This window comes from Linepithema humile, chromosome 4 (assembly GCF_040581485.1).
Source record: "Linepithema humile isolate Giens D197 chromosome 4, Lhum_UNIL_v1.0, whole genome shotgun sequence".
Lineage (NCBI taxonomy): Eukaryota > Metazoa > Arthropoda > Insecta > Hymenoptera > Formicidae > Linepithema > Linepithema humile.
This window is the reverse complement of record NC_090131.1, coordinates 28,018,048-28,280,746: the sequence shown is the minus strand read 5'-3', so window position 1 is coordinate 28,280,746 and position 262,699 is coordinate 28,018,048. Positions and strand designations below refer to the sequence as shown.

At 37.2% G+C, this 262,699-nt stretch overlaps 14 protein-coding genes, 1 long non-coding RNA gene and 1 other non-coding gene across 27 annotated transcripts; 6 read left to right on the top strand and 10 right to left on the bottom strand.

Moving 5' to 3' along the window:
- The first annotated feature begins 37,719 nt into the window (after positions 1–37,719).
- Positions 37,720–163,720, top strand: LOC105677853 (irregular chiasm C-roughest protein-like). Of its 3 annotated transcripts, XM_012376727.2 has the most exons (14): positions 37,721–38,770; positions 72,221–72,280; positions 114,827–115,170; positions 129,636–129,868; positions 139,244–139,447; positions 141,168–141,277; positions 144,696–144,847; positions 145,366–145,676; positions 146,538–146,778; positions 151,929–152,084; positions 152,323–152,573; positions 152,722–152,957; positions 154,531–154,660; positions 156,113–163,720. In XM_012376727.2, exons 1-14 carry the CDS (start codon positions 38,649–38,651, stop codon positions 156,209–156,211), a joined length of 2,649 nt encoding a protein of 882 aa, XP_012232150.1. In that variant the 5' UTR covers positions 37,721–38,648; the 3' UTR covers positions 156,212–163,720. The 3 variants fall into 3 exon arrangements, with proteins under 3 accessions (XP_067209878.1, XP_067209877.1, XP_012232150.1); XM_067353777.1 differs by lacking the exon at positions 156,113–163,720 and having other exon boundaries at positions 37,720–38,770; positions 151,941–152,084; positions 154,531–155,982; XM_067353776.1 differs by lacking the exon at positions 156,113–163,720 and having other exon boundaries at positions 37,720–38,770; positions 154,531–155,981.
- Positions 51,804–147,747, bottom strand: LOC105677854 (uncharacterized). The gene is made up of 5 exons (XR_001101626.2): positions 147,390–147,747; positions 135,083–135,125; positions 103,864–103,983; positions 79,790–79,897; positions 51,804–51,837 (listed from the first exon to the last, which is right to left on the bottom strand). It is a non-coding gene; the product is annotated as an uncharacterized lncRNA (long non-coding RNA).
- Positions 163,721–168,068: 4,348 nt separating the features above from the next.
- On the bottom strand, positions 168,069–169,386 carry PIG-M (Phosphatidylinositol glycan anchor biosynthesis class M). The gene has a single exon (XM_012376701.2). The coding sequence runs from the start codon at positions 169,315–169,317 to the stop codon at positions 168,145–168,147; it is 1,173 nt and encodes a 390-aa protein (XP_012232124.1). The 5' UTR covers positions 169,318–169,386; the 3' UTR covers positions 168,069–168,144.
- A 1,371-nt stretch (positions 169,387–170,757) lies between these two features.
- LOC105677829 (probable tyrosyl-DNA phosphodiesterase) lies at positions 170,758–173,511 on the top strand. Its single transcript, XM_012376700.2, has 7 exons — positions 170,758–170,977; positions 171,059–171,136; positions 171,212–171,510; positions 171,579–172,264; positions 172,339–172,881; positions 172,963–173,164; positions 173,305–173,511. Exons 1-7 carry the CDS (start codon positions 170,965–170,967, stop codon positions 173,449–173,451), a joined length of 1,968 nt encoding a protein of 655 aa, XP_012232123.2. The 5' UTR covers positions 170,758–170,964; the 3' UTR covers positions 173,452–173,511.
- Positions 173,512–173,644: 133 nt separating this feature from the next.
- Positions 173,645–177,796, top strand: LOC105677828 (probable tyrosyl-DNA phosphodiesterase). The gene is made up of 8 exons (XM_012376699.2): positions 173,645–173,797; positions 173,876–174,087; positions 174,169–174,246; positions 174,316–174,668; positions 174,740–175,452; positions 175,529–176,068; positions 176,158–176,359; positions 176,500–177,796. The coding sequence occupies exons 2-8, from the start codon at positions 174,075–174,077 to the stop codon at positions 176,650–176,652; spliced, it is 2,052 nt and encodes a 683-aa protein (XP_012232122.2). The 5' UTR covers positions 173,645–173,797; positions 173,876–174,074; the 3' UTR covers positions 176,653–177,796.
- A 342-nt stretch (positions 177,797–178,138) lies between these two features.
- On the top strand, positions 178,139–185,576 carry LOC105677850 (protein THEM6). Of its 2 annotated transcripts, none has more exons than XM_012376723.2 (5): positions 178,139–178,386; positions 179,683–180,105; positions 181,638–181,852; positions 184,107–184,292; positions 184,511–185,576. In XM_012376723.2, exons 2-5 carry the CDS (start codon positions 179,949–179,951, stop codon positions 184,622–184,624), a joined length of 672 nt encoding a protein of 223 aa, XP_012232146.1. In that variant the 5' UTR covers positions 178,139–178,386; positions 179,683–179,948; the 3' UTR covers positions 184,625–185,576. The 2 variants fall into 2 exon arrangements, with proteins under 2 accessions (XP_012232146.1, XP_067209887.1); XM_067353786.1 differs by lacking the exon at positions 178,139–178,386 and adding an exon at positions 178,624–179,344.
- A 794-nt stretch (positions 185,577–186,370) lies between these two features.
- Positions 186,371–190,089, top strand: LOC105677804 (protein THEM6). The gene is made up of 3 exons (XM_012376660.2): positions 186,371–186,614; positions 188,496–188,710; positions 188,793–190,089. The coding sequence occupies exons 1-3, from the start codon at positions 186,470–186,472 to the stop codon at positions 189,027–189,029; spliced, it is 597 nt and encodes a 198-aa protein (XP_012232083.1). The 5' UTR covers positions 186,371–186,469; the 3' UTR covers positions 189,030–190,089.
- On the top strand, positions 189,974–201,858 carry Tsp5D (Tetraspanin 5D). 2 transcript variants are annotated; one of them, XM_012376712.2, is made up of 5 exons: positions 189,974–190,114; positions 196,683–196,794; positions 199,639–199,830; positions 200,064–200,246; positions 200,380–201,858. In XM_012376712.2, the coding sequence occupies exons 1-5, from the start codon at positions 190,095–190,097 to the stop codon at positions 200,713–200,715; spliced, it is 843 nt and encodes a 280-aa protein (XP_012232135.2). In that variant the 5' UTR covers positions 189,974–190,094; the 3' UTR covers positions 200,716–201,858. The 2 variants fall into 2 exon arrangements, with proteins under 2 accessions (XP_012232135.2, XP_012232136.1); XM_012376713.2 differs by lacking the exon at positions 189,974–190,114 and adding an exon at positions 196,029–196,396.
- LOC105677841 (uncharacterized) lies at positions 200,972–207,422 on the bottom strand. The gene is made up of 11 exons (XM_067353790.1): positions 206,847–207,422; positions 205,751–206,107; positions 205,061–205,637; positions 204,699–204,947; positions 204,179–204,255; positions 204,015–204,088; positions 203,316–203,583; positions 203,167–203,238; positions 202,469–202,651; positions 202,236–202,338; positions 200,972–201,270 (listed from the first exon to the last, which is right to left on the bottom strand). Exons 1-3 carry the CDS (start codon positions 206,982–206,984, stop codon positions 205,551–205,553), a joined length of 582 nt encoding a protein of 193 aa, XP_067209891.1. The 5' UTR covers positions 206,985–207,422; the 3' UTR covers positions 200,972–201,270; positions 202,236–202,338; positions 202,469–202,651; positions 203,167–203,238; positions 203,316–203,583; positions 204,015–204,088; positions 204,179–204,255; positions 204,699–204,947; positions 205,061–205,550.
- Positions 207,423–207,426: 4 nt separating this feature from the next.
- On the bottom strand, positions 207,427–208,682 carry LOC105677805 (uncharacterized). The gene is made up of 3 exons (XR_001101605.2): positions 208,491–208,682; positions 207,894–208,338; positions 207,427–207,701 (listed from the first exon to the last, which is right to left on the bottom strand). It is a non-coding gene; the product is annotated as an uncharacterized protein (transcript).
- Positions 208,683–209,694: 1,012 nt separating this feature from the next.
- On the bottom strand, positions 209,695–212,929 carry LOC105677855 (myb-like protein I). Of its 2 annotated transcripts, XM_012376732.2 has the most exons (7): positions 211,687–212,409; positions 211,443–211,548; positions 210,724–211,199; positions 210,568–210,621; positions 210,266–210,484; positions 210,035–210,104; positions 209,695–209,949 (listed from the first exon to the last, which is right to left on the bottom strand). In XM_012376732.2, exons 1-7 carry the CDS (start codon positions 211,795–211,797, stop codon positions 209,939–209,941), a joined length of 1,047 nt encoding a protein of 348 aa, XP_012232155.1. In that variant the 5' UTR covers positions 211,798–212,409; the 3' UTR covers positions 209,695–209,938. The 2 variants fall into 2 exon arrangements, with proteins under 2 accessions (XP_012232155.1, XP_012232156.1); XM_012376733.2 differs by lacking the exon at positions 210,266–210,484 and having other exon boundaries at positions 211,687–212,929.
- Positions 212,930–213,426: 497 nt separating this feature from the next.
- LOC105677851 (uncharacterized) lies at positions 213,427–217,498 on the bottom strand. Its single transcript, XM_012376726.2, has 8 exons — positions 217,396–217,498; positions 217,209–217,267; positions 215,195–215,393; positions 214,622–214,986; positions 214,245–214,316; positions 213,956–214,160; positions 213,651–213,883; positions 213,427–213,575 (listed from the first exon to the last, which is right to left on the bottom strand). Exons 1-8 carry the CDS (start codon positions 217,427–217,429, stop codon positions 213,519–213,521), a joined length of 1,224 nt encoding a protein of 407 aa, XP_012232149.2. The 5' UTR covers positions 217,430–217,498; the 3' UTR covers positions 213,427–213,518.
- Positions 217,499–218,625: 1,127 nt separating this feature from the next.
- Positions 218,626–222,874, bottom strand: LOC105677858 (uncharacterized). The gene is made up of 5 exons (XM_012376737.2): positions 222,050–222,874; positions 221,251–221,325; positions 220,586–220,672; positions 220,116–220,503; positions 218,626–220,023 (listed from the first exon to the last, which is right to left on the bottom strand). Exons 1-5 carry the CDS (start codon positions 222,104–222,106, stop codon positions 219,704–219,706), a joined length of 927 nt encoding a protein of 308 aa, XP_012232160.2. The 5' UTR covers positions 222,107–222,874; the 3' UTR covers positions 218,626–219,703.
- Positions 222,875–223,250: 376 nt separating this feature from the next.
- LOC105677856 (uncharacterized) lies at positions 223,251–229,801 on the bottom strand. 3 transcript variants are annotated; one of them, XM_012376735.2, is made up of 4 exons: positions 229,614–229,801; positions 224,115–224,750; positions 223,592–223,912; positions 223,251–223,485 (listed from the first exon to the last, which is right to left on the bottom strand). In XM_012376735.2, exons 2-4 carry the CDS (start codon positions 224,748–224,750, stop codon positions 223,399–223,401), a joined length of 1,044 nt encoding a protein of 347 aa, XP_012232158.1. In that variant the 5' UTR covers positions 229,614–229,801; the 3' UTR covers positions 223,251–223,398. The 3 variants fall into 3 exon arrangements, with proteins under 3 accessions (XP_012232158.1, XP_012232159.1, XP_012232157.1); XM_012376736.2 differs by lacking the exon at positions 229,614–229,801 and adding an exon at positions 225,399–226,014; XM_012376734.2 differs by lacking the exon at positions 229,614–229,801 and adding an exon at positions 224,927–225,155.
- Positions 229,802–230,647: 846 nt separating this feature from the next.
- On the bottom strand, positions 230,648–241,330 carry LOC105677806 (probable GH family 25 lysozyme 3). 5 transcript variants are annotated; one of them, XM_012376663.2, is made up of 8 exons: positions 241,039–241,330; positions 238,073–238,373; positions 236,433–236,580; positions 235,096–235,215; positions 234,558–234,873; positions 234,072–234,295; positions 232,058–232,195; positions 230,648–231,760 (listed from the first exon to the last, which is right to left on the bottom strand). In XM_012376663.2, the coding sequence occupies exons 3-8, from the start codon at positions 236,538–236,540 to the stop codon at positions 231,659–231,661; spliced, it is 1,008 nt and encodes a 335-aa protein (XP_012232086.1). In that variant the 5' UTR covers positions 236,541–236,580; positions 238,073–238,373; positions 241,039–241,330; the 3' UTR covers positions 230,648–231,658. The 5 variants fall into 5 exon arrangements, with proteins under 5 accessions (XP_012232086.1, XP_067209885.1, XP_012232085.1 ...); XM_067353784.1 differs by lacking the exons at positions 238,073–238,373; positions 241,039–241,330 and adding an exon at positions 237,459–237,608; XM_012376662.2 differs by lacking the exons at positions 238,073–238,373; positions 241,039–241,330 and adding an exon at positions 237,396–237,605.
- Positions 241,331–246,213: 4,883 nt separating this feature from the next.
- LOC105677802 (uncharacterized) lies at positions 246,214–255,436 on the bottom strand. Its single transcript, XM_012376658.2, has 9 exons — positions 251,373–255,436; positions 250,040–250,276; positions 249,793–249,861; positions 249,643–249,708; positions 249,450–249,572; positions 249,276–249,335; positions 249,119–249,187; positions 248,784–248,993; positions 246,214–248,612 (listed from the first exon to the last, which is right to left on the bottom strand). Exons 1-9 carry the CDS (start codon positions 252,708–252,710, stop codon positions 248,295–248,297), a joined length of 2,490 nt encoding a protein of 829 aa, XP_012232081.2. The 5' UTR covers positions 252,711–255,436; the 3' UTR covers positions 246,214–248,294.
- Between the last annotated feature and the right edge of the window lie 7,263 nt (positions 255,437–262,699).

Genomic DNA, 262,699 nt, shown 5'->3' with positions numbered 1-262,699 from the left:
ATAATTTGCTAACTCAAATAAACAAGATATTCATTATATTTATGATACTCAATGGCTATATTGTAATTAGCTATCCACTTTGGCACGTTACGACCTTCTCATGTCGCAATGGTTTCCTTCGGAGCCAATCTCTCCGCGTTCAAAGCGCTTTTGCTTAAAGAGCATAGCAAAGCCGGGGAACTTGAAGTAGCGGCTGTGTGATGCGGTTATTCGACGCAGGCTTTATAATTAATTCCATTGTTTGAGTTGGCTACGCGATGAACATATATAAGTGCAATGCCAACAATTAACGAAGGACCGATAATCGGCCGTCTTGACACTTCCTTTATGTGGTACGCTAAACCCATTAATCGCGTCGTGTGTATGTGTGCCACGCCGCCGCGCGTCTCTGTAGCGAGATCAAACGATTGCACGCGGTCACGTGTGACGCGTCACGAAACGTGTCACGAGTGTACGTGAAGGATGAATTTTTATGCGTGTGCACAATGTGGACCGCATAAAACCGCTCGCTCGCGATCTTTTTTACAAGCAAAGCTATTAATAATAGAGACGCGAATTGTTTCTCGCTGTTACAGTTCGCCGGAGCTGTTCGGGGAGTTGATAAAGTAAGATTGTCGCACGGTGCAACGACTGCGCGTGCCTGCCTTTTTTATCGCGCGATCCAATGTGCGATTTTTCCGCTTCAAGCAAAGCCGCCGGTCGGGTGAGGCGTCATCCTTCCAACGGGGCGGAAATGTTTGCACGTTCAAGTACGCCCGGTAACACGCCGTAGTCTGCCGCTCAAGCCGCTTAACAGAGTTTTCACGGGAATCTCGTAAATGCCACGTTTCCAGAGCGGCCCCCGCAAACCGACGAGAAAGCACGCACGTACCACCGCGCGCGCGGCGGATGGGTTGCTTGAAGAATGGCATGTTGCGCGAGCCGGCCCGAGATGCTCGAAAGGGTAAATGGACGATGGGGAAGCTCAGCGAAGGCGGAAGGGGTAGCGAGAAGGGGGCAGGAGAGACGGAGGAGGGCAGGACGGAGAGCGGATGGTGGATAGGTAGGCAGAAGGATACGGAAGAAGCTTCGTTCGCGCAAAGGAATGATGTATGATCTATCCGTGCCACGCTCTGCGGTGGCGAGATTTTCAACCCCTTCATCTTTCCGTACTTAAATCCTATCCCTCTCGTGCCGTGCCCAGCCGTGACCAGTTCTCCCACGCGAATTGATGGTCACCGTCTTCGTAAAAATGACCATAATGCATTCCCGGGGTAAAACTTGATCCAGTTGCGCACCGCTCGTCATTTGTCTTTATGCTTTCTCTTGATGTATGATATAATACTTTGTTTAGTATGATTCTTGCCGACCGTTCTATTTTATATGCTGCAGATCCGCGACGTTGTCTTTTACAGAGAACACGTGACGTGGCGCGAGGAATTGTCCAAAATATAATCCAATACGATAAATTTTAGAAAATTTTACAAAATAAATTATTCCGACAGTTCCATCTATAAAATAAGATATACTATTCTGGGAATATATAGATAATTGCAACCGCATTTAAAAGAAGAAATTCCGTGCTCCATAAAAAGACGAGAAATGCGATTAACAGTTTTTGATTGCGTTCGTGTTGTTCTCTATTTTCAAGCTAGAATTACTCTGTCTTCCGAAGAGAATTACAACCCCCTAGCAACCCTTTGCTCAAGTTTAGAAGCCATTTTGCCCAAATAGTACATGAAGGTTTCGCTAGATGACATTGCATGTAATATCGCAGTTAAACATGTATACTTAACGGAGAAATCTTTTTAAACATCGAATACAGCTTCGCATATCTAGGTTTCTAATATTTTTCATAGAGCGAAAAACCTCATTTTTCTGCAGAAAAAGTAAAGAATTCGCTGTGAGTTATATATACAATATGTAAAAAGAATAAAGCATAAGTAAGTTTAGAGAAATAGTAGAGAAGCGTATAAGTTGAAATTGTATGACAATGCGTCGACGATTGTCTGAGATTTTCGAAAAATAACGTTTCGACAAAGCGCTCAGGGGTAGAACAATTTAAAGTATTCTTCGTTATCTCATCCGGTTGTGTTTTGTGCAACGTGTAAAGCTTTTCCACGCTGTTCTGCACGGTCCACAAGACACGACAAGCTTCGCGAAACAAACAATGCACTTTGCAGTAACGCGTTTTACGTACCTTTCTGGTCCCGTGGTCCATGGTGTGCCGCGCGATACGCTTCGTTACAAAGTACGCTGTGTTTGTTTCTCAAAGCTCGTCGCTCTGTGTAGCGTAGCGCAGATTATTTCTTGCAAATTCCTTTTTATGCTAACAAGAAAAATGCAATAACCATGTCTTTTGAGACTAACTAATTTTCGCGCAGAACTCGCCGACAAATATATTCCGTTATTCCACATCGATATTTCCTCGCGCATATTATTGTCCTCGTTTAAAAGAAATGGATTATCTCAAGATGGATTACTTTACTGCGAATTAAATCACCAGAGAAATTTAAAATGTTTGCTAAATTATGTACCGAGAGAGAGAGGATCTTATACACCGCTGGACGCTTCTCATTTTACTCCATGCATTTATTTTCGCGGCTGGATACACTTCTTTCGACCAAGAAGGCAGTGAGCTGACGTACCGGTTTAATTAAAGAATCTTACTTGGTAATTAAGTCACTTTTACTTAACGCGGGTCAAGGGATACTCTGCAATGACAAATGGTTCGAACAGTTTGTCATCTAAACGCAGATTTGTGCTGTTTCGTTCAAAAACAGTTGAAAAGGAATTTAGCAATTGCGTATACTTACAATTAATGTACATTTAATAAAAAACAAATAAATAGCTACATTTTAATATGTAGCTGTAATGTATATTATTTCAGACAAGTATTTTTAACTTAAAAATTATACAAATAACAAATAGTTATTTAAAAGCAAAAAACATCAAAGTGCAAAACTCCCGAGAGAGTTATTTGTTAATTCTTCAAACTTAATCGGCTTAAAAAAAAAAGAGCCGAAGATTACAGAAAATGCGAGAAGAGGGAAGAAAAGAAATATTGACTTGAGACAGTCACCGTCTGTTTCTCCGCTGGGCTGGACGAACTTTCGTAACTCTTCAATTTCTTCGTACAGACCAGACAAAATGGAAATCTTAGTCGACTGAGCCACCAATTCTACTTTTCAAAGACAATTTTAGTTTTTTTTTTAATTTCTGGAGACTTGCAGAGAATTGCGAAATAAATCTATAAAGAAAAAAAATTATTCTGTCCAACTGCACGCAATGGTTTACCATTGAAATGTGTGACATTTATTCTAGGATCTATCTTGTGTAATTCGTTAAATGTCAAAAAATCCAGTGTCAATCTCTCTTGTATGTGGAATTATAAACAATTTAAACTGCATCGATATGCGGTGAGAGATTTATGAAACTCACGGATAGTCAATTCACGGCGTATCGACTGACAGATATTTCTGAACAAACGGCCTAATCAAGTGTGAATAACAGGCGCGGGGGCATTAATAGCCTCACAGCAATCCGATGATGAAATGGCAGTGATTTTAAAACTGCCAGTCCAAACGTTCCGATTTTCAGAAGGGAATTGTTTTCAGCTGCGGAATATGTGATTTTATGTTCAGAATAACGTTACGTAATGTTTCGACGCGATGCCATTCGCGAATCTGTTATTCATTTAGAAATGCTGTCGCGTGAAAATTAAATATACTATTCATATTGCAGCGCGCGTGCACCTACGTATGAGTTATGTACTTGTTATTTTTACCCACGGCGCCTGTATATTAAATATAGCATTAAACGTAACAATACTAAATGTTATTACACACACAACATATATATGTCTCTTTATTTATAGTCATTTACTTTATTATAAATTTACCACGATTTATGCGTTGCGTTGTGTTTACATAGATATTTCTAAATCGGCTTTGCTTATCAGAACGCAAAACTCCAGGTTCTATTAGATCTGAGACCGCAGCTTCAAAAATCAAAATTAAAATTATTTGGAAGTAAATTGTCAACTTCTTAAATTTCTCACTATTAAATTTTTTTCAATAGCTAGCGATCGAATTTATTTGAAACAAACTGCGTCTTGCAAGAGCTCTTTTCCTATTTTCAGCCCCCTGCAATAGCGAATTAATTTATGTTCAAAATTTGAACCGTTTTATGCGTTCTGCGCGCTAGTTTCTCTAGAATTCTATAATATTCTTACGCTCTCGCAGATGGGGTTCTCGTCCTCATAATTCATCTCACGGCTTTCTGGATTCAGCGAGGATTTTACAATGTCTCGTACAAGCAAATTACGCGAGAGCCGTCACATCGACATCGTGTCTTCTGATTAAGTAATACTTCGCCGTCGACTTTTCATCTCGCCTTGGTAATTTCGCTCACCCTTTTTTTTACGCCTAGGTGCTCTGACAGTTTCTCTGCCCATCTTTACCTTCCTATCCTTGTCTCCGATTCTCGTTTCATATTTAAAAGCGTTCAAGCTTTTGTTAGACAAACCTTCTACACAGATCCGTTTAACGTCGAGCAAAATTGCACGCTGTGTCGCATTTAATCCTTCAAATCATCTATTTTTTTGTAAACAGATTTTGTAATCGTAAGACTCTAATTAAATCGGCCTCATAATTAAAAAGAGTGTGTTTTGACGTTTCGAGTTTATTTTTAAGAAGAAGAATTAATTCAAAGATCATTTTGAGATATACAGCGATGCCACGAAGAGTTTGCTATTAGCCGTAAAAGCTTCGTAATTGATAAAATAAATGTGAGATATATTAGAGCGACAATTACGACATAGCTGTAATGAGCGTAAAGGTCAATTACTAAATGTCTCGTTAAATAACGATTTCTCATTGCGCTACGGTCACCTTATCCTCTTTCGTCTCGAGGAGAAAACTCCACGGACTTTCAACATTTCCTCTCTCTTTTCTCATTGTTCTTTTCCTAAGGCACGCCTTAGCGCTTTCCTTTCCTTGTACGTCGACTTAATTGGACGAAGCTGCCGCCTACTTGTGATTGTTCAGTCTACTTCTACAGGCCGTAAGCACTGCGACTTGCGGAAGCAGCAATTCCAAAATACGTTAGCGTCTTTTTCGGGTTTTAGGTTCCGCGAACACGCGGCATCCAAAGTCGCAGCAAAGAAAATGGAAGATCGGCGAAATCGTCAACCAAGCATTCAAATCTCTTTAAAGATGTAATTTAGAGTCGCTTATATAAATTATTTTACAAATTGCCGGATCTCGAATTAAAGATCGATTACTTTAATAATTATTACTACAATTGGATTTTATCGCGTTTCATGATATAAATAAATAAATCGGGATAAAATTCTTTCGTCGCAATAAATCAGCGATGATTGACTTTTTTCACAGTCCATCGTCTGATAATCAATCTTTTGCGTAGCATGATAACGCCACTTTGGTTAGTTGAACAATGCGTGGTTACATCGGTAAAGTATTCGGCGTACGTGTTTACATAGGCGGATCTCTCGTAAGCGCGCGTAGAGTAGCAGCAGCCGTCAGGTGTCGGCGCGCAAAATTGGTTCGTGACGTGTTTGCCGTTTCGCGTGTACCAGTGCGCGTAACACAAGTAAATCACGCTGACGACAGTCGGCAAGAGGAGAGACATAAATGTTGATCTAAAATACACTACTCTTGAAAATACGTCGTGTTCGCTTTGCGAGAAAACAATCCGCGATTAAAATATTTCATTCATCCGCAGCTTTTCAGTTATGTATGGCTGGAGATCTAGGGATTGCCGTGGATTAAACCCGAAGGATGTAAGTACATAACAAATCCTTATCCCGCGCGTTCCCCCTTTTAGGTAACTCTCGCTTCAATAGAATTTTAATTTGAGATTCACTTACAAAGTCGGCTTAGTGTCAAAAAATACAACACTTTCGTTCGTTTTTTTTACGTATGTATATATTTGTTCTAAGAAAAAGCAACGGCAAATTTGTCGATCTACGTTTAAAATTTCAGCAATTTCAAATCCTCGTTATACGAGAATATTTTCAGAAACACATGTGCACACGTCATGGTTCTGAGTGGTAGCAGAATAGACGGAGATTTAAATGCCATAACAAATGAGGCCCATCGTTTAAATCGAAAATGGGTCGATGCGAATGTGCGGCTTTACATACGTCAAGGTCCAATGCATGCCGACATCGACCACAACTCGCGAAGTCACGGATGGTTTCCGGTTGTGACATGTGGTTTCGCGGTTGATAAGCCGTAACCGCGAAACCAATATTTTGGAGGCGAGCAGCATAGAGATTTTGATTTAGCCCAGCGTCACCTTAAAAGCGCATCCGATTGACAATTCGTTGGAAAATGCACAGATTGCTGATGGCGCCAATAATCTCTTCAACTTCAAAATGATGCACACCGCGCGGCATCGTTATCATCAAAGAAAAGACTTATTAAGGCGAAAAAGAAAGACCAAGCGCATAAATTACTTTGTACAATATGCAACAGTTAACGAAAAAAAAAATGTACATAAAAAGTCTTGTTCACAAGTTACGTCGGGTACTGTTCTCTCAATATAAACTTGCAGGAAAAGATAGCGTACAAAACTTCTCAATACAGCGGCGTACTATTACTGCCTAAGTCTGTGAGCTTTACATTATAGAGCATCGTAAGTAACTCTTCGGCACGTGAAAATCTTGAAGAATATTATTTTTAAGATCTTCCTTTTTTAAGAGATGTTCCCGGCTTGTTATTATTCGGAATCGTTAAAACTCCGAGATTGCAGGAATATTGATCACTTGGTTTGTGAGAATATAACGCTTCTTGTGCAAAAGTTATGTGTATAAAACGGATGAAAAAATCTATGACAGATAATTTATTGATAAATGCGATATTTCAATCAATTCGCATCAATCAACGCGCATTTCGCGCGATTGTTTCGATAGCGCAATCCCCGAGGCCACAATTAAAAATGAGACAATCAAATCGCACGATTTCTTATTACGTCAGCTCGCGATTCCATTACCGCATAACAGGCCGCGAAGTTATTGTTCCTTTTTTCATTAATCTTCTCGCAAACTCGTGCTTCTCGAAGAAATCGTCAGAAGTTCGCACTCTCTTTTTCTTTTCTCCCGTCCCCTCCGTTTCTCATTCTTCTTTTTTTTTTTCTCTCCTCCTTACCCCGCGCGTCGCTCGATACTCGAGCAGAAACGCTGCCACGGCACTCGACACCCTCGCGCGCCACTCTTTCGAGCCCTTCAGCACCCTCTAGCAGCCTTTGAGGCCCTTCACCTCCGACATTACCCGCACCCCCGCAGTGCTAGTCACCACTAGTCATTTCAGGGGCGATCGTTCGCCATCGAACAAGATCGACGTGCGTCTGAAAACGTTGCGTCGCGTCGCGTCGTTTCTCGTCGACGTTCGGCAAATTGCGAAGACGCGAACACGCAAGGGAGAAATACGTGCGCCAAAATAAAGTAGAAAATTTACTCTAGCAAAATTGATACGCAAAATAGTAATCAGCAATTTCGAAGCTCTCCTTTTGTTTAGTTGCTCGTTTGGTTGCTAGAATTAAGGGATATTTGTGTAGAAGGGAATATTTAATTCAGAGTGTAGAGAAATATTAAATTGAATTCTTTTTAATACATTTTCTTTTTGCATTTTATCCAACGTATCACAAAGTTTACGATTAAATGGAAAACCAGCTCTACACACGATATTGATGACAATCTTCTCTATTTCTCTCTCTCTCTCTCTCTCTCTCTTCTCTTTTAAGAAGATCGTCGCTGCTAAAGGCGACATATCCGTTTGTGAATACTATATACCATTCATGCAATATAAAGTGATTTGCAACTAACATATGAAACCCGACACTTAAATTATTTATATAAAATCCGAGACGAGAATCTAACGTGTACTCGGTTCAACAGTCAGCCGCGCGATATCAACATCACGCAACTTTGTATGAATTATTACACGAATCTACATGGAGTACATAGATACGTACTAATTTTGTGCGATTATTTCATTTTGTTAGCAAATCATGCAGCGGAAAAACCACGGTATTTTTTCTGCTTCCTTTTTCTGTGTTTTTTTTTTCAAACAGCTACACGGTACTACACGGTGCAATTGGCTTAGCAACATCGAAAGAGGTATTGCGCGATAGAAAAATACTCGGATTAAAACACACCTGCCGCGTCTGAGTCTATGCAATGCGTGGCAGAATAGAACTATCGATAAAATCGTAATTTGCATCTAAATTGCAACCTTTTGCGTTACTTCTTTAACTGGATAACCGTACTTTTCGCTGTAACTAGTTGTTGTGCGACTGCTACGTTGTGGTCAAAGTTGTAGAACTGTCGGGTATTTGCGATGTGCATTTCGGCAACATGTCGTAAACTCAAAATGCCTGAATGTGAATCACGCGTAGACTTCAGCGGCAGCGTTTCCATTGCCGGTTAAAATATTGCGCTTTACATAAAGGAGACCTGTTCCTCACTTCAATTTGTCATTTATTTTAATCTCCAATTTTATACAGAATTATAAGAAAAATTGCAAGAAATTAATTGGAAAAGGGATCCAGATTTAGAATAAAAATGTGAAATTTACAAGAAAAATGGCCAGGTAACGCAGCGTGGCTGAAAATTTCTTCTTAATCGGATTAATGTGAATAGTTCGCCTTGAAAAGTGCGCAGGTGTGTATCGTCGTTCAGTACACACAAAGCAATGAAATTGTCGCCTCGATATCGCGCGTAACAACAACATCGGCAACGGCAGTAGCATAACTGCGGTGTGTTGGTGTACGGCTTATCAATGCAGGAAAGGTAATCCTGACTTTGTTGATCGAATGGATATTGCAGAATGAGGGGTACACGTTCACACATCTGCATTCGGGAGTATTTACGGTCGCTCTCATCGTAAATAGGATAAAGCTATAGATAGCTCGTGAAGCGTAGATCCGCATATGATCGCGGTAATAATCGTTTTGATTTCACAAATCCGATTTCTATATAATATAAAAAAATTAATTTACGCTTTTATTCTAATCATTACGAATGTCGCCGCGAAAAGTTTCTTTACTACAGTTATTTCGTTCAGCTGCGAAAGCAATAATAAATACGACGGCAATCTCAAGTAACACTGATCTCATCACACAAATATGATTAAAATGTTAACTCGATACACTTCTCGCTATTCATCATATTTATTTTCGCAGCGTTTTTCTACAATTGTTTATTTGATATACGCTTGAAGTTTGCGTGTAAGCAAATACTTTAACATCTTTCACGTGTTTTGAAATATTTTGTTTGATAAATAGCAAAAGCGTTAGTTTCGTTTTATTCATACGCTCCACTGTTTCATATATCGCGTATGCTCCCGGCGATATTTAGTCACAGGATCAAATAGGTCGAGTTAGCTACGAGGCACACGGCACACTAGACGTCCAACAGAAGTCCACTGGATTTCGGTGGGACATGATAAACGTACACACGACATCTACTGGACATATGATACTGCGCGCGGAGAGAGGCTGTTCCAATCTCGTAACCTGCATTAGGGTAGATATAAAACCGGGTCGCGCGCTTTGAGCTTGCCGCTCTCGACGGCAAGAAGGTTCTTTTTGCATTTTATTTCAAATGTACATATGTCACTTCGCAGTAATTTCAACATGATTTCAGTTGATACAGCAAGTGAAAAAAAATAATCGCTGAAATTCATTGTGTGATACTTTACGAGATTTTAGTTTCAGTTCTTCAGATTTCCAATGTAAAATGGCTGAATCGTGGCGGCATAATTGATTCGTTCGAGACAAAGCTGTTCGACGTAAGCGAGCATTGATATATCGGAAACCACGTTCTTCGCGCAGCTCCCGGCCGCAGCGCTCCCCCTTTTTTTCCGCATACGAGGGTGAGAGGGCTCTAATAAATTCGCTGAGAAAGACCTTTGACTCACGGTGTCACGCGTGGGGTGCACAGTCACCGCGAAAACTCGATCCTTGCACCCTGTCTAGACGCCCTACCTGCGGTATTGATCGTGTCGCGCCAATGGGATTTTCGTCCGACTAACATAAAACGTCGAACTCGCGGGAATTTCGGACACGTCACGCACATGCGAGTGGAAAGGGGAAGTTGCGCGCAGAGAGTTGAAATAGAATTGTCTTTGACGAGACCAAACTGTCCCATTTGTACCGTTTGCACACGCTTTGTGGACTGTAGAACGCGGGTCAAGCGTACCTCCGCGAATTTCGTCACGGTATTACATGGACGTATTTTTTTTCTCCCCTTCTAGCGCACCGGTCGCTTAACCGATTAATACACATTGGATATCTTATTAAAGGTCGATCTCTCAATTAAAAATAATCGCGGTACACCGTGCGCGGTCGAAAGGAAGATTGTACTCCAAGCGCTATGGCGTCGCGCTTGACATACGACTGTAACTTCGCACGGCGTGTGTAACATCACACTGTCATTGCCATCGAAACTGCAACGATTTGACGTCCTTCGCACCAGTCCACGATAGTTTCATCACGTTCGTCGCCGCGCGTGGAGATTCGTTTCGAAACCTCGATAGAACGCGGACGGCAAGCCGACCGGGCGACGGCCGGGACCGGGCCGATGGGAAATGGGATCTCGATTGAATGGAAATGACGTTCAAAGCTGGACACGTGTACTCTGCGCGGAATGCACACGAGTAGTGCTAATCGGTGTCTATGGCAAATGTCCGTGAGTGCGTGTTCTCCTACGTGGAGTGTTAATTTCGGGTGCAACATTCGACATGCTCTTACACCTTGTCCCACCCGATATAGGACAACGCGCGATAACGATAATGCGGTACCCGTATTAGCGCGACCGGCGCCCGCTTTCGGCATCGCTTTCACGGTTTAATCCTTTACAGTCTCTGCTTTTAAATTTAATACTATCGCGCAGCGATGTTTAACAATACAGTTATATGAGCTTTTGAAACAAGCGTTAGAATCTCACTCTCACTCTCTCTCTCTCTCTCTCTTAATTTGTAGAGAGCGAGAGAGAAAGAAAGAGCATGTATGTATTTTATAGTATTTCTCTACAAATATACATAATTACAGTTGAATTAAATATTATCCTTGTCTTAATCACTACTTCGAATTAAATAAAGCTATCATTTGCTCATTCAACAATAGATACATTGAAATGTCAAATTAAATAAATTTGCAAAAAGTGAGAAATTTCCTTCTCAATGTAGATATTTAATTTCCAGAAAAATCAATAATTTAATTATTTCGTGACATTATGAATTCATGAAATGTACTGTATTCAAGAGAGAAAACATGAAAATGTTCCTGATAATTGCTATCATTGAAAAAAAAACTAAAATAGAATTTCTGTGAAAAAAGTAATCAAAAGTACTTTGGAGAGAAAATAAAAGTTTTTACAAATTCTGTGACTTGATTGTATCACCCAAATTTAATTATAACTTCTATATTACTGATTATTAGAGATTTTACTTCCATCGATTTTTAGGATAAGGATATTTTACGATATACCGCCGTGGCATAAGAGGCTTTGCTCGTAGCGTCCAAGATAGGATACAGCTGTTACGGTGTTGGATTACTGAAATCTTAGGGTCTCATGCTGTCTGTTCGCTTGCTTGTCAGTGAAAGTCCACTGGCGTTATGTTATGAGCAGTAAGACCCGACGCGACGGCAGAATTTCGGAGCCAGAGAAGCGGTCGTTCGAAGAATCCAGATCCAGCAGGTAGAAAAGGGAAAAAAATATGATGACAATCGCATTACTGAGATCACACAATTCCGTTTGATCTTCTTATCTAGACGTTGATTACTTGTAACCTTTGACGGTTTCCACGAAGAATAAAATTACGACCCAAACATCTGCGGAGCGCATGGGAAAAGAATCAGTTTCCTACGCTGCGCGATACGGAGAAAGAAAGAAAAAAGTTTCGACAAAATTTTGTAAATCTTTATCTTGAACAAAAAACATTTCTCTCAGTTATTTCAAAATTTATGTCCGCCTCTTTTTCATTAAAACAGGAAAATATTTTTTAATACGTTTGTAACAAGTTTGTAAAAAAAAGTTATTATTCATGTAATTAAGTTTAATATCTTCGAGCATCCGCTGGAATTAGGAACATTTTTCACGTGACCCAAGATAGCCGACGATAAATCATTTTATCATATAACGAAAATTTTTTCGTGTGCTTCTTTAAGCCTAATTTTTTTCCTCGTTCAATCTCTAATGAGTCCTTTCTCCACTTTCTATGATTATTAATTAAATGTCGCACGAAATATTACGGATGGACCCGGAGTCCATCAGTGGACGGCTACGCGAGAGCTATGCACGTTAATTAATATACTTTTTCCACGGGGCATCGCATTGCGCGCGCGCGCGCGCGTGCATATGGTTTAATTACTGTATTAATATGACATCATAATTGAGCATCGCGAGCTGAAATATTCAACACGCCGTGGCTTGCGCGACAGATGTGGCCGTTAGCGCCGCGGCCAACGATAACTTTTCGCTGTGTGTAATGTTGCGATAATAACTTAGGATGAAAATAGGTCGCAGCAGAAATGTAATCAGACCGCGCCGCGCTGTGCAATGCGAAAAATATTGCCGGAGTCAAAGTGCGACCTGCGTAGCACATCAAAATGAAGATTCGGAGTGGCGAACAAATCGGGGAATACATTCGAAACGCGTCTCTCGGCGCTTTGAAGCGCGCTCCGCCACGGAAAGATTTACTTGAAATACAGCGCTAGTTTCCTGCTGGCTATGCGCTTCGACCAAAGTTTTACATTTGTATGCTGAAATAGCGGCGCGATAAGTTCAGGGTCGAAGTCACTACACGTCCAGACCTATCCCTATGCGACCGGGTTATTCGGAGCTGCGGCAAGTTTCCTCGCTACCAATCAGTTCGTTTTTAACTTCCACGTCTCTGCCACGAAGGCAATTTTCAATGTGTACGTATACACCTTTTTCCCGCCTTGTATCCGCCATATGCGTGGCATGTATATACTACACGGCGAGAGTCCATCCGAGCCCGAGAACACACCATCGCATCCGTCGCATCTGTGCATCACCATTCACTTTTTTCGTCAATCTCCCCTTTGACACCTCCGCCCCCTTCGCCACTGTTTCGAACTCCTTACTTGCCGCCATATGACGCTCTCTCTCTCTTCTACACTCCGGCGCTCCATGCTGTCCTAAAACCTTACGCCAACTGTACAGAACCCTACAAAAGTTGTCTTTTCTATTAAAGAAAACTAAAGAAGAATTTTCTATTAAAGAAAATTTTACATTTTTTAAACTGAAGAAGATAACATCACATAAAATAATACGAAACGAATTGTTCGTTATTTCAAGGGAGAAGAGCCTGGAAAATATATATTATTCCAGAATATATATGTCTTTTGTGTAAGATTTATAAAGTTATCTCAAATATATTCATGTTACATCTCGCGTCATACAATAAAGAGGTCGACTGCGAGCGATGGAGCTTGTTGGGAGCTTGTTACTTTTTACAATGTACAATGCCGATTCAAGATTCGATATGATGCCGCAGGACTGAGATTATTATCGAATTGTCATGGCGGTTGTGCAACCTCAGCGTACGCTGCTGCCACTGTGTTTCCCTCCGTTTGTCTTTGTGTTTCTATTAAATTACTACTAGAGCCATGTTATTGCAAGCACTGAGAACATACTACTTTGTACGAAACACAACTAGTCTACAATCGTGCAATATTATTACGCGGCTACTGTCCTACTTTCATTAGATAACGTTTATGCGCCGAGGTGAATTATACATTTTTCTCTCTTCCTCAAAAGTTTTAACCACAGAGTATTGTGAGAATTAAATTAAACGTTAAATGTCCTCATCAAATACGTGCGATTTAAATTCAAAGAGATAGATTGAAGAGAACGTTTTGTCCCCGCTGCGCTTTATTTTTATTTATCCGTCCTCAGCGTAAAATCATTATATACGGATTTCTAGCGGCAATCCCGTACAAAAGTTTGCTCGTAAAGCTAATTATTTCCATCTGTCTCGGCGGCGTGTTTCTTTCTCGCACAGCGAGACAGAGGCTGCGCGCTTTAGCTCGAAAATAACCGGGCGTTTCTTTGTAGTGGAAGGATCTACAGTCGTTTCTGCGAAACGTCGAACGACAACCGCAGGAAACGGACTGTTCTGTTCCGGAATTTCGTAGAAGCGTCCGATGGCAAGCTTCTTTTCCGCGATCATTGTTTAGCGAGTTAAATCGCATTGAAACTATTATATAAGAAATAACGTAACTTTATTTTCGGTTTTAAGAGATGACAAGAAGATTATATATTTGAATAAAGTTAAGCTTCTCAAGTGTGTGCCAGCAAAATTTTACGTTTGTTCGTATTCTAAATTTCCGGGCTTGTCTCATAAATACGCAAAGAATGTCTGTAAAAATACACTTCCCTTTGTGATAGGAAAGAGTTGTTATGTTAATTGAATTCTCCCGGAAGAGAAGCAGGGAGGCCAGCTCTGCTTCTGCACGCTCTGGCTGGCGCAGCATCGCGTTACAGCGAGACTCTTTGCTGCTTGTCTTACGACGGTGAATTTCGAGAAAGCAGTTATCTCCTTTGCTTCCCTACGCAATTTGATTTCGCGTATTCTGTCTCACGCGGGCGTTGCGAAAATTTCTAAAGAGCTCTCGACAAGAAGATTGGCCGGAACAAAGAACGAGAAAACGGTGGGCTATTGGTGGGTTAAAAAAAATGATTGAGCGAAAATGTGGAAGAGAAGCGGGAGAAGGCTAACTAGTGCCGACCTTCGGCGTTTCGGGAGCGAGGCTAGCCGGCGGGTAAGATGCGTTCTTTCATTTTAGCCGAATAACGGATAATAATACGCTGACTGCCGCGGTGGTCACCGATAAACGACGTAATAATGTTTCAAGCATTTCACTGCAAATTATAGCCAAGTATGCTTATGAAATTACACGTACCGCCCTCGAAGAGCCAATTAAACGATATAACGAGTATATTTGTTCAAAATCGCATTTATTTCCCGCGAAAAGGAAAGAAAAAAAACAAATTCGTGTAAATCCAGACAGCGCAAGTGTCCGACGTAATTCTCAAGATGTATCTCTTTAAACTTCTTTTAAACGAGTTTCGGCTTTTTACATTATTTACTTAATCGTCGAGGCCTGGAAAAACTTATGCAAACTTGTCATTTCGGAGAAAATTACAACAAAAAAAATGCACGGTGCAAGTCTTTAATCATTGCTTCATTACTCGCGTTCGGTGACAAAACGGGAAGAAAGAGGGATAAAAGTAGAAACTGATTATAGAAGGGGTAGAGCGAGAGAAAGAAAGAGAGAGAGAGAGAGAGAGAGAGAGAGAGGGAGAGAGAGAGAGACAGCAATGTCGCTCGCCACAATATAATTTACTTAATTCTCTCTCGGTACGCGAGGGTACGAGCTAACTTACGTCTCGGGTATAACGCCCTAACGATAACTCGGTTTCCAGTGAGAGCACGTTGTGACTGGTCAGTTCCAGCAAACTTGACTATCTGATAAGGTCCCTCGTAACTAAATCGAGCCACAACGCGACTCGATATACATATATATGTATGTATGCGCGTTCACGTGCGATACCGACGCGGAATAATTCATCGGGGCTGATCAGCAATAGAACGGCACGCCGCTTTCATTCAGGAGCGAACCACCTTTTGAAGGCACGAAAACCGATTTCCGATTACTCCCACGCTCCTGGCAATAGGATATTACACTATCGTCATATAAAGCGTATTATAATGCGCGCCTTAGCACGTATAAGCTGGCGATAAGATTGTCGTTAATGTGCGCGACATGAAATATGATGTATCGTATTTTAGTGTAAATTAAGTTTTGCCTGGAAAAAGCGCGGGATTAAACGCCGATAGATAGATGCTATCGCGAATTTCTGGATATAAAAAGCGATATAGAGTTGCAATGCGCAAAAAAAACAAAAAAAAAAAGCGAGCAAAACGAGTGGGTGGAAATGCAGTCGAGATAAACGCACTATTCTCCATCCCCGACTGCGTCGTGATACGGAGAAAGAGCGCAGGGGGATGAGATGACTTTAATTCGTTTAATTACCGTAATTATCCGCTTAAGTCTTTCGCTAAATCCAAAGGCATGTCGCGACTCGCGCGGCAGTGCGTTTCGAAGGAAAGAGAGTGAGAGAAGGAGGGAGAACAAAATACTCATTCGGCTGACATGACGATTTTCCGCTGAAAACGCGATATTCGTGTCTGACGAAGCCTCTAAGGGTGGACGGATGCAAACATTGGCCGCGCGTAGTGACTCATTACCCTGTCACGTATGCGCATTAATCCGAGGGCAGAAGGAGCCCAGCCCCGGTGTGTGTCGGCCAGTCAACGTGGCTAGACGTAATCGCCCGCGGCTATATCGTGTCCGATGAAGCGGAGGGTTGTCCGAGCGTGGCGTAGCGCGACAAGTGAAGTAGCGCCCGTGTGAGGGGTAGGGAAGGGGGGGTAGCGCGGCGGGTGACTCAGGGATAACCGCTCGTACTGTCACGCGTTACGATGTTGTCGCATAATTATCATAGGCGAAAGCTATGCATCCCAAAGTCACGTGAAGTGGACGTATTTTCGCAGGCCCCGGGTATCAGCCGCGGAGATCACGGCGGAGTGTTCGGCCGAAACAATTTCCGTAACTGCCGAAAATCGATATTATTCATAACGCGCATGAAGAGCCGCAATCAGCAAATTAACGAATAACAGTTCTCCGTGGAAAAAGAACCGATAGTGCTCGTGGCGGTTGCGAGAAGTGGACATTAGTAAATTAACAAACAACGTTCTCCTGCCTTTGTGCTTCATAGAACCAATATCATCCATCATAATTATGACAAATTCTATTTAGCGAATCAATAAATGTAACCTTTTTTTTTGTACATTTCGATAGTTTGAAAAAGAGCGATGCTTTTTTTGACATTTCTGAAAAATTTAATTTGCCGAGTCGGTAAATAGCAATTTCTACATCCCAACTGTTTTAATTAACTGATGTTTATTTGCTACGAGTGCGAGAAGGAAGAGATTTGTAAGTAGGAAGCTGCGCGAGATTCCCTATTAATTACTAGATGTTAAAATAATAATGGGATACGCACGGATGCAGGCTTGTTTAATTCTCGTTATATCCTATTTTACGCATCGTTAGATCAAGTTCACGCATAGCCAATTACATGTACCGCGGGAGCAGATCTCGGTTAAAATGGGGGATCCGCTTAATCGATATTTGATCGTTGCGCCGGATGAATAACGACCGTTAGGTAGTATTTTCCTTCGGATTTCTGCAGCAGCGGAGTAGTTCGCCGATAACGAGTTTCATCGTTTCATTGCACCTGGATCGCGTCTTTTGAGGGAAAGTTAATGGCCTGCCTCCGGGAGCGCCGTTGTGGCCGGATCGGATGTTTTCGGCTCATCCGGATAATATATCCGTCTTCGGTTTTCTCTGAACGCGGCAAAAAGACTACATTGTGCGCCGGATAATCGCTTCAGTTTGAGCACGAATTTTGTCTCTGAACCGGAGCATCTTTTTACGATGTCATTTATATACGTGAGCATTGAATATTAAAATATTCATCAGAAATATTCATCATGCGCGCGTTCATCAAGCTTTTATCGTAAAAAAAAAAAAAAAAAAACCTGCCAAGTTCCCTACAATCAGCTTTTTCCGCCAAGTAACTTTTCCACCGGGGGGTACTTAGCCGCGCATTTCTTGCTCTCGTTGTCGTAGTACGATGTATAGCTGTGAATTCATAATGCTTTTCGCTAAACTATGCATAACTATTATAATTAACGAGTACCATTATCTCTGTCAATATCATACGGTTTCAACAATGACACCACGACGCGACGAATCGGTTATTGAATGTTAGAACTTTTTTTTTTTTTTTGTTCAGCCACGATTAATGTGCGGTCGTACTTATTTTTTACACACAACTAATACCGGACTGCGTGCGCCACTCGTTTCGGTTATCGAAACGATTTATTCCTATTACGTTTCATGTTTATTAAAACCGTAATAGTCAATTTGTATGGAAACATTGAAAACTGCCGGAATCGAATTCGTTGAAACGGCCGCCGCACGCAGTCCAGTTTGTACGTCATTGCGATATTTTTTAATCGGATGTAATATCAGGATTTTTTTCCATCAAAGAGGAATTATTTGCCCATTCGTTGGCTGTACGCGTAGTTGCACAGATGCGATATAACATCTTTGCGCGCGGAGTTTCTCGTTCTAGTTGTCAGTGTTACGTGTTATAATCAATATTCAGAATGCATGCTAATCGAAGAGGTTCCGGCGGTAAATCAGAAGCCATTCGAAGTGCGGATGTTGCGAATTGGATTCACCTGAGGAAATTGGTTATCTAGTTATTTCAAAAATATATTATTTAAGGTGAGCTTAATCACTGTATCAGATATTCATATTTGTCTATACATTTGTTAAAAAATGTTTAAGTAATATTAAATCGAGCTTTCAATAGAGATTTAATAATAAAAGGAAAACATTTTTAAACTATAAAAAGAAAAAGAAGAAAAAAAAAAAAAGAGAGAAAATTGTGTTATTCATTTATACGCAGCAAACTATCGGCAACCACTTGTGTAACTGATCGACAAAATTTTTCATCGTCAAACAGTAAATCTCGGCGTAAAACGAAACGTAACATTTCCGATACAAAGTACGCGATTTCAAAATAGGCATTCCATGCCTCGCTTACATCGGGTTAGTATAACAGATGACCGAAAGGTGCTGAACCATGGTGCTCCATGTCAGAAACTGACACTGTTCGATGCTTTCCGCCGTCCGCTATTATCCAAGCTTGCCCGGCGTGCATACATTATTACATGTATCGGTAAGCAATGTGAACGCGGATTCAACAGCCTGTACTCACATTTCACAGTTAATGCTAAACGCGCCCGTTCCCTACGGTGAAATTTTATTTGCCCGTTACGAAGATCATATACCTATAGCGTTATCATTGACATTATCGCGGACTGGAGCCCAAATAGCCACATTTAGCGTCATGAATATGGACCTATTCAATAATAGGATGCGCGCCGTCTATTCGTATTTCATCGGTTGAAATAGCCAACATTAACCATATCCCGTCGATTGATACATTTATCCATGTTGTTAATAAGCTTGAATTAAATAGATGAATTATTGTTGATTTTAATAAGCTGAAATTGCGCTTGATAATTAAATCTTGAGATAAAAGATCGTAGAAAGACGTAACGCGGCCTTTCAGTTTTTCACATTGCATGCCTTTACAAATCAACTTTATTTAAATATCCTAAAAAATGTTTATTTGATATTCACTTTTTTCTAGTTCAGTTCTTTTTTTCTATCTATTTTTTTTTCTATTTAATAATCTAGAATATTATTTCTAGTTTATAAGCTAAGCAATATTCTTTGTTGCAGGTGCACTTTTATGTACTCGTCGCGCGAAGAATGTCGATTTTTAACTGCCGATTGAACGAGGTCTCTGAATGCGATGAGCAAAAAATTTCTTTTTACGCTTATGCGAGCGCCTGAGAAAAATGAAAATACGTCGCGCCGTGGTTTGACATATACAGAAATGCCGAAAGAAAGGCCGCGAAATATTCGCAAAACTTTCGAACGTACAAACGGTGCAAATCTCTTTCTCTTCTCTCCTCTTTCGCCTTCTCTTTTTTATTCTCCTTCGCTACGCGCAAAGGCGCAAATCATTCTCGGCGCCAGCTGCTACAGCACCTTGATACAATCCCAAGAAAGTCGACTGCTTCGACAAAATCGCAGTCTTATATCGACGTGTAACGCCCCTGTGATAGTGTCATGAAAATAGAACAGGGGACGTGTATATGTATCCCGAAGGATACAGGGTGTCTCGGAAGCGTTGCAATTCATTATCATACACAAAAACTTTGAATTTTGTTCTTGTTATTGAAATATTGCAGAATGATAAAAAGTGAACTTTGTTAAAAGCAAGTAATTTCCTTGAAAGATTTTTATATAGAATGGAATAAATGTAAGTACTCGATATATAATTATGCTACATATTATCAATAGTAATAATATAAAATATACGACGGCAAGACAAAATCAAATAAGAAGTTAAATACATATTCGAATATATTGTGAAGTGAAATGAATAAAACGTTAATTAGTATAATTAAACATCTGTAACAAAATTGTAAGAATTAAACGATTGGACTAATTGTATTAAACTCCTTTTTACCCGTGTCGGGGAGGTATTGAATATATAAAAAGACCGATTGGAAGATCGAACTAGCTGTGCGGTATACCGCGTGGCCCGACACAGAACGCCGATGAGCGCTGAATGGTGAGCGGTGTAGTCGGACGGCGGGCCATCCATTCCGAAACTCCGGCAATTCCTGAAAACGAAACTTTCCGGCGGAACCGTTCGATGCTAATGGCGGAACAATGGCCGCAAAAACAATTGGATAACTCGACCTCCGGGGGCGGGAACCTTTGCAGTCGTACGTGGCTGTTTGCGGGATTGCCACCCCGAAATCGACCGACTCGTCATTCGTCGAAATTCAACGGTCCCGCGGTAAGAAAACGAAAATTAAGTTGCTGGTGGAAAAACTTGGCGAGCCAGACACGCGGAAACCGCGTCCTTTTTGTAACTTTACGTCGCCGCTGTCGAAGGCAATTTGGTACGCAACTTGAGAACGACATAATCAACCTCTAAGTAGAAATATATCTTTTGCGTATGTATACTGTTTCCGAGATATATTTTAGCGGTAAATTGTGGGTTAATTAGAAGATACAATGGCGTCTTTCAAGCCGGTTGTCCTCGTTCGCAGTGCGGCGTACATTTGCAGGATGTATCGTAATTGCGTTCGGCAAACGCGATCAGCACATTTTTCTCCGCTTACGTGTCTCGTGTCTTATTTCGAGGCGTACCGTGGAATTTCGAGTGTCCGTAGCACGCAACGCTCGTCGTGCGCGATTCAGCCGCAGCAGCGAGAGAGGTACGGGCGAATGCCCCCGCAAGATCGACTGCTTGTCACGTTGGCGCAATTAGTTCACGTTCAATCTGCCGGTGCACCCGGGACGAAATTGCGCCGCGCCGTCGAGTAGCGCCGACGGCGGCTTAATAATGGAATTGACAGAACGACTCACTTTCGATTCTATTAGCGACTGCCTCGCGATCTAAATGGCTACCACCGTGGGCCACCGTCGATGGCTATTAATCGCTCGGCAATATCGATCAGCCGGGACGGCGGCAACGAACGATTTGCGTAGCGACAAATTTGTTTTGACCACTAAAGTGTTGGAGAAATAATTCCACAGTTGATGGTAATTAATGTTTTGCAACGCGGGCGAAAATTATTCGCGATGCTATCGGAGAGTATAAATTGATATCAAAATCAAGCGACGACGCTCAAGCTGCGGTTTCAATACGCTCATGGTATCAATTCAAATCTGTTTTATTAAAGATTCTGTAACGCAATCAACAAGTATATTTGTAAAAGCTTTCGCGAAAAAAATCATGCAATATCTATCAGAAAATAGGTCACAAGTATTTTTCAATAATAATCTTTCTTCGACTAGACTTTTTCTCATAAAAACTGAATAATTTTTTTTCTAATTTCAAGCTAGCTGGTTCTTTCGTTCGGTTACACCGTGTACAAAAATCCTGCCTCGCCGCAGCCGTACAAATTTATTAACTCGCAGATCTACATTTATGATCGTTATTTATAGCCACTGTAATGTAGGTATATACTTATAGACACATTTTCAAATTCACATGGTACATTTTCCCGAGGTGGCTACGTGCGGCAGCGCGCCGTATCGACGAAACACGCGGTATGAATTGCGAGTTCTTTACGACTACGACTTTCGTCGCCCCTATTCTCTCCCGACGACGACGTATTCCACGGCCTCTCCCGATTTGCCTCGCAGCCTCGCATCGCGCACATTGCCTTCGACATTTCCTATTCGGTTTATTTATTGTTTCACTATGGATTTGCTTTATACGTTCGCGCCCTTCCCACCTTAATAGCTCATGCATATAAAATCTTTATATGTGCGAAAAGTTTTTCCCAGTTTTTTCGCATTCTTTATTAATCAATGCGGAAAAATTGTTCATATAAAATCTAGGATGTGTTTTCGCTTTTAGACAAATGAATCCCAATAAAACTGAAATGAAAATTTTTATTCGCGTATAATCAAATATTTCAAAATGAAATGTGTCTACCTTTTATTTGCTCGACAAACAATTGGATTTAATATCTGGATCGCGTGCAGAGTAATATCGGTAAATTTAGGATCTCCGAAGGGAGATTTATTCAGTGATTACGGCCTTCACAACTATATCTTGCGTAAATGCTCACGATTTAGAAGCGAGAGAGCCTGAGAGAAGACTCGGTCTCGTTTATTCAGACATAACACTAATTATAGAGCGTGTCCGGATTAATTAGGACTCACTTCCTTCCTAGGGGAAACGCGCATCCGCCAATGTGCTAAAATAAAATCCTACACTGGAAAGGGGTCTCTCCCCTAACGGGAAGAATTCACGAGCTTTTAAAGCTCCAAGCGAGTAACGCGGAACGCGTATAGCTGGCTATTAAATTCCTTCCGAAAAATCGTTTCAGCGGCCAGCAAAAGATATTCGGAAGACTGAATCACCGTACGAATAAAATCGCATATATCCTTTCCTTACAAAGTATCCAGAGGGAGAGACGATTGTTGGACGGGAATTTTATCGCTGGGGAAACGGCAGTTACTCTGCGAGCTGACGAAGATATCGTTAGCCAGAAGAATCCGGCGCGCGGAGGCACGACCCTCGCCACGTCAGATCGTCTCTAAGTAATTTTAGGCTACCCTTCTTCGCCGCGCTTAGCCCTCTCTCGTTTATCTGTCTGCTCCTCCCAATCTTCACATCCGGCGCGAATCCGGATACGCGCACGCACACGCGCGCAACAAAATCGAATTGGTGTGGCGCTCGCGTCCGGGAGGAATTCCGGCGCGCGCGCCCGGCTTTTATTTCACACGATTTCGACGGGCCCTGTACGCGGGCGACGACGAGCTATTCTTAGTTACCGTAGGACGTGCCGGCACGGCGACAAAAGACAGATTCCAACAGCCGGCAATGAACTCCCTAAAAGGCATGGAGGAGCTGTAAAGAAAGGGCACATAACACGACGTGCAACGAGGGGTCGCGCCACCTGGGTATTTACGAGGTGAAGAAAGGAAGAGGGTTGTTTCGTGTGTCGATTGTCGCTGAGCAACATATCTCTTGGAATTCCAGCTCTTTCCGGTTTTTCTCCACGAATTCAATTATTTTTCTCGTCTAATAGAAACAGTGGGAAGCATAGTCGTAAGATCGAGAAATACGAGCATCATCGCGATATGTCTGCGGAAAGTGAAAATAAGTATAATTGTGCTTTGGAACAATGAGTTGATTATACATTAAAACTGGAATCTTCGCAATTATATTATCCTTCCACCGTCCTCAGCAAATTATTGTAAAAAAAATTCGAAACAGAAAGAAAAGCAGACAGTGTAGCGAAACTTGGAAATGCATCTTGCGATAAGACGGAGAATTTAAATATTGCAACAGAAGTCTAGTTTTTCGCTTACATTATTTATGAACTAAAGCAAGCTGAACTACGTAAGAAGTATAAAAGCGTAAAAAATCGCGTTCTCGTGTAATCTAAAATTTACATTTTCGTAAACTATTTTGTTGTACTCGAGATAAGTCAACATGTATCATGAATTAAATAATCCGTTACGTTTTGTGCAAAGTATACAATACAAATATATGCAAATTATTGTTTTCAGACCGAGTTATATAATGAGGACTGAATAAGATCTGAATCTGCAGTTTTAGTGGTAAGAGAAATAGTTCTCGCGCTGAAGCCAATAGCGGAAAAGTACTTTTAAATAAATCTGTAATTTAAAGTTTGCAAATACTTGTCAAGGATTCCTGGAGCGTTTTCTAATTGAGACAGTTATAGTCCAGCGTCATCGTTTATTTATCAATTTAAATCTGATAAAATGGTTTCAATTGAGATAAACAAGAAACTTGTCAATTTCAAAATAAAAATTTGATTAATTTTGCATCTGCGCGATAATATAAAAGCGACGATAACGCGCTATTTAATTAATCGAAGAAAAAAAACTTAAAACGCGTAAAATACATTGATCCCGCGTGACGCGCACGACTGCACGACTTCGTCGTGCAAAAATTCAATCTCTCGAACCATCCAATAGCGTGTCACACGACATGAGTAACATCCATTTGCTGATTAAACCTCACGTACGCGAATAAATCTACGCCGCTCGCACGCCGAACTTAGCTTCGTTCCGCAGAGTCGTCGTTTCCAAATGGGGGGAGAGGGGAAGCGATCCTCATTAACGAAAATGACTCATGCCCATTATTGCCAAGAGCTGTAATTATTTACGATACGCAACACGTCCGCCCTTCCTACTCCGCGACCGTGAAGCCGACGAGGTTTTACGATCGATCGATTTCTCTCCTTCGCCAAGAAAAGTCCCGCAAACACTTCCGCCAGATCGTCGGATCGTCCTTTGATAAACGATCGACCGGACTACGGTCCCCTGTTTTCCGTATAAACCGGGGTATCATACGGGAACGACCGCACGAGATGAGAGTCACTGATCCGCTCGACCGCTCCTCGCGTGATAAACGATCCAGCTGCATCAGCGATACCGTCGTGATCTCAGATGGAGAAACGGAGCGGATTACGATCACTAATCGGTTTTGATGCACGATAAATCGTGCCTCCGCCCTACTTACTTTGCAGATTTTATCTCCGTTCGGATTTTTCGCAAAAGCGATCGATAGCAGCTGTTTAATGAGCGTGTAAACCAAACAGAACAATATCAACGTTCAACTTGGGCACAGATATGGTGGAAGCAAAAGCCATCGCGTCATGTACTGTGATAACGATGTAACTACATTTAATTCACTTTAATCCAATCATTCTCAAACATTACATTCCGTATTAATTCTGATGTATGAAGAGAATAGCCATAAATTTGCATTTACGCTCTTATAGCCAAGTCCGTTGATTAAGTTAAAATCGATTCGACTGAAATTTGCTGAAAATTTTCATCGGCGTCTTTCTTTTCTAAACGTAAATATCTCAGCAATTAAGTATTAAACTAAAATTTTGTTAAAAATAAGTTGAAAATAATGACTAAAAAGATTTCCATTGGCTTTTAGCTGAAAAAATAATGACACGCTAAGATTATACGGGGGAAAAAATATGAAAAAAATATAGTTTGAACCTACTTTGCTAAGAGCGCTCCTAGAATAACTCTAATTGGTTTAAGTTCTCAATTGTAAATACGAAGAGGCGGATGAAATATTAACGAAGACGTGAGAGCCACTGATGCGAGGCATCGGGCCGTCCGTACGCTCCCGCGGCAATATTAAATGGCGGAGGCACAGTCAATGACTCCTCCTAGGAAGTTGAGAGGCGCAAAAACCTAGAGGAATCGAAGCGCACGTTGAACTGGCTGTTCGGTGTCGTTAAGTTCGACTCGTTCCATCGTAAACCGTATGCTAACTTGAGCGACGAAAAAAGCTCGACTCGTGGCCCGAGAAAACGTAAATTATTCTGCATTCCGTATATGGAATATTACATTTCACACACTCTCTCTCTCTCTCTCTCTCTGCATGTCTCTCCTATTTCGCGCTCGTTGCCGGGCGTACGTACAATTACATAATATACAATATATCCTTTTGATGAATTACACGGTGTTAAAGTGACAGTTTAACGGGACGAAAATGATTTGTACACGTCAGGAGATATCGTAATTATCAACGAGGGCGAAGGCGTACCGACGCCCGAGCGGAATCCTTTGTTGTATCCCGCTGGATATGAGGCTTCCAACTCCGCAATCTTCCTTCGAACTACACGGTGCGCCGGGGTTCGGTCGGCGCCGGTAGTATTACATCCTGCGGCAAATCGAGCGTATCGTGGCGAAGGAAAGATGGGGCAAAACGCGGTACTTAACGTTGAAAAGAGAGTGCCGGAAGATTTGTGCGTTTTGCACAACAGTTGGCACATCATTTAATTTGCTGACCTCTTGATACTTTAACTCGAATTGTCCAAGAAGACAATTGTTGAGGTTGTCCTAGATTACAAACTTTCGTACAATTTCTTGCATTTAAATTACCTTCGCAATTCTCTTACGACGGCGAAACGAAAATGTTCAATCTAACTAAATGTTCCCCTTTGATCCTCATATATTTATTCAGTTCAATGTATCCTTTGATACACATCCATTTATAGATTAAAATGAGTTGCTCTGTATGTTGATGTATATATGGAAACATTTCTATCACATCTTGGAAAGCGGCTAGTGGAAAAAGAGAAGCAATAGGAGGGCTGGCGGCATCAAGAGACGAAGTATAGCGACAGCGAACGCGGAGCATGAATATTTAAGCTGATTATTTTGCAGTTATTCATCGGTTAAGTTCCAAACGAGCCCGGTGGCAACTTAGTTACGGAGCCGCAGTTAAGAACTTTACCGGAGTCGCGTTCTCCGTCGCTTTCCGCCCTCCGTCTCCATTTTGCACCTTCCGTCGGCCGCGCTACGATTTAATTTATTGCGAGCGATCTAATTTCACGGCGACATTATAGCCCGACCGCATTAGTCGCAGGGCGATCGTTAGCCGATCGTGGAATTCCCATCTTCGTCGAAGAAATAACAGCCAGCATTTATCCCGCGCGACGGTTTTCGCAATAAACTTGCAAACGATACAGAATATAAATAAAACGATTATCTTGAAAATGAAATGCAACGATAAATATTACTTTAGTTGATTTAAACTGCTATTTGTATCTGTTTATTACAAATGCGTAAAAATAAAGATTTGCATTGCACGTTATCGCGTACGATGAATACGTCGGTAAATCAATTTGTAATAAATAGTATATGAAAGACGTTTTCGAAGGAGCTTTTCAATGTTAGCTTTGAATTTTCCAGGACTTGGAGTCGACGGCTCAAAGTGAATTCGAAAGTACGATAATCGAAAAAGTTGACGATCACTGTATCAGACGTTACCGTCGGCAAGATAGAAGATCGAAAGACGAAATGCATTCGAGACACCGAGAGCAAGTTAGAACGGCAAGAACCAAAGTTTCGACTCAGTCTACAGAGTCTCTTTTCCCTTTGAGCTACAGAATTACCCGGCGACTACGTTGAAGATGTGTAAACGCAAATTTTCAAACGGCTGAGCTCTCGTAGACCAAACTTGGGTTGATATCAATGGTTTCATCTACTTTGAGTATGCTATATCCCATTTCTACGCATTCTGCGCTTATTCATGCAGTTTTTCAATTAAATATATTAAATATATATTTATATCCACAGAAAGTAATCAAAAAATAATCACGGATAATGCATTGAGTAATGATTGAATTAAATATAATTTTTTTAAATCCATGATTGATTTTTCTAAAATCCAAACTATTTTCTTCAAATTTTTAAAAAACCACCATCAAATTTGTATAATGTACCAAGTCCTTGAACAATAGGTTAAACGATGGTTTGCATTCTACAATTGCGATGCAATCGATTTCACACTGTCGCACCAGTTTGCGTCGATCTTAAGTTCACCTCGATGCAGCAAATACATAACGACCTATGTCCGCCCCCGCACCACCTTGCCACTCCATTTTCACACGTAATGTTGTTATTGCTACGCGCGACGATGGCATACTGGGGTGTAATTTCTCCTCTTCGATCGCTGTATTCTGACGTATTTCAAGGTACATTACATCTACGAGACCGAATGTATTCATAGTACGATATATCTGTGAATGCTACATCTCTGTATCAGATTTTCGACTTGCTTTTTCGATTTATGATGTGTAAAAAATGGAAACGATAGCTAATCGACGAAATTGGTCATCAAATATTTTCGTCCTGTCGATCGGATCGATGTTCTTGTTATTCCCTTCAGTCCCTTTTTCAATAATAATCTTCTCGAAGATAAAATCTGTATTATTTTGCACAGACTTTTGCGGAAAGATTTTAAAGAATCACTCTAGAGATTACCTTTTAACGATTTTGCTCTTTCAGCATTTTTGCAAGTCTATAAAAAAAAAATAACAAAAGAATAACAAACGCTTCTCTTTATTATTCCTCGAAATTTCCAAATCGGGATATTGATCTTGCCAAAACGAGATTTTATAAGGTACACAAATTAAGAACAAACTTACAGCCTGGACAAACAATGATATATCGCATTCGTCCTCAGTGAAACTAACTATATATTATAAAAAAATATTTTATAAACGTATTTACACAAATATTTTCCCGCAGATGGGAAAGTTATTATTGCATTTCAGAATAAAATATTCGGAATAAAAAAATACTGAAAGTCTATGCGCCATTGAATCATGGATGTGCCAGGTTCAGATCCTAATTAGCGATAAAAAATTTTCCACTTCAATGACTTCAACTTCAGACGTTGCCTTATTCGAGCTAGCCAACCGGATTCAATATAAACGAAAGTGGAGTAAGCTTCGAGCGCGAAGTATCCGTGTGTTTTCGATCAGTCCTTCGTTTTTGTTCGAAACTTTTTCGAGCCGTCCCTCTTTGCAGCCACCCCCGGGTTTTTTTTTTTTACACAAGAGCAGCAGCGCGCGCTGCCGTAATAACCGCGTGGAAAGAATGGACGAGAGAAGAGTAATTCCTGGGTCCGAGAGAGGAGTCGTCGCATCGCTACATATATATTCATCCGCAGCGTCGCTCCGCTGGCTGACTACGGTCCACTGTTTGTCACCCGGGCCATCCCTCGCTCTCGCATTGTACTCTTTCTTCCGCGTCTCCTCTCGCCTACACCTTCCTCTTCCTGCCTCCCTCTCCTTCTTTCCCATGCTCTGGAGTTTCCAAATTTTGCCCTGTCACCCCCTCCCCGGCCAACTATTGTCAACATCGGAATGCGCTTTCTCCACCTTGTTCGTCGCTTCTCTCTTCTCCCCCCCCCCCCCTCGTCCCGTTTCTATTTCTCTCCAGCAGCGCGCATCCCTCGGCGTTTTCCGCCGTTCTCCGCTCCGTTCTCTCCGCATCCGTCTGTGTGATCTTGCTGCCGTCCCTTTATCTCCCCACGTCGTCCGTTTGCGTTTCTAAGCGCGCCGCCATGGGGCCGCTTCTCTCCAATTCTCATGTATTTTTGGATGCGGCGCCGTGGAAATGGTTCAACGACCCCCTCAAGTCTACGAAAGCCGACGGGAAAAATGTAGAAAATTGTGATTGATTGTCGTAACGTCGTGCACTGTACTCGACGACGCTGCGGATGATTCTTCTAACGAGCCCTCGATACGCACTCGACTCTTTCTGCTTTGCAGTCCGTGAAACGCTCCCGCGGACCAAATGGCGCGGAGTGCATCGGAGTTTGTGCACGTCGATATGTACGTCGATATGCGGGCCGATACTTTCACGACCAGAGCGGATCGTCGGAGTGCTGACGTTTTGATCGTCGTCCTTACATTTTTCAAACGATGTTTCACGAATAACAAAATAAAGTAATACGCGAAACTTGAATGACGTGAATTATGTAAAGAATAACTAACTAATTTAACCCATAATCTGTCGAATAGTAATTCTAAGTAGATTCATGAAATTCTAATGCATTGTGTTTCATTTAAAATTGATAACTGCAATACACAATCCGCGCAAGTGTACTACAATGTTGTTATGCATTTCTCTCATGCAGATGTTAAATATATATTGCAAGGTACTTATTACCACTTAATGCACTTCGATCGTTCTGCAACTGCAATTCTACAAATAGACACGCTAGTATATTTTGTTTTCCACGGTTTCGTCAAACTATCTGCAAATAAACCGACACAACTTTCTGCAACAAACGTGTGTTTCTGACACCTAGTTTCTGCAACTCTCGTGTAACGTTATTGCTGGCTGGGATATCACGCGTATCGGTGCGCGCTCGATTTCTTCGTAGATACGAGGACGGCATCGCGACCCTTTGATCGCCGCGGAAATGGCGAAGAGGCGGCAAGAAAGTAGGTAGGCAGTGAAGCGGGTTGGAAAGCGTTGAACGGTTCAGAGGCAAAGCGCGGAAAATTAAAACGGACCACAGAGAGGAAACGAGTTAGATCGTTTTCCACCTCTTTCCCCCTTCGGCTTTTTCGTTCGGCTTTATCGTTTCTCTCCCCACGAATTTGCGCCTTGCTTGAATATAATGCGCATTATTGTATGAAATTAATTGATAGATTAAACCTTATCTGCTTGCACAATAAAAAGCGGCATTAAAAGCTATGTCATGAAAGTGATTGAGATAACACAACAATGAGAAACGGACCTTCTTTTTTCCATCTCAATACATCTCAAGCGGCTACATGAGAATGTATTTCAGATAAGATTTAGTAAAACGTGAATTCTTATCGACAAAATGTCCGGCTTGTAAAGCCAAGATTTCGCCGGTTCTTGCGTTACTCCATTATTACAAATCGTTGCACAATCATCAAAGGTATTTTGAGCCAACGGGTTTAAAGCTATCACATTTCGTCGTACTAATGCAAGCTTAACAGCGACTCGGGTGTAATCACACGCACGAATGAAGAGATTAGATTTCGGACGGCATTATTCTCCAACTGTAAGCCGAACGTAATACAAGGTCGAGTGGCGCGCGGGGACAAATTGACCTCCGTAGTTTAATGGTACGGCCAGCTTCGAGTAGTTGTAGCGTGGTAGATAATGGGGACGACGCGCTATAGGCGAATGATAATATTCCGAAAGCAACGCGCGCTTCGAAGGAGGAAGAGTGAAAATGGGTCGCACACCGGAAACACCCCCGCCGCTTTTGTCGACGGGAAAACGGGACGTAAATGGATCGTATAATCGGTACCGCTGTTAATTCGCCGCGAGTTAAAAAACGCCGCGGAGAACTTCCTCGACAAGATCGATCGCGTTGCGATAATGTCAAAACTAATAGAGTGGTTGAATAAAGCGGCAAATTTTTATGCACTTTTTATCGATTTCAGCTCGATCCAATAATTCCCGTCCAATTCCATTGCAGCTATTCATCTCTCTACAACTTTTTTTTTGTATAATTTGAGAAAAAATAATAAAATTTCGAATTTTCGTGTTTTACACGCGTGAAATACACATATAATGCATAAAAATAATTTTGTAATTACTATAATGTTAGTGTGAAAAATTCGATCATTTATTGCAGAGCACGTATGCGTGAAATAACAGCTTTATAAATGCGAACATTTTGTATACATTAGCGTTTAATTACTTAAAATATTTAAATATTAATTCAAAATATCTCACAATCGAGATACATTTCGCGAGCGTGCGTACATAAAATCCGAGAGGCGGCGAGGTCGTCGCTTTTGAGCGTAATAATTCAACAAATTGATATTTCTTTGAAAGCACGCTGCCGGCGCGGAAAAGGAATAAAAAAAAAAGAGGAAAGATCTGGTTGGGGTCGGGAATAAAGAAATAAAGAAAAAAAAAAAAACGAAGGAAGCAGTGGAATCAAGGGAATACGGAAAAGCTTAAAACGTCCTCGGCGCGCTCACCTGCATAGCTACACTTAGAATCTTGGTAATCATCCGCGCGTTACAAAAAGAAGATTTATATTTTTCCTCTTTACAAAATAATTTCTTTTTCTCTTCTTTTTTGTTAGCGCTGCATTTTTCCGTTGCAGCGCTGACGTAAAAACAATAATTGAGTAAAAATAAAACTGACGTCTTATAGATAACACATTTGCGTCTAAAAGCCAGCCAGTAACATGTTATCGATACAGGCCGGGATCGTCTTTCCAAGTTTACAAGTTACTGGCAGATGTCTTATCTATGGACAGATAATAAAGTAAAAAGAGGATTGATGAGACAGGTAATTAAAGTCAAGCTAAAACGAGCGGTATATAAAAGTTATCATAAACAGTATCTGTTGCGCCGCGTACGAAACTTGCCTATCTGCTACACATCTACCGACACAGGGAAGACTAAATAAGCCTGCGGGATATGATCGATCCCCCGGAAACTGTGTTCGGTATACCCGACGATGTTTCCTGTCCAGTTAAGTTCACGCCAAACTTGATTAAGCCGCGACCTAATTTTGTATACGTGGATTTTATAATCCCCGATACACACATTGAATGAAACACGTTAAATAGAGTTACGAGCATGCGCCATTGAATATCCGGCTACTAATATTCCGGTCAAAGAGGCGGAAATTATTTCATGAATGTGCCATGTTGAACGTGTGATTGGGTCACTGCATTCGGATTTGTATCGAGCAATACATCTCCCTCTCCTTCCTACGCTATTGTATGTTCAATCCATGTCGCTCAGGTGGCTGTCATTGCATTTCTATTTGATCGATAATTCGCGCGTAAATATAAACGCAATTGTGTAAATATATCGTGCATCCCTCTTACAGGCGCACAATTAAGTGAAAATAAGAGAATCGACAGACTTGGACAGAAATATGGTGCGCACGTCTGCAGGATTTATCGTCAGCCAGTGTACGATTGAATTTACACTCTCAGATACCTTGTAGAAACACGGGCTGGCGCAATGCCACTGCGGCAATATGTCCACTCTGTTTTTGACTCTCCTACCCTCTTTCGTCCGGGGCTTTTGCTAGGCAAATATGTCGCGATGCTATCTCGACTCACGGCAAAAATCCGCGTGCCACCCTGACCACCACGCTCGCCGTTTGTTCCGTCCTCCTTTCAAATAAAGTGACGTCGAGGTGTAACCCGGAATTTGTCAGACTCCTAAGCGGAAAATTTACTTCCACTGCTTTAAACGTGCCTTAAAAATCCCTTGATATGTTTCACGCTGTGATTTCAACAGTGATTTTTACTTTACGATTATAAAATCAAATGAAATAAATAGATAAAAAAAACTTGATCGTTTTATTCGTAACAAAGATTTTCATTTCTAATCATTAAACGGAACAAGAAAATCGTTGCGAAAGTATAATATTTTCGATACGTCATCAGAATCTAATCTTTCTCATGGCATGTCGAATGATAGATCTTTTCATTTTCAATTACATACGCGGATACGGACGTGTTTCCGAACGAGTATAGCCTTCGTCAGTTATAGATGGATCATCAGAAATACATACATCCGCGAAAGCTGTACGAGATGCCAATGTCTTTCCGATACTAAATAAATTGTATAAAAAGCTGCTTTAAAGTCAGCTTCAAATGGTTGATGAAGAAACGAGAAATCGAATTCAACTATTTTTTTTTTCCACAAACTAACGCTTTTGAATAGAGACAAAATATCGCGATAACATTTTTATCTATACATCGAGTTGTGTTACGTAAATTTTTCGAATCTGTGTTGTTTATGAAATCTTTTAAATGAATGAATGAATGGAGCTAGCGAGATTTGACCGCAAAATAACACTGTATCATAATACAAGCAATATCGTAAACATTTAATTTTGAAAGAAAACAACAAGATGAAATACCATCTTCCATTAATCAAATAAAATTCGTAAAACAATAAATACCAGTCAAAAAATATTTAGACAACTAAAGTTTGAAATATAGCGTGATTAATCCAGGCGTGATATTTGCGTGTTTTGTTTTCAATGGTTACGCGTACAAATTTTAACGGAAATCAATTTCCTGAAGAAAGTGGAGCTTATTATGTTTTGAAAGAAAACTCAAGTGCACACAAAGGAACCAGGAATTCTGATTAAAGTTTCTCAATGAAAGTCTAAGGTCTTTCTTTCCCGGTTAACGTCGCGGTAGGTGACACGAAATTGTATTTTTAAAAACTAACGCTGGTAAATGGCTCGGAATCATAAAAAATTCAAATAACGGGTAGATAGCTATGTAAACATGTTAAAATCTAGAAAACTAATTTTATAAAAAGTAAAATGTTTCTCAATCAAAGTTGATCAATTTAAAATATAACGTGTTGTTACTTTCTCATTTAATTGTAACATAGAAAAAAAAAAAAAAAAATTTTTTTTAATAATTCCAAAAAAAAAAAAAAAATTACAAAGAAATGTCCACGCGCAGTGTCTACATCCCATCGTTCTGTTAATGCGAGTTTCCTCGTTGTGACTTCAGAAGGAGGTGATTCCCGGAGCAGACATTACGCGGGATTAAAAAAAGAAGCTGCCTCGATTAAGCTAACAGTGACTGCGGAGGCGTTACGTTCCCCGACGGCATTACTTCCGGATAATTACTTGGAATTTCACACGCTTCATTGGTTTGCTACTTCAAACAATCGCGGTTTGATCATTTTTAAGGGCGGATATAGTTTCTTCGGGTTTTTTTAGTGTTTTAAAGGCTTTTCCGTGCTTATGTCGCGCCCCTTGATGGATCGTACTTCTTTTCTTTCCTATTTTTCACGACTCATAATAAAATAATAAAACTAAATAATTATGATACATTTCAATAAATACAGAGTTAATTGGATAGTTATTATGTAATTATGCGATGTTTATTATGTAATTATTGCATGATGAGACAGCGCTTAATTATATTATTATCTGATCTATTCCATTAATCTGATAATTAATTGGTAACAATAACCGATTTTGTGGAGTTTTCTTTTTCAGGGTAAATTAAAAATTCATTATTTCATTAGCGAGAAATGAATCCTTCTCTTATTTTCTTCCACGTTGACGACTGGCTTAAGTTAGTAGCACATTACGCGAACAAGTCGAGAAGAAAGGGGGTTTGCCTAGTGCGTACCCCGAACCGGATCCGTTGGGTCGTTCGCTCCTCTGTTCGGTCCTGCACCTGCTCCGAGTCGGAACATGAAAAGGCGCATCCGTACAATCTGAACGAACGGATGAACGAGCAGACAAAGGGAGTTCGGTCAGTGCAGTCAAGTGCGCACTATAATACAGTTTATGCCAGAACGACCGAGAGACATGTTTCGTTTAATCAACTTCGAATCGAATTTATGTCTACATGTTCCCGTAATGCTACACAATTATTTTTATGTAGCAATAACTAATCAAATTGAGAAAAAAAAAAAAAAAAAAAATGAAAAAAAACCTTGATAAAATGGATCGAATCGATGGAGTTATTCGAACGGCCAATGATATTTGCGTTGCCGTAAGGTTTCGAGCCTTGCTCTGCCGAGCTTTCCTCCGTAACCTACGTGCCTGATATAGGAAGCTGGAAGATTCAGCAGACCGAGTTCAGCATTACGGATTAATATTCTCTAGAGGAAGCACGTAACCTCGCGCCGCCGGGCTCTCGTTATTACCGTCTGTGGTGTCGAATGAGATGCCTCTCGCGCGAAACTACAGCCCATATTCCAAATTCTCTAGTGAAGTTGCCGGCGCGAGAAGGACCCGCGTTCGTCGCGTGACGGATATACGCGCTTTCCTTTCATAATTCTTTCTCTAAGGCTCGCGATCCGCGTCATCGCGTCGGTGACGTCAGAAGCGAGAATTGCGCGTAATTTATTCAGGTAAATTAATTATTTGCATGCCACTAGTCGCGTTTGACGGAGTAGACTTGCGGAATGTGCCGATGATGCACCCTTGGGCTTGCGACTTGATAGATAGCTATAAATTTTAATCAATAACGCACATTCTCGATTGAAAAGGAAAAATTAATACGGCTCGTCGACTTGCCGGGATTTTCATTCGATGAATATCGTGTCGTCGCGATACCGCGACAACGCGATAAAATCTTTATCAATCGTTCGGGAAAATCGGCCATAATTTTTCAACGAATAATTCAACGACACGCACACAGATTATTGCAAGAAAATTAAACGAGAAAGCATTCGGCGATGGAATAGATGCGGATCTATGCAAGAGTCGTTAGCATGCTATACGAAATTAAAATTTCAATAGAAAGAGCTTCGGGATCACGATGCGATATTTTCTCGAGGAGGCACGTAATAGCCGGCGCTGTCGTGTTCCGTTATCATTGTCGGCGGCGTCGAGTAGGACACGCCACCTCCTCACTCTGTATATTACCTGGTGCTCCAAATTCTTTATTAAACGCCTAAAAGATTTACTCGAGACTATACCCCGTGATACCATTAAATTGACTTAATAACGTCCGTTCTCAACGCGATCGTTGATGATTGTTACGTTTTGCAACAATGCCGAAATTCGGAGATTAATTGCGAATTTGCGCATCACGCTCCTGTCATTCCTTTTAATTCCACAATGCACAGCCGCGCATTGTAGCCGCGTATTTTTTTTTCCAAATGATTATTTTGAAATACAAAAGCTGTTGTGTGGAAAAACGCGAAAAAGCTAAAGCTTTTCGCAACATGGATATGACGCGTGTGTTATACCGCGAATTAAACACATATAAATCTAACCGCAAACACTATAATTTTGGGGTTTGAATGTTGCGAGAAGAAAAATAGTGTTCCTCAAAATTTGTCATTTTATATACAACACTTTAAGAATGAACGTTCTATACGCAATTGAGCGTAATTTCACAACGATTTGAAGATGAAGAAGCTACGTTACGGCGCGTAGATATAGAAACGCTTCGTCCGAGGAGCACGTAAGCTCCCACCGCCATCTCTCCTGCCTGAAGTCACTCCTTTGCAGCCTCCGCCGTCCCTGGCGTGCGTGCATTTCCTGTGCAACAAATAAGTGGACGCTCTGTAAATAGATGCGAGTTGTCTTGTTTTTCTTTCCGCATGATGTTCTTCGTGAGTTATCAAATTGTTGGCCGGTTCGATGTAGTTATAACGTTGCAGCGAGATTGAAATTCTATTCAAGTTAAACGCTTCGAATGTTAAACATTTAAACGTTGAGTTTAATATCATAACATTCCAAAATAACTCTACAACAATGTAACAACATCAATGAACGGCTGAATACCACAGGTGCCTAATTTATAATTACTGATGCTTCATTTAAACTAGGATAATGTGGCTTTGGCAAACAGCGTTCCGAGTTATACGAATCGAATAGAGTGGTTTATCCAATAGAGTTAGAATGTTAGATTGAAGCGTCTATCGAGTGGCACTTAGCCGCCCGAGCATAAAAGCATAATGATATATTCTCGCTGCGGAGCTGTGAAAGCGCGTACAGGAAACTGCAAACGACACCTTCTGCACGGTAGTCTCATGATATCGCTATTGCATTCCAACGGCGATGGTATTATTACACTTTATACCGTACGATAACTCATAATCTTTCTTTGCGGGTAAAACTCCAGGAAAGTCGCGTGAATTCTTTCCCGATGCGCCGTGTAATTCGCTCCGTAATGTTCTCCCGCCTCCGGCTAGCCGACAGAAGTCACGTAGCTGCGTTTAGCCCAGCATCCTCATCGCGGTCGGCGCGACACAGCGTTACGATGGGGAGCGGTGCGGTGCGGCGCAGGCGGGAGGGAGGCCTGCACCGCCGCCAAGGGGTCCCTGTACTCTCGCGGCCTTCGCTGTAACGCACTTACCGTAGATTTTCACGAGACCGGACGATGCATCCGCTGCCGCCGCTGCCGCCGTCGCTCGTCGCTCCGACGACGACGGCAGCGGCAGCGGCGGCGGCGGCGGCGGTGGCGGCAGCGGCGGCGACGTACGACGCGTGGCGTGCGCATGCGTCGCCAGCCACCGCTTCCGCCGCCACCACGAACTTCATCTCGCATCCCCTCCGTGCAGGACCGCCGCCACGCGACCGTAGCCCCCACCAGAAGCGTGAGCGTGTGTCACGCTCCGGGTAGCTCTCGGTGCGTGCCCATTATTAAGGAGGGGGTAAGGGGCGCGTGTAGCTACGACGCCGCGTGGGGGTAACCTGGCCGGCGGCTTGGTGGGGTGGAATTACGCTTCGCAAAAGGACCGTCAGTAGTTCCGTGCTGTCTGCCGTGCGGGTCGGATACGACAAACGCGACGCCGCGATAGTCTCGTCTCGTCTCGTCTCGTCTCGTCTCCCCCGAGCCACCCTTACTACCCTGCGAAACGAACGTCATCAGCAGCATCGTCGAATCGCGCGCGCTCTCCTTCTCTCTCTGTCTCTCTCTCTCTCTCTCGCCGTCAATTCGAGAGGCGCCGAGCGCACGAGGGATTCGTACGCGAGCGGAAGAGACGTCACACCGCCGCGTCTCATCGCGTCCGCGCGTCTCGCTCGGAAATTCTCTCGTTTCAACCCCTTCGACGACCGACCGCGGGCTTTCGTGGACGCGCGAGTATACATGCCGTGATGCCGCGGGGTGAGCGATGCGGACCGCCGAGAGGACTCGCGTCCGAGGGTGCTCCGATCTCGTCCTGACGATAACAGCCTCGTGTATCATCCATCCTTGGTAGACGCTAGTGGTGCTGCATTCGGTTGAATAATGTTGTTGTGAGTGAGAGAAAACCCTGATCGACGTGGTGGATCGAGGTACGCGCGGATGGATCGGGGATACGTCTTTAGAGATTGTGCCGGCTCCGTCTGTTCGCGATTTTGAGGGGAAAAAGACGAGCGACGCGCGAGACCGTACTCTGTATCCTCCTCTCGAGCGCAAGTGTGTGCGGCGTGTAACACGTGTGACAGTTACCCGTGGGATACCACCGTGGATTATACGTTTCTTCGACCGCAAAGGGGTGGTGGTTGGAGGCGTCGTGTGCGGGATTATATATATACACATATATATGTACCAGTGGTTCTCTTCGGTGCACCTTACGGCGAATTTATCCCTAAAGGATATGTCGGTATAGTGCTCGCGTACGGATCGGATAGCTACGATGGCCGGATACTACAGTGCGCTCAATACGGATTTCGCTCCGGAATCGGCGCCGAGAATGCGGCGATCTGCGATCGATACTATTGGGGATGCCGGGAAGTCCTCCGGATGCGCGATAATGAAGTAAGTTATGTTCATCCACATATCTTGTGTTTCGAGAGAAACAATTACAGTCTTATGAAGCGACTTAATTAGTTAACACTGCATTTAAACAGCGAAATATCCGTAAAATCAAGCGTGATTAATGTATTATTCGCTCTCATTTGCACATTTTGATTGTATTTTTCGCGCGCTACGGAAAAATATTTTATAGCTGCTTGTATGAAAAATTATATTTATATAAAACATAAAAAATCTATTTGTAAAGTATACAACGTATCGCATGTCACGTATTTTACTCAAATATTCGGTTACGTCAGTCAAACATGTAAATTTAAATCACATGAAGCGTCCGTTCAAAGAACGCTACATGTATGTTTTTGGCGATTATATTATTTTAATTATAAATTTGTAGCTTATAGCATTATAGGATTGTAGCATTATAGGATAGAATTTCATTGTAAATTTTTCATAAATAAGTTAAGATGGGCCCATTCTATCTTATAAGAATGGATATATGTAATCTCTTGGAGAAAAGACTCCAAATGGAAATGTCTTTTCAATTGCTTTACATAGTTGTCGTAAAATATAAGTTAACCGCTCACTGAACCGTCCGAATTGATAAAAAATGTGTGGCCATCATGCGAACAACTATGTTTTTCGAAGTCAGTATATCTAGACATTTTATAATTTAATACGAGTATCGTGAGCGCTCACTTTTGATCTCACAAGTCGGTCTATCTAAAATCTAAAACATTTAAACGTACGTCGCATGTATATATTATACATATCGCACATGCGTGCGACGCTACTCGCATTTGCCACAATATGGAATAATCTATGGGGATTCCAGTGACAACGGTTTCCACGTCCGTAGCGTGTGTGTACGTTCGACGCCTTAAAATATTCACGAGATCAATATTCTGCACTTGTCGCGATATACGATTTTAGCCGACGCACCGCGGCACGAGGCTTTTCGACGAGAATTTTGGCAAGCAGCTTTGACGCGAGCAAGATATGAGCTGATGATATGCGAATCTTTTACGTGATTCTTTTTATAATAAAATTAAATATTAATATATGTGTAATTAATAAAATTATAATAAAATTGCCCTACTTTACTGATATCGAAATTCGTTGAATTCGTATTTATTTTTGAAAATATTTTATATAATTTTACATACACAATTTTTTACATATAATCAGCTCACAATTTTTCACAACGAGCTACGTAACGCGTTCACGTTTATACAGAATATCGTAAAATTACCGAAATTGTTCCTTTAATTGGCAATATAGTTGCCAAAACAGATGTGAGCCTAATAAACCCATCTGCCGAGAGAGGCGGAGGATTAAGTGACACACGGTGAAATTAAATGCCATTACCCTCGAAGAAATTTACGCGATCGATACGCATATAAATATGGCGCTACCAAGGTCCAAGAGATGCGCTTTAGATCGCCGCATCGGCTGATGATAAATGGCCAAGTTAATGGCCGACGTACTATTAATGAGAAAGAGGATTTGTTGATGTCGGCAAAAATAAGCGACCGACGAATCAACGTAAAGGGTGGTAGATGCTTAGATTAAGTTTTTTGCTCGCTCGTTTTTGTCAGGGACCAAATGCCGCGGTTGTAGTAGGATATTGACCCCATAATATTGAATTTGAAAAATTTCTTTCGTTAGTTCTAAATTATGTAGTTTGCAAATATGGTATGTTTGCAAAATATCTATAAAATATTAGAAAAAATATTTATAAAATATTTTAAAAAGCCACAAAATATTACAATATTGTAGGGTATCGTTTTATAAATCTTTTTATATCCGTTTTGTACATGTTTTAAACATCGTATATCGATACTGCAATGATGTATAATAGATGGCCGATGGAAGATTTAAAGTGAAATTCTGAACCATTGGGCAAATATAAATGTCTAAAAATTTAGGAACGGTTGTTGGAATTTCAATTTTATTGTCATCGCGGTGATTTTTATTATATAAAACATTAAAATATTAAATGAATTCAGTTTGATTCTGCCGGAATCTTATTAAATATTTTATGAAAGTGATTCATATGTTAAATATAATATATTTAATGATAAATAAATGGAAGGACTGTATTGCTGTATTTGACGATACAGTGTCAGCTTACAATATCAATTTCAATTGATGCTATTAAATTGAAAACGTAAAGCTTCGAAAAATATGGATTTATTTCTCAATAAAATGTGCACTGCTCTCACCCTTTAGAAGATATATTATTTTTAATCGTAAATAGTAAATATGTAATACGTATTTATATACTCTTTTTCACACACAAGTGTGTTATGCGTTTAGATATTTGAGGACTAAGATAGCTGAGAATATACACAATATTCTCGGTACACATTCTATATTGCATGGAAATAGTTTCTAATATGTACGCAGAGCTCATAGCACGAGCGTTCATGGGTTAATGTCTCTATATTTGGGGGTTTGTGTTTATTACCGCGAGCGAGAATGTATAGATCGTATCAGCCGGACGTTTACTGCCTCCATCGCTCCTTGGTAAAGAAACATTTAGGCAACAGCTTGAGATCTTATAAATTTGCGGTATGAAATAAATTAAATTGCGCAAACTTAAGCAGAATTATTAATGGTCTCGCAGCCTATTCAATTCGTTTGTACGCGAGACGTCCTTATTGTAACGAATTTCTTTCATTGCGGGATGCTGGACAAATTCCGCAAGTATTTTTTTCTTTCGTCCCCAGCTGTTACATTAATTTAAATCCCCGAGTATTTAAATGTTGACATTGGCGTTCTTGTAATAGATGATATCGCAAGTTATTTTCAAGCAAATTTATACGCGAATTAAGAAATTGATCATCCCTCGAATGTCTTGGAATAAATAAAAGTATAATCAGCCGATTTGATTCTGAAATTATTCAACGCTGGTAACAAAATGCGAAATTCTAATAACTGCTGAGATTGCCTCATTAGATTTCAGCCGAAAAATCGATTCAAAATATATCAAAACATCCACAGCCATCAAGATTATGACTGAAGATTAGAGCGATAGCTCAGGCGCATGTCCTATGTCATTACTTTCTGTGTACCTTACATATGTACGTTACACGATAAGCTAACAACCCCTAATAATTAAGTCCGAGCGCAAGCACGGACGACGGAGTGGAGTCTACGGTTAACTCGCGTGCATCCATCGGTGATTTTCAGCGTTTAATGAGAAATCTAAATTGCGGGCTGAATGCCGCAATGAGTTCCGCCGCAAAGTTCCACGGTACTACGCGCGAAGTTGGTGCAATCGGAATCTTAAGATTCTCACCGGGAAGGTTAATTCCACTTAATAGTACGAGGGGAAACTTCAATCTCTAAGGTTTTATAAGTTCGATAACGAAGCCGTAGGAAGAGCGCCGCGCGTCTTCTCCTCCTTGACATTGCCGGAAGAGAAAAATCCTCGGGTTTCGCAAGACACCGGATTATGAGACTTTTGACGTTACGTGCGCGCGTAGGCGCATGACAAGATGGAATTCGTAGACGGAATTTTAATTTAAGCGATTCGCAAGGGAGGATGGATTTAATATTCGCACGTAGCGGCACCGCTGCGCCGCACCAATCCGCCGTCGGATGAAAATGCATTAGAGAAATACTCGGACGAAAGAATAACAGGACCCACTCGAGAGACGAGAAGTACGGCTCCTGTGTAAAGCCGACAGAAATCTTAGTTTAATATCACGGTTCGTTCGTAATAAAACGTTTGATTGCTCGTGCCACTTCGAATCTTTGCGTCATACTGCAGCGCACCTGGCGTGGCCACCTGGTGCCAATATATGTATACATATATATATATACGAATTATAAAAAGAAAGAAATTTTCAAATGAATTCCAGAAAATCAATCTAATTTGGACAGAAAGGTTCAATCAGTACTATTTTTTTTTTTACTAAATTCTTTGCATCTTTAGATTCCTACTAATTTCCCTTTTTATCGTTAGCTGATATAGAAACGTGCGAAATGTAATTTAAACAAATGTTACATAAATATAATCGCGACATAATTTTCTCGCACGATTGATTTAACAAATTATCGCAACCCCTCTTGACTTTAACCATGTTTCTATTTGCCTATTATCGATATTAATCAATAATTTGCTTGCATTCTGTTCAGTCTGTAACTATTTCTCCCTATTGTTGCTCATTATTTACAGATTGCTATTAATTATGGTTCTCCGAATGAAAATTAATTCTTGATAAAACGTATAGTATGTGATCGAATTACACCCGGATTGTATTGTGAATAATTCAGATCGTATAATCGTCAGAGCATAGTTGTTGCCATGCTGGTAAATGCTATAGACCGATGACATTAATAACATTTATGCTTTCATTTTTGTTAATTCTCTTCCAACTAAATTACCTCGTGTTAGCAGATAAATGAAACAATCGATACATTCCGATATCGCGATTTATTGGCGAAAACAGAATCGTTCGTATCCTGTTAAATTAGTGAATTAGTTAAGTTTTAATTACAATCGATGTAGTTCGTGAAGAATTCCCGAGTATTTTAACAAAAGTCTTGATGATGTAAAAAAAAAAAAAAAAATAGAAATTGAGAAGAGTTTGCGTCGTCTAACTTCGCGTCTTTATCATATGAAAATTGGCAATAACCTTTTCCCTTGTATCAAGATCAATTTGAGCCGTAAGAAAGATTATCGATAATTCTTAGAAAGCTATCTGGAACTCTCGCCCGAGTTAATACTTATGGCTGAAACTGATTCATCGCAAACAAAAGTTTCCACCAATTTCCTTTTCCGGTTCGAGAATATGCTAAATCCAGGGAGATTTTTTTTTTTTTTCAGAAGTAAACTTTCTCGCGAGAGTTCAGGATGGTCGAGTTTCCTTTAATTAAAAAAGTGACATGTCTTTAAACTGTATTATCACATCGTTTTGCATATCTCACATATACTTTTTGCTGCTTAACAAGCTTGGCAAAGTAAACTATTATTAGATAACATCTAATGGGCTATTATTAGAATAGCTATTATTAAGTGATATCTAATAAAGAGATCGAACATTTATAGCGGCGTAAAATCATAAAGCGTAAAAGAAGAGTTTTCATCTTTTATTCACGTGGAAGACCTTGAAATTCGAGCATACGGCGAGGCGTTGCAGTGAAAGAAACTCGATCGATTCGCGCAATATTTCGAACGTGTTTTTATACGTGTCGATTCGTAAAGCATTACGGCGAAAGAGAATCGTGCCTCGATCCTCGAGCCGATCTGTCGGCGTAAATTCACGGTTAGAGGAAAGTAGGCGATGATATAACGTTAAAGGAACGAAAGGCCAGGCTACCGGGGTGCCGGGACCACGTAAGCTCACTTCGCCGGGGGTTGGCGCGCAGCAACCACCTAGTCTCTCCTCTCCGCCGCCGCTCTCCTCCTCCCTGCACTAACCCCCGCGGTCGATCGATTCGCTAAAAGTAAATAAAACTCACCCTGAGTTGCCTGAAGGGGCCGGCGGTAGTGTAAGCGTCAGTACCAAGTGTAATGCAATAAATCAAGGCTTCGATGGAAAAAACCTGAAGTCGTCGCGTAAAATCCGTAATCTACGTGGCGATTGTTTACGGTGCGACAGCTCACAACGTCAGATAAACGCGTTTTATTGTGGATTCGAGAAGATAATAAAATTGCGCTCGGACGGACATAGAAAGATCGTTCCGTCCAATTCTCACTTGCGAAAGAAAGTTTAATTGTGGCGACTAATTTTCTGAAAGAATCTCGGTTTGCACTTTGCAGTAATCGTGAAGAGATAATGTGTGAAAGAGAAGAAACTTTAGTTAAATTTATAAAACAGTTAACTTTGAAATTTTTCTTCCATTTCGTACTTTAATAATAATATTCTAATATAATTGACACTATAAACTAAATAAATTTGCTAGCTGACGTGTCTTTGAAACTAAAATTAACAACCAACTGTTATATGTGGTATATCATAGAATTCTCTCATCCATGGATTTTTTGACTAATTTTTGACTAATTTAAAGTTCATTTTTTCTTCGCGAAAATTTCATTAAATACCGTCCTTTCTTGAGTAACCTTTTAATATTCAACTTTAAATATTCTATAATTAATTCTGAACTCTCTTAACATTCTGTAAAGGTAAAGTACACTCGGAATTAAATAAAAAAAAAGGTAGATTTTACTACCTATTTTTATCTCTAAAATTTAATTGGCGGAAGCCTCTACATTTTTAATCTGATATTTTTATTAAGAGAAAACGTTACCGAAATCCATCAAAGAACCCGCAGATAAAAGGAGAGGCAGCCTTTCGCCAACTTTATCTTCATTTCCCTGAAACCAGAGTCGCTTCGTCTCCTTCACATATTTTCTTCAAGATTACCTAAACTACAAATGAGCCAAAGCTCTTTTTAAAGATTCGTACTCAACTTCTTTTCGTTGAAGAAAATTTGATTGAAAAATTTTGTGAGCCGCATTATTTCCCTTAACTTAAGTATCAATTATTTCAGCAAGGAAGTCTTATATCGTAACTAATTAAAGTGTAATCTGTCTAAAATTTTGTAATTCATAATACATGATGCAAGAATGGCCGTTTTGTTTTTCAGGTTTTAAGGTTGTCAGTCGCAAGCCTGATAAAAGCCGAGGCTGGCTCGCCTATAAAGACGAAAGCATAAAATAAAACCAAACAAGTGCTTCCTACCGGAATAAAATAAGACGGCAAAGACTAAATTTTCCGTTATAGAGAAATTGGATACTTTTGCTCGGTTATACTTGCCGACTGCGTTAAATCAATGATCAAACGAATAACGTCACACATTGCTAATTTAACAGAGGTAATGTTAAACATGAACGTCGGGATAGGGTTAATAGCAAGTTGTGAAGTTCATTTCAGCCGGAGACGGGAAAGTTTTCTGTGAACGGCGCAATGTCAGCGTGATTTCGCCGCCAGCGATTCTCTGTACATTGCACTGTACATTTCAGAGTTTCAAAGAGAAGCATGCGGGAGGGAGAAGGCATTAAAATAAATATTATGCGTGTTTGAAAATCATTTTAACGCTTAATGAAGAGAGACTTATCTTCTAAAATTATTACGAGATTGATGCATTGATAAACACGAAACTGCAACGTAATCCGAAAAACGATATTTTATTGAAAGGCAAATAGGCAACTCGACAAGCATAATTTAGTAGAATACAACAAACAAATAAAGCTTTTATTCGTCCTTATAATCTTCTTATCTGCAAATTTATTATTATTTTAGTGCAAAAAAAAGGATAAAAACTTTTTTGCTTATTAAGAGTAATACATGTATATAGTACTTATATAGCATTAAGTATATAGTATTACTTTATGTTGTACCAAATCTGTGAATGCAAATTTTGATAACTTTTTCAAAGTTCCGTTTGCCTTGATGATATAATTACGATAATGTTTATTCGACAATAAATTGATGCGTTTTACAAAGAACGCTTTGGAAAACGTTAACCCGTGGTAAATGAACAATTTCCCGCAGCAATGTTCTAAAAAAAGAATGCCATGCGCAAGCCAGAGGTATTTCAATTGGGAACAATTAATTCTAATCGATTAATTTGTGAATACCAAATACCCTCGCGGCCGGCGTTTATATCCTCCTCTTTCCTGCTCGCGCGTTGACCGCACGAATAGCGTTATAGCCGCGTGGTCGTCCATCACTTTGTTTGGCCACAAAGTAATTATCTCGTAAGCATTATTTTAATTAACGCTGATGATTAAAGCACGGTAGGTATTCGCACCGTATTTCGCTCTCGTGCCTCTTGTTTCCGTTCTTCTTAGGTGCCGCTGCAGCGCTCTAACAAGAATGATTACCCGCAATTACGTGGAAAAACATCGTTCGAATTACGGAGGGACCGCTAAATAGAAGATTAACCGCGATGTATATATATGAAAAATGATTAATCGTTTCAGAGTATGCCCGCCTATTACAAAGTAGATATTATAAGCGCTATTTATCTTGAACTTTGGGTAAATATAACCTGAGAGTTTAAGCCGACACGCAAAATATTGTAAACATTTCATGCTTGGCAGGGCGGCTAGAAAAATGCATTTGATAAATAGTTACTGTTGATTTTTAGTTTTTGACAGTTTGTTGAACCTTAAATATAATTACAGTACCGTACTACTTTTCTGGGTTAACCCATTTTTACATAATAATGTGTATTCCTTGCCCTCTCTCTCTCTCTCTCTCTCTCTCTTCTCGTGAACATATCTTTTACTAGCACGCAACTTTTTAGCCGAGTATAAGAACGCGTTTTATTCTCTCCTCTTAAACGTGTGCCGCGCGTTTCTCGAGTCTTCGCGCAAAATATAATTTGTTTTTGCAGTGTGAAATTGTGTTTTGTTTACGCGGAGCGCATTCAAGAGCTTTCTTTGTAATAATGATGTAAAGTGATATTCGTAGAATTCAAACGAAAAAAAAAACGACGCGCACATAGTGTTATACATTAAATACACTAAACTAGATTCATTATTACAACGGCCATTATTACGAAGCTTTACGTTTCGCGCGATAGCTGGATAAAGACGCATTGTGCAAGGTGCTTAGCAAAATGCCGTCATTAGAAGAGACTAATTGTGAGTTATGCACAGGGGCGCCGGGGGTGTGCGTAAGAACCTCGTTGCCGTGCTCTCAAGCTCTCGGTAAGAAATGGATATAAATGCAACGAGCTACTGCGAGCTACTGCGAGCTACTACTACGCGAGCTACGGCAACGAAAATCGAATAAATTCATTATCGTTCTACCGAGCGAGCGAGTGAGCGAGCGCGCGCGCGCATAGCTTGCCGGATATTATCCCTCATCGTAACACCAGAACGCAACATCGGTCGGCGTCGCCGGGTAACGATATTTAGTGGCAGTTAGCGCCAAGTGACCGTGCCGACATCGATCGAAAATGGGGTAGGAGCGATTCGGTGTAATTCCTTCCGTAATGCAGTTTGGTTACCAAACGCTGCGAGCACGGCGCAAACGCAGCGCGCTGATATCCGGGGCGGCACACGAGAGAGATGAGACGTGTGGAGAGGGCGAGGGAGGAGGGGGGGGGGAGGGGAGGAGAGACTAGTTAAAGATTAAGATTCCGTTTGAAACATAAGTAAACGTTTGTGCACTCGATTTACATAAACATACATTTTCTCATCGTATATTCCGGTGGTTTGCATAAATAACGAACCGGGAAATACAGAATGTAAAATAGCCGCGATATAGTTTCCGCTTCCCGGTAGTCTCCACCCGGAACGTGACACTGAATTATTCTCGGGCCGACGTAAGGGAAGAAGGCCTTTCGCATTGATATACCTCGCTCTCTTTGCGAAAGGTTACGTTGTTGTCGCCTGCCCGCATATATCCCATCTCGCTATCCCCGTTCTTAATAAAAGTCATAGTTCCCTCGTCTGCTCGCCGCCACTTGAATATCATCAATGGACCAAGTCCATTACGAAATTATTAGACTACTTGTTCAATAGTAGTATGCTACAATTGACTGCATCAAAATTGCGCAGAATTATCAAACTGTATCAGTTTTTTCACACAGATTTACGGGTCACGTAAAAATATTAACAAACACATTTTGGCATCGATTTCCTATTAGAAAAGTGACACAAGTTATTTTTATTTTTATAAAAAAAAAAAACCGCTGAATAATAATTTGAGCAATGTTTTTATTCTTAGGTTCGAAACTTTTCCAGAAAAGCAACAATTTATCGGATTCTGGGTTTTTTTTTTTTAGAAATTGATTTAATTATTTCTTTATCGATGTGAATAAATCGCACAGGACTGTTTTGTCTCGCGAGAAGCTTGTACCTCCTATCGTTTACTATGCGAAGCAACTTGTCGGGATTTTAATATTTATTTAATTCGCAGAAAGAAAAGTGTCGCGCGCGCGCGGAAAAGCCTACCACTGGTTCCCATTATCCCACCGGAGAAGGAAAAAAGTGCTAACGTATGGCGCCCAGTCGTAGATTGTTTAAAGTATGCCGTGGCAAAGTAAGCGTTCCAGCTGTGAGACGATAAATGGCATCATTTAAGGTTCCACTTTTAGTTCTTTCCAGCTGCAACACGATAAATGATACTATTTAAAGACACCCACCACCCCCGAGTTTGCATCTCAAGCACGGGAGTTTACTTTGCACGACTAGTTTTTCTTCTTACGATCTTTTCCCGCATTACTTCCGGAAAAAAAAGGAAAGAAAACGCGTCAACCTGCATCGAGCTTCCCTTATTCGGCGTTCCTGAGACATATAGGCTCTAAAATAAGTGACAAAGTTTTGCAGGTGTATTCTTGGATACACCGAAATGATAATATTCCGCCGTGAAAATGCCATTAATATCTTCTGAAGATTGATTCGTTCCAGCACAATTGGATATTAATGCAACTTTGAGAACATCAAATATAGAAATTGATAATGTATAGGAACAATCCACAGATAGCCAGTAATGGATGAAGAAAGAGTATTGTTGCGATTTCGCTCTAATATTAAAACTGGGAGAGCATAATTTACGCGATATTTGCATTCAGCTTGACGCGCGCAGTGCATTTAGAGTCGCTTGCAATATTTGCTCGCCACGCTGATTATATTTACATTGTGACCATTATTCCAACGGCGCAATCTACTACCTACTTGTTTTATCTGTCGTTCGTATTCCACGCCGTCGTCGCGGTGTGCCATCTTTCCCATTATTTCCCGTCGTTGCTAGAGCGATATTGGCAATTTAACGATTACCGTGTCTATTGTGCGGGATTCGCGCGCGTTATCATATATGTTTATTCGGCTATAATTTATTCAACGGCGCCCACGATTCGCCGGAACAGATTCCGCAAAGTGGCTCGCGCCGGCGACGTTTATAAAGGCTGCATCAGATCAATATATACGCTCTTTCACAATCGCCGCATGCGGTGATAATTGTCGCTGCATGCGCGATAACTCGTCGCGAGGGCGTCTACCGCGTGTGGTGTCATTTATTCCGGGAAATAGAAGCTCGAAAATAAATTAACGCGCGTTAATGGATCCATCGAGCTTTTAAAACACAGACAGTTATAACAAGCCAGTCGATCCGTAATGCACGCTCAAACGCATATATGATGTAAAGAATACCGTAACGGTTTAAATTCACAATATTGCCGTCGGCATTTGTTGGATCACGATGTAGACATTATATACGTTAATATAAACGATCTCCTCTCCTTTTCTCTCGCGCGCACGAGAATTTTTTTTCATCGGTAAACTGACTGCTCTATCAATATTCATGAGTTTTGACTAGCTTAAACCTGTTAAGCTCGGCGTATATATGTATATCGTTTTTGATATATACAAGTTTTTAATTATTTCTTTTTTATTCAACGTAAATTTCACAAGTCTATTTTAGAGTGCAATTCGCAATTCACTTCCACAATTAAGCTTCCATCCATAGGACCGAGAGATTCAATCTTCTGGTATCCCCGGTTAGAAGTAAAACGTTGCAATAACGTGTTGGAACGGCGCCAAGCTTTCGGTTAGGATCTCATTTTATCGGTATATAAGAGAAGATTTGACCAATTGTGAAAAAGTATGTTCAAAATCACGTCTGTCTGCGGATAATTTTTTATGGAAAAACCATTTTGTACTTTTCGCGAATGTTACGATTTGCCTTATTCAGCGACTTCTTGGTTGCAACGCTCGCAAACAAGTCACAGAAAAAGAGAAGGGAGGAAAAGAGAGAGAAAGAGAGAGAGACAAATGTCACGCTAGACGTGGAGTAAATCGTCGTCCGATTTCGCGCGGGAGAAGACTGACGAAGGAGAAACGAGGGATTTTGCACGAATGCACGTTCAGTCTCCTTTTCGCATCGTCTCCAGGTTCCTGATCTATCGTCACTTAGCTACTGGGGTTGGAAAAGAGCGCTTTTATCGTCTTCACGGCCAAAATTATCCATCTTGCAATCTCAATTATTCGCGCGTCTATAAGTTATTTCGCGAGGGCTCATAAATATTATCGAAAGCGACACGCTGATCGTGAAACGTATTCTTAGACAAAAGCTCACTTTGGCAGGCTCGCGAAGCTTGTGATATTTGTGACGTCTCTCTCACTGCAATCCGAGTTAATCGCATCGTGATAAAAAGTTCCGCGATAGAGGGTTAATTTTCCAAACCAAGGGGCACGATGAACAATTATGCAAAGCGTTTCGTACATACACCGGGGTTTACATGCTGTTAACTTAATGCATCATTAGTGCACACACGAGTTTATGGAGCGCGTAATGCGTTTGCTATGTATTATAGGGAATCACCTGTCTCCCCGAGAGATATCTACAGTTTGGCGAAACCAAACGAATGTCAGATTCATACAATGTGCCCCAAGGATATTCGATAGACTGATCACCTAGTTCATCGGTTTAGTTGTGATGCACGCACTGCGAACACGGTTCGTGTGTTGTTACAGATTCGCGATTGGAGAGCAGTTTATCGTCCGGACAGCATTCATTTGTCCGTATCGTACGTATAATCGCGTTGTTTAATCCTCGATTATTTGCGTTAAACATTTCAACATGATTAAATGCATAAATCGATTCACATATCATCTTGGATAAAATTGGACTAGCTATCAGCTAATTTATGACGAAAAGCGAGTAGTCGAGGATTAAATATTTGATATATTGCTCTCTCTCTCTCTCTCTCTCTCTCTCCCTCTGAGCCGTATGCATTGTTTACGCGCAAAATGTATGAGACATAATACAAACATAACCGACCATTCCAAGCGCATTAACAAAATGGAAACTACGGTCAAGCTTCTGTATCAGCAAGAAAAAAAATAGAAAATGTAAAAAAAAAAAAAAAAAAAAAAAAATACTAAAACTCGATTGTAATTAAATCGAATTATCGCAATTTTGTACACTTTTAAATGAACAAACAGTAATAAATATTTAAATTATTATTGTGCCTTGTTGTGCTTACTATTTCGTAATCGTTCAATATTTCGTTATCGTTTCAATTTTGACTTGAATGTCCGATTATGTGTGTTTAATATATAAATTCACTCACCACTCGTTGCCTAAGTACCCTTTCCGCTGCATCTGCAAAAATAAATAAATAATTTTTTATTTATGCATTACATTATACATTTTATACATACTGATTATTACTCATTATCTAATTATTACAATTTAGACTAAAATAATTATAAATTGCGTGTAAGCAATTGTTTAAAATTTTCAATAAATATTCGATAAATGTTTTAATAAACGTTTACAAAAGTTTTATTAGATATCAGAAATTTTTTATACGCATTTCTCGCGCACATAATTTTCGATTTTTTAATCACCGTTGAATTGTGTGCGAACTGCAAGTGCGAGCGAGTGCAAATTTTGAGGAAAAATTTCGCGACACGTCGGCCACTGCAATCGCCGCAATTGACTGAATCTGATAATGGACTCGCGGAAGTTCCCGATAACGATGATGAGATACGATCGGTGATTTACGAGAGACTTGCCGCATTTATCTGGACAATCTCTCACGGAACTACATTGCGACACAAGGACAGATCGGACCGCTAAAAAGCGAATCGTGTAATTGATGTTCATTATCAGATACGTGATCTCATTTGTGCCACCATATTTAGGTGGGCACGTTTATTTTATACCGATACTACTTGATCGTAACCATTGGAAGACGGATCCACTTTTTACGCGAAGACGCGACGTAGCGATTGTGTTTATCTGCCTCATGCAATATGGGGCGTTTTATTGAACGTTCAATGCAGCTTTTTACTCGCCTCTGTGAGGCACGTTAGATTTTTACGGTCAACGCCAATATCGCATAAAGGAAAATCGAAGTGACTCGGGGCTTTAATGGATATTTAGAAAACTCGAGGCACGCGTCAGCGATGATAATGCAAATTGCTGGACGATATTGAGTTTTTTTCTGCCGCTCTCATAATGTGCTTAAAAATAATGTTTCAATAACTTTATGTTAATATCTATTTTAAATGTTCAACACAAAATAAGTTATTCACTTACATCAGTCATAAATTATTGAAAAATTATTCATGCAATAAAAAAATATAATATATGGAGTACGTCAGGATGTCTTACGTAGAAGAATAACGCGTGTGATGTATGAAAGATAGCTTTTTGCAAACGCTCTTTTATTAATTCAGGGCACAGGAATGACAGGGGTGAGCCGTATACTAATAATAAAAAGTGGAGTAACCTAAATAGCAAGTATTTTTTAATACTTCTTGTAAGCGCGCATTTGAATAATGCGGCAAATAAGTTAACTATAGTATCAAGTAATTTATTTAAAAGCTTTCGTAAGCCGTACGATATTGTATTATTTATTACCATTGTATTCACAATTTATCGTGTATTTATCAACAAATATTAACAAGCTATAACGGCGCGTAGTCACGTCTCTGCGATAGAAAAAGATAATTATTTCGATGTCTCCGGCATTATAATGAACTCTCATTAACCGCGGCGCTACACTCACGACCGTCCGCGCAACGTTGCGTATTATTTCCCGTCCATCATTATCCATCTCGCGTTTCCTTTTTCCATCGAGTCTTATGTTTCTCACGACGATCTACAATGACAAGAGGATGTCTCGTATTTCCGTGATTCTGGTGTGCGTGAGGTGTCCTTTTAAGACTATTTACCTTTTTTTTTATAATATTCGTCGGGGTTTTCAATTTCTATTTCCCCTGGGATTTTCCCATATCAATGTCAAATTGTCTTTCTTGAATATATCCGATATGAATTCTTTCACGCATAAATTTTTCATTATTTCGCTGACAGTAAATCTTCATTAGGAAGTCGTGTTAATGCCAATCTTAATTACTTTCTTTCGCTCGGGTGTGTAGTTTCGTCCGCATATGTTAAAGCAGGACTTGCTGGCTGACCGAGCCAGCGAGCACACATTTTTAGCATTTACCATTTGCGGCGCATATCTCTCCTGCGTTATGACTCTCGCAGTGCGGCGGATACAGTTGGGGTAAATGGCGTATACGTGCTGGTCGAATGCATCCTCATTATCCGCGGTGGTATATTCGAAGCGGCCATCCAGAGTACGTGCGTACGTGAAATTTTCACACTGTTCGTCGTGTCTGTGTGCCGATTCGTTGTTGATGACTGTGCTTCCCCCGCTTTATACGTATTTCCGACTGTTTAATCCGTCTCGTTTTTTCGTGCCGTTAAATATCAAACGACAGAGATATCGTTATCTCGACACTTTGGCGTTTATTCGCAAAAAGTGAGAAGCGCGTCACTTGAAGCAAATTATAAGTGACGAGCGCGTAAAGAAACATTATATCTTACGGCAGGTGCTTGCCGTAAAATATGAGATCCCGCGATATCTTTAAAATTATTAAAGTGTTTAGTGCAATTCTGTCACATGTAATATCTCGACGAAATATTAAAAACTGTCGAACATTATTAACGGAATACCCTGCGGAAATATGTCTGCTTAAACATTCCGTAAACTCGCGATAGTCTGGCGAGTTTTCCGACTTGTACATTTTTCACGTTCCTAATTAAAATTTCTGTATGCCGCTACGAGCACGTCAGATTTTTTTAAATACAGCTCGTTGTACGAATTCACTTTGGCGTAGCATGGCCAAATGCAATTTTTGCAATTAGGGAGAATTAACGAAGTGGGTGAGTGAGAGAGAAAAAAGAAGGAGGGGGGGGCAAGAGAAATAAGAGAGAGAAAGAGAAGCAAGCGTCGAATACATCCTCATTATCTACAGCGTTATATTCAAAGCATTTACCGTGCGCGCACGGACTATACATGCAATGGTATTTTCACACCCAGCCCCGTTTCGTCGAGCAGCGAAGACCATCCCTCTCGCTTTCTTCACCGCGTTCTCTCTTCCCCCACGCGTATCTGCATGCATTCGCCGCACTCGGTCCACCGAGTGACGACCATCGAGCGCTCTGCACCAACGAATTCTCTGGCTACCTCGCGCATCCGTTGCACAGTCGCATACCTGCATAACATCGACGTATCGAACGGGCCGACAGCACGTGGTGGCCCCGGCGCGAACGCGTTCGTTCCCCTGAAATTTCACCGTCAACTCTGCGCCAGGATGCATGAATTGTACAAGTATACCACTACCACCACCACCACCACCACTACCACCACCATCACACCACCTGCTCCGTTCTTCGAAGCCGCTATGCAGTTTGCGCTCTCGACTAAGCCGCTCTCTCGGAAGTGATGATTTAACGCCCGTCATTCTTTACTTACGTCATATTCGTTAGGACCCCGCTGTAAGTCGGCGTCCAGTCATACGAGCGCGACGATTTGTCTTCATTCTTCTCGTATCTTCTCGTAGAGTAGACGGCAATGCTTTATTAGTTTCGCAACTCTTATCGTCAATTAATTACCGCGTCGTGAAATTCGATAGAAATATCGATAAATGCCTTATTCGCACTTGACTTATGAGCACATCTATAATTTAGTCCGTTACATCTGCAGCGTTAAACGTTATCGTGCGCTTTGTTATTCTGTGTATATCGACTGTCGACCGCGTATTCATATACGTTCGTGCCTCTGACAAATTGATAACCATTAATAATAACTGATAATCGACCTACGCGCGAATGGACGGCGTTGCGTTAATCGCGGGTGAATTGCATAGCTCAATAAATATGTAACGTGCTCGGGACCGTCCGCGTGAATCAATTTAATGCGCTATGGATGATTTTTGATATATTTCTTCAATGAGAGACGCGGCACTACTCGCACTCAACGGACGGTGGCGTTATTTCTCATTAAATTTGGAGTCAATTGCTTCTTGGCAAAATATATAATGCACACATTTTAAAATAGTATAGATCATAAATTAATACATATACATATATCTGTGGATAAAATGTAGTTTGATCCGTGAATAATACATTGCGCGAATTTTACATTAAACAGAGATATAACTCAAAACTTGGCACAGCAGGTCACAGACCGCTGACGAATTGATCGCGAACCACATTCTGTACTTAAAGTTCGCGAGCAATCTGCGAACAGATGGTCGACAAATGCAGCGTCATTTTCCACTGTTAGGTCACAATAAATATTGAACGAGAACGCTATTTTGGCAACAAACTAATAGTGACCAAAAATGTGCCAAAGTTGCCCTATGGTTTAACAATAAAAAATTATTTTATTTAAAAGCAAAACGTTTTCAAACGTTATTATTGAAATTTAAGCTTTTTTCATTTTTATCAGTAACAGCTTGTCAATTTCCGCAATTGAATTCGATAAAATACATCGATTTTCAGAATATTTGCGTATACTTTGCAACTGTTTGTTACTATTTATAAAATAATTGCAAAAGTGATTGCACATAAAAATAATAAATATATAAAAAAATTGTAAAAAAATACAATAGGTGGAAAATATACCAAAAAAAAAAAAAAAAATATAAACAACGCACAAAAATTATATTAAAGAATATCTTGTTAATCGATATTTATAAAGGCAAATTGTAAATATTGAGGAATTATTAGCGTGTATTCACTGTGCCAAAAAAAAATGCGAGTGAACTATTGACGATCTATTCGACAGTTGCAATATATGGATTCGGCGTAAGGAGAACCGTGTAAAATTTCGTAGTCCTCGTGTCTCCTCGTTGCTCGACCAACCTTTAATCCGAATAGCGTTACGTGACATATGTGAAAAATTTGTAAGTCAATATCCATGCGAAGCGATAAATCGAGTGGAGTGGCGACGCGCGTCCCGTTTCACGCCTGATTTTTGCGGTAATAGGTTAGAGAGAAATGTGCATATGATGTACTCGATCTCGTTCCTTCGAGACTTACATTTCCATCTGACGCAAAACGCTTCGCTATTTTTCGCCGATCGACGTACTTTAAGGATCGCGGTTGGGAAGTTTTTCTTCTTTTTTTTTTTTTTTACGATTTTTAACTTATTCTTTATCGAGGTCGATGCATGCATTTTGGAGTATTTTGCACGGATTTTCCACAATATCACAAATAATACAGACACCGATGGGGTTACACCGGGTGACCCGTTTCGGTCGAACGTGACTTTATCGGGAATTTAGTTCGGCAACTGAGCGTTTATACGGTTCAGCGGACGCGCTGCTCGAAGGCCGGAATAAAGTTTCGTGGTGGGATATTTTTTTCTCTTTTTCTTTCAGAAATTGTCGTTTCCCGCGATAGTTTGCGTTAATTGGATCGACTTTGATGCGTGTTAAGAGTTTATTTGCCACGGGCAAATTCAGTCGGGTTCATTCGATCGAATTTTCGTGCTGCATGGAGATTGCGACGCCGATGAAAAGATATGCGCATCTGACAATGATGCAAGTAGATGGAGAAATTTAAAACTGCGCATTGCACAAAAACTTATGAAATAAAAAAGGAATAGCTCTCTGCATCATTTGAATGATTATATTTTGCGACGACGCGCATAAATTTTGCATCGTTCTCATTATTTTTAATATATCAGCGGTGACGTCTTGAATAACAAAATTATTGCCGAGAAGCGGTAATTTTGTTACGTAATTATACCCTGTCAGTTTTTCTCTGTGAATAACCATTACATTTATTAAATAGCAGCTGCGAAATAATTTAATTTTCCATTTTTTAAATTTAAATTACTCTTCAAATAATGTAGAAGTAATATTTTCATCAAGTAAAAAAATTTTTAAATAGCGAAAAAGCGAAGATAAAATATAGACAAGAATGAAACTAGCGGGTTTCACAAATGCGTCTGACAAAAAACACAGAGCGGAGAGGTTCTCAATCGATATGGACACAGAGACGAGGGTTCTCAAGTAATAAATCGGAGAAGCTTACGAGGAGAACGACGGAACTGTGCGACTGGACTGTCCACAATTTTACCAGCGTGTCGGGGCTGATTGAAACACGAAAGGTTGATTGAGATCCGACTCGAATAATCTTACCGTTCTTTTAGCGAGTCTGAAAGGTATATTGATCGTACGTGTAAAAAAGTGCTTCCTTTCAACCCTGAAAGATTAAGTATCAGCGACGTTCCCGATTGTTGACACATCGATTCGTCGTCGGCAGTCATGTGATTACAATCGAGATCCCTTTTTGCGAAACTCACTCGTAGAATAAAACATTTACAAAGAATGTATTTTATTTATTTTCGGTGTCTATAGTATTTGAAATATTCATCGTCACGACGATTTAACGACGGATAACGTTCTGCGCAACGCGTATTTATAGAAACGATAGGAAGTGTCGCCTTTTTGCGGGCATGTATAAATTGAGACATTGATTTTCGTGCAAGAGAGTCGGCCGTGGTGTTAATATTTCTACGATCTGCATATTTTCTTATTAGCAAAACATCGATTCGGTATCGATCCTGTGCGTGATCGATGATTTGACTAACCGACCCGGTATTGCTCGGCGCGGGATTATCGGTATCGGATATCGTAGAAGCGCAGAAAGGGTGCAGAAGCGCAGAGAGCGTAGGAGGGGGTACAAAATTGATCGGATTCATCAACATCGATGCATATCAAGCCTATCGAAGTTTTTGCTCGCAAGCAAAACGCTCTCGGCTCTTTGCTGCTTAATCGAATAAAACAGATAGATGGCAAAATAGATGAAGCTGCATCCATATGCATCCAGTCTCACAATAGATGCAAAGGAGCTTACGAATGGCGGGAGGGCACTCGATATAAACTTGGATAAATCTGATAATTTTAATCTCCCATAATTCAAATTTCGGCGTAATTTTTGACATAATTGACGTAACGCGAGTAAAAACCACTAACAATTTAGTAGAATTTCAAAATCAATTATACGAATGTAGAGAATGTGAAGAATGAATGTGAATGATCACACCGGCTATGTAGCATTCGCCAAACGTTAACCGCGATAGCCACGACCGGTAATTTCCCATATCTGACTTTCCGATCGAATCCTCTCGAGAACTAATAATATAATCGGTAGTCTAATGGAATCTTTAGGCATGGCCGATAAGGAAGTGATTAATGTATTCGAGTTCACGGAAAGAATATCTCCTTTGGATTATTCCACTTTATTTCGTTATTTCAATCACAGTGTTTTGAATTTTTATCGTTTTAGTGGAGTAACAGTACGACTTAGAAGGTAATTTTAAAATAAACGTTTCGTTAAGCAATCATCTAATTAATTGCAATAATACTTTTTGTATAATACATTATGTATTGATATATTGCGCGGAAATGTGTATCTCTCGTAACGTGTTCATCAATATGAATCCACGAAAGTATGCTATCATTTTGAATTTCTCGTTGGGGGTCGCAGGTGGAGTAAGTTTTCATTTTTCCAAGTTTTTAACGATCCAATCTCGGGGAAAACTCGAGAAATACGATGCCGTGCGCTATTTCAGAACTTCCACGCTCTGCGCTTCATATGTCGCGAAAACCGAAGTTGATTGAGAATAATGTCAAACAGCATCTTTTTGAAAGCGCGAGTAATATTAGAAGTCGTTCATTGTCTTCACATATCTATTTTTTTTGTTATCTCCCGAGAAAAAAAATCAAAAAGTTATTTAACATTGTTACACGAGTGGCGCAACTTCTGAATTATGAAGAATTTGAAAAATATGTTAAAAGCTCGTAAATTTTTTTACCGAAACTAAATTTTTCGAAGAGAAAAAATAAGTGTGAAAATTCTCGTTGCTCTCCAGTTACTGCGCTATCACGCTGAAAACAAAATCGGTTATTTTATCGGCGTACGTGTCATCTACTGCCAGTGTCTGGTGTTGTCAAAGTCGTTGCACCAAATAGATATAACAACTGCAGGCAAAATCGAAATCTGGCTAACTTTCGCGGCATATTTGTTACGCTTCGTCCGATGCAATCTAACAATGGCCGCAATTTGTGGAAACTCGATTGGATTGAGGGCCCATTCAAGTAGTAACGCGGAATAGCTCACCTTAATCAAGATCCGCGGTAGCCAATTGCCAATTATGTTACAAAGAGCGCACAATATTACCATCATCACCGGCTGTTAATTTTGATGCGAGTTACCGGCGATACCGAGCTCGCATCCTCCATAATCATTCGCGTAGCAATTGTACAGCCAGAGGCAAAGTTTCAAGTACCTCACGAATTTTTCTTACAACTTTTTATATATATATATATATATATATATACTAAGAGGAAAAAATAGATTCGATGATAGATGCGTCGGGGGGAGCTACTTTATTCTTTCCGTCGAGTGGTTTCATTGTGAAACCATCTTTATAATAAGTGCCTCTTATTCTGGAAATGACTTTAGCCTTGAAATGTATATTGTTAAAATATATTGTACATATCTCTCTTGTAGTAGATAATTTTCCAAAACTTAAATTATTTTCAAAGTAAAGTCAAGTAAAATTGCTACTCAGTTCTCTCTCTCTTTCTCTCTCTTTCTCATTCTTCAAAAATTGCTACGCATTAAAATACTTTTAAAATGGAGATTTTTTTGGATCTCAGAAAGATAATCATGTCGATTACATTTTACGGAAATGAAATAAAACGTCAGAATAATTCAATGTCGAAATTTCGCTGGAGATTTTAATAGCCTAACGGAATAGTAGATGTAACGAAATAATGATTTTAACAAAATTAACAGAATTATTTTTGGCGCAGCTTCTGTTACACTTCAGCGTAATCGTATTACGTAGATTTATATTCAGTATTTGACGCTTCAGTATTTGGCGTGCAGCAGTCAAATTATTAATTAATTTTAATCGCAGGAAACAAGCTTCATTTAAACTCGCAAATCTTCTTTCCCCTTTGTGATCTCTTTCTTTCTAGTGGCTTGTGCACGGTTTTACTCGTCAAAGAATAATAAGCAATAATATCTCCCAATCAACATAGTTGTACACTGAAGAAAAAATAATTTATATTTCGTAGAATGTGATGTGCATAATATATTTTATACGACTGTTTATCATTACACATTTTCAGCGTCATACGTTACTGTTTTCAGCCGATTCAATTGATTCATTAAATGGTGATCGTATTCTACGTAAACGCAAGAAATACGCGCAAATATCGCATGCCGTTGAACATAGCGTTTAAAAATATAATTGCGTTTCTAAAATTACAGAAATTGTTAACAATTTTCCGTTTGCGAACAATGCGCAGCGTTTTGTTGGTCGACAGCGCAAAAGACTAAAGAATGTATAAATATATTAGCGATACATGTGCAGCGTAAATGTGCACAGCGAGCAGTGAAATTAAGCTGCTCGATAAATTGTTCTGTTGGCATAACGAACGTTCCTTCGTTAGCTGTATTCGAGTCGCGTAGCCCCGGTAGCGTGGAACAAGAACATGTGCTTGCAATCAAGATGTTCGATAGCCAAGAACCAATTAAGATTACAAAGAGAAGCCGATGGCTACAATATTACTGCATTAACCGAGACAGACCCGAATCGCGGCCGGCACGAAACGCGTTGGAAGGTTATTCCCTTAAATGTAACCTCGTCCGATGCTTGTTAAATTTAATGAATTCCGAAGCGTATGCTATAGCGCTTGCACGCGTAAGAGATGAGATATTATTTGTCAATCCTGTTAATTTACATGCAACCTTGGCGAACTTATCTATCGCGGGATCAAATTTTCCGAGAAATTATGCATGTTCGTAACTATGTACATCCACAGAACAAGATTGCGTACAAAATAGAGATATATTTAAAGCGCGATAAATTAATTGTCAATATCGATCTCTGAAAAAAATTCATAAAAATTGTAATACTTTTATAGACATTTAGTCGTTTCGTTGTAGAACAGTAAACAATTATTACGATTACTAAAGTCAGCTGCTTTTTATCACTAAGAATATCAATATTAATATTTGCAGATTAAGATATGTGCTCGGACACTCATCCGTCTTTCCTTCGCGCGCGAATATCCCGGTAAACGTCGCAAATCGGAAAGCCCATATTTCGAAAGTAACTCTTCATTTGGCCGGAGGCATGTGGCTCGTAGTGTACGCGTGCATTTCCTTCCGGTGTGCAACGCGCAACTCGGTAGAGGTAGTAGTCGCAGTTATGATTTATTCAGACGACGCGGCGTAGTAACCCGCGAATATTGTTTGCACGACGGTCCACGGGAATAGAAGGCATCGGCGTTCCATAAACAAGAGGCAACATATATATTTGGGAAATAAGAACGGCGAGAAAAGCAGCCGGCTGCATTGGTCGCGTTCGATTGCGTTTGATGCATATACATAGAGCGGGCTGAGTGTACACGTAATAAAACCGATAGCGTATCTGAAGAGAAATTTCGTGCTCCGAGGTTCTCGCCTACAGAATACAATTACGTATTTGCCGAGCCACGAGAAATACGATACCGTCAATAAGTAACAGAAGAAATAACAATACCGCCGAGTGTTCCGTAGTTTTCGTACACTCAACCTCTCATTTTAACATGCACGAAATATGCTCGCTGTCAAAATCTTTTCGAAATAATAATAAATAATTAATATACTTAGTTGGTAACGTAGTCTCGCAGCCATCATTGCACGTCGTCTAAAGTGGCAGACAGACGATGCGAGATCGCGACATATCTCGTCCGAAGATGGCAATGTTAGATCGAGATAACTCGTCCGTCATGTACGAAAGGGTTAATTCGCATTTGCGCGATGCATAACCCCATAGGCGTTCGGAATTCTCATCCAGGAATCGACCTGAGATGCGTATATACGCGTCATGCAAATAAGAGTCGATGCATATCTTTCCATTAATGAGCCCTCCCTGCCGTTGCGCTCATATAACACGTAAATTGTAAATTAAGCTTCCGAAGCTGGGACACGTGTAATCCATTAATCGCGAAAGAATCTCGCGTCGGCGAGAGGAAAAAGTCGACCCGCGATTCGATACGGTTGGGATTTGGTGCATGCGTGATTTCGCTCATTTTGCTTCACGGATGACGGGGCGGTAGGATGCGGCGCAGCAACAGCAACGGGGTGACGATCCTGAATCGGGGGTGACCGCGTAAACGTATGCATGAGCCCCGGTAAACTCGTTCCAGGTGCCCCTGGGTCCGCTCCGGCTGCTTAATTCAAGAGGCTATTTCGTCCGCGTGAAATGCGTGACTGCTCACGCCCAGAGCATTAAATCGCGCGGGCACGTCGCGCATGCGTCGGCAATTAAAAGGGGCGTAATGTCATCGACCTTGAGAACCCTGAGGAGGAACGGCCAAGTGCTCCTCTCGAACGGCGACGGTCGATCAACGTCGCGACACGAAGGAGGAAACGATTGTGCGGACGAGTGTGTCATCATTGAACGCTCGTCGCGCGACGCGAACTTTAACGTATCAAAGATACCCTCTTATTCCGCAACACGTTGGGCAATGCGCTTTCTTACCATTTATTCACTCGACAGCCGATCCATTCCATTTTTTTTACTAAAACTCAGTTTTTCAACAGATCATAAAATCTAAAGAATGCATATATGTTTGATGTAAAAATGAATTCTCTCCAACAATAGTGGATCAACAAACCTGTTGATTTATAATGAATAATAAAAATGCATGAATGACCACTCGAAGCTCCTGGAATCCTTTGTCATATGTGAAATACATTTAAATTTCAAATATGCATTATCAATATTTCGTATTATATTTGTCTTTTTTGCCGCAATTTGATATAGTTATTTAAAAATATATATATATATAATTAATAATTTAGTTTTATTAATAGTAAATTTAAAAAAATAATATATCCTTGCTTGTTTTAACGTCATCTTTGATAATTTAATTATCTTAATTTGTATGAAAACTAAATAAGGTCCAACAATATGGTTAAGTGAAAATAATACGCACTTCACAAAATTTATAGAAATAAAAATGAAATTTAAATGAAGTTGGTTATTATTCTCATTCAAAATGTTTTGAGCTATTCTGCAGCATAATTTTACTCGGCCTCGCATTCATGGAGAAAATGCCGGTTACCGTGATGACATTATTCTCCCTACGCCAAACAACAATGCTACGAATCGCCATGATGGTACACACTCCTCTCGTTCTATTTTTCGCTTTATTATGCTGCTCGAGTTCTATCATAGCTGATAGTCGGTGATTGTATAGCGAAGACACGTCTTTTAATAAACCTTACGAGAAAATTTCATTATCGATATCTGTGATTAATTTTTGAAACCAGTTTTGTTCGCATCATCCATTGTGTTCCATTTAACATTGGAAAAATACTGTACATTGCTACGTTTCGAGAATCTTTAAATTTTCCAGAGCTCTCATAATAGTACAGATAAAAAATAGAAAATGCGATAAAAAATAAAAAATAGCATTTGAAAAATATTAAATATTTGAAGATTTTTATTAAAAAAAAAAAAAACAATTATCAAGTGGACAAAATATTCGTTCGGCAATGCATCTCAACTTATGCATAATATAACGCGATTACATTTCATGCTAAAATTAGTAGCATTCTCGTCCTTTTTTCGGCTTTTATTCCATTCTCGTCATACCAAAGAATTCTTCCTCTCAACGAGTCTGCCATTTTCCTCGGCGAGCCTTTGTCCACGTCGCGGACAAAAGGAAAACATAATTCCTCCAACTTGCGTTATTCTTACGACCCCCTGGGCACCGGCATCAAAAAGAAACAACCGGCGTTTTCTTTGTTATCTCGTCGTTCGCGTTGTTTCTACCGCAACTATTATCGTCGTTATCGTCTGTAACGGTGAGATTTTAGGAATCGTGTCTGCTGTACAAATTCCCTCACGCCACGACTAGTTTTTATCGTCGGCTTCTTATATTTTCGTGTAAACAGCACTTTTCTTATGCCTTATTCGTAGAAACACTTAAAAATCTCGCGTATGCAGATGAAAATGTATGCCAGGTCAGCAAGATTATGTCGCAACATTCCGAAAAAAAAAAAAAATAAATAAAAACACTCGTTGCCGTCTTAAGAATTTATATGATAATATATGATAAAACGTGCAGGATGAATATTCATTTATATGAAGAAATGTAAAAAATTTAAGCAAGCATTACGTTTTTACTCCTTCAATATGTATCCGTCGTTAATAATATGTGATACGGATATCGATATTTTCTTCTCACATTGCACCCCTGCTTGTAACTACCCCCTCCCCCCCCCTCCCTCGTCTTTTATCACATGCAGTTTCTGTTTCTTGTTGCTCTTAATCACGAAATTCGCAAAACCGCTCACGTCAGAGGGTCTCCGGAAGAGTTCTCGTAGTACTCCCAGCGCAGTAACTTTCATTTTATTTCCAACACAGTTTCTGGTTTCCTTTGAAAAGCTCAACTTACTTTCACCCTCCTTATCTTTTCTTTTTCTCTAGCTGGAAATCAGCTCCGCCGCACGTACTGCTAAAGAGACGAAGAAGAAGGCAGAAAATGTCAAGGGGAAGTCAAAGGGACGCGCTGCAAAGTAAAGCGAAAGGAAATCGATTGAGAATAATGTATCCTCTCGATCTGAAAAGCGCAGCGTATGAGAGCGAATATTTCAACCGGTAATATTTCGCGAAATATATCTTTCCGTCTACCTTACCTATGCACCGTCTTTTTGAAATGTCTTTTTACATTACGCTACAGCGAAAGCGAAGAAAGGGAGGGGGGCGGAACGATAGGAAGAGAGAGAGGGAGAGGACGGTTCTTGGTTCCTACTTTTATAACATTCGCGCTCTGCTTCTCATTAGAAACACCGACTTCATCGAGACGTTCAACTCAAGCTTGAAGAAGTTTACGGTTCTTATTTTGCCTCTCTTATTTATTGTAGCGAAGATTTTCAAACATTCTTCAAACAAATACACGAAGAAACAAAGATTGCATCGTGAGTGAGAAAAGACAAATGCTTGAAATCGACCAAGAATAATTCCATTCGACAAAACACGGCGAGAAATGGATAGATTCCACGAGATCCTTTTCCGCAAAAGTGTGCGCGATATATTTCCCTCGAAGACTTTCCGTACTTACATAAGATTCCTTAGACACAAGGAAGAAAGAGGAAAACGACCCTTCGATACTCGCTCCCTCGCCACTTTGCTCGCTCCATCGTCCATCGATGGAGTTTCTGAAATCGCTAGCTCCCAGTTTTCATCCTCAGGAAATTCTAAATCGGTCTCCAAATTTCAGTGCAGCCGCCGATTTGCCTGCGGAATTTTAAGATGCTATTCTCCCGTGTACTTTCCTCGGTTGCTCTCAGTACCGAGATAGACGGTAAGAAATATCAGAAAGACGTGTAATCATGAGGAATTCTTGCCAATTACGCGAGTTCCTCGCTCTTTTGTTGATATTGGCTCGCTCGTGCTGGCTCGCCTACAAAATTTTCGAAATTGCTCACTTCGAAAGTTTCCGCTGTGACCCAGTAACTTCTAACGACTTTTATTTCGCATTTTAAAGTCCTCGTGCTTCTGAATCTCTTCAAAAGTTCCTTTATTCGCTCTTCTAGGAGCATCGTTTCCTTGTACGGACGCGTATTGAGAATGTCTCGGGATTGGTGAAAAATGGGCAGACATAATAGCATTCTTTATGAAATTTGGAATCGATACTTCCTTCTAGGAAGATATCGGGATCATTATTTTTAAATTATGCATTTTAAAAAATGGGAGGAAATTAAATTTCAAAGAGATATTTAAAGTTACGCTGAGCGCATATCGATCTGACATTTCCTTCTATCTTTCTTTTATCCTCGCCATCTTCTCCGCGCCATGCACAGACACAGAAAAATGAACCTCTCGTCCTTTTTACACTTCGCTTACGTCAGGCGACAGAATTTTCAAAAATCGATGGCCGCCTCCTTCCCGAGAGAGTCCCCACAGTAACTTAGCCGACACTTATTTCGTTTTTTGAAGTAGTTTCCGGTTTTCTTTGAAAGCTCCTTCATTTATCGTCTTTATACCCACGCTCTCTTAGCTCGCGCTACACTGACTTCACCGACTATTCCGCACCTTGCTGGGGTAAGGTTAAAAAACCCCAGCCGAGGATAGAGGATAAAGAGACACGCGGCTACATAAAACGAGAGGAAATTGAGCGAGGATAATGCGGACCCTCGATCCGAAAAGCGGATCGAGCGGTGGAAGTGGCGCCGGAATTTCTTTGATTTTTCGACGAAGAAGCGTAATATATCATCATGAACGTAGTCTAATGTTCCCCTCAGTTTCACATATCCCTTTGACCTTAGAAAATATGTATTTTCGTTATATTTTACTCGTAAGCAATGATAATGCAAAGAATCCCGACACATGTTGCATTTTTCTTTGCAGGGATGGAACGTTTCTCATATATTTCAAATAAGAATTTCCTCTTGCGTGAAATGCTGTCTGGGTCACTTTGACCTATGTCGTTTTTTTTAAGAATAAATGTAAAAATTGTGGCGAACCGTCATTTCATTTCTGTTCTAATTTTGTCTTCTCGCCGTTTCGCAATGACTGTTTTAATTCGTTCGTGCGAAGGGAATTTCAGCGTGGTTACTCGCGGAAATACTTCTGTTTCACTTGGTGTATAGTGCTTTTACAGTTAGTTACGTTCACTCGGGCTCTTAGGTGTGCTTTTAGTTTTCTTTAGGAAGATTTTGCGGTATTCTTCGACTTCCGTATTCTACGGGGAGTTCTGCCGTATCGTTCGGCGGTATAAAGATAAATCTTAACCTCGGGAAAAGTCACAAGAAAGCTAATTGACTTGAAAGATAATTTTTGCTCGTAAAACAAGTATTAATATTCGGACATGATAGTACGTGCAAAATTGTTTCACATTAATTACACCGATACTTTTATGTACCGCAATAAATGTTATAATGCGATTTACATTTTTCATTATTTTATCGCAAGATTGAAATCTATTACACATGTCTTTACATTCTTCTTCTAAAAGTTCTCTCTTAAATATCGTTTTAAGATATTTAAATATTTACTTTAGTCCGCCGATGATAAAAGCTAATTTCTGTTTCGATTAAACCTGAATAGCTCCGTGTTACTCGCAGAGACATTTCGGATTTGTTCGTCAGGCTACGACTAAAGAAGCGAAGAAATGGAGAACACGCGCGCGCTGATAAGCGAAGCGAAAGGAGATCGTCCTATAATAACGCTCTCCTTTATCCCATTCCAAAAAGAGAGCAAACCGATCGACAGCGACGGATCTCTCTTTCCATGGACGTGAGCGATATATTTCCACCCCATAATTTCATCCCTCCGTCCTTCGCGTACGTGCCTAGAAATTAAAGTAACGAGCGAGCCGCCGCCGCCGCCGCCGCCGCCGCTGCTGCCACCGCCGAGTGCAAATTTCGCGTACGTCTGCCGGTAATGTTATTAGCGTGCGTCGCTAACACATCGCGAAAAGTTCGTACTTGGCGAAAGGCGGACTAATTCGATTAAAACTCGCGCCCCTAACAAAACTGTTGACACTTTTAATATGTCAGTGTGTGTCCTCCTTTCCAACAACAATTAATTCAGTGGTCACCATTATTCACACTGAGAAAAGTACGCGGTGAAGGGTTTAATCTCCGCGCCTTAAAAAATCACACGTTTCATCGCTCTATTCTCACGCAAAGCCGCGAATATAAAGTATATCGCTTCCATATCCTTGATCTGGCTCAACATTCTGCATTGCGATAATTTGCACGCAGCCGTGAGATTTGGATATACAGACGTTCGGTACAACCGCAAATGGGAAAAGCGTTAATTATAAAGCGGTGTGCATAATGTGCAGAGAGACGAACGCGGGAGGGATGAGAGTGCGCGAAGCGCATAGGACTGGTGTAAATAATGCTATAGTATTATTTACGCTAGCGGTGCGCCGCGACGTGCAGTGACGTAATTGTGCCGATCTAATTGCGATTCGCGCCGAAGCACGATGCGTGCCGCACACGTGTAACACGAAACTGGAATTCGTGCACTCGTTATCTGTCACTTTCTTACGACGTTGTCTAATTTCCTTTTATCGTTTATGCGACAGTCGTAATACCGAGGATAAGATCTGCGTCACGCTCGATCACGCACATGTTTCCCGGCGTGAACACACGACGTCGTTTGTAGCGATCGGCCGCAAAGTTATCGAAAAGATGGCTGCAGTAAAGTGCGACACACGTCGCGGACCAGCAACGAGCAAGTGCGTGAGTGCACCAACCGTGAAACATAATCGAGTTATCGCGTAAAATGTAGTCCCGACTGTCGCGACCAGGCCGTAATTCCCTTTTGGAATCCGCTGAGGACGCATAACGCCGTTTGGATGCGGCAAAAAAATGGATACACGCGAGATACATTTTCCCGTCCAGCGATTTCAACCGCTCTCCCACTTTTTCATCATTTAAACACGCGGCAATAGCGATACGCGGGGACATTGTTATCACGGTGCGGCATCATATGATGGAAGAAAATGTTGGAAGGTAACAAAACAGTCATTTGTACTACCGTGATATACTATCCCGGCGCTCGATGAAACGCTTATAAAATGTGTCGGAAAGTTAGTTGTTAATCCAACACGTCACGTACTTTGGTAACATAAAATATTTCCCGAAAACAGAGTTTGGAAACGGTATAATTTGGGTCACTTTAAAACATGATAGTATGAACGCGCGTAAAATGATGTCTATGTTTATCTGGAACAACGGCAACACGGCAATTGGCGTAAAGCAATCTCTTTTTCGCCTATAGCATCGCGGAATTGAACACACACCAAAGTTACACCAATTTCAATCCTTGCTCAAAAGTACAGTTTATTTGCGCCGTATTGACAGTCGCAATTTTACATCGATTTCCCCGAGTTTTCGCGTCGCGCGCGTCTCACCCCGCGCGCAATGAAGTTTCTGACACATTTATATATTTGCCTTGTCGAAGTGTAATTGTTCGTTTCCATTTCTCATCGACAGAACGTCACTCGTTCGAAACGTAAGATGCGATCTTTCTTTTTTTTTTTTTATTTACTTCCTCTCATTTCTGATCATTTGAGATCATTCCCGAAAAACTACCATCCTTGCGTAATTTTTGCGTGGGCGAGTCCGATACGACGAAACATTTTCTCCTCTCTCTCTCTCTCTCTCTCTCTCTCTCTCTCTCTCTCTCTCTCTCAAGTGAGATAAAAGCTTCACCATTTCGATGGAAAGGGTACGATCGGACGCGGGGAACGCGAAGGAGAAACGAACGGGAATCGGAGAACGGCCTTTGGGAATCGATACTTTCGACGTCGTTCGAAAGCGATGCCTTCGAAACGAGTTACTTCTAGCTCCGAGTTTCTTCGCAAAAATTTCCCGGGTATTGTGTTCCTCGGTAATTGGGTACTTCCAAGCCTTATCCCCCGGTCGAGGTTTCCCCGAAAAATAGCGCGCTCGCCCTGAGAAATCCGTTTGAAACTTTTTCGCGTAGCGGGCCCACCCAGCGAGAGCGCGCGGATGATGAGAGGAGTCCGGCTTCTCTTTAACTCGTTTTGCATGCGGCAAGATGGAGCAATACGAATATGATTGCGAATTCGCGGGAGGGCAAATATTCGATGACAAGGACGATCACAAGCGTTTCTCAATATTTATTTTTATATCCCGATGCACGTCGGAGATTTTCGTATTTCCCGCGCTACAGATTGCAATCCAAGACGAAAAATCCGAACGAGTACGAGAAATACGGGGATACGTATCTGTGTATATTGTATCGCATATAGATTCTTTTCGCTGCGCTGATACGCGATACATGCGATACAAGGAGATACCGCGTGGGATACGAACAAACAAATAGATGATAGATAAGAATAGATTTGAAACCGATAAAATCTTGGTGAGTAAGACTTATTTCCCGATAGCGATCGAGAAACTGTCAGAAAAGATATATCCTCATAGGTAATTATACTTTTAAATAGACCGTATCTTTTCTCCCTCTTTCTCCCTCTCTCTCTCTCTTTTTAATAATGTAGAGAAAGGCGCAGAAAGGACTCTCCGTGTTCGTTCACCTTGATGTTACAGGAATAATTTAACGCGACCTCCGCCGTCTCTCGTTATTGACGTGCCACTAACGCGGTAATGGATTCTTACTTAATGATGAGACCCGCTCGGATTTCTGCCAACAACCTATCGAAATGGTGGAATAGTTCAGCATCCCTGTACATCAACCCCTGGGTCGAGCTTCCATGTTGCTTGATGTTACCTCGAGAACACCTCATTTGCGCCGGAAACGTTTACGAACGTTAATGTAACTCGATATTTTCGCTTACTTTTCCTCGCAGGAAAAACCGATTATATCATATATCGCAAATGTAGAAACAAAGTTTTTCTAGCTTCGCAATTATCGGATATAAAGGATTATGTAAAAAAGACAATAGACGCCGAAGCTAGGAGCGGAAATATTTCTTTTCAGGATAATACGTGAAATAAAAGCGCATTTTTATTTCGTGTAAATAATATTCGGTTTAAACCGTAAAATATCTACCTCGTAAATAATATATCGCTTCCGTCGTTAAACTTACTATTAAATTATCGGATCAGCCATATTGCGGAATGTAGACGGTAGACGGGTCGCGGCGTCGGATAGTTCTAATTCTGGTCATATCTTGATCCTCCTTCTCTGCCTACACTTTAGTTCCAAGAACTTAGACTTGCTTAACCCAGACTGTCGGCGCGCGAGCAGCTTTAATCTTTTTAGCTTTAGCGCAACTTGCACATCATGTGTCAGGTGCAAAAATACAAGGAGTATACCATGGTGGAAGTTAATGCTTCTACACTTATTCGAGCTTTAACTACAAGCGAGACAGTCCCGATTTAGCCCCCCGTCGCGTCTTAACCGTAGATATCCAGACTTAACATTGGCGTCGATTCATTTGGAATATTGATGAGCTTTTATAACGAAATTTGTCTTTAATGCGCTCTAACTTGTGCAAAATATATTATCGATCAATACTTTTATCATTTAAAATAGAATACGCAGAGATAAATTGAGTCATTAAACAGGTTTGAATAAATTAATTTGAAATATAGCAGAATATTCAATGAATTTGCTTGTTCATATTTGCGTAAAACAGTATTTAAATTTCAATTTTCTTTTAAACATTTCTACTAAATCGATGAAATAATCGAACGACTGTGACAATAATAATGCTCGAAAATCTCAGATGTGCAATTATCGCGCTCGGCGCCTATGTCGCGAATTCCCGCCGTGGTGTCTCGCTAAAAATACACGCTTCTCATATGTATCCGTCTGGGGTGCACAAGGTCATTGCTCCTAATGCGTGGACGTACAGGTCAATTTTTATTTCCTGACGGAGAAATTTTAATCCGCGTGCAGCAGTTAAATAATTCCTACCAATTATTTCCTCCGTCATATCCTATTTGATCGCGCATCCCGTTGCCTCTTGCGACACACGCTACACATTCCCGCACAAATTTCTTTCCTCTGAAGCGATGAAAGAAAACGAGTGCACTGAGCATTGATGAGAGCTAAAATACAATTCAGTCGTGCAACTTTTACACTTGTGCTTTTAAATGTTAAAGGCCAGAATTTTATGCCTCTTTGAATTCACGAAGCGAAATATTTGTTTTGTAGGTCGCAAGTGAGCTTCCCGCGACCGTCCACCGATACGAAGCCATTCTGCAAAACAAACAGGTAAGACACTCAAACATAATACTACGTTCTACTTAATTAGATTTCGCAATGAATAATAAAAGATAGGAGTACAAGATGCGCAGTCCGTCCGCATGAAAAATCATTTTTACCTTCTAATTCTTGCGCGAGAATACAAATTTTGTTGATGTATTCTTGCGAGACGATCGCGGCGCTCATATTAATTAATCCGTTGCAAGAAAACAGCACGCGCTTGTGTTTCAAAATGGTTTCCGAGTACAGTTTCGGTCGGCCGAAATGTAGTCGCCCGAACAATAGCTAGATGCAGCACGGAGTACTCCGAATACGCTTTAACCAGATTACATACGCTCTGGATTGCGAGAACCGCGCCGTTTTATGTACACGCACGCGCTATAATTGGAGAAATACTCGTGAGCTCCAAGTAAGCCGCTTTACTTCTTATCCGCAGTGATTCTCGGTAAATTATTGGATTTAGCAAAAGGACTTTTGCATTAGTTATGATAATGTCCCATTAACTAATATATCCATCGTGCCGACAACGTGCCGTTCGATTTGTGATGACGTATCTTGTTTTAGTCGGATTTAAATATTAATTTGTGATTATCTCTATCCGTGATTGGACATTGATTTTCCGAAGTGAATGGTAAAAAATTAATAACGAATTAAAAATTAATAATGGGCAAAGAATTAATAAAAAATTAAATTATCTTATAATCCGCGTTATTAAGCGAGACGTTCGAATCTCGCTGCGATATTGCCGCCGCGTCGATAATAAATGTATAATGCATCGAGAGAGGTGGAGAGGGAGGAAGGGAGAGAGAGAGAGAGAGAATGTTAACGCACAGCGTTAAAATATCAGCGCAATATCGGATTCGGTAAATACCCGGAGAATATACCAGCATTAATGGTATTATTAAGCATTGCATTATGCGCACGCTCGTCAGTGAGCGAAACCAAACTGTTTCGTGTATCGAACTTTTGTCTCTCGCCCACCTTTGTATATTTTGCTCTTTACGAGCAGTCGATCATAAATTTTTCGAAGTGCGTCGTGAATGCCTCCGGTGAAGGGCTACTCCGCCAGCTTGGAAAGTATAACGATCTAAGGCGCGAAGTAACTCCGTAAATTTCACTCCTCACCATTGCCACCTCCTAAATCGCACAATATGATCGCGCGAATAATAAAATAATAGAATAAGATAACAATAAAACGCGATAATAATAAAAATGGACTGAAACAACGAGCTCTTAACTCCTTCACAACTATGTTCACTGTTGGATACCGAGAATGAATAAAAAGTAAAAAGGACGAGATATCTTATTTATCCACGAGAAAAGTCAATGGGGAGACCATCATGCTGTGTAAATCAATTCTCTTTCGCTAGCGTTTTACGTGGGTAAAGTTGAAATAGATTTGAGTAGAATATCTCGGAAATGGTGGTGTGTGTGTGCGTGTGTGTGTGCGCGCGCGCGCGCATGCAAGTGCTCATTCGACGTTAAATTTTTCTCAGAATTCTGGAGCGAATTTTCTTTCGACCGAAGATAAAACGAGAGTCGACTAGAAAGTGAGGAGGGGGGGGGGGGTGTGGTGCGGCGCGCGCGCGCGCGCACGTAGCGCGGCGCAGTTTTTTAAGAGGAGATGAATAAATGAGTACGACGACCTCGCAAAGTAACCCGGCAAGGTCCTGAACCAGTCGCCTACAGGCGATTTCTGTCACCGTTTCTTGCCTGCTGCCACGCTACACTATCAAATATTTCACAACGAACGCGAGATACCAGTTCGGGCGAATATCTTTTGACAAATTCCTGGGAACGAGATGTCGCTTCACGTTTCGCGCGCAACGAACCATTAAAACGCAGGCGGCGGACAGCTCTTCCGGTACGTACCGTACTCTCAATTTTCCCCTTCATCTAATGGAAAACAAAACGGAAATGTGGGTGATTCGCAATCCGCAACTTCGCTCGTAACGTTCTCTCCTCTCAATCGTGATGTTCCATTTCTTTTCCGCGCCCGCGATGTGATCAGTTCCGACGGATTCGGGCAATCGATATTGCAGGAAGCCAATATAGACACGTTTTCGTCCAACAGTTAAACCAGTTCTTACGGGTAACGTTAGTTCGCTCATTCAACAGGCTGAGAAGAGCCCTGGGCTAGTTCCGCGCTTTGGTTCATTGATTTTTACTGGCTTTTCTTCGGGATGAGGGACGCGAGGAGCGACCGTGTGCCCGTTTTGTTCCTCGTGTAACGCAATCATATATTCCGCTCACCTCCGGCAAAAGTAATAAAAATGGCCAGCGTAAAAGAAAATTAAGTTGACTGATTAAATTTTCGGAAGGAAGTTATATTTTAACTTTGTACTTTCGCGTGTATTTGAGACCGCGAGAAGAATAGATATCTTCACTTTTACGTTACATATAAATTTTTATCTCTCCGATTGTGTTTTTGCGTCATAATTTTAGAACATGATGCATTGTTTTAATATCAGTTCACGTATCCTTTTGCAGATATTTTTTTTCTCTTTTCTATTTTTATAATTTGCTCTCAATCAATCATTTCTCGGTGCACGGTTAACCACCGAATGTCAGGTTGTCAGTACGGAATTCATCACCGAGCCGAATTTGCGCACACGATTCACACGGTTGGCAATCAATCAATATTGAAAAAAACGATAATAATACTTAAAATATTTCAATCTCATATTTTTATTAGTAGACATGAGCGACAAATTAAAAAAATTCAATTTTTTATTTATTGCACATCTCAAATGTTTACACTAAAAGAACGATTCAAAATTAATAAATAATGATAAAATGTCATTACACAATGTATGAATTAATAAATTAATTTTCAAACTAAAACTGGCATAAATCTATAATTTGTAATTCTTACTTTATATTTAAACACAATTTCATATTTAAAGCGGTGTGCTCTGAGCTTGCGGAGCCTAAAATACTCGTTCTAAACTTTTCATATATTTCAAATTTAGCAAAAATTTTTTATTGTACATTATTCAACTAATAAATAGCTAAATATTACTTAAATCTATTTTTAAATTCTTAGATTAAGTAAAATTTGATGAGTTAACTCGCTAACTTCTCTACTGTAAGAAAATTGTGCCACGAGCTAATGCGGTGGATATCCAATTGGGCGCAATTTGTCGGCGATGACAGTCAACGACACATAACCGAGTCATACATATAAGTGATAAGATTGCTACCTGTCGTATAAAAAAAATTTTAGTCGATTAGAAACCATTATATCGATCGTTTGTACTCGAATATCATGAAAAGCGAATTAATTCTGGGCTTAATTCCACTTTCAATAGCAGGACGTAAGCCCTCAGCACATTTCACGGAAAATTGAAAAATCCGTGGCGTACAGGGTTTAATCGAAGACTTCAAAGCAAGAGTAAAATAAACCCATAACCTGGAAGGGTCTGCTTTAAATATAAAGTGATGCGTTTAAAACGGTCTTGTAATTTTTTATTTTCGATCTAGTTAATTTGACTGCCGTCGGAATTTCTCGAAATCATAGTGTCACTTCGCGCTCGCGTGCCGATCGTGACACATCGAACATAGCGAGACGTGAATAGACAGTGAAGTGGCGACAAAGTAGATAGCGCAGCCATTTTAAGGGGTTAAATAAATAAGTGCGCCGACCTCTCACAGTCCGGTCGAGAATAGCCTTCGGCCAGTCCCGTTTCAGCAGCGGTTTCTACCCATTGATTTTTGTCCGTTTTCCCTCGCGGGCGAAACGACACGCCATTACACCACTATGGCAATTACGCGACTACGTTAAGCATTTACTACGCCGGCTTTATTATCACAGCCAGCGCCGGCCGCGCGCGCACGGCAGCTTTCGCTTTGCACACGTAACGAGCAGTGCGAGAGTAGGTCCATTATAAATTCATACTTCCAATATTGTCATACCGTGGCTAGATTTTATTCCGCACGTTAATCACTAATTTACGAATTTTACAAATACAAATGTCAGTTTTTTGTCAGAGATTAAAAATATCCTAACGTGAACTGTAAACTGCAGTATTTTATCAATTTCTTCACCTTGTTAACATGTTTTGTTTATTGTATCAGATTTTCCGATTTCGAGCGAGCCATTTACCAAGCCTCGAATTTCGAAGCATCGAAATTCACGATAATACAATTGAATCCAATTAAGCGAACATAGAAACGAATTCAAAAACAGATGCTCGCGGTTTGTTTAGAAGATTATTAGACGAAAATTCTAATTTTAATATACCAAATATGATCACATCGAGTTTTAATTTATCTTAAATATCCTTTTTAAACATATTGTAATAATTTCTCCTCGATTTTAATGAAATTCGCTTAAATCTTATATTTTCGAGTAAATATAGAACTAAATATTCCACAACTGTTTCGTACGATATAACTACATTTATTGCTATTTCCTAATGTAATACAATACCGAAAGTGATAGCTTCTTTCTATCTATTGCATTTCTTATGCGCAAACAAAATATAACGAATTCTGTCGAAGAAAATGGAAATTCCAGAAGTTTCCGTATTTTTATCCTTACCGAACAAGATTTACTGACACTGTTTTCGGCAGTCTAAGTTTATGAAGCTATAACTCTCAACAATAAATCGGAAGCTGTTATGTAAAACAATTTTAGAAAAAAAATATTGCAGACATTTTTCACGAAAACTTGAATTATTACGTAAAAGTATTTTATAAGACACTTTCGCTTGTAGTCGAGGAACTGGTTCTTGAAATTAATTCCACATTGTGTAATTGCATCCATATGTACATTTTTGCACAAGACTGAATTAACCCATAAAATTAAAAAAAAGGTGAATGAATTATGCACATTGTTGGGTGTCGACCACATAAAGCTGTACATTTGAAAGTTAATTTACTACGGAAGCACGGGTAATTTTCGCATAACACGGTCCGTGCAATCCGTTACAAATACTTTGTAAAAGTTGCAATCACTTCGCGGGACGAATAATATGTAAATTTATATAACCTATATCTATAACCAAATAATACACCTTCGGAACCCGCGGTGGCACGTAGCGAGGCGGAGAGCCGTAGAATTTTCAATGCTAATTTCGAACATAGCTAGCTGTTCCGCGGTCGTTGCCTCGTCGACAAAACCGTAGTCCGGAACATTGTGCAAATGCAGGTGACCCCCGTCCACGTTCGATTAAGAAGCAAAACAACGCCCGAACATTGGCTTTGTATTCCTGATTAACGTCCCGATCTCACCCCATGATTCGAGCCGCGTGTATTAATACACGCGGCGGCAAAGCCCGGCGAATGGAAACGCCATCGTTGAGCGAAAAAGCTCGGCCCGTCATTCGCGTGTGCCGGAAATTTTTGTTTTACTGATATTAGCAATTTTAACATGGCTGGCCGACTTTGGAGAAAGAGAAAGAAAGAGAGAGAGAGAGAGAGAGAGAGAGAGAAAGAGAGCGTAAGCCGCAAAGCAGATTACCCCGGGGCCAGAATCTTTTTACTTTTCTTTCCCTTTTTTTCCATCCCCCTTTTTTTTAATTTATACGCCACTGTAACATTGTAGTCCGTGTAGATGCACCGTGTTCCTCGCGGCGGAAAATCTTTTAAGGAAAACTGAGACGCGCTGAGGCGAGGGTTGAAATTAGCGGAGAAAAATCGTGAAATTTCATGACTGCGAGGCGTTCTTAAGCGCGGCCGACAATGGGTTTTGAGAAAAAGCGGAAAAATCTAAAAGTTTGTTTGACATCTTTCATATAAATAAACGGCCAAAAGAAATTATATTTTGGTCGTAACGCTATATTTTTGTTAACATACATGAAAACGTAAATGTTAAAAGAAAGCGGAGAAGAAAGAAAGTAAAATAAAGAGAGAGAGAGAGAAAAAGAGGGAGAGGGAACAGAGAGCGCGACTGTCCCCTTACGCGCTGTATTACGTCAGTCGGATTATTATCGTGATAAAAACAAAACTCCTTTTGCACGGCAGTTTCTGTCTGATGCTCGTTTGTCCGTAAGCGCCGTGATATAAAAATATTTCAAGCAACACCGTACTGAATTAAATCGACTGTAAGTAATTACACTGCCGGGGATAGCTAGAGCGCGCGATTCTCTGCGAGAGGTACGTATTATTTCGCTGATAAGACCATTTTATTTTTACTCTTGCCGCTTTTATTTATATACTCGTTCGTCGTTTCAACGGATCGCTTTTTATCCGTAATTACGTAGTTCTCATCTCCGACATCTTTCTGTCTATTGTAACGCATAGTTTATTGCGTGTAATTAAAATAACTATGTTTAGCTGCAATACAAGTGTAAACAAAAGGAAACGAAAGAGGAGGAGAGAGAGAAAAGAAATCGAGTGTCTGAATAACTCGTCATGTGAATATATCAAGTTATCCCTTAACTGTTCTGAATAGTGCAAGATTTTCGAAGATGTTCTCGAGGGAAGGTTATTCAAACGAGCACAGTTGATATGTGAACTGCACGTCGTCCCGAAAGGATGTTCCTCTCACGGAGAAGAGCAGAATTTTTCCCCAGCAGAAGAAGGACTCTTCTTGCGCGCGCGAAGGAGGTCATGTCATTACTGTTATCAGCGGCTGCGGTGAAGCGGTCGTCTATCAAATTCGCGTATCCGTCCCGTCCTCACTATTTCCGCTATTACAGCGAACGATGCATTCGAAAGAACTAAATGTTTACGTTTCCGACCCTGATACTCGAGGCATTTCACGGTACGTGGCTCATTAAATAGAGTATCTCTAGTCCACCATCACGTGGTATGGTACACAACCGCGAAAAAGAGGAAGGTAATACCGAGACGGGTTGCGGGCTAGAGCGAAGGGACGAGGAGATGAAGAATAGAATTCGCGCGGGCGGGCGGGGGAGGGGAGGGGGTGGAGAAGGGAGGGGGAAAAAAAAGAAGAGAGAAAGAGTATTCGCGGCGTTCGTGCGAGCGCACTTGCGCTTAGAGCGCTATAACGCTCTCTAGGGTAGGTGGAATGGTGGCGGCGCTGTGGCTCGAACGAGGGGCAGCGGGTGGCGCGGACGAGGGGTGGTAGGAGACCGGGGTGAAAGGTGGGGTTGCCGCTCGATACCACTGCGGCACGGCCAAAGTCGAAGCTATACCGCGAATCCCTCCGCTTCGCTCTCTCACTCGCTCCCTCTTTCGCCCCTTCTCCTTCCGCCCCGCGCGCGCTTGCCCTCTCGCTCGCTCCACTCGCCCTGCTCGCCTCCTTTCCTCCTCCCTCCTCGCCTCCTGGTACGTGCGCACTATAGCAAACGGCCTACAGCCTTGCCCGGTATCTACCCCCGAAATCTACCCGAGAGCGAGACCCTCTAACTCCGCCGCCTCCCCTCGCGCGCTCATCCAACCTATCCCTCAGGATCCCTCGAGGGGATCTACCGACTGCGCGGCTCTTTAAACAACGGGACACCTTTCCCTCGACTACATCTCAATTCTCGCCTGGAAGAAGCCGGATCTGCCTCGTTTTTCCAGGCCGGTGCCGCGCGCGCGGCCGTGATCGGCGGGCTCAATGCTTACCTGTTCTCCTCTCCGTCTTTATTCGACGCCCGTGCTTTCTTTCCCGCGCGCGATCTCCGCACCCTGACCTTTCTATCTCCACCCACCGGCGAGATCGATCTCCCGGTCCTGTAAGAAAAAAGCAACTCCATTAGGAAGAATCGCATCACTTATCATATTTGCATGAGATGAAGCCATAAGCCGAGAGAGGAGACATGGAAAGGTCGTGAAATTGACCCAGATCGTTTCAAGGGAATTAGATAAATAATTTCTGTCAACTAATATTTTTTTCCCAACCACACCTACCTAGATATTCCCTTTCCCGCTGATAAAACAATTTCGCTAAGAGAAGCTATAATCGTAAATATCAATTTATTTAATTACTTTCTTTCAACGTATAAGCTCCGCATTATAAGCAAATCCTAATTTATTCCGTCGCTTAGCATTCTATATTAATGGCAATATATAAACGAAATATGCGGTGTCGCATTTTTTTAAATCAGATAATATTGTGTCAGACTGAATCGGTCATTGCAAATAGAATAGAATAAAAGAATGTTATATATACGTTATGTTGGAGAGTATAAATGTATCAGGAAAAAAAAATATAAAATTGATTATTATTAGATCTCTTGCGTTAAAATTCCAAATATTCTCGTCTTTTGTCTCCAAATGTGGCGCAATAACTGTCCAGGTGAAAAATTACAAATAATTAATTCACCTTTGCGATTCATATTGAAGAAGTGTATTTTTAGTCCTTTTACTAGTAATCGCTCTACTTAACAAATAAAAAATGTAAAATTTATTCGGCAAGCGGGAGAAAACTTCTGATACGATCTGTATATCCAATCATCTTGATCGGTTTGGTTTCAGGGCGTATACATATGCTACTCTCGGATCGAATCTCCCGATGCAAATTAAGTATGGTCTCCATGGTGTTACTGTATTAAATTGAATATGTTAAGCACGGCGGCAGCTGTGTATCAAAGTCCCATGGCGAAGTATGCCACGCCGCAATATTTGGCCCGCAGGGTAGCGAGCGCTGTTTTCTTACATGAGAAGGCAAACACTATGATCGTGCATGTTGCACCTTATTTCTATTACGCGGCGGGAAACATAAAATATAGAAGATGGCTATACTGAACAATCTTGAAGCACTTGGATACAAATTCAATGTACATTAATTAATAATAATCACAAAGAGAAGCGTATTTTCCAACGCTAGAAAAAAGTGTGTACGCGAAAACACAAATTATACGCGTTGTATGATAGTATGAGACATTATATATCATATGTGATTTTTTTACAGTATACTTTCAAATAAACAATTCTTAATCCTATTATCTAATTTGATGCCAGTGATGCAATCCAATTCTATTTTTAATGTAATTGGAAAAATTTTTAGCCCGAAATTGGGAAAAATATATTATGATTCTATCTAACAGAGTGCCGGAGTGCTTTTCGGCTTCTGGCACCCTAGGGTGGTAGCCCATTCGGCCCATATGTGCCGCGGTGACCCAACATCTGCATGATTTTAAAGTCATTAGATTTGAATAAAAGGGTGATATGTCTTGATATAGTACAGTTTTGTCACCACATCTATTTAAACGTTCAAATAAATCAACTTGTTCGTTGTATTTTTAAATAAACTCACTATTTCACAGATAATGTTAAATTAATTCCTCAATATTTTTAAATTGCATTGAATGTAAATTCGCTGCAGTGTTACCGTATTAAATTGGGTATATTAAGCATGACGAAGTTGCAAGGTGTACAAACCCCTAACAGAGTATAATAACCACGATATTTAACCCTCGGGGCATACCGAGTCTTGCATTCTTACACGAAGTACTAAGCGCGATGCTTACAAAGCTCGAGATTATAATCCAAGATTTACATGGAAAACTTCACGATCGTGCGAAAAAAGTATGTAAATTAATATACTTTGAGAGAGAGAGAGAGAGAGAGGGGGAGAGAGAGAGAGAGAGGGAGGGAGAGAGAGAGAGAGAGAGAGATCGACGATTACGCTTGGAAGAGGACAAAGTGTAAAAACTTGATGTAATCCGGCTCAATTAACTGGCGGTTGAACTTTTTCCTTATCTATTAACGTCATGCATAATGTCTTTATTACCACAGCTGTCGCCGTCTCGGCGTACTATCAACTTACGTCGGACAATTTAACTTTGAAGTTCTACGCCAATGGGAGGCGATATCCATCAATGACACATATTCGGCAAATTTCGATGGCGGATATAACAGAAAAGCGTAGATAAATTTTTACAACGATCGAAGCGGATTTTTGACATTTGTGGCACGTGGATTATTTTGATTTAAATCTTGTTCTGTGGACATTGCAAAATTACTCTTTTGAAATGTAACATTGAAATTATTTATGATTTTCATATACGCAGACCACAAAATATACACTGAATTATATAAATGCAGAGGTTGTGGCCAGTGGCATAACTAGGAGAAACGCGCAGTGCAATCAACGCTTAAGTGCACTCTCCTTTCTTTCTCTTAAACACACCACGTGTGAACAGTGCAAGTTCATTAAGATTAAGAAAAAAACTAGGTCTTTAATGAATTAACAATTTGTAAATTGCCAACTGATAAGTCTCGAAATTAAATGTGCAAATAATCTTGCATAAATGTGCAACTTTGCAAGAATTTCCAGCAGCTACTTGCACATTATTATTTAAAATTATATTGTTATTTTGATAACGCTTTTGATTTTAAAAGCTGACGCGTTCACACACTCGCGTGAGAGGGTACGAACTATGTTCCTTGAGTTACAGGGCATAGTTCATCGATTAATCGTAAGCTCGAATTTCTTTCTTAACATCGTTACACGCGGTGTCGTATCGTGTAACAACATTTATGCCAGCAAGAACTGGCAAACGCGATACAAGAATCCGATACCGGTTAATATTTCTTTCATAAATCGCGCAAATGTCAGAGAGGTTTCAAACAACGTGGAAATATGACAGATATGATCAGGTAAAACAAAATATGTAGTAGATGCGTTATCCAGCACGGAGAAGAGGAAATAATAAGACACTCGGGATGAATAAAGAGAAATGAATAGTTTTTCGCAGCAGAAAGTTGCGAAACAGTTTTGACACACAACAACTGTGCTTTGTGTAGGTAATGCAAGCACGCGAATGCACAAAGAGATGCGAAAGTTGGAATAACACACAATATATCGCCTTTAACATTATTACAATATGTACAGTATTTAATTATTGCGCGATATTATTTAGCATACACCAAACGTTTTCCGTTCACAGCTTCAACAATTTTTTCACACGTGCATGGCATGGTATATGTAAATAATACAAGATTTATTCAAAATGCAATAATACAAGATTAAAATGGGCAAAATAAATGCAGAGCGCCCGTTGAAATAACGTTCCGTTTATTACGCATCGAATTTTATTCCATCAATCAGTCGGCAATACTAATGCAGCATGATTATATTGAATAATTGAGGTTTGATGTAACGAATTAAAAATCAGCTACTACAAAAACTTTAAAAATCAAAAAGAAAAAAATGAATATCAATACAATAAAACAGCTGTATAATGCAATATATGGTGAAAAATTTAAAGCATTTCTCAAAAAAGATATTCCATATTTTCTCTTCCAATATTAATTTATGTGAAAAATGTGCAAAGTTGGAAAAAGGTAAAATTTGTGAATAATGGAAAGATATGTCGACTGCACATTATTTAACTTCATCCAACTTGCAGTCACTTGCACTTGCAAAGCTATTTTCATCGGCAACCACCGGCGATTCACGAGAAGGGAGAAATTAATATTTCGCAGTTCCCAGTATTTCTCGCTAATCCGTGGAAATGAGATGTCTATATAATTAGTAATACAAAGCGTGGACATACGAACAAATATACCGTACAAGAGAACAAGAAAGAGGACGATATTCAGCGAATTAAACTATGAGTAGCTAGAAATTTAAACAGTAATAAAATAATGAAACACATCTAGCTTCTAATTACAATTTTACTATTCTTTTATCGTTTCGTACGCAAGCTTTTCATATTTTAATTTTTATCATCGAGATTTTTAGATTTCACAATTTGCACACAAAATCAAGGATTTTGTTTAAAATTTCCGATATGTGAATTTTATATTTATGTATTTCATTTTATTCCATTTTGTTTTCGAGAGTTTTGGAAGTTATATATTTTATGATTATATGACTACGCTAAGCGGTCGAAAATTAATTATTAGATGGTATCAAATAATGTGACCAACATTTAAACGCGCACAATTTTAAAAACTTAACATACGTAATACGTAATAAATATACGTAATTAAGACATAATAATTAATATCCATCAAACTGATCTTTCATAAATGTATCCGGGTTGTCCTAGATTTTAATCTCGTTTGATGCCTGCTGTCAGATTTAATTATTTCATGCTTCTATGTGATATATCGAGCTGGAATAGAATTTCTGTCACATTTGTAATCTTGATTTAATCAAGGAAATTGACAAAAAGTCGATTTATATAGCAAAAATTGCAAAAATATTCGATCGTACTTTTTCGTAATTTTGTCATTTTCAGGGTAATAATAAATAATTGAAGATAATTATTAAGAAACCTTAAATGACGGATAGCGTTCAATCGTGTGACAACAATAATTAAAACAACGGAAATTCTCGAAGCAATCAATCGATCGATATCGCGGTCTTTATAGGATCCTTTTCCACCTCGTACTGTAAATATTTCTCGTTGATTGCCATTGTTCGACTTTGTTAGACTTCGACCGGAGGGGCTCTGGATGAGAGACGCGAGAAAGGTGGAACACAGAGAAGAATACAGAACGATAAGTTTTTTGATGAAACTTCCGTCGAGATGCCTGGGGGAGAGAGCAAGAATATCTTTGCCGATCTTGCTGAGGAGAAGAGAACGAGAAAGTTCCGCCGATACTCTGTCGTTATATTTTCTTCTGTCTCTTCAGTTTCCACCATTCCTCCTTTTCGTCTTATTACCGAGCAGCGGGATATTGTTTCGTTAAGACGCCGATGCGGAATAATAAATTGTGGTTAAAAGTCTGTATTTTTCCGAGTGTTCAAGTGTTAAACTCCTCTCGCCAACTGTTATATTTCGCTCACTCCTCTTTCCCGCACGAGAACGCGACCCTTACCGTGCGATTATTGACATCAAGATTTCTCTCGGTCCACCGGACGTGTCGAATAAGCAAAATGTGTATCACGTTCGATATAAGCGATGAACGAATGCGCCGAACAGAATGCGGCATGCGAGATGTACAACCGAGTGTAATGACGATGCCATTGCAGTATGCGTAAGCTCGAGATTGAGCAGGATATTACATCTTTCTTCACCAGAAAGTATATTTCCGCGGAAACCCAGTGCGTATATAGACGGGAGGGATGCAAAGGTAGCAGCGAAGATTCTTGCAATTTGCATAATTTATTGAGCACCCGGCGTGGAATCACTCTTACATCATCCGCGAAAAATGAGGAAGCCGAGAAAGGACAGGATGAAAAATCGTTGGTACACAGAATTACCTTTTCCCACACTTCGGGGGCCCGCAGAATCTCATATAGTCGCGGCTTTTTTTTCTCTAAACTCATCCTACGTGGCAAATAGCACGGTACTTAAGAACATTAGCGATGCATGAGCTTAGAGCTTGGAGAAAATATTTAAATAAAGCTCATGTAGCAGCATCCAGCGACAATGCAAATCGACAAGATTAATTAGTAATGATGCAACATTCAACACACTTCAGATGTACGACCAAGCAGAATTAATCAGTATTCCAATTTTATAAAGAACAAGTTTCTTTCGAAAAATCGCAGCATCGCCTGTGTTTCGAAAACGTGTTAAAGGTAACGTAGATTGCGTAAGCAGGATTGTCTATTTTCGAGATAGATATCTTCGAAAATGGATAGGTTAACTTCAATTGCTCAGAATTGTTATTTCGCCACGTACAAAACATCCCGGAAAGAGAGTCACACGAGGTTCTACTCACGCTCAAGTTTCTCGCGTACTGCTGCCCGCTCTATCTCTCAGGGAGCGAGCCAGCGAATTCACCGCGTATATCATACGACCTAATTTGCCGTCGTGCGGCAAGCGGACCGACCTCAATCGAAAATCGATCAAATTCAGTTCCTCTGTCCCAACTTTTTCCAGCGTTGCGAAAACGCGTCTTACTTCCGTCGCGAGTGCAACGCGACCGCGAGACGTACACACGTTAAAAAAAAAAAAAGGACAACATTTATCCGCCACTTAAAACCGTCACTTCCGATTGCATCTGCGATTCGTCCGAATAAAATATGACGATTATTCCGAGCAGAAACTGATTTATGGGGAAACCTATTAGCGAGAATTCCGTTTCGTAGAACAGCTCGAAAACTCATACGGCGAAAAAAATTAACAACGTTGACAGTGTCAAACGCGCGGTAACTCGCTGATGCAAAAAAAATTTTTTTAGCGTGTACACACGATACGCGAATTCGGGTTAAAAGCTGTGTGCACCAGCTTGAACTGCACCAAGGAACGAACGGAAAAAAGCGAAGCGGGCAAAGCTAGTAGCCAAGAAGCAGAAACAGAGACGGCACTTTCGTAGTACTTAACTTACCTTGGCGAGCCTTTCGAGATTCGCTCAGAGAATGTTTCATAGCGAAGGTGGATTTGCAGAAAATAACGGCGCAATTTCGTACTGGCGGTACAGCGAAAAGCTATGGCGCGATGTAAACGGTAAAGTAAATCTCAGAATATATTAAATAAGAACCAATAGAGCAACAAATTGCGAACAATGCCTTTGAGAATGTAATGTAATATAGTTAAACATAAGCGATCTCGTTTGATAAAATTGTTCAAAAATATATGCAAAAATATATGCGAAAATACATGCAAAAAAAAAGCTTCGTGTAGAAATAATAGATATTGTCAGAAACATCGAGAGTTTTCGCGGATATGATAAACCCCGATCTTGTTATGTCATAGAAATAAAAACGTCCGTTAAACTTCAACACCGGAATATTATTTTATTCTCTCTCTCTCTATGGCTGAATGCGCTCTGGCCGAAATAATTTTTTTCTTGAACCAATTCCATCCGGCTTTTCTCGATTCTATTCGAATCATAAATCTATAGATACATAGCTTTATAAACTCATAAATTCACAAAGATATAGATCAAAAGCTTTACAGGTGCACACTACGTACACGCGGATAGAAGGATGAGGCGAAAAATACTTGATATGACATCGCGTTCTCGATCAAATAAAATATTTTTTTCTACCAATTTATTGATTAATATATATTTTACGCTCGACACGCATTGTGGCGATAAATTATCGAGTGAAGCTTCAAGAATCAATTGGATGAAATCGAGATGGGAAACGCGAGAGTCGAAGATTAAGCGTCGAGCGTTAAGAATTGAGGCTTGAAGGTTAAGGGTTGAGGGATGAAAGCAGCTGCAGCTGAGAGTTGAAGGTTGAGAGCTCTGCGCTGATGATTATGGATTGAGAGAGGATGGAGATCAGGGTTGCTAGTTGGAGTTTGAGGGTTGGCAGTTGACAAGCCTGACAGCCGGGCGGAGAGTTGAAGCGATGTGAACGGAGAAAGTGGAGAAGAGTTGAGACTTCACGCGAAACGTTGACATCGCCCGTACCGACACCACTTGGCGACAAAACTTGAAAACTTAGGGAGAGAACTATTAAAGAACCATTACATCGATGATGATTTTTTAACTCGCACCTTTCCACAAAGAAAATGTATTAAGAGCGAGTTTCCGATATCACTTATATTATTCACATATGTAAAATAGATATAAATTATCTATTGCTTAGTTATCTATAGCTTTGCGCAGAACGTTCCCCTTTAAACAAGGATGGATTTTTTAAAGTCATCTGACTCGGAGAAGACACGACAATATCTTCCGCACGCTATAGATAATGTACGTACTTGAAGCGCTACTGGGTCTCTCTCTCTCTCTCTCTCTCTTTCTCTCTAGCCTCACTGTAGAAATTATCTTTACTAACTGAAGAGCAACGTGTCTCCGCGGTTGCGCGAGTTTGCCACCTAAATTAATGACTTTCCTTTACCTCTTCGTTATCCTTATTTCATGTATCCTTAATCCCTTTTACGCGGCGACGGTCCTCTTACATGCTGAAGTCTAATCGAATTTATTCAACAAATTTTAGCGCGCTTAAAACAGCTTACGCGAGCGTTCCGTCAAAATCGCGGAATAAAAAAAATCTGTCTGAGTCTCTAAAAATATTGGGATATTTATTATTCGCGGGCGCGACCGTTACAGGCACGAAATATTCATTTCCAGCAAGATACGCGTTCGGTATTTGCCGTAAACATTTTCCGCGAAATATACCAGTGCATATTTGCGCGAGTATTCGCGAGTATTCGCGTGATGCTCAACGCAACACAAACCGCGTATATGTTTTGTCTGGTTGAACGAGTACGCGTACGTACAGCAAGTTAGGTACGCTTTTACAATTTCCGTCGTTTTAAAATACCCATGCTAAAACTCGGCCGCATGGTTGGTGCGAACAGTCGCACGTTCGCGATACTCGCAGCGATGTTAACGAAATCTCTGGCGACAATATGTCGATGCTTGTGTAAACACACCCGCGTCGTTGCAACCGGTTGTAGCAATTGGTCGCAGTGTGCAACCGGGCGCTTTTCTTTTTCTCAAGACCAGCGCGTCCGACCGCGTTTTCCTTCGCGCCCTTTTCAACCCCTTTGCGCTATATTCGTATTCCGTTTCCCTCTTAATGTTCCGCTTTTGTGCTGTAAATGAAATCTCCGTGCCAGAACGCAACATTCAACCTCGCTGAACATCGAATATCTCTGTTGTGTTTAAAATGCACCGTGCGATATTGGTGTCGTCAGAGCCAGAAGCTGCTGCTCTATTTTGCGAAAACGTGGAGTCTCTCCAGTTTTTTTTTTCATCTTTTTTTTAAAGAAAATTCTGCGCGAATGAATAAACTCTGTCTCACGTATCGCAAACAGCGTATACAGAATAACATGTTTTATCCGCATTTCTTGCAATTAGTGGACTGGGTGTAAAACTCTCTTGTATAATGCGTACCTCGCGTTAAACATACAAGAAAGATAATGTCGCATCCAGGAAGAAGAAAATCTTCTCATAAAAGCGCCAGCCGGAAATTCTCACGAATAAACAGATATCGTCATGAAAGAAAGCGGTACGATGAATCGAAATATTTTATCAACTCGCTGAAGCAGTTTCTTTATACCAAACCAATAATCCAAATAAAAATCACGACGGCGAAACGACTGTGTTTGCGCATGCAAAGATCCGAATCTTGACGCTCAATTTATACCGTTTTCACGGTGAGACAAGGCGCAGACAATAAGGGAACAGAATAAATCGTTTACCGTTGGAGACACCCGTCGCGAGCGGATCTTCACGGTTCAAGAGCGCTGCGTCTCTGCAGCTTCGCGTGCGCATCACCTTTTTTCTTTTTATAAAATACACCACATTGCGTCTACGCTTCTACGGTTCGATCCTTCCTGCTCCCCTTTCCTCAAGTTTACTTTATCGCGAGAAATATCAGGTTCCACCGGCACCTCGTGCAAACATGGGAGACACTTGCGCCCAGGTATAAGCGACGACATTTGCTCCTTTTTCATGTCCCTCTGACACTCGTTCCGTGAAATTTCTTACTCCCTTCGCGCGCGAAATTTCTCGGCAGAGCCGTTTATGTTGCGGTCGCGTCATCGGGTTTGCGCGAGATAATAAATATCCGATCGTACGAGCGCGCACGCAGCTGTGAGGAAAATAGCGTCGACACACGTCGACGTGTTCAGCCAGTCACTAAAGTTCTGCTATTTTTAGCAGTAACATCAAAGAGAATGACTTATGCATTTGGCCATGAAAGGCGTAATGGTGATATATTTTTGCGATGGTTTGAAATATTAAAACATCTTCTTTTCAAACCTGGTTTTATATATGTAAAAATAAAAAACAAAAAAATATATATATATAATGCACACTTGTATATCTCATATGTTTATACTACAGAAATAATTAAAAAGTTAAATGTAAATTTCTACCAAGTTTTTACTTTGATATCGAAAAAGTGCTAATTTAAAGCTGTTAAAAAAGATTGCTAGAAATTTAAAAATTTCTTGTTCCTTTGATTACATAAAATGTTGTTTTAATTACTTCTATTAGATTCTAACCAGCGTCGAAATTAATTATTACACTCACACAATATTTGTCCTTATATTCAATATAGAATTAATATTTAATCTTGATGGACCAAAAAATTTCGTGCAACCGTTTCACCTTCTATTGTTAATTACCTCGGAGAGTGATAAACAGGTTTAACGGTGTGCATTACAAAAATTGTAAACTGTATTCCGCGCTAAAGAGATTAAAAACTACCGGCGCAAAGTATACATAATTACGGAATAAAGTACTAGGTAATTGCGAGGCTGCATGTAGCACCTATGCACCCTCTGCGAGTGAAAAAGGGAATTATATTTTCGTAGCGCCGTGATTTCAAAGGCGATTCAGACGGGATGATTAAATCAGAGTGATATATACGTGTATGTCGGGAAAAAGCCAAAGGTGCGAAATTTCGCGCGCTCTTGCCCGCCGACCGTATGCACATTAATTTTATAACATACGAGTAAAGTCAACTTAAAACCGTAGCGAGCCGACGGATGTTGCTTTGAAGGAACGTCCTTTATCGCGCGCGAATCCTCTCCACGATACTGTAATTAAATTCTAAAAACAACGTAGTTAAATTCTAACAGCATCGATGAAATATATGTGATAAACTTTAACCGCTGATTCTCCACCTCGAAATCACGCTGTCGTTACACGCGATATTTGCTCGCGCTGTAAAAAAAAATATATATATATTTCTTTTAAGAATTTATTTTGGATCCCCAGGACATTAAATAAAAAATAAAAAAAAATCTCAAAAATAGCATGAGAATATTCCATTTCGGTTTCATATTGCATGACAACGTCCAATTTCAAGTCTAAATAAAACACGAAATGACATTGAGTTTCGAGACAATTCGCTGCGAAGTACGAAGGCATTTGCGCGGAAAGCACGCTCGAGTTTTCGTATCCTCTACGAGAATATCCTTACACAAACTACAATAGCAAGATTATAAACTGAGAAGTTTCGCGCTTACGTTATAATCCGCCATTCGTGTTTACTCGAGCGATAATATCTAAGCTGACAAAGCTATCATACGTCGATATTTTACAGAGGAATGCTTTTAACCTTCGATTTAAACTCCCTGGATATGCGCAAATAATATTGTATGTTTCAATTCTTATAATTAAATCAGAGCTTTTTTTAGCTCAAATTATTAGATGCAATCTGTCCTAAATATTATTATTAGATCGAGACGTGTAAATACCCGGCATTTTCGAGCATCTCATGCTTGTCTAAATTTAATAAAATCAAATTTTAATGCATCGCTCTAACGTTTTTGCGACAATATAAATCTATACGAAAGCAACCAAATAAAATATAGGTATTATTTTAAAGTAAAAAGTAATAAAAGATTAAAAACAAAAATAACAAAATGAAAAGATATATACATACAAATTATTTCTTGAATAAAAAAAAAATAAATGATTAAGTAAAAAGAGTTCGTTTTAATATTCTCGTATGATAAATGAGAAGTTATCACTGCATATTTTTGGAGCCAAATCGATTCTAAGCTTTATTATTATTAGATTAAGACGTGTAAATGTTAGGTACATATTTTCGAGTGTCTCATGTTTGCCTAAATTTACCCAAATCTAAGTTTAATGCATTGCTTTAACGTTTTTGCGACAATATAAATCTATACGAAAGCAACCAAATAAAATATAGGTATTATTTAAAAATAAGAAGTGACAAAAGATTAAAAGAAAATAAGAATATGAAAAGATACGTATAAATAAATTATTTCTTGAATCAGAAAAAGAATAAATGATTGAATAAAAAGAATTCATTTTCGTGTGACAAATATGAGAAGTGATCATTGCATATTTTTCGAATCAGATCTTTTACATTTGCATCAAAATTATTTTTAAAGCGTATCAAGAACGTCTAGGAAACTCTTTAGGAAAGAATCAGGACTTTATTACTTATAATGGAATTCTGAAAATCGGGGATTCATAATAAGTTCACAGAGATTATTCGAAGTGCCTATAATAAGTCCGAGGCTAATGGATTAAGATATTACAGCAATTAGAATAACTGGATTAAATTTTTAAGGCAATTTACACAATTGAATAAAATTTCAACTCAATTCCGAGGTTTCGGACAATGTGGCATGGCGCATTCATCAAAATTTAGAGTCATGCGACCTAATGGGGCTGATTTAACGAAAAACCAAGAAGAGCACTCGGACTCGACTCGCATTTTGCGGGTATCCACACATTCATCCGTATTATTAGGGTAAATTCTCTCGGCGGTGAAAGTAGGCGTGAATTCTTTTAGTTCGCATCCCGAATTGCCCCTGAGCGACGAGTAAACATCACTCGGCAATGCTTAGAACACACACGCGTGCTTTTTCCACTCCGGGGAATATATTCCTGGCGTTAGAGTCTCGTGAGCACGGGGAGACGTGACGTTGCAACAATCGCCGCCGCCATCCCCCTCGCCAGCCTCGGCGCTATACACCGTCCTCTTCCGAAAGGGAAAATTGCGACATGCCCCGGCGAAAACATGACGCGGCCTTCGCATTCCGTTCTCGTTCTCTCTCGTCCTGTTTTCCTCCTCGCTTCCTGCCCCTCCCCCCGTCCACGATTCTCCTCGTCCAGAGAGAATGAAAATCCCGAGAACGTCGGCGTCAGTGTCAGCCGACGGGAGAGACAGTCGTTCGAGGTTCGGGTCATCCCTTCCCCTCTTCTTCTCTCCTTCTCTCCCCTCCCCGCCTCGCCGCCGAGCATGAATTTGTGCAATCTGGCTCTTTAATACCGTGAACGGTTTTTGCTTTTATTAGAACGGTAAACGCGCGAGACACGAGAACGTAGATTAAACGACCCCGCGGGACCTCGTTAAAGGATTCTCCGCTTGAAACAACGACAGTTTTCGGTAAATGATACCGGGCGACGCCAAGTGACTACGCCGGATCGCTCGCTCCCGATACCCGCCGTCTCCTTCGGGGTTGTATAGCACGACGGTCGGATCGCTGGCTAATAACGTTTAATACCGAAGTTAGGTTACGACACGAACGGGCGAAGAACTTGGGGTCGTCCCGTCGACTTTGAGATAAGTTCGCGTTGCGCTTCGCCTCTCGTTTGTTCTCTCGGAACACGCCGACATCGCATCGTTACTTTGTACAAAATTTTCAGCACGTCTGCGCGTGCGATAGCTTTAGAACTTCCGCAAAGAGAGGGCGAAACAGAGAAAGAGAAAGGGAAGGAGGAAGAGCGAGGGCTGGAAATGGCGAGAACGAGCACGTCGCGTGATATCGGCCGGTGATGGATGCAGTCATTCGAAACGCAGAGCAGGCAGCAACCGCGACGACGATCCATTCGATCCGCTCGATCCGTGTAATTAAATGCCCACCGCGTACCGCCGGGTCTGCACCGCACGAAAGTGTACCTTCGTGGTTGCTGTAATCCATCCGCATTTGCAGAAAGACTCGAATATCGCGATATAGGTCGCTGGCTGCGTCTTGAGTCAACCGCTGATTAATATAGAAAAAGGTCGTCGCGTCGCGCACACAAGTTTTGCTCACACGCAGATGCTCGCAGAAATAATTGAATAGATCTTTGAATAATTTCCCTCGATTGAAAATAAACGCCGCGGATGTTTCTCTTACATATAACAGAATACAATTATTAAATTTTTATCACACTCGTCACATAATTTACGTGTCGATTGCGTTACTCATCGATAATGCCTCACATCGATGGAAATACGGCGAGAACTAATTCGCCGCGACAACATAGTTAATCAATATCGCCGGACAATACATGCCGATTAAATTAACGCGCATATCGACGCATTTTTATTATTCATGTACGTACCTCCACAGAAGAACGTGACTAAATATTGACACTCGTAAGTGCGCGTGATTAAACTGGTCGTAATAATTATTTATGAAAGAGATATGTATGAAGTGCGCGCACAACGATAGTTGCGGTCGTGTGAATGTGCTACGAGGCTGTGCGGCGTTTCGGAGCTCCAATTAACGGCGTGTCGAGTACCCACGGAACGAATTTGGAGAGGCGTCAAAAGGTACGTGGCTTGGCCGTGCAATCTCATAACGTGGTTACGCGTTAACTGGGAATACCATACTGGAAACTAGTCAAGAAATTATCACCGGCTTAAAAAGTGAAACAAATCGCGATCAATTTCACGTGCAAACGATCTACTATCTCCAAGATTTTTTTTCCCCTCAGTTCTTTCCATTCAAAATAACTGCGAAGGACCGATATCTTTATTTGTGCAGAAAAATTTATAGAGCTTAGTGTAGATACGGAAGTCTAAAAATTAAATCATGCTTAAATAATGTAAGCGAATAGTGCAAGGAAGTAAAAAGAGCTCTCAAAAAAACCCATTTGCCAATTGGAAAGTAAAAGCAGTTAATTAAATACCGCGGCAGCCTGAAGTTAATTTTATGGAAATCCGGAAAAATATTTTGGTGCGAAAAATAAACTAAAGCTTGCGGAGATATGGAAATTTTATCTAATAAATAGCAGCGGGTATCCGCAATGGGACACCTCGTACACATTGAGATTGTTAAAATATCACCACAGATTTCGCATGTAGAAGCGGAACGTAAATATTTAATACGAGATCTATTGCTGGAGGAGAGAATGGAGATGGGCGCGAGAGGGCAAGAAGACGGGAAGGAATCGCAAGAAAGGTGGAAAAAGTCGGAGGAGGAAGAACCGAGCCAAGTTTCGGTCGTAAGAGAGACAAGTACGGAGATCGCGCCGAGTCATGCCAATATTCGCGAACGCAGTCTTTGGTGAAATGCAAATTCACCATCCGTCCGACCGATGGACTTCTTTGGGAATGTATGAGAACGAATTGCAGATGCGGGATTAAATTCCTATTAAATGCGGAACTGAAACTTTAATACATTACAGTTGGGGAAATTGAATTGCTATTTCGGTAATCGCTCTTATAATCCCGCAGGAAGGTCGAGTTAATAAACGCGGCAATCATGACATTGACAATATTGGCATTTTTACCTTACTAATTAACTTCCGATTAATAATTTTTCAACCTGCCGTTGTATGGGATTATTTTATTTTGATAATTGCCACAACAAGTTTTGTATAATTTATTTAGTTGTTGTCAGATATCGGCTCTTTTTATATGAACTTTTCCCACTACAGACAAATTCATCCGAATGTACAGATTTAGTATCACTCAATATTTCTCTACACGCGCACATGCGAAACTATCACTTAAGTCAATTAGCGTTATTCGTTCTCTGCCCCGATTTCAAAAATTGATTCATTCAAAAATTCCCAAAATATCGCCAAAGTGTTTTCTGTTATGCAAAAACGATTAACAAACGTCAATGCTCAATTGTATCAGTTGGTTTGTTAGAGATAATTATATAAATCCGTGTTTATCGGAATCGGAAAACGTGAAATAATGTTTGACGTTTTGAGAGAAAAAGAACGTAAGTAAATAGAACGGCATAATATATTATATAATAAAATAAGTGAATAGAACAATTAAAAATCCGTTCGATCGATGATCAAAACAGATAAATAATATGGTAAAAAGAGTCGATTAACGATATATCGACTCGTGTACTCCACGATTTCAGAAGAATGTTTATCTCACTACGTGGGTTATGGATATCTTTTCGAAATGACGCGATAACGGGCTGCGCCGGACCATCGCGAGCCGTACTACTTCGTCGATCGAAGACTCTCGTTTCACTCTTTACTCGCCATCAACACGTACGAGGTAACCTGCACCTGGATAACTGGGAATCGTCCATTCGTTCGTCCTCGGTAGATGCCAATCGAAAGCGGGTAAGCTTATCGTGGAACGAATTTAATCGAAAATGTGCGGAAGTACCACTGTGATAATCATATATTATCATATAAATCGGAACTGTTAAATCTTTCGGAGTTACTTTGACACTTTTCAAATCTGTTTTAAAGTGTTCTAGTCTTATATGCAAGTAGTTTATATTTTTACAAGATATAAAAGTTTTACAACTTGTAAAAATGTAAATTACATACACTGTATCAAAAAATTTTCCGGATAAAAGTCATTTAATTTTAATGTAGAATTATATCAAACAAAAATATTTTTCTCCATTTTATCTGACCTTTCCAACAGTTGTAGTTATTACATTATTGCACGCAATTTACAAAGTATTACATGTAGATATATTACATGGTTTATGAGTGAGAAATCGAAGCACGAGTAGAAATTCCGCGCGATAAATGCGGCGTGTTGCGTGTTGGATTCGGTTTTATAGCTGTTACGGTATTACAATCTAGCGGTGTCTGAATTTGCCTAAAAGCATCGCCGGATAATATCTGGACGCCGCGCATTCGCTACGGTCCACGCAATCCTCATAGTTTGCATCGCGAGATCCTCGGCATACGGATGGCACACTTCGGCCAACTATTCTCGGTACGAGAATCTCCTTCGCCTAGTGACGCATAGCCGAAATCTGATAGTTACCACCGTGGAATGAATATGCGATACGCGCGCGCGCGATTCCCATACTGACGCGTACACGGCGTGTCCGGCAAGTAAATGCCGAGTATTATCAAGTGCTTGTATCTGAACGCGCGCGCGTGCACGAGCACCAAATGGCTAATACGCGTTTTGACTCGGTCGCCAAAATTCGACTAATTAGTACCGCGCGTTCGTCACGAACCATTTAGAGACAAATCAAACCATCGGCGGATACTGCGAGCAATGCGCTTGAAATTTATACTGAGCGTAAATTGACTTGGCGATAGAAAATGCAATTGCTCATTAAAGTTCCATGTAGTTGTATGTTTTCTTAAACAATTACTAAATAAAAAATTTAATTATATCTGCTTCCATTTTATGACAACTTTATCTTATACAGGAATAAACACTGGTAAAGTAAAATAGAAATTTTACATTTTATTTTGAAGAATAGAGATATTCATCGTTCACTTGCAGGAAAAAATATATATTTTTTTTTTAAATTAATCTCTTAAGTTTGCCAGAGGATATTAAATTACTGCACAATTTTTAATGCATCCGAACTCTAATGGAGAAAGCGGTTATACGTTTTAATGTGATTTTAACATAAAGCATTTTTTGTATTTTATATAAGTGCGTATTAAAAACAATGAAAATTGCCATATAAAATTTAAAATCATAAAGTTCAATCAAAAATATTAGGATCAATGCCTACAAAGTTAACATATTTCAGAAATAGAAGCGAATTGAAATAATCTCGAACTGAACAGCGAGATTAACAGTGACTTCTGCTCAATGAATACCGAACAGAAAAGTTATATCAATCAATTTTGATCCGTTTAATAATGGAATGTGACAATTGCAAGAGCTCTATTTCCGAGTTGACAGCGCACGCAAATATGTACTTGAACAAAAATTTGAAAAGCAGCTCCTGCATCGCCGAAACATCGAGGGTACAATTGCGATTTGCATCGGACTGCCTGTCGACAAAAAATATGCGCACCCGCAATGCGTCGAATAATAGCGAGGAAAAAAGAAAAGGAAGTAACAAAAAATGAAGTAGAGCGAATGTCATACTCGGCGAATCGTCGCGGACCCCCTCTTCACATGAATGCATTTCGAGCATGACGTATGCGTGTGTTATGCGTTCGAATAAATTTGAATACAAATGAGAGCGCAATAAAAAAAAGGAGAGACAGAGTGAGGAACGACGGGAAGAAGCAAGAGATATGGCGCGGCGACGACGACGACGACGACGACGACGACGACGACGAGCTACGCGCGCACGATGTATTTCGACGAGAGAGAAGGCCGAAATAGGTCGGCATTCTTTAAACGACAATCGTGCGATCGGGAGCTGCCAATTAATCGATCAGCGCTACTCCGACTCGCGCGTCTCTCTTTATCGCCTGGATCCTATCTTTTAATTGGAAGGATAGCGCATACCGGTCGGCTGGATTAGCCGGTTCTCTTGACTTGGAAAGATCAATAAAAGCTGCTCGAGCTACAGTCCAAACCGTGTTTCCCGCTGGCATCGCCGACCTTATCGTCGCTATCCCCACACACACTTCACCGTGCACCGCTGGAAAATGGCATCCACAGTGCGCGTCAATATTTTTCTATGCCACGATATCATAGCCGGAAAGACCAAGTCCGAGGCAAGTTACCTACTTATCTGTTCTTTACGCTCACCTGTTCTAACGCGTCAAATGCGCGCACTGTCGCTTCGCAAAGATTTAATTAATCCACCCCGGGTCTGTCGAGAGCAATTTTTCCTACCTGTTTGTGTCACACTCGGCAATTGTTTTGTTTACATCGCTCGAGACAAAATATTATCTTACTTTCCGTTCCCACCTTCTGTCTCTGGAGCTTAAAAGTGAAATTCTATTATGGTTTCGAATGGACCGAAAGTAGCTGCTGTGCAGTGCAAGTTAAGTGATCCGCCATTCGAGAGCTAATTAATTATTCCAAGCTGGGATGAATAAAGTTTATAATTTTAATCACGGGATCCTTCTTCGGCTTATTCAATCTTTTCCGAGTATTTTTACAATACTTTGTCACGTATCGCGAAGGAATTAAAAAATTAGGCGAAAAAGAGGGAGCGCGAAAATGATCGATGAAGGAAAAGAACCATCATAATAGCGAGTGTCGGGCTCGTAGTCAGCCATTGTGTCGAAATGCAAATCGCTCGATGGCCGGCGGCCGACGGAAATCATGGACCGCCCTGTGTGTGCGTCTCTGCCCGTCGCGGGAAAAGCTTTCTTTCTGGCGCGCAGCTACCTCTCCATCGCGCACTCATAGAGGAGTCTGACTCGTCAGACTGGTTTATTAAATTTTCACGGTACGGCGGACACGTTTAATTTTACTTTGTATTGATTTTACCGCAGAATGGGAATACGGCGCGGACGCGGACGATGTAATTCTTTTCCACAGTCTGTGCAGAGAGTTGAAACCCCCACAATGAACGACGACGTGAAGGCCAATCGACGAGATGCGCCCAATGAAAATTGATTCGTCCCCGCGTCAATCAATCGATTAACAGTCGAAAAGTACACAGGCGTGTGGCTGCGAAAGCCGCCGCCGCCGCTTTTGTTCTGAGCGCGAATGTATTATGAAGCGGAAATTGTTGTGAAAATATTTACAGTATCATATATCGTTCGAATTCGAAGGATTATTGAAAGGAGGATATTTCTATAAAAGTGTATCAATAATTGATGAACGCAAGTGACCGTTGACCCCGCCTACACCGTCATCCCTTCGACGGTCCTTCGCCGTCTTGGCAAAGGACAGGTCCAGACACACGTGTGTGGGCCGAAGTGATTTCGACCGGATGATAGGTTCTCGAAATTAGAAAATGCCAGCACGCCTCCGCCGGGAAACAATTATTTGTTGCAAGCGTCTCATGAAGTACGTGCGACGCCTCGATGAAACTGTTACTGTACACTTACGTATAGCCGTTCGTAAAATGTCGCGCACGTTCTTGCGTTTCAGTTTGTCCTGATATAAAACTGGTACCGAGTGCCTCGCAGGCGACCCTCGCCAGATAAGGATAAAGTTTTGATAAATATCCTCGAAGATGTATCATAATGTAACACTCCGTACTTCTAAAATTATAACGCAGCTGCGAAGATTCACGGAATAGCGATCTCCTCTCCTTTCTTTCGCGAACAAAAGTCGATAACGCTTCATTAAATCTCCAAAATCGTCACGAAAATTTAATGGCAACTGACACGCGAGTCTTCCCGGAATAGATACCGCATCTCTCTCGCTGAGTGACTGAATCATACATTGGCGTATTACCAAAAAGAGATTATGAGCTTGGAGAAATGAGAGATTACGAGGCGAGATATAGTTACGTACTTCAGACACGCTATGCTCATACAGGCTATTTTTCGAGACGGTATAATGGAGATGTAGCGTAACATGCTCGATGTGCTTATTTTAATGAGAGTCCGGCTGGTGTAAGTCGAAACTTTTCCCGATAACATTGCCGGCTCTACCGAGGTTGTAAAGTAGTTAAGTCGGCATGTGATTTATGGCTGACACGACGAGTCTGTTTCTACTTGAGCATTTTTTTATCAATATGAATGAGATGAGCGCACTTAATTCCCGACTGTACTTATTGTTAGTTAATAGAGTATTTAAATACAGTCGCGCTTTTTTCCCCGGATTCCAACACTTTTCGATATTCCCGTGTTTCCTCTGTCCGATAAGTTTATTGCGAGCAGTCGTGTCGATATCTTTTATTGGAAAAGTTTATTGAATGTAACATTATTGATAATATGCACATTAATATATTAATTTCTCTTCTTTACGTTACTTTATTGAACTTTTTGTCCCACAGCGGAATATCGCGCAATCCCGGCAGTCCGCGAGTTTTCACATTATTGATGTAATAACAACATCAGATGACAAGAGGAAATTTTAAGCACGTAGAAAGTTAGTCCCGAGCATTGCCGAAGGAATAGTCGTCAGTTTCAGACGTCGTAATGGCGTTGAATAATGCATTCCTCGTTTGCAGCAATGATATTTACAAGCAAACATTTCAAAACACGAATCACATTCTTCAGTAAAAGCAACAAATTATTCATGAGAAATATGAGATACGATTTTCTTTCGTACTTTTACTTCAAAGTGAACGCTTCCGCTCCTATCCCTTTCCAAAAGCGTTTGCATCACTTTTGTACAATCCGATATTTCTCTCGATCTAAAGTAGCGGAAAGAACAGAAACCAATATTCGTTGATGTTTGCATTACTGCTAAAAGAGCAAAAGAAAGAAAAAAAAGAAAAAAAAAAGAAAAGAGAGAAAGAAGAAAGGCGGACTTTAGCCTCTAGCACATAATGACACACGATTGAGCAAGCGTATCGTTTATCTCACGCAAATGTGTCTTTACGAAACGTCATTCAGAGAGCTTGCAAGTTACACACGCGCGCACGCGACGCAAGGGCGTTGATTATCCCCGTGTAACACCTCTACCCTTCAGTTCCCTTCGTAATTAAAGTCGAAACGCGAAAAAGAATGTCCCGCGACACGTGGTAATTCCATTTGAGCACCACGAGTACCGCTAATAATTAATAATCCAAATGAAAAATGCGCGCTTGTACGCGCCGCGGTGAATTTCGATTATAAAGAAGAAAAAAGCACCGAATTAGAATATCCGTATCTACATGTTACAGGCAATTCGGATTGCTTTTTTCATCAGCCACTCCTGAAAGATTTTAATTCCGACTACTAAAATTCCAGAATTAATTAGCACGTTATACTTATATACCGCACCTAATTACAAAAGGCAATTAAGGAAACTGAGAAGAATACGTTTGTTATGTAAACATAGCTGCGCCACTACGTTTAAATGTGTACGAAAAAGGCGTTGTTATTGCCCTTTGAAAGATCGCGTCGGCGCGTCCCACAAAGGATGCGCTTTAATTAATGATATTAAGACTGTCCGTATTATCAGATTAATTAAACGATCTTTCTTCTGTTGCATTTCAGTTTTCATTATCAATGAAAACTGCAACTTGCTAACAAGGCGGATCGATAAGAGGTATACAGCGATGTTCGTATATAACACGTCCTGTTTCATTGTTCACGATTTTTTTGCGTCTTTGTTATGAATTCTTTTTGCATGATAGTAATGAGATAACAATTTTTTATCGCAACTTTCCTTTTTATAAAATCTGAACTAACAATGCGACACAGCGCAAATTCTGCATATTGTCCGTATTGTATAATCGTGTGGATTTGTATCCGTACGTAATTGTGGAAAAATCTCAGAATAACGGAAGATCATTAGATGGATTTACACGAGTTAACTAACAATGAGAATTGTTACAAAGAATATTACTCTATCACCACTCGCGCCCGATAATTTTTTCGCTCGTATGTCTGCAAGATTGACGAAAATTTAACAAGTTACGAAATTATGTGGCAAAATAATTTATTTTCATAATACTTTGCCTCTTTATTCTTTGTTAAAATCCTATTTAATAAGTGAAAACGAGTTAAATCTCCCGTATACATTTATGTTATTGCTCTTGTGGCGAAACTTCCTTTTCGCGCGAAACAGTTTATTTGCAATTAGTTTTCTCATAAGACGGAGAATGTATATAGATATGTATATAGCGAAGGAAGTAATAAAGAGAAAGGGAAATGTCGAAAAATGCCCGTTATCATATGGTATAATTTCGCAAACTACGCTTTTTAATTCCTCGTAGTTTCTGCGATTATGTCAGGAAATGCTAGTGTATTCGCGCATTACTTCTCATTTCTATGAGATTTATTTGACATCGCGCGTCGGTAATATCCGCGCTCTCGTACTCGAAAATAGGTACGTATTTCACGGTATATTTCGCTCTCTCATTTTCGGGGATTATCAAATTTTGGAATTTTTTATATTTTTCTATATTCGCTTATTTTACGTTTGCAAATATATTGTATGTACACGCATATATATTCCGATAACACATTTGAATCCTTTTTCGAAAAAATTAATAAAATAACACGATCTTGATGACAGTGACATATGAGTTGTTTATTTGGAAAGCTAGTTATTATTATTTGTCATGACATTTTACAATCGGAATATATTACTGTAAATACCGTGTATCACGTTATTGAATAATTATCGGGAAATTTTACTAGCCCGAGTCCAGCATATTTCACCGTTTTCTTCGGCGTTTACATCTGAATTTTCCATCATCCCTCTGAACTCTCCGATGCGAACACTTGGTGCGAAGTTTCCACTCACCTCTAGAGATTGTAAACAGTATAATAATGGCCGTTCTTATTACAGGCTGGTACAATGGGAGTTTCGGGAAAACTTTCCAGATTTGCCATTCCTCAGCATTCTAATTAGTAATGCTAACGAAACTTCGCGGAATAATGAACGCCGAAGCAGTATTGAATTAAGTGCTGTCGCATGCATTAACGTGTGTCAGCGCTGTTCAGATTTTGCCAAACTGTCAGCAAGCGAGGAAGGGATCGTTTTCGTGTTTGCCTTACTTAAATTAACACGAAATTAACGGAACAGCGACCCAATGAAATTGAGAAGCTACACGCGAGGATATCATTCGTCACATAGTGATATAATGATAATACAAATGATAAATCTATTAGTTTAATTAAGCCATTATTACGGAATAATACTGCGAAGCGTGAAAAGGTAAAAATGAAAATACGTGGAGAAATGTATTTTCTAGGTTGAAGATTACTTCAGCAAAGCCAAGAGATTATCATTGAAGTGAAAAATATTACTAATAGCAGCGTCTTTTTTTCCCCAACTTTTTCTGTTACAAGTTGTTAAAACTCCCTCATAAAAGATTTTCCGTAAATATTTTACGCCACCATGTCAGCATGTTATTACTACACATTACGAGTAAAGACGGTATTGTAGAAGTAAATACAGGCGATATCAGAGACTCTCCGTGTCTAACAGTCCATTTACCAAAAGTTTACCGAGTTCTTGTCATCGTCAAGTATTTTCGTTCCGCCTGAGTTTGTGTTCGGGCACGTTTTTGCCCTTCAACCTCAAGGGATGTGTCGATCTATTAGGTCGACACGGTATTAGCTTTCCTCAGTATCGCTGAATAGCTCTTTACTTAGCGCCTACTCTTTTTCAATGGACGAGGTGGAATTTCACGGACATCGCGAGGCAGAATCAATACCACGGAACGTAAGAATTAAAAACGAGACGAAGCAGACCGCAATTTTCTACCGCTCTTGTATTCTTTATCGACGTGTGCGAGAGGTACGGTAACAATCGCGCTATAATACATGTAACAACAATTATTGTGCCCGGCATGGAACCGGAAATTCTACGAACAAATAGCATTTGTCCAGGGGAAGCGAGGCTTCGCTCGAGCCAATAAACCGTATTTTCGCGGTCTGCTCGTCCGCTCGAACCAGATTATCGATACTTCGATTATTCCACTTACTGCCTTAACGATGTTATTGTTTGTTCAATCAACGACATTATCTGGACAATCGTGCAACTAACCACACCGGGGCGCCCACGTCGTACCCCTTGCAGTCCCCTCTTTTCTTATCCTTTTATCCTGCAAAAAGAAATCGCGTATGAATTAACAATATAATCAAAATAGCGCGGTCAATAAATTGTAAGAGTAACAAAATATGCATGTATTTTCAATTGAATGTTGTATCATAAAAGTACAATTGAAAATCGATGCGACACACACGATAAACACACGTATTCCTCGCTTTATGCGAAACCGTAAATGTTACGTCTGCCTCTTCATCTTCTTATTATAGAAGGTATAAAACAATATGGCCGGTCAATATGGATTAACGATATAATTATAATAATATAGTCAATTTGCAGAAATATCAAACGTATATAACTCGTGTGTATTTTCGATTAAATGTCGCGTCGCGAAAATACAATCGGAAATCGATGGAAACGCGCGGCAGAGTAAACGTATATACTTGGCCAATCGCTTTATGCGCGAAACCGTGAACGTTACGCTAACTCGGTATGGAAATACATCTCGTATTTCTTCGTGCCGCCTTTCCGAGAGGTTTCTCTAGAAAATTTGCCAGATGCGACTCGGGGACGAGGGACTCGGTCTCCGCTCGCGGTCTCCGTGGGTATCCACGCGGGAGGCGTATCAAAGGACCCTCCTTATATTACGACCTAAGAGGCTTCCTTCAGTAGATTATAGCAACGTCGCGCTATTGCAACTTGCTATAAGGAGCTTACATCTCCACGCTATCAGAGACATTGCCGTGGAAAGCGATCGTGTCTTTTGCCTTGACGGACACTATCGAGTATCCACGTTGTCGATGCGAATATATATGGCCGAGTGCCTGATGCGGTGAGACCGCCGCTTTAGACCTGGACATGCAATTAATCGCGAGTTAATCAAATTAGCGGCTATTGTCCTTGGGAACTACTGGAACCGCGATCGAAGTGTCAACCGCAAAGGGAATGACTCTAAATAGATCCCGTGAAACGATTCAAACTTCGTACTCCATTTGCAACGTTTTCCTTCCCTTCAATCATTTCTATAAACCCGACATTTTTCGAATAAAAATCATCTTCGAACGGAAAGTATTTCTTTGTTATTCAAGAAGATGAAAATTTTACACATGTCGGACACTGTTCCTCTCTTAAGATTTCCATACTTCGCTTATATTTTCAAATAGCTTAAGCTTCTGCGCTGTTTGCATGCGTCAAGAGATGAATAAGAATAAGATTTTCTCACAAGAAAGTCTGTTCAAACTTATCTGTTAAAATTATCCCTCGTGCAGAAACATAAACCGGCATTCAAGCCCGATGAGATTAAAGTCGGATCTGATCAAAAGGCAATGATAATAATTCGCAGCCCTCTGTTTAATTCTTTGTCACTCGTTCCGTCGCCGTCTGATCTTGCAATGTTTTTGAAACAGATTTACTCGCGCCGCGCCGACGCGACGTGTGGTGGTAACGAGGAAATATCGTTCCACGAATCGATCCGTGGCGTGAAAAGGTCACCGAGAAGGGGTCGTCGCTTGTCGAACGTGGCGGATGCCGTGTCGATTATACCGAGCAATGTGGCCGCATGAATATGCGCCCCAAACGAGAAATACCGGGATTTCGTGATGCGCTACAGCATTCGGCGGGATGCATCGAGTCGCGTACTTGATCAAACTTGAATACGCGGAACGATATATTCATACGCGGTGATTTTGCAACATTATCGCAGACCTTCCGTCATATAGATTCAAATTGTATTCGATTTACATCGAAGAGATTGGTATTGTTTTCGCATTTGTTTCGAGCATCTTGAAATGTTTATCGAATCACGAGTGCAAAATTAATGTCCCTATCTTAATATTGGATCAAAATACTTGAACATTTATAAAGACTTAAAAATTTCACAGCAAATATGACACCCTACATCTACATATATATAGGTATGTAAATATAGAATGTTCTATCTCCATAACTTTTTAATGTCAGATTTCTGATTTGGAGACGAAACTCCTGATACCAAAATGTCATAACTTTCAAATAGGAAGCGTTCAACTACGGCGAATTTGTACGGCAAAAGTTCGTACGCTCAGATTTGGCGCACCGCACATATTGCCGGTGCATGGCGCAGCGCGCAGTGCTTCAAGAGGAAGTGGAGGAAGCCCTCATCTATCGACCTGCTTCCTGATATCGACATAATTCGATGTACAACAAACTTGAAGTCTTTTCAACACGTTCCGATGTATACAGAGTGATTATTAATGCATTGTACGTGCAAAAACATTGCACGGAATATTGTCCTAATTTAATAAGTACGTATGTGACGAGTAACATTATTTACTCGTACATATTGCAAGTATGTTCAATATCAAAAATGATGAGCCAATTTTTACCTTTATGACAAGTTAAAATAAGGTTAAACATTTCGACATATCAATAAGTTACTTAAAATAATTTGTAACATTTCAACAAAGCTGAAATTCAAAACTGTCATCTGAAATAAAAAATATCTGATTCGAAATATTGTGATTTCATTTATTATGAAATCTGTACTATCTCGAGAATATCTTGTTAAAAAAATTATACGATATACCATTTACATTTCAGATGTCTTTAAGACATACGTGTTGTTTGGGATATTAAAGAAAATTAAAATTTAATTAATATGAAAATATGAACAATATTGAATAAAAATACAAAAATTGTAGTTGCTGTAATATTTGAAATACATTTGTATCGTTACAACGTATTTTATAATTATTTTGTTTCATCATATCCTGTTGCAAAGAAATTATATTGTCATAAAAATACATTTTGATAACAATGCAATAACTCGATACTTTGGAATTAATATTTTGCTCATTTCTATTCACCGATGTCATAATTATTATACTTTGACATCATTATTGTTGGGTTTTGTATTACAGTAATGCACTTTCTTTTATTTCGTTTAAATCCTGAGAGATGCAGAACGCTTATTAAAAAAGAAACTAGGTTAACATATTTTCACTAATCATGAAAACCTCAATTTCCGTTTACTTCTCGACATTCGGTCGATAAGTCGCGAGACCGCTGTAATCTTTCTCAACTGTTAAGTTTACTTTGATGTTCCGATACCGCTCTTATGCCGCATGCCATGTGTGATTTCCTCGCACATGAATAGCGTCTATATCACGGAGTGTGGTAGGTGGACGGATTGCGATTCGCGTACGTCGTCGTCGTCGTATCATGATACAACAATGCGGTATATAACTCCTATTCCAGCCATATCAACGGACTATCGCAGCAGTATCTCGTGTTATGCGCGATACAGAAGGAATTGTTGCGCTCTTAAAGTTCGAGCTTACTCTTAATTTTCTTTTTCATCTCTCCTTCGCCTCTCTCTCTCTCTCTCTCTCTCTCTCTCTCTCTCTCTCTCTCTCTTCTCATTTCCCGCGTTGCGGCTCTTTTCCGAAATAGGTTGTACCGTATATAGGATTGACGGGTCCGCGGGTATATACGCAAGGTTTTAGTACCGGGCACCGTTTTCTCGCTCGCCAGTCTATACGTCTAAGCTTCCTATGATACTGCACAGCGCATATGACAATTTAAGCATCTGGGTCAGATAGGCACACAGAGACGCGGTTTCCTCCTCTTCGCCATGATCATTCCATCACGGCGCAAATATTGAATTTGCATGGTCGTCTCGTTTCTGCAATGCAGATGTATCCGCTCCGAGAATGTGCCTATGTGTGTCGGCCGCTCGCCGCTCGTACATACACGCGTCATGTACGACGACGCGGCGACACCGTTTATTGCTCTTTGCGATGGATTCGATACATCCCTATTGTATCAACTCCCCGTCTAATGAAATCTGATTCGCGAAAAACGAATTTCCCGTCATGGCGCAGAAAATATTATCACCCAACTCCAAGAGTCGTATTTCCCGAGTTGCGGACAGCGCTGTTGATATCGATACCTTTTCGATATTATCCACGGATAAATATCGATGTCGTAAATTTGCATTTATGAAATCTAATACGCCGATATCAGTTTTATCCACGCTCGCGCTAGCGGACCGCCATAAATATTTGCGAGAGTTTCAGCTTTCGGACTCTTAGGAAATTAAGTGAATACCCTCGCCCTTTAACGTATTCGACTTGGATGCGGGATTCAAAGTTGGATAAGATATAATGCGCCGGCAAGAGTCGCGTACAAAGACAAAGCGGAAAAAGCAGATACATAATGCGCGCTATGTTCTTGACATACATATTCCCGTGTCTTTGAAAATATATTTTCATATTACGACAAAAATATGAGACTTCCAAGGATTGCCGACGTGAAAGCACATCCGTGTGTCACGCACACGCGTTTGTTTCTCCTTTGAGTAAGAATTTTTATATCATAACGAGAATACCCTCTCCTGCGCTCTTGAAGAAGAGCAGTCTGAGCGAGATTGTGGCATTGCTCGTACACGGCTTGTACATGGATATTTGCCTTTGCAAGCACCCGATCCGCGGGATTATGGCGATTGTGCGATGCGTAGCTACATTACGTCGGCGAAATCGACGGCGGTATGCGGAGACGACGTATTCGATACTCGACCATGTAGCGCGGTATGTATGATGTAAGGATTTCTCTATGTGGAGGTCCTCTCACAGACGAGAGCGCAAACACGCTGCAAAGCGATTCCGAATTCCAGATATATTTGAACATTCGAATGTCATTAGAGATATTAGAGATATTAAAGTCAATATTTCAAGTCACTTTTCATAATTAAGGTAATCGGATCAAAGAAAATGAATGATTTTAAGTATTAATAGCGTTATATTCTGATAATCATTAAACTAAGATATTTATACGCGTTCTTATCTATTTATGATCATATTCTCATTGGTACAATTGACATCGCAAATTAACCACTGTGATCATTATGTCTTCGCGTGAATAAAAAGAGCAAGTTTTCGAATAAAATAAACAAAAGTCGATAATACGTCATTTTTTCGATCGTTGCTTCATTAATCATTCAATCTCCGGAAGAAACGTATTCGTTCACAATCGATTCCGCTATTTCGGCCGGGTCTAGTTTCGTTGGGAGGAGGGGGAGAATTTCGTTGTCGCGTCTTGCGAATTTTCGCTCACGAGGTTATATTGTTGCTTGTCGTGCATCAGGGATGCCACACTACACGGGCGGTACACATAGCATTATACACTTGTATATGCAACGGTGCACATAGGCAATGTTGATTGTTGCGTAAGCATACAATGCGGCGCGTTACAACAGTTGGTTGTGCCCTGGAAAGGGGAACGTTTGACAGTCTTCGACATCCCGTGAATACTGATACGAACAAACGGGACTGCCAAATAGATTTCGTGATAATAATCCGATTTTCTCGAAGAATGCACATTGCGGAGAAGAGCGACGACAAACGCGACAGTTTACCTTTAAAGGTCGATTGTTTGCTAATGTTATAAGAAAGCTACAAAGGGATCACCGCGCGCGACTTGACGAAGGTAAAAACGTCTCGGGATTGAGAGTTAGCCGGCGAAATTTTTGCGAGCAATTCCAACGTCGCCGGGCAGGAAATCTATAAAATTGCGCTTTCATCAAACTTAATATTGTGCCGGGTTATAATAAATTGAGTCACGATAAGCGTAAATGGATGTAATTCGCGTCTCCAACTTGAACTTCATTACGTAAGACTAATGCGCTCTCGTAACTTCACGTCGCTTCGTCGCGCTCTGTTTTTACGTGACAAATATTCCTTCCATTTCGTGATGGCGATGGGTCGATTTCGTCGTGTGACTTCGGATGTGTTGGCACAGCCGCTGCGCGGAGTTAAGGAACTACTAATGGCTTCGTTAATACCGGCCGCCGAATTGGCGATGGAATAAGGCTTAAATTCGAACCCGCGCCGGGGGGGTCCCTGCGGTATAATCTCGACCTTCTCTCTCCGTGGATCGAAGGTTAAGCCTCTCTACCACTCTATCCCCAGAGCCAATCAAAAATTAGGTTGCATCTATCTACATGACCTGCGCGCTACACAAGCGCGAAGGTTGCACTATTCGCGTTAAAATATACAGAACGTCCCAACAGAGTTGCGATACACATAGAGTTTAAAAATTACCCAATTTTTCTCGTTTTCCCTAGCTAATAAATTTTTTTTTATTTACCTCTGCCTTGCGCAAACCGCAAAGTAATATTAAGTTAGTGCAAAAGAGCAGTTTAAGTGGCTTATTTTTCAAGTTTTAAATATCCATTTATCCAATTTTCCAATTTACAGATTAACACAAGAAAAAAATATGCGACGGATGAAAACCAGCGGCTAGGTTTTTGTCAACGAAAAGTCAAACTTATATTCAAGAAAGAATCTGTGTTCGAGATAAAGTATGATACTGTCAGGACATGTTCTATACATAGTGAAGCATACCGTGGGTCGCAAATCCGATTCCATTCTACAAATCCGTCGCACGGTGTACAAAATGTAGGAACATCATATAGCAAGATGGCAATTCAATAAAAGAAAATGGTTAACTTGGTGTTACACGACTCAAAAATTGTCTGCGTTTAAAAATTTAAAGCGCGCTTAAAATATTAAGTAATTAAATTGCTTATTTAGTCACATTGCTCTTTTCGTCTCCCCCCAAAAAAAGTGTGCATCTGTTTTTAGCATTTAGAAGTTAAACACGATCAAAATAATGAATAATTTGTTTGTCGTAATAACAGTAATTTGTCAAAAACAATTATTTGAGAAGAAAGCGAGAGACACGTTTTGAAAAATTGCAAACGTTCCGTTCTGCTTATCGTTAAATTAGCATATAAAAGCAATCCGACACGTGAGACATTTTTTTAGAAACCGTACTTTATTGTAAAGTGGATTCTGCTAAACAAGGAAAAGCAGGCTCTTGAAGTATAGTACAGATAAATGGAGCGGATGTAGAAAATTGATTTCTGCATTCTTGATTCTGCGGCACCCTCATCACTCTTATCCGGTGCAGTGTCAGCTGCAGCGGCGTGACGAAATATTTTCCGACTTTGTCGGGGGTATCGAAAATCGCGATAACCAGCGAATACATCCCATATTCGTGTGTACATCGGCGTAGGGCTATATTTAGATAGTCGTGCGACCGATGACAAGCACATACTCATGCACGCTTACACACACACACACGCGCAGCCACATACAGATATATCGCGCCGTGTGTGACGCGTCGTGTGTTTGCATATGTGTACACACCGCGTCGCGCCGGGTACGTGTGTCCTATGCATGTGTCAACGTTCCCAGAAACACGTTACACTGACCCAGGGGACTCGTATCTTTGATACTGGGTCATCCCATGACAAATTGATCGGTGACGTTGCGCCGTTGAGCTTCGGCGCGAGTCTTCCACGCTCGAGCGGGGGAGATCCTTCCGAGGGACATGTACAGCGTGGCGGATTACTACCGTTAGGCGTGATCCAACGGATACACGGTTAGGTTGTGCTAGGCAAATTTGACGTAGCATTGATACTATTGTACACAAAATGATGAATCTACAAAGAAATAGTATTTGCGAACAAAAATTTGGCGTTCACACGTGGGTAGCAAATGGTATTTGAAACTTGTGCTTTTTTTATATTTTATTTCGGACACACTGTAGTCGCTTTAACTTTAAATTAAAAACGTAGAATGTAATTAAAGACATTATTTTTAGTTTTTTTATTTTCTATTTCGCCGTTTTGTTTCATTGTGTTTAATAAGTTCTTTTCTTTCATTTGTCAATTTGACAAATACGGTTTTATACTACTAAAATATTAAACAATACATACGCTCGTGGAAAATAGAATATTGACATATATATGTATTTGTCTTTTTAGCGTATATTTATCAACGTCTATTTCCTATGCGAAGCTTTTGTAAAATGCAATCCTCGTGTAAATTTAGGATTACTGTAATTGAGAAAAAATTGAATACCGTGAACGGAGCATCGAATAATACGCGGTAACATCGCGAAAAATTGATTTCGAAGGTCAAATCAGGCCATGGATCGATTCGGCGCGACGCGGTGTGCCGAACGAAACGCATTTATAGAGGAACGAAAAGAGAGAGAAAGGCAGAAAGAGTGGAAGAGAGAGACGGAGAAATGCGTGTTTTCGAGCGCTAAAATTTCTAACCGGCGGCCGCAACGCGTGACGTTCGATAGGCAGACTGTGACTCGACGCATCGTCTCGATTAGTGACTTTATTTAAATTTAAACGTGCGTACATGTGTGTGTGCGTGCGTGCGCGCGCGTGTGTGTGTATGCGTGCGCGGACGTCGCCCGCCTACGCGCCAGTGATTATCGCGACATTCGCTAGTAATTGCTGGGACAACATTGCAATTGATTGTTTTACGCTTCTATCAGCGTGCTCTATTTTATCGGAGCCGGCGGCATAATCTACGAATACGCCTACGCGCGTTGTACGTCAGCCGCGCCCGGCGAGGCGGCTCGAAATTTCCGACACTCTCGCGGATGATAAAAAGCCAATGGGCGTGATAGGATCCATTCGACATAACGCGCGCGTGCGATATTTTCGTGATATACGTTTACATGTAAAATCACTGGTGGTAAAATCGCCTGGGACGTATCCCATCCAATTCCGACATGACCCAATTCTGTTTCGTAAGCCGGTGGCGTGCCTTGTCATGGACGTCACGGAATATGATAAATGTTTTCCAAGTAAATGAGTAAATTGTGCACATTCGATACAAAATTTATTTCAACTCCCTCGTGAAATTATGTAGCCGGGGAAGGAAGAAAGAAACGGAAATTCTATTCACGCGATATCAAGATAATCTGATTATCGATACGATTCAAGCAGCGTTCGATTTCGTCAAACATGTCAATGTTGTTCGCGAGCATGAGACATTCTTATCGCAACGTATCCCAAAGAGAGAAATAATTGTGCGATATCGCTCGCATCCCGTCGAAGACGGAAGAAAGACTTAACGAGCGTCAAGAAGCGTGCTTTTGTCAAGTCGCTTATAGCCGCGAGATTGTTCGACCCGATGTAAACGCACCGCGCGGCGCGACGTTTTGTCGGTCGGCGAGGAGGAGTGGGAGGGAGGGAAGAGAGAGAGAGAGAGAGAGAAGGGGGGGGGGAAGGGATGCCCCGAATACGGGGCACAAGCGCAATTATTATTACGCTCGTTACTCGTATATTCCATTCAAAGCATTCGGGCGGGCAGGCGACGGCGGCGGCAGCGACTGCCGCAGGGGTTATTATCCTATTGAGCTCGTAAGAAGCAGCCCGCGCGCGATGTCGTACGAGCGCGACGTCTCACGACATCCTCTATCTGCTAACCAGCGGAACACGGCGCGACAAGAAACGCTTAGCTCGCTTCTCCGAGGAACATCCGAGAGAGAAAGGAGGGTGTGGGAAAGAGGAGGACGCGGCTTCATGTATAACGAACGGCTTCGACGATAACACAGAGCGACGTCGAGACGCCGCGTCTGTGCGGGGACGCCGCGTGCGAGCTCCGACAAGACATACGAGAACGATACATCGTTCTCAAGAATCTCTCCTCGAGCGATTTTCAGTTCTATCGATCATTTCGCCGGCGACGAATAAGAACGGTGCGCTGGAGGAAACGTAGATAGATGATGGAGAAGCGGCACACGCAGGCACACGGCGCGGAGAGACGAGGGAGGGAGGGGAGGGGGGGGAGCAGAAACCGAATACCATCTTGTTCGCGTTATTAGAAGACGGACGACGGCTGATACGAATATAAATGACACAATGAAAATTAATTAAGTGGTCGACGGGGAGCGATTGAGAGTCCCGTTCGCTTGACTGGCGCGCTTTCTCGGTTTGTTTTGTCGAATGATAATAAAGGCTAATAGTTACGCTAATGAACATTACGTTAATGAATGCTCAAAGTCAACAAATAAATGTTGAATCTGTAGTAATATTCGCGTTTTTCAGACTCTCCGCTGTGTATTTTCTTGGAAAAATATGATACACAAATAATAATTTTATTAATTAATCCATTGCCTGCAAAGATAAACAAATATATAAACGTGTTTATTACATAAGCTCTGAATTGTAAATACCGTTGAATCTCAGACACTGATAAAAAGATTAATCAGCGTCCTTTCATCTTTTTTTAGACTGTCACGGAATGAAAGGGACGGAAAGAATTCCGACAGAAAGGGATAATGATCGATTCTTAAAAAATGTACCTAATTAAAGGGAGTAGTAGATGTCAACTCGACTATCTCTGATAAAGATCGCAGCCAGCTTTTTTTTTTTGTCCGATACAATATTACACGTTTAATACTAGCGTAAAACGCTCCGCGCGATAATTATTAAGACATACTATATTTTCACGAGCAACGGCAAAAGTAGACCACCGTCGTAAAAAAGCTTCTCTCATACCTAATGGCAATTCCATATGTGCTTTTAGCTGCACACGGACATACATATGTATGGGTATAATGCACCCTTGCTTCCAATACTAAATTGCCGGCACCCGGCAATACTTTTATCGTCTCTTTTACGACACCGGCTCCTTGCTCTCTAACTTCGTTTTTGAATCCGATGGGACTATAAAGATAAATTAAGTAAGACACGACGGAGTGGATGGGCAAAGAATCGCACAATGGCTTGCATGCTCGTTAAATAGATTCAAGGAAGCATGCAAAAATTAAAAGAATAAAGCCGACGATTTTTTTTATCCTGTCTTGGCTAAAGAATCAAAAGTGAATAACGGTGCAATTTTTTCATCAATTCCTCCAATTCTTCCTTTGATTCTTTCTTAACAAATTGCAATTAAAAATCTCAAGTAATGAGTGTGTGTTAGTTTAAATGTTATATCAAATTATAAATCAAATACATTTTGCGATATAAAATAATAAATATTTAAAAATGTTTTATATTATACAATGTCTAATTATTATCTAACGAACCATTTTTTTTTATTCCGTAGGAATGCAAGCAGAAAAGTCGGACGAAGAACAGCACCGTTAATAATTTATCTCTCGCTGCTGATGACAATAGAAGCGAAGACAGTGGCAGCTACGAACATGACAAACGCGTCGTCCATAATGGCGTCGACGCTGAAACCGTTTACAACGACGGAAGTAGTTTATCAGCGATTCGCCATCGAGCCAATGGATCAAACCGCGGTGATTGGCAGTCGGGTGACACTTCCATGCCGAGTACTCGATCAGAAAGGGCCCATTCAATGGACCAAGGACGACTTTGGCTTGGGAGCGGTTAGGAATCTCACCGGATACGAGCGATACGCCATGATCGGCAGCGATGAAGAAGGTAAGCATAAGTGAAGAAGATTATCCCGGAAACTCCATTTTCACGCTTAAATTAATCCTCCGCCAGCCGCGATGTATGCTCGCGGACACTAAAATTATGCAAAATACAGAACGATTTGTAATCATCCTGTGAAACTTCACATTAGACTTCCTGCCTTAATCGTTCTCTTGAAAAATTATTTTAATTTTCGCTGTCGGGCAAACAGATTATAGAATCTACAATATTTCTAATTTTTGGAAAATATAACGATTCATATGTAAATTGCGATTTTCGCCATGTATATTAATGATTTTCGATCCACATGCCGTCGGGCGCTACCTTAACCGCGCTTGAATTTGTTGTTGACAAAAGCGCACTTTTTACCAATGAAGGATTATTTGAAAAATCTATTCACTACATCAACTATACGCTATAATATGCCGCTGGCCTGTTTACTCGTTCAAATTCAATTTTCTGCCGCAAGGTATTGATTTTCTGCTGTGCCGAAAAAAGCGTACGCACGCACGCCTGGTTGTCTACCGTGAAAAAATATTTTGCGTCGCTTAGAGATCTACACATCCGCGGGCGTAGCAGCTTTTACGCATAACACGTAGAGAGATGTGAAACTTAGGTACAGTAAACCCGCAGGACCAATGTTGATAAGTAGTGAGACGTGTATGCAACGCGAGGTGAAAATTGTAGCACGGGACAGGAAGATCGAAAATGCAGAGTATATTTTTCCATCCACCGTAACATTTACGAGAACATTTATTTAAAAAATTAGAAATTTAGTGATGTTTTTCTCTTGAAAAGTGAATAATCTTTAATGTTATTTCATTATAGGCTATTAAACTCATTTAAAATAATTTAGGTCGTTGAAAAACTTATTATAGAGAACTAAGATAAATTTTACTTTATTTAACGTATTAAATGGTATATTTTTTATTCGTATTTTGATAATGGTTACTGAAATGGCCAATTAAAAAACAAATTAATATTTCGCTTCTAGCTACTTTTTATACGAGAAATTGGCCTCCTTTTCAGTTGCACCATGATTTCCGCCTTATCCTGCATAGCGCTTCCGGAAGAGGTTCACTTTTGTTAGCGCGCTTTAAAACAAAGATGGACTTCATGCTACTCTTGTGTCGACTACGTCGCATAAAGCCGATACAGTTCGCATTAAAAGCTACTGTGAAGTTAAATTAGTTTCCTAACGAGTTACTAAAAAATGCCTCGCAACACTCGTTACACTTGCTGGTATAGGAGTATTTACACGTGTAAACGTTTTCCATGTACAGAATACGTCTTTGGGATGCAAGCCCGGGATACGCCTGAGACAGCGTTTCTTTATTGTAGAATTTTTATTACGAAACTTTATACACTCGCGGTTTAATCCAGTACGTAATGGCAAAGGTAACGAGGGAATAGAGAATTTCGTCCAATCAGTAAATTATGCTGGCAAATGAAAGGATGATGTTCAAATAAAGACCTCTACGTTCTGAACTCGGCAGCACGGGCACGCTGATGATGTTAGCGTTACTCGCGAATAAACTCGAGAGACACAAACGCAAATAACAAAGCACACCTGGATGAAATATTCTTACCGCGGACAGTATATCATGGTACAACAATGACAAAAATAGACAGCAAAAAAATTAATGCCAGAAATGTACTACGGCAAATTTTTCGGCAGAGCAAAAAGGGTGATTTACGCGTTCGATTTCTCAATAAGCGTAAAATCTTCTATTCAATTTTTACCTTCGATATAAAAAGCTTGCATATATATATATATACATATACTGCCACGAAGCGGTCGAAGGGATTAAAATATATGTCGAAGAAATATAAGGTGCAGAATCAAGCCGCATTTGCGAGTAATTGGAAATCATTATGCTTTCGACTTCAACGAAACAAATAAGCAAATGAGCAAATAAGTGGATGAAGCGGAAACTACATGGATACAAATAAGATAAAAAGAGATAGAACCATGTAACAAGAACCTTCAAAGTTGTTCCAATTCCGTTAATGCTATAATCTAACCGCGCATACCGCGATAAAGCGGGGGCTTTTTCGTGTGACGGTGCAGGAGGCGGAGTAGTGAACTGGTTTATTTCATCCGCTGTATCTGTTTCAACATATAGATTGTCTTTCAGTGAGCCCGCGCGCGCGTATCTTTCCGCGCCCGCTGCATTCGTCATTTAATTCCGCAAAAATCAGCGCGCGGAAAGCGAAACGATCCAACGTTTATTCAATCAAAATTTGTAACGTGTTTCGCGAAGCTGTCCTGCTCGTGCGCGTCGGCATATTGGAACGCGAACGGTATATGCAAACGCGGCGTTTATTTTTTTTATTTCTATTCGTTTTTCGGTTACAGTATATGCCGGCCGGGGGATTAGTCGTTGGGCTTGCGAAGATAGAGCGATTCCACGATATCGCATCGTTCTATACCGATATTCCATTTCCTGTATTCACAATATGTTAAAAAATATAACATTGTGTCTGGCAATGCTCCTAATCTGGAAAAAAGGAGCATCACATTTATTTGGCTAATAAAGTTGCCATTGATAAGCTGGCGCACTGTGCTTCGAACATTTTCTCGTTATTCGCCGTAAAAATAATCTACGCGTTAATTATTTAAATATCATTTCTCCGTACAACTGTTTGAGTATTATTTAAATATAAATTTTTTTTCTGCGCAGTTTCGCTGAAACGTATGCTTTTAAATGGGATTTGAATATCTCTCGCGCGTTTATACAACTGGAATAATTTTTTTCAAGGGATTAATGCCTTCTGCGACGATCTTTTACCGAGTTGTTGACGATGGTGCGTTATTCAAAAGTAGGATTAAACGCAGGTGGCACTATGTCCTTAAGCTAAACATCGTACGTGCCTCGCTAGTGCGTATATACGCGGCGGACTTTCCCAACAATCACAGTGTGTCGGAACGATAACGCTCGCGCGCGTTTGAAATCCAGTTTAAGCCGAGGAACCATAATATACTTGTAACTATATGCCGTTGCACGATGCCTTGGTCCTCGTTCATTCTTCTCCCGGCGTATAAGCGCACCCCATCGTCTATGTGGCACGTACCACGGTAGCAAACGTCTGATTTCCATAAAATTATTGCAGGTTTAGCGCACCCTGCTCTATGACCTGCACCGCAATGTTGTTATGTTTTAGCCGCCAGCTTTTTTTGACCGTGGGTTTTGTAAAGAGATGCACAAATCAAAATAAAAAAGCTTAAATTATTTACTCGATGTCGAGAAAAGACCGCTTGAGCTCAACGTGCGAATTATGGTACGTGCAGAATGGAAGAAGAAAATTAGCCATAAGTACGATAAAAAACTAGATATATGCGCATCCAAAAGTCAATTAGTCCGCAGCAGTTTGTGCGCGATAAAAGTTCGCGTTGGTGACGACAATGTGAACGACTACCGGAAAAAATTGTTCAATTAACGTTTTCATCGTTTAACTCTAGTATAAAAGGGATCAAGAAAATTCGACATTTTCAAGCCTTATCGCATATGAGTGACAGCCATCATACAGACATTGGGATTAATTTTACTGAATTACACGTCAGTTTTTACATCGCACATTTAGCACGATGATATATAATATTATGTCTTTTTTTTCTGCCAAAATTTTGATTTACTAATTCCATATACGCGGCATATTAAAAATCAAATATATCAAATGATGAAAATTAACAAATTTGCAATAAAAGATTTATCGCTGAAATTTAATGTAGTGTAAAATTCAGCATTCAATATCTTATTTCCTCCATCTTCTCGTTTTATGAATATTTAATTTAATTAATTTCAATCTGGAGAATAATTTCGTGCAATGCATTTCAAGTCGTGAGAGATAAATGATCGCGTCTCGAAATGTATTCCGGGCAAAAACCCGCCGGATACACGGTGACAGATATCGGAAGCGCTATCACAACATATCGCAGTGGTTCTAATCGGCGGAGAATCGCACATATCGGCGTACACACGATAGCGCAGCAGTAGAGCGAAGTCTTTAATTCGACGTCGTGTATGCCGCGGGCGGAGAAGCGGCTAAGTTTAAATTAGTTCCGAAACATTCGGTGCACGCTCCGATGGTTAATGGTTCTACCATAGATCAATAGGATCGGTGGCGGCGGCTGCGGCTGCGGTGACGGCGCGACGAGAGTAGCGAGTTGTAGCGCGAGTTGCAGCGCGCGTCGCGCTGCGCTGCGCTGCGCTTGACCGTTGCGCTGCGCTGTCGCGATTCGCCGCGAGGCATTCAGCTGCGGAACGCGCCGCGACCGCTTGACCGGATACCCCCGCCGTCGCTGCCACCGTCACGCTTCTGTTACATGCTCGATATACCTGTTCTCGCGAACTCGAGAGAGCACTCGGAAAGGAAAAACACGAAGTCATAATTTCCATCTTCGATAAGGCGTGCCCCGCTTAGCAACGGGCGCAATTGACCTTGTCGCGGCATTCGCGTGTAAATCCGACGTGTCTTTAAGGGATCCGGCGCACGTATTAAAGGCTCAGGGCGTGATGGTTGGTATTAGAAATAGATTATCGCTCTCGGACGAATTTATTGCGATAACAGGTGACTCTCGAAAGATGCGTCGCCGAAACGAGGGCAAATCGGCGGCGTTCCGGGCTTTACTCCGGATATTATCGATTTCATATCTTTGTACCTCGGGCGGACGTTACTCACGTAAGCATACGCTTAAATAGATTTTAATCGATGAAGCGATCATGCCTGAAGCGAAACTGAGCTTTAACGAGGTATTAATGTCGAAGATTTTGATCGGGAATACAGCGCGCTCTTCGATCTCGCCTTTACGCAAACAAGAGAACCGGTCTTTAAGCAATAAATTTAAAAAAAAATTGCATACTTAAAAAATTTCATCTTAATTATGGTCTTGGTTTATTGTGGAAGCAACGGCTATTGTTCGATATCGTTTTATCGCGATGGATAACTTTCACAAGGAAACCTTAAGAAAATTGTGCTAACATTATATACAATCAGGAAACTTTAAGCCAAGCTCAAGTTGAAGCTTTTCGATCCAATGATGAACATATTACGAAGTAAGTCGGTAAAGCATACTTAATTCCCAGAGCTTAAGTATTCTGAGGAATGTTATTTTCCTCGTACCTGTCTGTGATAAAAATTTCCAAAGAAATTAGCGGAAGCAACGAGCGACTTGTTCAAACCAGATCTTGCTCGACCAACGTCTAGTCACTTAATCAGTCAATAAAAGGAAGCAACAAAATGCCGTTCCACTTGTGACAAAATGCTTGTTTTTAGATTATGAAAAAATTCCACTCTTCATCATCATAACCAATAAATAAATATTCAATTCAGAATTCTTCCGGCACAATTCCCTATTGAATATATACGTATAGATATATATCGAATATTCCATAAATAATGCGATTACGTTTCAAGAGAAATGAAAAATATTTAAATAAATTACTGAGTATTTATTTTTAAACGGAAGACGCGTCAATATTCATGAATTTATTTTCAATTTATATATTCATTACTTATTACGAATAAATCTTATTTTATTACCTATTAAAGGAAAGAAACACAAAATTATTTTTGACCCAACTATCGAAAATTCTGCGCAAAACTCTAAGATATTTATCCACCAAAATCCATCGAAAGATTTAGCCGGCTCGTGTAAATTTATCTTGGATCAGAGAACGTTCCACTGCAATAATTAACGCCGGATATCGCCGCCACACAGGCCACCTGATATTAATTGACGCAATTATAAGCACAACGTAATTCCAGCGATATTCATTCTCTACACATACAAGCGCACGGAATTTTAAGATCGCTCGCAGAAGCAACGGCAGCAGCAATGAGCAGCAATATCGGGGGCGCCCAACCTGCTCGACCGGATCTGGGTGCCGCTCCTGCCGCTGCAACGCGGCCGATTAATCGACCTTACCGGTTTCCGTGGTGTATTTTTCTCACTACCACCACACTCGCGAGCCAGATATTATATTCTGCCGGGTACACACTTCGCTCGACATAATTTAAATTGCAAACCTCTCCACCCACACGCGCCCTCCCTATTTCTGGCAGAGATATCGCGGAATTCTTACTCAGTAGATGTCGCGTCTAATACCGGAATAATGAAAATGGGCTCGATAAGAGGAAAAAAGTTACTTCTAATGAAATTATATACATAGGCTAGACTTGAAAGATCAGCAAGTCGTCCTTCCCCCCGTATTTTCCGTGTAAGTAAACGGTTTATCGACATTTCATTTAATCTTCCGTGAGAAACAGTAACTCGTGCACCGGCTTAGGGTTGCTCCCATAAACGTTAGTGAAAATTAACTGAGCTTTAATTCATTCTTTCCGTTTCTTTCTAGAGACAGAGATAGAAAGAGATAGCGAATTGATTAAATCACGGTTAACTCTAAGTAATTTTTATGGGGATGGCCCTTAGATGTTAGCGGTTAAAACATAAATTTACACAGAATCTACATTTTTCCTTAGCGATAGGAAAGAGGGAACTTTTACTAAAATTCTTTTCTCAAGAAAAATTTCATTAATTTAACGAATTGCAATTACATATTTAATCGATCGTAATTACATGTTCGATGTATTTACTATTTAATAACTTGATCAAATTTACACAACTGGACAATAACATTTCATTACTGATCTATTTCAATTATTTACGACACATTTTTACAGCAATATTCATAGTTCAATTATGACATATTAACACAGATACGGTATTTCAACATCTTTTATTAAACTTGCTGGATTTATTCACATAAAATTGATTTTACATAGAATTGAATAATATGTTATCGTAAAAGAACGATAATTAATGATAAGAGTATCAACAGCATTCAATTACGTAATTTAAAATCAAATGCATCAATCAAGTTTTCTCAGCTCTTTTTATACGAGATAATGGTATTCGAATAGCTATTTTAATATTTAAGAATTAAATATAAAATAAAGTCTAAATAAAGTTATATTCTCAATTAAAGATGTATTCACGAAAATAAAACATAATTACATTCGCGCGCGCACCTATCAGTATCATATAAATCGAAAATGTTGTAAAATTAATGTAGAACCGATCTATTTGGCTCCGATTCCCGTCGTTACCATATGGTTTAATTATTAGGTCTGCCGCATATAATCACACGAAAATGCCCTAGTTAATTAAATATTAAATATTCGCATACATGAAATAATTGATTGGTAGAACCGATTAGACATTAGAAAGTCGGAATGATTAAATTCTCATAAATGATATAATGGCCGTTATCGCAGTATAATGCGCATTTAATTCGCCAGAATATCATAAACACACTATTTCGTTACAAATCAACGCCGTTATCGGTGCCAAAATAACAGCGAGAACGAACATATGATACTGAAATTTTAGCGAAGTCCGAACCGCAACGAGAAACCGCGATACGCCGGTTGGTTTACGAAATCAACGATCGTCGATATAGTGGCCAATAGTGTCGATTGAACCGTTGTGCGATAAAAGCTGAGTATAATTCCAAGTCCCGTCGCGCTGTACTGCTATCAGCGTGATAATCGTTGCATATCGTCTGTCTTTCTCCTATTTAGCTACTACCCCGCGAGACCATATCGCCGCAATAATTGGCTCGAATAATGGCGCTTCATCATTGTAGATATTAGACTGCTGATTTACATTCTTCGCATACAACACGAAACAGTTTCGAATGGTAGAAAAATTTGCGGAACGCGCTCAGAGATAAATGAATATATGTACTCATAACTATATTTTACTTCATATACTTTCATTTCTAAAACTAACTTTATTTATTTATACACGTTGAAAATTTTCCAGCGATAACATTTATTTTATCAACATCATTAGTTAATGTAAGAAAACAAATACTTTTCCCCTGTTTAAATATGGTACCGTATGCAGTGCGTTCTACCGCGACATGAAAAATTCAACTGTATTTTCGATGCCGAGCTTTAAAGCACTTTTACCGAAATCTTGCCTTATCCATATGATAATGTTCACTCTACGCCAAGATAGCAAATTCGGAGCTGCAATTCTAGTTGCACATGCGCGAGTGGAGGTCCACGTTAACCACCAATCAGGTATATAAACGCGCCTAATTGGCAATTGCTGCGAACTTAGGATGTACGGTTGGTTTGTCGATTAAAGGATAACTGTCCGTAATGACGTATTAGACCGGCACTAGGTGGTCGATATGATGAGGAAAGCGCGACAAATATTTATCCCGAATCAACGCGCGTTGTACTTGCAAGAAAACTTGCAAGCGAGCAAAAATTCCAAGTAAAATTTTTATATACGCAATTCCGTTCACATTACGAAGAATTTCGATTACCAGAAGAAAGATAAACGCGTGGGGAAACTTTTTATAGAAAATGAAGATCAAACCCGATTTTAATATCCGTCTTCGCCCCTCCCTTTCGCCGATCTAAATTAACTCAACCTTCTCGTTTATTTTTGCGGGTGTTATACTTGCCAAGTTTCTCGAGTCTCTCTTTAGATTGCTCTACATAATGATTACATCGTCGTGGTAAATAATAAAATCGCTGGTAGACGGTACCGGAGGCGACCGTCGCTTCGCGGGCATCGATTTTCTTCGATGATCGAATCCGGCCGGTCGGACGAAACGGTTGATGCCGTTTGCTCGCACATCGTACCACCCTCATTTATCCCCCCCTCCCCCACCACCCCGCCGCGGACGAAGCTCACCACGAGTTCCAAGTGCGCAGCTATGCCCCGGCCGTGCTTTCGTGAAATTTACAGACGCGATTAATGTCACGACTGGCTCGTCCGGCAGGCGTTCGCTTGCCTAGCGGCCGTTTGTAGGCCTAACCGTTACTAATTTCGGAGGGAGTTATGGCCCCGCTATTACATACCCAAACCTAACTAGCCTAACCGCACGTGTGTACGTCCGCCTCGTCCCCGTCCGTCCGTCCGTCTGTCCGTGTGTACTTCGCATTAACCGTGCACGACGCCGTCGTCTTACGCGAAAGGCTACGCCGTATTATTGACGGCGCGGTGATTTATCGTTGCGATAAAGACCCCGCGGCCCGTGCACACAGCCTGGGCGCCTCGTGAACGATGTCCGTGGGATGTTATCGTTTGCCCGTTTGCGGCTGTTCGGCTCGGGCAGACCGAAATCACCGCCAACTGCCGCCGAATGCCGATATGCCAGAGTAGATAAAGCCGCGCCCGCTGATTACACGATTACTTCGTGCCGGGAGACCGAGCCCCGCGCAAGCCTCATCGACGGTAAACACACAAGATTTTACGAGGCCCGTTTCGCGGCCGCCCCAACCGTTCGCGCGAACGTATATATCAGAGCATCGGGGAAAACCCGTCGGATTACGTTTTCGATATTTTCGCAGCTTTCGCGCGTGTAACCCGAGTTATCGGGCGTTTTTTTTTTTTTATTTCGCTTTACACTCTTCTCCCTACACCTGGTTTCGGCGGCGCGAAACCAAACGGCCGGATACTGCGGCGAACGGCGAAATTTGCAGAGCGTAATCGCATCGCGTGTAAAGACAATCCCGCGCTGTTAGTTAGGCCATGTGTGATTTACTACGTATTGCAATAAAGGCCGGTAACCGCTCGCGATGTTATCATCACGCCGTTTGTCTAGTTACAGACCCAGCTGAGGGCGAGAGGGGGGGCGGGGGGGAGAGTTTACCGAAACAACTAGCACCCACGTTCCTGGGCAGAGGATTAATAGCCTTATGTTAAGGCTATCTTGATTATGACGCAACGTCCACGATTTAATCAATTTATTGATGCGCGAATATCACGCGATCTACGCTTAGGACAAGACAGCGCTATAATTCTAATGCAAAATAAAGTGAGAGTTGACTTTTTCATTTTTCGGTTAATATTAGCGAAGAGATTTCCATTTGCTGTAAACACAACCACATCAACTTTCTCGAAAGCGTTTCGATATTAAAATACATCTTTCTCTACTCCTTGGGGAAAATCTGTTTGTCATATTCTCCGATGTTATTCTAGTATTTAAATTACCCGGTCGCCAATATTACTTCTTTAGGATTCAGGTATACAAATATCGCCATACGACCTATCCTCGCAATATCCGTGTCTCATACGCAATTTTTCTAAAACGACAATCTCAACTTTGGCACAAAAAATTGCGGACGTCAGAGCTGAACGAGAATTTTTTAAGCCGTCGCCATTTTTATGCTCTTTGAAGCATAAAACGTCCAAGTCTTGCAACGCAGAAAGCCGAGCACCCGCATAAATTATGCATCCAGAAGGGTGAAACTGTCTGCTGTGCAAACTTTGGGCTTGCTACGTTCTCGACGCAGATCGTATTTGTAAAATTCAACTGGTATTAATGAACAAAACCGAGCCCAAGGAACAATGTTTCGAACAACATTAAAAAATTTAGCGATGTAGAACGCCGAACAAAATGTAAAGATCAATTTTATCATAACCATGAAACTGCAATATTAATCTGTAATATTAATCTTTCGCATATTATTGACAAGTATATTTATCATTTGGAAAAACGTATTTGAATCTATATTAAGCACGAAATTTCCTTATTTCAGAGACTGTTTTTTCTCTGTTTTAACTGCCCGTTGTTATCCCACAAATTAGTTATTGAATTTCGTGTATTTTGGTCGGTTAATGCGCCATAGAATTATGCTCTTGTTGGTTGCAACGAATTATTAATCGTGACGGTTTGCGGTATAATGTTCGTTTCTTGACTCATGTAATTAAAATTAATTATAGCTGTTTGTAGCGGACAACGCAGGAGTTAATTAATTGTTAGCAATGCATTGTTTCGCCGCATCGAGTAAGTCACCGTGGCTCTTCTGGTGCTTTTGCCGTCAAAAGATCTTTTCCCCTTTGTCCGACTCGTACCTTGTGTCGGACCTTACTTCGGAAATGTTCTCAAATTGTAGAGGAAGAAATCTAGCGTGATATCGAGCGTTTGTGCTTCCCTGCCGCACAATAAAATATGATATCGGTAAGAAATTTATTTCGGAAGCTGAGATCAGATAAGTTTACCGCGGTCGATATGGCTATAATTACAAAAGTTTCGAGAATTTTTATCATTTTCCACTATCAAATATCCACGAGGATTCATTACTCAAAAAATTCGGCGAGAATTTTAATATAATCAAGGTTCACTTCACCTCTGTCTGCCGTCAAAGTTTTCTGCCATTATAATTTTTCACGCTTAATGCAACAAACTTTACTTGACGCGCAGGTGTGTAGCATTCGAGGATCTCTTCCGTAAAACTTTCTAACCCGGTAACACCGAGGTGCGTCAACATTTTCTAAATAGGGAAGTTGTCACCATCATTCATCTCTCGTCAGCTATTCGCCCTAACCCTCCATCTTTCAAATAGCACGATGATGATTAAAAAGTAATAAAGAAAGTGAGACATGTGAGACAATACAAATAGTATAATAAAAGAATTATAAATATAAAAATAAGAGAAAAAGTATAAATAATATAAGTGCATAAAATAATAGTGCAAAAAGTTCCAACAATATATCTGCATACTGTCATTATAATATAATACTTGGCATCACATTCAAAAGCTGAAAATAGTATAACAAAAATAGTATAACATGAAATTCTATGCTTGAAGTTTGTGAAATGCACTGATTGAAAAATATTGAACTCACCAATGCAGTATCTTAGCAAACTCCACGAGTTTAAATATAAAATACATGTTATGTAACATTTCGAAACAACTCTGAGTAAACTTATCATAAAAGAAAATTGTAAAATGTAGATCTTCCAAGAAAGTTATTTTAGAAAGTCGTACGATACCAGCTGCGCAAACAATAGCATGGCAGAAGTTCGCAGCACGAAAATTACCAAGTTACGTTCGTCGAAGTAAATTCAACTGATTATGAGGGCATTATAGATGATCATCCTAACTGACATCGCGATATATAACGTTGACTATATCTAGCGAAAGTAATTATCGCAGTATTACAGAAGTCTACGGACGACGTGCTGTATGTCAAAGTTTCGAAAGTTTATTCAACGGGAGGTCCTGGAAGGAGGGTTAATTGTAGTTGGCAAGAAAATGTACGTTTCAATTGGCTTTTAACTTTCGTGAATGTGGATGGATATAGGCGAACGCACTTTATCGCCCAGTTACGGCTTCCGCTATCTGGTTTACGTTAATTGGACGGTATCGTATAAAAATAAGTTAAACTGTGAAATATTTAAAAAAGAAAGTTGTGTGTGTGTGTGTGTGAATGTGTGTATATGGCTAGATCTGTAATAAAATTCTGCATTAGCAAAAAGATGATAGAAGTAAAATCCAATATTGCACAGCATTCAGAGAAAATGGGTTAAAATATTCCTTTAAAATTTCAAACTTGATTTACTAGAAACTACTAGTTGATAGGTTAAATCACTTTTACATAATACCGTTCAATAAAGCTATACGACTCGAAAGAGTAAATCGATCATTGACACATCGGTGGAAATAACGGATGAATATGCCACTGCAGTCAAAACGGAATAAAAAAAAAAAAAGCGCAAAAAACGCTTTATCATTTAATGCAGGAGCGCTCGTCAGTTTTACTCGCGCGACCACCACGGACGAGTGACTCGGCGAAGCTTTTCGCGTCATCCTATACTACACCACACGAAATTTCCCAGGGAAATTATTTTCGATAACGTTCTGACGTTTAACGGCTGAAACGCACAGCATTACGAATACTCGCGCACGTTTCATCGAGCATAAGCTACCGTAGCTTCAACGCAGGGACGCGGTAATCAAGAATTGTATCATACAAATGGAAAATAAATAAAAAATCATTTACAGAGTTCAGTATTCTGTGATATGAGTACTAAATAATATGTCAAATTAAATCATATAAATTTTATTTTATATAATATGCTAGTGAGATAAAAGGAATAATAAAATAACATTATCCAGATTCGTAATTGTTATTACATTTCGTACTTCATTTTATTAATTTAAAATTAATTTTTTATTGGAGTAATATTTTAAAACTATATCTTTTAACTGTAAAATGTAGTATAATTTTATATTATTTCCTCTTTTATACACTTGGCAAGGATTAATATTTGCAATGATTAATTTGACGGAAATAAGATTATCATCTCGAAATATATTTATCTATTGTTTCACATTTTCAATTTGTTTCATATTTTCCGTGCAATTTTATATGTCATAAATAAGGGCAGTAAATTAGGGCTGACACTCGGGCAACATATACACAACACGTTCTTAGCGCGTTCCCTGCTTGGACGCGCCGCCGTTGTCAGCCGGCTTTATCGCGAAGGTGCAATTTATTGTAGGAATTATCCCTTGTCGCACGCACGCACGGAGACTGACAATTACATTTTTACACCGCCTGACCATGAGATGTCCCTTCAACCACCGCACCCATATTCGTGGAACGTTTCTCTCGTCGTGTTCGCTTTGTCCGCTTGCGGATCCGAGAAGCGTGACGTTATAGGCATCGAGATGCATGCGTGACATCGATCTGTGAGAAGAAGCGAGAGAACGGATCGGACGAGCGGGGAAAAAACTGCCGATGTGCGAAAGAAGGAAACGGGCGTATATACATATAGAGAGGGGGATAAATTGCACAGGCGACGCGGATTTATTCGAGCGCGATACGTTACCGTGATACGTGATGCGACTCGGCGCGAATCGACGAGCTCGCGATACTTTTGAGCGACGACGCCACTTTCGTTCAACAGACAATGCGAATTCTCGTGATTTGACGAGAGAACCGGCGGCGGCGGTGGCGGCGGCGGCGGCGGCGGCGGCGGCGGTGGTGGCGGTGATGGTGGCGGTGGTTGAAAACCGTCGAGAAGAGAGAAGAGATACGGAGAGAAGGGAGAGGCTGAAAGTGGGAGAGAGAGCGAGAGACTCTTTCTCACAGTAGAATGAGCTCGCTCTAATTCGTCGATGGTAGTTATCAAGCTGGCTGGCTCCTGACAGTTTACGTGAATACGCGACGAGTCTAAAATAAAACCACGCCGCGATAAATTCCATATCTGCGTTCCGACGCGATGCCGTAAGCGACTGACATATTCCGCTGCAGTTGATATCTTTTTTTTTTTTTTTTTTTTTCGATCTTCTCCATTGTCTTCGCGATTCGGAGTGCGGCTATATAATATAGATATTATTTCCACTTCCACCATATGCATCGTATTTTCACCGACAGATTTTCTTTAGTCAATCCGAAATCAATTTTCTCGGAATAAAAATATCAAACGAGGTCATTATCTATAGCGACTCCCCGACTTTTCTATCATTAAATGCTTTTATAACTAAAAATTCGAATTAAAATTGATGTTGAAATTATGTCTACTAATTCATTGAGGAATGTAGGTTTAGTTTTAATTGGCGAGCTTACGAGAGAAAATATGCCAATTTCTACCATCGCGCAAAAAACGTCAGCGCGCTCGATACTCATCCGCCGTATTTTTTTCTGCTTTCAGGCGATTTTTCGCTACACATATATCCGGTGGAACTCGAGGACGACGGCACGTATCAATGTCAGGCTTCACCGACGAACGACGGACAGCCGGCTTTACGATCGAGATTCGCCAAGCTGAGCGTGCTGGTGCCACCGCAGAAGCCGAAGATCACGCAGGGTGACTTCCTCATAACTACCGAGGATCGCGAGCTAGTGATCGAGTGCATAAGCGCCGGTGGAAAACCGCCAGCGGAGGTGAGCGTTCCTATCGTCTTTCCGCGTATCTTCTGACATCTTTGTCAACATATATATTGATAGGATTACCCGCGAGATTAGTCCGGATTAATCGCTGTGAAAGCAACCTCCGGCGATTGCATCCGGCAACTTCGCGGATATCCCTTGGCGATGGGCAGTGCGCCGCCTCGAAGATTATGCCCGATCGATTTCGCGTGGAGGCGTGCCTCTCTCTTTGCTGTTCTATGCATTCCCGACAAATATGTTTTTATGTCGCACGCGTAAACTATTAACCGTAATTCTACGCGAAAAAGAAAAAAAAAATTAAATAAATAAAAATAAATTGTCGGCTTATATATTTTTCTCTAATATTTCGGTGCAATATAGCGTGTGATACATATACATATATTTTGTGCCACGCTTATAATATATCTAAGGCTAACGCCGTTAGCTAAGTTACGGTCACAGATCTGTCGTAAAAAAGGGATGAACAAGCCCACATATCAAAATCCCGTTGGTTCGTGCTAGATTATTACGCAGAAATACGGGCTATCTCTGACGGTTAACTTTGCCAAACTGTGTGTCGAATCGGTGAAGCGTGATTCCCAGCTGTTTCTGTCGCGTGGAGATAAACAAGTTGCTGAACGATCGGACAGTGTTGCTTGGTGTCGAACTAGGCCCATTGGGGGCTTTCGTGTCACACGGATCTAACCGTTGAAATTGGTAACGCGAAAAATATACGGCTCAATCCACGTTATTATTCCCGATCGGCGGAATTAGAAGCGGAGGCACCCGAGCGCGGCGCACGCTTAGTAAATAGCACCGAATCTGCCCTGAAAATCTGACCTAGGCCGAAGCCACAGGCCGCATTTCTTGCTTACCAAGTCCACTCAGCAGAACGCGTGGTTCCGCGCGCAGCAAAAACAACTTCGAATCACGCTCGGCGGCCACCGGGGTCTGAGATTTATGTGGGTTACCTATGTCCCTATACATCTAGCCCGTCAGTTAGTACTGCTTGTTCCTCGCCATCCAAACTTATAAGCGTATAAAGTGCACGAGCCCGAAAATCGATAAATCAGAGAAAAAGGGAAAACCAATGCAATCTGTATTGGTTTATATTACGTTATATAGACCGTATGCTAATGCAAAATGATTTTATTTCGACAACAATTGTTATTTTAGTATTCACAATCATGTAAGCTCGATAAAATATACATTTTTGATTTAAAGGGCTATATTTTAATAATCCGAATAATTATGATAATGTAATATGGTATGTTGTGACACGATTATCTCGGAATATATCATTAAAGAGGATGGATAAATGCCTTGATATATTGCGCTCAGTCTAAAGTGATTGCTTTACAAGAATGCACGTAATGCCAGGAAAAAGTTCTCGTTAGCTTCATGAGCTTGCAAGACGTGTTTCCGTAATATTCGTGACAAAAGGAAGTTTATCCGTACATGAAAGAGCTTAAACTTAATAACTGCTCTGCAGATAAGAGTTTTCCATTACGCTAATGCATTGCCTACGAATTTCATACGGTGCGCTTTATTTTTATTCATCACACAGCAAAAGTTCAGCTATACAAGTCCTAACAGCACCGGAAGTTCACGACTGCATAACTTTCCATTACAATTGCCTGCTAAGACAACTTTTTCGCGAGACAGTGTATACACAGTGTTCCAAATCGACCTAACGAACCACGAATTTTTATATTCAGATTTTTTTTTAATCAATTTATTTTAATAAGATTGTGGAAATCGGAGAATAAAAATTTAAATGCAAAGTGATCAAAATGTACGACCAGAAATATATGCAAATAATTTAGATAGTTTAGAATTTTATAAGTCACCACATTTTTTCTAGCACTGTAGAAAAAATCTTGAGGAAAAATTTTACATAAGAGAGAATGTTTGTTTGAAATTTCGAAAGCAGTCTATCTGTGATTGCTAAAATCTTTAAATGTATCTTTTGCATGTTAAACGAATACAGGATAATTTATTGTCGCTATCGAGCAATTCATCACAAACTACGAAATGTACGTCCGATACATTTCATAAGTATGCAAATATTTCAAGGACGCCGACCCATCCAGAGTGATTTTTCCTTTCCGATAAATATGTATCTCGACGGTGTCACAGTTACTAATGCAAATCCGACCTAGCGCGAGCAGCTGGTTAATCAGCGACTGGCGAAGAATTTAATGAAATTTATTTCTCGATCGCAAACGCGTGCTTTTTAATTAAAATTATGCAAATCCATGGTTAATGGCGCGACCGGGGAATCGACGCGCGAGTAATGATCGCGGAATATTTAAATACGAAAAAATATTCATTTTGAATGTGTTTTCGTGGCGCACAAAAAGAATACATTAAATCATAGAGTGAGTGGAACGGCCGCGTGGAATCCGATAGAATATCGAGCCACACAATCCTACAGAAGTTGCATAATTTTGGTGGGATATTAACGTTGCTAATTAAAAAAATAATTCAATATAACTTCTACGATATTAATTATTATACACGGTGATCATAGATTAATAATACTCGTTCTTCTTAAAAAATTCATTCACATAAATGTCAAATCGTTAACGTGCAAATCACAAAAAATATCGTTTGTCGTGAGAGCTTAATTTTCGTATTGCTCATTATCACATTTACGTATCCATTAATTAATAAATCGATATTCTCTGGCGTTACAAATATTGTTACGAAAATAGACTATATGCAACATTCAAATTTGAACCATTTACGCGGTCTCATTTGTACACGAAATTTTCAACAAATCGTTATTTAAATGATTTTACGAAAAATTCTATAAGATATGCAAATGATTTTATATTGAAATGTAAAAGCTGGAAAAATGCCATACTAACGAAGAAAAATTAAGATTTGACCTTTATATAGAATAACGCAATATTTTTTTAACGCAATTTCTGGATGAAATAATAGTTTGTTAATATCAAAGTTTGAAATTTTAATATTTGTTGTATATGTTCACACAATATAATCATGTAAATTGTAAAAAAAACACAATTTAATTAACGTTTACAATTTATAAATTATTCTGCCGTATTTAAATTTTACTTTTAGCTTATAGCTTTTGTCAAAATTGTTCATTTTTAAAACTTAAAATTTATTAAACTTTATTATTAAACTTTAAATTTATTCTTTATCAATGGCATTTTTTATTAATTTTAAAATTACGTTATTATTTCACCAATTCTGTTCAATTATACAATGGGCTGCTTTCATAATCGATCATTGACGTGACTCAACGTTATCCGTTCGCGGGGCGGAAAAATGGAGCGAAAGCTACTCGCAAAAATTCCGATGCATTGTTAGATCAGTGAAAGCGCTATTGCAAGAGGGAAGCGCTAATCACGCGATATCGTGCGTGTAGTTCGTGTGGTTTCATCGCTAAATCACTTTTTGCCGTATATCATATATATAGCATACCGTATAACACTATCACAGTGTGAAGAATAAAATATGTAAGGTGTTATAATGTAAAAAATGGAATTCGATAATGGGAATATATGATACGTTTCGATTTCCAATATTTTTAGAGGCGACGTGTTTTTAATGGAAATTTGTCGCAAAGGCCGAAATTTTCAACACCAAATGTCTACCGTGAAAATACGAAACTTTTTGGCGGCAGGCTCGGAATGGTGAAAATCTACTATCGGTTTATGAGCTGCCGTAGGCGACGACGGACGATCTGGTTACACCCAAACGGCGCAAAGCATATTTATATTTGATTTTTTATTCGCTCTCGTTATATTTGCCGTCGGAAATTTTTTGTAATGCTTGTCGACGAACTAAATGAACGCTGTGTTATTGAAATTCGCACGCGCCTTCCGTTAAAAATGTCGTATTTACAAAACTCCGAACTTTCAAAACAACTTTTCCTTGTGAGTGGGCGAAAAATATTTTTTTTTCATTATATTTATTTTAAGAGTTACTTAAATAAGGGTTGTTTTTATTTGTTGTATTTTATGAGAAATTAAATTAAATTAAAAATTTTAATTAAAAGGTATTAAAATATATATGTAATGTTCTTTTAAGGAGACTAATGTAATAGTAATATAAATAAATCTTTTTTTTCCACGTTGAGAGAAAGAAATATCGAAAGGGATTAATTAAATATAAGATATATCGTACTGTAAATTTGAATTCTTCGCGTTCCGTTTGCTGTGCCTCGCGTAAATAAGTTTATGAGAATAAATAAAGCACAAGAATTTTCTGAAATAATTTCCACGAAGCCGAATAACTACTAAGTCGTTCTCGTTATGTATAACTCCGAAATTAATATTAAGCAGCATCTAATCATTGTTCCCAAACATGTGACGTCTACTTGCCAAGCTTCTCACACAATTGCACAAATCATTGCATTCTACACACTTTCACTCTGATGGCTTCCCCCTCCCTTTCTCGTCCCCTTCGTCTTCTCGAACTGGCAACTCCAAAGTTCCGGAACTTTCTATCGTATTGCCGCGGAAATTCTCCCCTTGCGAGATACCGCAGGTTTCCTCCCGAGACAGGATTTTAATATTGCCTTAATATTACCATATTATTGTCCTTGTTGTATTTATATTACATCATGCGATAACTATGCAACAAACGCACGTAATATGTGTACATGCTAATATGCAGTCAAATTTTTTCATATGTTGTTTAAATGTGATAATTTTTAAAATTTTAGGGCCTAAAGTTCAAATAATGCGAATCATTCGAACTGTTAGCTCGAAAGATCCGACCTATTTGATGTTCGATCTCAAAATCCAAACTGTTCGAATTGATCATCGGAAATTTCCGACCACTAGTATATACACACATGTCTAGATAATAATTATATTATAATACCTGTGTGACTCGCACTGTAATTATTCTACATCATTACGCTTGCTATATTGTAATCATTTAACACTAGAACATCCGAAGGGCCAAATTTATCCACTCATCATTTTAATTTTATCATATCATATTATAAACTAATGTAATTTTCAATTTTCAAATTGCATATTAATTTTCTTTAATAAAATTGCATATTGAGCAATATAATTCACATATATATATATAACTTATATATATCTATTTTTCTCTAGATATGAAATACTGAATTATTCTTAGAAGATAAGTTTATTCCATTTGACCGTTCTAAAATTATATCATTTTAATCATTCTAGTGAGAATAGAAATTTTAACTTAAATGACTTTTTGATTACTCACCGATCGTTGTATTGATCGTCTCCAACTAAATACAGCTTTAAACCTGAAAAAGTTAATATATATTTGAGTTTTTGTCAATGATCAAACGTTATATGTGTATGTTGATTTTACGCAGTATTATTTATTTCCATTTTGATTAAAACATAACTATATACGTTGCGTCGCGTGAATAACTGTTTAAAAATTTTAATAAATACTCAATAAATATTTTAATAAAAATTTGCAAACATTTTAATAATATCTGATAAATGCAAATTATGATTGTGTATGTGCTATCATAATTATGTATATGTTATAACGAAATAATTGTACTTATCAACTAGAGTACTGGAGATTGCTCTCCATTACAGATTCTGTCTTAAAATCCATTAAAGGATTAATTAATATTGGAAATCAGCGTATTTTATTTATACGCGTAAAACACGGATTTACAAATTTAGGTACTGTCGCGATATACGAAATGCGAAATATAAAATTACACTTCGCTAATATAACATTTAAAAATAAAGAGAAATATATTTTCTACAAAACAAATTTAAAGCCAGTTATATATATTTATATTACATTACGATTTCCTGCGTTATTATTCACGTATTATCACGCTGTTCCGTAAATTTTAGAACATATCACTGGTATTTGTGTTACAATTATTCACACAGAAGTACGACTTCAACCTGAAATTTGAATGCGAACGTTCCACCTTTTTCACGTTTTTATACGTAAATTTTTATGTCTCTCCACCTAAATTTTTATAAAGAAAAATAAATTTGCGACGGAAATCCGTGATTTTCGTATAAATGTGCGCTAGTTGACTTTCGTTCGGGAGCGTGCGTAACTAAATGCAAGTTTTCAGTATTCATCGATTTTTCGATGGGGCTGATGCAGAGCAGTCTAACAATAAGGCAGAATCAGCAGCGAGTGGAGCAAATTGCAATACCCTAGCTGATGAGTACAATTATTTGTCTATTATTTGAATATGTATATAATTTCGATAACATATACGTGCACCATTAATACGATCGTTTCAAAACTTACATGTTATCGTCGAGCCTTATCAAACTTTGTGATAAATAAAATATTAAGAATAAAATATTAAGAATGAAGAGTGCACATTTCAATATGTTTCTCTTCTAATTTGCACCACAATTAATTTCTCCTTACGTCATTATGCCAATGACATTTCGAAATGCAAGAGTACGATTGTATATGCAAATATATGTATGTAATTTAAATTGTTCCGCGAGCAACAAAAGTTCACTGTAATAGCCCCGATTAATTCGGCTTGAAAAATCTCGAGAATCTCGCCGCGAGATAAAATCGAAGGAAACATTTAATAAATGCAGATCTCTCGATTTTACGACTTAATGTACAAGCCATTTCGTTCGAGACGCTCGGTTGGGCGGCGCTCTGTCTAAGCCGCCGATATTGCTGAATCTATCGTAGCCTTATCGGCCTTCATTAGGCGAATCACGCGGAAGAAAGAGAAGGCGAGGGAGATAGAGAAAGGGAGACGATGGAATTCCGCTAGAAATTCAGAGTCACCACAGTCGAATGCTTCGCAGCTCTCGCCATAATCCGATTTCGCTTCTCTCTTCTTCTTTCCCCGACCCGCTCACTCTCCGTTTGCCTTTCAACTGATAACTAGTAATTAAACAGCTCCAACAACGGGATAGGGCATTTACTCGCGCAATTCCCGTCTCTACGCCCCCCGCCTTTCTTCAACACCTATCTCTCTCTCTCTCTATCTCTCTCTCTCTCTCTCTCTCTCTCTCTCTCTCTCTCTCTTTATTGTTACTAGCGCTTTCTATCCGCCTCGCCGCGCCGCTTATTCTACATCCCGTAACTCCACTTTCAGAGCTATTGTCCATCGTACGAGTGGTCCGGGCGGGGGTGCTGGGGCGGAGACGCGTGGATGCCCACGGGAAATTATTAGTTGTGAATCTATTCATCTTACCAGAGAAAACCGCTACGGGATATCCTGATACGATTCTCAATACGCTTCGTAATAAAGCTGGACGCGCGCGCTTCGAAATCTCATGCTCTCTATCCAGAGGGCACGCCACGTGCATTTCCGTCGCTCCGGAATAGTAAACGTAAAACTACAGACACGCTTTGATATCGAATGAAAACGGTAAAAATGGATATCGGATGATTACGCGAGCGGAAAAATGAGATAAACGTTAGATACAAATTATGTGTCATGTTCATTAAAGTGTGAAATAAAAATTTCGAACAAAAATAGGAAAATAAGCTTCGCAATCATGATTTCGCGACATATGATATTTTTTTTGTAAAAGGCGTGCATTGTTTCAGCCATTAACATGGTTTTTATTGTATAGTAAATAACGCTTAACTAACTTTTGTTTCAAATGTTCCCTCTTCTCCAAAAATTACGGATTTTGTGTGAAAAGTAATGCGTTTTACGAAAATTAGTTATATTATAAATTTTACGGAACTATATATTGTGGAAAAATTATAAGGGAGAAAAAAATCCGTCGTCGCTCTTTTAGGCAGATGCACTTCGCGCGGTAATTTCATTCGCACTTGTGACACAATAGTAAATGGTACTGCACCGCGGGACCGCAGAACTCCTAATTAGAGCGGACGAGATCGATTTCCTGCGGAGGCCGTAGTTAGAAAACCGGTTGAACGTTCCTGCCTCGTGAGAAGACTCATTGAATATGCTTCTTTTTTTCCAACAAAAAGCATATTCAACGCACTGATTGCAAAAAAAGAAAATAAATTCGCGCAAATCATTGCAAGGTCCGGTATTTCCATTACGTTCCAAAATATATTCACATTTTGAAACGTGTGCAGTATTATACGCATTATACTCCCAACGTGATGTACCGTAATTTTACCATTACATCATTGTACGGAACAATACTAACAACGGTATCGCAAACCCTTGGATTTCACAGTAGCGCAACATGGAGCGAACTGTTATTAAATTTTTGGTTCTGAATTGTACGAAATGTACTCGAAAATGTTATATAATTTATTATACAAACCTAGAACATTATTCTCAGAGAGTTATTTAAAATACATAATTTATTTTCCGCTTTCTATAACCAGACTTTTCTGCTTTGTATTCCAACTAGACATTTTAATCAGGCATTTGCAGCATTTTCTTTCCGCTTTTTGATATATAGCGAAAAAAACGATTTAATACTGTACAAATATTAGCATATCTTATGATTTTTATTAATAAGTACGAATATGACAAATTGCATGTTGTTGATTAATCGGGAAAACAAAATTATCAGTATAATCACGCAACGCGTCGAAAAGCAAAATATTCCCGAGAGATATCTGCTCGCCGGTGAAATTGACAAATTGTTAATACACCGTAAAAATCGTGCGAAGAGCGAATAAATCGTGATACGGCGCAATATCGTAAATTCTAATCAGTACGGCAACACTGGGTGGAAATACGATTATTCCAGTGATCCCTAACGCGGTGAACGCGGAAGGACGCTGCGGCACTTGCAGCCCGGAGATCTCATATCGATAACAAACAGCAGGAACTCTCGCATGAGGTGTCTAATTAGAGCCGATAAGCTTGATTTCCGCGACACGCACGCACACACGCACACATGCAAGCGAGTATGCGAGTGCGCGCGCGCGCGATTGTGTTTGAACAGGCTCGTTGTAGAACAACCATGTTACGGCATTATGCACGGAAATTCGTTCGCAACTTCATTATTAATTGATCGTACGAATCATATCCTTCCCAAACCCAAATCGATTTTTACTCATAAACAGAGTTTACGGTAATTTCAACCGACGTGCAATATGAAAGTAAATGCAGTTTCCGAAATGAGAAAAGCTTTCCCTTTCAAATTTTCAGGTCTGCATCAACTTTAATCAAATAGTTGGTTAATCAAATGAGAAAGTTTGATATATTATTCATTTATATAAGCTATATTTAAGAGATATGCATAGTCATTTAATAATAAGTTATAAATATATAATACGCCAGAGTAGAATTGTTAGCGTAATTTTCTAAAAAAGCTGTAATTTTTGAAAAAATCTTAAAGTTTTTAGAGCCCACGGGCACCATTATGATAATAAAAGCATAAAAATTCCGGTCACGGGTCAATTCCCCTGCGCGGGTGTTTTCTCGAGCGACGCTATTTTTAACTGTAACGTTTCTTGCAGATCACGTGGATCGATGGACTGGGCAACGTGCTACATCGTGGCATCAAAACCACGAAGGAGCCGTACGAAGGACACGGTCCGCTGATAAATGTAAGATCCATCCTGAGAGTGATGCCGCGGAAGGATCACGACAACACAACCTTCACGTGCCAAAGTCAAAATGCCGCGGACCGTACGCCGCAAAACGCCAAACTTCGCGTCGAGGTACGTATATTCAGTAATTAGGTCCAGCCTAATTAGCAATTACGGAGAATTCATCATTTAAGTCAATTTTGATAGCGCTTCCTAGATTTAAGCTTGTTATGTGCATCACAGATATAACGAGTAGTATTCTGTAATAACTCTCTGAACTACCGGCAAGCAACGAGAAATCAGAGAAATAAAATACAAGAAAATGAAGGCGGGGGAAGAGAGATAGAAATCTCGCTTAAAGGGAAATAAAATCACTGCCTTTTGCGCGAGCTCTTTTTATTCGTTGACCGGAGGAAGAAATTAACGCGAGTCGCGCGAAAGCGAGGCCAGGACGGCGGGGGGAGGAGGGTAACGAGGGTAACGAGGCGACGTATAATAATTAACGTCGTGTCTTGAGAAGCGGTTAGCGCGCGGTAATCGCCATCCGCTGGCGCAACTTTCGTGCTGCGAGCGCGCGAGTACTTTGGCGCGCTCTCCGGGTACTACTTCCGCCCTCTTTTCTTCAGAGGCGTAGACTCCATTATCCAAAGTGGCAAAGGGAACAAATAGTTTCATGGAAAGGGCAACGAAGTGAACTCGCGGAGATTTTTGCCAAGCAGAACATTCGAATTTGCGACGGCGACAACGACGACGGACGGGCGCGATATTATGAACACCGTCCGTGCCGTGCCGTGCCGCGCCGCGCCGCGCCGCTCCGCGCTGGCCTGCAGAAAATTCTCACGAGTTATTACTTAACTCTTTTACGCCGCGCCGGATATATTGCCTGCGCTTTTCACGACTGCTAATATAAGTTCGACGTTAATATCGCCCTAATTGGAAGCAATTCTTACGTAAGCGAGCTCGAGCGAAATGCGAACTCGTATTTTCTCAACGTGCTTTTTCTTTATCACCCGCGCACGCGTCGATAAAGCGACTTAATTCTCTCGATGGAGCTTCTCGCCGCTATTACATTTTAATAATAGGTTCTTTTGGCAATTTAGAATCGACTTCTGCTAAAGTATCTGTCGTTAAAACACAATTGCTCCTCCTTTATAAATTACCTAATGCGATTTGATCGATTTTTGCCTGGGGTAAATTTAATCAAATACCATCTCTCGTCGCAATATCTTGATATAAACTTTTTAGTGCAGTATTATTTTTTAATATTAAAATTAAATTTTTTGGTATAATAAATCATAAAATTAAATTCATATTAAAGTCAACTCGAGATTTAAAGAATAATCTCTTGTTATTGTGAACTTTTCATATCTTTATTGTACAAAAATTTCATTCTTTATTCAAAATAATCTGTAGATAAAAAGAGAAAAATATTTGACGCATGTGGCGCAACAAAGAACACGTTACTAGTGCCGAAATTACGCGGTAATCCAAAAAAAGATTAAATTAAAAATAACACACGACAAATAAAAGCATTTCCAAAATTAGAATTTTGAACGAATATATTCAAAACTGAATAGCTGAAGTTTCGTTTAATTTTGGGAAAGTGTATCGGGCGTGAACGATATATTACAGGATACCTCCTATTTCTCCCGTGAAATATATAACAAACGCTTCGAAAATTTCAAACGCGTGGTAATGGATATGCACCATTATTATTCCGGACTACGCACGCAGCACATTCCGGATGAGAGCATGACGGTAATATCGAATGGACCGTATTCGATTCCTGCGTCATGGAGTTTAAGAAATGGAGAAAAGCCGGAAACTCGATTTATACGCGTTTTGTTTTCAGGTACGTTACGCACCAAAGGTGTCCCTTTCCAAGATCGATCGCATCGTCGAAGGCTCCGAACTTAGGTTCAAATGTAACGCCGAGGCAAATCCATCCAACCTGGAATACAGGTGAGTGAAACGCAAAAGAAACATCGACTTGTTTTTTTTGCTAATATCGAAAACTAGGAGATTTAAATATCTGATTTCCGATTGAAGTGTAATTTAAAATAATTAATAAGTTATACGAGAAGATCATATTGCATCTCGGCAAGAGTGTACGAAGCCAGCAAAATTATAAAATTAATTATTATTTAATATGAAAATAGAGTAAACTTTATGGTTTACGACAACCCGAGCCGCACTTCTAAATTAGGTCGCCCGCGTTCAATAAGGTCAATATAGTTGAGAGAGAGAGAGAGATAGGATTTCAAAATAGTTGCTTAATAGTTACTCTCTGTATATCTATAATTAATATAACAAGCGGAATCACCATAACAGGACGAGACTAATACGAAGTGGGTCGCAAATATTGATACTAATCAAATTTGATAATATTTGATTTGATGGTAATCAAATGCAATATTAAGCCAATGCGAAAGAGAAAAACGGAAAAGACACTGTTACGTTCTAATTTGCATTAAAATAATTTCCCAATTGTTTTTAAATGTATATTTGTTGAAAAATAATATCAATCTTCGTCTAATTTTAAACTTCCCCTTTTTAATAAACATAATAAAATATGGATTCTATACTTGCGATACTTGCGATCCGGCTCATATCAGCTTTTCTCTTCCGTTAAGCGATCAGTTCTCCTCAAATGTTAAGCTACTTAAAGTTTTCCAAATATCAATAGACTCTCAGCATCGTGTCGCTACAGGTGAGCGACGGCCGTCGACGAAGCAAGCGTGTAAGGACGCGTAAGCAAAACGTGAGTCGCGTTGTTCGCGTACACCGGCTGCGAGCGACAAAGAGAAGGTGGATGATCGATATCCGCCTCTACAAAGAGGACAATGTCAAATTCAGGACGGCGTTGCGCGCGCACGTGTTAACGTGGGCCGCGTTTGCGGGTTTCACCTAGCGGATTCGCTTTGATTGCTTTTAAATTATTCGTTACGCAACATCCCCGTCGGGAAAAAAGAACCGGCCGCCCGATGACGCGCCATATTAATTTACAAGATTATCGGATCATCCCGCGGATTAAATCGGCTCGCCGAAAATGCCATCCCTCGAGAAAGTACATATTGTCATTCTTGTCACGACACTGTTGCAACTTGAAAAAAAAAAACGAAGAACGAGATTCTTCATATGAAGGTTTTGAATATTTAAATATTGTTTTTAAAAATGCAAAATTTTAATATCGTTCTCTTCGTGTTTTTTCTACATTACTCTAGTTTTCATTACGTGAATCTTGTAAATTAACTTTGTAAAATTAAAAGGAAAAACAAACACATTGTGAGTCATAGTGATTTTCTGCGAGAACTGAGATTTAAATCGCGACATAAACTCTTTTCTTCGACATAAACCGAGCGAAAAGCTTTTACACGGATACAAAAGCTCAAAATCGATTTTTTTTGTGTCGCGGCAGTCTTCTTCCGACGTACGATATGTGTGTTGAAGCTTGGTGAAAAAAAAAGAAACTTGACCGGCTTATGGCGATTCACGGATAATAGGATAGACGGAGAAACGAGTAAAGAGCAGCCAGAGGACCACATTGTAGCGACGATAACGAACGTTAGTTGCCAGTCGGTTTAATAGCTTTTATAGCTTTCGCAGCTTTTTACAGCTTTTACACTGGTCGTCGTCGCGACGCGGCCAGTAAAAGAGATCCAAACGGAAGTGAAAGCTGAAACTACGAGAGACCGACGACGTGACTCTCGTTGCTTTCGCACGGCATTGAATAACAAAGACAAAATCATTATCCGCTATGTCGAATTATAATCGTATCAGTTTCTAAATGATCTCGTTGCAGAACGAAAGAACTGTATAATTTTCATGAAACTCTAGGAAGTCAGGTGTGAAATGAAAAGTTCATTGAGCTAATTACTTTTGGATACTAATTAATTTTACGTTGCTTTCACGATTAAAAGTTCTCTGGCAAATGTACATGAAAAACATTTACATTTTTCTCATTATAAAATTAATAATTATGAAAAGTATTATTATAAATAAAAATGTAAATTTATCTTGCGTTGAAAGTTTTTTTTTTTCTTCAATGAGAAACATATATGTAAAACGTTGCAACTCAAAATGGAAATGGAATATTTTCTTAAAGTTTAACTGCATTTTTCTCGAGTACCCTGTAGATGCGTACACGGAAGGTTGATCTTTACCGGAAGATACGAGATGACCTACAGACACCTCAATGTTTATTGAGTCGTTATGGCACAGTGCTCGCACGAGTGTACGTTGCATCGTGCTTTTGCCGACATCTTTGCGAGCTAAATTGTCTGTCGGGTTGCTCCGATAAAATCGATTGCGACGCGCGCGGGAACGAAAGGGGGGATGATGGCAGTGGCGGTGGTGCACTACGGTCTCTCTTTGCTAGAGACACACGAGCTCGGTAAGTCGTCGTCCCAGTTCGATTCGGTTCCTCTCTCGCTCCTTTTCCGCTGATTGTACGCGAAGGCCGTTTCGCCGCTGTGAAAAGCACAGTCTGCCCTCGCCCGTTTATTACCATTCGAAACGACGACGCCGAGGCTCTTTTCGTCGATTGTGCGGCCAAACGATGCTCGAGATAAATCGCTCGGATCCTTCAAGAGGAACGCCTCGGCTGGCAGAAGTCGAGTGGCGGAGCACTTCGCGGTAAAGAAACGTCATAAAGCACGTGTACAAAATGTCCCCAAGCCAACGTTACAAAATTTACAGATGTATTCTTTGTCCAATTTAAAGTTGGCCTTTCTAAATTTCAGGCATTAATCATTTTTAGATTAAAAAGTCAAAATTGAAAGAGATTAAATTAAATTTGGAAAATAGAAATAATGAGTGTAAAATCTTACTCATTTTATATTTTATTAAATTTTTGATTAATATTTATAGAGTTTCTGTTTGAGATTTAATATTGAGATTATATAAATATATAATCCAAAAAATTGTGTCCAAAATTAGTTTGTAAAAAGAAAAAGATATGTTATTAGATCCAATAAAATCTTTGTTAAAAAAAGTCACATTTAAATTAATCGAAAAATACATATAAATTTGACGATATCAATTTGGAGATAAGAATCCTCCTATAAATACTAGACTCAGCGGAAGAAACATTTTTTTTATTCTGGCACCGAATCGCAGAAATAATCGTTTGGCTGCACCGTGCGACTATTAAAAAGTCGTATTGATCCGGAGCGGGAGATAGCAAAAGGCAACGCGAGAAAGTTATAGAATGGTGGAAGGAGAACACGCGAGTTGCGAAAAATGCCTGATAATCCGTGAGTTTTCGGTCCACGACGCTGGCTTATTACACTCGAAAATGCTCGAATTATTACGTAAAGGAAAAATTCTATTTCACGCTTCTCCTTCAAGTGATATAATAGTTTGCTTCCTTCTTTTCCAGATGGTTTATCAACAAGAAAAAGGTCATTGGGGACTACACCACGGAAATGATTATTCACAATGCGACTCGCGAGCTACACGACGCTACCGTGAAATGCGAAGTTTCCAACGATGTCGGCAAAAGTGAGGAAAGCCAAACCCTGGATATAAGATGTAAGTGTGAAACATAATTTCTTTTATAAAATAACCAGTTTGACGGAGACAAATGTTATCCTGAAAACTGTCACGCGTAACATCTGAAAATAAATTTTTATTTACGTATTTTATTTCTTAGATTTCATTTCACGTAATCTAAGAACTCGAGGGACTCCAGAATTAATTTCGTCTTCAAAAATAATTTTCTTTCTCTCAGGAGCATCTCCAGCACAGTAAATTAAAGATACAATCACGTAGAGATATAAAATAGAGTAGCTCTGCGCGTTCTGCACGCGCGCTGCTCACACGAAGCCGTGCTAAAAGAAAATTTCGTTTTACCGTAAACTACTTACAAGCCGGTATATTAAAGGCGCAATCGCGTAATGATATAAAATAGAACGCCGCGTTAGCACACGCGGAAATGCCGGTCCCGGAATAAGCCGCTACTAGAGTAGACGGGCGCGGTAAGGAAGTAGCATTTTTCCGCGAGTTCATTTCACAAAACTGACCCGGGGGTTAAAATTGAATTTCCGCAGACGGCCCGCAGTTTCGGCACCCGCCGGTCTCCGTGGAAACCCATTACGGCGCCACGGAGATTTTGCAGTGCGACGTAGACGGGAATCCGACGCCGGAGATTTTGTGGTACCACGAGGACTCGGAGCGAACGGTTGCCACGAGCCCGAATATAAGTGTCGTTGTCAGTCCTGACACCGCCGGTCGTTACTACTGTAAAGCCCGCGTGCCTGGTTTCCCAGAATTGACCGGTTTCGCCAACGTCTATATTCGCGCTCCACCGACCATAGTGTCACAGAGGACTCAATACGTGCCCGACGAAGGAGTGGTCAAGGTACGTACACTCTATATTCTTCGACGTCCTTCGATCCGCGACCGATTAAATATTATCGATAACGCGACGGTCGCCGCGCTATCGAGCGTGAAGAGACGCGACCCGCGGGTAATTTTCTTGAGTGCTGCCGCCGCTCCGCGTATGCGCGCTCGCGCATCATGAATTATTATTACGGAACTACCCCGCCACCGGAAAGATCTTTTGAGCCGTGGGCGGCAGTTATCAGGAAGCACTCAGTATAATTTACTCTGGATAATTTAGCTTCATCCGTGGTATGAAAATACGCTTAAAAACTTGTAAAACGAACAATATACGAAGTCTTATTGTGTTAGATGACCTTGCGATAAGTTTCTTCCTATAAAAACATCTGTAAAAATGTGTTTCAAAGTAAGTGACTTTTGAATAATAATTATTTAATGACAAACACTGTGATTATATAAATATCTATTCGTAATAGGTGCGGCAGATTTACTAAAAGTTCATCCAATTTTACTAAAATTATATTGATTTCAATTCTTGTTTGAAAAAAGTCTGAGCTAGGTGTTTGCGGATATCTATCGATATAAACTTTTTTTTTCGTGTTTTGATACAGTGTAACTCATACCCGAAGCTAGTCCAAGCATTTCGCTTTAAAATACCACATATACGTTTCTCGCTGACACACAGTTCGCGATGATCGCGCAATGCTGTTTTCGCATTTTTCTCTCTACCGATGCTTGAAACACTTTTAAAAGAGACAGAGAGAGAGAGGCGCAAATCGCTCGGTTGACGAAAGCGAAAGACGAAAGGGACGCAAGGGGAGGTTCGCGCTTAACCGCAATTTTTTTATTCCACCGCCATTTTGCCCGATTTGCTTCCCAGGTTAAGTGCACCGCGATATCCGTGCCAAAAGCGGAATCGGTGGTGTGGAGCTTTGCCGGCCGCGAGCTCAATTTCACGTCGAACAATACGCCGTTCTATGTGCAAGAGGAATACATGGCAGAGAGAGTAGTCAGCACTGTCACCCTGCTGGATCCCATATCAACGTATTTCGGAGATTACAATTGCACAGTAACAAACAGCTTCGGCACGGATTCCGTCATCATCAAGCTGACAGCACATAGTAAGTTTGATATCGTCTTTACCGTATTATCTTTCTTGTGCCTTATCTCCTTTAATAAGTTACCAAAAACATCGTGGATTTGAGTACACAAAATAATCGATAAACTCATTTCGCGAATCATTTCGCGAAGAAAACTACTTTTTACAAACATTATAAAACAGACTTTTTTCTAGAATGATTTAATAACTTTATAAAATATTAAATAATTTAATATATTAGTTAAATATTTTATATTTTAAAAATATTAATATATTTTAATTAATATTCAATAATAAATTAATAAATTTCTTTTCTGATCTCAATATTAAAATAGCTTTTAATAATATATCTTATTTTTATTCATTAAAAATTAGTTTAAATTTTTCTACTTTTATTTAAAATTAGTTTAAGAATCAAATTTTGTTATATATCTTTATTTAATTAATCTTTATTTTATTCGATAAAGTATTTATATTCTTATCACTTAGAAATTGTATATCGCGGTACACGTATTTTAGTTAAAGATAAATTATTTTATAGTTTGATACGAAGGCAATTATGTTTTTATGCAAACTAAATGTATTTATTACTAAATGCTCTATAAAAATCATGTTAGATTTAAATTTACTCACCATAGATCAGTCTTTCGCGGATCAATCCAATGCTGAATTCTCCATTTTTGTTTCTTGATATTGTATTTACGACGCACTCATGAATTTTGATTCCGCTAATTCACGGATGACGTGAAACGCACGTATTTGTGGAGAAATTTTTGTGACAAACGATTATCTGTCGACACGCAACCGATATCGATCGCGGTCAACGTGTTTCATTGTGATTTAAGAACTCTCACATCTATATATCAAACTAATCGATCGCCCGTAAATACATTCGACACTCCCGATTTCTCACGCGCGACACTTTCACGACGACGAGAAAATTCCGCGAAGTTCGTGACCGAATGCCACTCATAGCAAATGTGAGCACTAACTGTTACCCGAATATTCGAAACGAGCGGAATCATCAGTCTCTATTAGTGCATTGCGGCGGTTTCTCGACACTTCTTTCCATACATCTATATGCTCTGAATGGTACTCGTGATGCAAACGCTGCAAATATCCATATATTGTAAAACAGCAATTCAACCAGATTCGGCGAGGCAGCAAATGCTGATTACGAATACTGAGAAACGCGTTGATTGCAGTTGTGTGGGTTAACTGATACGCCGAGATGCTCGCCTATTACTAGATTCGATACTCCCGATATTCGTTCGTTCACGAAATTCACTTTGAGAAGAGTAAAAACGTGAGAATACGGAGCGATCACAATTCGACTGTGCATCGGAGACGTGCAATATAAAATGGCCGACGGGTGATTATTTGCAGACTCGACAACGTCAAGTTATAGCCAACTTCGTACATTTACACGACGCGAGGATTGGCGCGAAAGGATGGAAGTACGAATCGTTGAGGAGCATCTCAATCGCGTTCACGTGAAATATCGCAAAGTAATATATCGAGATAATTGTTCATCACTCGAAACGATATTTTTCATACTTGTCGAAGCGAAAATTTCGCTTTAAATGAGTAAAATAAAAATGTAAAATGATCGCAATTACAATCCGATGATGCGCGACGCAAATTAAATAATTCTTGGAAAAAATAAATTGATAAATTTAATTGATAAATTTGAGAGTATTTAATCGGAGACAATTCTTATCGTTACTTTCTAAGTGCGTTTAATTGAAATTGAACATTTTTGACGCACTGTGAATTTACTACTAGCGTCGCTTTTATGGCGACTGGAAAATTCCACGAAATGATTCGATACAATCACGGCAAACGCGAGCACTACCCGCATATTCGAATATTCTAAATGAACGAAATTACCTGTCTTGATTAGTTCATTGCGGTAGTCCTTTGATGTTCCTCAACGCAACTCCGGATGCTGGATAGCATTTGTAATATTCCCGAATGAGCAAACGTTACGAGGTGTCAGTATCGAAAAACCCATCTTTTCTAATGGCGGTTCGACGCGACGCGACGTGACGCGAAACGAGAGACGTCGATTATGACACCGAAAAATGCGTTGATGCGGTCGTGCAGACTGATTAATACAGCAACTTAATCGCTCATCACAAGATTTAACGCTATTGACGTTCATTCGTACACGAAATTCGCCTGAGATAAAGAAATACCAAATTGTAAAATGATAATATTTCAACTACTCACCGGTAACTTGCGACACGAACTGACAAGGAGCTCGACGTCTATTCAGATTCGGCAACGTCACGGTGACTAACTTCATGCGTTTACACGATGCGGGAAATTCTCGAGCGAAGAGATGAGAATACGAATCGTTGAGAGACGCGTTAATCATGTTCGTGAAGACCAAGATAATACGTTCAGACGATTGCCCAACATTTGATTAAACATTCCAGACACTTTATTGTACACGAAATTCGTCCGAGAGATAAGTAAAAAAGACACGAAAATACAAAACAATTGCAACTCGACTGTGTGTTGGCAATATGCAGTCTTGCAGTCTGTGCAGTCTTAGAAAAATAAATCTGACAGATTAAAACGTCTACTAGGGCGGTATTCATAGTCCGTTCTTATATTTAAAATCGTCTTAAGCACGGACTTATATTCGCTCTCTTCGTCACACATAGATTGTGTCTGACGAAGAGAGCGAATATAAGTTCGTGCTTAAGACGATCTTGAATATAAGAACGGATTATGAATACCGCCCATAATTCACCAATCAGAGACAATAGCTACTTTATGGTTGTTACATAGTTATTTTTTTCTCAACCGCTAAAAACGCGTTTAATTAGAATTGGACAATTTTATCGACGCAAAAACTGATAGATCATCAGATAAATATTCGGTACTGCCGACTTGTCGCTAGTCACGCTTTCGTGACAGAAGAACATTGCTAAGTGGGAGATAATTCATGGTGGACAATAGTGGACACAAGCTACGATCGTCTGAATATTTTAAGTGAATTTGATTATCGGATTACTTGTTCCGAGTATTCCATTGCAATGGCCCTTCAATACTGCCTTTCAATATTGCTCGAAGTTCCGAATGCTGGATAACACTCATAACTCGTCGGATGAGTAAACGCTGTGAAACACCCGCATTAGAAAAGGTATCCTTTTGATAAATGCCGGCTTGTCGAGACGCGAAGCGCGAAGTGCCGATTACGAATATTGAGAAACATGTTCATCGCGGTTGTGCGGGACATGATACATCGAGACAATCGTCCATCGTTATATTCAATATTTCTGACATTTAAACACGGAATTTGTCCGAGATGGGTATAAAAGACGTGAGAATGCAAAAGTGATCGCAATTCAATCATGCTCCAACAATGCACGGCAAAACTATTTAACGATTATCGAATTCGATGTCATTGCGATTAATTTCACATATTTATGCGTGAAAGAGAAATGCCTCTTAGGGACACAATACCTTATTAAAACATTAATTAGAATATTAATATCGCATTGAAATAAATTGTTAAATTATGATTGAATTATTTGAGTTAAAATTGTTTGATATTTTGTCTGCTGAGTCATGTAAATATGTGAGTATTATGTTAAGTACACAGTTTATATTTATGCCATTATTTACTCTAATAATAGCGATGTATAAGTAGGGTGTAAAATATTCCCCATGGTGAAAAGTAATAGCATCGATCGGTTGTTTCGTTGTAACTCTCATAATTCAAGGATATTGTTGTCGTTAATACGTAATTTTAGATGCATATCCAACAGAGATGCCATACAAATATAGCTCATGTTTGTATTGACTAAGTAATCATTGAAATGTGAAGGTCAGGATTACGATATCTTTAGAAGTGAAGAAGTCTTAATTTTTACAAGTAGCTATTATATTTTATATATGTAGAATAGAACAAAAAAGTTTGTAATTCTATTATTTATGACATTTTAATATTTGATATGTATTGATGCATTTCTCTCTCTATGGCATCATTTTTTAATAATAGATTTTTTAATTAATTTTTGTAATATTTTTATTTAAAAAATTTATGATATTTCCATTTCAATATTTTTGTATCAAATGTTAAAATATCAAATAATAGAATTACGAACTTTTTTCTCTATTCAATAATATATAAAATTCGCAGGAACAGATGTAAGTCCAATAAACCCGGATAGCAGTGTGTTATAAATCGATTCACTTCTCCAAGCAGATTGGAAGTACGTAAAGTAGTTTAAAGATGATTAGGGGTTGAAATATTGCCAGAGCCTCTTACCGATGTATATTCAGTAGATAGATAACGCTGGCGAAATATACAGATATTTCACATATTTTTAAAAATCAAACAATCGAAATATTTAGATCTATTTAGACTTAACTGGATGCCGTTGCGTTTTATTATTATTTGCAGTAATATTTGAAAAATCTGTAACAATTATACAGTTGAAATTGCAGAGATTTTCACTGGTTCGTATTAGAATTATTTACCACGACATAACATTCATAACTATTTTGGTGCACGTAGATTTTTTTTGCACAAAACTAAATGAGAAATTTTTTTAACAACGCAATAATTTAAATCCTTTTGCAACGAAGCTTTTATGCGCTTATAATGCCCGGGGAGATCACAATTTGTAAGAGTAATGCGGCTACGGTGGAATGCTTTGTCTCTATTCGTACTTCTAAAAGATCAGAGAGATTCTAGATCAGCTCATTTGCACGGCCAGCTCTGCGGTTAATGATTTGCAAACTATTTTAATCATTGTCTTTAACGTATCAAATAATTGACTTCAATAAAATGATTCTTTATCAGTGTACAGCAAACTTTATAGACTGTTAAAGTTGCATATAACTTTATTCATTTTACATTCATTTATGTGTACAAAGAGAATTTATAAAAATGTAGAAAAAGTGATACGAGTCAGAAAAGAAATTGATTTTAAATGCTACTTGAACATAAATTATGGAGTTAATACTTCAGCTATAAAAGTATTTTAAAGAAGATACAAACACAGAGATATAAATTGTCACTGTTTAAGAGACGTCTGGAATTGAATGTTGTTTGACTTATATCACTTTTTAAGCGAAGGCACAATATATTAATAAGCAGCGCGCGTTGCTCTTCATCTGGTAAACGAGGTTTTAACTAGCCATGACGCTTAGCGTTGATTCCAGTCGATTGGCAACTGATCTTGATCATTGGTGGCCTGATTGTCTGCGTGATCCTCATTGGAATAATAGTCATACTCATTCTACAATGCCGCGATCGCATTAAGCAGCCACGACCGCGGACGACGCAAACTCAAGAGACTGATATGCGTAAGTAATTATTTTTAATAAGAATTCCACTTTGAATCTGCAAACTGTTGTAAAAATAATTGTGAATTTAGGATAAATAAGAATATGCCAACACAATTTTTAATAGTTAGCCAGATACGTTTTAAGATTTTTAAAGTGCACCTTTATGTATATATTTATTGCAGTTTTTTTATGTATACATTAATTGCAATGTTTTTTGTATATTAATTGCAGTTTTTTTTTCTTTTTATCTATGTAGAAGAGACCGATTCCAACGCTGATCGATACAGAGAAAGCGATAGGAGCAGCAACCTCTCGGATGTCAAAGCGGACATTCGAGCGGGATCTAGTGTCAGCAACGCGGAAAGTGTCACGGCTCTTGACAGTGAAGGTGAAGGAAGTACCAGGGGAGTGAACGCCTTGGCGCTTGCTGGGCCGGTGCCGAATCCATTATCCGGTTATCGTTACAGTGCCGATTACACCGAGCCGTCTTTTCCACCGAAAAATAACGTAAATAATAATTTTGTTGTGACGTTTTAATTTTGGAATATGTTAGTGTCTCCAATATTTTAGCGATTATAAAATATTTTTTATTCTTTTTTAAATCAGTGAATTCTAAAAGTAAGATTATGGCGCTTGTTTCTATGGCTTCCTGTAGGATGGTAGTAACAACAACGGTTACGTACCATACGTTGATTACACTCGCGATTACATGCCGCCGACGACACAGAGCGTGGGCGCCTCACGAGAATCCTTGAGTAGGATATCGTCAAGTGGTATTCTGTCATCGAAAAAAATTGGACTCAGCTCGGCCAATTTGGGCACCTCGACCCCGCAGACAACGCCAGTGATTGATCCACGATTTTCTGCGACATACGGCAATCCCTACCTCAGGTAAGGCGACATATATAGTAAGCTTTAGGCTTATTTATATATTATATATTTATTACAAAATATAACAATTTGTTGTTCGCCATTCTTTTCTAATTGGCTCGATTACATAATCTGTGAAAGGTGCGATAGCGTCAGTTAATATAATAGCTCTTCAATGTAAGCCGAGGAAATAACCTCGGCTGTGCTCGATCAAAGTTCCAAAATTTCTGAAAGTGTCAACATAGTCACAGGAGCTTTAGATTGAGCTCGCGCGGATGCCTCAGACTAATTATAATTGGCTCGTGCCATTGATCGGCCGTGGATACCTTAGGCAGTCACGTTCCGTTTACGTATACGACACGCGGGACGTCGCGCGGTGCTTGTCATCCCCGTGCGCGAGAATCTCGCGCCGTACGTGCCGGGAATGCGTTCATCGTGAACGACTAAATTAGATATGAGAGTGAAGCGCGGTTGCACCTTGCGCGAGCGCCGGAAAATGCTCTTCTCCCTTAAAAATATTACGGAGGCCCGATGATTAAAAAATCAACCAAGTAGAGAGAAAAGTAGAAAATTCCTCAGAAAACAACGCGTAAATTCCATTCATTTTAAATTAACGCGAATACTATCTACAATTTCTTCCGTCTAAATAACTATGTACCTACTGAATTTAACTGTTGATTTTTCAAGAATTTTTAAAATTTGTATTTTGCTCCGTTGAGCTGTTGTTCTTTTCAAAATTTTATATTCCCCTGCCGAAAGATGATCTCGAAGAAAGATCCAAGTATCTCACTGTTGTGTTTAGATACAGAGTCTATACTTCACTATCCGCATCTGGCTCGTACGTGCCTTCCCTTCTCTCTGTTTACTTTTCTCTGCCAGGAATGCAAACGGTAACAATTTCACGTGTTTTGTTTCAATTCGGACTCAGACCCAAAACTACTTCCGAGTCAAACAGGTTCGAATACGAATCGATGCGACTCTTTTCTAGTCTAGTTTCAGTCCGAGAACCGAGGGAAACTACGGAGCGAACTCGTTACAGCTTCCGTTCAGGTCCGCGGTTATAACATAGTTATAGAACAAAAGCTGACCGACTGTCGATGCAGTCTGCCTGAATCTTCCTCTGTCGAAGCAAGGAGAAGTGTAGAAATCGCAGAGAAACACCCCTTTACAATGACAGACCTCGGGATCAAAATCGAAACTTGGAAATTTACTATCTTGAAGCGGTTCGCATTTCAATTTCAACCCGCACATAACGTTCCTTTATTTCTTCCTATAATGGATCTTGATAATTATTTTGTAACTATTTAACTAAGATATTTCAGTAATTATTAATTATAAATCTCATTTATTTTATTGTTTATATTATAATTAATGTTACTTACAATGCAATAATGCAGTAATGAGAATGCAATGAGAGTTAAGGCATTTATGATGTTTAATGTGCAATTAAAACCCTGTTACAAATGATTGAATTCAGTTACTGTTTGCATTCCTGTTTCTCTCTTTCTATCTCTGATTTAAATTCCAGCACGTGGAAAAAAAGTCCGATTTCCCGTCACTAACACTGCGTTTTCTTTCTTACAAACAAACACAGAATGTCAGCGGCCGAGCAGCTCCGACACGCGCCGCACACAGCCGTGCCGGGAGTCACGCCGGCACCGCCGCCGTACACGCAGGCAATGAGAATGAATAGCTTGAATACCTTAAACGGCGCTGGCCCGCAGGTTGGTACAATGGTGAATGTATGTCAAATTCCTAAACGTAGTTACGCTGCCGCCTCCGACGTCGTAGTATTGCGGAGCTTCGTGCAACTTGGAGTAGGACGGGAGTAAACTGTCAATATTGCAAAGCCATTGCAACTGCGCGCGCGCTACTTTTATTTTGCAACGCTAATCCTTCCCCCGTACGGCTATTCCAATTCCCCGTTGCACGTATTTCTGCAACATAAATTGTTTCTGCCTGTTCTATCTTTCGCGCATGTTCTCGCGTAAGATGTAATGCGCCAAGCTCTTTGCGAGAAAAAGAATTACAAACGTAATAATCAGCCAAGTTTTATTCAGTTTGAATTACATAGTTGAATTTGATTGATATTCTGAATTAACTATAGAGTAAATATTAAAGAATGTATAAATGCAAGTCTCACTACACAATTAGATATTATAAATGTGCATGAATTAAATTAAATTGATTTGCTTCTTATTTTACATATTAATACTAGTTTTCTGCATTTTAAAAATTAGCTGATAAAATTTGCAAGTTAATTTATTATTTTTTATTACTTAATCAGATATGCTAATTATATATAATTACAAGCAGCAAAATAGTAGTATAAGTCAGTGATAAAAGTTACATATTTAAAAAGGCCTGATACTTAATTATTGTAGCAAAATACACAAATTTTCTGCTTTTTCTTTATAATAATTAGAAGAACTACCATAATGAAAATAACTGAAATAGTTAAAATTTGCATTATGTAGTTTTACAAACTCTTTTAGTTTCTAAAATGAGAAAAAATACGATTTACATCATCTTTTCGCTCACATAGTACTCGCTTAGTGTTTTCATGTTGTATAATTCAATCTCTGCGCTATTTAAAGCTTTATAGCTTAATGGACATAGATGGAAACATTAACTGAAATATCTATATTATATTTCTATAGAAATAATGTAATTAAATGTAAATGTTATACATATGTCATGTAATATTGAAATATTAATTGTAATTCAACGTTTATAAGTGTATGTGTGCGAAACAACGGTATATCAAATATCTCTCAAAAAGGGAGAAAAATTATTAATTATTCTTTCTTGTGATTAATATGTTCACTAGAAAATGAAAATTTGTAGAATTTATCATTCATTTTTTTTGCATTTTGCTCCATTTAGATGTATTACTAAATTTTGCGTTTGCAGCGAAAAATTATTAAATGATTAAATCCTACATTATTAGTGTTAGAACTACAGAGGCTTGTACATATATATTTTTTTATACAAAAGACTTAAAACAAATATGTAGATTTATTGCTTGATGCAAAGAAGGTAAAATCTTTTTTTTTAAGTGTAAAGAGGAAAATACTAAAGTAAAAGCAGAGTAGTATTTGTAGAAAGATTTAACAATGCGAGATATTAAATTGCCGACTGTAATTCAGAATTGCGCGCTCCTTTCTGTTTTGCAGGCCCCATTATCAGCGCACTATATCACCGGCGGTCCGAACGGCGCCATGGCAACGGTAAAGCGCACGTCTGCAGTAGGCACGTTAGCGACGCACGTATGAGGCCAGGGGATCTATCCGAATTAGAACCGTCGATACTCGGGCCTAACTGAAACCACCTTCGAACTCGGCCGTGCCTTCGAGACGCCCCGCTATTCGCTCGGTTCCACACGCTTGAGCGCAACGGCGGGATCGGCAACGCGCGATGCGCGACGTCTTATTGATGGATCGGAACGAAGCCAATATCGTTACGACGAAATCCGCTACGCTCACGACACGGAACGTTATAGAGCGGAATGCGAGCGACTTCTCGGGCGAAGGTCACGGGGCAGCAAGGGTCACGGCGGGGTCACGGACCGAGCACAACGAATGACCGAGAACGGCGAGGCGCTCAAATACATCGAGCTGGTGCTTCGGCAGCTACGGAGAGCCAGCAGAGATCATCAAGAGCTCGTGCGACAACGTCACGTGGACTTCCAATACGAGATCAATAAGCAGATCAACGAGAGAGCCTGGCATCAGTATCATCGAGAGAGACGTGAGGATTCGACAGACGTGCCTAGAACTTGGTCCAGGTCCTCGAGCAGTCCGTGGGAATCAGACTTGACCTTGAGGAAAGCGCGGCCAGACGTTACGACGAGGTTGCTAACGAAGAGGAGGAATTATGGTGGAACGGCGCAGAGCACAGTCGATATTCTCGGACCAGGTCCTGCGCGATCACACATCCAGGACGGAATAACCGCGGCCGCTTACCAAGAGATGAAATATATTCCTGAAAGTGTCGACTGGAAGGAAACGCGGGAAGCGTTTGGTGCGTGGAGTCTGCCTGAACCCTCATCGAGCAATGATCAAAGGACATCCTCCACCGTCATTTAGCGTGGGAAATATTGGCTTTGTGCAGGTGGAATTCGCCGATTCTCACAAAGGCTGCGGAAGAGCATGGAAAAATTCAGAAAATCGAGATGTGAATCGGAGGCTCTCTCGTAACAGGAGAAGAAAGCATTGACGTGAAAATGTCAATGAGCGCGACTCGTTCGTGTTAATGATACGCTTGCGCTTGAACTGCACCTGAAATCAAACTATCTCGCTGCGGTAGTGAACGTTGAAGAGAAACCGGCCGGTGCGGAAGGGACGCCGATATCGAAGGGAACGGACGTACTCTCCTTTTGGGTCAATAAGATTAGATTTTTAGGAAGAGGAGCGCCGTGAGTGGTGTGCTCGGAGGAGGTTCGTGAGTACGAAGGGGGGGGGCGATGTTGGTTGGGTTCGTGGATCGAAGGTACTACTCTTCGGTCGGTGGCGAAAACAGACCACTCGGTATCGACAATCTTCTATTGACGTACTTTAGATCTTCTATATAATAAGCGTTTAATAAAACTCGCTCGAGCGGAAAGCGACGAGAGACGGAAAGTCCGAACGAATCACGTCGCGAATTGTTGCTGTCGCGGTGGTGGCCGAATACCGGGAAATAAATCAACATCGTACAACGCGATTACTCTCGCGAGACGTCAAAGGGTCTTTTTAAGACTGAGAGCTTTATCGTCAGATGTCGTTTTCTCGGTAATTCGCAAGAGACGCCAACCGAAGCTGGGTTTACATCTGATATCCACAGCGTGACAGTTCCGTTTGACATTTTTCCGATTAATGAAAAAATAATTTTTGAGATTTCTCTTTTCAGAAACTCGTTGCGAATCTTACTTTGCTCATTAGCATTCTCTCACTGTGATGCAACGTTCGAGATATTTCAACGTTCACGTTGCATTCACCGGTCATACGCGAACGCAACGGATGTCAGGCGTAAACCTACCGTAACGGGGAACGTCTTGGCTGCCACTTCGATGTTTACTGTGTCGCGCTGCCTTTTTGTATTTGTAGGGAAAAATAAAACAGAGAGATTAGCTTGTAAGGGATGTTCTCGTGCAGCATCCGCGGACTAAGGGCGCACGTTAAGGATAATGACGACGCCGCGGCGGTCACGTGGCTTACGTGGCTCACAACAAGCCGCGATAAGTTCGTGACTTCGCGTTTCCTCCGGCCTCAAGTTCCACGTGCGACGGGCAGGTAATAGTAGCGCGAGTCCGCGCGAAGGGATCGATACACCGTGTGTTTTGCGGTTGTTCGCATTTGTAAAATAGATAGCGAAATCATTAGTATATATATATATATAAATATATATATATATAAATATATTATACACCTGTTGTCAATATGAGCATAGGGCCTATATATAGTTTGTCGGCACTACGTGAAAGCGAATTCTATTTGAAATAAGCTCGTTCGCGGGATGGGACGGCTTTGTGTAAATAACTATTGATAAATGATTATTATATACATTAAAAAAAAAAAAAAAACGTAACGAAACACGAAACGGCGCAATGTCCTCTGGCGTTGCGGTTTCATCGCGCATTTTTCCAAAAGAAAGAAGACGAAAGCGCGCAACCGAATCCGCGCTCAATCTCACTCGTAACGCGTTAAGTTATTATTTTTTTCTCAGCATATGCCCTTTCCATTTCGATGCGCCGTAATTCGTTACCGAGGATAGACGCGCGATGTATTCAAGGGGAGAATTTGATAAAATAAAATGTAATACTTTTACAGATTCTAACGCCATAAACATAATTGAACTAATCTTTTTTTAGCATCGCTCGAAATAGATGACACAATCTATTGAAAAATGTACGAAGAGAATATGATAAAATCAGATTTTACAGTGAAAAACTACGACAGTTAAATGAATATGATTTAAAAATACGTTATACTAAGAGGATTGAAATATACAAGTAAATTTAATATTAGATTTAATAATTTAAAAGCTCGCGTTAAAGTAATAACGTTTCTAATTGTAAGTTTAAAATTATTAAACCTTTGTTAAAAAATTTACACATTTATCAAATTATACCCGTGAGTCTCTTGTTCGTGCTTTCTCGGGAACGATCTACAGCGCGATCGATTCTCAATTTATTATAGTGCGACCGGGGAAAAAAAAAACGTATTCTGAAAATTACGTCGTGATGTACAGAACGGATATAAGGGATACCATTCATAATGTTATAACGAAACAGGGTAGCCTATCAATTATTAAGACAATTTCAAAAACGAAGGCTGCACAATACAGACTGGGCCGTACGCGCGCGTCCCGCGGGATGCAATCAATCCGCGCGGAGAACCCTCGGCGATTCGCATTATCGTTGACGAGGGGGAAGTTATTATTGAACGATACCGATCGTCGCACGTTGAAAAGCTAAAATTCCGGCTGCGAATGCGCATGCACATTCGCGTCATCGGGAGAGATATCTTTATATTGTAACGTCTGTAACATAACTTCTGTACATATCTGGAATTATTGCTCACCGTATCTCGTAAGATTTAGTTAGTTTTGTAACTGTGAACCACTATATGCATATTTCACTCTACGAGAGGCGCCTCGCGACAAACGTTTCGTCCTGGAAAGATGGAGTCGCGTTCATCCAGGAGGATATGAGCCGTGTCATTCTCCTGTGAAGAAGTTATTGAACCGTGTATTTGAACATTTATGCGGCTTATTCCCCGGTAATGATCATGGCTGTTTCCTTTCAAAATGACGAAAACAAAATTTTAACTTTCGGTATTAACGCACTGGGTGTGCTGACGTTCTACTTAACTGTCGTTCGTATGGAGAACATTTTAGCTGAATTAAAAATTAAATTATCGATTGAAAAATCGATCTTATATATTAAATTATTTTTTTATATACTTGTAATATTTGCATCTTGTATTAGAAAAAATTCCATGGTTTAATAAAAATTCCGAGACTTTATCGCATGCGTTAAGTAAGCGATGGAACTTTTTCATCAACTTCACGCGGATGACAGTTAATTGTGGTTTCATCGACGCGTCGTGAAATCATCGTTGAAGACTGTTGATAGGGATTCGCGAATCATCCATCCGGGGTTCCGCTTCTCGTGCATTATTCGATCATTCTGTACAATGTTCACGCCGATGTTACTGTTAACTATTTAAGATTTCGGAACTTTCAGTTCGAACGCGTACACGAAGGCACCGTGTGTGCGTGGAATGGTGAATAATGCATATATAAGTATCGTGCTTACGAGTGGTACTCTCGACTGCCGAATGTACAGACGATAGGAAGCGAAGAGAGCGCGAGCACGGGAGAAACTTGATCGCGAATACATTCGGTGCGAGAAGTTATACATACAGATACACGATTTCTATTATTATAACAAAAAGAAAAAAAGAGAAAAACGTAGATTAAAGAGGTATATACGCGAGAAGTAACTACAATCAATGTACTGGATGGTCCGCGGCGATGTTAAAATTAGAAAAGTTTATGTCGTTTGAATCTTAGGAGTTTACGCCTTCTCTGCCGCAGGACCATCCTATACGTATTAATTGGTTATCTGTCAATTATTAATTGAATTACATCAATTTCTTCGCCTTTAGTCAAAGAACGGGGATTCTTCTAATGGGTGTAGCGTGGCGCGATCGCGTTGTTGTAAAGTCAAATTCCTAGGCAATGTAAGAGACACAGTCCTTTTAGCGAGCGATAACCCGCGCGCGTTCGCATAACGAAAGAAGATAATTGCCTAACGGGGTGGACGAGAGGATTTTTCAAATTTGTTGATACTTTTCATACTTTACGACTAGGAATTATGGCCTATTACTACTATTACGCAAAGTTTATCCACCGACTCGGTTCCTTTTATTCGCCCCTACGAAGTGTCGCGCTCGCGCGATAGAAAGCATGTTCAAACCGCGTTAAGAAGCGAAACTGTGAATAATTTGTCGGAAAAAATCTTGGAATGGCATGTATCATTCAACTAATCTCACTTTTTCTGTAGCGTCTATTTGCCTTCTTTGATAAAAATTACGAGCAAATTAACGACTAATTAATTGAGTTTCAGATTGTTATCTGTTTAATTAATATAATTTCTTCGACGTTCTCTCTTTAACATCTACAGCTTACGATTTACTTACAAAATACAAGAATTTTAATTACCAGTGCATTAAATTAAATATTAAACAAACTTGGTCGATTTTTAAGCAAGCTACAAAGTTATGCCCTACGGCTATATAAACACGTTAGACGCTGAGAGGATTAATTAAAATGCAAATTAAATTAAGTAAACGCAAGGTGTTAAAGGGTTAAAATAATTTGTATTAATTTTTATTACACTGAGCCAATGAAACATCGAAAATACAGCAGGTATGTGCCTTTCTAGGATAATGCGTCCGACTCCCCTCCTCCCCCCCTCCTCTCCTCCTATCTTAATCGCGCCGTATTAAAAAGAACCGAGTCGGCTAAAATTCGTGAATGGGAAAGTGACTTTTTAGAGAATGAGCGTTCTCTTTGCGTGCTACCGCGAGCCGCGTAACGTGGCAATGGATGCATGAATATAATCTATTTCGAATTTGACTGAACGACACATAGGAGATAATATATACCCCCATATTTTTCTCGATGTTAAGCTTTTTCTCAGAATGTATATGGAACGTACATACGTCTACGCGAATCAATTCGAACGTGCCGGTCGCGCGTCATTCGACATCGAGGCCGTCTTTCGCGACGACGGATGCAGCTGATCGTTTTGAAAGTGCGAGTCGCAAATTCCGATTCAGAATGATCACTTTCGCTCAATTGCTAGGAGAGAAACGCGTTCATTTTCAACAAGAGATCCTTTTTCCGGAAATAAAAAAAGAAAATTAAATTTCTTCCGCGGTCTTCTCACGACCGCCACTGTTACAGATAGTGGAAGGGAAAGCGGGGAATTAAAAACGTAGCCGTCTGCGAACAAATCTATGTTACGTATCTATCTTCCGTGTGTATGCGTGTACGTGTGCGTGTACTGTGATCATTTTTCAAAGGGAATCAGATCTGTCAGATTGATTATGCATTCAAATGATTGCATTTTAATACGTTAGGAACGACATTCTCGCGTACTTGGGAACAAGTAATCGACGTCGACAAGTAATCGATGCATCTGTTGCTCTCATTTCGTTTACAGTGCGATTCTTCGCGCGAAAGTAGGGCAATAGCGAAGAACATTATTTCCGAAACAAATCAATCGTTTCAAAAAAAAAGCATTAATCAAAGAAAAGAAACTTAGCAAAAAGGTGATTTGTCGCTGTTTTATTTCAGATGTTTTCAATTAATATTTGCTTTTTAAAAGCAATCTGGAAATTCTTAAGCACTAGTTATTTTTGAATTTGATAAAATATTTTTCTGTAAAAAAAATTAATTTCCATAAAATTAATCAATATTTCTACATTAAAATATTTTTTTCAAGTAAACTGAGATATCTCTTTGCAGATATGGAGTGTTAATTAAGTCAATACATCAATGAAATAACCGATTTAAATGTATTCGTAAAAATCATATCGGAGAAACTGAACTCAATAAAATTCTATAATCGCATTTCCTCAATCGACCAGTAACGCAAAGATGCACAAATCAACTATATCGACAAATTGCCATGTACAGTGTACAAAAGAATTCTTGTACCGCGATTCGATATATCGACATTTTCGATTAACATTCCCACACAATTTCATACACCACGAAACATATCCACTACTTATTAAACGCTAATATTAGCGAAACTTATAGAGCGATTATTATATGATACTGCCGGGATGGCAATCAACGTGATTTATGAAATAGAGTTTCGTCATGAACGCAGAAACATACTTGCATAAGGTGATATATCTTTCTATTCTACTCGACGGTACAAGAATTTTTGTTAGAGATATTACACAGAGTGTACATATGCGAGCAAGCTTCGAGAATTGATCAATAAGTTCATCGACTACTGTAAACCTTCTGAACTGATAGCTTTAATTAATTAATTGATTCTTATTACATTATAGCTGTTTGATCATTTGTACTTTTTAAATATTGAAACATGGCAGAATTGTCATTACGATAATGATCATTCAAACTAGTTTGAAATACTAACTAAATAAGTACACTTTCCTCTTTTATCGAATTCTTTAAACATGTTTTTTTTTTTGTTTTTAACGAATTTAAAGCCAGTTCTCTATTTGACCAGGTCTTTCCGTCAGAATAATGAAATCGCACAAATAAAATTTATAGAAAATATGAAATCACGTATATTAATCCACTATAGACTGAGAAAGGACGCGTTTACGTCGTAATATCATGCAATTTCTTACTAACGCGCAAAAATACACACTTTTCATCGAAGAAGAAGACTTGATGCAATTATTTATACGATGTTATCGCGTGATTCGGATTAATTTAGTAGAGATAATCGTAACTTAAGCGCTCCTGTTTTGAAATCTTGACTTTTTTTCCGTCGCAACGCCGAATCTACAATCAAATCGCGAGATTTCACGTTTTCCGCGAAAATAAATTTCATTTTGAAATGACGTTCGTTCAATTAAAGGTGCGTCAGATACAACACGCTCGAACATATGTAACATATCACGTCCATTACTCGTTCGTATCGCAGAGCCTCGATTGCAATTACCGCTATCGATTAAATTAAGATTGAATTCCGAATTCCTCGCATGTACCTGTAGCATTAAAAAAAAAAAAGAGAAAAAAAAAGAAAAGCATAAGAGACGCCAACAGAGATTACACGCAATGTTCGCACAAGATCTTCCGTTTATTAAAAGAAAAAGAAGAAAAAAAAGAAAAAATGAGCGATCGAAAGAGAAAAGGGAACGAATGAGAGCGCGTCAGTGAAAAAGGGAGATAGAGAGTGAAGACTTTTTGCAATAGCGTGCTTTCGATACGTTAAAACGCGAAGATTGAAGCCGGTGTATTTTCGGTGAGTTTAATTTCCGTGAGATAGAAACATCGAGATATGAGCGGAGCGAAATTACACCGGTTTGGATCTCCGATTAAGCGCTAATATCAACAGATCGCATGTACAGTAAATAATAATGTAAATGTAAAGTAAAAATTGCCATGACAGCTCGCAAAATCGTCCCCGTTTCCACACGTGGGACTCGAGCGAGTTTATATTCAGCAGTACGGTATTGCAAAAACTCCCTAATGTGTGAGTGAGTCCGAAAACTTTATTACAACGCAAAGTGGTCAATCTATTTCGATATGACAGTGTGCCAATAATTCTTCATCCCAGTATAGTTAACGTACGTCACATCTCTCATTCGTTTTACCGTAGCGAGGCCCCACGGGAATCCGCTCGCGTGGTTGCGTAATTACATTTTTATTCTACACACGCATGATACCGTAAGAGTGTAAGTACAAAAATATTACGATCCATTACTTTCGATTTTCGATGTTTCTTGCACAGTAGAGCCGGTAGATATCACCCGTATCCTGCCATCCCTTAGCTTTAATACAGTTTTCTTTTTACGTGGCGAAATTTCAATCCAATCCGTTCTTATTTCACGCACGAGTGAGGGCAAAGCACGATTTGCAACGATGTAAATACGTAAATTGTATCAGAAGCTCTGTTAAACAAAGATTTTTGATAAACTTTAAGCGTGCGAATAAGTAGCAAATTTCAATCTTCCACCTTTAAAAGAATTTTCATAGAAATTCAGCGCGAAGCTGAACAGCAATTAAGTGTTTTAACACAAATATGTTGTGATAAATGACAACGTGCAATCTCATTTTCTTCAGTGTGCAAAAAACCAGTTTTAACTTCGCGGAGAAAAATTGGAAGAACCCGTGCAATTTTTTGACACATTTTATAATATACATTCGCGGAACGCATTTCTTTTCAATCATGTAAAAAGCCAAAGAGATTTTTATTTTACGTTACATGTGTATTATTTGAGTTACATCCTGTACGTGATCGCATGATTTGTGTGCACGTCCATCGAGTGCTTTAATTATTTTTATCATTAATTATTTTGTTGACACATATGCATATATTATACTTCCACATGTGAAACTGGTATAATTCAAAATATTAATTTTTCGGCGAGCTCAATATCAGATATTTCTATCCTATTTAATGAATAAAATGTTTTCTGTATAATGATTGACGAATGTGTAATACTTAATAGGTAAATTAAGAGTGCTGAGAAGATTTGAATAACAATATTTTCTAAAATATTGTTAATAACTATTTATTAATTATTACGTATTATCAGTATACGAAATATTAATTATATTTAAATGCAGCATGTTATATCCGTTTGTTAGCATCAAAATTTTTTTAGTCGCACCGATCACATTCTGGAAATGTAATATCTATAAATGTGTTGAACGCAATTTTTTTATACGATACGCAATACGATTTTTGTAGCTTAAGCATTACGTATACACAACCTATTATTACGCTGTATATTTTATTTTATTGGTGATAGCATTATCATGCAAGACGATTATAATAACGATAATTATTATTTTTATTATCACGTTATTTATAATTCATCTTACGTACTTATCGTTAAGCGAATATAGTGCCGTTTATTTTATGTTTTCCGTAGAACGTAATGTATATATCGCCGATGTTATTATATTTTATTAAATATCTGCCATAACATAGCTCCCATAGTCTGACATTTTTCTTCTTCGTTCTCGTATCGTGTTTTTTTTTTTCTTGACTCGTACCTCTCGGATATTGCAGCGTGCTATTTTTTTATCCTCCTTTATCCAGTGCGCAATTATCGATGCGTCGATATATTGGAAATTTACATCGTATCTCGTTTCCGCGTAACGTTGTAGATGTTTCCTCATTTTGTACAAGGCCGAGATGAAACAAGATAATCTTTGTGCGACCGACGTTGCATCGTTGCAAGGAAAATACGAGCAATCCCATACCGGCAAGAGTTTCTTAAAAGAAACGCATTATAACATATCGGCGCACACATTTTATTTATTATCGACGTATAGAGTCAAGCCGAGTAATTGTGACACTAGGATAATAATGACATTGCAACGATAAAAGTAATAATAATTGTAAAAAAAATTATTAAACAATGATGGACAGGTCATTTAAGATTATTATAAAATGATCTGAAAACTCCTGTATTCGCGGCAAACATTAGGTTTAACTTAGTATCACATTTACCTAATCGACTCGAAATCCCTTACGAAAAAATATCGGTGAAAAAAAAAGATATTCTGCGGGAATGTTTTACATTTATGAAATTTATTCTAAAACAATTTGCTACTAGCTTTATTCTTGAGTAGCACGCTAAAATATTCTCCAAAGTATTCGACTTTATGTAAACAATGAAGGACGATGGATTTTTGCACTTTCTATGTATGTGCCTCGAAAAAAGCAAAGACTTACGTTGCTGCATTCGCCCAGTTATAGTCTTCTATGTCTCCCGTAATCGTACGATTCCTTTGTATATCATATCGACGATGATTTTTCAGGGAAGGCTTAGCGAGAAACGAGGATTGGTTTGTGAATAATGTAAAACGTTATCCTCGTCGTAACTTCCGGGCCTCGCAGTCACGATGGAAATTATTTATAATTTTAATCGCTTCGATCGGTGGCCTGTACTTTCATTCCCTGCGCGGCCCGGGATTTTACCTCGATGTTATCCGACTGATCTCCGTGCAAACGTTCGCGCAAGGCGCTTGACGCGAAGATCAGGTGTGCGTGTATCCATTTCAAGAGAGAGAACAAAAATAAAATAGATTACTTCATATAGCACACAGTTGAGCAAACTGTAATGAAAGCAATGAAAGAAAATAATGCTATTTTTATATGTTGCACTTCATCATCATCCGCCGTAAAAAACCCGTAGTTATATGAAAAAAAAAGATCTATTTCAGTTTTCGACTCGTATCCATTGGGCCATTTCGTGTCGCCGAAAATCTCGCCGAAAAGCCCGCATTTCCGTGGAATAATCGGGAAAGATTTGATACATAAATCAAATGTAGTTATTAAAAAAAAATAAAAAGTATGTATGATTTATTTAAAAATTATGAAATATTCGTCTCTAGTTAAATCTAGTAAAAATAAAAATTAATCTACTTCTCTCAAACATCTTTGTTTTATCCACGCGTCAAGTGTTTCCGCGGATAATTATGTGAATAAAAATTTTAATGAAAGCAAAATTTAAACAAAAATATTTGCATACCGTAACTCGTATAATCTGACAAGAAATGGCCCAATAATATTAACGTCATAATATTTAGCAGCTTAGAACAATCGAATCGATGAAAAAAAAAAAAATCTCGGAAAATGATCCAAGAGATGCTCTTGCTCACAGTTAATCTAGATTATTATAGTAAGATTTACGATTATTGTATTATTACTACTATATCTACATTCCTTTTCAGAATCTACCACTATTACTTTATGAAGCTATCTGTAAATAAGTATTTTGTATTCCTGCAAAAAAATAAAATTAAGAATCATTATAACTCGTCTGATATTTTTACCGCCGATATAAGTACCGCGTAGACTAATGAAAGTGATACTTTATAAATAATTAGACTTGTAGATAATATGTGCTTTTTTATTAAAACTTAAATAAATTCAAGTTTTTTGAACAATCCATCATCTATTATCCTTGACATACTTTACAAATAAATAGTACAGGATGTCATAAATTTCTACTATTATATTCAGAATTCTAAAATTGAGATTTTTTATAAACACACATATAAGTTTTATTTTTAACATTGTATTATTTAAAATGTAAAATTATGAAAGTGTAAAAATAAATGATGATCAGTGTTATATTAAACAAAAATCGATTTCAATTTGTGTAAAGAATTCATAAACAAAATTTAAATAGCTTTGTGACATCCTGTATATATTAAGTTGAAAATTTTATGTAATTTTCTTTTGAATCATTGATTGCACATTTATTTTACATAATGTTTTCATGCATTCATCACTTTTAACGATAATCATTAAAAGAGTATAATGAAAATTATCCAGACAGCTAAATGTTGGCGATTCAAATTTGATCAAATTTGTTGTCGATCTGCCAACATTTTGCTTCCTGGGTAGCATGGTTGATTTTTCTTAAGTCATTTATTTCTTGCAAACATATAAAGGATAATACGTACATTAAATGTTACGCGTTTATAATCAATTTTTATAATGATCAATAATATCAACTAAAATTTTTACATTAACAGCAAAAAATAGAAGACTAGATATCCAAAGAAAATTGAACGAATTGAAATTTTGGAATTCTAGCATGTACGCAGTTAACAACCAAACACCTTGGCTTAAGATCCAAGAACATATTAAACATACGCATCTACGCAGACTCATTTCGATATTTGGCAGGCACAGAGGTAATAGAGACAAAAACCAAAAAAAGTATTGAGACGTTATCACCGGATTGTACATCACCGCGATTGTTGCTTGAATGAACATAGCGAATGGCAGTTTAGATTTTTCCGAATAATAATACGATGACATTAATAAGAGCACCAATTGCGGCAGAAACATAAGAATTTTCTGGATTACATTCTGCGGTTGATTAGCAGATAAATAAAGCATGTAAAAATATACAGAAAAATTGTGCCTGGCATCTTTACGCATTAAATGATATAGAAAGCTTTCGTGCAAGAACTGAAAGCCGTACAAATAATAACCCGTGATTGTTAAAGTAAAAATCGAAAATGCGCAACTCAGCATAAGCTTCCATTGGTTCTTGTTCGGTAAAAACCGATTATCCTTACACAGAGATAAGAACATAGGCAGACTGAATATCAACGGATACAATCTAAAATGTACAGATACCCCGTGTAACAATCCGGCTAATGTAACTTTATCTCTCTGCAATAAATCTAATGTAAGGGTAACTAAGAGAACTGCTAACGAATCCGCGTTGCCTCTCGTCGAGATCACTAACGTTAGTGGATTATAGAGCCATAAGAGCGCGCAGAAATTTTTTACGGTCTCGTTACATTTCTGTCGCGCCAGAATATTTCTGATCAAGACTGCTATCAGTATATCTACTACGGAAAATAAGACCTTTCCGAAGTCTTTGTGCAATACGACGTTCGGTATCAAAAGCCAAGCCAAAAACGGCGAATAGCGATAAGTATGACGCTCGAACGGTGATCGTTGTTCTACTACATGCCTAGCGGCATCGGTAAATACTTTATAATCTACGTCTGTGTACGGCACAGCAAAATATACGTCGTGAAAATTGGCGTACAATATTAAGACTAATCGTACAGTGAATGCTGATAGGCAGTGTGACATGAATGACATGTTACTTATTTTACTGCGTATCATGTTTATCATTTTAGAATTAAAGGTAAAGGCGTGTAAATCAAAGACACAGATATCTACTAGTCAATTGTCAATCTTGTTTATAATCTTGTACTACTGCTTGCTGCGGCTTTCACAAGACATCTTTTCAATTCGTTGAATTCCGCGGCGCAAGCGTTCTTTTCTAAGTTAGATTTCGCTAACACACAAGATGCATATTTTGATGCTGCTTCGTGGCATCGAGCTATCAAAGTCGGATATTGTTTCAGTCTGCCCTTAGCTTTTTTTACACTTTCCATTCTTTTATATACACAAATTTATTTTAATCTGGCAGAAATTGTACTCTGACTTCTTTGTTCTGGAGTCGCAAAAGTAATATCATAAATGGGTTTGCTAAAAAAGATACACATAGAAAATGATAAACCTAAGAGAATAAATGCACGTGGATGACGGTGCATAAAACCCTTCCTTTTTGGTAAGTTTGCCCTAAAGTCACTTGGCATTTTATGACTTGTTTATTTCAGAACTTTTCGCTGGAAAAAGGATGGAATTTATTAAAATATTATAATTAAAAGATAATTGTTTTCTCGAATCAAAAGAAAGTTTCAGTGAACTAGATATTAGACTCACATAATCAACAGTGTTATGTTTATATGGTTCAGAAGTATTTATACCATCGCAAACTATGGAGATAGAAGAATGCTTCAAACAACACTGTCTTAATTCCTCAATTACTTCTTCACAGCGAGATGGTTGATAAACATTATCTAAAAATATAAAATATGCATAACTATAACATTTAATAAGATTTACAATATTTAATAAAAAGTCAGATATAGGTTTATTACAACATCTTATCATTCATACTTATTAATTATTTCTTTAACATACACATATCATGTTGCTATCACTTTTTATCACTATATTAATCAATATATTAATGTTAAATATCTCGTTTGTCTAAAATAGTTCATATATTTTAAAATAGTCTTTGTTTTTTATTGTGTGCCGTCAACCATATGATATTTAATTGGTTTTTTGACACTGATTTTTAAAATAGTCTCACAAGAAAGAGGTTAGAAATTGTGATTGTGATGTTTTAATGCATTAAATTGTACAAACCTTTCAAGCACTTTTGTAATTTACACGCAAATTTTTTACAGGGATCAATCGTCGTCATACAGAATAATTAAACTTTTTAAACTTCTTTTAATTATTATCGTACACTTATGTAATATTACGTAGAATTAGCAGAACATACAAATTTTATCTTGTGTGAAACTGGGAGATCATCAACGCCCTCTGGGAGAATATACCCTACATTCGATGACATTTTATTATCCAATAGGAAAATGTGCATTCTAAAAGTGTTGGCAACCTTATTTTTGTCCCTAAAAAGCAAATCTTTCTATTGGTTTTTGGATGTAGCTATATTGGACAAAAAGTGCAAAATTTACTGGCTTCAACTTTCACATAGGTAACACTCTATTCAATTATTTGTTAGTTTACGACTGTTCACGGCAGCGATGCGTGGAATGTGTTAACCATATGATTATGTTCAAACAATTGTCATTTGAAAGAAATTTTAGTTGTGTTAATTATTATCAAGATAAATGAGAATTTTTCTTTGTAAATTATTATTTTGTTTAAACTACCTCAATTAATATCTGATTTACGACAATGAATTCTATAGGTAACAATGATTATGAGCGTTATATGTATGTCATATTTTCGTATTTTTAAATAATAAAAAATAATTTATTTAATATTTTAGCAAAACAACGTTGTCCTTTTATGGAAAAATGTTATCGGAAAAATCCGATTCATTTCAGTGAAATGTCACATCCACACTGTAACTATTTATTTATATTTTTTAATTACATATATATTTATTAGACGAGTTAATTAATTTTTTTCTGAATTTTAGTGGAGAAATTACTGATCAACCAGCTGGACGGAATTATTGAAATACCTGAGGTTCTCCATTTTACATGTGATGATCGTACACAATTGATGGATCAATTAAAAGTACTACAAATGGTGCTTAGAAAGGAGAGAGACAAAAATAAAGTGAATCCATTAGATGCTAAAAAAGATTTGAAAGAAAAAATAGAGAAACATAAGAAAGTAATGACGCAGAGAAGGGAAGATAAGCTCAAACAAATGCATGCAGAAGCACAAGCACTTTCTAGAGCTTTGAGCAGTGATGAATCTTCAGAAAGCAAAGTTAGTAAAATGGAAAAAGAATCTGTAGAAGATAAGTGTAATAAATATAATAAATATAAATTTTTTAGACAAGGAAGAGAAGTCAAGAACCATCGAGTTCCTCTGTAAGAAAGAAGATAAAACAGATGAGTTTAGAGAGCAATGATGACATTAGTGATTCTCAGCAAGATATTAGTGATTATCAAAGCAGTTCTACAAGTAATGCGAGCTCCCGTGCAGGAACATCCATCATGGATATGTATCAAGCTTGCAATTCTGAAAAATCTAGGAAAGAAGTCAGACAGAAAGCCATTCAAATGATGAGACGTTCTGGACACATGGTATCAGTTGTGGAACCAGGAGAATTTGCAATAAAATATGCCTTCTCAGCGCCTTACCACTTATTTTTCACAAGAATTGAAAAGTCTAAGGAAACTTATAATCAACAATTTTCCATCACTTTTCCTGAGATTCTCGATAGAAGTCTTGGAGAGATTGTCAACAGTCTTCATCTGAATTTTATGGTTGATGTTGGTTGGCTATGTTTGCAGTATCTGTTGGCTGGTCAACGCACTGACATGTTGATACTATATGGTGATAGAGTAGATCATGAAAAATTGGGCAGCAACATTACTATGATACATGTAGACATGCCGAACAAGTTTGGCTGCCATCATTCCAAGATTATGATTTTGCAATACAAAGATGATGGAATTCGAGTGGTTGTCTCTACTGCTAATTTGTACTCTGATGACTGGGAGAATAGAACACAAGGGTTTGTTAAATGTTTGTTAAATATCAGTACTGTGAGGTTTACAAATAACATATTTTTTTCATTGTATTAAATAGCCTGTGGATATCGCCGCATCTACCTCTGCTTCCGGAATCTGCAAATCCCAGCAATGGAGAATCTCCAACGGGCTTCAAGAAGGATCTCGAGCGATATTTGAGTAAATATAGACACCCGGCTTTAACACAGTGGATATGGGCGGTGCGGAAGGCAGACTTTTCTGCCGTGAATGTGTTTCTCGTCGCTTCTGTTCCTGGAACCCACAAAGATATTGAAGTCGATTTTTGGGGACACAGAAAACTAGCATATGTTCTATCGCGTCACGCCACACTGCCGCCGGATGCTCCTCAGTGGCCTATAGTCGCGCAAAGCTCCAGCATCGGCAGTCTTGGTCCAAATTTTGAAAGCTGGTTGTCGAAAGAAATAGTTCCGTGTATGTCGAGAGAAACTACTAAAGGTTTAAAGAGTCATCCGAATTTCCAGTTTATTTACCCATCGGTAGAAAATTACAAGCAGAGCTTTGATTGCCAAAATTTGTCATGCTGTTTGCCATACAGTGCACAAGTGCATTCAAAACAAGAGTGGATAGAATCTTATTTATGGTAATAATTGTCTTTTTCTATTAACGTGATGGTTTAGAAGCGACTCGTTATTTCTATACACAGATTTTTATTATTATTCAGCCATTGGAGAGCTATGCGAACAGGACGAGACCGCGCGATGCCCCATATTAAATCTTACACAAGAATTTCGCCCGACTTTAAAAGTATTCCTTGGTTTGTGCTCACCAGTGCAAATCTGAGCAAAGCTGCCTGGGGAGTTCAACGAAGCAACCATTATATAATGAGTTATGAAGCCGGTGTTATATTTATACCAAAATTCATCGTAAGCGCTATTATAGCTACTATATTTTAATCTAATTTCTAATATATTAATAATTTAATGTCATCAAAATATTTTAAAAAAGTATATTTGATTAATTCTAATGAAATTATTATCTTAAATTTGTTTGTATTTCTGCTCAGACGAAGACAACGACATTTCCAATTGAGGAGGAAGAGGATCCAGCCGTTCCGGTATTCCCCATTCCATACGATCTTCCATTGTGCCGATACGATTCGAGTGACAAACCTTTCGTTAGCGAATTTCTTAGTGCTATGAGTAAAAGATAATTTTGACCATTGTTTTTTTTTTTACCACTTTTGAACAATAAAATATTTTTTAACAGTAAATGGAATGCTTGTAAGTAAAGTATTTATATTTGTATTTACATGTATTTTTCACAAGTGTATTTTTAAAATTAAGTAATATCAACGTTTTTTTCTTGATTAAAAATTTTTTTTTGGAATTTATAAAAAGAAATAACCATTAATTTACGACATTTCTATTATTTATATTTATATGTATTATTGTTATTCGCGAATCAATCGCGAGAGAAACAAGACATAAGTTAAATATTTTTCTAATATCCGAAGCAGAGCCGAGTGGGGAATGCACATGGACACGGTTATCGCTTGTGTGCGTGCCCTTCCATCACGATTTCATGCGGCTGTGAATCAGCTGACTTACATCACTGATAGTGATTCACTGTTGCAGATCCAGTCAGTGCCAATATGTTTTATAACTCGATAATGTGGAATGTGTTAACCAAATGATTATGTTCAAACAATTGTCATTTGAAAAAAATTTTATAGTAACATAATGTTGTGTTAATTGTTATCAAGATCAATGAGAATTTTTCTTTGTAGATTATTATTTCGTTCAAACCACCTTAATTCATATCTGATTTAAGACAATGAATTCTATAGGTAAGAATGATTATAAGCGTTATATGTATGTCATACTTTTGTGTTTTGAAATAACGAAAGATTATTCATTTAATATTTTAGCAAAGCAACCTTGTCCATTTATGGAAAAATGTTATCAGAAAAATCCGATTCATTTCAGTGAAATGTCACATCCACACTGTAACTATGTATTTATATTTTTTAATTCATATAATTAGACGAGTTAATTAATTTTTTTCTGAATTTTAGTGGAGAAATTACTGATCAATCAATTGGACGGTATCATAGAAATACCAGAAGTTCTCTGTTTTACATGTAATGATCGTACACAATTGATGGATCAGTTGAAAGTACTACAAATAGTGCTTAGAAAGGAAAGAGACCAAAACAAAGTGAATGTTTTACCTGCGACTAGTAGTTTATCTTCCAAAATAGAATCTTTATCTATTGCTGTATTAGATGATAAAGAAGATTTGAAACAAAAAGTAAAGACGCATAAGAAAGTAATGACGCAGAGAAGGGAAGATAAGCTCAAACAAATGGATGCAGAAGCACAAGCACTTTCTAGAGCTTCGAGCGATGAAGAAGCTTCAGAAAGCAAAGTTAGTAAAATGGAAAGAGAATCTGTAGAAGATAAGAGTAATAAATTTAATATGTGTAAATTTTTTTACAGACAAGGGGGAAAAGCTTAGAACCATCCAGTTCCTCTGCAAAAGACAAGATAAAAGAGATAAGCCTAGAGGAGATAAAACAGATAAGCCTAGAAAGCAATGATAAGGAGGATATTAGTGATTCACAGCAAGATAGTGAACTTCAAAGCAGTTCCCCAAGTGATGCGAACTCTTATGCATCTTTTATCTATATGCTCATGAATATGTATCAAGCTTGTAATTCTGAAAAATCTAGGCAAGAAGTCAGACAGAAAGCTATTTCAATGATAAAACATTCATTTGTGGAACCAGGAGAATTTGCAACAAAATATGCCTTATCAGATCCTTACAACATATTTTTCTCAAGAATTGAAAAGTCTGAGGAGACTTATAATCAACAATTCTCCATCACTTTTCCTGAGATTCTTGATAGAAGTCTTGGAGAGATTGTCAACAGTCTTCATCTGAATTTTATGGTTGATGTTGGTTGGCTATGTTTACAGTATCTGTTGGCTGGTCAACGTACTGACATGTTGATACTATATGGCTCTAGAGAAGATGATTTAGATCATGAAAAATTGGGCAGCAATATTACTATGATAAATGTGGAAATGCCGAGCGACTTTGGCTGCCATCATTCCAAGATCATGATTTTGCAATACAAAGATGGTGGAATTCGAGTGGTTGTCTCTACTGCAAATTTGTACTCTGATGACTGGGAGAATAGAACACAAGGGTTTGTTAAATGTTTCTAAATATTTTTATCAGCACTATAACGTTTATAGGTAATTTTCTCATTGTGTATTAATTAGTCTGTGGATTTCGCCACATCTACCTTTGCTGTCGGCTGCAGAAGCTGCGAATCCTAACGGTGGAGAATCTCCAACGGGCTTTAAAAAGGATCTGAAACGATATTTAGAAACATATAAGTACCCAGCTTTAACACAGTGGATATTGGCGGTGCAAAGGGCAGATTTTTCTGCCGTAAATGTGTTTTTTGTCGCTTCCGTTCCTGGAACTCACAAGGGCGGTCTATGGGGATATAGAAAATTAGCGTTTGTTCTATTGCGTCACGTCACATTACCGCCGGATGCTCCTCAGTGGCCTATAATCGCGCAAAGTTCCAGTGTCGGCAGTTTTGGTCGAAATTTTAAAGGCTGGTTGTCGAAAGAAATAATTGCGTCTATGTCGAAAGAATCTAAAGGTTTTCCAAAGAGTCCTCCGAACTTCAAGTTTATTTATCCATCGAGAGAAAATTACAAGCAGAGCTTTGATTGCCAAAATTTGTCTTGCTGTTTGCCATACAGTGAGGAATTGCATTCAAAACAGGAGTGGATAGAATCATATTTATGGTAAGCTACAATTATTTTTTTTTTCTATTCAAATTAGTGGTTTAGCGGCGACTTACTATTTCTATACACGGATTTTTATTGTTATTTAGCCAGTGGACAGCTACGCGAACAGGACGTGACCGCGCGATGCCTCATATTAAATCTTACACAAGAATTTCGCCCGACTTGAAAAGTATTTCTTGGTTTGTGCTCACCAGTGCGAATCTGAGCAAAGCCGCCTGGGGTGTTTACCGAGGCGACTATTGTATATCAAGTTATGAAGCTGGTGTTATATTTATACCAAAATTCGTCGTAAGCACTATTATTGCTACTACGTTTTAATCTAATTTCTAATATATTAATAATTTAATGTCATCGAAATATTTTTAAAAAGTATATTTGATTAATTCTAATCATATTATTATCTAAAATTTGTTTGTATTTCTGTTCAGACGAAGACAACGACATTTCCAATTCAGGACGAAGAGGATCCAGCCGTTCCAGTATTTCCCATTCCATACGATCTTCCATTGTCTCCATACAATTCGAGCGATAAACCTTTCGTTGTCGAGTTTCTTCATGCTTTGGCTGAAAAACAATTGTGATGATCATTGTTTTTTTTACCACTTTTGAATAATATAATATTTTTTGACGGTGAATGGAATGATTATGAATAAAGTATTTATATATTTTTATTTACATATATTTTTTACAATTGTATTTTTAAAATCAGAAAGTAATAGATATCAGTGTTTTTTTTCTTGATTACAAATTTTCTTATGGAATTTATTGAAAAAAATAATCATTAATTCACCACATTTCTATTTATATTTACATGTACTATTGTTATTTGCGAATCAGCCGCGAGAGAGATAGGACATAAGGGAAAAAAGCGACAAAAAAAAAACAAGTTGAAATGTTTGCGAGAATTCTTACATGGTGCGTGACTTTTTTCCTGTCTTGATTTCGCTGCGAATTCGTGCCGACTATTTGAGACGCGTTTTCCATAAAACATTAGCGTATGAAAGTACTTCCTTGATGCGAGAGTCGAAGTATCTGCTCTCGTAGTATTAGTGTTGCCTGTTTTGTACATGCTTAGCCTTCGAATGGCTGTTAATCAAATCACTATGTTCTCGTATATACACGGCAATTATGTATATCTCACGCACATTAGGCAATACGTCTCGTCGAGATACATTCTATTTATAAAATGGTTTTCCGTGCGGAATTCTTAATGACGAATGATAAGCTTTTATATTGTTTATTTTTGAAATGTAAAAAGATAGGACACTATGCTACCTGAAGGAATTTAATCGATTTCAAGTTTGTTTTTTTTTTAACGATGCGCTTTCAGAATAAGAAATAAATTAAAAAATAGTAATAAAAATTTAGAAGAAAAAGAAAGGAAATAAATATTTACCTTTTGTGATACACACATATTGATCCATTTTAGTACATATATTTAAGATTAGATCTTGTTTATCTTCACACCAGATTTCTGTATGCACGCTCTTATCTTTTGTCGTATTAACGCATTTATACTATGAAGCAAGGCAAACATCACTTCCCTCAGTAAACACGAGTCGAGTGGCGAAGACTAGTATTTCTATTGATATTTTATTACTCGATGATTTCGCTCCATCAAATTGTTCCTCATCTCTTTTCAAGATTCTCAAGTATGTATGGAAGTGGCGATAAAAAAGTAGTAAAATATTAATATTGTTCTGAATAAAATAATGTTTAGTAATGTGTGTGAAAAAAAATTTTTATTTGAAGTTATTTCGTTTCTTTATACCTACTGATTATTTTTTAATACATTATTTAATACTTATTTAAAATATTTAATATTAATTTATTACTTTTTATTTATGCTTATTTAATATTTATTTAAAGTAACTAATACAAATAAATGGCTTTGAGTTTTGATTAATTGATTGGCCTCTAGTGATTTAATTGGTTTTCACTGGCTTCCTGTTTCGCCTGGGGCTTGCATTTATTACTAAAATCAATTTTATAGTTGGAATTTGTTAGACGAGAATGACGTCAAAGTTCCACAAGCCACCCTGAACCTCCCACCAAGAGTTCGACTTCCTAGTTGGATGTCCTCGGCGCAGATGCAGCTTCGGGAAGGGACATCTCGGCGCCGGCGACGGCGGCCGGCTGAGGACGTCGATCACCAGTACGTGAGATGTCATCGACGGGATAGGATCTCTCTCTGGATGGACTTCATTCTGTATGTGATTTGCCCGTTCGTTATTGGTGATTGTCTACGGAAAATCTTGCCGGAAAATCATTAGCCTCTTCATTGAATCTATTGATAGAAGATTGCTGGAGAATTTGTAAGTGCGACCGCAGAAAAAACGTCGGAAGTAACGTATTGCACTTGTATATGTGTATGTGCGCATGTGTATTACAAGATGAATTTGACGTGTGCATACTAAATTTTCGGGAAGAAGAACAGAGTGAGTAGAAAACGTGTCTCGCCTGATAATGCGCTGATAAACGCGAAAGTATCGAAAGTAGGTTGTACCTTGGTGTAACCTTGGTACAGTTCAGTTGACTCACCTTATTCGATTTTATTTTGCTTTTTTATTACACAAGACGATCACACATTAATTCGAAATATGCACGAAACCATGCACGAAACATACAATTTTTACTTATTTCAATAAAATAAATTCAACGTTGCGACGCATCGCATTCACACTCACGTAATATTTTTCGCTGAATTAAAAATGCTGATTTTTTTTTAGTTCTATACTTTTCAAGAATTTTTCACAGTAGCATGATTCACAAAGCAGACATTTCAAGCTATTTCAACAAAATAATACGCTTGTGTTCTTTATAGAAAATTTAATTTTTTTTAACATGGTTATTGAGAAATCAATTTGAATAATTTGAACAGTATTACATCTTGTTTTATCGTATGGAAATCGTATGGGAATTGCAGACAGTCGGCTGTTATTTGGTAAAATCGATTAGCGTCAGCACGCAAATCTGTAATTTCAACATTTATAAAAAAGCTTCGTGTATTTTCACATTTGTACTGAAGATTTTATTCAACCGGTGATTTGGGTTTTGTTTAAGCCTGTGGTTAATGCCCTTAATTAAATTCGAAACTTTTGAAAAATGAAGACGTGTGAAAATTAACACTTAACCCATTAGACATTGAAAGTCCAGATTACTGTCTCTTGGATAATAAATATGTATAGAAACGTTTCGCATATAACGATGATTTAAAAAAGTAAGCATGTTAAATGCGCAAACATATTAGTGATGGGCCAGACTACTCTTATGGTAATACTTACTTTATGTCAAAAAAATTATTCCCACAACTAATATCGCTGTTTCAAAATAAATAATATTTTTATTAAGCCGATATTTTCAGATTTTTTATTTATACTTTGTAATTATATTTATTTACATGTATTTTGTATAAATTTAATAATAGTTGCTAATAGTCAAATTATAATAGCCGAAGACTGTTAATTAAGAATACATTCGTTAAGAAAGATATTTGCTTTTATTGTCCACAAAAGGACAAATTATTCTTACTGCTAGATATCAATCTAAAGTACTAATTTTTCGGATACACAGAGAAAATTAAACCTATAATTTTAATTTCTTTCCACAAGGTTCGTCAGAATGATGTCATCAAACATTTCAAGATGAATCCGTCGATGCTGCTGCAGCTAATTCGGAATTTTTCGAAATGGTACGAGGGCAGCCTATGTTTTTATTGACGGGACGAGAAGGGCCAGCGAACGTTGCCAACTACCCAGACGAATCGATAAACCGGTGCAAGCTGTTGCAGCGGTGGAGAATTTCCAAAGTCTAATACGGAACAAACAGGAAGCGTTTCGCCGATTTTCGCGGGGTGACAACCCGATCGACGGTCAGGATGATGACTTGCTGGGTCCTCGTCGGGATTTTTGCGGGCGTTGTACTCCTTTATGGCCTCATTGAACTTCACTATTTCCTGCGCATGTTCCTCACCGTTTTCCTCGCACGCTTCTGCAAGAAAAGAGTGCACATTTTCGATGAAACTGTGGTCTACGGTACGTGACATTCCTCTAGAAATATTAACTTTTGCTTAAAAAATTATGCTTTACACGAAAATTACTACTCGAAAAAGTATTTGACTGCAAATGAATAAAATTACAAAAATTCTATTAATTATCAATTATTTTTTTTCTTTAACGATAGAACGACAGTAAAATAAATAATGAATTAGTCTTTTTAGTCTGACTTTTATATATGTAAGAAGAGTGTAAAGATTATACTTTATAAGGGATACAAGAATCCGGTTAAATATATAATGATATTTTTCTAAAAGCGATAACATTTAATAAATGTCAAGAGTATTGGAAAAATGCTACATTTTTTTAGTAAGTACATAATACTTTTCTCAGAAATTATTCTAATATGCATAATGCATATTTATTCCATAAAAAAAGTGACAAACATGAAGAAGGCAGTTACGATAAGAGATTATTGCGAAGAGATTATGTCGGATGTATTATAATCCAAGAATCCTTACGATTTTCCTGGTTATCTCAGTATGGCATGAACCTTGACCTACCACATGTAGAATCAGCTGGTAGGATGCTCGTGTCGCAAATCCGGACGAGTATTGATTTGCGTATCATAATGCGCTTAAATAGCGCAAAATTTCAAGCCTTTCCGGCATGGAAAAAGCGTTGTTATTGTAAATGTATGTTCTTTGACGGGTGATCAGTAATTTACCTTTAATTTTGTATTTACGTTATTCCTCGTAGAGAGATTTGTATATAGCTCTCCGGCGAATATAACATTGCAAACCGATTAGTTGTTTGTAATTATACAGCTGCTCGACCAGTTACGCATCCTTAATTCTTTTAATTTTTGAAGTTAAAATCAATCGGTTCTTGAAGTATTATCTTCTATAATGTAACATTACATATAATCTCAGTAAACACAAAGTAACAGTAACATAACATTAATGTTATAATTTCCCACTCAACAATATAATTTTTATGTACAAGGCATGTGTTATGTTACAGTTACATTGTTGAGTGAGAAATTATAACATTTATGTTACTGTTAGCTTGTGTTTACTGGGATGATCCTTGCATATAATGAACTGATTTTAGTTATACAAAAATCTAGTTATTACTTTGTAAGATTTAAATATATTCAGCATCAGATCAAATTTTTTATTTTTAAGTTTGAGTTAATTGCTTAACATATTTTTGATATGTTTTTAACTATTGAAGTATTAAACTACACATTCCCAAACATCCTGGGCACATCCTGGATATCCTTAGGAAGTCAGGAAGTCATCAGGATGTTCTCAGGATGTTTTGTGCTACGTGGGATTGTGTAGTTTTTATTGAACTTTTATCACCGTTTATTACTCGTGTTGTTGAAATAAACATGAGATATAATTGATTCATTTTAGTTTTTTTTTTATAACGCGTATTTACATATCACGTGCTTAACCACAGTGCACATTTGCAATCAAGATCGAAGTTACACAATCCAATTGCAGTTGGTTGTGCAATGTGCAATCTTTTATAACATATTTTTCATTACACATTGTCTTTTACAGGGGTTTGCACTACCACTGATGTGGATGCTCTCTTGTATCACATGAACAACGCGAGGTATCTTCGCGAGCTCGATTTTGCGCGGGCCGATTTCTTCGAAAGGACAGATCTGTACAGAGAAGTTTGTTCCCAAGGATCAGGCCTGGTGCAAGGAGCTGCTACTATACGCTACAGGCGTTTCATCAAGCCATTAACGATTTTTAAAATAACGTCTAAGGTAATTTGGAATAATTTATTAAATTACGTATCGCGCAAAAACTCATGTTTATATAAAAAAGTAAAAAAAATTAGGGAGTATTTTTTGTATAACAATTTAAATATTTTTACCTAATTAAAGTTATATAACTAAATAAAGGATCGCGTGATTTTGCTAATATATTGCGCATTTAATGATCCGTCCACCGCAGTCAATATTGCGTTTTAAATGTTAAATATGCGTTTTCATTCAATAATATATGTATTTTTATGAATAAGGAGTATTATTATGTTATATTATTTTGTTGTATATATTACACGTCTGCCACAAGAATCGGAACATTATACACATGTTATGTATTGCGGTTTTGTCGTCCGCAATTTTATGAAACATATTTTGAAGTAAATTATTTCATTGTATGTTGATTATTATATATTATTTAAAAGCTTATTTAGTATTCTATCTAACTGTATTATTCGTGTTTATTAACAATATCAGTTTTGTTCAATTTCAAACCGTTGAAAAAATATGGAAAAACAAAATGTTTGGAGGATTTTTTTCTATGAGTTCAAGCTTGGCCGAAATTAGACTTCCAAACGCAAACAGCTCGATATATCAACGAAGGATGTAGGACGGTGTAGGAGGGAAGCGCTAATAAATATACAGTTCAACATTGGTTCAAAAAATTTCGTGATGGAGACATTAGTTTTGAAGATTGTGAGGGTCGCGAACGACATTCTTTGGTGGTCAATCAACGTTCAATTAATGCGGGGAATTCATTTGCCAAGTTTTTTTCTCATTCTAATTACTTTTAAATGTTCTTTAATAATTATTTTCTCTACATTTAATTCTTCTGCAAAATCTCGAACCGTTGTACGTGGATTGGCTTCCACCGAAGCCTTGATCGGCTTCCACCAAAGAATGCCGTCCGCGACCCTCACGATCTTCAAGGCTAACGTCTGCATCACGATATCTTTGAACCAATGTTGGACTGTACTTTCGTTAACGTTCCCTCGCTCCATACTTCGTTGATATTCCGAGCTGTATGCGCTGCACTTGGCCAAACTTGAATTCGTACAAAAAAATCTTCCAAAAATCTTGTTCTTTTTTTTTTCAACGGTCTGAAATTAAACAATACTGATATTATTGATAAACACGAATAACATAGTTACATAAAGTACGAAATAAGCTTTTACATAATATATAATAATCAACACATAAAAAAATAATTGATTTCAAAATACGTTTCATAAAATTGCATACATTAAAACTGTAATTATTTGCCGACTAACCAAACATCATGTAAATCACGCCATGTACAATTATTTTTTTTTGAAGCACTTTTTTATTATTTCTAATGTATGTGTAAATACTATTTTGTTTTTTTCATTACAATGCATAGCGCGGTTGTATGACGCATAGTTTCAAAGCTCATGTGGTTCTTATTATAGAAACGTTTGCTTTAACGAATATTTTAAATTAGGGACACATGTTTCAATGCGATATAAACGCACAAAGATATTATAGCCACTAAATATTTATAATTTTTATATATAAAATATGTATTGTGTTTGTTAAAATATTAAGTTAGAGTACAGTGAAAAAAAAAATTTTTTTAAATTTTTGGTTAACGCAACTGTTGTAGAAAAAATAAATTTACAAAGATTGTAACATATTTTTGAGATTATTAGACGCTTGTGTATTGTGTTTGACGCTTATGGGTATTTGGCTATAAAACGCGAGAATAGTATGAAGTCATTATTAGTCATGATTATGTGTCACAAATAGGAAGTCTAATTGTAAATACAAACTACGTACTACCGTAACTTTTAATGAACAACACATTCTTTAACAACTTTGGAATCTTATACATTTGAGTCTCTTTTTACATGGTGGATGCGTACCGTGTAAAAAAATCGTGTAAAAAAAGTCGTGTAAAAATTGATTTGCAACAAAGTGATTATGGACATCTTCGTACTCCAATTATAAGACGCTTGTTTGTTTATATTACATATAAACGCGCGTACATATTCTTAAGGGCGATAGAAAAGGAGGATTTGAAATATTCGTACAGGATACGCGTGATTTTCGTGACATTTTCTGCGAACCGTGTAAAAGTAAGTAAAACGTATGAGAAAATGTGAATAAAACGTGTTAAAAAAACCGCGTAAATGTGAATCGTGTAAAAAAATACCGTGCAGAAAGAGACCCAGGTGTATTTTGAAAAGTGATTTTTCCATTTCGCCTAGTATAATGTATTTACTGTTTATTCCAGATAATTTATTGGGACGAAAGGAGCTTATTTATGGAGCATCGATTTATTACGCCGAGCGATGGTTTCATAAGAGCCATCGCAATTTGCAAGCAGAGACTTCTTGATTGTAGCGCAGAGACCGTCATTGGCGCACTATTAAATCGTACGGTAAAGCAGAATGGAAATGTCGAAGCAGGTGTGACGCAGGTGGGAAAAAGTTGTAAATGCACTTAATGCCACTCGTACCATTTCGAACGATTCAATTGCCGTTAAAAAATATTGCTAGTGAAAAATATTAAAATTATAATACTATGAAATGGAAAAGCATTGGCTCACATAGCAAATGCTTCAATTATTTTTCTAATGAATATTTAATTAATATAATGATATTGTGTCTTATATTTATTTTGTATTATAATTTCTAGGTGCCTCCTTGGCGACCCGAGATACCTCCAGAACTGAGAAGGTGGATGGAGAGCAACGAAATATCCTCGGCGATGTTGAGGCAGGATCCAATCGCGATGACGACGCATTGCTGACAAAAAGACGCCGCGACGTCCAGCAACGGCGTCGCTGTGACACCGATATACACAACCACGACTGTGTAATAATCGACGGAGTGTTAAATATTCTTGATCTTTCATCAATCATCGGACGACAGATGATTTCCTTGCTGATTTCCGGAATGAAATCGATTAATCTTAATGATTCTTGCGACTTTGAGTACTTAATTACTCACAACATATTTACGGTACTACGATATTACAATATTAAGATAATTTAGTGCGTAAGAATGTTCTGAAAAAAAGAAATAACTAAAGTGATCTACGATGGGCCTGATGTTCGGTGTAATTGAAAAGAAATATAGTTAATAAAATCGCAGAGAGCGATTATTTCTTCTTCGTATTTCTATTAAAATAAAACATAAATGCTTAGCTAAAATCTCAAACAAAAATGTTTAGAACAAAAATACGAGCTCAAAATTGTTTTTGTTATCTGTATTTTATCATTATCAGTAATATTTTATTGAAATGAGTATAAAACAATTGATGTAAAATATTGAATTAAAATATTAAAGTATCAGTTAAAAGTTAGTATTCTACATTGTGAAAATTAAATTATGTAATTATGTATGTAATATTTTTACATTAAACGACAAAGGAAATACCTCAAAATTAGAAGCGAAATGTATTTATCTTTGTGCCATTATTCGCGTTAATTTATTATTCAATTAAATATTATTACATATATTAGACACTATATATATAAAATATAAAATAAATGCGCTACTTGTGTCAACAATTGATTAGATATTTCACGCGCGTTTTATGCCTTAAATTTCTTTTGTACACAATGCCGCATCAATGAAAAATATATGGCAGGGAAATAGCAAATGTTAACTTGTTTAATATATAACAAATGCCTGTATTTATCTACATAGTGTATTAGGTGCCTTCACACACTGGAAGAAATATACATCTATTAGACGAACATGTTACTTTGCAATAATCTCAACCTTTTAAAAAAATAATATAATTATTAAAAAGAAATTATTTAAAAAAAGCAATACATTTACCTATCTCGTTTATGTTTAATGCAATAATGCCGTCTAATTAAATATGCACTGATGTGAGCATAAGTGAGGTTTACGATTTACTAAGGTCACTGATTTGCCAATGCCGATGACAAGCAACTATGCTATTGTTTTTCGATATTTTGACCATCGAGTTTTATAAGTTACATAACAAACCTAATAAAATTTGATACAAAATGGAGAACTAAAAAATATTATTCTTCGATTTTTTCGATATTTAAAATCTTGTTATCAAGAAATAAATATTAAAATTTAAATAATTGTAATAGAGATAGTCTAATAAAATTTTTACATGTTAAAAGTAACTTTATGCTTCTTGAAAAATTTAATTATAAAAAGAAATATATTTTTGAATCTTATGACTAAAAAATTACGTATATAAAAATATAAACTTTTTTTTGAAAAAAATTGTAATTAATAATAAAATTAAATAAGAATTAAGAAGTAATATTTATATACACAGTAATTAATATTTTTAATTTTTTCTACAATGTATCTATATAAATTATATAAATAAACGTGATTTTCCGTGATAAGTTTACATAAGATATTTTGTTTAAAAAGTCGATGTTTCTTTTTTTGATCGCGATAATATTTTAATCATCATCAATTTGTAATCTAAAAGATTGTTGGAGCGTTTTTACCTACTGTGTCGGACCGGTTCTTCGAATATCAGGGACGTTAGATACGTCGGAGTATTATTCGCGGTCAGTCTTCTGTCGACCGTGAGCAAGTACATATCGAGACTGCGAAGTTGTTCAGATATTAAGACGCCCATAGAAAGCCGACGATGTTGTGTACCTGCTGCGTGGCGATAATCGCCATTCTATATTTCCTGTTTGATGTGAACTACTTCATAAGAATTATTCTCACTGTTGCATGGGGCAGACTATTCGAGAAGAAGAAGAAACTCTTCGACACGACCACGATTTACGGTAAATTCTCATACTAGGTCACTATAAGACGGTCACTATAAGAATTGCGTTAAAGTGCATTAGATATTAATGAGTTGTTCTTTTAACTTTAATGTATTTCAACGAAGCAATTTTGTTACACAACACATTTTAAATTTTGCAAAAATAAAATTGTTACAAAATAAATTAATTGGTCAATATTTGAGTTTTTAAAATTAAATAAAAAAGACTTTGTGTAAAAAGAGATGAATAATATTGAAGTATGATAAAAAAACACTTTATAGAAATAATTATGTTACTATATAATGCACATTAATATAATTAATTTAATGCATTAATGCAATAATACATTAGTATAATTAATAAAAATACTAAAACTAATACAAAATATGCAGAATTAATTTTCAGAGTGGTTAGAAAGATAAAAAGATAAACTTTGCAAAGTCATGCAAAGTATTGCATCGTATTGTCATTATTTGTATTAAGATCAAGGTTTGAAAATTACAATGCTTATCGAGGAAGAAATGTTAGGACGTATTTTCCTTCAATACGTTAAAATATTCATATTTTGCACATACATTTGCACATACATATTGCAATACATAATAAAGTCACAGTAACTCATAAATAGACATATTAATGTGTAATATTTGTATGTGTGAACCATGCTTAAATTCAATAACGTTATGCAGCAGAATAGTGAGTAAATAACTGTATAATGTGCCGGTATTTAGTATGTTTTCCTCAATTCTATAGAGCAGGTATTCAGACGACGCATGTGTTTGTTCTTGTTAATGTAAATTTTTGTATAAGATTTTTCGAGCAAAATTTTTGATAATTTTTTATTTTAAATATACATTTTAAAATAATTTCTAACAATTTTTAATTAAATATGTATACATATATAGATATATAAATATTATAAATTTTTGTACAAAACTTTCAATACTATTTATTCTTGAATATTATTTACAAAAATGAGTCTTTTATTATTGTCAAATACGATTTTTCTATATTTTATAATTCATTATTTTATATTTTACACATAGATATACTTGTAATATGCTAATCATGATAAAAATAGATATAATTACATTATTTACGTAAAGTATAAAGTCTGGTTTTGGCGCAACCATGTCAATTTTTTTATTCAATTTTTTGTCGGTTTAAAACGCACGTGATTATGAATAATCGTTGATGCACAAGATATGCGTGGTGTAAATGTGACACGCATTTGCGACAGTTACGTAACTATTATGCTATTACGATCAGCTGACCGGCTGATCAGTAGTAAGTGCAATAGTAATCAGTCATGTCATCGACCGATTACGTTATGAATTGGGATCTCTTGAGATATAATCGTCGCGGGTCGATATAATTGTCAATATCTTTAAACAAGCACACAAATTTTCATTTGAAAACTGAGATTCTACTAAAAAATTCACACTTTTGATAAGTTTAATCATTTTCTTGGAATGATTGTTTCGCGAAATATTATCGGTTAATTAAAAAAGCAAAATTGAGTTTTTCGATACGGTAATGTAAGAATGCGAAATAGTGCTTGTCGACACATCGTATAAATGTGGCTACACAGAATTAGAATAGTGTCTGTCATATGAGCTTATACAGGGTGTTTTATAATGTTCGTCCAAACGCTCACGTACAGGTAGAGCGCGGTAAACTGAAAAGTCCTTTATCGTTTTGCAATTTTCGCAATAATAAATTAGATATTAATTAAAAAGGATTGACAAATGATAACGCATTGCGCACGACTAGATCGTGGGCTGTACGATCTGGACGAACATTATGATATATTATTTGAATTGTTTAATTGCAAAATATTCTGACTACATATATTTCGTAGTATAATAATACTAACTGACGGATTTCTCTCGATTTCAGGCATCTGTACTACTCAGGACGTTGACTTGGTTTTGAAACACATGAATAACTCGAGATACTTACGTGAATTGGATTTTGCGCGTTTCCATTTTTATGACAAGTTAGGAATTTATGCAGCGATTGCAAAAAGAAAAGGCGGTGGTGTCCAAGGTGCATCTACAATACGATATCGCCGAGCAATTCCTATTTTCACGCTGTACAAAGTTACAACAAAGGTACGATCGATGGTTTCTGCGCCATTTCAGTTTTTTCAATATATAATTAAATTGATCTAAAATTTAATTTCTATTTTTACAGCTTATTTACTGGGAGGGCAAACATTTTTACATAGAGCAACAGTTTATCAGTCTCACGGATAATTTTATTCGCGCCGTTGTATTAAGTAGACAAACTGTGACTGGATTGAAAGATTCTGTGGACGATGTTATTACTGAAATCGAACCAGGAGCGAGTAAACCCGAGCCTACTAAAGAACTTCAATTGTGGCTGGACTCTATGGAAGAATCATCTAAAAATCTAAAGAAAGAGAAATGAGGAGATTGATTTTTTAATGCATAATTGTGCTTAATTGTTGTTTCCGTTATTTATTTTATTTTCGTTAAAAAATTGCGTTATTTTGTTACATTTTAAAACACATTTAAGAAATCAAATATTATTATTAAATTAGAAACTATAATATTGAATTTGACATTAATTGGGATTGATGTTGACCAAAGCAGCGAATAAAATTTTATTTAAATTTAAATTTTATTTAAGCTTATATGACATTTTATTCTCTATTTTGTTCAAGATTGTACCTTAATTAATACCAAAATATATTTAGTATTAGAGTCTTTTAAAATATAACATTTTATTAAATACATTTCGAAGTGTCATTAACATCACTTTATAAAGATAATCTAAAATGAGAAATTACATTCCATACTACATATACATACATATTGTAACAGAAAAATGACAATGGAGCTAACAAAATATAACCAATTTTTTAAAAAATTTAATAAATACTACGTAAATATTGAATAAATAATAGAAGAGAATTGTGATAAAGATTAAAGAAGATTTTTATAAAATAAAAGTTTTATAAACTTTGCTAAAAAAATATTTCTTGATTTTTGCAATAGATTTATGTAATTATCCTTCTATCTATAATTAATTTATAACTACGCAAAAAAATTATTTTGTCTTTAAATTCTAATAGTTTATGAATTCATCATTACACAAAGAATTGATGTTTTGCGGACATATAATTACTTAATTATTTAGAATAAAATTTATGATATAAAGAAAAATTTGTTTTGTGATAATCAAAATAATGTTATCAATAAACATATATTTCTTAAATTTTTATAATTAACGTTACGATCGGGCCGTATCGGGTCGTTTTAGCCGGACCGTCAGATGGCAGTCCCGGTATAGTCTCGGAGAAGCGGAGAACGGATGTTTCTACGAGCTGGTATCGCGCAGTTGATCCGCGAACTCGAAAGCTGCCGCGAAGCAAAGCGAGTCGATCTTTGACTACGTCTTCGATGAATTTTTCGGTGAATCACTTGATAACGAAGAACTGGCGATAACTCTCTATACGGGGAATAAATACGGATGAGCTTCTTCTCCCACTCGTGAGTGATCAGCACTATTATTTTATTGAAAACTTATTTGTTTTCTGTGCAACATATTTTATCTTTAATTTTTAATTGCCTTTCACCAAGCACACATTTTTATAAATTTGGTATTTTAAGAATATATTAGATTTTTTTTATGTTAAGCAGCAAAATTATTTCATACATTGTTACGATATTTTTTAAAGAAAAGTGATATCAGAAATGAAAGAAATGTCGGATATTATTAACAACTAAATACACGCAAAAAAGAATATTTTAGGATTTTCAAAATTGTACTTGCGGCATTTTGTGATCATGGAATATTTTAATTCTTCAAATAATTATTTGTAGTCGATAGCACAAATAAGCCAAGTTTGTAACATAAGACCCGCTTAATAAAGTGTAAATGTGATTTACAACCAGCAAAGCAGAGTTATGAAATGTCTCGCGAATTCAGCACGTGAACCGCCCGTATTTCTGCTTACAATTACAATCTGGATGCGATCGATGTTGTATTTGTCAACGATTTAACGATAACTGCACGCGTAAATATACGAGCGAATAAAATTATGTGACTACATTGTTCATCTACTATTACTAGCTATTATTCGCTCTATCGGGTGCATGATTTTTTACAGACGGATATTGATCTGATAAATTATTACGAATGTGTTTTATTAACAAATCTATACTGTCTTAAATCGTGTACCAAATATATTAAAATAATCGGGTCTTTTTTACCATAAAGTTTTTGGCTTATTTAAAATCAATTTTTTGACACAAAGTACCGCAACATAACCTATTTTGAAATAATTGATAATTAAAAATAAGAAAATTTTAAATTAAGCTTTAAAAAAGCTAACAACAAAATAATATTTTTTAAATTAATTTAAATTATTACTTATATAGAATTTTGATTTATAATTTAATTACAAAAATATATAACATTAAAAATACGCAAAATAATTTTTCTTAATATTTGTGTGTGAGAAAAGTTTTGTATAGTGTAAAAAAAATTTTTTTGTTTATAAGATCTCTTTGGAATTTTTGCTAATACGAGTTATACAAATTGTTGATATTTCTAGACATTGGTAGATACAATATTTATTTATATATCTTTTTAAATAATATTTTTAAATTAGATCTTCTTTAAAATTGCTTTTGAAGGCTGAATTCAATGTCTCCTCTGCTTCTCTACTTCTGCCTCTTTATCGCGTTAGAGAATCATCGTATTACTGCTCGGATTAATATTGCCGCGTGTATCTCATGGTCTCATCAGCCTCGACAAGATGATTTAGACCTCGACGGAAAGGATTAATACGTTTCCAACGAATTGTCGCGACCTAGCGACAGACTATTACGCCAGTTTACCGACATAAACGCGCCTTCATAACGTTTTATTATAATTATGAATTAGACAATCTATCTAATAGAGCGCGATACTTCGTAGCAAGTGCAAGTGTACGGAGAATGTCTGTTTCATTCTTCCGAAACAATAAAGGGAAAGTTTTATTATTCTGCGATTTTCCCGTGTATTCAGAAAATTGGGACGTTGGGGCTATTGTTAATTTTCCGAGCATTTTCCGGCCGTGTCAAAGGTGTTGACAACGCCACGCGATTGTACCAAATGCCAGGAAATCGATCGTGCGAACAGGACGCTCGTCGATTTCTCTTCCCATGCACCTTTGATAGAACAATGAATCGGAACTTTCCTTAACAAAAATATGTTATCCTTTTGCTATACTTTCTCTCCTCTTTCTTCCATAAATCCATGGGAGATTTTGCACATTCTAAGTTTGAACACTTATGAATATGAAAATTGTATTGTTTACTTTAGGCTGATCCACTTGCTCTCTCTCTCTTTTGGCCGCTTAAAATCGTTTAAATTAATTATTGTAAAATGTAATATGGATATGAATAAGTTATTTATTTCACATATAAAAATCTTTAGAATTAGGTCTGAAAACACGTAACATTAAGGCTAATGCAATCGGAAACGTCTCATTTCAACCCTTACGTGCAGATAACGCGTCTGTGAGATAAGTATGATTATTTCCGATATAGCTCTTTCTCAAGAGGAATTTAAATAGCTTCATTTGCAAGTTTTTAATTTAATTTAACGAAATAATTAATTTTTTAAAATAAATTTTGTCAATGTTACATTTTCATTACAAATACGGCGTGTAAAATTCGTTAACACTTAAAGAGTGAATATAAAGTCAAAACACAGGAATATTATATAAATATAAGTTATTTAGATATTATTTATTGAGTTGTAACAAAGAAAAAAATACTTGAAGTGCCGAAATGCGATGTTTTATAGCGAAAAATGAATATTCCAAGTACTTTTTAAAATTTCTTTTAACATTATTTAAGAAATAAAATGTAGACAATTTATATTTCTTTTTTAATTTAACACTTTTTTTATTTCTTAAAATATTAATATTTATTTAAGTATCATTCTATATAACTGCCATACATACAGCATAGAAGCATGTGTAAGAGAAAATTATTTTGGAGGAAGGGTTGACAAACGCAAACGCTCTAAAGACGACATCAGCATTTTAAAGAAGGATTTATCGACCAAAAAGAAAACTTTCTTAAGACCGTGTTTAAGAAACCAATCACGTAGAAAGGGTCGAGAGAGATTATCGCTTGGATTCGTATTTGTATGGGTCTTTGTCGGATGAAGGATACGCATGTCTTGGCATCTCGCCTTACGATTAGTAATTAGTTTATTGCATGTAACATTTTGCAGCTACTCTTACGTAATCATGATTTTTGTTTATCCGACACTTGATTGCATCAGGAAATTGAGGATCGTCGTAATAAGGGTAATACCATAGCTTGCTCTATTACGGCATGAGAGCTCTCTTCAGCAAGCTCGTTACGCCTGACATTCTTCCCGTTCTAAAGCGACATAATTACAGCTTTTGTACATCGTGTTTTCAACATGTAACTGCCACGACTCGAACTACGCAACCATTTCATATGAAGTAAATTAATGTATCCTGTAAATACTTATCTAGCACACTTTTGTTCTACTTTATACAACGTAAATAATGAAAAATGTTCAAGTGTATCGTACAAGCTAATCCGTGTTTAGCAGTAATGTAGGAATTTCTGTAAAAAAACAAAGAGTTAAACATAAAGTTCTCAATTAAAGTTCAGTGAAAGATACTTCTGCGTCAGTGAAAACAGCCGCGTATTCCATGCACGTCTGCGACCGCCGGAAGATTAATAACGAGACACGCGTGCGAGCTTCTTTCCTCGATTACATCACGTGGGAAGCTGAGCGCGTAGGACTGCGTTAACGCGATCGGATGGCACATAAAAAGGAGAAAGAGGCGAAACAGGCCGTAGAGAGAACCGGGCCGCGTTAACTTTTACATTTAGGCATCGTCCACATACACTCACACGTTTCACGCGACAACACAGCCGTCGGCGAGTGGGGAGATCATAGATGATCGCAAATTGTCCGCAATTGGCAGGAAGTCGAGGCCGGGGGGACCGTTTGTGCGCCCCTTCGCACTCTCCTCGATGTACATTATTTTCACGCAGCCTTCCATTTCGTCCACCGAATGGATCTCGGTGTCGATTAATTCTCTTCTGCGATCATGATTGCGTGCCTACACTTGTACAGATTTTCTCATCACGCTTAAGTAAGGTAAATAATTAATTTTTTGGGAACAGTTCTAATAATTAAGAATAATTAATTTTTTCAAAACTTTAATTTTTTTACGGTGAATCTTTTTTATAAAAAAACAAAATTAAAGTTTATTTTATTTGATTTAAATTATCTTTGATAATAATGACACAAAATGTTTTCACGATAGTGAACTTGATGTTATCGGAATATATCGGAAGGTATCGGAATTTCTATAATAATGTAACAGCCAGTTGGGATAAAAATAAGAGCGTATCTCATGGCGTATAAATATATCTCATACTGGAACACCGCAATGAGGGAGCTTTCTTCCTCGCGCACCTTCTGACACTATAATAAACGTTATAAATGTCACCGTGGCGTTAACGCGTTGCGTGGCCGATCGCGAGATGAAGTACAGAGGTAGATAAAATCTACGAACGTCTTTTGCAAGTTTGATTGTGTGTACCGGCGGATATTCTCTTTCATAAGAGAATATCCGCATCCGTTCCACTCTTCATCGTTTTTGCCATCCGCTCGCGCGTTCTTTCCCACTAGATCGATTTAATTCTCGCGAACGTTCTTATTTAATGCGACGATCGCCTGCGACAAGTGGCACGAATATTACGGCGGTGGGTGGAGTTCTGCGTGAGAGCGTGCGTAGCCGTCACATGATAAGGCGAATCAATATTATTCAATCCTGATAACGGCTCTCATTGCTGCAAGTAGAAAAAGAAAAAGAGAGAGAATACATTAACTACGCAATGAGCTGATAACAGATTTTCCGTTAACTCGCGAATACTTGTATGGACTAGTGCCGCGTTCTGAAAAATATTACCAGACAAATTTTAGTGCCGAATATATGAAGTTTGCAAAAAGCACTTATTTGTACAAATTGCAGCAGTGTGCAATGTGTGTGTAAAGAATAATTTTACTTACGCTAACGTTTTATTCATTAATAAGAACGGCTTAATATGCTTTCAAATTATCATTGGTGTTAATTATGCATTCTCACAGGTAAAAATTTATTTAATTGCCTATTTGTTTATCGTTGACGTTTTAACAGTATTTCATAGAGAAAATATCAACAAAGAATTTATATATAAAATTGTATATCAAAAAATAATAAATCTTGATTAGACACAAAGATGCTCCTTCTTCTAGCTTTAATCATAGACCCAGATAATCTTGTTTTCAATCTCGCTGCTTTCATAAAGACACGAAGGAGAATTTCGTTCGAGCAATTCAGTGAAATTACTACACAACTAATTATGCTAATTACGATGTATCGCGAGCGACTCAGCGATAACGATCGATGAAATGCATCGTAACTACGTGAGATTGTAATCGATGATGTTACTGCAACTGATGTGAAATATCGTAGAAATAATTTTTTATTTAAAGTAATCTTTCGTGTCAGATCAATATTATTTGCATAACTATCGCGATTTAAAGATAGTAGATTTGCACGAATCTCTTCGAACGATTTCATTTAAATTTCCGAAAATGCTTTTGAAGTTTCTTTCTTCACGACCAATTGTTTGTATACTTTGATTACTTTTTTATCAGTATGTTACAACTATTATTGTACATCAAAAATTACATAAAAGCGTAATAAATGTTTGAAGCTAAATTAATTTAAACTTGATGTGCAAAAAGTATATATCTAAAACATGATTTTTAGGTAATTTTTCGAATAAAGCCGAATTAACTAATCAAGCCGAAACAATGCGCCCGATAATGTATGAAATTTAATTTGATCTTATCTTTCGACTTAAAAAAAAAGAAGCACATACATTTACTGTGGGAAGTAATTTCAGTTAATGGAATATTATGTGCGCCTGGTTCTCTCTCTCTCTAGGAAAGTATTGCGTAGCGAAAGCAGAGATTTTTATATACGAGACCTTTCGCCGAGCGTTACCTTCACCTTTACACCTTAGCGTCCTGTGTACTCTGAGACCTTAATTCTGTCTCTAATAAAAGGTTAACAAAGAGTATCGACTGCGAGAGACGCGAGGAAGACAACGGGAAAACGGCCAGACGCCTCTCGGGGTTCTACGCGCGGCCTTGAGAGTGCCTTTTTTTTTTCTCGCTGCTCGATAGATCGCCCACGGGAAAAGTGATGTCCGATACGCGCGCGGCTTCTCCGTCACTTCCACCTCCCGTTACGATCTACGTGATCGCGATCGTGATCGCGTGTAGGCGAGCGGCCGCGTCGATCGCCGTTGCGGCTGTCCCGTTAGCGGACCTAGAAGGCCCGAGAGAAGACCGGACCGGAGCCAATCGTATCGACTCGTTTCCCGGACATATCGGAGCGGATCCTCTCGTATGACGAGGATTATTGTCTGGCCGGGTCGATCGGCAGTTAGTCGGCCGGGACGATCCTCCGGGTCCTCTCCTCGCCGGTGCGTTCGAGCGGAATCCTCGCCTCGCGTAGCTCGCACGTCGATCTTTCTTGCCCCTCGCCTGCTCCTCCACCCTCCTCGTCCACCCTTTCCTTCTCTTCGCATCTCTCACACTCTCGTCACGGCTTCTTCCCCTTCCTTCTCACCTCCCACGATCCTATCTTTCTCGGTTTGCTCCTCGAACGGTGGACGTAGTATTTCCTGGTGATCCGTGATGCGCACCACGAGGCTCTCGCGCTGATGCGCACGGTGGGTTCCTTATCAGTGATAATTACTGTAACAAAATCTGTGAGAAGAAACGGAGATCCTGTCTCTGTGTAGCCGCGCGTCGAAAGGCGAAAGTTGCTGATGAGTGCACGCTGCGGTATATCGTGCGTTCTGAACAACCGCTGAGATCGCGCCGAAACTATGAAAGCGCGACTGCCGCGCGTCAATTCGAGTAGTGCTATTTCCGCGATCTTTACTGACGTCGAACGACACGCTATTTGTCTCTTATTTGCGCAAAAGGATCACGTTGCTATCTCTACGTTTGCAGGAAACATTGCCAGCCTCTTCGAAGTGAGCAATTGATGAGCGATCGAGCCATGGGCCGCACAGGATACACGTGCATCAGGCACGTCTTTTGCTCCGTCAACGTTCTAATCTGGGTATGTAGAAGACTTTTGTTTTAAGAAATATATTAATGGAGCTTTACTTTTGTTTGACAATTCTTTCTAACGCTACTTTTTTCTCTATAGCGTACAATACTTTCAACAGTGATTGAAACGAATATGTTGGGCCGTGTAATAAGTAGTTTTGGATTTTTTCAAATAAAACTGTCCACTTTTTTGTCGGGCCAAACGCAGTCTGATCAACGCGGAAATTAAATATCTCGTTGTCGAAGTTGCAATCAAGTTCCGCGTCGCGATTTTTTCACGTTGCGTAAAAGAGTGCGTGCGTAAAAAGCAACATCGTTGGAAAATACGAAAGTACTTATTACGCAACTTAATACAATTGATACAAAATACGTTTTATTTTGCACTCGATTATATTTGCGAGCTATTTCTTTTCTCAAGAGAACGGGACTTGAGCTATATTTAAGCATCTCGTTCGTGCTGAAAAGATATGTATGAGAACGTCTTGGCGAACTTGAATGAAATGTTTCGTTAGCACACAATTCATAAACACAATGTGCACGTGTAGTGCATGTGCGACTTCAATTGGTCAGAAACGACAGAAATGAGACAATGGCCAACAGTAATGAACAGCCCACGCAGGGCCGGGCGATTAAATCGACGCGCTTTTGTAATTCGCGCCGCGTTCCGCTGCATTCTCCCTCCCCCCTCTCTCTCTCTCTTTTTCTCTCTCTGTATGTGTGCCCCGCCGGCTTTTATTATTCCACTTGAAATCGTCCGTCCGCGATGTCTGCATTGCGATGAAAGCCTTAAATAGGGCGTTGAACCGTGTTCTATGAGCTATGAACTTACGGTACCTAAGTGTACGATAGTCTGATTACTCTGTGTTGTACGTGTGTTGAAACTAGTACACACGTGTTGTCTGTATTTAACTACCATTAAACGTGTCACCTGTTGTTTCGCACTTCATAGTACTTTAATGATCGTTCTTTCCCACTGTACGAACTTTAGATACAAAGACATACGTACGTATTATTGAAGATGATTACAGACAAATCGACTGACGTGTCTTAAAATTAATTCAATTAATTCAATAACAATTTTATAATCCCATCCAATGTAAAATTAATTTAAAGTTCTAATGCTAGAGCAAATAAATGATGCGGTCAATAAATTGAGTTAATTTAACATTATTTCGTATTTACTGGAATATATAACTGGATAAAAAAATTCTACTTTTCTCAACGTATAGACAAATACATTTTAATGATAATGGTGAATTTTTTGTTTCAAATGGGATATTTAATGATACCGATGATACATATTCGGATTATGTAACTCCTCGCCATTGTAAAAACTTCAGGCCTTTTTCACGCATGCATCATTGAGGATAATTAGAAAGTACGGACGCGCTTTTGTACAATTAGCCACATTGAGGTCACATAACAGTGCATTAATTTTCTAATCATACTGCACCGCGCAAGTTGCAATTTATAAATTACGGCTGCGGTGCTCCGCAGACGACGCGCGAACGCTTCACGGATACCCGCCGATGCTTTACACATCACTTGCGCGCGTGCACATGTAAATACCCTCGTCCCTTCGTTCACGGTCGGGCTCGATAACGAGGGACGTCGCAATTGCACATGGAGCGTATTGCAATTTACGGTACTCGGATGAATTAGCCGTAAGGTCAGCATTCACCTGGTCGCTCGGTTGACTTCCTGTCACTGACAGCGCGCGCAATGGGTTACTCACCGGCTTACCTAGAAATTCTATGCTCTCTCGAACGTGTGTGGGCTCTCGAAGTCTCTCTGTTTGCGAATAACTTAGCAGGTGAACGACAAACCGTTATATGTATACCACTGACCGAATTGACGATACACTTCGCTAGTTAGCGAAGTAACACGCGATTTCACTCATATTTTAAATTCTTTTAGTCGCGTAAAAGTTTTAAATATTGTTATCGTGAAAGATATTATCGTGCAGTTTTATTGATTTTCCAAATATTTGTCGATACATCAATCATGGACTAAAAGAAGTTTGCACAGCTGTCAAATGTGATTAAATTTCCTTTTACGCCAGTCATTCGCAAAATCGCAAATGTGTACTTTCTAATTTACAGCCTACTTTCCACTCCCGATCTTATTTTAACACTGCGTAATCACGACCATTTTTATAGCGTGCATTGTTGGGGACAACTAAATAACACGACATTGACCTAGTGAACTCGCGTGCTATGAGTAGCGTGCGATAAGAATCTTGAGATACTTTTAATTAGATTTTTGCGGATACTTGAATATACATACATACATCACGGATTATTGCTGATAACTGTTGTTAACGTAAAGCTACAAAATTTACAGCTAACAGAATGGATTTTTTAAATTTTAAATTATGATTTAAAATTATATTTAATTATATATATTATATGAATTTATAACAAAAATAACACTTAGTGGTTTTGGAATATTCTGTATATAAAGAATGTATGTACTTTGTTGATAAATAATATTCTTTATAATATTACTTATGTTTCAAATTGAAATATGTAAAATAAAATAAGAAAAATAATATTAATATCTATGTATTATATATATATATATATTTTTTGTATATTGAAAATTTCAGAATCACTGAATGTTGCTTTTATTACAAATATTTTAGTCAATTTGGAGTCAATTTTTCTTTAACAAAAAATTTAAAATAATTAAATATAATTAAAAGAACGTCAGATAATTACGAGAAATAAATACTTATTTTCTATAACATATCCGCGGATGCACTTTGATTTTAACGGAGCTAGTGGCTACGTCTGTCAAGAGTCAGACGTTTATGATGTACGGCGGCAACTGACACGTGTAATTTGTTTTACAGTTATGCGCTTGCGGAATTTTGGGTGCAGGCCTTTGGCTGCGGTTGGCTTATTCCGGATACGCGACCTTGGTGCCGCAGTATAGCTTCGTATCAGCGGATTCGCTGCTACTCGCCGCTGGATGCGTCACATTCGTCATCGCCTTCTTTGGATGCTGCGGCGCGTGGTTTCAGTCTAGATGCATGCTGATCACGGTTAGTAAATACAACGTGACCCATTGTGTTCTGCAAAAGTACACAGTGCACTATGTATGCAGCGCACGGAGTTAATCTTACAACTTGGCTACCTTGAATATTTCTGTTGTCAGTCAACTTATGTAAATTTTTGTTAACCTGAGCGGTTCTGAGCGGCTTTTGTGTACTTTTTTTTTTAGAAAAAATACATACTTGTTAATAAAATATAAATGTTTATGTCTCGTAATTTTTAGTACTTCAGTTTGGTAATACTCATGTTTCTCGCCGAGTTCATGCTGGGAACTTTGGCATTCGTATTCAGAGAGCATCTTGCGAGAAGCTTAAAAGAGGAATTACTATACGGCATCGAGAGGCATTACAATATCACTAGAGAGCCAGGAACACTTTCCGCCATGTGGGACCATATACACACGGAGGTTGGTGTGCCTAAAAGAAATAACCATACAAATATTATATTTAATTGTATCAATTTCAGGGAAAAGCTTTCGTATACTCTGCCGGAAAGACGAAAAATAGCAGACGCTAAAGCTGAGTGTATTTCATTTTCAGTTTCACTGCTGCGGTGTACGCGATTACACGGATTGGTTCCAAATCGAGGCGTGGCCGGAGGAGGATCGGGTGCCCGATTCCTGCTGCGTGCAACGGGAACGTTATTGTGGTCGCCTGGACGCGGAAGGTCGCAACAAGGAGCTCTGGTACAAGGACGGATGCGCAACCGCCATTCAGATGTGGCTGGTGACCAGACTCCACATAGTGGGCACGGTGGGTCTCGTCGTGGCCTTCCTTCAGCTGTTCGGCCAGGTGGCCAGCATGATACTCTTCTGCACGGTCAGGCACAAGAGATCATCCCACACGTACAAGAGCTACGATACCACCAATACCTAGAATTTCCGATCGATCTTAGACGAGACCACCGTCTAAGGTCGATAACACCCCGCCCTCGCGAGTCTTCGATTTCCGCTGCGCGCAGCGGGAGTGAGTCTCTTCGAAATCGTCGGGATCGGTCGTTTCTCCGAGAAGACCCATTCTCGGAGAGGATCCTGCCGATTTCGATCGCGTCGCATCCGCATGTATTTGTAAAAAGTAAACAACCACGAGGGAAACGAAAATTTGTTGGGAAAGAACGAAAAAGAAACGCAACTGTTACGTTATTGATGATTATTGAACATTATGCATTTACATATGCGGTATTTTTACGCTGATGAAGACACATTGACGTATAGTTGACCAAAAAGTTTCCGCTGTGTACCAAAAACTATAATAGGTATTTAATTGTTGGATTTCTCCTTAGTCCTGATAATGTTTCTTACAATTTCCAGTGAGTAACATCGCGATATTTATATGTCGGTTGTTAATTATTTATGTTTTTAATTCTCTTAGGCAACACATGATCCACGCATCCTTTTACGCAATATTTATAGTTATCTGCAAAGATGGCACCTGGCAACAGAAAAGTTAATATGTATATGAAAATAATTTATATAATGACGAGGATCAGTTTCATGATCGATCATTAAATTGCAATTTTCTAAAGGAACAAGTTGATCCTACTTTCATAATAATGAAGATGACTCTAATCACTGTATACTCAATATTCATCCATTTGAAATGATCAATCTTCATTTTACAATAACTAATTACACGTCGCATCGTTTCTTGACGTTAATGATTAGAAGCACTTAGGTAGATAATGTGCATGATTATGTGATTTAGTCCACGTACTCAATAGAAATCATAGATCATCAACTATCTTTAATATCGTAAGCATGAATAATTTGTTAAGATTTTTTTGTATTCAATATATATATAGAGATAAATATATAAATTTAGTAAATTAAAATAAATATAAACTCTCTGTTATTCTCATATGTTATATGATATTGACGAAGCAATCGATTGAATATGACAAGTTAAACGATGTTAAAGACTGTATAATCCAGAATCGAAATGATAAGACGACACAGTGATGTATTATGTATTGAAAAAATAAATTATTATTATATAATAAATAATATATTTATATAACTACACACTATTCTCTATTCCGCTTTTAATTTCTTCACTTAATTAAAGTATAAATTAACTACGTAAAAAATAATACTTTGCATAATAAAAACTTCCAGAGAAAGTTACATACACGGAGAAAATTTGATATCAAAAATTACTATGTCGAAACTAGCTGCGAACCATGAAGGAATTGTAAGTATAAATATTATTACCCATTTAAAAAAAAAATAATAAATAGAATTTTAACAGTGTTTGTTTGAAATTTTACTATGTTATACTAGAATATATTTCAGAATATTTATCGGTCCACCGATAATAAAAAAATAGTAAAATGTGATTTAAGATTGCATTATTGTTTAATATAAAATTTTCTTTGTGTGTCTATGCAAATTACTTACCAAAATTTAGAAGATGTGTTTCAGTACTTAAGAAAATATTGAGCTATAAAAAACTTGGGATCCATTAAAATAGTTGTCGCAGCAATTGTATTAAATTTCTAAACTGTAAAGCAATAAAGATTTTTATTTTATGCTAGTCTAAAAAACAAAAATTAAGATTTAATCTTGATATCAAAATTTACGAATAAAGGGGAGTAAAGTAAAGGAGAGTAATAAATAAATGAAACACTTACCGCTTCTTCACTAGTGCGCAATACATCTCCGCCCGACGCAATGATTGATTGTAATACTTCCGTAAAAATAGTCACAATATGTTGTAATACTCTTTGAAAATTGTGATATGTTGCTGTTATCGGATTATTTCCCTCGGTAACGTTAAGACTTGAATTTGTATTAACTTGAAGTGAAGATACGTTCTATGAAAGAGGGATAATAATATGTATCGTCGAGAAACATATGTAAAAGATAAAGAAGACATCTAATTTATGCAGTTTGCTTTTGAATAGTAACCAGGAAACTATGTAAAACAGTTTGAACGGATCAATAAGTAACTACTTAGCTATAAATAGCGTAAAATATTTTTATTTGCGTAAAAGCACAAAAAGAATGGAAAAAAATATATTTTTGTTTTATCAGCAAATTAATTTTATATTACAGATTTTTTAATGCAAAAGTATAATATTTTTATAAATTATAAAATTGAAAATAATTTAAATAAATATTTTACAAATAGTTAATTTTAAAACTTATAAAAAAGAATAAAAGAAATTCAACATTTATGCCAATAGATAGTGCAGTAGGATTATTTACTTATTCGCTACTTATTTATTAATCAATAGAATAATTGCACTGTTTTAGACATCAGATACAGCAGCAATGGTAGTTATACGTAATTTAAGAAAATGCATTGTGATGCAAAAGATGCACCTACCTGAGTTCCATTTTGTGCACGCGTTAAGGCAAAGCACGCGAGGAACAGAATCAACAATAAATGCATACGCATCTAGAATTAAAATGGAGCAATAATGCAAAACTTTTGTTTTGTTTCCTTGTGGGAAAGAGTTTTATATGCACACTTACGGTATTATCAAATGTTTGGCCGAGAGTCAACGGAATAGTGACGAACTTGCGGACGACAATGCGAACTGCGTTATATTTCTGTTACTACTTAAGTATTACTCATTTATTTTTGTTCCTGATAGCGGATAACTAATTATTTCAGTATTTATAATCTGCATATCGCTGATATGTTTTCATGTAAACGGGTAATTTTCTATGACCTCGGTACAAGTTTGATACTTGAATGCATTGACAATGTGTTTATGGTAAAGTCGAAGCGCGGCAACGACTGAAATTATTAATATTATTAAGACTCTAATTTAAGAAATGGTTATGCACGTTGCCAATTAAGCTGTGACCACATCTCTCGTATATTTTTCCCAATTTATAAACGAGTGAAAAATATTTAATTAAAGTTAAACAACCAATTTTGTAATTTTTTAAGAACATTAGACACAGTCTTTTTTAAGAATAATAATTGTAATTTGTATATTTTGCAATTTTTTGTTAGTTTTATATTAATTTAATTGTTTGCAAAAAATTTATGGAAAATATAAAATTATAATATCGCAAAATTCATAATTATAAAACATTATTTTTATTACAACTGCAAATTTGTTTTATCAACTTATATATACTAACATATTTATATAATATATATTTTTTAACATAATTTTAAAAAGATATATCTTCTAGTTATATAAAGATTGCAATGCTTACACACGTATAGATATGTATAGATATAAGACAATATGTTATATTGTCAATAATAAAAAGGTTGTTTAGTTTTGTCCCTGTAAATGAAAAACTCTAAAATATATAAAATTATTATTAAAGAATATTTGATTTAATGTTTAATATTAAAAAATTTATTTATAACTTACACGGTATCTGCTTTTTCCTTAAATAAACTCTAAAGAAAAAATATGTTTTAGATAAAGGATTTGAATAACTTGCCCAGCTACAAAACATTTAAAGAAATTTCATATATACAAAAAAAAAATTAATAATATTAAGTAGCTTATGTAATTCTATTTGTATTCTATATCATTATTGTATAATTTAATAAACACGAATTAAAATAGATAGCTTTATTAATTTTATTGACAACTTAGTTCAATATATTAATTGTTAAAAAAATTAGTTACTCAATTAGTTACTCAATTTTGATTCAACTAAATTTCTAAAGTTATAACATTAACCACTAACAAAAGCTAACGCGGATGTTGAGGCGTAAAAGATATTGCAAATTAATACAGAATAATACAAAAACATTTTAGTTCAATTTTAGGCTTCCTTCATCTTATGTATAAACTAATAAGATAAAGTATTTGTATATTTCTATATCTTTTTTAGAATATTTTATATCTATTTTATATTTTGATAATATTAGTTGCAACTTACCAAAGTAAATGGCAATAGAATTAGCTTGATGATAATTTTTATTATCAAAATTGGTAAATAAACAATTTTATGTATTATCCAGACGATTAATATTCCAAGTAATTTAAAAATTAATTTTGAAATTTGTTTAAAAATAAACGTACAAATTAATTTAGAAATTGTATCAGGTATATCGCCTATGAATAATTTCGTATTTTTATTAACACTTGCAGTCAATGAGTTTTGTTCTTCATTGTTATTAAGTGGAAACTGGATAAAAAGAAATAAATTAATTGTTGATTCAAGTAATAATTTTTTATACAAAAAAATTATAAATAAAGATAATTAAATAATCATTAAAATACAATAGATGCAATATGTACATGTAATGTATACCGTATCCGTAGTTGCTCTTCCAAAAGTGTTTCCAATAAAGATAAATAGTAAAAGAACACAAAATTGCATTATGCCAGTTCGTCAAAACTTTTAGTATAACACAGTTTGAATATATTCAATTCTAGAAAATGATTCTTTTACGTCAAATAAAACACGTAAAATAATTCCCAAAAATAATGGTAAACTGAAGCTTGTTGGCTTGTTTAACACATCTTTATAAAGAAACATTGTACATATCTTATCGTTCTTTGAAAATTACACTAAAGTGTGAAATAATTGTTTGCTAAATACTTCCTTCAACTTTGTTATCAATTTCAAATATACTTAAAAGCATCATTATAAACATCTGTATTATTGTTTTTATAAAATTTTAAAATAAATAATTTTTATATAACAAATAATGTTTTATTCAATTTATATAAACATCTGTTAATTAATTACATTATATATTTTATATTTCATATACTTTTACAGGCATTATTGAAGCCCAATAAGTCGTCCTCCTACTTGATCCAACGTTTGTGTTATTCCTCGAGAGGTTTGTCGGACAATGTTAAGAGGAATCTAAAAATATATAACTTATTAATTTGACTAGATTAATTAAAAAAAAATTGTTTTTTAATTTTTTTATTATTAGCTGCATTGATGATATATTAATTATTTTATAATACACTTACTGCTACTAAGGTGTTCAAAAAATTGCTGAAATTTTCGTAAGCATTAACGACTGCTTTCCCGACACCGATATGTCTATCCCCCGCATTACCATATTTTTCCTCCTCCTGAATTTTATCGACGATTGGCTTAGGCGTCAAAACAGTGTTCAAAACTTGTCTGATGACGCCAGGGTTTGGTTTCTCTAAAATCGCTTGCTCGGTCTCATTTTCTAAACGAACTGTTTCTCGTGGTATTGGGTGAAACAAAACTATGGGAGTTGTACTTTGCACTGGTATTATTGATCTACGACTTTGATTAAGCTTCTCATACTTAAAGACTGTCGGATCAAGATTGTTTTGAGTTTCGCTGGTTAACTGCTGTAAAAAAACAGAATATAATATGTACAATGTTTCTATTTTTTATTTTAATAATAAGAAATATATTTACTAGTAGCTAAAATGTACAGCGAAAATGAAAAGAAAATGCAAAAAAACAAACTAAATGTTTATTGTTATGTTGCTTAATTAATGCGAAATTTTACGGTAGACTCTTATGACACGATTTCATTACCCGCTTCATGAATGATTCAGTATTATGAATCGAAAGGATCGATGCCAATTATATTGCAATAACATGGCGACTTATTGGCGACAGACTGGTGAAAATATTACATAACTTTGTACGTATAATTATGTTATGAGAAATAAATTGTTGTTAGACAGAAATTCAATGGATTTATGATAAATTACCTCCGCTTGATTGACTATGATGTTTCTGGCCAATATTATTGAACTGATAAATCTTCCTCTGGCAATTCTAATCGCATCAACGACACGATCTAATAATTCCTACAAAACAGTAATTTTGACTTCGCCTGCCGATTATACTGGCGATTCACGGGGATCCAATTAGAATTTTGCACAATACACTTGTGAGAAATTTTGTTATGTAGATATTTTAATTATTTTATATTTGCAGTTTTTCGTTTTATTATTTTTAGGAATCAGTAAAACGAAATAACTTATATGTGCGTGTCGCTTTTACAACGCTTATTATTTACAATGATTGCATTTTCACGTATTTTCGCCAACAAATTTTACAAATGCATAGTTTTACCTGTGTTTTTTCTAATCTTGAAGGTATTACATTTTCTGAATTTTCTATGTTGCTGAAGGTGAATCTTGTTGGTTCCTCTGCGGGACGAGCACTTAATAAGTCCAAGCAGCAGATAAATAGTATTATTAAAATCCGCATATTTTCTTTCAATTGAATATAAGACTTAAAGATAGACTAAAAAAGTCTATTCTATTCGAAAATTAACTTTAAAATAGGATAATCTCAATTTTCAAAATTCACTTACACTTGTAGAAATATTAATCTGAATAATTTGTTACTTTGCGATTAATTTACTTGAACAGTAAAGAAAGGCTTTAAAAACGACAAGTAGAAGTTTGTCGCTGTTATAAAGTGGATAACCGACTAACAGACTTTGCTTTCAACGATGACAGCCTTGCCAACTTACGACACTGTAATACTTTCTCTTTCAGTATTGGGTTTGGTACTTTTCCATATTGGAAATCAGGTGTAGTGTCAATCGGTGAGTCAAATTAAAATTATTAAAAATATTAAAAAATGTTAATTAAAAATAAAAATTGATTTATCTTATATAAAAGGATTGGTGAGAAAAAAAAACTAATTTATTTTATTATACATTTATTAACTGTTATATCATTAAACTGTGAGATCACTAAAAGAGAATAAGTAGATATATTTATAACATTTTGTAACATTTTATTATAACACATATATATCTTTCTTCTTAGTAAATCTTTTTTTATTGTAAATAATGCTTGTAGCTCTTACTAAAAGATGTGCTATTTAACTAAAAAAAATATTGTAAGCTTATTAAGATGATATCATATCGCTACGTAGTGGAATTTGACAAAGTACTCTATGCAGATTATTATATAACTGCGAACAGAAAAAAATTAATATTGCTAAATTAAGTTTTGTCTTTAATTTGTAAATTATTGCAAATTATAAAATAAGCGATATATATTATTTATATCGATAAAGGCACTTTGCTTTTATTACATTGTGATTTATTGTATACTTTTTTGGCGATATTGTAATTGCACTTTCTAAGTAATTGCTGTTACTCACTTCCGTTTTTCCACCAGTTTTGTTGCCTTTCAAAAATTCTTTAAGATCTAGTACGATTATTCTGCTGATTTTGTGATATTGAAGTACGATTACTCTGCTGATTTTGTGATATTGAAGTACGATTACTCTGCTGATTTTGTGATATTGAAGTACGATTAGATATTTGATTAGTGCCATTTCCTCCGTTATTCGGTCTGTTTTCACTGCTGTTTGACACATTTCCATACTCTTCTTCACTATAATCAACAATCAGAAACAGCGGTACTAGTTCCATAGTACTATTAGTAGTTGTCCCATTTTTTCCTCCTATTTCGTTACTTTGTGATCCATCGCTGAATTCACTTGATTCGCCCTCAAAAATTGGTATAATAATCAGTTCATTTTCAATCAAATAACCGGACTTGTTTGCTGGATATTTACTGCTATTAACGGGTAATGAAACATTCTATTTGAAAGAAAAATTAAGAAAAGTTACAAAATTAGTGATCAAGCACGACAAAATTGAGGCTTATCATATTTCAAATTTTGTATTATAAATAGTTTTTTTGTAATTTTAATAATAATAAATTACATTAATAATGTTTGAAGTATACATACGTTAGATTCTCTTCTATATTCTCTTGGCGAAGCTAATGTCCTCGTTGCAAGAACGAGGAACAATAAATGTATATATATATGCATATTTTTGATAGATGTTAATACCATCAAATAATATTTTGGAAACTATCTAACAATTCTTGTACTGAAAGCAATGCTAAAGAAGTATTTTAGCAAACTGTTGTTCACTTGACTTATGTAGGACTTTTTTATAACAAATCGTCATATCTTATCATGTTTTGAAAACCATGCTAAAACGTGTATGTTGCGTGTCTCATTATGAAGTTATTATTACTACATATTTTATTGAATAAATTATGATATGGATATTTTCATAGATACATAAATATATGCGCATTATCATGCATATTTGTCATTTGTATTATCATTTGTATAGAATTTCAATATAAATGATATTTATGTAACAAATTAAGAATTTTGTTATATAATTTTATTTAATATTATTTTTATATTTTATTTAATTTATATACATTTACTAATTAATTATGTTTATATTGGGATAAATTAAAAATTTGTTTAAATTTTTAAGCAAAAAATTAAATTTATATATTAAAAAGACTAACATATAATTTTAAACAATATAATCTGTCCTTTTATTTGATAATCTTAAACCATCTTCCGAGCAGTCTTGTTATTCCATATATGTAAAATTTACTTGATATTTTTATTGATACGTGTGTATTTATTTCAAGGTAATTTCTGATAGTTTCTAAAGAATTCTTTATCTCTTTTAAACTGTTTTAAGGTGACTAGAATGAATAATAATCAGAAAGTGAAATGTCAAACACATAAAGATAGAGGATAACACAAGATATTTTAAGAATTGCAACAATTACATTGTTATAATAATTGCAACAACTGCAATAATTATAATAATTTTTGCCAAAATCTCAAAAATATGTGTAGCTTTATGTTTTTATTAAGAAATACATCTTTGTGATTTTTCTTTATCAATTTCAAATATTTTTTATTTATTGCTGCTTTTAACCAATTTAACTGCAGGCAATATTTATTTGCATTAATTATTATACGTATTTAATTAATCCAAAATAAATCCAAAAAGAATCCAAACTAATTTTTGATTCAATTCACAATGTTTGTCTGCGTTTATTATAAATTACAAGAAAAGAATAAATAAAAACAAAAATCTAACTATTTGATGCAAAAAATAAATAAGTAAAAATACCTTATTATATTATAAATTTATTAACATTTAATGTTATATTGTTAAATTACAAGAGAATAAGTATGTGTTATGCAAAATATATTTTTACATTATAACAATTGTAATATATACATGTATTATGATTATAATATTGTTGATCAGAAAGTTTCTTCGGATTTCGATAAATCCAAAGATGAAATCTTTCTTATCGGTGCATATTATTGAACAAAAATTTTGTATCGACGATTTCTATTGCAAATTATCAGATTTGACCTATAAAAGAAAAAATTTCATATTATAAAATATTGATGATATCATCTGAAATAAATTTAAGAATTGTTACGAATAATATTACAACCTAATTCGTAGAAAAAATTATTATTGCGTTGTAAAGATTCACACATGTTGGCCAGGTCATCATTTTGTACCTGCAAAAAAAAAGAACATTGACATCATAAAACAAAACTGAATCTTTTTAATTTAAAATTTTTAAATGTTATAAACGCGTGTTATTTATATAGCAAATGCTTTGCTTTTATTGCATAATATTATGTATTTATAATTAAAAATATAAAAAATAATTATTTACCCTATATAAGTAATAAACAATGGCCTCGCAGTTATAAATAAATGGTGAAATAAATTCGTCACCGTTGTATGGTCTCTCAGTACTATTAGTACTATTAGTACTATTAGTACTATTAGTACTATTATTATTAGATATTTCACCATTAAGTGATACTGTATTATTTTCTCTTTCTTCTTGATTATTATAATTTTCCTCCTGTGGTGTTACATCATCTGCTTCCTTTGTATCATTTTTATTTGTGTTATTATACCCGTAATTATTTAGATATTAGATTGTCCATTATTGCTATGCGTAATACTTACATTTTCGACTGTACTATTGCTACCACGGCCTCCATTTGTTTCGTCCTGATTATCCTGTTGTTCATAAATTTTGTTTTTGTTATTGTTTCTATTGTTATTGCTACTGGATATATTAGATTGTTTATTATTTTCTGGCGTTACAATAATTTTACTTACGTTAATGTTTTCGGCGCTATCTGTGTCGTTTCCAGTAATCAAATCACTGGTATTATTTTGTAATATTTCATTGCTTGATGTTTCTCCTTCTAAATTTCCACTCTCATTTGCATTCCTGTTTGTTTGATTACTTCTTGATGTGCCATTATTATTGCAATTTTGTTCAGGCGATTTATGTCCTCCAATTTTTGTAATATTAATTAATATTCTACTGTTGCCATTAGCAGCAATTCCTCCAGTATGAAGCGAAAGATCAACGCTTTCTCTTAAGCTTAGACGCAGATCAGAATTGATTAGTCCCAAAAATGTGTTATCATTGGATCCTTCTGGCGATTGGTAATTATTTCCAGATTCGTCAGACAATTCATTAGAGTTTTTTTCATTACTAATACTCACTGGTATTCCGTCATTACTAGATCCGCTAAGTATATCGTTATTATCTTCCAATGGTGCTAAGGGGTTCAACGGTATTCCTCCTACGTCAAATGTATTTTATATAATAATAATATTTATTATAAAAAGTAATAAAAATTGATATCTGTTTTGTAAATTTGTTTGGCCATTCAAAATAATTGATAACGTTGATAATTAGTAACGTATCTTAGAAATTTGTGTGTCCTTACGTTCTATATACTTATTACGTTTTATTTAAAATTACAACCTTAATTTAAACCTAAATTTGAAGTTTCAACCTAAACATTTGTTTTCAGATGATTTACCCAATTTCAATAAAGTGTGCAGCGTCCTTAAATTAATATTATTTTCAACTCTTCTTATATTATTTAAATCTGCCAAACTTGAAGTATCATCCGCAAGCGAATCACCCTATATAAAAAAAAAAATTAAGAATCTAAACATTCAGCATGAAAGAAAGTTTAGAACTTAGGTAAAATAATTTTACCTAAAAAATTTTGCTTTAATAATAATTTGTAATGTATCTAATAATATTTGAAATATACATACGCTGATATCTATGTTTCTTCTATGTTTTGACCAAGCAAATGTTCTGGCAGCAAAAACCAGTAACAAAAAAAGATATATATTATTACCGATATATTTTCGACATATTTCCATATTTCCGATTGATAATCTTATTAATCAAATAATAATTTAAAAACTATCAAGAATTTTCTCTATTTAACGTGTTTTTAACTTGGTAGACTGTTTTTTTTTAAACGGAACTGTTTCGAACAAACTTGTTTATCGTCACATTTATACTTGCACGTTGGCACTGTACTATGCAGAAATATGTAAGTGTCAATAGAAAAATGTAAATATTAAAATTCATATCAACAATCATTATATTCGTACTTTCATATTCATGTACATGGAGACAACAACGTAATTTATTGCAATCGCGTATTATTGCATACGAGTATAAATAAAAGGTGTATCAAGCTTGGTAAATTTTGAGAATTTAATAGAAGCTAAATCATATTTACATATACCAATTTTTACATAAATAATAGCAACAATTTTGAAACAATATAGTTAAAATTATATACCGAATTTCACAATTCCTGGTAATATGAACATCATCGTGGGTCTTTTGCATACCTGATTATCAAGATAAAATAATGTCTCGTATGTCATGATAACGTTTTACCTTTCTGGTCAAACGTAATCGTAATACATGTGAGTTAATGCGTCAATTGGCAAGTGTAATGATACTGAACAGCCCCTGAAACATGTTTTTGCACTTAAAAATAATTTCAAGGTAAGTTAAGTATACCCCGGAAAAGAATAAGAAAAAGCAATGAGCAAGATAACGCAGGCAAAAGTAACTTGTTTTAAAAATCTTGTACGCAGTTTATGCATAAAGACATTTCTCAAGTATAAAACTGGTTATAAAAATGATTTATTATAATTTACAGTATATGTAATGTGACATGTGCGTAGAACAAATTTTCATCACGTATACGTGCGTATACATAAATATTTTTTATATAACTTTTAGAATTTTATTTTATTGTTTCATGATTCGACAATTTTTATTGTTGAATATGTATCACAATCAATTCTTCTGCTTAAACATTTCCACCAATTTTTAAAAAACAAAAAATGTACAAAACAACTATTAAAAACGCCGTTGGAATTTCTAAATTCCAAAAACTCAGAACTTTTAAATCCGGTATGCAAAAATTTGTTTCCTAAGATGAAAGAAGCGTATTAAAGCCACAATGGCAATTTTTCTGATTAATAAACAATTATTCTAAAATTCGATAATTTTAACTTTTTTGTATAATTTATTATTTATTTATTATTTATTATTATTATTTATTATTTATTATATATTTATTATTATATTTAATATGATAAATACAACAAACTTTTTTTTGCATTAACCTAATATATATAAGGTAATAAAACTGATATATTTTATAAAATTTATAAAACAATAAATTAAATTAGCAAGGCATTAAATTTTATTTTTAATTAAATTAAAAAATATAAGGCAAATTTTTCGCGCGCGTATAAAATTTTATTAATGTATTTCTGTTAAATAATTCGCAGATCGTAATAAAGAAATGTTGTGTGTGGAAGCACCAGTTGATACAATCTAACCACGTATAGGGAACCACAAGATAAGCATTATGCGTGTCTGGCATCCGCAATCAGGCAGAGTAAACATCCGCCGAATGGGGCTGAATAAGTAATGTTCGCTAAATATATTCGAAGGATCTTGTAAAAAACGTGACTTGATCTTTGCTCATAAATATTAATGTGCAATCATTAATTATAATATTTTTAGGTATAAAAGAACTTGTTAATGGAAATGCATGTTACTGGAACGCTCAGCCGGCGTTGTTTCTCAGTAATTGGTTGACAGCGGACAACGTAGAAATTGGGATCTGAGGATAAAATATGGTTCGTTAAAAAAATTTTATGTTCTCACGCGTGACTCTCAGAGTAAAAGTTTAACTTACATTGAAAATATCATCAAACAAGGATCCGCTGTAAGTTTTGCCCACGACAACTGCGTCATTACCTCCCACTGCATTGGTATAAATTCCACCAACTATATCCGAAGGCGAACCTTGGGAATCGATTGTCGCTGATGGAGTAACGTAAACTGTTTTTCTAGGAGCACCCCAAAATCGCTTTCTGAAGTACCAGCGCGGATACGCGGGCTTAGTAATTACTACGTTCGGCTGATTCTCTGAAGAGAAGAGGATTGTTCATAAAATGTCACTCAAACAGATACGTGGCGAGTCGCGTAACGATTGCTTACCGATTGGTATAGCCGCATTGTTGACATTATTTGGGATTGCAGGTGCAATTGGAACTGCAGGTGCAATTGGAACTGCAGGTGCAATTGGAACTGCAGGTGCAGGTACCACGATGGTCTTTTCGACGGATTTTACAACAGGCGCCGGAGCAACGTAAACCGATTTAAATAAACCACCTTCCACAACGAGAGGTGCTGCACGTCGCATCTTATTAAAAATAAATTTTTTAGATTATTTTTTCAATATCTGAAAAATTCGATATTTTCAATAGGTAATTTGTTCACTTCTCACCTCTTTGCCTTGCGACTCGGGTTTTTCATCTGCAGGTGCATCAACTGGTAGCGTGGTAGGTTCAATCGCCTTCTACATTTGATAGATTTATTTTAAAAACAATATCCCACGAATATATTTATTCAAAGATGATGACTTAACTGTTAAAAGAGTTATCCCAGAAATCCAATGTAAAATTAATGCGCACTTTGACTTATTATTAATGGAAGCTAGCAAAATTACGACTACTCTACGGATGTTGTGTTAGAAAACTGTCAATGAATTTCCTCCCGTTTCTCGTTTTCTCGTTTAGATATTGTATTTGACACCTAGAAAAGCATAACGCTGTATCCGTCGCTTATTAAGCAATTTAATGCAAACTACATATTGATTAAAACCTCTTTCTCCTTTTGCGGATTCTTTGCCCTTGAAGGTATGATTTGTATATTCGTGCGGCCTTTCGCCGGCTTCGTTCCACTCGCGGCTGCATCTGGATTGACGGCTGTTGCAGGAATGTCCTCCGTATTGACTGTACGCGGAATTTCATTAGGTACATTGCCGCTCGCAACTCCTTCGATTATTCCTTTGTCGGCGCCTCCGCCGAGATATACACCGACTCCTTGACCACCCGGTGTCGCGCCTGCGTATAAACCGCCCGAAATTGGACTGAACGATCGTCCACTGCCATCCAATCTTCCGCCGAGACCGGCCGCCGCTTCCGGTCTCCCACGGCCGAGTCCGGCGCGGGCATACAGACCGCCGCCTAAAAGATTTTTTTTTATATCTCGCTTTAATTAATTATTTTTTTATATTTTTGTCTTGAATAAAAACTTGTGAGATTATATTCGTGGTAGCAAGAACTTTTATCAAGCTTTTCAACTTTAAAATTGTGTAATTTTCTTTTTAATAGTATTTCATAAATACAACAAAGCTCACTAATTTAATATTTCTTAATGTTTGCAAATACTAACCGAGATTGCCGTCATCTCCGTTCAATTGACCGCCTAATCCTGCGCCCGCATGCGCACCCCACGGAGTTCCAGCGCTCACATGAAGTCCACCACCCGTTCCCGCGGTTCGTCCGCTGAGAAGACCGCCGAGTCCAGCTTGGGCGTGATATCCTCCGAAGTTCAGCCGAATTCCACCGTTCGTAAATTGAATAAATGGAAGCTGCGTCAAGGTGAGTCATAAGAATTAAATCCATTTATCATAGCCGCGATCGGTATTAATGAGATTGCATTACGTAAACGGAAGGTTTACGCGAGTTGTATAAGTTTCTCCGACGTTATCTACGTTTACAGATGCTATATCTAGATTGTAGGTGACAGTGCAATTGCAATTATGTTCCGGTCTTCTCTCCGCAGTAAGAAATAAAAACCGGCCCCTTTCAAGAGTGTGCACGCGAGTTTCAATTACTGACGTTCCGTCTAATTTCGAAACTATTTACCGTGACGTTGCATGACCCAACAATTTCTCTCGAATATTTTCATGCTAGATATTGTGCAAAATGACCTGAAAGGGATGATACGCATGTTTGCCACTTGTTTACGAAGTTTACTATGTTGGCATTGAAATTCATGTACAACTGAAGTCATACTTATTCTTGATATCACACAGATTATTTCAAAGCGGACGGGATATGATACGAATATAATGATATAAGATAGTAGATTCAACAGCGCAATTACTAAACAACATAAAATGTTTTAACGACACACACGGTGTTGCTGTTAAACATATAATTTGCACTACCGACATGTTAAAGATTCGTAAGCATTATAATGCCTCTTTGTTTCCTTCACTTTTATTGTTACAAGGTTTTTAATAGCAACACGCGTTACAAAACATCTATAATTTTTATCAGTGTTTATTTTTCAGGCTTATAAATAAAGACAGAATTCCTTGTTCTTTTGTATCGGCAATTTCTTAACAGCAGTTTTAATCTTTTTGCTCTTTTTTACTTTAAAAACTATAATTGTTTTCGAACAGTATACGCATAATATTTTTATTTAATAATTGACAACTAATATAACCACATCAATGATAAATGATCAATTTTGTTTTATGCAACCTTCTAATACTTCCGTAATCCTTTCTCTCACTAGTGGAGTTTCTGATTATCTAATCAGTTTAAGGTGTTACTTTGTCTCTTTTGTTTTTTCTTTTAAAGCAATTAGAATCTGTTTTTACTTTTATAGATCACGCGAGGCATTGCTATTTTTTTGCATTTATTTATAGTCACTTATGATGACGTTAGAACTATGCTAGATACGCGGAAAACAATTAGTCGCAATTACCGGCTGGTATCAAATAAATTGATTGAATAATATTACAATGTGTGCCTATAGATTCTGATTTGACACAAATAACATAATAAAATTATCATCACTGTCACCTTGCAGATATATTAGACACGTAAAAAAATGCATGTTAATCAAAGATTGACTCAAGTATCGTTTATTTGTCGTTTCTGCAATTTGATATTTCATCTTACGGTTGTTTGCATATGCATATTTCCTATAATTGTCTGGTTTGAATGTAAGCAATAAACGACAAGGTAAAAAGCAATTTCTTATTTCATCATCCTCAGATACGTAATAACACATATTTCGTTCCATTCTATACATCTCTTGCAGCATCTTAACATTAACACATAGAAGAACACGTAATATATAATTTCGTAATAATTTCTATTATAAGCGTGAAATCGTGATTTAATAATTTATATCGCTTCAGTTTTTTTGATATTTTCACTTGATTTTATAGTGCAAAAACCGACCATGCAACTAGTACACACTATCCTAATAAATAGAACTATTTGTAATATCAGTATTAACAGTATCATGATATCAATTATTCTAAATTACTCCTTTTTCCATAAATACAAATGCACACAAATCTTCGCTTATTTTATGAATTAGAAACAATTAAAAAGCTTTATATTCTTAATTGTAACAAAACAAAGGAGAAAGATTTTTAACTTACTGGTCCAGGCTCCTCCTGGGGCACCTCGGCCGTTTCCTGTGGCATCCCATCAGCCAGAACTATGAAAATGAACAAGCAGTTAGCTACCTTGTCAAACGACATCTTCGCGTTTACTGACGGAGAATCGGGACTGGTAGGCAGGTAGACTGTGATTTCTCAGTCTGACCGGAGGGCATTTCTTACTTACATGCTGGAAGGGGTAAGCTCGGTGAGGTCCGCATGGTTCACTCGTTTATTGCGAACTGCGGGTTTATCCCGCAGTTTTACGGAATTATAATGTAAAATTGGTACAGAGTTCATCTCAACACCGACTTCTCGAATGTTTAAGATGACTAATATTTTAATGAGTTTTTTCATAGAAATAAATTAACATAATTGATAACTAAGTGATTTTAAGTGAATTATCAAGAATAGATATTAATGATTTTTACGAATAAAACAATTTTGTGAGAAGAAAAAATCTTTTTATATAATCATTGTGTTAAAATCTTTAGCAATCTTATTAATATTTAATGATGTTCAGTTTAGAATTTAATAAATTTATTAAAGAATTCTACTATAAGCTCTACTTTCCTTTGTTTTTATGCAAAAAAACGTATTTCTGTTTGCAAATATAAAATACCGGAAATTAAAATCGCTAATACGATGCGGAATTCAATCAAAGATTGTAATTTATTCAACTGCATTGTAAAATAGTTGATAATGAAAGTCGCTAATTATTTTCTAAAGTTTATACGTATCGAATAAATGCAAACCGATTCTGCCAATAATAGAGTATTGATATGGTAGAAACACATATAATATATATAAAATATTTATATAAAATAATACCAATAATTTTTTAAATAAAAAGTTTGTTTAGAAGATGTACTTGTGATCAATCTCATTTAAATGTCTATTTTTTAAATATTATAATATTTCACTGGATCGTACAAATTTATCTTTAAAATAAAACATTTAAAATATTCAGAATGGTAATAGCTCTTTTCACAGTTGCGTTTGATAATAATGTATGCTGATTGACAATTGCAAATGCGTAGAACCATAATAATGTTAGTTGAACAAGCTGTAAACGGGACAATTTCTCGATTCTTCCGCGCAGAAGACTGACAATATATTATCAAGTAAAATTACATAAACCACTTTACTGCGAGGTCATGAGAAAACCAAGTTAATCTTCTTTGAGTTGAAGCATTCCATTCATTTAAATATTAATTTTTTAAAAAAGCCCAATAAAATATTTCTATTATTAATAATAATTTTTTATTTGAAAAAATATACAAATAGAGTTAAAATGATTTTCTTTGTTATTTTTATTATTAATTTAATATTATATTTTTAACTATAATATCAATTTTATATAAAATAAATATTTAAAAAATAAAAAAATTTTGCAATAAATTTTTTATCTTTATTTTGTGAATTATGTTTAATTTTATATGTTGTTATTATAATGATATTGATAAACGTCCGAGCAATCTGTTCACATAGACTTCTATAATAAATATTTAAAATAATAAAGTAGATATAAAAAAGTGTTGCAAATGTCCATCAGCAGACACATGCAATGCATAAATTTAATATTATAATGCAATTACGGAGCAAGGTAAAAGATCAAGGCTTAATTTCACGCGCTGTTGATTGATATATGCATATATTTGTGCGTAAAAAAATGTATATTTATGTATCAAGAATTTATGTGTTGTCTGCTTACGTCAATTAAAATGTATTTTTTTTATAACAGTAAGTTAAAAATTATATTAATATATGTGTGTACGCTAAATTCATTGAATTATGACATATTGTGTATGATGTAAATTCGTGTTTATCTTTGAGATAAACAAGAATTTATTTCATCTTTAAAAACGCAACCACATTTATCAGAATCCATAATAGCGTTTTTATAATATTTTTTTCTATCGTTAAACATTATTAATTCTATATTCTTGACGTCACATCAATATTTGTTACTTAGAAATAATAAATTGATCCGATGAGTAATACATTTTCTCTAACTAGAATCAATTAGTTTCTAGTTTTTACAGAACTACGTACTTGTAAGCATACTGGGTGTTGGCTAGAGCTTCGTGAGTTTAAAGATTCTCAAAAAAATCACATTTTTATAGAAAACCTAATTTTATTAATTTAAACAAAGCAGAAAGTCAAAAACAGAAAAGAAATAGTATATATATATAGTATATTATAAGTATAATATATATATATATATATATATAAATTGCAATTTTTATATTTTTTAATTTAAAAGTTAGTTACCTACTTGCATAATATTATATTGATTATTATCTTATTATTATAATAAAACGTTTTTTTTTTTATTTACTCAGTATATTTGTAAAAAATATTTTCTTCAGAAATTTTCACGACATAAACGAGTACAAAATGTAAAGTATGCGAAGCGCAATGTAGAATGATAATTACTTATGCTTAAAAATGAAAATTATGTTTAATATTATATTTTGTGCTTATTCACATTATTATCGCACAAATTTTACTTTTGCGCTTCTCGGTGCAATTTTATTTTCTAACGGCGGCTCGTCGTATTCGCGTCCAGGTTTATTTTTAATCTTCGCGATTGCGTCGTCAGAATGTTCATAATTACTCTGATATTTGAAAACCTTTTGCTTTCTCTGTTTGGGAGCAATCTTATTCTCGATTATGACATCCGTGTTAGAAGGTCGAGTTCCGTACAAAGTGCCGAATCCAGCGGTCAGCCCATGCCAGGAGAAAGATGTGTCTTCGTTGACATTTTCATGGACCGCGTAGGTCTGGTTCGGTTGATTTCCTTCATGTCCACCTTCGACAAGCGACAAACAATTCACGATTGGTTGTTTAATTAGACGCTTCGATGGGTATATCAATAATTTAGCAAAATTAAAAAAAAATTACCATGACCTCCATGACCACCATGACCATGACTACCATGACCGTGATCTCCGTGGCCTCCATGAGGCTTGTGGATGCCACCTGGCTTATGGCGATTTCCAAGATGTCCGCCAGTTTGGTGTCCGTCAAAAAATCCGTGATGTCCAATTAGAAAATCGCTCCACGCGTTCAATCCAAACGAATCCTTGTGATGCCTGACAACTCTAGTCAGTTGCTGCTGCAATCGTTGGTTTTGAATTTCCTCCTTCCGCTTCCTTTTCTGCTCCTTTATAGCCGCCAACCGTTCTCTCCTCTCTTGACGAGCATTTCGAATATTTTCCGCGTTTAGACGCCTTTGCTCTGTTGCAGTTTTTACGAGTGTACCGACAGCTTCCAAAGTCGAAACGGGGATCTGTAAATGATTGACGCACTAATTATCTAAAATAATTACATACACTTTGTTACAAATGTGAGTAATTCTGTGTATAGATGACCTTAATAATATTGTCTATCGTTTCCGTGTTCTCTGGTGAAATCACTTGAGCGGCTGCGGCGCTTTGTCTGATCGCCGTGATCGGAATCTGCAAGATAGAATATTATATATTTAGTGCATTAGTTTGGCAATTTTTTCTTTTTTATTTTTAATATACAGGGTGATTCAAAACAATTTGATGTCCTTGCAATATTCTTGAGCGAATTCTGAGACGATTTTTCCTTTTACAAAGTTTTGTCCGAAGCTTAGTTTTCGAGTTCTAATTGAAAATAGTTTGCTACTTACGAGTCCGATACAATGAGCAAGCAGAGACGGTGCAATGTGTCATGAGACGATAGTAAACACTTGACAGTCTCATTATATGTTGCGCGTCTCTGCCTGCCCGTTGTACCGAACTCGTAAGTTGCTACCTATTTTCAATTATAACTCGAAAACTAAGCTTCGGACAAAATTTTGTAAAAAGAAAAGTTGTCTCAGAACTCGCTTAAGAATATGGCATTGCAAGGACATCAGGTTTTGATCACCCTGTATATCATCAGAGTGCTTTAATTAGATTGAAACTCTACATTTTGTCTTTACTGTTTGATATTTCCATTTATTTAAGAATTGATTAATTAATCGATATTTTTTAAACAAAAAAATTGTATTACGTTGCAGAATACGTACGTTAAAGATGTTGTCTATCAGTTGACCATTCTGTACGGGTGCATTTTGACGTTGCACTCTACGCTCGGAAACATCCTGAAATGCATAAAGCAGGCTAATCTCTCTTTCTTATATGATAGCGTAAAAACTTTGCATGCTCGTACAAATTGAATTTTTTGCAGTTTGTTGCATAAGTGAAAACTATCGATAGGCTACGTGAGTCTTTCTAAAAAATTTCTCCCTCGAGATAAATATGATAAATACAACCCACACTGCTGTCATCGGACATTACATTCGTGCACATATGGATTCACATAAATCGACGCGCACGCAACTGCGGATTCAGTATCTAGTCTTTATTGCAACTTTCACTTTTCGCGGATTAAAAATATTCACTAATCTTCCTCATTTATCGGAAAGGTGATTTCGCAATGCAGTTTATATATATATATATATATTCAATTCTTAAAAGTGAAATAATTTTTTAAATACGCAGAAAAAAGTTCCTTCAAAGATTTTTACAAGACATAAGACAAATTGGCTTTGAATTTGTTATTTAAAAAATTAAGCGTAAGTTGCAATAACAATAACTTTATAGAAATAATAATTATTGTAATGTCAAAAATATTTTAATAAATATTAAAACATTATAATGTGGAGAATTGTTGTATATAAAATTACTCGTAAAATTTAAACTATGAAGTGTATTAAGCACGTTATTTCTAATTTTTCAAAGTACACGACTTATATTTAAAAATTGTTAGCATTTAAATTTTCTAAAAATCGATATAATATCTAGTACAAAGTGGTACAAACTTACGCCATACGTGTTGCCAAATAGAAGAAGGAAGCTCAAAAGACCGTAGCACCAAAACATTCTTTTGACACGTCTCGAAGCAGATCGTTTACAACTGGCACCAGCAGGTTTCAACACAAGTCGGACGATTGAATCGTCGATCCGCTTCGTCGAACTATAAGGGATGCCGCGAAATCCCACACGAGGCGTCGACCAATCCGGCTTAAGGATCTCGCAAATTCTTGAAACGAAGAAGATGCTTTCTACTTATCGCAATCGCGCGATATATGGTTCTTCAGGTCCTTTCATTCTCCATCACCGGCCAATTATTCAAAAAACTATTCATTTCGTTTTCTTTATCTTACACTCGTAAAACTCCGGCGTGTGGGTTGAGAGCCAAAAACCGTTGCGCAATATATCGTAGAGATATCTAAGAATGATCGCCCACTCATGATGTAATCGTACACCTGGGATTTCTTAGGTCAATTCTGATGCTATTTGAATTATAATTTGACAAGCTGGTCATTTCAAAAAATCTAATATTTCAAAGAGATAGCCAGTAATGGCAGATCAAAGAGCTGACGTTGTTGTGTCATTGTTACTTTTCATTTGGCAGTGTTAAAATTAAATTTTGTACGGTCTATTTAATTTGGCAATAAAGAATTGAATAAGAAATAAACATTAATTTAAAAAACTATAGTTAATTTATGATAAAATGTATAATAAAATTTAATTAAAAAAATATAAATACCCACCTTTTACATACATCTATTTTTGCAATTTGCTTAAATAAACAGTGTCGTAATATTATTATAAATTTAAATATTATTTTTAGTGACAACTATAGTTTTTGGAATTGTTGCCATAAACGTGTCACTACATTATATGATATACACTATTCCACAAAAAATAGAGAATTTTGCAGATAAAAAATTGAAAAAGTATTTTAAAACTAGAAATTTGTACTTTTACATGCTTTCAGTTATTTAAAAAAATTTTTTGCTTTTACAGTTCTAAGTTTGAAAGAAGGACATATTGTTAAAAATAACGTGTTCAACATTCTGCAGCTTAATAAAAAAAATTTATAACAAGTCCCAGAAACTACAACATTTTGCCTACCAAACGCATTTCAAGAAACGGTTTAAAGCGTCTGAAAATACAAACTTCACGTTTTAAGATGTTTTTCAATTTTTCAATTTCTTGTCTGCGATAATTTATCACCGAGTTTCAGTGGTTTAAAATTTATTCGAAGTGTCTGAAAAGTGTTCCTTATTTTTTATGGAATGGTGTGTAAATCTTATGTACAATTCGGAACTTTAATATCTACTACATAATTCGTTTAACTGTTCTTTGTGATGTTGCCTTTGCTGCTTCTAAACAGTGTTCGGATTGTCCCGTAGAAAACCACCTATTTGCTTTCCGAGATCCCTTTGAAACTCTCTGATAGATATCTCTGATTGCTAAAAAGTCATAAAATTTATTGTAGTGCAGTGCAATTGTTGAACAATAATTTAATAAATATATGTAAAAAAAATTAAAAAGTAACAGATTACAATTAAAACTCACATTCAGAGCTTCCTGCCATTCGATATTGAAGAGTCTGATTAACCCGCGAAAATTTCTTCTAAGTAAATTTTGAAATCCAGTTGGCGTGAATTTGAAAGGCGGTGGCGTGGTCGTCGTTGTCGTCCTCATAGTCGTCGTTACGTTGGTATCCGCCAAGTTGCTGGACACATTATTCTGATCATCTTGCGGCGCGGCTGTTGTCGTATTAACGATCGTCAATGGATTGGTGCTGACTGGCCGTTGTGTAGGCATATCCGGTTCGAAATTTTGGCTAATGATATCACTGATTTGTTTGATCGCCGACCGTGTATCGTTGAACGTCTGAAACAGAGTGAAAACTATCAATCAAACGGAACGAAGCTGCTACTTTCCCTTTCAACCGGACTTGAGCTGAACGGAAAAAAGAATTGTTTTCAATTTTTGTTTAAAAAATCAACTTTAGTTTAACAAAACAGTTTCTAAACAATTATTTATGTGACGCACAAGATGTATTAATTTTGAAACATATTATTGTCACTCATACCTCAAAAGCGACTCTCGCCAAAGTATAGAAAAATCCTGGTCGTTTCTTGCGAACTTGTCGAACGACTCTCTTCGTCTCTTCAGGAATGCTCGTTTCCGCGACAATCAGGTCTTCGACTATATTTTTCGACTCGATGTCATTTTCGTCACTATTTTCGGACAACAGTTTGTCTAACAAATTCATCTTCTTTATTATCTCTTCATCCTTTCTTCGCGCCTCTTCGTAACGTTGCATTTGCGAGAAATACGTCGCGCTTTCTTTTTTAAGAGTTTCCCGATTTCCAGCGTATCGATATTCGGGATAATTATACGGTTTGTATTGCTTCCCTACTTCAGATTCCGACGTGGATTTTGCCGCGTTTTGCTTTACATTAACTTCAGAATACATGTCTTTCGGAAATACTTTAGGTTGCACGGAATTATAATAGTTACGATAATAAATGTTGTGTTGCGAAGATTCTGGGACGTTAGACTGGAACTGTTTTTCAACTGACTGTATCGGCCGAGATTCACGATGCACAGGATCGTTGATGTAGTAAGGAACCCAGTATGATCTTTCCGCTCTGCTATAATGCGGATTGATCAAACAGAGAAACAGCCAACTGGCTACAAAGGAATTGATCGATGATATGTACATCTGTAAAAAAAAATACGCCACAAGATAATTAATAAGTTAATAAATTGCTAGAGAAAAATCTCTATAAAAATCTATAAATATTATGAGTTGTAGATAGAACCATCTTTTACTTCTTGATGTGTAAAATGTAATGAAAAGTAACATATCACATGTATAGAATGTCGTAACACACATACACAGAAGAGAAGATCGTGCCGTTCTAAAACTGCATTTCGCGAGACCGAAGTATCATCACGCAGTGAGAGTCGAATGATGACTGTGATGCACGAGCTAAGAATCAGCAGTCATTACATAAGTCGATAATCTTCATTTAGTGAAATGAGGAAAGTTTGTCAAAGTAATAAAACCACAATAAGAAGATTGTTGGCTAAAGTTCGAGAGACAAAACACTTGTATAGTTATTGATTTATTACTTTGAGGAACTAATAATAATTGATATAATTTGCAACAATTTTGAAAAATACTTTCATTTAAAGGATTATTATTATTTAATTACAATTTATTATTTAATATAATTTAATGTAAAAGAAATATTTATTTCATAATATTTAAATCGGGATTATGGAAAATTGGAATCTGATTTTTTTGCAGTTTATTAAATTATCCTAATTTTTTTTTAACTAAAACTATCGATATCTATTAACTTACAATGGCAGTAAAGATATTTAAGTCCACACACACGTGATAAGATGTTCTTTCTTCTCCAGTACGTGTACATTGCTTTGAAAATTATTTATCACTTAACATCCACAAACTTTTTTCAACATACATGATTCAAATCTTTTTTAAATTTGTTGAAAACAATATTTATTCACAAACTTATGTACGGGAATGTCACAACTCGGAAGCCTTTCTCGCTGGGAAGTCTGTGCGTCACTCACGGTTTGCCGTAACAAAACGGTCGTTTCTATTGCTCGTTCACGCACGATCGTTCGGAAAATTGCTTCCCTTCAACTCAATACGGCAGTCGCAATATACTCGCCGGTGGCCATCGCCGCTGGTCGAGCATGACTACCGGCCAACACCGGCGATTTGCTTCCTCGAGAATCGTTCGAAGATTTCGACGATCCATTTCGGCCTCCTTGCTGTACGTGACGTGAACATGTAACACGTGCATCGAGTTAACGATTAATGTGCGAAACAATGTTCGATGAATGCCAATGTCGAAACGCTGTCGAAAATTTGGACCTTTTAGCACGCTTTGTATAAGAGTGATATTTTGGAAAAAGCGTATAAAGCATTCATAAAGTATGATGGATAGTTAATATTTTAGATTTTGAGTACTGCAATCTATATATAAAAAATGTATTTTATTTATTTATTTATTTATTAGTATTTTATTTCTTCTACTTACTTAATTAAACGTTAAAAACTTGAATTTTCTTATTACGTATGTCTTTTAATAACAGTAAAAGAAAAACAGGAAAATTATTGAATAATGTTAATTGCAAATCCGTAGTAACTGATTACGTATTGTCACGATTGCACTGCAGTATCCTGAACAGCCATACCAAAACTCGTAATACGGCAAACGAGACTTTCTACTTCCGCGAAGTATATCGCATTAAGATTTCTATCGATTGCGAAAATGCGAGCGTACATACGTGAAGCGATTTAAGTGAGATGCCTGGACTTTATTGGACACAATCGAACATTAACGAATTCCGTACTATTTTTAGATACAGCAAATTTCACTTTACTTTTATTATGTAATATCGTTTATGTACAAAAATGTAAAGACTTAAAAGACATAATTTTTATTATTCGAGACGAGTGCCAAAAATTTTTAAATAATTATAAACATATAGTACGTATCAATTTTAATGACATTATCTGACCAATTTGATTTCTTTCTCAGAAAAATGTTAAGAAATGTCATTATTTAACGCAACTTTTTAATTTTTAGTATTATATATTCTTATTACAAAAAAATTATAATTCCATAAAGATAAAAACTATTAATTGAGGAATGCGATCTTGTTATTCATTTATCTTTCTTAAGTTTAGTTTCGTAAATAACTTTTCTTTTTTAATTGCGTACAACTTGTAAATCATTGAATCATAAATATTTTTATTACTTGCACAGAAAACGTGACTTTAGATTTATAAAAAACTCTTTAATAAAAATTAGAATCGCAAATTGTGAAACACCACTGTGTGACACTAATATGAAAATTTTCTTGTTTTTATTAACATCTATATTTTTTACTTGTCACATGTATGTCGAATGTAAGATTAATGAATGCGCTACGATTTTTTTGACCACAATTGCACTGATATTAGTTCACTCAGTCGCGATAAATTGCATTGCCGTCCTGTCCGGTGATCGGCAGACGCGGTACTTAAGCGTCCTTGTCTTCGAAAACCTGCCGAGGGTCCACGTCCACGTGGACTGCAGTACATAACAACTTCCATCTTTCACTTTCACTCTTCGTAATCATACACGTAATCGAAGACTCTGTTGTACGCACCTGTATGTGTTTGATTATAATCGTACAATTGTATAATAAATATAATGATAATACGCCGCAATTTTCACTTTTGCAAAAAGTCACTTTATATATTATTTATCAAAAAGTAATAAATTAATTACCTCTTTGTATATGTTTTGATGTTTAATATTAATTGTTTCAATAATTGAGAAATAAACAAAATATATTTATCAAACTGGTAAAGTTTGTTCGGAATTCTTAGTTGATTTAGAAATAGAATGTCATTGAAGAATTGCGTGTGCCGCGCTATTGCATTTTTGCATCAATTTTAGTATCATATTTAGGCCAGTTTCGTTGATGCATGACGCACTCTAATTATCCGCTGCGGACCGTATTTAACGGTGTGAAAGGCATGCGTAAACAAGACGTGTCTATCCGCAAGCGTTTGTTGAAAGGCTTCGCGTGCATTAATTGGCGAAAAGTTTCTCCGTTACGAAAATTAAAATTCTTACGCGCTAAAAATGTAATGGTAATGAACTAGGAGTAGTAAATTCTTACGTGAATTTTTTTCTTTGCGCAACGTAAAAGGAAAGTATTACAAAAGTCGCAACAAATGTCAACTGTCAGTTATATTTATCATTCAATGATTTAATGTGCAATGCAATAATAATAGTTTGCCGTGCGTGTGTCGCGCTAGATCTCAAGTTCCGTTACGATTTGACACGAATTTGGCTTGAAAAAATATGGGTGAGGTTTTACATCACTATGTAACATCTTTTTTTTACACACTTATCTTACGTAATAGGTGTGTCCGTGCGCATCACTGCTTACCTGCTCCTCAGCGTGTGTGTCTGTCAATACTTATCTACTATTCTCGCGTGTCCGGGTATGTCATTACTACTGACCTTATTTAGTGCAATTTTGAGCGAATTATAAAATAAAACAGGACGAAACTTGGATTTAAGCAACTGCTTATTTTCATTTCTTTATATCTCTGATTACAAAATTATTTGCAACGTAAAAAAATTTTTTCTAAAATTCTTTTAATTCTTATGATATCCTTGAATCTTAAAAAATATATATGATGGATCTTAAGATAAAATTATAAACCGCTAAACGTAGCGAAGAACAATGACCATGTGATAAATTGCCGCAACTAATTATTATCACGATTGCAAGATCTAAGATTCTGTTTTATATCTTGATAAATTACCGTAATCCACGCGTAGCTGCGTCTACGTGTTAAAGACCTTTTCAGAAAGAGCTCGGCCTTGACCGAATATGCTTGACTCATCGGCTTACTTAAAACTGTATTATGATGATTATTTAGTAAAAAACAGAGGAACAATAAAAAAATGTTTCACGTAATGTAAAATACTAGACGCGATTACATCTAGAAATTTGCAAGTGGAATGTTGTAATTAAATTTGCGTCGAACAATGTTATTGCAGGAAAGTACAATTGACATTCTTTCACTACGATTACAAGAAATTAACTTCGTATTTAACGCATTATTTTCGGCGGACAATAATCTCTAATGAAAATTTACTGTTTTTATACGTACGTTTTTAATGTACGTTCAAAAAAACTTATTTTTTTATGTATATATTTGATCTATTTATATCTTACTTGCGTTTATCGCAGAGAAATCTGCAATTTACTTTTTGTGTTTACAAACCGCATAAAACGTTACACAATTGTTGTTATTATGTTATGTTATTATAATGATTACCCTCTTTTCTGCACATGTGACGTGATGCTGAGCAATTGTTGCGAATGATACTACCATGAGCAAATTATTTGACGATGCCACTACTATGTGAAATTTTGTTCACTCATCCGACTTTTGTTACGAACTGATTAGATTTTATATGTTCTTAAATATATATAAACTCACTTCGAGCAAATTTTGCAGAGACATAAATTTTTCTATGTCAATCGATAACTGATCATTTATGTTGCTTATATCTAAATTTCATAAAAATATAAAATATAAAAAAACTAAAACGTATAACATGTACGGCATGCAAACATACTTACTTATTGCGTGATATTCATATAATAATTAGTTTGATTGGTCTTATTTATGAGTATAAAGCAATATTTTCATTTGAAAAAACAGGTGTAAAATAAGAGAAGAAAAAGATATTTGTAGCTAGCCGTGAGTTCAATCATTAACTCCGGCTAACGTAATTTTTAGTATAAAAAATTAAATTTAAAATAATTTCTTGAAAAAATGTAATTAACATTATAAAAAAAATTATGTATATTGATATTTAATTTAGGTAGCTATAATTCGATGTTTATTGCCTAATAAGCAATTAACAATGTTAGCTAATTAGCAATGTTAGCTATTTGAGTACAAAATATAAGATATCAAATATACTTCTCAAATAGATTAGAGTTTAATTAAATAGATAAACTATCTTACCTTTGCATCAAATAAAATTTATCTTTGGTAATATGTTGTTAATTTTTCCACGCTGTTATTTTACACTGAGATATATTTGAGATCTGTTACACGTTCGCGCGTATCTATGCCGATGAGCGCGACGAATGAAGATGTAAAAACAAGTGCATCTTGCTGGACGACGGAGCCGGCACTAGTAAGATGAGTTCAGCCTACCTTTCGATACCTCAAGTCGGTCCCGAAGGTCATCGGTAGTTTTACGACAGATCTTACGTAGTCTTCATAGTGTGAGCGGAACAAATTAACAAAATTTCTATGAGACTTCGACAAACGAAGTTACGTAGGAAATTTTCGATACAAAACACGATACGCTGTATCACTTGAAATAATTTGCACTTTTTGAGTGCAAATACTATAATATTCTCACGTACAGATAAATGCAAATTTAATATTTTATATAATTGTTTCGAAATGTTATATAAAACTAATTACGGATAATAATAATAATTAAACTTTGAATAAAATATATATAATGCACACAGTTCCTTGCCACATGTGCGTTTCGCAAGTTACGTTGGTCATACTTTTTATGGTATCTAATCCAATAGCGTTTATCTCACATATATTATACAAATGCATCGCGCTGTAGTTGCTTGTTTGTTAGAATATCTATTTTTTTACCTAGATTCTTCCCGACGCGCGTTATAACATGTTGCAATTTTTCCTTGAACTTTGCACGTCGCGGTTTATATTTGCGCTACCGCGTCTCCCATTGGTTTGTCCATCAAAAGGAAAAGGTTTGTGCAAGAGATCACCGACCTAAGAGAGTTATGCAAAGTAGCGACTTTTCTCAGTCGTTTCTTGCGTTACCTTGATAAGCAAATGTAAAAGTCTTAAAATGAAGACATATAAACACGCGCTTTCTTCTAGCATAGGCTACTACTTAGTGCGTATTCGGTAACTAATTTTCCAGTACAGTGTGATAGAAAGTGTAAATATTGGAATCGTGCGAATCTTTTTATTTTAAGAAAATAAATTTTTTACTTTGATGAAAATAAATTGAAAAAATTATCTTTATTGCTTAACAGATGAAGAGCGTAATTTTTGCAAGATTCTGCATTCGCTCGAGATGTCCCAGTTACAAGAATGGTAAAATGTTACATGGTCGAGTTCTCGGCGTGGCTAGACAAGACACCCTGACCGCTTGATCTTGTATAACACTTGCATTAATTATTAAGATAATAAGTCATCGAGCAATAAATAAAGCAATCGAATACATACTAACATTTATGCAATATGCTTATTGTGTAATAAACCAGTTTTGATAAATAAGAAGACGTGAATTTACTATAAAGTATCTTAAGTTACATCAAGTGGAATAAACAGCCCATTTATCAGCTTATGTCTCAACTTAATAATATTTTTTATGCAAAGTAATAAATTATAAGTATCTGTTATATCAGGAAATTCTCTAAGGATTCTTCACAGTTACAATTAAGATGGGAAATAAAACTAGTTTTATGGAATACAAATTAATTTGATTGTCGCTCTATTCTATTTTCTTATTTTCTCGTATTATGAATTATATTATTATGTACTATAGTTAATTAAAATATAATTAAATATTTTTTTTAGAATTATCTTCTTACTTATATTTAATATGAATACACACATATATATATATACAATATATATATATATATAAATATAAATTCTCTGTACAAGTAATATGCATTTAGTCGTTAAGCGTATCTGTCATTTATGACGTCAGTTTTTGAATCACAAAAAAGTAAGTAAAAAATTTAACATCATAAATAACAATTGTATGACAATAACAGTGAAAAAGTGGTCGCAGAGGATAAAACAATATCTTAATCGTATTTTATCCCAATCGGATCTAAAATTGTTTACAACCAAGAACTTTGGACCGGAATCCACAAATTCTGATCAACAAAATTATCTATTCAGAAAATACGCGATCGGAACTTGTGGAGTGTTTCTTAACAAAGTAAAATAATTCTTGAGCAATTAATTAATAATAATTCCAACTAAAAAGATGAGATACTTCAGTTGATCGAATTATCCGATGGAAGTCCCTTTATGGCGAAAGCACCGCGGAAGAATGGCTTGAAAATTTCTGCGAGTGTTTGCGTGCGACGGGCTGAGTTCTGGAAAGTAGAAAAGAAGCGAATAATCGTGAGGTAAAAAATTAATAAAAATTTATGTATGTGAAAACTAATAACTCCTTCTATAGGAAGCGAATAAATCATACTCGTTTCTTTGTTGTAGATTTAGTTTGCAAGCTAATTGTAAGTGAAGGGTGATTCGCAGGCGTTAATCGGTCGCGTACGATTAAGCTAGAAAATTACCGGTGCAGAACGTACAATTAGACGCGCTCGTCGGCGGAAAATAGCTATTAACGTCGTGGCATGCGTTCTCTTTAAAATAAGAATTATTGCACTTACCAAAATTACACTGTTGAGAATCTTGGTAACATTAGTTAGTAAGGTGAAGCTAGCGCCAAATGCTCTTGATGGTATTTCCAAGGAAACCCTAGTTCTATCGAATATAGGTGTATCTTCTGTAGTGGTTCTAGTCGTTCTCTGCACACAAATATACACGACAAATCAGATTGACTCTCTTACGTCATTGCTTGATTGTGCATTTCGTCATTGAAACTAAAAAGAAGTATCACGTGAGAAACTTGCATAGAACATGTGCAAACATGTGTATGAGTATCCATTATAATTGTCCTGATTAGTCAATAATGTAATACGAAGGAAAAGGAACAAGTCTTTTCGACACAAATTACTACTTTTACGACATCGCATGATGATTACAACGCACTTCGTATATTATCTAGAGCATAGCAAAATGAAAATTTTCATACTTCAAAATAAAATGATCGAATTTGTGTAAGTAAGTTCTAAACATAACAGGAATATGGGAGAGGATGAATCGGGCTTCGTGATGCTCTACAATGAGTTCGCCATAAGTAGTAGACAAAAATATAATTGAAGGTTTATTTAACATTGGAATTATCATCAATTATTTTCAACATCGGTCATTATTTTTGCGTGTCATAGAGCATTCAGATGCGCTATTTACATCATTTACACACAGCAGTAGTTTATGCGAGTAGTCCGTCTCGCCTAAAGACTACTATTATAGTTATTTACAGCTTTCACAAATCGATTCATGCTACTTCTTCCGTAATTTATGTTGGGCACAGCGTAGTCCACGATTCAATCGGAAGCGTCGATGCGTCAGAAGAGTATTTCCCGAGATTTTCTTTTATTTCCGTTTCTTTTTCTTTTTCGTTTGTGCCTCTTTAAACATAGACTTTTTACACGAGGATAGGGCTTCTAGAGCGGGAGAGAGGAGGTCCTGCCAATTATCTGCCCAACTAAAATCAAAAATCCACATTCCACATTACATGGAACGTCCAGATTCCAAAAATCCGTTTATTGTCCGTCTCATTCTCCGTGATTTTGTTTAACGTCCGTTTGTTATTCGTCCTTTATTTCCTAATGGATTTCTTCTCTCAAGCGTTGCTGTTCGCCGATCCATAAGTCTGCAGTCCTTTTTTCGCAACCCATCGGCCCGTTTAATCCCACTTGCCATTAAGCCGCTTAAAATGATGCTTGCGGTGGCGTGTAATCGTACTGTTTACGTACAATACTTATTTTAATAGCAGATATAATTTATAATTATTGAATCAGAAAATCTCGTCCCGTAGAGATGTTCCAAAATTAAAAGAGTGATTTTAATAAAAAGTCTACGTTAATTAGTCGATTTAGTCGAGAGTCTAATAAAGCAATTTGACCGATAAACCAGATGTTTTACTTTAGTTACGTTGTTTATAGATAATGGCAGCGTTTCAACGCGGAGGATAGAGGAAGGCATCCAAATAGGTATATTGGCAAAACGTATAAGAGTTATATATCTAATAAAAATTCTATTAGTATTAGTAGCTTAAATATATCATTATTTTGAAATGGAAAATTGATGAATAAGAGTGTTAGAAACGTAAGCAATAATTATACTTATGCAAACTGATAATTAAAAAATAAATTTGTATACAAAAATCATGCACAAATAATATTCTTATATATATTAAAATGTTAAAATAACAATTCAAAGAACATGCGTTTAACATGTATTTATCCTGCATTTATGGTGTGGAAGTTAATCATTATCACTGCAAATAGCAGTAGCCCCATAAGTCGTAAATTGTTACCATCGCCCGAGTTTGTTAAACAACAGTTGTTTATCAACATCGTTTAAAGTCCATCACATTCATTTTTTAAAAGTAGTAAATTATTTTCTTACGAGAACATAAAATAGTTCAATACTCCAGCAGAGACTTGCATTAAATGTCAGCACAGAATACAGAAGACGGGACATTTGACATAGAACTTTAAAATATAAAAAGAAATCACAATTTATAGATATAAAAAGAACTCATTGGTATCCTACCCCTGCCAAGTTGGCGAAAGCTCCGATATTAGCGCCAGCACCGGCGCTTGCACCGATACCATTTTCGGTGGCACTGTCGCTACCACCACTACCACCGCTTAAACCGCCGCTTAAACTGCTTAATGAACCTAATCCGCCGCTATTTTGGCTCAGAGATGACAAGGAACCGAGCGTCTGGGTCAACAAATTGCCAATGAAAGCCGAATTGCTGCCACCTGCGGCACCTGTTACATTTTATAAGTGAAACAATTAAATCCAATATAAATAAATAAATATAATGTCGTTTTCAAGAAATGTTGGTTTAGTTAAAAAAATAAATATTCACAAACAAAACACTGAATGTAAAATACTTCATAAATTATTTTTGTCAGCAAAAATCTTATCTTTGAGTTTTTTATAATTCATAATTTTTGTGCTACAAGAAATTTTTGCTTGCAGATATTTTGTAGATATAAATTAAAAAATTTTTCGTCAAATTTTACGCACCTGCACCAGCGCCGGCACCACCAGAAAGACTACCACCACCAGAAAGACCACCGGAAAGAGAACTCAGTGGAGCGACTTTCGAGGCCAGCGCGTTCGTCAAGCCAGCTGAGGCGCCTGAGAAAAGCGTCGTCGCGCTGTTTATCAACGGCCCGATACTTCCTGTCGCGCTCTGAATCTTTTGAGATATTAAGTTACTAATAAACTGCGACGTAGCTGAGTTATGGGGATCGATTCCGAAAGCAGCATTTTTCGCTTTGTTGGATTCATCGAGAACTATGAGCGCTTTTGTTTTCGCATCCAAGAATCCATCTATTTTCTAAAGAAATATAAAAGCATTAAATAAAAATTAATAGTAATTGTAAATTAATGCTATATCTAATATTTTGCATGCACATATAATAGTAAAAAAAATTATTCTTAGAAGATAGATGTTATTTTTTTTTAATGCAATTTTAAATGTATTTCTTACGAAGTATTGGCACATTTTATATGTAATAAAAACAGCAGAGATTTTACTAAAAATACTTCTCATTCTTACACCAAATACAAAGTTGAGGATGCCATTTTTTATTCCAACCGTGAGACCAATCTTTCTCTTGTCCCTGTCACCTCTTTCGCCATCAACCGCTTCATCTTTATCGGCTTCAACGACGTAAACCTACACAAGTCATAAATAAGCTTTTTCAAGATTGTAAAATGCCAGAGAAATCACATATAAAATGATGATTAAAAATGAAGTTTTGCAGTCAGCGAAAAAAAAAGATCAAAGGTTAAATTCATGGCAACATTTGCAAGAAAATGGTTTTTTTCCACACACATATTAATCAAATATATTTTTAAATTACTTTTTTCATAAATATTGATCTTCTATTAAGCTTTCGCTATACTATTTAATAGAAAATAGAAAATTATCATAATTACGCTTTGCATTTACATAATTTTCCAATGTTATCATATTGCCCGTAATAAAAATTATTACGCAACGCTACTTTCATTCGAAACAAGCGAGTATTTATTGGGATCAGATTCCAATTATGCTAATGATATTTCGCCGCTCATTGTCGTTGACACGTGCGTATCGCAGAAATTTCGTTACACGTGCATCCGTCGCTACGTGTTTGAGTTCGCAAAGACAGCATCAACTCACTTTCACTCATGACTCGTTCTCCGAGATCGTGTCTCTCTTTCTTTTTCGTATACCTCTTTCCCTCTGTCTCCTTCTTTCCTCTTTTCTTCACATTTTACCGAGTCGTTTACAGCACTTTTAGCTGACGCGATGCGTTCGAAATAAGATACGTCTTCCGTCCGACATAACTCGTCACTTTACGACGACGGACGTATCTCTTTTCAGATAAAGTGGTTCGCTATCAAGAATTTATCAACACGCAAAATTCGAATATTTTTCACAAAATTGATCGCCGTCTCATTAACAAGAAAGAAACGGAAGACATGACATAAAATGGAAAATATACATAAGACTTTCCCCTGAATTAATCTACAAGATAAATATTTATGTAAGATATGAGTTTTAATGTTAACCAAGGTGCTCATTCTTTCGACTGCATTCTTAAACAGAGTTACGCGGAATTATCAGGTTAGCAATTATTGCGATCTTTACTTTCACTCTCGCTACTGTTAAGCTTTATCTCTTTATTCTTCGATAATGCGTTTCAAACTATTCTAGGTCGAGTGAAGGTATGTCGTAATTATTCCTCTACACACCAGTGCACTTCGGAGAGGGAAAGGAAGGACACAATGTTGCTCAATGCGCTATTTGCCAAATTCTTATTATATTTCAAAAGAGCTCAATTTATTTAGTGAATTCGATTATTATACTTTTTGACGCTTTAAAAGAGAATAAAATAGAAAACTTACTTCGTTCAACGGACTGAGGTCCTCCTCCGTTTCTCTCTTGACAATGGTTCTGCAATTGACAATGGCAATAGCCAAGAATAGTCCGCAGAGTGCACAGAACACCCGCATTATGTCTTTTTCACTTGGTCGATTTGTATTTCAGTTCAATCTGCATAAATAAAAAAAGATGCTCTGATGAAACGGCAAAACTCTCGATAGTAAAACAGTCGAAAGTTGATCTTAAATGTCGAGTGAAAGGATGTTTGCATAAGCATCCTTTTAATTGTTCAATGCATATAAAAATTTATTTTTACTTATATTTATTTGACTTCATAAACAATTAATAATAATAAGTTAATTAGCTAATTAGTTTTTTTAGTTAATTAGTTAATTAGTATAACTTTATATATTTGATAAAATCGAGAAAATTAAATGCGGACAGATTGTATTGTACGTCAATTAAATTTTTTTACTTTCAATAAATTTTTCTTTAAACTCAGTTCTAGCAATATAAAAAAAACATTGTCTATAGTGTAATTTAGCTTTTACAATATGAGAGGTAATAAAATAAAAAATAATTTGAAATAAAATTGAGATGTACAGTAGCTGTCAAATTGTAAATATAATCAACAACTGTTTTAATTAATACATTAAAAATATAAAATAATTGGTAAAATATTATACTAAAAACTATTAATAAAAATAAACAAATAATTAATTCATAGAATAATTGAATAATAATGTAATATATAATATATAAGAGAAAAATATAGAGAAAAAATAAAAATATTAAAAGAAATGGAAACATAAATATAGAAAGAACAATTAATTCCCACTTATTTTGTTTCGTGGCGCATAAAAATTCTTTCACATCAAAGGAACCATTTTTTCAATGCATACAAAAATAAAAAAAAAATCAGTATTATCGCATGAACGTCACGTGGCAGGCAAAGTAAACGCGTAAGGAAAATTGCGTGGACTTACGGATGCCGGCGCGGCGAGTGCGTGCGTGCGAATGAGCGAGCGAGTGCGTGAGCAGTTGTGTACCTGGCGGAGTGCGAGGCTCGTTTGAGGACCACGGTGAAGGAGGTTCCGATGTCTTACGGAGCCGAAGGGGAATGAAGGCGAGCATGTGTGCCCCTTCGAGAATCGAGAATCATACACCGTGAGCCTCGCCTCCCGCAGGTGGGGCGCTCACCAATTCGCTCCATTCGCGAAACCCGCTCGACCGGCCGGCATCATCCAAAACGCTCACCAATGAGGCACACTTCCCCTTCAAATTCTTTATCTTTGCTTTGTTAACACCATAGTACATGAATTAAAATAAATAATTATAAACTCGACTTCGAGTTATTAAAGTATACATTTACGAGCAATATAATTATCATTGCTGCTAAACAGCAGCATTCTAGGAAAAATATTCGATTTTGAAATATGTTTTTGCAATCACCACTTGAATCATATAAACAAAATTGTATAGCTTAACTATCTATCTATTATAAGCTAATTATCTATTATAAGCTAAACTATTCAAGCAGATATTTTCCGAAAAGCTGTTTTTAGAGTTAGAATTTTCTGACGCGATTGAAAACACTTGCATGAGTAATTTACTTATATAAGTTTTTGCGTATATAATGATTAAAGAAAAACATTATACTCACAATTGGTTTTTCTCACCATAAAGACCGTTATTAAATTCTGAAAAGTAACTAATTGCCAGCCTTCTATTGTTACTATTGCTTAATAGTCGATTTTTGCGGTCATGCACTTCAAGCAACAACAAAGTCTATTTATGATGTCATCGATTTCCGAGATAACAAAGGAAGATATGTAAGTGTTAGTAAATGTGGGAACTGCGTAGCCCACTTTTAGTATTGTTCAGAATATCTAACTTCTTTTATCATTTTGCAAACAGCACAGGTACACACGTGCTATTATAATCAATAATGTTCAACGCAATCTCTGAAATTCGACAATAAATAGAGATAAATAGTAATAGTAAAAAAATTTATAATTTCATGAAACTATCTAAAGCTAATTTCTTGCTAACATAACTCTTACATTCAATTGACAAAAACATGTTACATCAATTTGACAAAAGTTTGCATGCGTAATATGCATGTTAGCAGCTGTTTAGAGCTATGTCGTTGCGTGATTTTGAAGCTCACACAACTTGCGTTCAAACTCTTCGCTTTCTCATTTTGGGATTATCTCATACAAGATTATCGCACGTTGCTTACGTAAAGGATAGTTTCTCCAAATTGGACCATTCAATTTCATATTTTACATATTGCAGAAATATATAATGTAGAATCAGCATGATAGAATTACGAGCTCCATGAAAGATTCATCCGAGAGAGATTCACTTAGAATATTTACATTATTATATAACATTTATTAATCTGTCAGTTAAAGTTAGCAAACTAAGATGAGTACTTGAGGAACTTGTGCCAATGCGCTGGCCTTAATGACTTTAATGTTATATTAATTCTATTTTTACGATGTTAATTATCGTTTGACACAGAATCTACATACATTCTATTTGCAATTATCGCGCTCACCGCATTTGATCTTAAGAGCTCAATCAAAATAAACTCTCCTTTCACCTTGACCATAATCTTGAAGATATAATTTCGAGCACTTCAAAGTATGTCTGCAATAATGCAAGAGTTGATAGTTGTTAATTTAAATTAACCATTAGACATTTCAAGTTTCTTGTAGATATTTTCTCTTCTTAATTGCTTACACACACAGAAGGCTTATTCACAATTTTGACTATTATGACCATATAAAATATTAAAATTAAATAATGAATAATATAGAAACTGTATTTACCGTGTAATATTTTTTTTAGAACATTAAAATTAAACTAAACAACTTAGAGCAACTTCAAGTATTTTTTTTAAATTAGGAAATAAAGTACAAAATAAACGACCTAAAAATGTCCTAAGAGATATTTTTGGGACGTCCTAAAAACATTTTTTTTTTACGATTTAGAAGATTATCAATTCAAATTGTATCCTTTGCAATGTCTAAAAAATGCGTAATATTCTTGTTATTTTGTGAACACGATATAGTGATTGAATAACATTAAAAAAATTTTTTAGATAAATTTTGACATTACATAAAATTATTGTTAACTCGATAAATACAATAATGGAGAAAAAAATTTTATACGGAATTCTGTTTGGATACTCAAGTAATCAAAAACATAAAAAATTTAAAATGTTGAAATTCTATGTACAAACTTATTAGAGAAATCAATTATCAAAAACTTTCCCCACGAAGAATTTAGGAGCATATGTATTCGAATGCACTTTGCACAATGTTTATTGTGCCATAATGTGTATGAAATGACTATAACCTATTCTACGCACAAATTCTGTATTGACAGTCGCAATTTTTTTTAGGACAATTGCTCAACAGATTCTACTTCTCGTCTTTTAAAATCATCGTTTATATGCGTCACATAGCAAAGAAATCAGGTCTTCTAAACTAGGTTACGACTTCATTGTTAATCGAAATGTCATAATAACAATTTAATTTCAAAATGTATGTAGATATGTAAAAAATATTTATGTTATATATAAAATTACTTTACGTCAGTTTATCTTTTTTGACAAATTTTAATATTACATAAAATTATTATTTATCTGATAATTACACGAATAAAAATCATAATAACTAAAAAAAAAATTAAAATAATTAAAATATAAATACTCGAATGCTCAAGGATATCCAAATGCTTAATTAAAATTAACTGTTCCAGATACGAGCTTTTTACGCGCTAAGTAGTAAAACTATACTGTGGTCAGACTAGTTGATCACTCGTGAAGTGGCGCCGCGTAACGATCATGCGTACAGATGCACGCGGCATTTCAACCGCGAAGGAACACCGGGTGACTTTCCAATGAAAGAGAGAGTAACGCACTTCGGTAATCTTCCTGCAGGAAGAAAGTAAAAGAGGATCAAAATCTCACGAAACCGGCTTACGTAAAGCGATCGTGACTCATGGCCCAAAAGAGGATCGAAATTATGCAAATCGATATCACTCCGAAAGTGCAACGAACGAAAGTAAGGATGTTCTTATGTAATCCCCATCGATCTCCAAAATCTTACATACACGTGCAATTTTTACATTTGCGCACATTATGCGTCACGTATGCGTAACATTATATTTCTACAAAAAAGAATTCTACAAAAAAAGTGGAAATAAAAATATAATTGCCAAGAAGTACATAAAAATAATAGCAATTTTCTTACACGCGCAATTTATTTTTTTAAGAAACCGGATAAGATACAGGATGTAATGTCGAAAGGAGATTAAATACGTGGTAAATAATGCAACAATCATTCACAATGATATCACCTATAAATGGAAAGAAAAACTGACAATACGCAAATGCGCGCACTCAGTAACAATTATACATATTTCCGAAGCAACGCTATGTTGTAACTATTTATTTATGCTGCACGTACTTATTGACGCGTTCAACCTTGTGATAATGCATTCCATCGGCAGAAGAACGCATAGCAAAAATGCGTAAACGTTTTAAGAATTAATTGAGTTACTTAGAATATCTACGCATCACTTAAGAAAACGAGAATTAAATGAATATTGACTTACCCGATAATCTCTCTGACACATTTGCTAAGATGCCCCTTGATTATCAACAAATCGATGCAATGTTGCATATAGCAAATACGCACTTGCGCGTGTACACAAAATGCAGCTAAAGTTAATATTTTATTAGCACGCAACGCTTCATTTTTCTCTTAAATGTTGTAATTTACATTTACGACTAGATTTCTAATTTTCACTCATCTTAATCAATAACGGTAGTTTATATGCGTTACGTAATCGACTGAAAAAAGTCTGTAGTTAAAGAATACAAATTAAATATTTGAGCTAAATTAACTTTGCAAAATAAAATTCGAATGACAACTGTAAATAATAGCATTTGCAAATTGTAAGAATTATAAAAGTGAAAATTTTAAAATGCATTTAGAGAATTTAATATAGTAATACGGAGGCACTTGTAGTTGTCTAATTAACCTCCAAATTACTTCCCTTTCGATAACTGCTTATTAATCCTTTTCTAATCCATCTTGTAATTCCATCTACCTTCGTTCCGCAGAATCGCTTCCTTCTCGCAAGCAGCAGCTCGATCTCGCGAACCTTGAAAACCGCAAAGTGCACTCGTCAAACTGTCGCAATCGTCGACTCGCCGCCGATGACGCGCACTTGTTGAGGATATCACTCGCGATCGTCCGCGACCTTTGCCGTTTTCGAACGTCCTCTCGATCATCGATCGGCGACGCGAAGAGGGACGGGATGGCGAATTTCGCTTGTCGTGGGAAAAACCGCCGAAATAAAGCGCGAAAGGCGGCCGCTGTTGCTCGCGGCGCGACCGATAGATCGAAACTTTAATGCGCGCCGCGACGATGTGCCGGAATAGAGGCGAGGAGCGGCCACGCGTTCGCCGTTAGTGAAAGAAAGTTTGTAACGGGGAAATTGGCTGCGGGAAAGAACGCGTCACCATGGCGGCGCGAACGACGATGACGAGGTGGGCAAAAGAAATTCATACTGCAGTCCCGTGCGTGGCGCGCGCGAGACAGGCCTTTCGACAGGTCGATGATACGGCCGAAAGATCGGCAGATGTGTCAGCCGGAACTTGACCGTTCAGATCAGACACGGCGATTTATCCGGGACCGCGGTATTTCCGGAGAACTTGCGTACATCTGACGTGATGTATGTTTCTTGAAAGTTGCGACAGGATATTACTCATTATGGTTTGGGAAATACCGAATGAGAGTAAAAGTATTCCAAGTATAAATTCTTACCTCCGGGCGAAGCGCGAGAAGAAAGCAAAAGTGTTATGTAAAATTTTTAAAAGGCGCGCGTTACTTAATTTTGTAAAGTAAAAATGCGAGGTGACATAACGAGTTGATTGTGTGAAAGAAATCGTATTTCCGCATTTACGCAACATATGTTTTATACGGATATATTATCATTCAAACATTCGTCATATTCTTCAGAACTTCTATACTTGTCGCAAATAAATCATTTTCAAAGCGCTTTAAACATGTGTATGATAAATATTGCGATACTAGATCATTTTAGATTTAGCACGACACAATCCGTTTCTTTCCAATCAGGCTTTACGTAACAGCGTAGCACGTGTCGGTTGTGCCGTGCGTGTGTGCGTGTTTGTCCGTGAGCGATGACGCGTTGTTCAATCTTCGGCCGTGTAACCCAAATAAATATCGTCCTTTACTTTCTCTGGTCGTCTATGCCTATGAAACTTCCTCTATCGCTACCGACAGCCGTATCGAGCATGAATCAAGAAATTTATTGCAATGGATGTAGCATGTCTCGTAGCTCGCACGAGAATAAAAATAAAAGATCATGTCGATTTCGCGATGCATTTCTCTATGTGCCTCTTTCAACTTTTACTTTCTTAACAAAAAAAGCCTTAGTTCAACTTTTACTCTTTAATAGAGAACATTAATCTTTTTATTAATCTTTTTTTAACTATTAATAAATTAATATCAATATATATAGGTAAATATTAAATTTATTTTTGTTAAATAACATAATTAAATGCGCTGGAAAAAAATTAATTTTTCTTAATCCGGAAATTCAATTTATAATTGCATCTGAACGGTGCACATTAACCGAAGTGAGAGTAACATAACGGAGATTCAATCTAGCGACTATTTTCTAGACTGTGCGAAAAAAACTATAACTCGGTAAACGGCAAAGAGATAATAATCGAAGTGCGCAACGTGGATAATGATAGGTTTGATCAAATGTAGATCATCGCCTTATTGTGGAAACTTACTCTTCTTGCGTAATTTACTTCGTGTGTTATATTATCGCTCGTTTCGTAACCAAATTTTATAAATCTTCCGCACACATAACACAACTTCCGTGCATTATCATAAAATCAATACGCCTCTTTTAAGAAATTATTAGGATAGAACAAATGAGCTCTAACAAGCAATACAATTTACCGCAACGATAACTTTTATGATATTTTATCTGATATGAAAACAAAGATCTTTTTGTTAAGAATATAATAATCCGACATTAACATAGTAATATTTATAATAGGTGAATATAGAATTAATATAATAACGCGTAATTTATTTCGCAATGAGTGGCTGCAAAGTAGAACGCTTGGTCCATAATTGTGATGTCAATATTTTTTTAACTTTTTATTACAATAATTTGTAAAATATCGGAAAAAAGTATGCCACTTAATATATATGTATGTCACTTTTATAGATTCATTGTTTTTGTAAAGGCGTATAGATTACTCGCTATGCAAATGTCACTGTGCGGCTGACGATGATGCAAAGCGGGTCGCGACGCGCTACAATCCCTTGATAATTACCGAAGAGTGTCGTTTCGGCCGTGACAACTGACACTGCCAAGTCAATCTCATATGGCGAAATTGCGTGTAATTGCGCAGAGTATACGCGCGGACGTATCTGCATCTGGCGGCGTTCCGGAATGTCCTCCGGGTGCAATGAGATGCATCTATTCAAGCGCGTCCGTTCCAATTCGCGTTTTGCAAGCGCGGCTGTCCGTAAACCGATGAATCGGATTTGAAGCGACGTGACAAGATTTCTCGCAGGACACTTTGCTCTGAAGATGTCACGTGTCGGCGCTTTCGACTTTATTTGCGAACGATTCGAACGTAAACACGGTAGAAATCGTCGGTTGAAGGCATAAATCAATTGGAAAACGTCGGCATAAAACAAGTTGAAGATGTTTGATCGCAGAAAGTGTGAATTGATCACTGAATTAATTACTGATGATCGCGTTGGCGCGTAAGATTGCTGCTAGAATTACGTATTCTACAGAATATTTTCCGATTGCTGGATATACGCGTGGACGATCTTTTTTTTTTCTTGACATTTTTTGCACCTGTCTGACATTCTAGACCACGGTGATCCACTCGGAAGGTTCTTGGGCAAGACTCGGCGGATCGGGCGATCTTCGAGTTCATGTGACAGTGGAATGGAGGACACGATCCGCGTGATCTACTACTCTAGATAGACGATCATCCGCACAATGCGCGTTATAAATGTTTTTGCAATGCAAATTACGACAAATTACGACGATAAATTGTGTAATTAAAAAAAAAATCAAACATAAATACTGTGCCAATGAATTATTGATTGCAACACAAATATTTACAATGATAAAGTGCGTTATGCTAATAGACGCATCTCTTACTTTTTCATGATGTAATACAATATATAATATCGTCGATATACTTAATTGCGCGCTAAATTCATAATTTGAACTTTGACATTTCTCCAGGGCGATAGCCGACGCGTGTTCTAGTTATTGCGAATTTATTCAGCGCTGTCTACGCAGCGCCGGGTTTTTAGCCAATGGCATTAATCAAGTTGCACTAATCGCATGTCAACGACCTCGATAACGACGATGAAAGTAGCCTCGTTTTAATTTTACACGCGTAAAACGACGGCGTGATGTAAGCTCGAAAGAAATATAATTCAACTTTGTCGAATAACATTTACGTCCAATTTGCAATTACGAAGAGAAATTCAAATAAAAAATAAATTTTTATAAATTATAAAATAAATTGTAAATTATTTTTAATTAATGTGATAATTAAAATTTAAATATTCCAAGACAGACCTGTATTGATTTCTATAACATTATTTAAGCTTGTTTGATTATTTCATTGAGATGATCGATGTAATAAAATCGACGATTAAATATTGCATAATGTAAATGATAGACATGTCTGTATGCTATTGTGCTGAAAGTGTCTGCCCGTCGCAACAACAACTGCGAGGGTCAATCATTGACCTCTAGTCTACGAAAAGTTTCACTTTCTTTGATGGTAGAAAGTTACTGCGGCCTTCGATGTGTCATATTGCGGTCCTTAATCGTTCGTTGCTGGATTCGCGTTTGACATTTATGATTTTTTGTAAAATCATAAAATATTCAAGATTGAATAGAATATCATAGAATATTCAAGATTTATTTCATTCACTTTTTAAAATTTTTTTTTCCCCTTTTTATAAATTAATTTCTATTTGACATATTCTTTTTTTTTTACTTTCTTGTTTTTTTGCTATTCCGACAAATCCTTGGTATAATTTATACGCTTAATTGTTACAATAATTTTTTTAAAAGCCATTGCTTCATCAAATGTTAACTGTATGTATGAGTTTTATGGTCTACTGACTATACTGTGCCGAGCATGCTATCATAATACGTACACGAGTAAGACAAGAAGTGATATCTGCACGCAATGCCATGGCGCCTTGGCTTGCCGGAAGAAGTTCATCTTCCGTATAATGTCCGTCTAGAAAGATTCATAGGTCAAATAGTGAAACGTGCTTTCACCTGAAAGAGTAATCGAGGGGATCGATACGACGCAATTCTTTGACATTTTTACAAAAACAAGTCTTTAATCAAATAAAAAGCAATATCAGGTGACTTGTCGTTGAAACCGCAACTTTTTCTTACTCGTTAATTGCAATCACTTAATTGCGCCTACATGCTTGGGAAATTCCGAGCCGCTAATTTCAACCACGATGTACTCATAGTATTTTTTCTATAGTTGTCTTATTTCGCACAATTTGGAGAGAAAATTACTGTTTGTTATTAACAAAAATAATTATAAAATAAGAGATACAAATACGAATAAAATAAATTTTTTAAAAAGACAAAAGAAAAATAGATAAATATTGAAAAATGCAGATAATTCTTCTACTCATTCTTGTGTGTGAAGACAACGCAACAATTAATTCGTATTACTCATATATGTATTATGGTGGTGATATACGCGGCAGAGGACGATCAGCAGACCGTAAAACTCACTTCAAAAGAATATAAAAGAATGTAAGAGAAAACTATTTAATATGATTTAATTTATTGCATTTTAGCACGTTTTTGGATTTCGGAAAATGATGTCAATAATATGCGTAAATTCAGGATATAAGTATGGCTAATTAATTTTTATTACCGTCAGAGGTATTCGGGACTTTTTGATTTATCATATAGATATGACCGACATCGAAGTGAAACCACAGAGCACGTCAGATGCATCGATTAATAGACTTTGAAATCACCGCGTGAAGCAAGCGCGGATTGACGCAAATAGATTATTACGAAATGTACATTGAAAGTGTGTCAGATCCTTAGGGATTTTATTTGAGAGTTCAATTCGAGGAACATAGACCGAATTCCTTGCACCTGATGATGCAGCGGGAAATTTTAGTGTCGCAGACTTTCACCTTCGACTAAACGAAAGAGTCAAGTACCAATTTGTTGCTTCAGGCAATTATATTGACGTGTACGCAACGTTATGCATAGATCTGCGTCCTGTCTGTTTGCTTGCCTTGCGCACTATTAGTTAATTTCACGAGCCATTAAAATAAATTGTTAACGTGTGGTGTCAAGTCGTATTTCTTCATCCGACAGGTAAAATTAAAAAAAAAAAAGATAAAACAAGGTGTTCACAAAGGGCAGAGAAACGCGGAGAAACGGGAACACGGATTGTTACTTTATGCGAATTGCGTAAATCGGTCGATTTATAACGACGCCGAGGTACTTTCGATTTGGGTGCCGGTTATACGCAGAAACGATAGAGATAGAGCTCGGAAAAGAAAGAGAGAAAGAAAGGGAATAATGCTGCGCTCCGAGCGTCTCATTAAAAATTTTCGAGCTATGCAAATTGCCGGCTTCAACAGATTTTACGCAGTGAACGAATACCAACATTTTCAACACTTGTAATTCTCATTTCGTCACATTATTAGAGAGAATTGTTTGCTGAGATTGTTAAATTATTATTCTGACTATCCGTAATGGTAAAAGAAAAACAAGGAAAGACATGCAAACGTGCATGTCCAGAACGCACTGCATATCCGTGAAATGCGTAATGCTTATCAGCTTATTGTAAAGTTTGTCTATGTAATTTTCTTAATTACATATTATCTCGTAAGTCTGTTCTTCGTCAGCTGTTATGTTTTTTTTTATCCAAGAGATTTTGTTTCGTTTAAACAGGAAAAAGTTATAAGAACGAAGTGTGCCGAAAGGAGTTGAACATCTGCAGAAATGTTCGTTACTTCCGCGTATGAACTCTTGCGCATATATCCCGGACACGATACGTAGCACCAGATCCGGATAATGTATAACTGGCGCACGCACGCAAGCAACCGGTTTTTAAATACACTTTATGCGCCTTTACGTATCCTGTGCATGTTCTGAATAAAACAAATATTCTTCCTGCTAATAAAAGAAGTGCTGTTTGTTCTCGTTAAAGTTATTGTATAATTATAACTTTCTAGAAAATATTTTTCAGTTAAAATCAAATCATTTTTAAGACTCTTTTCACTAATGCCATTAAAAAATAATAGTAGTAAATAATTTTAATTAATAAGATTATTTTTTTCATAATATTAAATAAACTTTATTATTTACATGTACTAGTGTTATTGTGTGATGATTATTTAATATCTATTAATCTTAGTCGTTAAAATGTAATTGACAATTTTTTTATATATCTCACACTTAATTATTCGTAGATGATATTGTAAATGAGGCTAAAATGATAATTTGCGCTGACATCATCTGTGTTCTTCGCAATTAGATTATCCTGTTATTAAACAGAAACCAATATACCCACATGTTTTCAATTATAATGAGTTCATTGTTGCAAAATCATTATCAGGATTTCTAAAAGAAGTCACGCGTCGGCTCTTGCTCCATATTCCATCTATGCAAAAAGTCTTTTCAAAGAGATTTTCACTATAAAGCTAAAAATTAATTCTAAGCATTTTCACAGTATCAAAATTGTATCAAAATTGTATCAAAATTGTACAAATTGTCCATTAAATAAATTTCCTTATTTGATATCGGAGGTGTCTTCGCACAAATTCTGCGGGAGAATCATCCGACGGAGGTCTCAGAGGTGGTGAATAAGGTGGATTTGTTGGGTGGTACGTGGGTGCACTGTACATGGGTGCACCGTACTCGGGCTTGGGCGGCTCCTTCGATTCCGATGAAGTAGTTGACAGTTGAGCGCTGGAGGTTGACGACGCGCCTGATAGACCCGCACTGGAGGAGGATGACGCAGCCGATAGCTTCAAGATAGCGCCGAGGATCTCCTTTAAGGACGCGCTTATCATGTCCTTGAAACTTGGAGGCGGCTACAAAGTCGATTGAGAATTTCTTTCAAGCATTTCTGCCCAAATATAGTACAGCAGAAAATTATTTTTTTACACACAATTACTGAATAAATGTAAGATAAAATTTCTAATTGTCAGTTTAGTGAATAAAGATTTATTGGAAAAAAGGATAGAAAGAAAAAAATTACCCACCGGTTTATAACCGTAGCCACCATACGTTGTAGGTGCATAGTATGCATCGGGTTTTTGATAAGTAGGACCGCCTTGATAAGTAGGACCGCCTTGATAAGTAGGACTTTTAGCAGGACCGCTGGAACCTGCACTGGCACCAGCAAGCACACCTGACACAAGTGAGCTAACTAGAGGTTTAACGTCAGAATTACCAGCTTGAGCGGAGAGTTCCTGAGATATAGACACAAAAAGCGTTTATCTTGTTTAGTAAAATATATAAAAAAATTAAAATAGAAGAAAAATCATCGAATAAGCATACGAAAAATATGCGGAAATCATAATCTTGTGATGCGTACTTTACTCAGCTTAGAAGTAATACTGGCGATAAGGCCCGACAATACTGACTGCCCGTATGCATCTTGCGGCTAAAATCGACAAATAAATGATGATATAAGACCGCTATTAAAAAATACAAGTCATAAATTTGAGAGGATTTCTAAAATTATAAATTACCGTACTAAGAGGACCAGTTAATGACGTAATTAAAGATGCCGATCCCTCTTTACCTCCGGGCTAAAAATTAAATCAAAAGCTGTCCGTTTATATTTATTCTCATTTTTGCATAAAATTTATGCAATTTTTTTCACATATTCGCATTTCCTTAATTTTACGAAATAAAATTCTTACACCGCTGCTGGTGCGACTCAACGGACCGATCAGAGGGCCCGAAAGAGGTCCGATCAACGGTGCTATCAATTGAATGATAGGTCCTAAAATAGCGCCAGAATCACTACCTTGTCCTTCTGGCCCCTGAAACAAAGTGATTTCATATTTTAGTCTTTAGCTGATTTAGTTGGAAATTATTGTTCACTAAGCTTACTTCGCTGAGTTTTTGAGAGAGTGGCAGTAGGACTGCTGGAATATCGACTCCTCCTTCCTCATCTGGCTAGAAAAAGATGGATACTTTGTCATTATATAATTAAATTTTATTATAAATGAGAGGGACGTGCGTAGAAATTTTCAATCTTACGTCAGAAAGTCCTTCGAGAAGAGGAATTGCGCCTTGAAGCACCTCCGCTATATCGACATCGGATTCCGGCTGAAATATATTATAAATTGTAGATAAAATATTGCATATTGCATATTAATGTTTTTACACGCTAAATTTAATTCTGAAATTGCGATATAACGTAAAGTGTGAGAGAGATCAAACATATGGAAAATTAAAAAATATTTTAGCAGTATACGTATGCAAGTTTGTTGATGCATTATCGTACATCACTAAGTTCTTCAAGAATTGGCGCAGCTAATGGTAATAAATCGAGTATGGCTTGTATAGATCCACCCTCTTCTTCTTCCTCGTCATCATCATCTTCTTGTTTTTCACTCTGCTCATCGTCATCGCCATTGCCATCGTCATCGCTATCGACATCGCCATCGGCATCGCCATCGGCATTGCCATCGGCATTGCCATCGGCATTGCCATCGTCATCGCCATCGTCATCGTCATCACCCTACATTTAGCATTATCACATAATCAATATCATCACACACAATAAATATTACCGTAATAAATAACTTTACGCAATACTTTTATAACAAATGGAAAAATACAAATTGTGCGTACATTTAATTGCTGCGCTAGAAACGTTTGATTGCGTCTTCCCCGATTAGGCAACTGAAATAAATAATTGAGTTAGTGATATTTTAATTCAAACCTTTTTAATTTGCCATATTAATTAGCAAGTGTAAAATATGTAAATAAATACAATAATTTATTGCCAACAAAATTACTGCGCATATAAAGTGAAAAATCAGGTTTTTTGTATTTCTTATTAGTTCATTATTTTTATTACCCTCGACATGAATTCACGGATTTCATCATTATTTCTGCTTATAGTAAGTACAAGAGAAAAAATTCTGATTCTCACTTGTGTAACGTTGACATGACACTTCCATACATATTTATAAATTCGAATGTCGCGATTCGTGAAATATCGTGTTCGTCGATTGCGTATTCTGAATTTCACTTTTCCGCAATTGTGGCGATTCTAAATTTCTATCCATTTTTATCTATATAATTTATCTACACTTATCTATATTATTTTTTTAACAATGCGTAAAATACGATAAGCTAAATACGTATAATTAATGCTGTAAAGTGTAATTTTCGAAGATTAATAAAATCCGATAGATTTAACGAGCGAGAAAGATGTACTAAACAACTGTGCACAATCAAAGTGCGATTTAATTTCTAAACGCGGATGCAAATACGAAGCAGATTAACTTTCACGTTTAAGAACCACTTGTCAAGCATGACTATTGATCCAATTCTTTATAGTGATTTCGCAAATAAAATTGCGATAATATCAGCTTTATTTTTTATAAGCGTTGCATAAATGTGCTACTCTTTTGGTCATGACGTATTTATCTCTTTCCGGTATTACAAATTTAATTGACGTTCGTTAGCTTGAATGCAAATTATTTGAAGTGTATTTGTGAAATTAAAAGTTAAGTAAATGAAATTGACGATACTTGTAAAATTAAAAAAAAATAAAGCATATGTTATTTATAAAAAAAATAATAAAATTATATTCGTCATCTACTTACCTCGTCCTCAAAGGCCACCTGTATTTTCTGCGAGTTCGTACCTTTTAAGATAGACAGTACAGGTGTCGCGACGCTGACTTCGGTGGAATTTTTCGGCAGTTTTCTCAGGATACCCAACATTCTCAACAAATCGCCGAGTGCAGATGATTGTCGCTTTATCGACGAATGTTGCTTCTTCGTTGCAGTCTTCGTCTTTTTCTCGCTTTTCTTTTTATTCCCACGCGCATTTTGTTCCTTCCTCGCTTTTCCTTCCTTTTCCACATTTCCTTTCTGTATTTTATTTTTCCTCGCATCTGTAGTAAAATTATTGAGAATGACGTTGACTTGTCCGGATTCATTCGTAAGTGTATAGTTTTTTTCAAAGAACGGTGGAAACCTGTTAAAAGGTTCTTTGTTACGAATCGTAAAGTGATCCTTCGGCCGCTTATTCGGATCTACTATTGTAGCTGCTGCAGGCTGTCGAGTGATTGTCACCAGCGCTTGGAATGGGAAAGTCAACAATGGTCTGTCGAAGCTTGAATTTCTATTAGTTAATTCATCGTTTATATTGATCGGTAACACTTGTCCGCCGAGCTCGTTATCGAAAGGCTTGATGTGAAAATTAAGGGCATTCTTCGTAGTCTGAAGCTTCGCCGGCTCCTCGAAGACGGAAGCGTTTTTATCAATAAAGTTCTCGTACGTAGCGATATTGAACCCCGTCAATGGCAACGGGAGATACGTGGCGGCGGGTGGCTGTAAAAAAATCTCGGGGCTCCCGAAGATGTCGATCTCGCTTTGCTGGAAGGGACTTCCGAATGCGGCAGCTGGATCTCCAAAGTTCGCGTATTGTCCGAAATCGGTCGGCTCGTTGATACCCGATGTTGACAGGCCGAAGGGATCCTGCATTGGATCGGTAGCTTTCATTTCTCCTATTGGCAAGGGATAAGCAACCACTTTTTCGTCACCTCTCTGCATAGGCGGCTCCTTGAGTCTGCGCGCCGGATAATTCAAGCCTTGCCGCTTCTCGTCGGGAGAGCCCTTCTTCATCATTTCTTTCGACTTGAAGTCGGAATTATCCATAAAAGGCTGTCGTTTATCCGATTGCGCATTACTCAAATTGTTCGCCGTGAAGTTGATCTTCGAAGTCACCAGATTCATTACGTACTTGGACCAGGCGAGTAAGTCTTCCTTCGATGTAATCTTGAGCGGTAACTGGATCTCCAAGATTTTCGGGGAGGTCGAAAAACCTCTTTCACTTTCGTTCGTCGAACGCTTCCGGGATTTCACAGGCGCCGAGATCGCGATGTTGGACATCACCAAAATTAAAATGCAGTTTAACCGGGACAATACAAGGAGCATCTTGAAAATTATTATGTTCCAAATGCTATTATCTTGCTCAAGAAATTTGTAATTTTAGGTATAAATAATTAACAAGCAATGTTGATGTCATGATTTTCCATGGAAAATCTGCATTGTCTCTTATATTTCATTGATTTATTTTGACATAATTTTTATGACTAAATTAACTCATAACTGCTTAAAAATAGAACACTTGTGCTTTCGATTTCACACTTCACTCACAATTATAATAAAGCAGAATGACTATCCTCCACTCACACCAAGTTACATGTCGAGATAACTTAATTGAGCTTGTCAATAAAATGAAATTATTTAATCGACAGTTCGTTTAATTTTGTTAAAGAACTAGACCGGTCTCGGAAGGAAGAGCTCGTAGGAGGATTGCACTTGAGGAACTGGACAGTTGACTAGAAAAATGGCTACTTTATAGGCTGGCCCTAATCAGAGGTCTGTTTTTCCCCGATCGCGGAAGCATGCATTTTTTTCCATACACCATCGAGATATCGGCTTCGGTAATCATAACGTGCATCGGAGCGGCGGCGGTCGCGCTCACTTCCGTCGTTGCGTTTCCTTCTCGACGAGGTCTTCCTCTCTCCGATATTTAGATAATTGCGGGCAGGCGGGCGAGTATGTAATGCGAAACGCACGTGATGACAGACACGAGTGACTTTCGTAAGGACGACGAGTACCTAATCTTGTAAAAGCGTGTAGCAACTTTGTAGTGTTGTAAATGGCGAAATTTTCTGACGATAGTGAACGGGCATTACATTGGACGGCGACGAGCGGCCGCTGATTACCGCGTGATTAAGCGATTGCGCGTAAATCGTCGTCGATGCGCGGAACTCATCGAAACGAGTTCACCGTTTATGCGTCCTCTTCCGGGTGAAACAACGTCGTCGATACCGAACACAACTGTTTCACAATACTTAGCTTTATTAAGAGTCTATTGTTAAATTAAATATAATTTCCGGCCGTATTCACTTGTTAACTTACATCGTTAGATATTACACATAATAATAAAAACTCGACGAGCAAGTTTCAAAACACATTAATTTTTTTATACATTTAGAATTTTTTAAAAATCAACTTTAAGGTCAACAATTTAGTTTTGTTTTTCTCAATAAAAAAAACCATGTTTTTATTTCACAGATGTATTTTTCTTATAAAACAATCGATGAAGTGAAATTGTGGCAGTAGAGTGAAGTTCTTTCAGCCATACCCGTGATCGTGAAATTCTAAGAGGTAACAATGAGAGCAAGCTTCGGTAATGAGAAACTGCATCCTGCTTTTCATCAGACACAAAGCAAGGACGCGTTCACACTCGCTCGCGCTAATGATAATTCTCATGGCTCAGTAGTCGAAAGTAGCCAATTCAGCTAAGTATACGCAGAATGGAAAGTCGATGAAGATGAAATCTTGGAGAATTCTATTTTACGAGTTGCTTCGAACGACATGCATTATGCAACTTGTATTTATATTTCATGAGTTTCATTACGAAATTATAATTTAATCGAGTGGTTCAGTGCCACAGTTGTCTAAACAGCAAAATTTTGTAATTACTAATTCCTGTAATTTTAAAAATTATGTCCAAGTTTTGACTTCAATAACTTATTTCAAAAAAACTGTTGTTTAGGCAACTCTGACACTGAATCACTTAATTGATCATTTGATAGTTTGGCTACTATAATAATTCTTTTTGTAAATTTTTTGCAGATTTTGAAATTCAAAAATTATTTAACAAGATTATTTAACACACACACACTATCGAATAATAAATAATTAAAGTAATAAATTTCGAGACAACAATTATTTTGAACTTTTTCACAAAATACTAAAATATGCAAAATGCAAATTTAGAGAAAATGATAGTTTACGACCGTTGAAATATTTCACTTTTGAAAATTATTCACAAAATTTCAGAATATGCATAATAAAAAAACGGATACAAAATATGAATTTTAAATATTTCTTTAATACACGTAAAATGAAGAGTTAGTAACCTTTCACTTTTTACATATAAATCATTCCAATGTTACAATCGCCATAATATAAAACAGATCATAAGAAATTCCATATAATATTGTAATTATTTAGCAAAATAACAGTTATTTTGACATATATGTGATGCTAAAAATTATTACCACATATTTTATTTCTACATTTTTTGAGAAAATGTAGTAATAATTTAGACATAAATTGTGGAGTACAATAAAATTTATATCTTTAGCGAAACTTGGATGCTCAATCAAGCGCAATAAAATCGAAGGGGAAAAAAGAATGGAACATACGAGGGGACGGCCGTTGGACTTTCCATTGCACAAATGCACGGTCAGTGTGCGATGTGCTGTCAGACCATTTGTGCGATTCGCAACGCCGTGTTTGCAGCGTATTCTTCCGTCTGTATCTGGTAAAACCACTACAATTTTCCGTAAAGAGAAATAAAGGCAAGAATAATATAACTGTGTTATATTAACACTAGTTAGTATTATATAAAAATAAAATATAAATCAAATATATAGATACGTAATTCACATATTAAAAAATATAAAAAAATAAAATATATCTATATAATTCATATTTGCATATTAAATTACAATTCTTTAAATAAAAAATATAACAATTATAGTACAAAATGTAAGTATTTTGAAAAAAAGTAGATGCAAAAATTAAAAAAAAAACAACTGTCCATTTTATGTATTACATTTTGCTTAACATAATTGCTTCTTCCAGATTGAAAAATTAAAAAAAAAGAAAAGAGAAATGGTGATCTATGGGTAAGTTAAAAATGAGGTAAATCGTCACTTATAAAGGAAGCCAGATCAGTCAGCAATGAAGTAAAAACTGGTTTTGTCGAAATTCACGTGAACTTATCACCATTATTAGTCGCCTGTCCGCCTTTCATTCTCGATCAGTCCAACTCAAACTGATTTGTTTAGCTATAATCAGACGGACCTTAACTCTTTACAGATCAATATGCATCGGTCGGCTGACTGTCGATGGAAACTTTATTGCCGTCCATATTAAATCATTATTTAAAATAAGTGAAAGTCTCTCAAATTCATCAACAAATCTCTCATAAAGATTTAGTTTAAGTAAATGTTATATCATATTGCTTATAACATTCGTGTAATGTCTAGATAAAGTAATTAGCTTCTTTTTAACCATTACACATTTTATAAATATATTTAAAAAATGTTTAATATTACAAAAATACATTACTAAAATTTGTCAGCTAACAATTAAAATGTTAAACATTATTGATGCAGATAAAGGTGTCTCCGTCTGGCGAACGTTCACTAAGGCTTAACACTAATCGGGGTCTCAGTTTTACAGCTGCCTTATTAAAGTAGCTGTCGGTAAAATCATCATCAAAAGATTTCCAATTTATGAATCCTATTTAAGAATTCTACTTGATTATATGTGTAATAAAGTTATGTACTCATATTACTGCAGATGTTATTTACAAAATTAGGTATCATAAAACAGAAGCTCTTCTTGTACGTACACTATATCTGGAAAGTCTGTTATGCAGTTTGTCACAATTACATATCATAAATAAGTAATTTTCTAGTAATAAATAATTCATAATTTTGGTTGATTAGATGCGAAGAAAAGAAAGAGAGTGTTGATGAAATAAGTAGGCACGCTAATCAAAACAGCACGAGAAAACGTTAAATTTAAATCTAAACAATAATTTTTTAAAAATTTGATAAAAGCAAAACATCTATTTACTGTAATTTGCAAAATTCTTTTGAGCAATTTTTTCTTATGATCGATCTTTGCCTTTCGCTAGTTGTACCAGCCAATTTTTTTATTTATTACGTAATGCTTACAACTACATAAATATGTGTACTTATAATAATTGTATATGTAAATCATATCATAGTATTGTATTTAAATAATATTGCATATGCCTGTTACATATATTTTTACGACATAAAATCTTCAAATAAAATAGAAATAAAATAAAATTGTAAAGTGCTTTAAAAAAATTATTTAAATATATAGTTTCCAAAATCGTATGTTTCTTTATTAATTAAAATATAAATACGATTTATATGTCGAAGCTATCATTACGCGTTATCGTACCGCGCTAATAAATCAATCAATTTTGGTTCCACTTCATTACAAACGTGTAATTATACACACCACTATTATTTATTTTAATAAGGACAATTCTTGAATAAAAATATGCAAAAAAAACACAAAGCTCGATGGTTGATCTTTTCACCCTTTCGCAAATGCAAGTAATGTAAATGCAATCGGTGAGTGGAAAAACGCCGAAACATCCGCTCAAGAGGAAAAATCTTTGCACCAGTATAATGTGGCAATCATTTTCACTTTTACTCCGAGAAAAAATGGTGAACTAACGTCACACTGCATTAAGTGTAAAGCATACGTTTTACTCATAAATATCATCGAGTAGCGCACACGGCTGGTCGCGCATAAAAGGCTCGCGCTCAGACAGACCCGCTTTCATGCAAATATCATAATAGCAAGGTTAACAACATTCGCGTTACTCTTTTCAACTTCGAATAATAGCGATCGATAGCCGCTATCTCCACATAATTCTTTGTTCAATAATTGGACGTGTGTGAAAGGTGAAAAAAAAAGGTAAAAATAAGTGAACATGAAAGACAACTATACTTAACTCCAAATTCCTACTTTACACTTTGTAATTTCTCCTATCCGAGTAAATTTAGAATCATTGGAAAAAATAAAATATCTATTTCTACATGTAACAAAAGTGAAAAACAGTCATTGAATAATATCTCTTCACAATTTCTCTTACACGCGCTATTTCTATTGAGCGGATGTTTCGGCGTTTTTTCGATTAATCCTTCGATCGATTGCATTTACATCAAGTGTAAAGTTGTGTTACATGCATTTGCGAAAGAGTAAAAAGATCAATTGTTAAGCTTGTGTTTTTCTGCCATATTTTAATGCAAGAATTGTCATTGCTGACATGAGAGAGAAAATATAAAAATGCAAAGTAAGTATAAAAAGAAGCTGAAAAAAGAGAAAAATGCTTGAAAATACTGGTTCAGCTTAGAATAAATGAATTCCTCATTATACACATTTGCGAAATATTATAAAAATAAAAATCTTTTTTATAATCATCTTTTTCTAGATTTCCAGTGACACAAACTAACATCAAAAATTATATTATCTATTTGGGTAAAAGATATTCTTTTACGGAGATGTATCTTTTGTTTGTACCTTCGCTTTTATGACATACAATAGACAATTGATAAAATATTTTGTAAAGTTCTGCTTGATATTATTAAACTTAAAGTTGGCTGTTAATACAATCTCTTTTTGTCGAGAACAGAATCAAGTCACATCATACTTTCACTGGTGACGGGATATTTCGCTTTCGGTTCAACAATCGAAAATATCATAAAAGCGTTTATGAGAATGTTCACATCAAACAAAACATACTGAAATGTGAAATTTGCGGTACCATTAAATAGCGAAAAGATTACAGAAGTCTTTTTTAAACCGTAATTAATGTGTTAAAATTACACAGAACTGTATTTACAAGCAAGGCGACTTGAATTTACATGCAAGGATTTCTTTAATTATTATAATTTTTGTTTACAAATATTTAACATTGAATGACTTAAACTAGATATAAAGACCGTAAAGATAGCCATAAATGTTCTGCTTAATAACTCACAAGATTGCAGAAATTTATACTTGTGAATGTGTGTAGTGATAATTAATTCACATCTATAAAAAAAATATTATATATAATTCCCAATATTTTCTTGAACACTGCTGTTTCTTTCTCTTTTTCTTTTAAAATTTTTCAAGGTAAGTTAATTACGCTTTTAAATTATTTATTTTAATATTATGCGTAACATTTTTATACTACTAAAACAGTACAATTAATTTTTTTATGCTGAAAATACTTTTTATATTTATATTAGTTTTAAAATTATTTGAAATGATGCGCAGTTACCTTCAGCTATCTAAGGGTTTGACAGAATCAGTGCAGCGGTTCACCTTTAACAAGTGAAGTCTCGGCATATAATTATTTATTTAGTAATGCGCCTTATCGAATTTACAAATCAAATAAACATGCTGAAAGCGACGGAGAAGAAATAAAGAAACACAAGCAACAGATGACTCAACGTGATTTCGCAAGAATATCGAAAGAAAGCCTTGCCCTCCCCAGAAACTCTCGGAATAGTAACGAGAAATCGGTGCGTCATTTTTCACAACTCCACGATTGCCTTCATATCCATCACAATGCAAGTTCTTTAGGTATTATTATAGAATGTTCAGATAATCGTCGTAATATCTGCCGGCGGAAAATTATCACCCTTCAAGTTTGAAGTATTTCTTGTAGCAATGCTTGCCGTATACAATTAAATATATTTTTTACTTTTTTGGTTTCTTATGTTTTATTTCTTACATATATAATATGTTTCGGCGTAAACATATTTTAAATGATAAATTCGGCTGTCGCGCACTGTTACTGTATACCTATGCAACTTTTTATTACTAGGTACGCATATAACTGTAACGATTTGAAATGTAGATGCGCAAGGCCAACAGAGCACAAGATATTGAGAAAGAACACACTTAGTGCGCACTAGTGCGTCCGGTTGAATACGCTATTAAATATGCATCAATTAAATTGGCAAATATATCAAGCATCATTTTCTTTCCGCATGCCAACGAAATAAAGTCATGATTACGTCCCCTCTTGATTGAGTTAATCACGAAATCTCTTTCGAATATCCTGTTTCATGTTACACGCAAGAGGACATTGGAGGGATCGATTGATACCGGATATTGAAGTTACTGAATTACCGACTACTGAGTTCTTTGTCCATTTTCTCCATTGATCGCCCCGTTCGGTTCTTTGAATATAATTCCACACCGGAACAAGCGTCGCGTGTATACCGTTCTCTTCTGCGTTACGTGGCGCGGATTACGCGTCGGAAATACGTTTGCATTATATGTATTTCTTACGTGTTACTTGGTGAAAAAAAAAAAAAAGATTTATAAGCTGTAGATTTCCGTGGTATAAATAAGACTACTGCAATATATACAGAAATCTCGATTGTAATTATAACGTAATGTCGATTGTATAATTTGTGGTAATTTATGAAAACTATTTTTTCAATTTAAAAATAATTTTCAAGCGAATGATGTTTAGATGACATATTAATGTATGCACCAATCGTATCGTCAAGTACATAACGTCGAGGATAGATCGTCATCTTCTTTTGTAAAAGAATAATTACTTTACCTATCTCTGTGCTGTCTTTTTAACCTACTGACAAGTAATGAGCGGAAATGCCGGGAGAAGAAAATCAATCCGTCAAAGTACACTCGTAATTCTTCGAACAGAAAGGTTGGTGCGTTGTAAAACGCGATTTTACAAATACATATACAGTTAAATATATAGATGAAGGTAATAGATATTTATGTATTTTTGATCGGAAATTAAGAATCTTATTTCAAGATTGAACAATAAAAGTAAGCTGCGTCGTGTTGCTCAAGGATAATCCTGTAAATTTTATATTATGTTATCTAATATTGCCTGATATTTTTCGAAAATCGATCATATGTATCTTCGTAATAACGCTAAGATGTTTAATTTTTCTATCATACTTATGTATAGTCATAAATCGGAAATACAAAAAATAAATGTTTTTATTCACGGAAACTTCCAGTTTCAATCTTGTATTTTATTGTGATATAAAAAAATAGCACTTGATGTAATATGCATACATAATTACATATAGGAATATGTTAAACATTATCAGTTTAATTATTGTCTATTTAAATTCTTAGATCATAATTTTAAATCAAAGAAAACATTTAATCTCGCAGATCTCGTCTAGACTTCAATTTTAAAGAAAATGACACGTAAAATATTGCAATGTGCAATATGCAAAGCTAACACATGCAAATATATTATAATCACTTCAGTATAATACAATACATAATTTATTTCTCCTTTATGCTTCTGTTTTTATCTATATTTATTTTTACAGACATTCTTCAGGTTAAAAAAGTTATTAAAATATGGTATATTCAGACGTAAAATTCAAATGCAAGTGTACATTTCACGTACGAATCAATATTGATTTTTTACAATATTACGACAGTGTAATATGTAAGAGTATTCATTTCTTACGAAAGATTTTACTTTACACAGATTGTTATATTTTGTAATTCAATAAATTTTATATATTGCTATTTATTCACGGTATAAACACGTAAAATAAAAAATTATCAAACTTATCTTTACAATAATTATTAAATTTTTGGTGACATCATGTTTGCGACAATCAATATGCACAAAAATATTAAAGTTGCTTGTTCTGTCAGTCGTGCGTGTCACGAATTTCTTTATTGTTTTCTCTTTTTTTATCTTTGGTATCTTTGACATTAAAAAAAAAATAAAATTGCAATCCAATTTGGCTAATTCAAAAATATATAATCTCTTTTATAAGATCTAAAACAGAGAAACATTAAAATGGCAAAATGTATTTTGCGTTCCAGTAGGCCGCCTCAAAATATGCAGAAACAGTAAGTAGAAATATTTTTCTTGCTAAACGAAGCATATCGAAATTACATGCATCTGTTCTGCAACCCTATACTCGTTCTCGACATTTGTTGATAAACAATTAGATAATCAGCTGCAATGAAAATTTCGCATTTGTTTAAGTAGAGCGAGAAGAGCTTGCCTAAGTAGAGCTTGCTTAAGTAGTCAAATCATTTTTACCGTCTAGAATATTTTACAAAACCTCATAAAGAAGACAAGTAAAATAACAAATAAATTATTTAAGTTTTATTTTACGACTCCTTTTACGACTTTGTAATAGTGTATCCTATTCAATCTATGATAATAAACATCTACATGTTATATATTAATATACAATATTAATTAGCAGGAAGTAAATCATTTAGTCACAAAAAAAAACAATTAACACGACAAAAAATGTATGTAAAATTTCAATAAGTGGCTCAAGGCGATCATAGATGTAATTATATCTTTGTAAAGGAAACAGAGAGATATTCCAACAAGAATAAAAAACATAATCTCGAGCACGGCATAAGTTCACGGCATACGATCGTGATTACGCTCTCCCCACTAGCAGGGGTTACATATCTACAAGCCGAGTTACATGCATGCAACCGCATGTTTACGCATCGATTCGCTAACGCAAGTTTTCTGGCGTTTTCTACTTCCTATTAAACGTAACGCGTCCTGTTGCAAAACTGTAATGCGACATATTAAAATCGCTTACCGTGAATTATAAATGCGAGAATAGAAAAACGATGCCGCGCGGCATCATTGTCGCGGTTTCACTTTAAGAAAAAAAAAGAAACTATCAAGACACACCATGACCCGAGTGACCAAGTTACAATGACTAAGAGAGATGTATTGTACGTGCGCTTTCGTGTAATTAGCCACTACAACACCGCTTTATGTTAATCGTTAGGAATTTACATGTAATATGCCTATGTCGTCAGAAAAAAGGCTTCGCTACTGTAAGGTTTATCACTTTGTAATCGTGACAAAAGTGATGGTTAGCAATGCATGGATGGACGCAATAAATAATAATCTAAGACGTTAATCAATAAATGTCATTGTAATTATTAGCTTCATAACTTTCATGTAAACGATACGCGAATACATCATGTCTCATAACTCTAAATGTCCAAAAATAAATATTTTTGAACATCAAATGTGAATTTCATTCCATAATTATTCACACTGTGATTGCTCAAGGTTTTGCATCTCAGCAGCTTCCGATGTGTCTTAATGATGTGTTATCTACATCTCTGATATGTGTGTCTTTCTCACAATATAATGGCAAATTCTTGATTTTATCAATATTCTAAATCAATATTCTTTTTTATTAGAAACAAGAGACGCTATAAATTGAGGCAAATGAAAAATTCAATGAAAAAGATCCCAGTGTTTAATTAGCATCATGCATGTCATTAATAAAGATTTT

What these genes read in the sequence shown, in the direction of transcription:
- LOC105677853 (XM_067353776.1), top strand. Translation starts at nt 38,649, where the DNA reads ATGGCCGGATACTACAGTGCGCTCAATACGGATTTCGCTCCGGAATCG. An exon ending in CCATTCTGCAAAACAAACAG is followed by an intron (nt 72,281 to 114,826) that starts GTAAGACACTCA and finishes TTTATTCCGTAG; the next exon opens with GAATGCAAGCAGAAAAGTCG. An exon ending in ACGCCAAACTTCGCGTCGAG is followed by an intron (nt 139,448 to 141,167) that starts GTACGTATATTC and finishes TTTTGTTTTCAG; the next exon opens with GTACGTTACGCACCAAAGGT.
- PIG-M (XM_012376701.2), bottom strand. Translation starts at nt 169,317, where the DNA reads ATGATAAACATGATACGCAGTAAAATAAGTAACATGTCATTCATGTCA.
- LOC105677829 (XM_012376700.2), top strand. An exon ending in ATGAATCTTCAGAAAGCAAA is followed by an intron (nt 171,511 to 171,578) that starts GTTAGTAAAATG and finishes TAAATTTTTTAG; the next exon opens with ACAAGGAAGAGAAGTCAAGA. An exon ending in TATTTATACCAAAATTCATC is followed by an intron (nt 173,165 to 173,304) that starts GTAAGCGCTATT and finishes ATTTCTGCTCAG; the next exon opens with ACGAAGACAACGACATTTCC.
- LOC105677828 (XM_012376699.2), top strand. An exon ending in AAGAAGCTTCAGAAAGCAAA is followed by an intron (nt 174,669 to 174,739) that starts GTTAGTAAAATG and finishes ATTTTTTTACAG; the next exon opens with ACAAGGGGGAAAAGCTTAGA. An exon ending in TGGGAGAATAGAACACAAGG is followed by an intron (nt 175,453 to 175,528) that starts GTTTGTTAAATG and finishes TGTATTAATTAG; the next exon opens with TCTGTGGATTTCGCCACATC.
- LOC105677850 (XM_012376723.2), top strand. Translation starts at nt 179,949, where the DNA reads ATGATGACTTGCTGGGTCCTCGTCGGGATTTTTGCGGGCGTTGTACTC. An exon ending in CGATGAAACTGTGGTCTACG is followed by an intron (nt 180,106 to 181,637) that starts GTACGTGACATT and finishes TGTCTTTTACAG; the next exon opens with GGGTTTGCACTACCACTGAT. An exon ending in TTTTTAAAATAACGTCTAAG is followed by an intron (nt 181,853 to 184,106) that starts GTAATTTGGAAT and finishes TGTTTATTCCAG; the next exon opens with ATAATTTATTGGGACGAAAG.
- LOC105677804 (XM_012376660.2), top strand. Translation starts at nt 186,470, where the DNA reads ATGTTGTGTACCTGCTGCGTGGCGATAATCGCCATTCTATATTTCCTG. An exon ending in CGACACGACCACGATTTACG is followed by an intron (nt 186,615 to 188,495) that starts GTAAATTCTCAT and finishes TCTCGATTTCAG; the next exon opens with GCATCTGTACTACTCAGGAC. An exon ending in TGTACAAAGTTACAACAAAG is followed by an intron (nt 188,711 to 188,792) that starts GTACGATCGATG and finishes CTATTTTTACAG; the next exon opens with CTTATTTACTGGGAGGGCAA.
- Tsp5D (XM_012376712.2), top strand. Translation starts at nt 190,095, where the DNA reads ATGAGCTTCTTCTCCCACTC. An exon ending in ATGAGCTTCTTCTCCCACTC is followed by an intron (nt 190,115 to 196,682) that starts GTGAGTGATCAG and finishes CTACGTTTGCAG; the next exon opens with GAAACATTGCCAGCCTCTTC. An exon ending in GGGACCATATACACACGGAG is followed by an intron (nt 200,247 to 200,379) that starts GTTGGTGTGCCT and finishes TTTCATTTTCAG; the next exon opens with TTTCACTGCTGCGGTGTACG.
- LOC105677841 (XM_067353790.1), bottom strand. Translation starts at nt 206,984, where the DNA reads ATGCGGATTTTAATAATACTATTTATCTGCTGCTTGGACTTATTAAGT. An exon ending in CAAGATTAGAAAAAACACAG is followed by an intron (nt 206,108 to 206,846) that starts GTAAAACTATGC and finishes GTTTTTTTACAG; the next exon opens with CAGTTAACCAGCGAAACTCA. An exon ending in TTTTGAACACCTTAGTAGCA is followed by an intron (nt 205,638 to 205,750) that starts GTAAGTGTATTA and finishes ATATATTTTTAG; the next exon opens with ATTCCTCTTAACATTGTCCG.
- LOC105677855 (XM_012376732.2), bottom strand. Translation starts at nt 211,797, where the DNA reads ATGGAAATATGTCGAAAATATATCGGTAATAATATATATCTTTTTTTG. An exon ending in ATAGCGCCGAAAACATTAAC is followed by an intron (nt 210,622 to 210,723) that starts GTAAGTAAAATT and finishes TATGAACAACAG; the next exon opens with GATAATCAGGACGAAACAAA. An exon ending in TTGTTTATTACTTATATAGG is followed by an intron (nt 210,105 to 210,265) that starts GTAAATAATTAT and finishes TTTTTTTTGCAG; the next exon opens with GTACAAAATGATGACCTGGC.
- LOC105677851 (XM_012376726.2), bottom strand. Translation starts at nt 217,429, where the DNA reads ATGCGGACCTCACCGAGCTTACCCCTTCCAGCAT. An exon ending in GAGCTTACCCCTTCCAGCAT is followed by an intron (nt 217,268 to 217,395) that starts GTAAGTAAGAAA and finishes TCATTTTCATAG; the next exon opens with TTCTGGCTGATGGGATGCCA. An exon ending in CCCAGGAGGAGCCTGGACCA is followed by an intron (nt 215,394 to 217,208) that starts GTAAGTTAAAAA and finishes ACCTTGACGCAG; the next exon opens with CTTCCATTTATTCAATTTAC.
- LOC105677858 (XM_012376737.2), bottom strand. Translation starts at nt 222,106, where the DNA reads ATGTTTTGGTGCTACGGTCTTTTGAGCTTCCTTCTTCTATTTGGCAAC. An exon ending in TGATAGACAACATCTTTAAC is followed by an intron (nt 220,673 to 221,250) that starts GTACGTATTCTG and finishes TCTATCTTGCAG; the next exon opens with ATTCCGATCACGGCGATCAG. An exon ending in CGATAGACAATATTATTAAG is followed by an intron (nt 220,504 to 220,585) that starts GTCATCTATACA and finishes AATCATTTACAG; the next exon opens with ATCCCCGTTTCGACTTTGGA.
- LOC105677856 (XM_012376735.2), bottom strand. Translation starts at nt 224,750, where the DNA reads ATGTACATATCATCGATCAATTCCTTTGTAGCCAGTTGGCTGTTTCTC. An exon ending in TGGCGAGAGTCGCTTTTGAG is followed by an intron (nt 223,913 to 224,114) that starts GTATGAGTGACA and finishes ACTCTGTTTCAG; the next exon opens with ACGTTCAACGATACACGGTC. An exon ending in AATGGCAGGAAGCTCTGAAT is followed by an intron (nt 223,486 to 223,591) that starts GTGAGTTTTAAT and finishes ATGACTTTTTAG; the next exon opens with CAATCAGAGATATCTATCAG.
- LOC105677806 (XM_012376663.2), bottom strand. Translation starts at nt 236,540, where the DNA reads ATGCGGGTGTTCTGTGCACTCTGCGGACTATTCTTGGCTATTGCCATT. An exon ending in TCCTCAACTTTGTATTTGGT is followed by an intron (nt 234,874 to 235,095) that starts GTAAGAATGAGA and finishes ATATTTCTTTAG; the next exon opens with AAAATAGATGGATTCTTGGA. An exon ending in TTCTCAACAGTGTAATTTTG is followed by an intron (nt 231,761 to 232,057) that starts GTAAGTGCAATA and finishes TCTACTTTCCAG; the next exon opens with AACTCAGCCCGTCGCACGCA.
- LOC105677802 (XM_012376658.2), bottom strand. Translation starts at nt 252,710, where the DNA reads ATGCTCCTTGTATTGTCCCGGTTAAACTGCATTTTAATTTTGGTGATG. An exon ending in TTCTTGAAGAACTTAGTGAT is followed by an intron (nt 249,862 to 250,039) that starts GTACGATAATGC and finishes AATATATTTCAG; the next exon opens with CCGGAATCCGATGTCGATAT. An exon ending in TAACTGGTCCTCTTAGTACG is followed by an intron (nt 249,188 to 249,275) that starts GTAATTTATAAT and finishes TGTCGATTTTAG; the next exon opens with CCGCAAGATGCATACGGGCA.